Source organism: Muntiacus reevesi, chromosome 22 (assembly GCF_963930625.1).
Source record: "Muntiacus reevesi chromosome 22, mMunRee1.1, whole genome shotgun sequence".
Classification (NCBI taxonomy): domain Eukaryota; kingdom Metazoa; phylum Chordata; class Mammalia; order Artiodactyla; family Cervidae; genus Muntiacus; species Muntiacus reevesi.
In genome coordinates, this window is record NC_089270.1 from 1,136,869 (window position 1) to 1,421,871 (window position 285,003).

At 52.4% G+C, this 285,003-nt stretch overlaps 4 protein-coding genes, 2 long non-coding RNA genes and 1 other non-coding gene across 10 annotated transcripts in view; 2 read left to right on the forward strand and 5 right to left on the reverse strand.

The window, feature by feature from the left end:
- Positions 1-46,438: 46,438 nt before the first annotated feature.
- LOC136153076 (uncharacterized) lies at positions 46,439-48,543 on the reverse strand. Its single transcript, XR_010660327.1, has 3 exons — positions 48,484-48,543; positions 47,498-47,572; positions 46,439-46,549 (listed from the first exon to the last, which is right to left on the reverse strand). It is a non-coding gene; the product is annotated as an uncharacterized lncRNA (long non-coding RNA).
- Positions 48,544-53,656: 5,113 nt separating this feature from the next.
- Positions 53,657-60,115, forward strand: LOC136153075 (uncharacterized). Of its 2 annotated transcripts, none has more exons than XR_010660325.1 (4): positions 53,657-53,797; positions 55,562-55,922; positions 58,373-58,549; positions 59,164-60,115. It is a non-coding gene; the product is annotated as an uncharacterized lncRNA (long non-coding RNA). The 2 variants fall into 2 exon arrangements; XR_010660326.1 differs by having other exon boundaries at positions 53,663-53,797; positions 55,740-55,922.
- HAUS3 (HAUS augmin like complex subunit 3) lies at positions 56,902-141,946 on the reverse strand. 3 transcript variants are annotated; one of them, XM_065914726.1, is made up of 16 exons: positions 141,833-141,946; positions 140,646-140,703; positions 118,389-118,533; positions 102,984-103,063; positions 101,041-101,544; positions 91,107-91,297; positions 87,123-87,235; positions 79,294-79,451; positions 76,863-76,925; positions 75,931-75,991; positions 75,199-75,263; positions 67,929-68,012; positions 67,525-67,620; positions 58,926-58,982; positions 58,097-58,150; positions 56,902-57,455 (listed from the first exon to the last, which is right to left on the reverse strand). In XM_065914726.1, the coding sequence occupies exons 3-16, from the start codon at positions 118,525-118,527 to the stop codon at positions 57,381-57,383; spliced, it is 1,740 nt and encodes a 579-aa protein (XP_065770798.1). In that variant the 5' UTR covers positions 118,528-118,533; positions 140,646-140,703; positions 141,833-141,946; the 3' UTR covers positions 56,902-57,380. The 3 variants fall into 3 exon arrangements, with proteins under 3 accessions (XP_065770798.1, XP_065770799.1, XP_065770797.1); XM_065914727.1 differs by lacking the exons at positions 56,902-57,455; positions 58,097-58,150; positions 58,926-58,982 and adding an exon at positions 64,549-66,666; XM_065914725.1 differs by lacking the exons at positions 56,902-57,455; positions 58,097-58,150; positions 58,926-58,982; ... (9 more) ...; positions 102,984-103,063; positions 118,389-118,533 and adding exons at positions 128,436-128,922; positions 135,727-135,955; positions 137,687-138,126; positions 139,205-140,252 and having other exon boundaries at positions 141,833-141,928.
- LOC136153108 (U6 spliceosomal RNA) lies at positions 105,783-105,886 on the reverse strand. The gene has a single exon (XR_010660348.1). It is a non-coding gene; the product is annotated as a U6 spliceosomal RNA (small nuclear RNA).
- A 4,303-nt stretch (positions 141,947-146,249) lies between the features above and the next one.
- Positions 146,250-160,003, reverse strand: MXD4 (MAX dimerization protein 4). Its single transcript, XM_065914053.1, has 6 exons — positions 159,799-160,003; positions 159,608-159,707; positions 156,315-156,344; positions 150,767-150,881; positions 149,684-149,846; positions 146,250-149,510 (listed from the first exon to the last, which is right to left on the reverse strand). Exons 1-6 carry the CDS (start codon positions 159,860-159,862, stop codon positions 149,353-149,355), a joined length of 630 nt encoding a protein of 209 aa, XP_065770125.1. The 5' UTR covers positions 159,863-160,003; the 3' UTR covers positions 146,250-149,352.
- Positions 160,004-167,133: 7,130 nt separating this feature from the next.
- Positions 167,134-260,335, reverse strand: ZFYVE28 (zinc finger FYVE-type containing 28). The gene is made up of 13 exons (XM_065914054.1): positions 260,223-260,335; positions 215,370-215,510; positions 207,125-207,262; positions 205,627-205,829; positions 204,445-204,534; positions 203,255-203,344; positions 200,265-200,366; positions 191,692-192,855; positions 173,081-173,214; positions 171,548-171,664; positions 170,499-170,603; positions 169,138-169,241; positions 167,134-168,305 (listed from the first exon to the last, which is right to left on the reverse strand). Exons 1-13 carry the CDS (start codon positions 260,259-260,261, stop codon positions 168,174-168,176), a joined length of 2,559 nt encoding a protein of 852 aa, XP_065770126.1. The 5' UTR covers positions 260,262-260,335; the 3' UTR covers positions 167,134-168,173.
- Positions 260,336-260,911: 576 nt separating this feature from the next.
- Positions 260,912-285,003, forward strand: part of CFAP99 (cilia and flagella associated protein 99) — a 35,549-nt gene continuing 11,457 nt past the window's right edge. The window contains exons 1-11 of the mRNA XM_065914471.1: positions 260,912-261,038; positions 266,145-266,271; positions 274,592-274,736; positions 275,829-275,923; positions 277,981-278,093; positions 279,090-279,267; positions 280,428-280,508; positions 280,630-280,704; positions 282,024-282,095; positions 282,289-282,380; positions 282,971-283,175. Coding sequence (XP_065770543.1) covers positions 266,161-266,271; positions 274,592-274,736; positions 275,829-275,923; positions 277,981-278,093; positions 279,090-279,267; positions 280,428-280,508; positions 280,630-280,704; positions 282,024-282,095; positions 282,289-282,380; positions 282,971-283,175 — 1,167 coding nt within the window. The 5' untranslated portion in view covers positions 260,912-261,038; positions 266,145-266,160. The remainder of the gene's footprint in view (positions 261,039-266,144; positions 266,272-274,591; positions 274,737-275,828; positions 275,924-277,980; positions 278,094-279,089; positions 279,268-280,427; positions 280,509-280,629; positions 280,705-282,023; positions 282,096-282,288; positions 282,381-282,970; positions 283,176-285,003) is intronic.

Sequence of the window (285,003 nt, forward strand, 5' to 3'; positions counted from 1 at the left end):
ACGTCCTCGGGGGTCCGACTGCACGGCCTCCCCCCACCCGAAGGACCTTCCCAGGGGAGACGGTCAGTGTCTGCAGCATCTGTGTCAGCCGGGGTCTCCCAACAGGTGCAAGCCAGCCAGGTTCTGGGGCGCCCACACCCCAAACCAGACAGCGGTTCCAGCACCCGAGAGCCAGCCCGCCAGGAGAGAGGCCTGGGCCGGGCCCTGCTGCTGGAGGCGGCGAAGGGGCGGCGTCTGCACTCTGCATGGGACTGGACAGGCTGCCGGCACCCTGCCCCCAGAGGGAGGGGCGGGGGCACGAGCGGTCCTGAGCGCCCAGATAGCAGAAGCAGCCCCACGTCTGACAGCGCGTGCCCATGCGATCTCCTAAGGGTAAAGCTGAGCCTGGGAAGCACAGGGGCAGGCGGGCACCCGGCCTGCCAGACCTTCCCCTTGCCAGGCCCTCCTGGCCCAGCTGCGCATGCACCCCGTGTCTCCCTGACAGAGTGAGCCCATCAGGTGGGCAGAGACAGAGAGACAGGAAGGAGGAAGGGAGAGCAGCCGCACAGAGGAGCCTGTCCTGCCTGCAGGGGCCTCCTGCAGAGCCCGCCTTCTTTGCTCAGAGTCTGCTCAGGGCTCCGGCGGGGGCGGGGGTGGGGGTGGGGGGCTGCCCCGGCCAGCACGTGGCTCCCAGCTGTCCTCGCAGGCTGAGGCTCTGAACGTCCTATTTCCTGAAGACCCTGGCCCCCAGTTTCTCCTCCCACCTCTGAGCTGCGGGCTCTGTTGTTGCCCTCCCCCGGCCCCCGCTGCTGCTGATCTCTGATGTTCCCCAGCAAGGCCGCCCTTTTCTGCCTGGAGAGGGTTCTGAGCTGGGGAATCAACGCCGTGCCAGCGCTTTGGGCTGACCCGGACGGGGACAGACAGACACGGCTCTGTAGGCCGTCTGCGCGCGCTCTCTGGGGCCAGGAACGGGCCCGCCCCGGGCGGGCGGGGCTGCCACGCCGCAGGTGTGCGGTGGGCAGCGAGAAGACCACACAGCGCTCCTGACTGTGTCAGTCCTTTTTCCGTGACTCAGCACCGGCGTGACTGCTGCCAACAGCCGACGGTGTCTCAGCATTCTCACAAAGCCAAGTCTGACAGTGCCGGCTTGCGTTTGTTTGGGATGTTTCTGTTGGCAGGTGGGCCCTCGGAGCTGCCTGCCTCTCCATTTTCAGCGCTGTCCTAGAGTTTGTCTGTTTCACCACCTGACTTCCAAGTTCTGACGCATTTTCCTTTCCCTTCTGTGTGAAGCAGTCTTGCCCACTTTTTAAAACCCTGCCCTTGACCTTGGTATTGTCAGCAGCTGTCTTTAGATGAGGGGCATACGACCAAAATGCACCCAAGCTCAGAGCATATGCGTGCCCGCCCCTATGCCCAGCCACCCTTGGTCCTCACCCACCTCCCTTTATTTTGGAAACCCACAGGCGCGCCAAACCCAATCAGGAAGGGCCCTGCTGAAAACCTTACCTAACCCGCTTCCCCGTTAGCTGCCCAGGGACCAGGCCCAATAAACCGGTCTGGGTACCCTGTAGAGAGAGGCCAAGGGAGGCGTTTTGGAGAAGGCATCCCCCAATGAAACCACACTGGTGACCCCCCTCAGTTCTATCCAGAGCTGGGAAGCTGTCTGAGGAAGGAGCATTAAACTCTCCCGGGACTTGCTTCTTCTGAGTCAAGGTGTGACAGAATCCAGACACACAATTAACAGAAGTGGTGGATGTGTAGCGAGCCTCACTTTCTGATAACAGGACACACTTTCTTCTGCAGCGCGCATGGCATACACACAAGAACCTATCAAGCGCCAGGGCACAAAAAAACCTCAAACAGCCGCACACAGTAGGAATATTAAAATAACACCCGTATCACAGTGCAAGACAACTAGAATTGAAAACAAAAACAAAATCCCCAAAGCCTGTTTTACGTAAAAAAATAAAACAAAAAACACTCTTATCAGCAACTTTCAGTTGAAGAGAAATATAAACAGAAATCAAATAGTTTCCAATGAAGATAGCATATGTCAGAACCAATGAATTACACTAAAAGTGAGGAAATTTCACAACCTTAAATTCCTATATAAATACAAATGAAAGAATAAAAACATACGAATTAAATAAACGCAAGAAAAGACAGACAAATCGAAAGAATACACAGGAATGAAATAATAAAGTTCGACTGAAGATGGGAGCAGAAATAAAGCAGAGAACAGCAAGACGATTCATTAGTCAATAAAAACCCTGGTTCTTATACAAAACAAACCACCAGCTAGTTTCATCAAACGGGCAAACACAGATACACAAAATGAGAAGCAACCCAGGAAAGTAGCAGAGGACATGCAGGAAGTTAAAAACAACCTAGAAATTATTTTGCACAATGTTATGCAATTGTCAAACCCAGGTGACATGGATAATTTCTTAAGAAAACACAGTCATAAAAACTGACTCTTGTAGAAAGAAAGTTAAATAGGCCAATGTCTGTAGAAGAAGTAGAGAAAATTATTAAGGAACTATCCCACCTAGCACCAGGCTTAGGTGGTTCTGAAGGGGAATTCTACAAATCTTCAGACTAGAGTCCTCATACTGTACACACCATTTCAGAGAAATTGAACAAAAATGTCCAAGTAAAGTTCAGTAAGAAAGTCTGACCGTTATACCAAAACATGATAAAGAGGGCATAAAAAATTATAGACTAATATTGCCTATGAATATTGATTGACGTGACAATCTTAAATAGAATATTTGCAATCAGAGTCCAATACTACATTGAGAAAATAGCATCTCTAGGCCAAGCAGAGTTTATGCCAGGAAAGCAAGGTCGGTTCAGTGTTAGGAGGTCTATTAACACAATTCACTGCATGAACAGGACTAAGGAGAAAATTACATGATCATCCGTACAGCTGTTGAAAACAACCCCTGTGACAAAATCCAACTCCAGTCCAGTCTGATCCTACTCTGAATAAAAACTCTTGAGAAAACAGGAGTAGCTGCATATTTCCTTAAACTCAAAAAGCAAGACTCTTAAAGCCAGCTTCTTATTAAGGGAACCCCAGGCAAGGTGTCCACCGCCTGCCCACTGAACATTGTGCTGGAAGTATAGCTGAGCCCCGAAGACCCAGGTTAGGACATCGTGGGTCCACATATACATGTATATTTTTTCCAATAGATAGATTGCAAATTTTTTTTGAGGTTTAATACAATTTGAAAAAACTTGGAGATGAACTTTATAGTCTGAATACTGAAAAAATTAAGAAAAGACTCGGTGTATCATGAACACATAAAATATAAGGTGCTAATTTATTTTGTCATTTACTACCATAAACTGTACCCAGATCTGCAATAAAATGTTAAAATTTACCACAACTGAAGCACACACGCAGAACACGCATGGAGTCATTGGCAGTGGGGAGGAATGCAGACAGACGTGACCGCGCGGTGTGGAACCGCCCCCGCAGGAATGAGCCGCGGTGCCCGCTGAGTTGCCGTGACGACTGCGCCGTCTCCTCCTATCGATGCCACGCTGAGCTCAGGCGCCCTGGGACGCCTGTCATTTCCGAGTGAGCAGGGTGTCTCTCCCGTAAACTGATCCTCGCAGTTAAGAGGTGACCTCCCGTGTCTCATGCGCTTTAGAGCAACACCGTGAACCTTCAGTAACACCACGCGAAGTGCCACCAGTGACGCTGGAAGCGCTCCCCAAAGAAGAGAAAAATGAATGACGTCCCGAGAAAAGTTGAATTCTGTGATACGTACAGTAGATTAAGCTCTGCGGCTGTGGTTGCTGCTGTTTCAAGGTAAACGAAGCCAGCATAAGGATCATTGTAAAAAAAGGAAAGGAAATCTATGAAGCTGTTGCTGCGGGCTATACAGGGAAGCCTGGCGTGCTGCAGTCCATGGGGTCACAAAGAGTCGGACAAGACAGACTGAACTGAACTGAACTGAACTGAACTGATGCCTGCAGGCACAAAAACCTTGGATCCTTTGCAAAATAACCTCTTTATCTTGTACTGAAAATGCCGCTATGGGACCTCCCTGGTGGTCCAGCGGTGAGACTCCTCCTGCCAATGCAGAAGACAGGGGTTTGATCTCTGGTCAGGGGAGATTCCACATGCCTCGGGGCAACTAAGCCCGCCTGCCACAACTACTGAGCCCAAGCTCTGAAACAAGAGAAGCCACGGCAAGCAGAGAAAGCCCACGTGCAACAACCAAGACCCAGTGCAGCCAAAAATAAATAAATAAGAAGAAAACGCAGCTTTTATGTGGGTACAGGATAGATATAGACTCGGATATGATTTGAGAAAAAGCAAAGTCATCACATGACAACTTAAAGCAAAAAGAAGGTGAAGAATCTAAACTGGGAGAATTTAATGCCAGAAAAGGATGGTTTGATAATTTTAGTGAAAGGACTGGCTTTACAAATGTAAAGATAGGAGAAGCAGCTTCTGCTGATCACAGGGCAGCAGACGAGGGCCAGAAGCTGTTAAGAAAATCACAGGAGCATCTTTTCATGTGTTTGTTAGCCATCTGTATGTCTTCTTTGGAAAAATGTCTGTTTAGTTCTTTGGCCCATTTTTGGATTGGGTCATTTATTTTTCTGGAATTGAGCTTCAGGAGTTGCTTGTATATTTTTGAGATTAATCCTTTGTCTGTTTCCTCATTTGCTATTATTTTCTCCCAATCTGAGGGCTGTCTTTTCACCTTACTTATAGTTTCCTTTGTTGTGCAAAAGCTTTTAATTTTCATTAGGTCCCATTTGTTTATTTTTGCTTTTATTTCCAATATTCTGGGAGGTGGGTCATAGAAGATCTTGCTGTGATTTATGTCGGAGAGTGTTTTGCCTATGTTCTCCTCTAGGAGTTTTATAGTTTCTGGTCTTACATTTAGATCTTTAATCCATTTTGAGTTTATTTTTGTGTATGGTGTTAGAAAGTGTTCTAGTTTCATTCTTTTACAAGTGGTTGACCAGTTTTCCCAGCACCACTTGTTAAAGAGATTGTTTTTTTTCCATTGTATATCCTTGCCTCCTTTGTCAAAGATAAGGTGTCCACAGGTTCGTGGATTTATCTCTGGGCTTTCTATTCTGTTCCATTGATCTATATTTCTGTCTTTGTGCCAGTTCCATACTGTCTTGATGACTGTGGCTTTGTAGTAGAGTCTGAAGTCTAACAAGCTAACAAACAGATGGCTAACAAACACATGAAAAGATGCTCCACATCACTCATTATCAGAGAAATGCAAATCAAAACCACAATGAGGTACCATTACACGCCAGTCAGGATGGCTGCTATCCAAAAGTCTACAAGCAATAAATGCTGGAGAGGGTGTGGAGAAAAGGGAACCCTCTTACACTGTTGGCGGGAATGCAAACTAATACAGCCACTATGGAAAACAGTGTGGAGATTTCTTAAAAAACTGGAAACAGAACTGCCATATGACCCAGCAATCCCACTCCTGGGCATACACACTGAGGAATCCAGATCTGAAAGAGACACGTGCACCCCAATGTTCATCGCAGCACTGTTTATAATAGCCAGGACATGGAAGCAGCCTAGATGCCCATCAGCAGATGAATGGATAAGGAAGCTGTGGTACATATACACCATGGACTATTACTCAGCCGTTAAAAAGAATTCATTTGAATCAGCTCTAATGAGATGGATGAAACTGGAGCCCATTATACAGAGTGAGGTGAGCCAGAAAGATAAAGACCATTACAGTATACTAACACATATATATGGAATTTAGAAAGATGGTAACGATGGCCCTATATGCAGGGCAGAAGAAGAGACGTAGAAGTACAGAACAGACTTTTGAACTCTGTGGGAGAAGGTGAGGGTGGGATGTTTAGAAAGAACAGCATGTATATTATCTATAGTGAAACAGATCACCAGCCCAGGTGGGAGGCATGAGACAAGTGCTCGGGCCTGTTGGGCTGGGAGGACACAGAAGAGTCGGGTGGAGAGGGAGGTGGAATGGGGGACCAGGATGGGGAATACGTGTAACTCTATGGCTGATTCATATCAATGTATGACAAAACCCACTGAAAAATAAAAAAAAAAAAAAGAAAAAAGAAAATCACAGGGAAGGAAGAATATCTGCCTGAACAGGTTTTTAATGCAGATGAAAGTGTCCTATTCTGGGAGAAAAAATGCCACAAAAGGCTTTTACCAGAAAGGAAGAGAACCGAGAGCAGGACTGAAGGCAGGAAGGGAGGGGTGACCCTCATTCTGCGTGAAATCTGTCGGGTTTATGGTCAGAACTGCACCCATCTATCAAGCTGCTGAACCCCAGACTTGAAGGGAGAAGATGGGTACAGCTACTGGGCTTTCGTTGGACTACAAGACGGCTCGCCAACCAGACCGCTTCTCCTGCACCGGTTCCATCAATGCTTTGCTCCTGAGGTCAGGAGACATCTTTCCAGTACGGGGCTGCCCTGTAAAGTTCTTTTGATAGTGGGCAATGCCCCTGGCCACCCAGAACTCATGGGTTCAGCTCCGCCGGGTGTCAGAGTGGTCTACTTGCCCCCAGATACGACGTCTCTATTTGGCCTCTCCAGGGGGGCCAGAAGGACCTTTAAGACTCATCAAACTCGGCGCTGTCAAAAAGGACTGTCAATACCGCGAGAGGGACTGAACATCACGGCAGCCTGGAAGGATCACACCATTGAAGGCGCCACCATTGTTACAGACAGATCATGAAAGCCATCAGGCCCCAAACAATCAATTGCTGCTGGCAAAAACTGTGACCAGACGTGTATGACTCCATAGGATTTACGATGGAGCCAACCAAGGAAATCATGAAAGAAACTATGGGCTGGGAAAAATAGATCAGGGGTGAAGGGTTTCAAGACGTGGATCTTGGAGAACTTCAAGAGTTAACAGACCACCACACCAGAGAAATTCACAGAAGATCTGATGGAAATGAGAACTTCCCGACCAGTGCCAGACAAACAGGAAGATGTAGAGGAAGCCACGCCAGGACCAAACCTGGTAGAAGGGCTCCGATATTCAAGACTGGCTTTGACTTCTTTTAAGACATGGATCCCCCTATGATGAGACGCTGGAGCCAAAGCAAAAGTTGGAAGAAGGATCGGTGCCTTAAGAGAAATGAAGAAGCAAAGAAGTCAAGTGGGGCAGAAATTTCGATGTATTTCTCAAACATCGCACTGGGTGTGCCTGTCTCTCCTGCCTCCCCCGCCCATCTCTGCTCCCAAGACAGCAGGACCAACCCTCCTGCTGTTCCGCTCACCCAGCCTGAGGATGGCGAGGGGGAAGGCCCTTGGAGATCCGCCTCCGCGCTCTGAACAGTGAGTCACCATGATTCAAACAGTTAATCCACTCATCTGTTGTGTGTGTGTGTCTTCCTGCTCATCACATCCCCCCTTACGCTTTTAATACCTGTAGAGATTATGCTAATAACGCACCTTTTGTTCCTGGAGGCACCCCTTGTCTTACGGGATCTTAGTTCCCTCACCAGGGATGAGACCTGCGGCCCCCGCAGTGGAAGCATGGCCCACCAGGGGAGTTCTCTGATGTGCCCTTACGTAACTCCTGATACTTGTAATTTGTGAATTCCCTCTTTTTTTTCTCTTGATCAGTCTAAGAATTTCAATTTTATTCATCTTTTCAAATATCCTTTCAGCTTCCCTGATTCTCTCTACTGTTTTTCTGTTTCCATTACATTGGTTTCTGCTCCTTCTATCTTCCTTCTACTTACTGAGGATTTAAGTCACTCTTATTTTTATGGCATCCTAACGTGGAAGCTTGGAAGCTTTGAGTTTATTTTAGACTTTTCTTATTTTCTATTTTTAGGCATTTAATGTCATAAATTTCTAAGTGCTTCCAGAACTGCCTCCCAAATTTCTGACGTTTTCATTTTCATTTAGCACAAAATATTTTCTAATTTCCCTTCTGACTCTTTTCTTTGACCTATGAGGAAATCAACCCTGAATATGCTGAAGCTGAAGCTCCAATACTTTGGCCACCTAGTGCGAAGAACTGACTCACTGGAAAAGACCCTGATGCTGGGAAAGACTGAGGGCAAGAGGAGAAAGGGGTGACAGAGGATGAGATGGTTGGATGGCATCACTGACTCAGTGGACATGAGTTTGAGCAAACTCAAGGAGATAGCGTAGGACAGGGAGGCCTGGCGCGCTGCAGCCCGTGGGGTCGCAAAGGGTCAGACAGGACTGAGCCCTGAACAACAACAAATGAGTTATTTAGAAATATCATCTTTATTTTCAGATATGTGGGGATTTTCTATACATATTTTTGTTCTTCACTTCAAATTTAACTTCACTGGATTAGAGAATACAGTCTCTATGATTTCAGTTGTTTTAAATTTATTAAGACATGTACTGTGGCCAAATATATGGTCCATCTTGATGAATGATGTATTGTGCACATAAAATGCAGCATATTCTGCAGTTGTCAATCACATAATTCAGGTCTTCCATATACTTTCTGACTTTCCTTGTACTTGTTATTAATTATTGAGAAAGTATTGCTGAAATCTCCAGCTGTTCTTGTGGATCTGTGGATTTTTCATTTCATTTCTATGAAGTATGCTTCATGTATTCCGAACCTCTCTGATTCGATGCACCCTACAGAGAATGGTTACGTTTTCCTGATGAATTGGCCCTTTTATTTACTGTCCCTCGTAATAGTCCTTGTCCTGACATCTAACTGCCGGGACTAACACAGCCGTTCAAACAAGTGTCTGGTGAGCCTCGAGCTCCTGGTCTGTAGTCTATGTTCTGTCTCCGTCACCAGTGCCCGGGTTTGGGGAGAGTCTGGGGCCTTCTGAACGGCACGCTTCTCCGGCTCCATAGCTTGTGCCTGGACATAACAGCAGAGAATGAGGCTGCCTGTACTCTTTGGGACTGCATTCCAGGAAAAAGTACACATTTCTCACTAACTGCATTTTCCTGTTGCAGTGACCACTACTACAGTTAGAGCAGACATCCTATAGACTAGCACACCTGGAGCCTGAAGGAAACCTGGAGAGCGCTGGCATATGTATTAGCTTCCTGTGGCTACTGCAACAAACTGCCGCAAGTATGTGACTTAGAAGTGATATTTATTCCGTCCCAGTCCTAGGGTCAGAAGTCTGAGGTCAGTACCACTGGGCAAAATCAAGGAGCCAGCAGGGCCCACTCCTGCCGGTGCTCTGGGGAGGGCCTGCCCCTGTGTCTTCTAGCCTGCGGTCACATCGCTGCAGCCTCCGTCCCGTGGTCACAGGGCCTCCTCCCCTCGGTCTGTGTCCAGTCTCCCTCATCTCACTCTCACAAGGGCCCTGTGACGGCCCTGCCTTCATCAGAGGGCAGACAGAATGAAAACCAGAGTCACAGACTACTAACCAAACTGATCGCATGGACCACAGCCTCGTCTAACGCAATGAAACTATGAGCCATGCCGTGTAGGGCCACCAAAGGTGGACGGGTCGTGGTGGACAGTTCTGACAAAATGTGGTCCACTGGGAAAGGAATGGCAAACCACTTCAGTACTGTTGCCTTGAGAACCCCATGAACAGTATGAAAAGGCAAAAATGATATGACACTGAAAGATGAACTCCCCAGATTGATAGGTGCCCAATATGCTACTGGAGAAGACTAGAGAAATAACTCCAGAGAATGAAGAGACAGACGGAGCCACAGTGAAACCAGTGGCTAGTTGCGCATGTGACTGGTGATGAAAGCAAGGTCCGATGCTGTAAAGAACCATATCGCACTGGAACCTGGAATGTTAGGTCCATGAATCAGGGTAAATTGGAAGTGGTCAAGCAGGAGATGGCGAGTGTGAACATCAACATTCTAGGAATCAGGAACTAAAATGGACTGGAATGGGTGGATTTAATTGAGATGACCATTGTATCTAGTACTGGGGGCAGGAATCCCTTAGAAGAAATGGAGCAGCCCTCGTAGTCAACAAGAGAGTCTGAGATGCAGCACTTGGACGCGATCTCAAAGACGACAGAGTGGGCTCTGTTGGCTTCCAAGGCAGACCATTCAATATCACAGCAATCCAAGTCTACGCCCCGACCTCTAACGCAGAAGAAGCTGAGGCTGAACGGTTCTGTGAGGACCTACAAGACCGTCTAGAACTAGCACCAAAAACAGGTGTCCTTGTCATCTCAGGGTCCTGGAATGCAGAAGTAGGAAGTCACGAGACACCTGAGTAACAGGCACGTCTGGCCTTGGAGTGCAGAGTGAAGCAGGGCAAAGGCTAACAGAGCTTTGCCAAGAGAACGCACCGGTCATAGCAAACACTCTCTTCCAACAACACAAGAGACAACTCTACACATGGACATCACCAGATGGTCAATACCAAAATCAGATTGATTATATTCTTTGCAGCTGAAGATGAAGAAGCTCTACACAGTCAGCAAAAACAAGACCAGGAGCCGATTGTCGCTCAGACCATGAGCTCCTTATTGCCAAATTCAGACTTAAATTGAAGAAAGTTGGGAAAACCTCTAAACCATTCAAAGTGAAAGTGAAAGTCGCTCAGTCATGTCCAACTCTTTGTGACCCCAAGGACTATACAGTCCATGGAATTCTCCAGGCCAGAATACTGGAGTGGATAGCCGTTCCCTTCTCCAGGGGATCTTTCCAACCCAGAGATCGAACCCAGGTCTCCCGCATTGCAGGCAGATTCTTTACCAGCTGAGCCACAAGGGAAGCCCAAGTATACTGGAGAGGGTGGCCTATCCCTTCTCCAGCAGATCTTCCTGACCCAGGAATTGAACTGGGGTCTCCTGCATTGCAGGTGGATTCTTTACCAACTGAGGTATGAGGGAAGCCCCTAGACACTATATAATCACAAGGGATCAAATCCCTTGTGATTATACAGTGGAAGTGACAAATAGATTCAAGGGATTAGATCTGATAGAGTGCCTGAAGAACTATGGACGGAGGTACGTGACATCGTACAGGAGGCAGTGATCAAGACCATCCCCAAGAAAAAGAAAAGTAAAAGGGCAAAATGGCTGTCTGAGGAGGCCTTACAAATAGCTGAGAAAAGAAGAGAAGTGAAAGGCAAAGGAGAAAAGGAAAGATATACCCATCTGAATGCAGAGTTCCAAAGAATAGCAAGGAGAGATAAGAAAGCCTTCCTCAGTGATCAAAGCAAAGAAATAGAGGAAAACAATAGAAGGGAAAGAAAGACTAGAGATCTCTTAAAGAAAATTAGAGATACCAAGGGAACATTTCATGCAAAAGTGAAAGTGAAAGTCACTCAGTCATGTCCAACTCTGCGACCGCATGGACTGTACAGTCCACGGAATTCTCCAGGCCAGAGTAATGGAGTGGGTAGCACTTCCCTTCTCTAGGGGATCTTCCCAATCCAGGGATCAAATCCAGGTCTCCCTCAATGCAGGTGGATTCTTTACCAGCTGAGCCACCAGGGACGCCCAAGAATACTGGAGTGGGTTGCCTATCTCTTCTCCAGTGGGTCTTCCTGACCCAGGAATCAAACTGGGGTATCCTGCATTGCAGGCAGATTCTTTATCAACTGAGCTATCAGGGAAGCAGATAGGCAAAATAAAGGACAGAAACAGTATGGACCTAACAGAAGCAGAAGATATTAAGAAGAGGTGGCAAGAATACACAGAAGAATGGTACAAAAAAGATCTTAATGACCCAGATAACCATGATGGTGTGATCACTCACCTCGAGCCAGACATCCTGGAATGCAAAGTCAAGTGGGTCTTAGGAAACGTCACTACGAACAAAGCTAGTGGAAGTGGTAGAATTCCAGCTGAGCTATTTCAAATCCTAAAGGATGATGCTGTGAAAGTGCTGCACTCAATAAGCCAGCAAATTTGGAACACTCAGCAGCGGCTACAGAACTGGAAAAGGTCAGTTTTCATTCCAATCCCAAACAAAGGTAATGCCAAGGAATGTCCAAACTACCGCACACTGCACTCATCTCACACACTAGCAAAGTAATGCTCAAAATTCTCCAAGCCAGGCTTCAACAGTATGTGAACTAAGAACTTCCAGATGTTCAAGCTGGATTTAGAAAAGCCAGAGGAACCAGAGGTCAAATTGTCAACATCCATTGCATCATAGAAAAAGCAAGAGAGTTCCAGAAAAACATTTAATTCTGCTTTATTGGCTATGCCAAAGCCTTTGGATCACAACAAACTGTGGAAAATTCTTCAAGAGATGGGAATACCAGACCACGTTACCTGCCTCCTGAGAAATCTGTATGCAGGTCAAGAAGCAACAGTTAGAAATGGACATGGAACAACAGACTGGTTCCAAATTGGGAAAGGAGTACGTCAAGGCTGTATATTGTCTTCCTGCTTATTTAACTTATATGTAGAGTACATCATGTGAAATGCTGGGCTGGATGAAGCACAAGCTGGAATCAAGATGGCTGGGAGAAACATCAATAACCTCAGATATGCAGATGACACCACCCTTATGGCCAAAAGTGAAGAGGAACTAAAGAGCCTCTTGAAAGTCAAAGAGGAGAGTGAAAAAGCTGGCTTAAAACTCAACATTCAAAACACGAAGATCAAGGCCTCTGGTCCCATCACTTCATGGCAAATATATGGGGAAACAATGAAAACAGTGACAGACTCTATTTTCTTGGGCATCAAAATCACTGCAGATGGTGACTGCAGCCATGAAATTAAAAGACGCTTGCTCCTTGGAAGAAAAGCTATGACCAACCTATATAGCATATTAAAAAGCGGAGATGTTACTTTGCTGACAAAGGTCTGTCCAGTCAAAAAGCTATGGTTTTTCCAGTACTCATGTATAGATGTGAGAGTTGGATCATGAAGAAAGCTGAGTGCCGAAAAATTGATGCTTTTGAAATGTGGTGTTGGAGAAAACTCTTGAGAGTCCCTTGGACTGTAAGGAGATCCAACCAGTCCTTCCTAAAGGAAATCAGTCCTGAATATTCATTGGAGGGACTGATGCTGAAGCTGAAACTCCAATACTTTGGCCACCTGGTGGGAAGAAGTGACTCACTGGAAAAGACCCTGATGCTGGCAAAGATTGAAGGCAGGAGGGAAGGAGATGACAGAGGATGAGATGGTTGATGGCATCACTGACTCGATGCCCATAAGTTTGAGTAAACTGTGGGAGTTGGTGATGGACAGGGAAGCCTGGCGTGCTGTAGTCCATGGGGTCACAAAGAGTCAGACATGACTGAGTGACTGAACTGAACTATGACGGCAGGCAGAGCCTACAATAATCCAGGATAATCTCGAGATGGTTGACGTAATCCTGTAGCAGAGATCTTTTTTGCATAAGGAACCTGCACTGGTCCCAGGCTTTAGGATGTGGATCTCTTTTGGGGGCCACTGTTCAGCACAGCACGTGAAGAACAAAACCCTCAAAACGTTTATACAACTAGACCAAGATTTTGAAAACAAAACCAAAGGAGTGGGCATCAAGAGCACAGAAGTGTGTGTATGAGAGACGGAGACTGAGACAGAGAGAAAGGACGGATAGGAAGGGAAATCTGGCAGGAAGACAAGGGCTTGGATGTGGGGTGAGGAGCAAAGTGCCCCCGTATGTGGCCTTGGCAAAGGAGAAAACGGACGCAGACCCAGTGGTGGTCCAGAAGCCAGGGGTACAAGAGATCAGAGGCTCCCCAGTTCAGTGAAGTCAGATGTGTGTTCCCGCCCCATGGGTGAGAAATAGAAAGATGAAATGAGATCTGTACAAAAATCACGCCAGTACAATTCTATCTAAATCCTTTGTCAGACCCAAGCTTGACTATGCCAGCCATGCCAGAGGCTGTCCCTGGGCAGCCGAGAAGCAGGGAAGAGACTGTGGTCAGGCCTGCAAGTGCCTGGCAGAGACAGGGTGGACAGGGCACCCGAGAGCACCGGAGGCTCACGAGGGGCCGCTTCGGGGCGAGGGCAGAAAAGTCAGACCCCACAGGGAAAAGGAGGCCAAAGAGCCTCCCTGCCTCCAGCAGGGCTGCCGGGACCGGCCTCCAGTCTGGACCCCATGGTACGGCCAGCAGAAGTGGTCGGCAGCCTAGGGGCAGAGGGACAGCAGACCCTGGAAGGAATGGGCTCCCCGGTTCCCTTCTAAGAGCCCACTGACTGTGCCTCTTGGGAGCTGTGGCCCAGAGCTCTGTGCCTGGGACAGCGACAGGTGGTCCCCCCACCTACAGCAAGAGTCAGACCGTTTCAGCACCACTGCAGGGCGTCCACACTCTCCCAGGTGCCTTACCCGCTGGCGGCCCAGGCCTGCTGAGCCAGGAGGCTCAGCACACTCACGGCCCCCTCCAGCCAGAGCCCACAGACATGGGATGGCCCAGGAACACGGACTCCTTGCTGCGTCTCGTTTCCTCGCTGGAAGGGGATTGCCCCCAAACTGGAAAGGGCCAGCAAACGCTATCCAGAGAAGAGGTGTGGCTTCCTGAGGGGAGCCAGCCTTGTGAATTCCACCCAGGGCTGAGAGCAGCACCCAGGTCCAGTGCCGACTGGAGGGAGCAGGAAGGACAGGAAATGTGGGCGAGCTGGTTCCCAGAGTCACAGCTGTGAACGGCAGACAGAAAGGAGCGGGGAGCCAACGCTGCGGGCCTGCCTTTGGCCCAGCCAACCCACTTTCCTAGAGGATGCCCCTGCCCTCCTGAAACAGCCCGCCCGTCCAGCCACAGGCTGAAGTGAGCCTGTCCATGTTCCCAGCAATGGGGACCGGCTGAAACCACAGGCGCCCTCCTCCATCCTTTGGAGGTTTGAAAGCACTTGTCGGCCGGGATGCCTATTTTTTTTCTTTTTGGAATTTGTGGAAGTGCAGTTCTTCTTTCTTTTTCTGTTTCCTCTGAAAAGGGTATTGGTCTTTGAGGCTCTCTGCCTTTTCTTGGATCCTTGTAAGTAATTTACATTTTCCATTCATATCATTAACACTTACATGTTAGGTAGCAGAGAGCTGTACATAATAACTTCTTTTTGTAAGAGATAGTCCTTGGGAAAGGTCTATAAAGAAGAAAAACTTCTGGTAGATGAAGAAAAATACCCACAAGATATTATAAGGAAACACTGCCTTCAGAAACTGGGAGGAAGTGACTTCCTTGGTGGTCCAGTGATTAAAACACAGAACTTCCAACACAGAGGGCCTGGGTTCCAGTTCCGGTCAGAGAACCAGATCCCACATGTGGCAGCTAAGACTTCTCATGTTGCAACTAAAGCTCCCCCTGCTGCAATGAAGACCTCCCGTGTGGCAGCTAAGACCTGGCACAGCCAGAAGAAGGAAAAAAGAAAGAAACTGGAAGGAAAACCATCTCCAACATAGACTTCTATCCCCAGCCAAATTATCAACCAAATGTGAGACATTTTCACACAGGTAAGATCTCTAAAAATTAACCTTCCATGTACCATTTCTGAGGGAGCCAGAAATGTTGTCTTGGTGTTCCATTTGGTGTTCCACCAAGACAGGGGAATAATCCAAGAAAGGGAGGCAGGAAGTGGGAATCTGGGAGAGGAGAGGGGCAAAAGAGTCCCCAAAGGATGGCGAGGAGAAGCACAGGCTGACAGATGTGCACCAGGCCGAGAAAGAGGGCATCAGGAGAGGCTGGGACAGGTGGGGCTCCAGAAAGGACTTCAGGAGACGGAGCTGATAAACACCAATGGGTGGGAGAGTCCGCCATACAAAGCCAGTCAGAGGAAACTCCAGAAGGAGGATTCCATAATAAAAGAAACAACGTCAGGAGTTGCTATAAGAGACTGGGGGATACAACATCTTGGCAAATTTATCGTTGGCTTTTCTCTTCTCGAAAAAGTTTAGGTCAAATGACAGAGAGAAATCTGTAAGTGCACACGGAAACTCTCAACAACGTCAGCACAGAGCGGAGCAGAAAGGGGGCAAGAAGACACGCTAAAGGCATGTACTGTATTAGAAGGAAGATGCAAATATCGACCATTTTAAGTAATCAAAAGATGAACAAAAGAACGTGAGTGCTTACCCTAGCACCTAACACAGTGACTGGAACATAGAACATAGTCAATAAGTACTTAGTGAGTGAATGTGTAAAGAAATGAATAGGTATGCTTCTTAGGGGCAAAAAGCATAATAATTTATGCTTTAAATGTATAACTTTTAAACAACCTGGACAGTTGTCTGCTTTTGGAAGTGATGGACCAGCATGCTGTAAATCAGTTTCCATGTAGGACAATTATAAATGCTGGAGAAAATGTTAAAAAACATCTGTTTGAAGGCACGAGAGAACAGTAAGAAAAACCCTGAGGCAGTAAGAACTTGGGCGGCTATGGCTTCAGGAAGGGGACATGTAGAAATAAATGCAAGCTTGGTGTTTGGGGCCAGACTCGCCCTGGAGGATTTGCTGGTGATATTTTTCAAGTGATAGTTGAAAGGCTGATATCAGCTTCCTGAAGTCTATGGGACTGGAGAAAAACTTGAGGTTTAGGGCTTATCAAGTAAGAGGATCCTTGGTACTCCAGGGGAAAATGAGACTTTGAAATTCACTAGCTTTCACAAAGACTGAGGCCTGCCTTCCCAAAGGATCCATCTTGGGGTGGACTAAGGCCATCTAGCCCCAGTCTAACTGCCAGAAGCAGAACAAAGTCATCTTTTGAGGAAAATAACTATTCATAGCTGCAACGTCTCATTTTTTCATAGCTGTAAGCTCTCATTTTTGTTCATACTATTTGATCAAAAATCACCTGGCATCCCATGGAATGAGATCAAATGACTAAAAACCAAAAGAGAAACAATAGAAACAGGTCTATGGGAGACACAGATACTGCAGTTATCAGTTGACTGTGATTAATGTTTAAGAGAAATGACAAGCTAAGCAATTGAGCAAAGGATGGAAAACTATAAAAATTAATTAAATGGCAGGTTGAACAACTGAAAAGTACAGTAAATAAAAATAAGAACTCAAAAGTATAGTTAAATAGGGTTTAACTTTAACAGCCTATTGGTTATGCCTATAGAGAAGACTATGGATGGAACATAGGGAAAATAATTGAAGTTTACATAAAACGTCCAGCCTGAGACATGTAGGGAAAAAAGATGGAAACTACAGAAAAGAGCATTGAAAGAAACATGGAATATGGTAAAAAGTTCTAATATAGGTGTAACCACAGTTCCTACAAGAGAGGAGACAGAAGGGAGAGACGCAATGTTTAAAGAGATAATGACAGAGAAATTTCCAAAGATGATGAAAGACATATAAATGTAGATAAAGGGAACCACAGGCAAGACAGATGCAAAGAAAAGCACACACAAGAATAACGTAAAGCTGCTGAAACAAAGACAGAAAGAAGCTCTTAGAAACACCTAGAATGAATGCCTGATGGTCTCCAAAGAAGCAACAATGCAAATAACAGTGACTTCTTAACAAAATTAATGGAATGAAATCATAGAGATGCTAAAAAAAAAAAACAAAAAACCAAACCTTACAACTTGTGAAACTGGAATTCTACCTCCAGCACAAATATTCCTCAAAAATAAAGGTATGAAGGACTTCCCTGGTGGCCCAGTGCTTAAGAATTTGCCTTCCAGTGCAGGGGACACGGCTTGACCCCTGGCCCAGGAAGATCCCACATGCCGAGGGGCAACTAAGCCCACGAGCTGCAAATACTGAAGCCTGAGCTCAAGAGCCCATGCTCGGCAACAAGAGAAGCCACTGCGAATCAGAAGCCCACAAACCTCCACGGAGAGCAGCCTCTGCTTGTGAAGCTGGAGAAAGCCTCAGTGCAGAAACCACGACCCAGCACAGCTGAGAGCAAACAAACACAGGAGAAAAACGCATTTCAGACAGACAGAAACCGACCTGATCTGTCACCTGGATACTTGCTCTAAAGAAATGCTGAAACAGAAGAAAAACAGCTCCATGTGGAAGCACCGAGATGTGGAAAGAAATAAAGATCAGTGGATGGGATGTATAAGCAAGTTTAAAAGAGCTGACTCATTGGAAAAGACCCTGATGCTGGGAAAGCGTGAAGGCGGGAGGCAAAGGGGATGGCAGGATGAGATGGTTGGATGGCATCACCGACTCGATGGACATGAGTTTGAGTAAGCTCTGAGAGTTAGTAATGGACAGGGAGGCCTGGTGTGCTGAAGTCCATGGGGTTGCAAAGAGTCAGAAATGACTAAGCGACTGAACTGAAAATGAATATTGACTATACAAACCATATTGTAATATTTTGTGTGGTTCATAATATATGTAGAATTAAAATATATGGGAGATAAACCGAGTTAAAGTGCTATATAGTCTGAGAAGTGGTAAAAGTACAACTTTATATCACATTTTTTATAAGTGAAGGATGCTTATCGTAATCTCTAGAATAGTTTCTAAAAGAGTAGTGAAAGAATACATAACTAACAAGGTAATAGAGCAGGAAATGAAATACCAAAAAACACTCAAGTCCAAAAAAGGTCAAACGAGAGAGAAAAAGAAGTATAGAAAAAGTAGGACAAATAGAAAACAATACTAAAAGGAGAGACTGATACCTATGTGCATCAGCAACTATATGTAAATGAGAAAGATACTCCAATCTAGAGACAAAAATTGTCAGAATGTATTATACTTAAAAAACACTGCGTAGAGAAATTCCCTGGGCGTCCAGAGGTTAAGAATCCGCCTGCCACTGCAGGGGACACTGGTTAGACCCCTGGTCCAGGAAGATCCCACATGCCGTGGGGCAACCAAGCCCGTGCGCCGTGACTACTGAACCCGCGCCCTAGCGCCCTCGAGCTGCAGCCGCTGAGCCCACAGGCCGTGATTACTGAAGCCCGTGTGCCCTCGAGCCCATGGTCTGCAACAAGAGAAGCCCCTGCAAAGGCCCGCACATGGCAACTGAGAGTAGCCCCCACTTACCGTGCCTAGAGAAAAGCCCTTGAAGCAACGAAGACCCAGCCGGCACAGCCAGAAATACATAAACACTAAAATTTTAAAAATGTGGCCTATGAAAGATACACTATAAATATAAAAACACAGGAGGGTGGATGGTAAAAAGATAAGCAAAGATATATCATGAAGACACTGACCAAAGAAAGCCTTTGTAGAAAATATCAAAGACTTTAAGATAAGACACATACCAGAGCTGGGGAACATTTTATGATAATAGATTACCGACTGTATTATCATCTTATGGGATTTAATTATATGTAGAAGTAAAGTGTATGATTAGGAACAACACAAAAGGTAGGAAGGGGTGAAGAGAGTCGAAGGGTCCTGAGGTCACAGCACTGTCTGGGAAGTGGGAAAAGTACCAACATATGACGGTCGGTAGTGTCAATGATTCGTGCTGTCCTTAACCATTGTGAGAATATTAAGACTGCAAAATCAAAAGCTAGTGGTTGCCAGTGGGGAGAGGGAATGGAGGAGGGGAAACATAGAGGTGGGAGATTAAGAAACACACACTATCATGTCTAAAACAAGCTACAAGGGTATACTGCACAGTACAGGGAACAGAGCCAATATTCCATAATGACTATAAATGGAGTATAACCTTTCACGCTCGTGAATCACTATACTGTACACCTATAACATATAATATTGTACAGCAAATATGTTGTTAAAATAAATTAATAAACTATGTCTTTAGTGGGGATTCCCTGGTGGCTCAGTGGTAAAGAAACTGCCTCCAATGCAGGAGACACAATTCAATCCCCGGGAGAAGGAAATGGCAACTGATCCAGTATTCTTGCTGGGAAATCCCACAGCGGAGCCTGGCGGGCCACAGTCCACAGGGTCGCAAAGAGTCACACACGACTTAGTGACTAAAACAAGAGCAGCGTCTTCTGTAGTTGTATATAGGATTTAGTATTATATGGGTAGTATATATAGGATTATAGTATTAGTATTATATAGGTAGTATGTAGGATTTCACTGGTGGCTCAGAGGGTAAAGAATACACCTGCGATGCAGGAGACTTGGGTCGGGAAGACCCCTTGGAGAAGGGAATAGGTTACACGCTCAGAATTCTCGTCCGGAGAATTCCGAGGACAGAGGCACCCAGTGGTCTACAGCCTGTGGGGTCGCAGAGTTGGACACGACCGACTGACTAACGCTGTCACTTTCACAAGCAGTATATAGTTGGGCTTAAGGTCTTAGTTCAGTGTGACTTTTATATTCTTCTAATTAGAAATTTCAGTCTTTTAAATTTAATATAATCACTTATTTTTGGATGTGTTATTCTACAGTTTTTATTTATCCTGTTTTATCTTCTCTTTTCTTTCTTACCTTCCTTTGGATTAATGCTTTTTTCCCTCTATTAGCTTTTGTTTCAAAGACAAGCAATAAAAGGACTAACAGATTTTTTTTATGGTATAAAATTTAAAATGTTTGAACATAAAGAATAATTAACATAATCAAATACCAACAAAAAAAAAAACAGGGAGAGATACTTGTTTCGTAATTGCCAAAGGGCTAATACGTTTATTATAAAGAGAGTTCCTGAAAAGTAATAAGGAAAAAAATACCCTACGGGACTTCCCTGGAGGCCAGTAACTAGGACTCTGAGCACCCCATGAAGGGGCCAGGGTTCTGCCTCTGGTCAGCAAACTAGATCCCACACGCAGTGTGCAGTGTGGGATCCCGCAGTCAGAGATCCTGAGTATTGCAACTAAGACCCAGAGAGGCCAAATAAATAAAAATTTAAAAATATTCTGATATAAATGGGCAAATGATATGAACAGGTAATTCACAAAGAAAAAGAAATGTTCAATGAGTAAATAAAAGTTCAGCTTCCATTCATAATTAGGCAAATACAATCAAGTGAATCAATGAGAGACTTAACTGATCAAGTTAGCAAACATTAAACAAAACTGAAACACTTGCTGTTAGCACAGGTGCAGGGGAAGGGCATTCTGTTACACACCTGATGGGAGAACAAACTATGACGTTCTTTTGGAAGGCATTTAGGGCGTATACAGCAAATCCTTAAAATGTGCATATTCTTAAAATGTGCGTATTCTCTCTGACCCCCAAAATCCTCTTCTAGGAATTTGTCCTAGGAAATAGATTTAGTTTGAAGATATTTATTAAAAAGGCATTTGGGGAATTGTTTTAATTAGCATATGTCTACACACACACACGGAAGAGGTGAAGTTAAAGGGACAAGGAGCCAAGTGACAGAGCTCCCACTGAGCAAAACCGGAATAATCTGAATAACAAAATGCTGTCATATTGGAGTCTAACCCAGAGACTAGAATAAATGCATGTGCATTCATATTGATATAAGTAAGAGATCGAGGAACTAACTAACTGCGGGGGGCAGACCGCCCATGCAGAAGAATCCCACATGACCCATGTAGACACTATGTCAGCAAGAGGACAGCCTGACTCCCACAAGGATGCGCTGTGGTTAGTGACTGACTTTCAAATGGGGACGAAGGAGGAGCTTTAGAGAAACGTGGCCGACACCCCCTCGGCTGGTGATCAAGGTCAACACCAGCAGCAGTGGGCCCTGTTGATGGAATGAAGCTTGGCCGGGATCAGTGAGGAAGCACGTCACCTCCGTGGTCACCCTTCCCAGGACCTGCATCCCCAGTGTAACCCCGAGAGAAACATCACACAGACCCCACTGAGGCATATTCCAGCACCCACCTGACCAGCTCTCCGGAAGACTGTCACAGCCACTGAGAACAGGAAAGTCTGAGGACCTGTCACAGTCCCGAGGAGCCCAAGGGGACGTGACGACTAAATGCAGGGTGGGTCCTGGAGCAGAAGGGGGACAGGAGGGAAGTATGGAGGGAGCAGGAATAGTGCATGGCCTTTAGCTGATAATAATGTATCTGCAGCGGGTTCGTTAACTGTGGCCAAGGTTCCGTGCTAAAGTAAGATGAAAATAACAGGGGGCGCTGGGTGTGGGATATATGGAAACCTTTGTACTGTCTTTACCATCTTTACGTACACCTAAAACCGCTCTAAAACAAAAAGCTTATTTAAAAAATAGACAAAATTATGCCAGATTACAAAATAACATATATAATATGATTGGGTTCTGAATCAAAATTGTAGATAAGTATGTGGGGGAAAAACAAGAGGAACTCTAGTGGGCTTATGGCTATTTGGTTCTTATTATTTTTAACATCTGGCCGTTAAACTTTTTTTTAACCAATAAAAATTCTACAGAAAATTTAGGCCATAAAAAAAAATTCTCACCATAAATACAAACAAATCAGCAACTTTCCTACCAGTACTGAGATAGAAAATATAATGAAAGGACTGCACTCACAGGACACATGGAAGATAAGCCACACTCAGGAAGAAGAGACTGAGACGCCGAAAAGATGCCAACTCTGCGCAGTGAGTTTCGTCATCAAGACATCAGTGGGACTGTAAAGTGAAAACTCGACAGAGTGATTTGAAAGCCCATTTGAAAAACTACCCAAAGGAGAACAGTCCTGACGATGTTAAGAAGGGCAGGTGAATGGGAACAGCGGTTGTGTACAACACTGACAGAAGGCAGACAGGTCAGTCGGAGAAAGCAGAAAGCCTCGAGCAGGCCAGAGGGTGCACAATGGTGGAGTCTGTGATTTGGCAAATTTGGCATTTCAAATCTCTGTTGGGTTGGAGTTAATTAACTTTGAAAAATCATAAAATTAAGTGCTTACTTCATATCATACACAAAAGTAAGTTAGGGACAAACTGATGTGTCGTGAAAGGGGGAGGATAAAGCATGGGTACAGAGCGGTGTGGCCAGTGTAGAGGCCTGTGGTCGTGGGCCCCGGGCCGGACAGCGGCTGGGCTGTGGGCACAACAGACGTGCCCACACGTGCGGACCTGGGGTGACTGGCTCACCCTGTTGGGAAAAATCAAGTTAGCTCCAATGCACCACAAATAAAACAATCTGAGACCAGATGGATTAAAAACCTACACGTGAAAAAAAGAACAAGTTTTAAATCAAGTTAAAGAAACCAAAGGAGAATATAAGTTCTCCAAATAGAAGAATTATTGATGAAAAGACAAAACAGTATAAACTGTAATAAGAAATCATGAGGTACTCTACATCATAATTTGAAAATCCTGTATGATAGAAAGGATGATAAGAGACAAAAAAGTATATGCTTAAAAAATCAAGAGACAATTAAGAATTATACAAATAAAGATTATAACATTCAGAATGTATAAAGAACCTCTACCAGTCATTAGGAAAAAGAATCTAATAGAAAACTGGGCAGATGATACAAACAGAAAACGTCTAAGGTGGAAATGGGAAGGGCTAATTAAGAGAACCATATAGTCCTGTAAAGTTCTAGTAAAGATCACAAGACGGCATTTCTCACGGAGCAGCTGGGTAAACGCCAAGCCTGCGCACGCTCAGGAGTAACTGAGCCCAGGGTGGGTTGGGGGCAGTGCAGACCCGAACCCACCGCCCGGCTCGTGGCGGCGGGGAGACGCTGGCCAGAGGGGACTTCCCGGGACCTGCCGCTGGCCTGAGGGTGCGTGCAGCCCCTGGACAGCCTCTGGGGCTGCGCTCTCCAGAGGCCAGGCCCCCACCTGCGCCCCCGCAAGCAGAGAACTAGTGTGACAGCAGAGCGGTGACCGCCAGGGGCGGGCGGCCAGGCCGGACCTGCCCCCCGCAGGCCTCACTCCAGCCGGACTTAGAGACGTTGGAAAGAGCCCCTGCATTTCCTGTGTCCGCCTGCCAGGGGCGGACATGGGGTCTCATCTACACTGGCTTGTTCCCTCTGAATCGTTTTGCTTTGTAAAATGTACGTAACTCACAACTGATCATTTCAACCACGTTAAGTGCACCCTTCACTGGTGTTGAGTACATTCACAATGTTATGAATCACTACTTTTAGTTCTACAACTTTTTCATCACCTCAAACCAAACCTCTGTACCCATATTTCCATTCATGTTTCACTATAATTGAAAATATTGTTATGGGGAGGAACTGATCACTCACCTTGTTTTACTGCTGAGATATAGTTCACATACTATAAAACTCATCCTTTAATGATGCACAATTCAGGGGTTTTTCGTGTGTTCACATATGCTCTGTCAGTCATCAGAGCTGTCTTATTCCAGGATATTTTCTTTACTCCAAAAAACCAAACCTAATACCAATCATCAGTCTTCCTTCACTGCCCTCACCCCAGCCGCCGGTCAGGGGCGCTCTGCTTTCTGTCTATAGGCTTGCCTTTTCCCGACGTCTCTGGTAGAGGGTCCCACACCACATGCCCCTTGCTGGCCGGCCTCTGTCACGCTGTGTGTGTCTGGGTTCATCTCCGCTCCCTCCTGTGGCCGAGTCACAGCCCCCGCTGTGCACCGACCCCACTGTGGTTTCCATCCAGCTGTCGGTGGACACGGGCCGTTTCCAGCCTTCGCCCGCTGCGAACAGTGCTGTCTGAACACTCCTCTACAAGTTTCCGGGTGCACGTGTTTCATTTCTCCTGGACACAGGACTGGGAGGGAATTGCTGGGTCATGTGGGAACGTTCTGTTTACTTTTCTGAGGAAGTGTCAGGCTGTTTTCCCCAGCGGCGGCAGCATTGTGTCCGCCCGCTGTGTCTGAGAACTGATGACTTTTGTCCCTGGGGAAGCAGAAGTCAGGCTCAGTCCTTGAGCTCTTCCCTCAGGTTTACACAGAGAACACTCCTGAGCTGTGATGAGCAGGGCAGGCTCCCTGCAGGGAGAGCTGACTGACCAGCTGAGGCCCTGCTCCCCGGCCAGCAGACCACAGAGCCACGGCAGTTGCCTCTGCGGCCTGGGGAGGAAGCCAGCCCTGATGGCAGATTACGGCCTCGGTCACGGGTCAGGGCCGGCCCGGCTCAGCTCCCAGCTGTCCCGAGCCCTGGCCGGAGGCGAGTCGTGCAGCCACCCCGACTTCCCCCAAAGCCAGCGCCCCTCTGCCCGGTCACCCCCGCCCCCCACGCCCCCTCCATCCCCGCCCTGGGGTGAGGCAGGCGCTGTGCCGGGGCTGCCAGGGCAACCCTGACTCAGACCGGCTCCCCAGACATGTGCACAAGCGGGTCCACAGTGATCCTGGGCTTAGCGTGCACCAAGCCCCAGGCCTCCCGGGCTGCCTCCTGTAGCCTCCCGCCTGGCATCTCCACGCGGCTGCTGCAGACACCAGGCGACACCTTCAAGATGGACTGACTTCCACCAGCTTCCCGCCTGCTCTTCACCCACCAAGCTGCTCGCCCTCCACTCCCTCCCCCAGCCCCGCCTCGGGCGAGTCAGTCCTACACCCGCGGGCTCTGCCACCTTCACCAACTTCTCCCTGACACGAGCCCAGAAGATGACACCGCCCCTCTGCCTTTCTTACCCCACGGGAGCCACAGTGAAGTGTAAATGCTTCTTTGCTGAAAACCATCGGTAGGGCCCCAGTTAAACCAAAATTGAAAAAGATGCATGTACCCCAGTGCTCACTGCAGCACTATTTACAATAATAGCTAGGACATGGAAGCAACCTAGGTGTCCATCGGCAGATGAATGGACAAGGACGCTGTGGTCCAGACATTCAATGGAATGGGAAAGAAGGTGAAAGTGCTAGTCGCTCGGTCGTGTCCGACTCTTTGCATCCCTTTGGACTGTAGCCCGCCAGGCCACTCACGGGATTTCCCAGGCAAGAACCCTGGAGTGTGCTGCCATTGCCTCCTCCAGGCCATCTTCCAGACCCAGGGATTGGATCCAGGTCTGCGGCGTTGCAGGCAGATTCCTTCCTCGGAGCCACCAGGGAAGCCCAACCGCGTTGCCTCAGGGCCCACTGGGACGCGAACCCAGGATCTCCTGTTTACTAGACAGGCGCTGTCACCACATAAGCCCCGGAGCCAGGTCGCAAAAAGCCGGACAGGACTGAGCGACTGAACAACAGCCGGACCTAGACGGACAGACTGACGATGGCACATGCAGGTCAGCAGGGGAGACAAGAGACAAAGAGAACAGACTTTCGGACACAGGGAGACGGCGAGGGGGGATGATTTGAGAGAAAAGCGTTGAAATACATACATATATATATAGCACCACATGTAAAACAGATATCCAGTGGGAGCTTGATGTCTGACGCAGGGAACCCAAGGCCGGAGCTCTGTGAGGGCCTGGAGGGCTGGGGTGGGGAGGAGGGGGGTGGGAGGGGAGTCCAGGAGGGGAGTACGGCAGAGGCCATCACAAAATTGGGATCATCCTCTAATTCATCTAAATAAATAAAATTTAAAACGATGGCATGCTACTGAGACCCGGCTACCTGCTCCCTCCCGAGAGCCGCCTAAAACAGAGCCAAGGAGCGAGAGTGCATAAATCCACAGAAGGAAGAGGCTGCCAGCAGCGCGGAGACTTCACGCACGTGTGACGGGGGGCGAGGCCAGCGCAGGGGCACCAGGGTGACAGCCAGGGTCGCCTCTGCGACTGGAGGACGGGTCCAGCCCTGGGTGGGAGGGAGAAGCGGGGCTGCACTTGGGGGCGGTGGGGGCGGACATCAGCGTGTGGACAGGAGGGAGAGCGCCCGTCCCTGCCTCACCGCCCATCACCCCACCCCACGGTGACCGAGTCCAGCCGGGCAGCTGCTCTCCCGGGGAGGGTCCCCTGCGGAAACTGAAGGCCCCGGGAAAGCGACGTCCGTATCTGGGCGCTTGGGGTCCTGAGTGCGCTGTGCCAAGGGCCTGGGCATTCCAAAGTGGAGGCCGCTGGCCAGCACTCAGGGTGGAACTGAGAGCCCTGAGCAGCCCTTCACCGCCTCGCCCTGAACTCTGAACAGAGGAGTGCCGTCGCTGGTCTGCCCGCCACGCCGCTGCAGCGCCCCCGCACCGTACCACGACCTCCGTGTGGCCGAGCCTGGCGGCCTCTCAGTCTGGGTGCACGTGGACGCCCTTGAAGGAGACACTGAAGGGCGTAAACCCCGCTCCTCTGCATTCCAGCTCGCCAAGGTCATCCCTACGGGTCTGCTTTTTCCTCCTAATGCTAACTAAAGAAATTCCAGAGTCTGGCTTTAAAAATGCAAGTCTCTCAAAAAAGAACACATCGAAGAGAGATGTCCCCTCTGCCCTACAGCTGTGGGGGAAGAGACAGCACCCCTAGATCCGACCTGAAAAGACGTGAAGCAGGGAATTTCCCACACATGTCCTTCCTGGCTTCCTGAGAAATAGGAGAGCTGGCAGGAACCCCGAGACTCCCTCTCATCGTGGACTTTCCCTCGGAAGTCTCGAATGGCCCCCACTGTACAACCCGCTGCCGCGTCCTGTGACAATCATCTCAAAAGGCCCCGGTGTTTTGATAGGTTGTTGCTGGCTCATTGCCCTGGGAATAATGCTAAAATTGGCATGTCTGTGTTCTTAATTCGTATACTTATAAAACTTGGCGTTAAATAAGAAAAGTGTTCCTGCCAGTCTCTGCTAATACACACGGCATAGGTCAAGTAGAAACCCACGGCTCCCAGAGGACTATTTAATAAATCATTTGAGATCCTGCTTTTCACTGTAATATCTGCTTTACCAAGTGTTAATCTATTTATCCATCTGTGGGCCTATTTTTGAACTTTGTTTTATAAATCAATCCATCCTATTTTGCATCATATAACAATGTTTTAGTAATCGTGGCTTTATAATAAATATTAATATCTGGTAGGACTTGGTCTTCCTTATCGTTCTTAATTTTTTTCATGATTATTATGGATTTTTTTGCATCATAAACTACAGATTGGTTTGTCTGGCTACTAAAAAATCCTATTGGTATTTTTGGCATATTTATTTGGGCAGTTTTATATCTATACATTAAATTGAGATTTCCTATCTTCTTTTGTGTTTCTCTATTTTTAACTTTTTCCATCTAGATTTTGCACATCTCTAATTAAGTTTATTATAGGTAGTGTGTCTTTCTCATTGTGTCCTTCCTACATCACGTTTCTAAGTGGCTGATGTTTGTATTCGGGAAGGAATGTCTGTGGTCCGTTGGTACCTGGCCTTCTGGACCCCAGGGTCAAGGCTTCCTTCCAGCTGACTCTCTGGTTTCCAGGCAGGCCAGCACCATCGTTATCCAGGGGCCCTCCTGCTCTTCCTTCCCGGCTGTCACGCTTCTCCTCTCTCACCGACCAGGGCGGCGGTGACAGCGGCTCCTCCCGTCCTGGGCCGCACAGGGCTGCTCGGGGCTCCTGCCTGGCTGGCTGTGCTTTGCTGGCTTGCGGTGGGTGAGTATCACTGTGGGAGATGAGGGGCTGGGGAGTCCTGTGACCTGACTGCATCTCGGAGGGATGAGGCGAGGCCGTGGGAGACAGACGCAGAGCGGCTGGTCAGGAGGTGGTGAGCGGCAGGGGAGGGGTACCGAAGCGGGAGCTGGGGTCGCAGCCGCAGCCGGAAGCGCCTGGTGAGAAGGCCCACAGGCCTGGCTGGAGCAGCGGTTTGCAGGGAGGGGAGAGGCCAGACGGCCCTGCAGGGAGGGGCCTGGCGCTGAGCTCTCTCCAGACCCGTCTGAAGTCTCTTGGGACAGCCGGGGCAACCGCCGCCCAGACTCCGGGTGGCTGGCCTGGAGCTCAGCACAGAGGCGCTGCAAGGACGTGCCGTCCCTTTCGAGGTCTCCATGCAGCCCCCTTCTTCCCTCCTGCCTCCTCAGTCCTGGGGGTTCAGGGCAACCTCCACTCTTCCAGGAAGGCTTCCTGAAGGCGTGGTGCCCTGGGCTTTTCCTGTGTGACCTTCAGAAGCTTGCAGCGAAATATCTGGTTGCGTTGTGCAATGTCCACCGCGGGCTCTGTGGGCAGGGCCAGCCGTCTTGCCCAGCTGTCCATCAACACGAGATTGCTGCTCAGTTATCCGAGGAGCGGGTGGTTGGATGATCGTCCCGGGGCCGAGGCGTCCTGGTTCCCACTTGGATGAAGAGATCTGAGCTGACATGAGCAGCCGAGGCTCAGCTGGAACCAGGGAGGGGAGTGGGTACTGGGAGCTGGAGGACAAGGGAGGGGCCTTGAGCAGAGCCGCGGGGACCCCGCAGGGGGTGCAAGGGGCCGCCCGGACCCTCTGTCTCATCCCCGCAGGGTGGGAGGGCAGCCTGGCTGACTCGCATGTTGGGGAGGGGAGAGGAGGCCTGAGCCTGCTCTGCACCAGCCTGGACGCGTTCCGGTCTGCCCTCCCGTGGGTGACCCCCCACCCTGGCAAGACAACCTCTGCAGCGTGGGCTCGGGTCCGTTTAGGGCTGGGTGGGGCAGCCGTCTGACCGCAGGACAAGCTGGCTCCCAGTCGGCTCCATCAGGACGGAGGTGGCGGGGCTGAATGCTTCTCAGTGGGTTTCTCCCTGAACCCCCATGCCACCCCGTGTCCTGAGGGACTGGACTCCATGGGCGGCTCTGGTTCTTCCGATGACCCCGGTTAGGCCACAGGGCAGCGGCAGAGAGGATGGCCAGGAGGGTGCTCCCTCCCTGCCCTTCACCAGGGCGCTGCTGCCCACCACCACCTGTGACCCCCGTGTGACCCCATGCCCCTCCCCGCACTCAGCCGGCTCCAGGGCCGCCTTCCTCCAGGCATGCCCAGCGGCCTGCAAACGGCTTCCTCTTCACTACAAAGTTACAGGCATCAAGACAGTATGTACTGGCACAGAAAGAGAACTATGAACCAACAGAACAAGACAGAAAGCCCAGAGACAAATCCACCCACCCGCGGGCACCTGATCTTTGACAAAAAAGGGAAAAATATACAATGGAGAAAAGACAGTTTCTTCAATAAGTGGAGCTGGGAAAACTGGTCAGCTACGTGTAAAAGGATGAAATTAGAACATTCCCTAACACAACGAACTCAAAATGGATTAAAGACCTAAACATAAGACCAGAAACTGTAAAACTCTTAGAGGAAAACACAGGGAGAATGCCCTCTGACATAAATCACAATGAGATCCTCTGTGACCCACCTCCTACAGTAATGGAGATGAAAACAAAAATGACAAATGGGATCAAATTAAACGGAAAAGCCTTTGCATAATGAGGAAAACTATAACCAAGGTGAAAAGACAACCCTCTCAATGAGAGAAAACAATAGCAAATGAAACAACTGACAAAAGATTAATCTCCAAAGTATACAAGCAGCTCATGCAGCTCAACACCAGAAAAACTAACGACCCAATCAAAAAGTGGGCATAAGACCTAAACAGACATTTCTCCAAAAAAGACATACAGATGGCTAATAAACAAACACGTGAAAAGATGCTCAATATCGCTCATTATTAGAGAAATGCAAATCAAAACCACAATGAAGTATCATCTCACATGGGTCAGAATGGCCATAATCAAAAAGTCCACAAACAATAAATGCTGGAGTGGATGTGGAGAAAAGGGAACCCTCTTGCACTGCTGGTGGGAATGGAAATTGATAGAGCCGCTGTGGAGAACCGTATGGAGATTATTAAAAACTAGGACTAACCCTACCATACAGCTCAGCAATCCAACTACTGGCACACACACCAAGGAAACCACAACTGGAAAAGACACATGTGCTCTAAGGTCCCCTGGAGAGGGGAGCGGCTACCTGCTCCAGGATTCTGGCCGGGAGAATCCCACGGACAGAGGAGCCTGGCAGGCTACAGTCCACGGGGTCGCAGAGTCGGACACGACTGAGCGGCTTCCACTTCACTCTACCGTTCTCTGCAGCACTATTTACAATAGCCAGGACATGGGAGCAACCTGGGTGTCCACCCACAGACGGATGGACAAGCAAGCTGTGGTACATGCGCACAGTGGAATAGTACGCAGCTATAAAAAGGAATGCATTCGAGTCAGTCCAAATGAGGTGGATGAGCTTAGAGCCTGTTATACAGAGTGAAGTAAGCCAGAAAGAGACAGGCAAATGACGTATGTTAACACATATATATGGAATCTAGAAAGATAGTACTGATGGTCCTACATGCAGGGCAGCAAAGGAGACACAGGCGTAAAGAACAGACTTTTTGGACACAGTGGGGGAAGGAGAGGGTGGGATGACTTGAGAAAAGAGCATTGAAACATGTACATCACCAACTGTCAAACAGCCAGTGGAAATTTGCTGTGTGATGCAGGGAACCCAAAGTCAGCGCTCTGGGACAACTTAGAGTGGTGGGCTGGGGGGGAGGTGGGAGGCACTTTAAGAGGGATACAGGGGCTATCCCAGGGGTACAAGGATTCTGCAACATGTGCAAATGAATCAGTGTGATACGCCATATTCACAAACTCAAAGATAAAAGCTATATGATCATCTTGATAGATGCAGGGAAAGCCTTTGACAAAATTCAACACCAATTTATGGTAAAAACTCTCCAGAAGTGAGGCACAGACGGAACGTAACATAATAAAGGCCATATACAACACCCCACAGCAACATTGTCCTCAGTGGTGTAAGGCTGAAAGCATCTCGTCCAAGACGAGGAACAGACAAGGCTGCCCCTCTCACCACTGTCCATCAGTGGCCCCCTCTTCACAGTGAGATCTGGGCGGAGGCTCTGACTCAGAGTTCCAGAAGCAAGAGGCTGAGAACGAGGTGTGGGGCACGGACTCCCTGAAACTCTGGGGGTGAAGCCTCCGCCCCAGATGCCCTCCGCTGATGTGTGTGGATCACGGGCTGAGGCGGCGGCCACGTGACCCAGGCAAGTTTAGCACTCTCGGTGTCTCCAGAACACGGGGGAATAAGAGTCACAGGATTTAATGAGATGTGCCTGAAACAACGCAAGGCATGTGATGGGACTAAGGAAGGATTCGCTATCTCCACCATCAAAGGGATAGAAAGTGGGAGCGAAACCTCCTGGCCACAGGTGGTCAGAACTAAAGTGAAGATTCTGCTGGCTTGTCTTCTAAATCTCCATGACAGCTACAAAGTGAAGTCCTCATGGCACGCGTGGACCGAAGTACTTTACAATTAAGAAAGGTCCAGGTGTTCTGTCACCACTGAGAGGGATGCAGGGAGACTGTGTCGCCCCGAGGCTGTGACTCGGCTGCGTTGATGGGAGCTGCCTTGGGGAGGATGTGGGGGGTGTGCTGGGCAAAGGCCTGGGGAGCCCCCCCGAGCGCTGCGGCTCTGGGCACCTCGGTGGGGAGCAGGCACACAGCCAAGGTCGCCGGGCAGGCCAGGACTCTCTTCTTTGATGAGAGCAGCAGTAACCCCCTCCGGCTGGAGGTGGTGGTTCTCCACGGGCGCTGGAGACCTTGCTTTGTCTGCTAACCTGTGAAAGTCGCTGCTGTGCTGTTTGGGAGAACGTGTGACCTTAGGAAGCTCTGAGCTGATAGAACACTTGCTGCTCAGTCGCTAAGTCGTATCCGACTCTTTTTGCGACCCCGTGGACTGCAGCCCGAGAGGCTCCTCTGTCCATGGGATGTCCCAGGCAAGAATAATGGAGTGGGTTGCCATTTCCTTCTCCGGGGGGATCTTCTTGATCCAGGGATTGAACCCGTGTCTCCCGCATTGCAGGAGGATTCTTAACCACTGAGTCAGCAGGGAAGCCCCTAACATGAAATTGTTTTAAAATTGCCAATGCTGGTAGGAATATTGGAGGGAGTTCGATGTGCCAAAGATCTGATCAACTGTTTAGTAGAAGACTTTGAAAGATTAAGCAATACCATTTAGGAAAAAGTGACTGGATAAGGGAAAACAAAACAACAACAAGCCCTCTGAAGCAGAACTAATCATGAGGGGAGTCCTTCGCTGTAATTAATCATCCTGTCTGAACTTTCTTATGGAAGCACTATAGGGGATCTAGGGGAAAAAAATAATGATACATGGTAATCAAATGTTTAACACTGCATGTATCTTGAAATCAGTGCATAAACTGTATCCTAGAAGAGCAATAATCCAAATGATACAATGTGACATCCTAACTATGTATTTATTAAACTTCCATTTAAAAATAAATTTCCCCTGTGGGAAATGCAAGAAGATTTTTTCTGTGAATGAATGAAATGCTAATTCTATTTCTCGCTTTTATTCTGTCAATTTTTGCTTCAAGTATTTTTGCTGGGTCTCTGCTGCCGCACGGGCTTTCCTCCAGGTGCAGTGAGTGAGGGCGACGCCCCAGTTGTGGCGCTCGGGCTCCTCGTTAAGCTGGCTCCTCTGGTTGCGGACCACGAGGTCTAGAGCGTGGACTCAGTGGTTGTGGAGCTTGGGCTTGCTTGCTCCGTGGCAGGTGGGATCCTCCCGGATCAGATTTCAAACCCGTGTCCCCTGCTCTGGCAGGGAGACTCTTTACCACTGAGCCAGCAGGGAAGCCCATGCTTCAGGTGTTTTAAAGCTCTCTTATTAGGTACATTCAACTTTAGGACTGTTGTGTCCTCTTGCCGAATCAGTCTTTTATCATTATGAAATTTTCTCTTTACTTCTGGTGACACTCTATGCTTTTGCAGTGTCAGCTTCCCATCTTGGTATTTGGTTTTCATTTACACTATTTGCATTTTGTTCTGTCTCTCTTTCCTTGAATTCCTTTGGGTGAATCACAGATTTTTTTTTTTTAATATCCAATTTCATTGCCTCCATTGATTTTTTTGTTTTACTTTGTATTGGTGTATAACCGATGAACTATGTTGTGATCGTTTGAGGTGAACAGCAAAGGGACTCAGCCACACATCTACATGTATCCACTCTCCCCCAAACTCCCCTCCCAGCCAGGCTGCCACATAGCATTGAGCAGAGTTCCCTGTGCTATTCAGGAGGTCCTTGTTGGTTATCCATTTTAAATGCAGCAGAGTGTGCATGTCCATCCCAGACTCCGTAATTATCCCTACCCCTCAGCAACCGTAAATTCACTCTCTAAGTCTGTGTGTCTCTTTCTGTTTTGTAAGTTCATTTGTGTCATTCCTTTTTAGATTCCACATATAATGGAATGTCATACAATATTTCTCCTTCTGGATCTGACTTACTTCACTCAGGATGACACTCTCTAGGTCTGTCCATGTTGTTGCAAATGGCATGATTTCATTCTTTTTAAAGGCTGAGTAATACTCCATTGTACATATGTGCCATCTTTTTATCCATTCCTCTGTTGATGGACACTTAGGTAGCTTCCATGTCTCGGCTACTGTAAATAGCACTGCTATGAACATTGGGTGCTTGTATCTTTTCCATTATAGTTTCCCCCGGATATATGCCCAGGACTGTGGGATTGCTAGATCATATAGTAGTCCTGTTTTTAGTTTTCTAAGGAACCTCCATACTGTTATCCATAGTGGTTTCACCAATTTACATCCCACCAACAGTGTAGGAAGGCTTCCTTCTCTCTACACCCTCTCCAACATTTAGTGTTTGTAGATTTTTTGATGATTACCATTCTAGCTGGTGTGGGGTGATACCTCACTGCAGTTTGATTTGTATTTCTCTAATAATTATCAATCTTGAAAGTCTTTTCATGTGTCTTTTGGCCATCTTTGGTATGTCCTCTTTGGAGAAATGTTTATTTAGGTCTTCTGCCCATTTGTTGATTAGGCTGTCGGTTTTGATGAGCTGTTTGTAAATTCTGGAGACTAGTACCTTGTCATCAAATGATGTCACCTTTACATCATTTGCAAATATTTTCCTCCCAATCTATGAGCTGTCTTTTTGTTTTGTTTATTGTTTCCTTTGCTGTGTAAAAGCTTTGAGTTTAAGTAGTTTCCATGTATTTACTTTTGTTTTTATTTCCATTCCGGGAGACAGACTGCAAAAAAATATTGCTTCGGTTTATGTCAGAGAGTATCCTGTCTGCTTTCCTCTAGGAGTTTTATAGTTTCTGGTCTCACACTTCAGTCTTTAATCCATTTTGAGCTTATTTTTGTGTTTGGTGTTAAAGAATGACCTAATTTCATTTTTTTACATGTAGCTGTCCATTTCTCACAGAACTAGAACAAAAAATCCATTGTTTTTAAAGCTATACTTCTTCTGGTATTGCTTTAGAGGCTGTCCTAGAAATTACAGTGTACAGTATATATCTTTAAGTTCATAGTATACCTTTAAATAGTATTTCACAACAGGGTAAGAACCTGAAAAGAGCGCAGTTTCATATACTCCCCTTCCCACCCTTTGTACTTTCAAGTGCCTTCCATTTTACTTCTATGCCATAAACTTAAAAAAGACACCTTAGTCTTCTCAAGAATTCAAAACTATATGTAGGGACTTTGCCGGCAGGAATCTGCCTGCCAATGCAGGAGACACGGGTTTGATCCTTGGTCTGGGAAGATCCCACAGGCCACGGAACACCTAAGCCCACGCACCACCACGACTAAGCCTGTGCTCTGGGGCCTGCGAGCCGCGACTGCTGAAGCCTGAGCACTGACGGCCCCTCCTGCGCTCTGCAACAAGAGGAGCCTCCACAACCAGAAGCCTGTGGTCACCAGGAAGACCAGCCGCTGCTCTCCACGGCTAGAGAAAGCCCGAGTGCATCAAGGAAGATCCAGCACAGCCAGAGATAAACAAGCAAACAAACAATTTAAAACCACATGTAAACTATATATTATTGTTTAGTCACTTATTCATGTCTGACTTTTTGCAACCTCATGGACTGTAGCCTGCCAGGTTCCTCTGTCCATGGGATTTCCCAAGCAAGAATATCAGAGTGGGTATCCATTACCTTCTCCAGGGAATCTTCCTGACACACGGATCAAACTCACATCTCTTGCATTACAGGCCAATTCTTTACCACTGGGCCATCAGGGAAGTCACACACACACACACACACACACACACACACACACACACACACACATAATAAACTATGTAAAATAAAGATTAAAATGATTTTTTATATTTATCTTGATAGTCACCCATTCTGGTGCCCTTTATTCCATTCTGAAGATTCAGAGTTTCATGAGGTATCATTCTTCTTGATCCCAAAGATCTTCTTACAGTATTTCTCATAGAGCAGGTCTATGACACATATTTTCCAGATTTTGTAAATCTGAAATTGTCTCTATTTTGCCTTAACATTTGAAAGACACTTTTCTGGATCTAGACCTTTATTTTATTATTATTATTTTTTAAATATTTATTTCTTTATTTGGCTGCACTGGGTCTTAGTTGTGGCTCGAGCTTAGCTGCAGCACCTGAGCTCTTAATCGGCAGCATGCAGTTAGTTGCGGCATGTGGGATCTAGTTCCCTGATCAGGGATGGAACCCATGCCCCCTGCATGGGGAGCGTGGAGTCTCAACAACTGGACCAGCAGGGAAGCCCTGGATCTAGACCCTTAGACTGACTTTCTTTCGGCATGGCAAGGATGTGTGCTCCATTGTCTTCTGGTCTCTGCTCTTTCTATAAAAAGTCAGCTGAGATTCATCTTCCCTCGGGTGGTTTTCAAGGTTCTTTTCATCTTTGGTTCCCGTGAACTGGAGGTTAACGCACCTCGTGTGCACCTTTCTCTGTTGTTGACGTGCTGAGCGTTTGCTGAGCTCCGGGCGTGGAGACGGGCGTCTTTGATCGGTTTTGGAACTTTTTCGGCCGCTGTATCTTCAAAAGCTTCTTGAACCTCCTTCTCTCTGTCCTCCCTGTGAGATGCGAAGTTGATACAGGTGAGAACACTTGATATGGACCCACAGACCTTGGTCAGTGGGTTAGATGTGATACTGAATTTCATCTTTAAGGAAGAAATACCCAAGTGTTGACAACACAAATGGATGCACCTTTGCTATACAGTAAGGACCCGCTAGGCTCTATGCTCAGAGGCTTACACACACAAGAGCTTGCTTCTTGCTCATGCAACATGTCCATCTTGGGTCAGATAAAGCTATTCAGGAGCAGAGTCCAGCCTACATCTGGAACACTGACAGCTGTCGTGGCAGAGGAAGAAGAAAATATGGATAACCATGGTTCGCTCTTTTACCCATCAGCGAAAAATATCATTTCTATTCACATAGCGTTGGTAGCAAGTCATGTGGCCGAACCTGAATCAATGGGCAAGGAAGTACACTCTTCCTCTAAGGAGAGATAAAAATATGCTTCAATAATAACCTTGTACCACAGTCCACCCTTCTGACCACACACATTTGCTTTCCTTCCCCTTGACAAGAGTGACAATCCAAAGTCCCAGGTGGTAGGGCATCAGGATTGTATGTTTCTATCAGGTCTTAATCTGGAGGCCAAAGAACTAAGAAGTTGAGTCTACCTTTCACGCCACACGTGTGGTAGGCAGTGGTGGGAGGGGCAGGGCTGAGAGCACCTCATGAGTGCTCCTGCGTGGGGAGCAGGAGAGTGGGGGTCACCTGGTGTCACTGGTCCACGGCAGCTCTGACCTTCACTGGGCAGGGGCTGGGAGACCTTCTGGAAAAGGACCTTGCCCAGTCACCTGTTCGCTGTGGCCATTCTCTCCACTCCTGGGACCTCCCTTTTCCACTCTCTTTCTTGGCTACGTGTAAGAGGCACTGGAGGATTTCTTTTCCTTGGAGAAATGAGCATGTCTCCTGGGCTGTTTCTTGGTTATCAAAGGCACCGGGGCCCAAGGTTTGCGGTCAGTCTCTTCCAGCAGAGCTGGAGGCACAGGGCTCAGAAACGCAACCAGCTCTATTGCCTTCAGTCAGCTCCATGCGCCCACAGACACACCCACAATCCACCCGGAGAGAGACGCACCCTCTCCCTGGACTTCAACGCAGGCGCCTGAAGCTTATCAGGAACTGGGAGAAAGCTACCATTCGTCTCTGCAAGGACTTGTGGGTGTCACCTGAAGTCTTTCAGAGATGTTAACAGTAGGCGTCTGAGCCACACAGCTGATTTGTGGAAGGCAGTGCTTTGACTGGCTTTTGTCATTCAGAGCCCTTTTCAGATCCACCTTTCACTGGTTGGAGGTGAGAATCATTTCTATACTCAGATGTGTAAAATTTCTGTTTTTTGGAATCTCCTTATTTCTTTTCATTCCTACTTGTACACGGGATAGTTCTTCTCCGAGTGTTTCTTACAGTACCTTGTCCCACGCAGACAGCAGCCAGCAAAGCATACTCTAGCATTCTGCTAGCCCAAACCTCAGCTCATTAGTGTATGATCTTGGTGCTTGTGTCCAGCTCTTCAGACCCCTGGGCTGTAGCCTGCCAGGCTCCTCTGTCCATGGGATTTCCCAGGCGAGCATGCTGGAGTGGGTTGCCATTGCCTTCTCCAGGGCATGTTCCCAACCCAGGAATCAAACCTCCATCTACTCCACAAGTTATCACAGGAGACAGTTTTACCAAGTATCATACATACCATGTACCATGGGCTTCCCTAGTGATTTGGCTGGTAAGGAATCCGCCTGCAGTGTGGGAGACCTGGGTTCGATCCCTGGGTTGGGAAGATCCCCTGGAGAAGGGAAAGGCTACCCAATCCAGTATTCTGGCCTAGAGAATTCCATGGACTATATAGTCCATGGGGTCACAAAGAATAGGACATGACTGAGCGACTTTCACTTATACCAGGTACCAAATGCCACCGTCCAGCCTCCAACAGACGTCCCCTCACTGCGGTCCACCAGGCCCTGGAGCCAGTGCCGCGGTTTGAGGACCCCACGCAGCAGCGTCTCGCTCCTGGCACCCAGTCCTGTAGACTCTGTGACAGGCCGAGTTACCTCACCGCAGAAGTCCCTCTGAAACCGCCCCCCAGCACGGGGGCACGTCCCCTTCACCTCCTTCCCATCGCAGGGCTGGTCCACCATTTATAACGCAGGAGGATGGAGCAGCCTCTGTCAGTTTTGCCAAAATAGAGAGAAAAGAGATGGAGGAAACACGCAGTCGCTTAAAGCCTCAGTGTAGGCGTGACCTGTGTCCCTTTCACTTACTGTCATTAGCCAGAGCAAATCACGCACCCAAGTCTGACATCTACCGGACAGGGAAGCATCATCGTTCCCCAGAGAAGGGGAGCAACCCACGATGCCATCCTCCACACTTGCCTATGAGACAATAGCTCAGAGAAGCACCCAAGAAGAAGAAAAACTAATATATTCTGCAGTGAAAATTATTTTTTAAGCTTCAAGTTTGAAAATGTTGAGGTGAACATATGACTGAAATGGTTTCTATCTGCATTTTGTAAAACTTTTATGAAAGCATCTAATTGGGTACATACACAGTGATTACTGGGAAGGACACCTCCGTGCAGAAGGTTGTCTTCCGAGCACGGGTGACGACGCTGCGGCTGGAGGAGGCGGCTCTGAGACCTGGCCCGGCTCAGACGTGGGCCCAGGGGCAGCCCGGCTCTCTGGGAATCAAGGCTTTCGTCAGGCACATCGTGGCTGCACGATGATCTCCAAGGCTTCTCCCAAGTCTCCATTTTTATTATAATCTACATATTTTCAAAGGTTTTTCAAGAAAATTGTTATTCTTTGAAAATGTTATTACATATTTCAGAATACAACACTAAATTGCCTTTTCACTTTTTTGTGTTTCAAACAATAAGCCATTTACATGAAACAAACATTTTTAAGAGCGTGTTTGATCCTGCGACTGTTTCACCATGTGCTATTCTAGTCCTCTGTTTGGAACACAAAAATCATTTCCAAAGCAACTAATTATAGTATAAGTCACAAGTGTTGGATTACTGCTGCTGGTAGGAAATTAGAAGCAACCATCATGCAAATATTAAAAGCTTCTTATTTTTGAAGCTCTCCCCAAAACTAGTACAAGATAAAAAAAAATGCAGGAAAGACATATACAACATCCAATATAGAAATGAACTTCTCAAGTTGGCTTTGTGAGTGATCAGCTTAGCATGAATCGGAAGAGAATTATTTTCTGTCTGGGACTTTATACTTTCCCTGAAATCGGTGGAGCCTGTTTGTGTGGATCTATTTCTGGTTCTCTTTTCTGTTCTGTTCGTCTATGTATCTGTTCCTCTGCCAATACCACACTCTCTTGATTACTGTGTATTAAGTCTTAATATTAGGCAGTGATTCCTCCCACTTTCTTCTTTGTCAACATTGTTTTCGGTATTCTAGGGCCATGCCTCTTCATCCAAATTTTAGAGTCAGCTTGTTCATGTCTACAAAACTTGCTTAGGTTTTAATAGGGATTGAATTAAGCCTATGGATCACTTTAGGGAGAACTGACATATTTACTGTGCTGTGTTCTACAAACACAGGGTGTCATTCCACTTATCACATCTTTGATTTCCTTCATCAGCGTTTTATAGTTTTAGACATACAGATCCTATACATATTTTGTTAATTATACACATGCATTCGTACATGCTAAGTTGCTTCAGTCATGTCTGACTCTTTGTGACACTATGGACTATAGCCCAACAGGCTCCGCTGTCCATGGACTTTTCCAGGCAAGAATATTGGAGTGGGTTGCCACTTCCTATTCCAGGGAATCTTCCTGACCCAGGGACTGAACCCATATCTCTTTTTTTATTTTATTTTATTTTATTTTATTTTTATTTTTCAGTGGGTTTTGTCATACATTGATATGAATCAGCCATAGAGTTACACGTATTCCCCATCCTGATCCCCCCTCCCACCTCCCTCTCCACCCGATTCCTCTGGGTCCTCCCAGCCCACCAGGCCCGAGCACTTGACTCATGCATCCTACCTGGGCTGGTGATCTGTTTCACCATAGATAATATACATGCTGTTCTTTCAAAACATCCCCTCACCTTCTCCCTCAGAGTTCAAAAGTCTGTTCTGTACTTCTGTGTCTCTTTTTCTGTTTTGCATATAGGGTTATCGTTACCATCTTTCTAAATTCCATAAATATGTGTTAGTATGCTGTACTGTTCTTTATCTTTCTGGCTTACTTCACTCTGTATAATGGGCTCCAGTTTCATCCATCTCATTAGAACTGATTCAAATGAATTCTTTTTAACAGCTGAGTAATATTCCATGGTGTACATGTACCACAGCTTCCTTATCCATTCGTCTGCTGATGGGCATCTAGGTTGCTTCCATGTCCTGGCTATTATAAACAGTGCTGTGATGAACATTGGGGTGCACGTGTCTCTTTCAGATCTGGTTTCCTCAGTGTGTATGCCCAGAAGTGGTATTGCTGGGTCGTATGGCAGTTCTATTTCCAGTTTTTTTAAGAAATCTCCACACCGTTCTCCACAGTGGCTGTACTAGTTTGCATTCCCACCAACAGTGTAAGAGGGTTCCCTTTTCTCCACACCCTCTCCAGCATTTATTGCTTGTAGACTTTTGGATAGCAGCCATCCTGACTGGCGTGTAATGGTACCTCACTGTGGTTTTGATTTGCATTTCTCTGATAATGAGTGATGTTGAGCATCTTTTCATGTGTTTGTTAGCCATCTGTATGTCTTCTTTGGAGAAATGTCTGTTTAGTTCTTTGGCCCATTTTTTGATTGGGTCATTTATTTTTCTGGAATTGAGCTTCAGGAGTTGCTTGTATATTTTTGAGATTAATCCTTTATCTGTTTCCTCATTTGCCATTATTTTCTCCCAATCTGAGGACTGTCTTTTCATCTTACTTATAGTTTCCTTTGTTGTGCAAAAGCTTTTAATTTTCATTAGGTCCCATTTGTTTTTTTTTGCTTTTATTTCCAATATTCTGGGAGGTGGGTCATAGAAGATCTTGCTGTGATTCATGTCGGAGAGTGTTTTGCCTATGTTCTCCTCTAGGAGTTTTATAGTTTCTGGTCCTACATTTAGATCTTTAATCCATTTTGAGTTTATTTTTGTGTATGGTGTTAGAAAGTGTTCTAGTTTCATTCTTTTACAAGTGGTTGACCAGTTTTCCCAGCACCACTTGTTAAAGAGGTTCTCTTTTTTCCATTGTATATCCTTGCCTCCTTTGTCAAAGATAAGGTGTCCATAGGTTCGTGGATTTATCTCTGGGCTTTCTATTCTGTTCCATTGATCTATATTTCTGTCTTTGTGCCAGTACCATACTGTCTTGATGACTGTGGCTTTGTAGTAGAGTCTGAAGTCAGGCAGGTTGATTCCTCCAGTTCCATTCTTCTTTCTCAAGATTACTTTGGCTATTCGAGGTTTTTTGTATTTCCATACAAATTGTGAAATTATTTGTTCTAGTTCTGTGAAAAATACCATTGGTAGCTTGATAGGGATTGCATTGAATTTATAGATTGCTTTGGGTAGAATAGTCATTTTGACAATATTGATTCTTCCAATCCATGAACACGGTATGTTTCTCCATCTGTTTGTGTCCTCTTTGATTTCTTTCATCAGTGTTTTATAGTTTTCTATGTACAGGTCTTTTGTTTCTTTAGGTAGATATACTCCTAAGTATTTTATTCTTTTTGTTGCAATGGTGAATGGTATTGTTTCCTTAATTTCTCTTTCTGTTTTTTCATTGACAACCCAAAACCTATGGGACACTGTAAACGCAGTGCTAAGGGGAAGGTTCATAGTATTACAGGCTTACATCAAGAAACAAGAAAAAAGCCAAATAAATAACCTAACTCTACACCTAAAGCAATTAGAGGAGGAAGAAATGAAGAACCCCAGGGTTAGCAGAAGGAAAGAAATCTTAAAAATTAGGGCAGAAATAAATGCAAAAGAAACTAAAGAGACCATAGCAAAAATCAACAAAGCTAAAAGCTGGTTTTTTGAAAAAATAAACAAAATTGACAAACCATTAGCAAGACTCATTAAGAAACAAAGAGAGAAGAACCAAATTAACAAAATTAGAAATGAAAATGGAGAGATCACAACAGACAACACTGAAATACAAAGGATCATAAGAGACTACTACCAGCAGCTCTATGCCAATAAAATGCACAACTTGGATGAAATGGACAAATTCTTAGAAAAGTATAACTTTCCAAAACTGAACCAGAAAGAAATAGAAGATCTTAACAGAACCATCACAAGCAAGGAAATCGAAACGGTAATCAGAAATCTTCCAGCAAACAAAAGCCCAGGACCAGATGGCTTCACAGCTGAATTCTACCAAAAATTTAGAGATGAACCCATATCTCTTAACATCTCCTGTATTGGCAGGCGGGTTCTTTACCACTAACTAGCATCACCTGGGAAGGCTAACTGAAGTAAGTATTTCATTATCTTTGGAGTGAATGTAAATGGTATTACATTTTTAATTTCAATTTCTTCATGGTTTGTTGTCAGTTTATAGAAATGCAATTGACTTCTGTATATTGGTACTGTGTCTTGCAGACTTGCTAAACTCACTTACTAGTTCTAGAAGTTGAAAAATACTGTTTTCTTATACATACTCTAAGACTTCCTATATGGACAATCATACCACCTACAAACACAGCTTTATATCTTCCTTTCCAATCTGTATACCATTTATTTCTTTTCCTTGACTCATTTAGTGGCCAGAACTTCCACATTCAGTACTAATAAGTTGTTACTGATCTTTTTTAAAAATTTATTTATTTCACTTGGAGGCTAATTACTTTACAACATTGTGGTGGTTTTGCCATACATTCCCATGAGTCAGCCATGAGTGCACATGTGTTTCCGCATCCTGAACCCCCCTCCCACCTCCCTCCCCATCCCACCCCTCAGGGTCATCCCAGTGCACCAGCCCCGAGCACCCTGTCTCATGCATCGAACCTGGACTGGAAAGCATTCAGCCTTTTACCGTTTAACATACTGTTGGCTGTAGTTTTTTTTTTTCTTCTTCTAACAGATGTTCTTTATCAAGTTGGGGTTGCTCCTTTTTATTTCTAAATTTCTAAGAATTTTTATCATGAATGGGTGTTGGATTTTGTCAGATGCTTTGTCTGGGTCAATGGATATCATCATATTATTTTTATTCTTTAGCTTGATCATATGTTGGACCACACTGATTGATTTTCTAATATTAAACCAGCCTTGCCCATCTGGAATAAATCCCACTTGGACATAGTGTATAGTTTTTATGTTGTTGGATTTGGTTTGCCAATATTTTGCTGAGGATTTTTTACATCTAAATTCAGGAGTGATATTGGTCTGTGTGGGGTTTTGTTTTGTTTTTATTCTTTGTCTGGTTTTGGTATCAGGACAATACAAGCTTTGCAAGTATGATTGGGAAGTGTTCCTCTTCTACTTTCTGAAAGGGGTCGTATACAACTGGTGTTAATTCTTTCAACATTTGGTAAAATATTCCATGGACGACATCTGGTCCTGCAGATTTCCTTATCAGGAGATTTTAAATTAAAATTTCAAGGACTATTCATGTTATCTATTTCATCACAGTTGGGTTTTGATAGTTTGTGGTTTTCAAGAAATCCATCCATTTCTTCCAAATTTTTGAGCATAAAGTTGTTCAGAGCGTTTCCTTACTGTCTTTTTGATGTCTGCTGAATCTGTACTAATACCCTCTGTTCCATCCTGATTTTGATGATTTGTGTCTTCTGTATTTTTATTTTTGTCAGTCTTGCTAGAGTTTGTTAATTTTATTTTTTTTGCAGAATCAATCTTTTTCCATTGATTTTGCTGTTGTTTTCTATGTTTCAGTTTCGTAGGTTTCTGCCCTTTACGATTTCTTTCCTTCTGACTCACCTTTTTCAGGTTTCTTGAGACGGAAGCTTAGACTGTTTATCTGAGGCCTCTCCTCATTTCTGATCAGTGTTCAGTGCCGCACACTTTCCCCTTGGGACCGCTTTAGCGGCATCCTTCGCCTGACACTTTGAAAAGAATGCTTCTCTGTAACACTTGGTCAGCAGCAGCCAGAGTTGCTCTTGGCCCACTGAACAAAAACACCCTGGGTGACCTATGCACAAGCACTCACCTAGAATCACAGACAGCTTCTCTCACACACTGTAAGGAGAGCTCCAGGGCACCGTTACACCGACACACTCAGATGGCAGCGAAGCTCAAACGTGAGCTGAACAAGCAAAGCGCTCTTCCTGCCTCGGTAGAAACGCTCTTCTCAGACTTTGCACACCTCTGGAGAGAGGGCAGGGGTACTACTAAATCTATTCCATGCCTGGAAAATTCTATGCTGTCTTATATCCTTACTGGAGAGATACTGAAACGGAAGAAAGTGCGTCTTCTGGGAAGAAGCACAGAGAAAGCTGGGGTGAACAAAACACGCAGGTGCATTTGTGTAAAGGTGCAGGGGAGGGAAAGAGACAGCGATTCTCTAAGAAAAGATGCTCAACGTCAGCAGTCATCAAGGACGTGCAAACCAAACCGCAAAGATACCACTTCATGCCCACGGGGGTGGTTAGAATAAAAAAGAGACAGACAGTACTGGCAAGAAGGTGATAAACTGGAGACCTCTGCACTGTGTGTGGGGTATAAAATGCTGCAGCTCTCTTGGAAACTAGTTCAATAATTCCTCAAAAAATTAAATATAGTTGCTACTGCTGTGATATGAATTTCACATTTAAAAATGGTTGAGGTGATAAATTTTGTTATTTTACCACAATTTTAAAAAGTTAAACATAGAATTACCATATGACTCAAAAGTTCTACTCCTAGGTATCTATCCAAGAGAAATGAAAACATATTTCCATATAAAGTTTTGTGCATGAATGTTCACAGCAGTATTATTCATAATAGTCAAAAGATGGAAATAACCCAAATATACATCAACTGATAAAGAGGTAAATAAATGGAATATGGAATATTATTTGCTTGTTTATACTAATATATATATATATATATATATATAGAGAGAGAGAGAATACATTATTCCATAGAAAGGAATATTATTCAGCCACAAAAAAGAATGCAGTATTGATACATGCTTCACCAAGGATGAACCTTGAAAACATTATGTTCAGTGAAAGAAGATAGTTACAAAAGGCCACACTCTGTATGATTCCGTTAATGTGAAATGTCCAGAACAGGCGAATGTGTGGAGACACAAAGAAGATGAATGCTTTCTGTGGGGCAGGAAGGGTGAGGACTGACTGCCCCTGGGGGGGGTTTCTCTTTAAGGAGTGGAGATGCTCTGGAATTAGACAGTGGTGATGGTTGCCAAACCTTGTGAATGTACTAAAACCCGCTCAATTGCATACTTTAAACGGGTGAGTTTTATGTGAATAAAATCACAATTTTTAAAAGAGTACACAGGACGCACTAAGGAGAAGGGCCTTTCCTGGGAGCCCGGGAGGGGAGCCAGCTCCGGGACTCGGCAGCGCCGGGTCGACCCGGCCTCTCAGAGCAGCTGAGCTGGGGGTGGGCAAGGAGGGGCAGGCAGGATCTGAGCCTGCTCTTGCTGACTTTGGACCTCAGGACAACTGCATCCTCAAGAAATGTGATCATCGCCTTAGATGGGAGGAGTTCTAGGCTTCAGACTGAAAGAAGAAAAGCCTAAGAAGGCAAAATGAAAAAGCAAGAAGGAGCCGGCAGTGAGAAGGAACAGGGGTTAAGTGCAGGCTTGTGTGGCCCCCAGACAGCAGCTGAGGGTGAGGGAGGCTGACGCCAGGGTCTCCACCAGGCTGCCTGCAGGCAGTGGGTTCCGTCTTCCCCGACTGACATTCATCTGGAGGGCATATGTGACTTTCACTTCTGATTTTTCGATATTTCTGGTACATTTTTCAGTAATTGACGTCCCTTTTGGAGCTGAAGAACAACCACCTCTTTCATACTTAGGAGACGCTTGGCATCCTAGCTATCTACTCTGTTCAAAAAGATTAACTACTAGAGAAAAACATAATTTCTTATTGAAAATAGGTTTGGACCAACTTCAGGTTTTTAAAATCATGCCTGCATTCCTGTGGATCTGATACTGTTATGAGCGTGTATATCTTACCACTGTGAAGTCAGGGTGGAAAATACATCATCTCTCTCAGATTCCTGGAATAACTTCAGAAGTTCTGGGTCCCCAGATAAGTGTGCAAGAATGCGCAATTCGATCTGCGAGAAGTCTGTCAGATAGAGCTCTGCGTTAATTCAGAACCTATCCACAACACACCTCACTGTTGCCGCCCACCCCAGGCGACCTCAATCTCCCCTCCCCACGGGGAATCAAGGTCGGCACGCCCACCTCCCACCTGCCAGGCCCCTGGGCGCCCGGGCTCTTGGCCATCCCTGGGGCTAAGAGTCCCTGTGACCTCGTCCATCAGGCTGGCAAGGCCTCCAGGGGGCCGCACTCATTGATCGATTCATCAGAACATCAGAGGTTCAGAAAGGGCTCTCTGTGCCAGGCTGTGTGCCTGGGGTGCGCTAGTGAACAAGACAGATGACGGCCCCTTCCTGTGCAGAGCTGCTACTCGAGGAGAGGGAGACGGTTTGGGGGAATGATGCGGTGTGTGAGACGGTGAGCAAAGAGACGGGAGAGACAGATCGAGGGAAGGAGGTTCCGGAGTGGGTGTGGGCAGGGAGGCTGTCATCGAGAAAGGGCCGAGGCAGCAGGGCCAAGGATGTTCCGGAGTGGGTGTGGGCAGGGAGGCTGTCATCGAGAAAGGGCCGAGGCAGCAGGGCCAAGGAGGTGGAGGAGGGAGCAGGACCACGCTGGGCAGAAGGCTCCACGAGGGGCCGGAGGTGGGGCTGCGGGCAGAGGGACCAGCACGGCTGCAGCGAGCGGGAAGGGGCGCCAGGGTGACGGGACAGAAGCGGGGCGGGGGTGGACTCGGGGGCGCCTCGCAGGGAATCTGGGCTCTAGATGCGGTCACGTGAAGAAGCCCAGGAGGCAAAGCTGTTCTCGGCTACTGTGCCTAAGGAACCTCTGCTTCATATAAATATCTGCCTCGGGATTTACCTTAAAGAATGAGTTCTGTAAGTGCCTTTGGATTATTCAATTTCTAAATATTTGAACATGTGAATCACAACGTGGGCTCCAGGGACATGGCGTGCCTACCGTGGCCTGTGCCTACCTGCTGCCAGGAAGGTGTGGCCTTCGGATGAAACAAACGCCGTCCTTGGGGAGATGGTGAGTTCGTCCTCTTCACCTGAATCATTATGAGTTCAAGAGCACTTGGTGAACTGTTCGTGAGCTGATTCATAGCTATTCCGCACACAAAGTTATTTTAACATCACTCGGAAGTCACAAGAGTATTTTTCTAATTTTTCTTAATGCAATTTTAAAACATCCTAAGACTGCTGAAAGGAAACTAGACTTTCTGCTGTTAAAATTTCCTATTCTGTGCAGAATTCTTAGTGAAGAAAAGGTCAAACACTGCCCCTCTGCGCCCTCTGCGCCTCGCCAATAGGAGGCCTCCTTTGGGGAAGGTCTACCCATGGAACGTACGGTGAAGGGCTGGCGGAGGCCAAGCTGCCGCCCACCTCCAGGAGTTCTGTTCGCGTACAACGATGTGCCCGTTAGAAGGACTGCTCATGGCGCTTCACTGTTTGGCTTCGACCTTCTAGAAGCAGCAGTTCCCGAAGCCAAGGGGGCAGGAGTTTACTGGGAATGGGCCACAGAACCCGACTTTGCTCAGGCTTGACCTTTTCTTTTTTAGAAATGTCATCACCCGCGTGGCAGTGGGGTGGGTTGAGAGAAAGAAGAGTGTTGCTACGCTTTTACAAACATTTCCAGTAATTTTCAGACCTTAATAAAAGCCGGCTCCATCGTCTGTTTCTTCTCTGTTGGGAAGCTGGCAGGGGAGAGGTGGTGGGAGGGGAGCCGCTTCCCTGTTGTAATTATCATCTATTTTCACTTATAAACTGCTAGAGGGGAGGGGCCGTGCCACTTTAGCTGAGTTTTATTTTTCAACGTATATTTAAATCCTGGTCATGCAAATACAGAGGAGAACTTCAGGAAAGAAAAGCAGTTACTTAAACAGAAAAACAATTACAAACATTTCTAGGCTTCAAAAAAAATGTTACTCAAGATTTTTGTGAAGTAAAAAAAATGTGTTACCTTTAAAACTTTGAGGTTTAGTTATCTGAATTGGGTGCTTGGAGATACCTTGGATGTTCTGCGAATAATAAAGGGGAAACTGCTTTAGTTGAAATATCTTCTCTTAATCTGAACCATTTAATGGCATTTAAAATGTGTTACAGTTTAAAATATATATATATATCTTTTTATTGGAGAAGGAAATGGCAACCCACTCCAGTATTCTTGCCTGGAAAAGTCCATGGACAGAGGAGCGCAGTGGGCTGCAGTCCATGGGGTTACAGACTGAACACACACACACATGCGGAGAGTGGAGGGAGATGGGTTGGTGGCAATAAACTGGAAGAACTGAGAATATATGTATGTATTTGGCTGCCCCGGGTCTTAGTTGCAGCATTTGAAGTCTCAGGGACGGCATCTGGGATCTAGTTCCCTGATCAGGGATCAAACCTGGGCTCCCTGAATTGGGAGCTCAGAGTCTTTGTCATTGGACCACCAGGGAAGCCCCTAAAATGTGTCACATTTTATTAAACACTAACAAAATAAGTAAAGCCATGTATTATGCATATGTGTATCAATACTTAATACAACTAATACTGAAACATAATTTTGGTGGGTAGACCAATGTATCAATGTAAAGTCAATATACAAAAATCAATTCTATGTTTACACAGTGCCAATGAATAACTGGACACTGAAATGAAATAAACAATGCCATTTATATTTATAACAGCATTCCCAAAACATTTAGGAATAAACTTGTATGTTGAAAACTACAGAACCCTGATGAAAGAAAATTAATAGCCCAAATAAATGGAAAGATATACCATGTTCATGGATTAGAACATTCAACATTAATATGCCAATGACTCCCAAATTGATCTGTAAATTCAATACAATTCTAATTAAAATATTAGCAGTGTTTTTCTTAGCTATCAACAAGCTGATTCTATAAATTATGGATCATAAATATAAATGTAAAATGCAAAACTCTAACACTTTTAGAAGAAAATTTAAGAGAAAATCTTTATAATCTTGCATTAGACAAAGAATTTTTAGATATACCCCTTCACCATGGTCCATAAAACAAAACAATGAAAAACTGGACTCCAAAACTTACTTTTGTTTTTTGCAAATTACGTTGGATTCAAAACATATAAAGAACTCTCAGACTTCCCTGGTAATTCAGTGGCTAAGACTCTGCCCTCCCATGCAGGGGTCGTAGGTTCAATCCCTGTTCAGGGAACTAGATTCCACATGCCCCACAGTACGGCCAAAAAAAAGGAACTCTCAAAAAAAGTCAGCAATGAAAAGTACTTCCAGAATGGTAGAGTGAGGAGCTTGCCAACTCATCTATGAAGTGCCATCTTGATGCAAAGACCAGATACCAAATACAACATCCTCCATAAACAGGCACAAGGATCCTCAATCAACATTAGCACACAACAAAAAGGGGTTTTGTACACAGCCAACCGGGATTTATCTCAGAAGTGCAAGCTTGGGTTCAAATCCTCCCCAAAATTAATATAATGCACCAGATTAGTAGAATAAAGGACAAAACACATCATCAGCACAACAGAACATAAGCATTCAACAAAAATCCAACACTCTTTCATATTAAAATATTTCCATTTCTAGGAACTTTTCTCAAGTTAATAGAAGAACACCTACAAAATTAACTCACTCTGAGTAATGTCAGGCTCTACAGTTGTATAAAACAGGATATGTTCTCTAACTAATAGCTCGCCAAACTAGGATCAGACCTGACTGTAGCTAACGTGCTCGGCTAAAAGCTCTTGGTGATCACAGCCTGGTGTCAGCTCACCTGGCCAGCAAGCACTCGGCTCCTAAAATCATCTCCCTTCCACAGCCCACAGAACATCAGCTTAATGCAAGTTGCTTTACCAATGGAAAGAGGGATGAAGAGAAAGCAGAAATGTGATTACCTTTCGATAAAGGAAACTTTTTTATAATTAAACGCTACTTTTTATGTTTTACAATATAACAAATAGTCAAGTAACAGTGAGTGCTCACATTTGTGTCCCCACTCTTTGTGACTCCATGGACTGCAGCACGCGAGGTTCCGCTGTCCATAGAATTTTCCAGGCAAGCATACTGGAGCGGGTTGCCGTTTCCGACTCCAGGGGATCTTCCCGACCCAGGGACTGAATCTGGGTCTCTTTCATCTCCTGCACTGGTAGGCGGATGCTTTAGCACTGCACCACTTTGGAAGCCCCATAAAAACACCAGAAACCTCACTAAATGTCTAATCTGTGTAGCACACTTTACACACTGCAGCACACTACATAACGCTCTATAGTTTGCGCATTTTAAGGAGAGTTAAAATGTATATTTTGTCCTTTGATCACATGACAGAATGCATGGTAAGAAGGGGCTTGAAGGGTATAGCTTTTTTTTTCCCCACCACGGCTGACAGACATGAGCTCAATTCCCAGGCACCCTCATCTCAAACCTCTCTTCTTTTCTGTTATTACACGGAAGCCACTCTGCCCACGGTGAGCAGAAGGAAGGCTCTGGCATCTGACTGTGGCAGAGAACCTCAACCTTGAACACCATCTTTCACTGTCAAGTTGCAGGGAAACAAGAGTTTAAGGCTGAGTTCCCTTAAGTTAATCTTAAAACAAGCCAGATAAAAAGGTTGCTCATGCTGACTGGAGACTAGAGGAATGTACAATCACCAAATAAGAAAAAATAAGTTACTTTCAATCAGAATTGCTTTTATGAAGTGTCCCAAATATGTCTAGAGGTAAGTTATTAAAATTAAATCAGTTGTTAAAGATAGAACCACAATATTTTGATGGAAAACACAAAAAAAATCTATAAAATCTTCTATCATGGTAAATTTTTTTTTTTTAAATAAAAGTAACCATTTTATTTTAGAACAATCTTACAGAAAAGTTCAGTTCAGTTGCTCAGTCGCGTCCAACACTTTGTGACCCCATGGACTGCAGCACACCAGGCCTCCCTGTACATCACCAACTCCTGGAGTTTACCCAAACTCATGTCCATTGAGTCGGTGATTGTCATCCAACCATCTCATCCTCTGTCGTCCCCTTCTCCTCCTGCCTTCAATCTTTCCCAGCATCAGGGTCTTTTCAAATGAGTCAGCTCTTCGCATCAGGTGGCCAAAGTATTGGAGTTTCAGCTTCAGCATCAGTCCTTTCAATGAATATCAAGGGCTGATTTCCTTTAGGATTAACTGGTTGGATCTCCTTGCAGTCCAAAGAAACTCTGAACAGTCTTCTCCAGCACCACAGTTCAAAAGCACCAATTCTTTGGCACTCAGCCTTCTTTAATGGTCCAACTGTCACATCCGTACATGACCACTGGAAAAACCATAACTTTGACTAGATGGATCTTTGTCAGCAAATTAATGTCTCTGCTTTTTTAATATGCTGTCTAGGTTTGTCATAGCTTTTCTTCCAAAGAGCAAGCATCTTTTAATTTCATGGATGCAGTCACTGTCCACAGTGATTCTGGAGCCCAAGAAAATAAAGTCTGTCACTGTTTCCACTGTTTCCCCATCTATTGGCCATGAAATTATGGGACTGGATGCTATAATCTTAGTTTTTTGAATGTTGAGTTTTAAGCCAGCTTTTTCACTTTCATCAAGAGGCTCTTTAGTTCCTCTTCACTTTTTGTCATTAGGGTGGTATCATCTGCATATCTGTGGTTATTGATATTTCTCCCCACAATCTTGATTCCAGCTTGTGCTTCATTCAGCCTGGCATTTCACATGATGTACTCTCCAGAGATTTAAATAAGCAGCAGTGACAGTATACAGCCTTGAAGCACTCCTTTCCCAATTTTGAAACAGTCCGCTGTTCCATGTCTGGTTCTAACTGTTGCTTCTTGAGCTGCATATAGGTTTCACAGGAGACAGGTAAGGTGGTCTGATATTCCCATCTCTTGAAGAATTTTCCAGTATGTTTTGGTCCACACAGTCAAAGGCTTTAGTGTAGTCAATGAAGCAGAAGCAGATGTTTTTCTGGAACTCCCTTGCTTTTTCTATGATCCAACAGGTGTGAGATCTGGGTGCTGGGTGTGCTCTCTGCCAGAGGTGTCACTGCTTCTAGGCCCTCTAGGCTGACAAAGAAGGAGATAGGTGTGTGTTTAAACAGGTCTATGTGTGACCATCTGTGTCTGTATGGAGTTAAACTGGAGTCCACCCTGCGGTCTTCAACTCTGTCCACCACCACGTGGATCACTCCAGCCTCCTCCCTAGTCTAACACGAGAAACCTGGCTTCCGCCATCGGTGAGATGTCCGTCTCCCGGGTGCACCGGCCGTGGGCAGGACCAGGTCCACGAGCCTCGGGGACACCCTAGAGTGGCTGCAGCGTGGGCACACAGACGCGACCGTACGTCAGGAGGACTGTGTGGAAAGGCACCCAGACTATGGAAACTGAAAGCAAGTGGGACTTTATTCTCCTGTAGGGCATAAAATTTTCTGCTGATAATGTGGACATCGAAATGAATGAAAACCACCTCCGAGTCCTTTGTGTGGAAACCCTGCCAGAGTCTCCAGGTCCCCGAGAAGCCCTGCGGGAAGTGCCGGGGCTCCGCAGCGAGTCCCTTCCTCAGCCTCCGCCCGCTGCTCTGGATGGGTGACGGCTGGGCACTCGGGGCGCATTTGTCTTCATGGTGGACTCTGGCACGTGTAAGAAAAATAAGAGAACTGATCTGGAAAAACTCAATGCTAACAACCCTCAGTCCACATTCAGCGACAGGCGAGGTGCAGAGGTGTCATCTGAAGTCTCTCCTTTGGCGTCTGTCGGAATGTCAGCAGTTGTTTTAGCAAAAACAGGGAACGATTTGACCTATGCAGGAGGCAGCCGCGCCCGCGGGCCTCTCCCGCAGCCTCGCTGCTCAGGCGCGCAGGTTCCACGCTCCAGGCAGCCGCGGAGGCGATGGGAGCCCAGGCGCGGGGACCGCGGCGCCCTCGGATAACCCCGGGCGGGCCGCGGCTTCCTCTGCCCTGCTCTCCAGTGGAGCGGCTCCCCGTCTTCTGAGCGCTGTGTGGGACGCCCGCCGGGGGCTGTTGGGGTAAATGAAGAGCAGCGCTCCCCAGGACGCACCCCCGAGGGCGGGCCTCCTTCGGCCGTCGCCTCCCCCATCAGCCCGCTCGACTCCTCTCCGGAACGCGGCCTTTCCCCGCCCTTCCGGCCCTCCCCTCCCCGGCTCTGCGTTTTCCAGTGTTCATCACCGCCCACACCACGGCCAGCTGAGCGTGTTTGCTGTCGATCTCGGGCCCTCCACCCCCACGCTCCCTCCACGAGGGCAGAGGTTTTGGTGCCCAGCGCTTCTGGGGAATGAGTGAGTGAGGAGAGGCAGGAAGGGAGGCGGGCGGAGGAGCGGGGCCCAGCAGCCTGAGAGCCTTGGCCGCAGGTGGGCCTGAAGAGCACCGGGCCGACACCTGAGCGGCTTCCTGGCTGCGGCCCAGGAGGCTGGTGGATGGAGGAGGGTGAGAAGGCGGGGAGAGGAGAGACCAGGAGGCAGGCCCCACAGGAGCTGGTCCTGCCTGAGGCACCAGGGGGCTGAGACAGGACTGTGACTCCGTGGGTTTTTTTGAGAAATCTGAGGGAGAGCTAAGTAAAGAGAGATGTGAGTGGGCAGCTGCTGGTGGGGAAGGGGCGTGTGCAGGGGGCCCAGAGGAGGGAGGGGCCTGGGGCTGGCGAGAGCGCAAGGAGGGGGCTGGGGAAGGAACTAGCCACCCCCTGCACTCCCCACCCCACCTGCCACCCCGCCCCCAGGGGAACAGGAGAGGGACCCTCCTGGGGAGGAAGGCGGAACCCGCCCACCAGCAGGGGGACAGTGCGGGCAGCCTGGAGCGGAGCCAAGCGCTCGGCCACCAGGGAGAGTCTGAGCCTCTGCCAAGCAGAGGAGGAGGGAGGCTGGGCCCCGTGGGGCCACAGGGCGTCGGGCAGCGTGACTCCAAGAACTGGCTCCTCTCCGGGCGGCTCTTTGACTCTGAAGGTCTGTTCAGCTGCAGGTCACAACCAGTGCTTTGAAAGATGAGCTTGGATAGAACAAAAAACAGCAGTGTGCACGGCTAGGTGGGACCTGCCCCTAATCACCTCCACCCGCCAGGGTTCCGTGAAGGCGGGTGCGTGGAAGGGGCTGTGACTCCTCCAAGGACCATGAGGCGACGGACCATGTTATTCCAAATGAGAGTAGGAAAGTAATAAGTCACCAAAATAACAAAATACAGAAGTTTAAAAATCTCACTTGGGTTCAAATAATGGTGCCGTTTTAGCCATAACTATCTAATTTATGAAAATCTTGCTAATAAATATTTTGATAGATATTTAAATGTTATCAGGGCTTCCCTGATAGCTCAGTTTGCTGAAGAATCTGCCTGCAGTGCAGGAGACCCCTGTTTGATTCCTGGGTCAGGACGATCTGCTGGAGAAGGGATAGGCTACCCACTCCAGTATTCTTGGGCTTCCCTGGTGGCTCAGCTGGTAAAGAATCTGCCTGCAATGTGTGAGACCTGGGTTCAACCCCAGGGTTGGGAAGATCCCCTAGAGAAGGAAAAGGCCACCCATTCCAGTATTCTGGCCTGGAGAATTCCAGGGACTGTATAATAGTACATGGGGTCACAAAAAGTCAGACACGACTGAGGAACTTTCACTTAAATGATATCACGTGGGAGGGATATTAATAAGGAAAGCTGAAAAATTCACACACGAACAATGGGAAGAGCAAGACTAGATTATTCCAAACGAGCCACCGTAACATCTGGTAGTACAGATGAGCACTGGGCTCAAACACGGAACAGGGAGAGCAGGACTCTTTGTTTGGGGCACAGTCTGAGCCTGAAGGCAGGTTTCTGAGACTCCTCACCAAATGACAACGTAAGAACAACTGGCCCACTGGAAGGCAGACTAGAACATCTGCTACTAGGAGCAAAAAGATAAGGAATAAGTACCCCTTTTAGTGCATTCAAAGAGACATTGGTTAAATTACACTTATGTAGTAGGTTTAAAATTTGTGACCCTTATTTCTGCTAAGAAAGTGAAAAACACCACGATCTTGCCACTTGCTTTGGGCCTTGCAGCTCTTTTTCCTTTTCCTTAGAAAACGGCACTCCAATTTTCACGAGGGTCCCCCTCCCCACTTTCCATCAGCCAGCAGAGCCTGTCCTCTGGCCACGGTGACTAATTCAAGGACAACCAGTGGCTGTTCCAGACAGAGATGCAAAGACATGCTTGCTGAGAGTGTCTGCTAAAGGTGTTTCCTCCTCCTTTCATGGAAGGGGCATGTAGAGACACTGCTCGTTTCCACTGGAGAGAAACAAGCTGGTATCCCCAAGACCTGCTTGGATGCTGAGAAAGCGAAGCTGGGAGATGGGGGACAGAAGCTGGACCTGCCCCTATGACTTTGGCTGCTAGATCAAACCTGGCCTGAAGCCGGCCCTTCCTTGACCTTCTTAAGTCAGGTATGCTGAGATTGTTGAGGTCAAGTTAGTCTGATTTGCTGCCACTTGCAGCTGAAGGAATTTGAATGAATATGTGGACTAGCGGTGTTTTCATCACCAGTTTAGACGTGGGGAGAAGCACCCACTCAGCAAAGGATGAACGGGCCCCCAAGCCCAGCCTTTCTCCCTGACTCCTCAGGCATGCCCCTCCCACTCCGGGTGGCATCCGTGGGGAGGGGCCTACAAACCCACGGTATCAGGAAGGGGTGGACCTACGTCAGTAGCCTGGGGCCGCCTGCCCTCACTGCTTTGGCTGATGAAGCCAGTTATTACACCACAGCCAACATCTAATGGCCCCTCCTCTGCCGACCTGGTTCCGGCCTTGGCTCTGCCAGATACTGCTGATCTGCTGAAACTCAGGCCCTGGACTTGGGCTTGGACTGTCCACGGCCCCCGCCGTGACCTGTTCAGACCAGACAAATATGGTAGCCCTGCATCTCCACACTGGGGGACCCGGGACCCAGGGGCTTCCCAGCCCTCACTCAGCCCCTGCGGAGTCTTGGTAGGAGAGCCACTTCGGGTTCTTGCCCAAGGCTCATGCCCCATCTTGGCCTGGAGCTCCTGGAAACACTTCCTTCTCCCAGGCTTCTGGGCTAGAAGCAAGCCTCAGCCCCGTGGCTTGCAGCTTATGTCAGCCTACCCCACTCTGGGTTTCTCCCCCAGAGGGCCTGGCCAGGCCCTTTCAGAGGCATTCACGGGTGCTTGCCTCCCTCTCAGCACTTCCTCCAAGACCAGGAGGAGTTTCCATGCCTCCCTGTGAAATGGACCTGCCCATATAGCATGCTTGCATACCTTACATTATAAACTCTGAAAGATAGTCTTGATATTTAAAGGGGAGCTTCTGAAAGGGAAAAAAAACAACCCACTTTCTGACAGTCTTCCTGACACTTTGTTTCCGCTGAGCACTTTCACAAGTTCCATGTTGAAAGCCAGAGCCAAACACAGACTTCTTTATTCTCAGCTGTATCCTCCTCTCCCTCTGAAGAAACAGAGGCCTCGGCCCCAAGAGGTGCTGGGAATGAAATCCACAGAAGACAGTGTTTTGAAAGCTTCCTTGTGTAAGCAAGGCTTTTGTTCCATTAAAGCTGCCAATTAGGAGACTACACTTCCGGGAAGGTGTGCGGGCGCTCTCCCACCCCCACACCGGTACACTGGGAGCCCGGATGAACCAAGGCGGGCGAGCAGGTGGACAGAATGAGGCAGACTGGCTTGGGACCACAGAGGCAAGGGTTACAAGTCCGATCCCCCACCGAGTCCCCCCAAACTGAGCACGTGCTAAATAAGAGACAGCTGGGTTAACACACAGAAAACCCCACGGTCTACAGGGATGAGGTCTCCTTTCAGAAACAAAAAGTGCACAGGCAGCCACGCATCCAGGCGAAACTTCACCCTCACACAGAGACGGGCGCTTCACCAGCGCTAACTCACGGGGTGCTTCGCTGACAGCCTTCCGCTCACGGTGCCCGTCTGGTTCCACGTGGAGGATACGGAGCCCTTGATCAGTTGGAAAGAATCAGTTTAGGCTCTGATGATGCCGTGCGGAGGCACCCACATGCTGGCCCCCCAGTCTCTGCTACAGCACACAGCTCGCAGAGCGCTGCCCGGGAGAGACGGGGCCACCGGTCCTGAACTCCCAACCCGAGTGTTCTCGGGGTTACAGGACTCCCACACATGGTCAGGGTGACCGAGGTTCTCCCCAACTGGTGCAGAGGCTGCAAGAGGCTGCATGTGGGCTGACATGCCGTGGCAGGGCTCAGCGTGGACCCGAAGAGGGGCTGACTCCCCTGACAGGCGGGGGCTGTCCCTTGCCGTGTGGCCTCGTGCAAGCCACAGCACTCTGGCCACAGACTTCTCGTGCATGAACTGAAACAACATCCCCCTCCAGGGACTGTGGAAAGGACATGCGGTAACAGGTGCAAACGCATGTGCTCGGCAGCAGGGCTTCCACATAAATACGAGATTTTAAGGTGAAATGTCAGCTTACACTGTAGACTGAAATGATAACAAAACTGTGGCTCATAGTTTCAAGAATATTAGCCTATTTAAAGAAATTCTACTTGTATCTGAACTCATGTCTAAGTAACTCATATTCCCAATCACAATATATATATATATATTTTTTAAGCTTTAGTTACCTTTTTCATGCAAGCTAGTAATCCATCTACAAAGGTTGACTTGATCTTGTGAACCTAGATTGTGAAACAAAAATAGTCACTTTCTCTGTTTAAGTGTTTAAATGAGGAACAAGCGTCAAAACCTGTGTTTCTCAGCGTGCTGGGTGGGGGTCATTGCCTGTCCCCTCAGGTGACCCCAGGAGGCCCTGAAATGGCCTTGTGTGGTGCCCAGGATTAAACAACAACGGCCAACAGAGAAAGATGTCACCCTACTCCTTCTAATGATGCTTTTCACAGGAAAGCTGCAAAGAGAACGGAAGAGTGACCAAGGACCGTCACCCAGGGTCGCCGTGGTGCCTCTTTTAGTTCAGGGGCGACCGTCACCCACCCCTCCAGCTGCCCGGCCCTCACAAGGACAGCAGCGAAGAGCCACGCTATGAGTGACAGCAACCGTCATGCGTGTGCAGACGCCCGGTGTGTGACGGAGAAATCAGGAGGGGCTGGGAGGGTGGCGAGAAACGGGGGCATGCTCAGCAGCCAGCGAGCGTGGCTGGGAGATGACAGAACACAGCGAGCCCGGGGAGAGGGGCGGCTCCCGTGGGAGGCCTCTAACTCACACGGCGCCACGCCGGGGGGATGCGCCCACACCTGGGGCTCCCCAGCTCCACGCAGGGCGTGTGCGGACGTGAGCAACGTCACCTCTGCGCAGAGGAAGCTGGGCTCACAGGAGGTCAGCTTGAACAAACTGTCCCTTCAGGGTGCGGTCAGGGCTACCTCAGGGATGATTTTGGGTGTCACGTGGGCCCCCATCGTTACTAACATAGTTACAGGAAAAAAAAATCTAACTTACCTGCCTGTATTCCAAAATTATTTTGGGTAATGGATGAAGGTCTTGCAGAGCGTTTAACTAAAAAGTAAGATTAAATATCACCAACAGAATTCCTTCACTTAATTTTAACAGTGTAAACACTCATTTTCAGACGGAGAAAGTCCTGATAATACATGGTCTTATCTCGAGCACCCTTTCCAAAATGAAGACTTGTAATAAACCCAGCTGATCAAGTGTCATACTCTTAATCCCTTGTCAGAGTCATTACACATGGGAGTGAAAGAGAGAAGCTTGGAGAGAAGATGCCTCGAGATCTGAATCCCTGAAATCTAAACCCAGGGCACGTAAATCATGCAGAGGAGTAAATGAGGAAAATGCCTACAGTTGTGTGACTCCATAGTTTCGGAACATCCAACACCCGAGTCACAGCTACCTGGGCACCAAGCTGGGGAGGCAACACTGGGATGTGACTGTGCGTTTTCAGTTTAACTTTAAAAAGTCGAAGTACAACATCCACAAAGGAAAGTACAAGATCCCATGAACAAGGTTTGTCGAATTATCACAAAGTGAACATACCCGGGTACTACCAGAGGGAACATTCCGGGTTCCCACACAGGTCTTTGTCCCTCCCCCAGAGGCGACCACCACCCCGGCCTCCTCCAGCAAGACCGCTGTGTCCCACGTACTGAACTTCGTATCAATGGAACAGGATACGTGTTCTTTGTACGTGGCTCCTTTTGTTCAATATTCCGGTGTTAAGGTTGGTCCTTGTACGAGGGGCTTCCCTGGTGGCTCAGTGGTAAAGAATCTGCCCGCAATGCAGGAGACCTGGGTTCAATCCCTGGGTCAGGAAGATCCCCTGGAGGAGGGCGTGGCAACCCACTCCCGCATTCTGGCCTGGAGAACCCCGTGGACGGAGGGTCAGACACGACTGAAGGGAGTGAGCAGCAGCAGCAGCAGCTGTTGAATGAAGCGCTGTTTCGTTTACTCCCATAGCAGAGTGGGGTTAGCTGAATGCAGGGCAATTATTTATCCATCCCACCCCTGATGGGTACAGGGCTTGTGTCCACTTCAGGGCTATGACGAGGAGCGCTGCTGTCAACCTTCTGGTACACAGATTTGCGTTCACACACGTCCACAGTTCTGTTGGACATGTGTGCAGGGCGGGGTGAGCCTGCCGGTCACACGCAGCAGGGATGACGCCAGCCGCCCCCCAGGGTCACACGCAGCAGAGACGACGCCAGCTGCCCCCAAGGTGAGCGCACGGCGTGTCCCCATCCGCAGCACATAACAGTCCTCATTCTCTACGTTTCTGCCAACACACGTTCTCCTAGGTCTTAATCTTAACCCTTCTGGTAAATGTGATGTTTCACTGTAGTTTTAGTGTGTATTTCCCTGGCTAATAAAGTCATTCTTCAAATATTTATTGACTGTATATCTCCTTTCATTAAACTCTGTACATGGTTTTTTTTTTTTTTTTTTTTTTTGGTCATTTAAATCCGTGACTTGTATGTCTTTTTCTTCTTGATTTGCAGGAATTTATTTTTCTGGACAGGGTTTCCTTTAGCTGGCTATATTTAGTGGAAATATTGATATCTTCTACAGCTCTGTGACTTGCTCTTTTACTTGCTTAATAGTGTCTTTTCATAAAGGCTTTTCACAAGGGCTTCCCTTCTGGCTCAGCTGGTAAAGAATCTGCCTGCAATGCGGGAGACCTGGGTTCAGTCCCTGGGTTGGGAAGATCCCCTGGAGAGGGGAAAGGCTACCCACTCCAGTATTCTGACCTGGAGAATTCCATGGACTCTAGTCTATGGGGCTGCAAAGAGTTGGACACAGCTGAGCCACTTTCACTTTCCAATCGCTTTATGATTAATCTTGATAGCCAACAGATTGTCCTTCAGCAGTGCTTTTAAGATTATCTTGGCTCTTCTAGCTTTTGGCATCTCCATATAAATTTGGCTTTTGGTTCCCAGTTTGTAACAAAAAGTCCTGCTAGGGAATCAGGATCATTTTGAATCTGCAAGTCCCTTTGGGGGAGAACTGACCACACAACTGTGATGCACTGGTGTGAGCCCCAGGACCGTATCACTGTCTGTTTGAAGGTGACTGAGCACAGAGTCTGCGCCGGCCACAGGGACGTAACAGGAGGGCCGGCACTGGAGGCCTCTGAGCAGGCTCTGCCCGGGGAGGAGTCCCGCCTGCCTGTAACCCAGCACTGCGGCTTCTCAGAGAAGCTGTCCCTCGGGGGATCAAAGCGCATGAAAACACTCAGCCACGAAAACTGCTTAAGATCAGCTCACTCTCTTTATCCTGATACTTCCCTCACAAAAGAACTCTAACCGCAGGCTCCCTGCATATCTCGGATGGAGCTGTCTGAGCACACTTGAGAAGAATGGCGAGTCTGATCTCTGGATACAGCCCTGCCGCGCCGGGTGCCAGCCTCGGTCAGTGCGAGCGCTTTATCACACGCTCCCTGTTGGCTCCGGGCACCGCGCTCTTCTCCGTCTCTGGCTGCTCCGCAGCCTCCGCTCGGCGCCTCTTCTCTCTGACCCCTACGTGGCGGTTTCTCAGGTTCAGTTCTGTGGTTGTCAGAGCGGGCTGCTTATGGACTCAGTGGAGGAGCTTCAGAAACACGTCGGGCCTGGGCTGCGCATCCCCAGCCTCTGACTCTCCGGCCCGGTCGCGGGTCTGGGCATGAGGGATTCTCAAAAGCTCCTGCCGGGGTGGAGGGCTGACCCCCAGGGTGCCGACGTCCCAGTGAGCACCTCCAGCACGAGCCGTCTCCGCACAGACCCAGCTGCACTGTGTCACACGCCTGTCTTCCCGAGTCCAAGACTGAGCGCTTGACACCCCCTGCCCCTGCCCAGCAAACCGCTTCTCTCGTGGTTCTCCCTGGGTAGTGGCCATCTCTGCCTGCTCAGGTGCACAACTAAGAAAACCAGGAATTGCTCCACATCCACACTCACGTGAGCTCACACTTACAGACGCTCCCTTCAGTTCTCAAAATGCTCTGGGCACCTGTCTGCCTGGCTCCAACCTCACCGCCGGCACCTGGACACTGAGCCAGCAGTGCCCACACCACGGCCAAGGCCTATTAATGGGCTTCTTCCATTCCCCAACCAGTTAGAACAGTACTCTTTTTACTTTTAATTTGTACTTGTTTACTGGTGGGGCACACGGCTTGTGAGACCTTAGTTTCCTAACCAGGGATTGAACCTGCACCCTCTGAAGTGGAAGTGTAGCGTCTTAACCACTGGATAGCCACGGAAGTCCCAAGGGTGGTCTTTTTAAAACATTGCTGTCAGGATGTTCAAAATCCAGGACACAGACACCACCATGTGCTGGTGAGGATGTGGAGCAGCAGGAACTCATCACCGCTGGTGGGAATGCAAATGGTGCAGCCACGCTGGAACACAATTCGGTGGTTTCTCATAAAACCATCTAGAAACCACGCTGTTTATTTACTCACAGGAGACGGAAACTTAGGTCCACAGGAAAACCTGCACATGAATGTTAAAGCAACTTCATTCATCGTTGCCAAAACTTGGAAGCAACTAAGACATCCCTCAGTAGGTGAATAGATGGAATAGGATTCTGTGTTTAAAAGAAATGAGCTATGAAAAGACATGGAAGAACCTTAAGCGCATTTCGCTAGCTGAAAGAATCAAATCTGAAAAGGCCACATAATAAATAATTCCTACATGATACTCTGGAAAAGACAAAACTATGGAAACAGTGGTTGCCAGGAGTCAAGGGGAGGATGAACAGGGAAAACAGGATGTTTCAGGCGGTGAACCACGCTGCGCGATGCTGCAACAGTGGACACCTGTCCTTGTGCGTCTGTCTGAGACCACGTGACACCGAGTGACGCTACTGCAGGCTACACTTTGGGGACGATGATGCGTCACTGTGGGTTCATCCGCTGTAACAATGCACCCCGCTGGGGCACGCTGAGGGTGGGGGCTGTGTGTGTCACGCAGGGGCAGGGGGTGTGTGAGACTTCTCGGCACCTTCTGCTCAACTCTGCCGTGAACCTGAAACTAAAAGCAAGGTCTAAGAAAACCACACCTGAGCTCACAGTTGCACCCTTACCCGAGCTGATTTAGGCTGGCCGTCTCACCACTGCTCTACATCCCTTCGAGAAGCAGCAGTCAATTTTCAACAGTGAACCACGTGTGTGTGTTACCTACTGAAGGTTCATCTTAACTGTACAAAATAGGGTGACTTGCCCAGTTAAGTAAGTTGTGCAGTTGTTGCTTCCCTCATAGCTCAGTTGGTAAAGAATCCGCCTGCAACGCAGGAGACCCCGGTTTGATTCCTGGGTTGGGAAGATCCCCTGGAGAAGGGCGAGGCTACCCACTCCAGTGTTGGTGGGCTTCCCTTGTGGCTCAGCTGGTAAAGAAGCTGCCTGCAATGCAGGAGACCTGGGTTCAATCCCTGAGTTGGGAAGATCCTCTGGAGAAGGGAACGGCTACCCACTCCAGGATTCTGGCCTGGAGAATCCTAGAGCTGTATAGTCCACCGGGCACCAAAGAGCTGGACACGACCCCATGACCTGCAGCATGCCGGCTGCCCTTCCTTCACTATCTCCCAAAGTTTGCTCAAAGCCACTTCCATCGAGTCGGTGACGCCATCCAACCATCTCATCCTCTGTCATCCCCTTCTCCTCTTGCCCTCAATCTTGCCCAGCACCAGGGTCTTTTCCACTGACTTGGCTCTTCACATCAGACAGCAAAATATTGGAGTTTCAGCTTCAGTCCTTCCAATGAATATTCAGGATTGATTTCCTTTAGGATTGACTGTTTGATCTGCTTGCAGTCCAAGGGACTCTCAAGAGTCTTCTCCAGCATCCCAGTTCAAAAGTATCAATTCTTTGGTGCTCAGCATTCTTTATGGTCCAACTCTCAAAACTGTACATGACTACTGGAAAAACCATAGCTTTGACTAGATGGACCTTTGTTGGCAAAGTGATGTCTCTGCTTTTTAATATGTTACCTAGATTGGTCATAGCTTTTCTTCCAAGGAGCAAGCATCTTTTAATTTCTTGGCTGCAGTCACCGTTCACAATGAATTTGGAGCCCAAGAAAGTGAAATTTGCCACTGTCTCCACTTTTCTCCCATCTACTTCCCAGCAAGGCTAATGGAATACGGTTCACGTTGACTCTGTCTTTGTGAAGAAGACTACAGGGCAGTGTCTTAACCCCCTCCGCAGGAAAGCAGCTCCACACAGGGGAGAATCGCATTCCCGCCTCCTTTGCTGGTTGTCAGGAAGAGCTGAGAAGCAGCACAGAAGAGGGCAACACGCCAGCTGGCGCCTGGACACAGAATAAATCAGGCCAAGACCCCCAGCTCGGGGGCAGCCCGAGGGGACGACTCCGGCCCTCTCGGGTCCCGCCACTGCTGGAACTCGAGGGCCCCTGGAGCCATGCAGCAGAGAAACCCACCCGGACACTCCAGGATGGGGGTCCCTGCGCTGGCCAGGCTCTGTGAACACACAGCCCCAACAAGGGCTAGTTCTAGGCCATCTGGCTCTGGGGACAGAGCGAACAAGGCAGGTGAAGTCTCTGATCTGTGCAACCTACATCCTACTGAAATAGCAAACAAGTAACTACATAAGTTTATTTTTAAAAATTTTATTGGCATATGGTTGACTTACAGTGTTGCATTAGATTCACGTGTACAGCAAAGTAATTTGGTTATTCACACACATATATTTCTTCTTTTTTAGAGTCTTTTCTCATATAGGTTACCCCAGGATACAGTATCCCCTGTACACTGTGCTGTATACAGTAGTTCCTAGATGGGTATCTATGTTATATATGTGTCCAGTCGGTTGGGTCCAATTCTCTGCGACCCCATGGGCTGCAGCCCACCAGACTTCTCTGTCCATGGAATTCTCCAGGCAATACTGGAGTCGGTTGTCATTTCCTTCTCCAGTGTTATATACCAGTTCAGTCACTCAGTTGTGTTTGACTCTTTGCGACCCCATGGACCACAGCACGCCAGACCTCCCTGTCCATCACCAACTCCTGGAGTTTACTCAAATTCATGTCCATTGCATCGGTAATGCCATCCAACCATCTCACCTCTGTCTTCCCCTTCTCCTCCCTCCTTCAATCTTTCCCAGAATCAGGGTCTTTTCCAATGAGTCGGTTCTTCACATCAGGTGGCCAAAGTACTGGAGTTTCAGCTTCAGCATCAGTCCCTCCAATGAACACCCAGGACTGATTTCCTTTAGGATGGACTGGTTGGATCTCCTTGCAGTCCAAGGGACTCTCAAGAGTCTTCTCCAACACCACAGTTCAAAAGCATCAATTCTTTGGCGCTCAGCTTTCTTTATGGTCCAACTCTCACATCCATACATGACTATTGGAAAAACCATAGCTTTGACTTGACGAACCTGTGTCAGCAAAGTAATGTCTCTGCTTTTTAATATGCTGTCTAGGTTGGTCATAGCTTTTCTTCCAAGGAGCAAGCATGTTTTAATTTCAAGGTTGCAGTCACCATCTGCAGTGATTTTGCAGTCCCCCAAAATAAAGTCTCTCACTGTTTCCATTGTTTCCCCATCTATTTGCCATGAAGTGATGGGACCGGATGCCATGTTATGATTAGTAGAACGTATATATTCAACCCAAGTCCTGGTTTATTCCTCACTTGTGACCCTTTCCCCTTTGGTAACCATAAATGTGTTTTCAATATCTGTAAGTCTGTTTCTGTTTTGTAAATAAGTTCATTTGTATCATTTAAAAAAAACTAGGTTCCACATATGAGTGACATGACATTTGTCTTTTTCTGACTGTCATCAACTAGTATGAAAATCTCTAGGTCCATCTATGTTGCTCCAAATGGTATTATTTCATTCATTCTTTTCTAAAAAAATTCTTTTAATGACTTCTGCATATTTTTATTTTTTTATTTTTTGGCTGCTCCACACGGCATGTGGGACCTTAGCACCCCAACCAGGGATCAAACCCACGCCCCCTGCAGTGGAAGCCAGGAGTCTTAACCACAAGGGCTAGCAGGGAGGCCCCCATTTGCTCTTTTTTATGGTTGAGTAACATCCCACTGTGTATATGGACCACATCATCTTTTCCCATTCCTCTGTGGATGGACATTTAGGGTATCTCTCTCCATGTGTTGGCTACTGTGAATGGTGTTACAGTGAATACCACAGTGCATGCCTCTTTTCCCATTACGCTTTGCTCCAGGCATATGCCCAGGAGTGGGATTGCTGCGTCATATGGTAGTTCTATTTTTAGGTTTTTAAGGAACCTTCATACAGTTTTCCATTGTGGCTGCATGTGTTTACATTCCCACCAGCAGTATAGGAGGGTTCTCCTCTCTCCACAGCTTCTCCAGCATTTTAGCAAGTTATAAGCAGAAAACAAATCAAGGTGAAGGAAGAGGTTGCAACCGGGGGCCTCAGAGTCATCTGTGACAAGGAGGTCTTTCTGGAAGCAGTGCTTAAGCTGACAGTCAGAAGCCAGCTGAGCCAAACCCACATTTGGAGGCCGGGAGCCCCCCGCCTGAGGTGGGGACTTGCGGGAAGTGTGTTGGGTGGTGCTGGGAGTGTGGCGTCGGGGGAGAAGGAAGGACTGGGCCCCGACCCCAGGGCGTGGGTGGTGGACACACTTGAGAGCCGGGGTCTTTTCTGAGCGCCGTGGAGAGCTGAAGGCAGAGCAGCTCCGTGACCTCTCTGGCTTTAGAAGGCCCTTCTCCCCGGACGTGGTGCGTCAGCAGCGAGGGAGAGTCACTGCCGGCTCTGAGGGCACAGGAGGAGCCGCTCACCAGGGTGGGGACGGCTCGGGCAGAGGGCAGTCAAGTCCCGCCAGGGAGCGGTCCTTCCGGCAGGGACGGGAGGAGGGGTCCCTTGGTAACTGCTGTCCGCCGCTGAGGGCCGGGTCGGGGAACAGTCGGCAAGCACAAAGCTCTGCTGGGGCTGAGAGGAACAGGAAGTGGGGGCTGGCGGGGCAGCGTGCACGGGCGGTCTGGAAGGAAACCTTCCGCTGTTGCAGAGCCCGAGAGGGACAAGACACAGAGAGACCGGGCCCTGCACAGCGGCGCCCGCAGGAGCAAGGCGGGTCATCTCGCTGAGCTGCCAACCTCCCCTCCAGGCTTCCGCGGGCACCACGTACTGGGTTCTGAGCATCTACTCATTCTCCGCCACTCATTAGACACACCTCTTCCCTACTCTCTGTCTTTTTAAAAATGCACTCCTCCCAAGAGAAGGGCAGCTAAATTTTCTAAAATAAACTTGGGGAAAGAAGACAACTGATGACTTTCCCCCACTTCCAGTCTCTTATGAGGGTGTGAAACTAGATGGTCAAGAATTTGATTTTCAGGACAAAATTCCATCAAACTGTCTTTGCAGGAAATCGACCTAATTTACTGCCTCTGGAAAACTGTACCATAAAAGCCTGTGTCCCTCGTTCATATGTGAAGGGCAGCTTTGGGGCAGGGCCCCCTCTCCTGCTGCAAAAGGAAAAGACTGAACGGAATTGCTCCATGGAGGTTGCGGCAGGCTCATCCACCACAAGGAGCCCGGGGGCCGGAGAGGGACTTGCATGCCGTGTGGACGTGCTGCTCTTTCCGAGAGCAAGGGGACACTCTCGAACCTTACCACGGCTTCCGACGTGGACGGTAGTCTCCGCAGCCCTGTCATGGGGAACGCGTCCTGTGGGCGCAGCAGGTGCAGCTGCAGCTTCCCAAACAGGATCTGCAACACAGGCACCGTCACGTGGGGAGCGGTCCCAGCTCTCAGAGGACCTGAACATCACCCTCACGGGGGTCAGCAGCTGGCCAGAGAGGACATCCTGATCAGGCCCTACCAAGTGCATAGGCCCCGAGTCGGTACTGTTCTTGGATTTAGAGGCTTTGAGCAATGAATCTCAGCTAAGAGAACATGAGCCACTTACATGCTTTTCAGACAGTCACATAAAATAGCATTCATAAATTCAGAATAAATCTCCCTTTAACTCCTGAATAGGAATCATATTCTATCAAAGAACTGAAATTCAGCTTTACCTCTCGAAGCTGATGATTACTTGTGATAAGAAACCATTCTCCTGCAACAAAATGGGCTTCTTTCTCCAGTTCCTTGAGACGAGACTATGAAAGCAACAAACACGATCTTACTAACAGTGTTCACAATTTAAGATGATTTTTTTTTTTTTACAGAGATGCAGTTTTATTTGAGTTAGGTTTACCATGAAAATGCCAGCCCCCTCATTTCCACTGGAAAGGGGCTTAAGATGATTTCATTTGCACACCAAATAATTCTCAAAAAAAAGATCTTGTAAGAACAAAAAAATAATTTATAATTTACTGAAATGAGAGATTACAAAATACAAATGTTGACTCATGATGAAACACTCAGCTCACAGAATCAGTCTCCTAAGTGAGGTGGGTCCAAGGAGACAAACAGAAAGAAGTGAAAATAGTAAATGCTTCACCAAAGAGGAGAGGGAAAGAAGGACTTCTCCAGCACCGTGATGGCCACAGCGGGACCCAGCGTCACCCATAAGCTCGAGACCCCCCAGGGGTCCCGAGGCAGAAGACTCGGGTCCACACTGCACGGTGACCACCGCGACCGCCATGCAGGGCCCTCTCTCCCAACAGAGCGGCCGCTCTAGACAAGCACACAGACTAGCACAGCCCAGGCAAGGGGGCATGGAAGGCCCAGGTGGGTAAAGACAAAGGTACCGTATAAAGAGCTGATAAATACTCTGCTGAGCCTAACAGTAGGACGTGCTGAATTTAGGAGTCCCTCACCTCCTCTCTTTATGGTCAGAAGAAAAGTAGAAAGACAGAGAGATTGGCAGAATGAATAAAAATGCATGGTCCAACTATATGCTGTCTGCAAGAGACTCCTTTTAAAGATATAAACAGGTTGAAATTGAAAGGACAGAAAAAGATATTCCATTCAAATACTAATGAAAACAGAGCAAGGGTGGCTATATTAATATCAGACAAAATAGAACTTAAATAAAAACTGGTTATAAGAGACAAAGGGTGATATTATATTCTTGATACAGCAAGAAGACATAACAATATAAGCATTTACATTAAAATATATGTAGACCATTAAAATATATGAAGAAAAACTAACAGAACTGAAGGGAGAAATGGATATTCTACAGTCATAGTTGGAGATTTGAATATCCCACTCACAGTAATGGTTACAACAACCAAAACACAAGCCCATGGCCTTCAACTCCACGGGATTCTCCAGGCGAGAACGCTGGAGTGTTTGCCATTCCCTTCTCCAGGGGATCTTCCTGACCCAGGGAGTGAACGCAGGTCTCCTGCACTGCAGGCAGACTCTAGCACTGAGCCACCTGGGAAGCCCATAAGTAAGGAAACAGAGAACTTAAACGACAATGAAACACCTGGGTCTAACAGACAGCGCATAACACTCTACCAACAGTAACCTGCACGTGGGGTGCTCTTCTCACGTGAGTATCGGATAGTTTCCAAGACAGACTATATTTTAAGCCACTGAGTTTTAAGAGATTTTTTTTTTTTAATTTTTTTTAAATTTTTTATTTTTCAGTGGGTTTTGTCATACATTGATATGAATCAGTCATAGAGTTACACGTATTCCCCATCCCGGTCCCCCATCCCACCTCCCTCTCCACCCGATGACCACAGGAAGTTGACGTTAGAAATCAGTAACAAAAGGAAAAATAAAAATTCACAAAATCGTATAAATTAAACAACCCATTTTTAAATAAGCAAAAGATCAAAGAGGAAATAAAAAACGAATTTAGAAATTACTTAGAGATGAATGAAAACAAAGCCATAACATACCTGCCTATGGGATGCAGTGAAAGCAGTGCTAAAGAGGAAATTTATAGCTATAAATGCTTATATTAAAAAACAAGAAAGATCTGGACTCAATAACCTCACTTCACAAATGAAGGAACTAGAAAAAGGAGCAGACCAAACCCAAAGACAGCAGAGGAAGGATACAATAAATATGAAGCAGAGTTAAATGAAATATAGAATATAAAAACAATAAGGAAAAACAGTGAAACCAAGATTTGGTTCTTTAAAAAGATCAACAAAACTGACAAACCTTCAGATAGCTAGACTGAGAAAACAGAGAAGGCTCAAATTACAAAAACCAGAAATTTAGGTGAAAAAAATACCGTGATTTTATAGAAATAAAAAGGGTTATCAGAGAGCACCATGAAACAACAGCAGGCGGGATAACCTAGATGAAACAAATTCGTAGAAACACAGAACCTGCCAAGACTAAATCATGGAGACATAGAAAAACAGAATAGACCTATAACTAGTAAGGAGCGGAAATCAAATCTAAAATCTTCCAACAAACAAAGCCCTGGATGCAATGGCTTCAATGGTAAATTGCACCAAACATTTATAGAAGACCTAATCCAATCTTTTTCAAATTTTCCCCCCAAAATTGAAGAGAAGGCAACATTTCCTAACTCACTTTGAGGCCAGCAATTATCCTGATACCAAAGCCAGACAAACACTACAAGAAGACTGCAGATCAACATCCTATATAAACACTGATGCAAAATTCCTCAACAAATTGCTAGCAAGCAGAATTCAGCAGTATATTGGAAGGATTATATACCATGACCAAGTGGAATTTATTCCTAGAATGTAAGGATGGTTCAACATACAAAAATTAATCAATGTAATATGCCACATCAACAGAATGAAAGGAGGGGTTAGATGATCATTTAAAATGATGCAAAAAAAACCATTTGACAATATGATAAAAACTTTTTTGATAAAAACCTTTTTATGATAAAAAACATTCAGAAAACTAGGAATGGAACAAGACTGTCTCAATATAATAAGTCAAATATTAAAAACTCAAAGCAAGCATCATATTCAGTAGTGAAAGACTGAAAGAGTCCCTAAGATCAGGAAAAAGGCAAGGATGCTTGCTGTTACCACTTCTATTCAACATGGTGTAGAAACTCTAGCCAGGGTAATTAGGCAAGAAAAAGAAATAAAAGGCATCTAAATTGGAAAGGAAGAAGTAAAATTATCCTTACTTGCAGATGACATGGTTTTATATGTAGAAAAATAAAGAGTCTACAAAAGAAAGATTCTAAATCTAAAGATTCTACAAAAGAAATGGTTGGAACTTTCTGAACGCAGCAAAATGGCAGGATATAACATCAACACACAAAAATCAGTTTCATTTCTACACACAATATGAAATGGACATTACAAAAACAATTCCATTCATGACAGTGTCCAAAAGAGTGAAATACTTAGGAATTAACTTAAGCAAGAAGGTGAGAAACTTACACAACAGAAGCTACAACAGGTCGTTGCTGCTGTTTAGTTGCTAAGTCGTGTCTGACCCTTTGCGACCCCCTGGGCTGCAGCCCCACCAGGCTCCTCTGTCCATGGGATTTCCCAGGCAAGAGTACTGTAGCAGGTTGCCATTTCCTTCTCCAGGGAATATTCCCAACCCAGGGATTAAACCCATGTCTCCTGCACGGGCAGGCAGATTCTTTACCACTGAGCCACCAAGGAAGCCCACAAAACACTGCTGAAAGAAATTCAAAATGACATAAATAAATGGAAACACATCTCATGCTCTTGGATTGGAAGGCAATATATTAAGATGTCAATACTAGTCAAAGTGATCTACAGATTCAGTGCAACCCTTACCAAAATTCTAAAGACAATTTTTTCAGAAATAGAAAAATCCACCCTAAAATTCAAATGGAACCTTAAGGAATAGCAAGTAGTCAAAATAATCTTGACAAACAAGGACAAAACTGCATGACCCACACTTCCTGCTTGCAAAACTTACTACAAGGTTACAGCAATGAGATTGTGTGGTGCTGGCATAAATGTAGAGGCTCAGTGGGAAAGAATCGGCGTGCAATGTAGAGGATGCAGGAAACGCAGATCTGATCCTTGGGTCAAGAAGATCCCCTGGACAAGGAAATGGCAACCCACTCCAGTATTCTTGCCAGGAAAAACTCCATGGACAGAGGAGCCTGGCAGGCTACAGTCTGTGGGGCTGCAGAGTCAGACACAATTGAGTATGCTTTCCATTTTCAACTGGCATAAAGGCAGACGTACAAACCAAACATACTCATAAAACAGTTAGCCCAGAAATAAACCCTTGCATATACGGTCAAATGATTTTGATAAGGTGCTAAGACCATTCAATGGAGAAAGGACAGTCTTTTCAATAGATGGTGCTGGGAAAACTGGGTATCCACATGAAGAAAAATGAAACTGGATTCTTACTTAACACCATATACAAAAATTAACTCAAAATTGATCAAGGACCTAAACATAAGACCTAAAATAATAAAACTCTAAGAAGAAAGCAGGACAAAAGTCTAACAGCGTTGGATTTGCCAAGGATCTCTTAGATATGACACCAAAGGGAGAGGTAACAAAAGAAAGACATTTTAAACTAGACTTTATGAAAGCTAAAAATTTTGTTCATCAAAAGACAGTACTGCGGTGGGAGGTGGGAAGGAGGTTCACGAGGGAGGGGATGTATGAATACCCCTGGCTGATTCACGGTGATGTATGGCAGAAACCAACACAACACTGTAAACAATGATCCTCCAATAAAAAATAAATAAATTAAAAAATAATTATTAGGTAGCAGTGTATAACTTTTTAAAAAAAAAGTTAGTATCAACAGAGTAAAAAGGCAATCCACAGAATGGGAGAAAGACATATGAAAGGCATATTGATAAGGGATTAATATCCAAAACGTACACAGAACTCCCAACACTAAACAATAAGAAAAAAATCTAACCCAAAAATGGGCAAAGGCCTTGAATAGACATTATTTTTCAAAGAAGATGTACAAATGGCCAAAAAGCACATTAGAAGATTTGAAGCATCACTAATCATTGGTGAAATGCAAACCGAAACTACAATGAGATATCACCTCACACCCATTAGGATGGCTACTGTCAAAAAAAACAGAAAACAACAACTTTTGCGAGGATGCAGAAAAACTGGAACCCTTATGCACTGTTTGTGGGAATGTAAATGGTACAGGGGCTTTGGAAAAAACATGGTGGTGCCTCAAAAAATTAAAAACAGAATTACCGTAAGATTTAACAATTCACTTCTGGGCATATATTCAAAAGAACTCAAAGCAGGATCTTAAAGAGGTATTTGTATACCCATTTTCATAGCCCATATTTACAATAGCTAATAGTAGCTAGGTTGCTTCCATTTTCCACTGGCATAAAGACAGACATACATAAAATATGGAAGCCACCCAGGTTGCATTCAACAAATGAATAGATAATCAAAATATGGCATGTACACACAATGGAGTACTATTCAGCCTCAAAAAGGAAGGAAATTCTGCAATACGCTACAGCATGGATGAACCCTGAGGACATTGCATGAAGTGAAATGAGCCGGTCACTAAAAGACAAGCAGTGTCCGATTCCACTTACGTGAAGCACTTAGAGTCCTCCAAATCACAGAGAAACAAAGAGGAGTGACGGGTGTCAGAAGCTGGGGGGAGGGGAGAATGGCAAGTAATTGTTTACTAGTTATAGGTTTTAGGTTTTAGTTTTACAAGACGAAAACAGTTATGGAGATGGAAGCTGGTGACGGGTGCAGAACAAGATGAATACTTACTACCATTGTACTCTGTAGTTACAGGGCTTCCCTGGTGGCTCAGATGGTAAAGAATCTGCCTGCAATGCAGGAGATCCGAGTTCAGTTCCTGGGTTGGGAAGATCCCCTGAAGAAGGGAATGGCTACTCACTCTAATACTCCTGCATGGAGAATTCCATGGACAGAGGAGCCTGGTGGGCTACAGTCGAGGGGGTTGTGAAGAGTCGGACACAACCAAGTGACTTCTGCAGTTACAGTTTTGACGGTAAGTTTTACGTTAAGTGTATTTTATCACAATAAATTTTAAAAGATGTGCGTTATTCATTGTATGCTATTTCCTTCTCAATTAAAAAAGTACATAAAGAGAAAAAAATCAGTTCCAGGTTTATAAACCTAAATGCAAAGGGTAATGAAAATAACTCCAAACATAATGGAAGAGAGACTTCATGAACTCGACAAAAGGAAAGGTTCCTTAAACAGGATGCAAAAAGCACTAACCATAAAGAAAAAGATTGATAAAATTAAAAATTAAGGACATCTATTGATCAAAAGGCATTAAGAGAGTAAAACATTAAGACATAGAGGACAAAGGTATACGTAACAGGCTTGTAACCAGAATATATCGAGATGTTCTATAAATCAGAAAGTGGAAGACAGAACCCTCAATATAAAAACGGGTAAAAATGTTAAGCAGATCTCTTACCAAGGAGAAACTCCAAACAGTCAACAATGTAATAAAAGCTATTCAACCTCCTCAGTAATCAGGACACCAGGAACCAACATCATAACGAGACACCACTGTGTCCTCACCAGAAGGGCTCTGCTCAGGGTACGGGGGACCTGTGCCGGGGAGGATGTGCAGGACAGGACCTTGTGCACATTTCACGCAGCTGCAGCTTTGGAAAGCAGGTCAGTGTTGTCTGACGAAGCTGCGCCAGCAGCTCACCACGCCTTGGACCCGGGGAGCATGTGCCCGCGGGCCCAGGAGACAGGCTCAGGGACACAGCATGGCCTGTGATGCCAGGCACAACCCTGCTGCCATCGGCACTGGGGTGGAGCATGCAGCGGAGCACTGAGCCCCAAGAGCCATGGGCTCGAAGCTGAGATACGGGTGAGAGCGGTCAGACACGGCGGCGGACCAACAGCGCCTTCTGAAGGAAAGCGACCTACCATCAGGCTTCTACACGGAAAGCTAAAGGAAATCGACAGTGGGAGGACCGCCACGTCAGGAAGGGGGCTCTGACGGGGAAGGGCCAGCAGGGCTTCTGGACGCTCTCAGCTTTGACCTGGGCGATGGTCATCCTGGAGTTTCCTTTAAAATATTAACTTTAAAATAACTTAAGTGGAACCATTAATGCATCTTTTTCAGGCATCTTTATGCATCCCTCTGTATTTTTTACAGTTAGAAAACTTTGATTTTGCTTTTTCAAAGTATCCAAGAAACCCACGACCTGCCCACTCAAGGGGCGATGCCCTCTTAACCACCACACGTCCACATGGGGCGGGCACCAGCTGTGGTCTTGCTTCAACTCTTGCAAGCATGGGATCCCCTGCAGGAGTCAGACATGGGGCGACAGTGCCCCAGGTGGGGCCGAGTGAGGAAGAAAAGGCCAGCCACGCAGGGCCCGCCTGGAGCCGCCCACCGCAGGGGAGGGCCAGCACACGCAGGCAGCCTGACGGACGCGCTCACCTCGAGAAGCGCTGACGTCCGCTCCATCTCCTCCTTGTTCACCCGAATGCGGTGGGTTTCCATCACTGTGATTTTAACACCAAAGCAGATACCATTAGCACCGCATCAGCGAGTCATTTCTGAGAAAGACTGCAGGGCCAGGAGCGAGCCTCCCTCCCCGACGCGGGCCAGGAGGACAGCGCAGGCTCAGCGGCGTCCCCCAGGGTCGGCCCTGGGGCCCAGCGGTGGTGGTGGTGGGTGTGGGAACCCGGTGGGTGGGGAGGCGCCCCGGCCGTGTGCGAGGCTCTGCTCTCCCAGGGGCCATCGGGTCGGGGGCCAAGAGCAAGGACAGCAGGGAGCCCGAAACAGCCCTTCCAGGGGCTTCTCGCGAAGTGTGAAGGTCTGGCGCCCCAGGAGCAGGACAGCTGCGGACACGGGAAACCTCCAGAGAGGCCCCCCCCCCACACCGTCCTCGGGGTGGGAGTCAGGAGGGCGCTCGCCCCTCGGCCGGGGCACCAGCAGAAGAGGCAGCTCAGAAGGGTCCCGCGGGACCCCGACATCAGAGTCCTTCTAGACCAGGAGGTGACACGCTCCATGTCCTCTCGTCACAGGAAGGGGAAGCTAAGGGCTTGCTGCCTCTTTGGTGCCCATATGACGCACCGCCCACCCCAAACTAAGGCACGAGAAAATAGGCGCCCCAGACAGAACTGGGAACGCTGGAAAGAGGACTGCATCACCTTCACGGTAGCTTACCTGCCAAAATCGGTATCAGAGGAAGCTCCAAAGTCCAGAAGAGCTGCCATAAACCACAAGCCTGTTTCAGGGGAAGAAATGACATCATGTTACTTTGAAACTATTACTTCTGCCTGTGTTTGCTGCACAGCCGGCTTAATCCTGCTGAGCAGCTCCTATGGGTGACGTGGTTAAAACTCCTATTTCCGTCAAGTATCCTGTCTCACGATTAATATTCATACCAAGCCCAAACGGAAGTATTCAGAAATATCTGGTAGGACAGGTTCCACTCCCACTTCTCCTCCATCTTTCTCATTTTTAAGTGTGATTTAGGTGTTTGTGGCTTAAGTCTCCCACTTCAATTTCAGAACAGGAGGAAGCGCGGAAGTCCTCCAGGCCACATCAGCTGGTTCCTTCTCTGCTCTGAAGCTGGCTTTGCCCAGTGGGGGCAGGAGGAGAGGGCAGTGGCGTCCCCGTCCTCGGCCTGTGGCCCCGGCAGGGCACTGCCTTCCCAGGGGCCCGGTAAGAGCCCGCCCTTCGATGCCGGGGGGAGAAGCTCCGAGCCAGCGCCTGTCCCCGCAGGCCTCTCCGTCCCTGCTGGCCCCGACTCCTGCCCTTGCTGTGGTACCTGGTCCCTTCACTCAACCCTTTTTGATTAGTCCTTCAAATGACCTCAGGTTCCCAATGAGACTCTGAGTGGAGCTGAAATGAACGCTTAGCTTTTACATTAATTGCAGCATTGGAAACGTTCCAACTCAATCAGAGTCTTTTTTAAAAAACTGTTACAATTGTTGTCGACCTACAGAGGACGTTTAAAAAGTCAGGTCTCATCATCTGGACGGTCCTCCAGTGAGTGACGCCCAGCGTCCCGTCTCCTGCCCTCAGGGACAGGCCTCCTGTGGTCTAGACGAAGGCCAGCCCCTGGGCAGTGAAGCTACCGCGAAGCGCCTTGCCTTTAGCTGGGAGCAGAGGTGCATCATCAGCCTGTGGAGTACCCTCAGGTTCGCACGGACAGCCTGATTATTCAAAAGAGCAAAAGAATGAACAGTTAGGAACATTTGGGAGCAATGCTTGTCATACTTTAGGAAGCCACAACTTTTCCACAGAGACCGCACCCTGGTGCTGAGACCCATCACCCCAAGAAGAGCAGCCCCACACCACGGAATATTCTTCTTGGGCAAGTTCAAGATCCCTGCTGCTTTCTTACTTTCTCTCCACCCCACTGCCCTCATTTTACAGGAAATGAGCCACAGAGAAGCTAAGCGGCCCAGGGGCAAAGATCACGCAGCGGGAGGGACAACAGGACGTGGACTTGGTCTCCTGGTCTCGGCCTCCGCACTCGCCACCCACGCTTGCCCCAGACACGCACAGAGACGCTGGGAGGTGGACCAACCAGAGTCGGCAACGAGGGTGGGGGGAGCCTCAGCCCCGGCACGCAGTCTAACAGCCGTGCCCTCCCAGAGGCCTGGCATCCCCACGGCACCCCTTACTCCACCACACGGCCTGAGGACTCCAGGTGCCTAGACGCAGCGTCAGAGGCCCCGCCCCACGACGCACCCTGCAGTGGCCGTGTAGCCCCGGGTCCAGCTCTCCCAGAACCACAGGCATGTGCGTGTTCGTGTCTGGGCTGTGCCCGGCACGTGGCCGGCCTGCTGCCTGAACATGCTGCCCGCTGCAGAGCGCTGACCTGCGAGGCCTCCCCAGGACCAGCGCAGGCCCCGCGGCGGTGTTTAGGCCCCCCAGCTCAGCCCGGCTGCACCTCCTCTCCCCCAGCGGCCATCATCTTTCTCTCGCTGCTGCCCCCTCGGGGACCCACACTCTGAGTCCTCCGTGTCCGCGCTCTCCTGCTCCTGTGTCTCACGCCGCGTCCCCAGACCCTGCAGAGCAGAGGGCCCCTCCCCGCCCCGCGCTCACCACGTGTTCCCCTGGTGGACATGTCGCTGGACAAGCATGAGTCCCTCCCAGGCTGCCTCCTTTCTGCCGAGTGCGGACGAGGCCTTGGGCAGAGCCTCCTGGGGGAGCCGTAAGGCGGGGCACTCAGGGTGCCTGAGCCCCGCGGCCTGGCCTCCCTGACTTCTGTCAGGGAGGAAGCACCTCCTCTGAGTGTTTTGTTCCTGAAGCCTCTCCCACCTCTAACTTGTACATGTGTGTACCAGGAAAAACGCCCCTCTAGAGTCAGAAATGCAGACTGATCTACGGCCTCGACTTGACCTTGGGCGAAGTGCAGACGTGAGCCCTGTGCGTGGGAGTCCTCTGTGAACCAGGGCTGACCACACACGGGGGACCACTCCTTCCTCCAGCTACAGTACCCCAGCCTCCGTCTGGGGAAGTGCCGCCCAGCAGCATGGACCTAGGAGGACTGCTCATCCCCACGCCCTGCTGCCCTGCCAAGGGGCAAACATGTGACACAGCGGTGGAGAGGAGACTGAGTGCTAAAGCTGTGAATCTTGGAGAAAAGTGACGCACGGAGGGCAAGGTCATGGTTCACTGCTGGCCCCAGGTCCCTGGGCTCCTGCCGCCTGGGTCCTCGAGCCGCCTGGCTGCTGTCTTCCCAGAGCTTGCCCTGCCTTTCCTCTGAGTCTCAGCTGCCCCACGTTCCTCTGACAAATTCCTTTTAGACTAAGCGAGAGTGAGGTTCTCTGTTTCCAACCCCAAGCCTCTATCTGACACAGATCCCCGACTCCACCCCACCGAGTGGGCCTGTAGGATCAAATGCCCCAAACGACAGTCCTGAGCTCAGCCCGGCGTGCAGGGCAGGCTTGCACGGCCTCCTGCTTGGCCTTCCAGTCGTGCTTTGAACTGTGCTTGTTAACCGACAGCCGGGGAGCCTGGAGAGAGTGGCTGAGAGTGCGGGCGCGGCTCCGGCTTGGCTGCCCCCCTGGCCCTGCAGTGCAGCGCATCAGGTCTCCCTTGACCCGGGCTCCAGGCAGGGCTCCAGGGCTGCACACACCCTTGCTTCTGCAGACAGTGGTTCCCAACGAGAGAGGGGGCCTGGAGAGACAGACTCAGGCAGCCTCCATGACTCTCCCCATGGTAACTGAGGAGCGGCCGCCTCCGGCTTCCGCCACGGGTGCCAAGTCTCCAGAACAGAGGATTTATCAACAAGCAGCTGTCCGCTCACAGAGCAGGTGACCCTCTGACACCAAGGACCCATTTAAGAGAATCAGGCCGTGAAAGGCATCTCCCAGGGACAGCTTCACAAAGGGACAGAAGTCATGCTTCCTTATTCAGTATCCTCTACCAGAATACATTTCTGCCAAACAAGCAAAAGTGGATGTCGGCAATGTTCTTTTCACTACTGGGCTGTCCATAAAGTAGAAAAAGTTCTTAGAGGAAAATTGGGGTTGTATTAAGGTCCATAAACCTTATCTTAAAACAACTCACCACAGTCTTTCTTGAGGAATTTCCATCCACGCTGTTGACTGTAAGTGTGGTGGGGTTTCCTAGGTACTTTGCCACTAAATCTTCAAAAGAGGGTGCAGCATCACTAGGATCTATAAGCCACGCAGCAATTCTGGGATCTAGCCCTACAAAGTCAGCAACTGCAGAGAGAAAGGTCAGTTAGTCATTCTATGAAAAACAAGTACTTTCCCCTGCCATGGAACAATGGACTGGCTCGAAATTGGGAAATATGACAAGGCTGCATACTGTCAGCCTGCTTATTTAACTTCTATACAGACTGCATGCAAGCTGAAGCTCAAAGTGGAATCAAGATTTCTGGAAGAAATATCAATAACCTCAGATATGCAGATGACACCACCCTTATGGCAGACAGTGAAGAGGAACTAAAGAGCCTCTTGATGAAAGTGAAAGAAGAGAATGCAAAAGCTGGCTTAAAACTCAATGTTCAAAAAATGAAGATTGTGGCCTCCAGTCCCATCACTTTATGGGAAACAATGGAAACAGAGATTTTATTTTCTTGGGCTCCAAAATCACTGCAGATGGTGACTGCAGCCATGAAATTAAAAAAAAAGATGCTTGCTCCTTGGAAGAAAAGCTATGACCAACCTAGACAGTGCATTAAAAAGCAGAGACATAACTTTGCCAACAAAGGTCCGCATAGTCAAAGCTATAGTTTTTCCGGTAGTCATGTATGGATGTGAAAGTTGGACCTTAAAGAAGGCCGAGCACTGAAGAGTTGATGTTTTTGAACTGTGGTGTTGGAGAAGACTCTTTAGAAACCCTTGGACAGCAAGAAGATCAAACCAGTCCATCCTAAAGGAAATCAGTCCTGAATATTCATTGGAAGGACTGATGTTGAAGCTGAAACTCCACCTGATGCAAAAGAGTCGACTCGCTGGAAAAGACTCTGATGCTGAGAAGATTGAAAGCAGGAGGGGAAGGGGATAACAGAGGATGAGATGGTTGGACAGCATCACTGACTCGATGGACATGAGTTTGAACAAGCTCCAGGAGAAGGTGAAGAGCAGAGAAGCCTGGCTTCCTGTGTGCAGTCCATGGGCCTGCAAAGAGTCAGACACAACTGAGCGACTGAACTACAATCACAAGGTTCGCATTAACTATTACAGTCCTGCCATCCCCCCATCACAGAGCCAAACAACAGGGATGCTGAAGAATGCTGAGCCCTTGGTAAGAGTGGTCTCCACCAACCAGGTCCCACACAGCCAGTCTCCATGGGGAATCCGTCCCAAACTAACTCTCAAGGCTGAAAGAGATGGATGTCGGAAGCCTCAGCCCCACCCTTGCCGTCTCGCCCCACTTTTCTCCCTGCTCTGGAGCCTCTTTTTGCCCCATGCACCTCTCTTTTCAACCATGCATCTCCCCACTTCCACTCTTCCCGGCTTCCCTCCTCCACCCACCTGTGGGGCAGCCTCCCCGACCCGGCACTGGGGTGTCAGTCTCGAGAGACAAAGAGGCGGGATGGGGTGATCTGTGCAGCGCCCTGCCAGGAGGGACCCTAAAAACAGCTACTGTGCTGCATGTGGTGTGTGCAAAAAAACTCGGTGCAAGGCCACCCTTGACCCCTGGAGGACATATCCCCCCTCGCCTGGTAGTCTTCTCGTCTGAAAACTGGGAGAAAAGATCACTGCAAGTAGCCATAGGACACATATGAAAGCACTTTTAAAATTTTTATTTTGTTTTTTTTGGCTGCACCATGCCGCATGTGGGACCTTACTTCCCTGACCATGGATCAAGCCCACGCCCCTGCAGCGGAAGCTTGGAGTCTTAACCAGTAGACCACCAGGAAAGTCCTAACGGTATTTATTAAAAAAAAAAAAAAAGTGATATTTGCCTAATATATTTTAGTACCAGAGTATTTTAGACCTGGAGCAGGAGTAATAAAAGGATGGGGTGACTGATAAATTAAGAGACAAGTCTGGGAATCCTGAGTGATTGCTCTCTGAAGTTGCTATAACATTTTGAAGTGTGCTTCACAAAGACAAAGAGTCAGTCTTTAAATAAAACTGTAGTCTTAGATCCCATCACACTAAGTATTATATTTTCTGGCATATTTAAATCACAGTAGGCTAAGAGATTTATATTTACCCAAGCAGCCAGTATCGTCGCTATTTTTTTGAGAGCGGGGAAGTCACCTGTGTTGACAGATTTGGGACTCTGGGGGAGAGGAAGCACAGAGTCAGCCAGCACTCTGACTGCTTGCCGCCCATCAGCTGTCAGGACTTTACATAACCGTGTCTGCCAACACTGACCCAGCCACACGATTTCGTTGTTTGCTTTTCAAAGCTCTAGTATTCCAAAATTAAGGGTTCTTATCAGCAAATGTTTTTGAAAAACCTTGGGAAAGGTCTGACAGCCCTGGAATGGTCTAGGGACTGCTCCCTACAAACTCTTGAAACTAATAAACTGAAGCTATCAGGACAAGCCCCACACTGGGGAGAACGTCAGGTATTGAAAAAGAAGTGCCAACAAAACTTCTTCACAAAAAAAACTTCTTCACAAATTGTGAAGAGCTAAGATTGTGAATGAGCTAACAAAAATTAAGAAAATGACAGAAGGTATGGTGGTAAAGAACCCGCCTGCTAGTGCAGGAGACATAGGAGACACAGGTTTGATCCCTGGATTGAGAAGATCCCCTGGAGCTGGGCATGGCATTCCACTTCAGTATTCTTGCCTGGAGAACCCTATGGACAGAGGAGCCTGGAGGGCTACAGTCCAAAGAGTCAGACACAACTGAAGTGACTTAGCATGAAAATGAAGAACTCAGTTAGAAACACTTAGAGATTAGGTGACTTAGAAAAACTTGATGAATAGATGAAAGAATTCAGGAAAGCAAAGTAAAACCAAAAAACCACTTCTGAAATAAAACCTAAACTGGCAATCAGTTCAGTTCAGTCCCTCAGTCGTGTCTGACTCTTTGTGACCCCATGCACTGCAGCACGCCAGGCCTCCCTGCCCATCACCAACTCCCAGAGCTTACTCAAACTCATGTCCATCGAGTTGGTGATGCCATCTTGACATCTCATCCTCTGTCGTTTCCTTCTCCTCCCACCTTCAATCTTTCTGATCATCAGGGTCTTTTCCAAGGAGTCCATTCTTCACATTAGGTGGCCAAAGTATTCGAGCTTCAGCTTCAGCATTAGTCCTTTCAATGAATATTCAGGACTGATTTCCTTCTGGATCGACTGGTTTGATTTTACTGTCTAAGAGACTCTCAAGAGTCTTCTCCAACACCACAGTTCAAAAGCATCAATTCTTCAGTGCTTAGCTTTCTTTATGGTCCAACTCTCACATCCATACATGACTACTGGAAAAACCATAGCTTTGACTAGATGGACTTTTGTCAGAAAAGTAATGTATGTCTCTGCTTTTTAATATGCTGTCTAGGTTGGTCATAGCTTTTCTTCAAGGAGCAAGCGTCTTTTAATTTCATGGCTGCAGTTACCATCTGCAGTGATTTTGGAGTCCCCCAAAATAAATTCTCTCACTGTTTTCATTGTTTCCCCATCTATTTCCCACGAAATGATGGGACCAGATGCCATGATTTTCGTTTTTTGAATGTTGAGTTTTAAGCCAGCATTTTCACTCTCCTCTTTCAACTTCATTAAGAGGCTCTTTAGTTCCTCTTTGCTTTCTGCCATAAGGGTTCATGTCATCTGCATATCTGAGGTTATTGATATTTCTTCCAGAAATCTTGATTCCAGCTTGTGCTTCATTCAGACTGGCATTTCTCATGATGTCCTCTGCATATAAGTTAAATAAGCAGGGTGACAATACACAGCCTTGACGTACCCCTTTCCCAATCTGGAACCAGTCTGTTGTTCCACGTCCAGTTCTAACTGTTGCTTCTTGACCTGCACACAGGTTTCTCAGGAGGCAGGTAAGGTGGTGTGGTAGTCCCATGTCTTTTAGAATTTTCCACAGTTCATTGTGATCCACACAGTCATGACTAGGCTTTGGCATAATCAATAAAGCAGAAGTAGATGTTTTTCTGGAACTCTCTTGCTTTTTTGATGATCCAACAGATGTTGACAATTTGATCTCTGGTTCCTCTGCCTTTTCTAAACCCAGTTTGAACATCTGGAAGTTCTGGGTTCATGCACTGTTGAAACCTTGCTTGGAGAATTTTGAGCATTACTTTGCTAGTGTGTGAGATTAATGCAATTGTGCAGTAATCTGAACATTCTTTGGCATTGCCTTTCTTTGGCATTGAAATGAAAACTGACCTTTTTCAGTCTTGTGGCCACTGCTGAATTTTCAAGATTTGCTGGCATATTGAATGCAGCACTTTCACAGAATCATCTTTTAGGATTTGCAATAGCTCAACTGAAATTCCATCACTTCCACTAGACTTGTTCATAGTGATGCTTCCTAAGGCCCACTTGACTTCACATTCCAGGATGTTTGGTTCTAGGTGAGCGATCACACCAGTGTGGTTATCTGGGTCGTGAAGATCTTTTTTGAATAGTTCTATGTTTGCCACCTCTTCTTAATATCTTCTGCTTCTGTTAGGTCCATACTGTTTCTGTCCTTTAATGTGCCCATCTTTGCATGAAATGTTCCCTTGGTATCTCTAATCTTCTTGAAGAGATCTCTAGTCTTTCCCTTCTATTGTTTTCCTCTATTTCTTTGCATTGATTGCTAAGGAAGGCTTTCTTATCTCTCCTTGCTGTTCTTTGGAACTCTGCATTCAGATGGATATATCTTTCCTTTTCTCCTTTGCCTTTCACTTCTTTTCTCAGCTCTTTGTAAGGCCTCTTCAGACAACCATTTTGCCTTGTTGCATTTCTTTTTCTTGGGGTTGGTTTTGTTCATTGCCTCCTGTATACAATGTTATGAACTTCCATCCATGGTTCTTCAGGCACTCTATCAGATCTAATCCCTTGAATCTCTTTGTCACTTCCACTGTATAATTATAAGGGATTTGATTTAGGTCATACCTGAGTGGTCTAGGGGTATTCCCTACTTTCTTCAATATAAGCCTGAATTTGGCAGTAAGGAGTTCATGATCTGAGCCATAGTCAGCTCCCAGTCTTGTTTTTGCTGACTGTATAGAGCTTCTCCATCTTCAGCTGCAAAGAATATAATCAATCTGATCTCAGTGTTGACCATCTGGTGATGTCCATGTGTAGAGTTGTCTCTTGTGTTGTTGGAAGAGGGTGTTTGCTATGACCAGTGTGTTCTCTTGGCAAAACTGTTAGTCCTGCTTCATTTTGTACTCCAAGGCCAAACTTGCCTGTTACTCCAAGTATCTCTTGACTTCCTACTTTTGCATTCCAGTTCCCTATGATGAAAAGGATATCTTTTTTGGGTGTTAGTTCTAGAAGGTCTTGTAGGTCATCATAGACCTGTTCAACTTCAGCATCTTTGGCATTAGCGGTTGGGACACAGACTTGGATTACTGTGATATTAAATGGTTTGCCTTGGAAACAAACCGAGATCATTCTGTCATTTTTTGAGGATTGTACCCAGGTACTGTATTTCGGACTCTTTTGTTGACTATGAGGGCTAATCCTCATATTCAACAAGAAACTGGCAATATACAAAAGTAAATAAGTGCAATAGATAATGCCTTGTGTTTAAAAATATGATGAAAAATAGGAAATTCTTTTAAGTTAAAAAATGAAGAGATTGAAAATGGATTCTAACATGACAAATATGAAAGATAGAGAAGATTCAGCCTATGAAATCACAAAAACAATTCAAATACCACAAAAAAGGTAAACAACCAAGCATTACAACCAGGTCTCATGTATTTCCTGACAGAAGGACACAGCATTGCTCAGATCCAGGATCAAGACCATGAAGCAGTCATGCACTCCCAAACTCTAGCCTGAATCTGATCAAGCCCCTGGATCTCATTACAGGAGAAACAGAAGAGAGAGAACATATTAGAAGACAAGAAAGAGAAATCCTATAGGATGAAACCCTGGTCTGTCAACAATGACAAAATAATGGCAAGAAAATACTTAGAGGGAGAGAAGACACAAAGACAACTCCAGAGACGCATCACACCCAACCCGAGTACAGGGTCACCCTGACCCTTGTTTGGATCCCAATTCAATCAAACTGCAAGAAACAAAAACAAGCAAAGCTATTTAAAGACAACCAGGCAAGTACAAACCCTGACCGGATAGCTAATAATAGGAAAAGATTATGGCTGTTTTGGGGGAGATGGTGAGCGTGTCCTCTGAAAAATGAAATCCTCATACTTTATCCATCTGATTGACATATTTACAGATGAGGAATATGTTGCTTGGGATGTGCTACAAAATCACCCAGGGGAGACATGGAACTACTGGGGAAAGAGACTGGACAGAGCTGGTAACTGCCGAAACCGGGTGACGTGTTGTCTGTGTGTCCCCCCACACGCCTGCCGTTCTCTGCGGATGCAGCCGCGTGTCCACGAGCTCCCAGCAGTGCGTGCAGAGCCTGCCAGTCAGAGCTCAGCCCACGGGTGGCCCCAATTCCGGCCCCAGCCCCCAGCCCCGGGCCTCCTGCACCTCCGCCACACAGCTGCAAGCCAGGGGAGGCTCCCCCGCGCCCTCCTCAGGGCCCACCCTTTGCTGTGAGCACCCTGTTTACTCACACCTGTTCATTATGAAGCCCACACCCCAGGAGCAGCCCGGCGGGAGGCACGGCAGGCGGGCGCAGAACCTCCACAGCCATCCGCGCCACCCTCCTAGCGCCGGGCTGCTCACCTGGGGACCCCACCGTGACGGTTAGGGTTAGGGTTAGGGTTAGGGTTAGCGTCTTATGGAGGCTTCACTACCTCAGCATGGCTGACCAAGTCATGGTCGCCAGCCCCTCTCCCCTTCCTGGAGGTCACGGGTGGGGCTGAAAGCGCCGGTCCTCAGTAGCCTCCTCTTTCTGCTGGCCACTCCCACCTTGAAGCCGGGCTGCCTCCAGACCACGTGCTCATTAGCACACGGAAGACACTCAACACTCTGGAGATGGCTTGGGTTTTGGGAGCTGAGAGCCAGGAACCAGGGACAAAGACCAAATATATCTTACTGTATCACAGGTACTTTATATTGTGTTGGGAATTTTGTACAATAAAAAAGTTTTTTTCCAATGCCTTGCATGCATGCTAACTTACTTCCAACTCTTTGTAGCCTGCCAGGCTCCTCTCTCTGTCCATGGGATTTCCCAGGCAAGAATACTAGAGTGGGTTGCCATTCCCTTCTCCAGGGGATCTTCCCAATCCAGGGATCAAACCTGCATTTCTTACGTCTCCAGCATTGGAAGATGGGTTCTTTACCACTAGTGCCATCTTATTATGAATATTTTCAAACATTCAGACAGTTTGAAAAGAACTGTACAGTGAATACTCATGTATCCCCTACCCAGACTCTACAATGAACATTCTTTCTATATTTGTTTTATTACATATCTGTCCATCTAGTAAAAAAAAAGTTTTAAAATTCTTATTTATAATGTTAAATAAAAGATAAAAGTGTGCTTTATACTGTTTTGATGTTGATCACTCTGACTTTAGTTTAATTTTTAGAAATTTTACACGTCAGCTGTTTCTAGTGACAATAAATCCATCTACCAAGCTGCATGTTACTTCCTCCCTATTTTAAACACAAAAGTAATATATACTTGAAAAAATTCTAATGATGTAAAACACAGATGGAAAGTGCCTCTTCACGCTCAGGGTACAGGTGGTGCCTAGCAGCTGTGGGACTCCCCCCAGCCTCTGACCTGTGCAACACGGCAGCCCCCCCAACTCCAGGAGGGATCGCTGTGGGACAGTCACATCTGTGGGAGATTATAAATCTGAAACGTACCACACTTCCAACTGCCATCGTCACCAAAAAACTGCAGCACTGTTCTCACAAAATCCTTTGCGTTAAAACAAGTAACGGGGCGTTTACGTTCCAGGACTTCACGCAGCACGTTCCTAGAAGATGAAAAGACGTTCACTGATGGACACAGTGAGCTGAAACTTCCCGCCTTTTTTGGAAAAACACCACAGATGCTCCGCTAACAGCTGTCACTTGTCAAGCATTATGGGTAGACATTCTTCTCCAAGCTTTCCACAGATTAACTCAAATCCTACGAGGTGTGCAAGGAAAATCGAAATGGGTTGGTCCTGCTCAGTCCCCAGAATGGAACCAGGAGGCCCCAGAGGAAGTGGGACTCAGGGGCGAACCCAGCCTGGATGGAATCTGAACTTTCGACCTGGTGACAACATCCAGAATGTCTGCCAGAACCCGAGAACCCCTATCTATCTTTTGGACATCTACTCTGAACCAGTTCGTGATTCCTTAAGGACAAACATTTTCTGAGTTGTATCAGAGGCCATCACAGTTCTTGCCAGGCAAATTTTTAAAAAATTTTTATCTTATTTATTTTCGGCTGCGCTGGGTCTTCGCTGTGATGCACCGGCTTCTCACTGCGGTGGCTTCTCTTGTTGCAGAGCCCAGACTGGGCGCGTGGGCCTCAGTAGCTGCGGTGCGTGGGCTCTAGAGCTCGGGTTCAGTAGTTGGGGCCCACGGGCTTAGCTGCTCCGAGGCATGTGGGGTCTTCCCGGACCATGGATCAAACCAGTGTCCCTGCACAGGCAGGCAGACTCCTAACCACTGGGCTACCAGGAAAGTCCTCGCCAGGCAACTTTTAACAGCATTACGGCTTTTTGTTTTTATAAACCCCTGACTCTCTTCCCAGAACACTCTTTTGGGGATACCTGAATCTTTGTCTCTTGAATTGCAATTCTTAAGACCCCAAATAAACTTATTTGCAGCCTCTTGTGTTAGTTTTTGGTTGACAGAGGTAGGTGTTACTTATTATCTGTATTTTATGGATGATGAAGCCGAGAAAAAAGAGGTTATTCATAATGTCAAGTTCACACAGCTCTTTAGAGCCAGTTCCTGGATGCGGCACAGCCACCTGCAGACAAAGCCCCCGAACCCTGAGCAGAGCTGACGCACCCTGGACTCCTCCCGCCAGTCCCAGCCTGTGCTTCCAGCACACACCCCGCACCAGCCTGCCCTCTGCCCACACTGGAATCTCCTTCCTCCATCACCAGATTGTGCTGCATCCTCTCACACTCCGGGTCCCCTGTTCCTTCAGCACTCCTGGCCACACACCTGCCACAGCCAGGAGCACGGTCGTGACACCATTAAATCATGAGCTCCTTGATTATGGGATTCATGATAGCTGACACTTATCAAGGACCTACCAGGTGTGAATACCACACTAAACACTCACAGTGATTGTTGCATTGAAACCTCATCATAATCCCATTAGGCAGGCACTAGATCCATTTTGGTGTAGGAATGACTATCTACTCTGGTATTCTTGCCTGGAAAATTCCATGAATGGAGAAGCAGGGAGGGCTACAGCCCACGGCGCTGCAAAGTCGGAGACGACTGAGAATGACGGAGCATAGACCCATTTTACAGATAAGGAAACTGAGGCTTGGAAGGGTGAGACAATTTCCCAGCTTTCCACAACCAAGAAGCGGCAAAGCTGAGGTCTGAGACCCGATCTTGTTGCTGCCAGGGCCCAAGGTATTAATCTCCCTTTGTGGTAACTGTTAATACGTCAGCGAGGGTCTTTGGACGAGGCTGAGGAAGAAAGAGAGCTGGAGTCCAGTTAGCCCTGCTTACTCTGCAAGCAGGCATTTCTAGGCTTTCGGCACTTTCTCATGTGCTTTCCCTTAGGTGTCCCTTGAAGGGGGCCACGGCCGACAGCAGAGCATCGGGCCTCGGCTCTGTGGGACCTGGAGCGGGTATGAGGGAGAAGGAGCTGGGGCTCCTGGAGTTGCCTCCCACTTCGGTGCTCTTGTAGCTGGAAACTCGGAAGTTCTCAGTGAGGCCACCTCACAACTATCATCTCTCCTGCTAAGAGACACAGCCTAGCTGTGATTTCTAGCTTAAAACAGGACACACAACAAAAAGAGAGTATCTTATGAGACAAGGTGGCTAAAACACAGTGTGTTTTCTAAGTCAGTTTTGCCACATCTGCAAAACAAAAAGGAGACGGAGGATCGCAGGATCGGAGCTTAAGTGACCATCCGATGTTCAAGTGGAGAATGTGGAACGGGATATAAAATCCAGAATTCAGAAAAGGAAGTCCAAACTTTAGGGCCCTGCTCTCACAGAGGTCTTCCATAGAAACAGCCTGCCCGATTGTTCTTTCAAAAGAAAAGTTATGTAAAAAGAAGGTTATGGGTTCTTGGGAGCAGAGTGCTGTTGTCAAATGTCTGATTCTCCCTGTGGTGTACGTGCCTAACATTAAGCTTTTACTGCCAAGGCGTCCATTTCAAAAGACGTGCATCCTGAGTAGACATGTTGCCCACTGTGCCACTCAGCTGCGGGCAAACAACCAGAGAAGGAGCCAGGCGAAGCTCCCACTTCCAGTGAGTGAGTGAGCGTCAGTCACTCAGCCGTGTCCGGCTCTCTGCGACCCCATGGACTGCAGCCCGCCGGGCTCCTCTGTCCATGAGAGTCTCCAGGCCAGAATACTGGAATGGGTCACCATTCCCTTCTCTAGGGGATCTTCCCGATCCAGGGACTGAACCCAGGTCTCCTGCATTGCAGGCAGATTCTTTACCAGCTGGGCCACCAGGTCTTTCCAGAAAGCCCTGGGTAAGCCAGATTACTGACTTCGTGAGTGACACGGCTTCTCAACCTTCCTGGGTCCTAATTCCTGCTCTGATGCTTTAAATTAGCCAATAGAGTGAATCCTCGAAACCCTGGACATCCCATCTTCAAACTCTAAAGAGCAGAGCCCCAGGTCTATGCATGCCCTTCTCTTTCTTTACCTAGAACCCCTCTGTGTGGCCCTGGGCATGCCGTGTACCCTCCAGGACTTGTGAGTGATGAGTCCTGGTCCTCAGATTCCCAGCAGTTTTTGCTGACGTGTGCCCTGTGCATCACTGGCCCCTGCGGAGGAAAGGTCTGTGGGGGCTCGGTGCGCGGAACACAGGCTGGACCAGCACCTCAGGCGCCCTCCAGGCCCAGAGCATCACCATCGGCAGGTGGAGCCCACACAACAACTACCTAAAACTCACCCAGAGCCCAGGGAGACTGACTCGGGCAGGAACGGCCAGGACCAGGCCTCCACCTTCTCACCCGGCGCCTCCTGAGTGCCTTGAGGGCAGTGGCTTCAAGGAGCTCCCTCTGGGCACCTAGCTGAATCGGACTCAGAGAGCTAGGTGCACAGGCAGTGGATGCCCCCACCGAAACCAGAAGTGAGTCAGGCTGACAATACGAGCAAAGGAACGGGGATGAGGGACACAGACTCCAGCCCACAAGGAGACTTTTCTGGGCTGAGAAGGGCAGCAGAGCATCCCTGCCGACTCTGAGATTCTAAGACTCCAAGAAGGCAGATACAAGTGAGACGTGTCTTTTCTATCTTCACAAAGTGAAGCTTTGAAATTAGTAATAGGTTGGTAGCACTGAGCACTGTCTACTGCATGAAGGCAGAGATCACTTTCCAGGGCCGTGAGTGAGTGAGTGAGCGAGCATGTTGAGAAGGTCAGCCAGGGTTTTTGCTCCTTAACATGATGCTCTCCTTGCCGACTTCTCATTGCAACGTTGACTCAAATCCTGGAGCAGGTCCTGTGGATGGTCCCTCCATTTCAGAGCTCTTTGTGGGAGAGAGGGCCAGTGTTTGTAGAGGTTTCTCTCATTTAGATCCATTTCACTTTCACGTGCTCTACAAAAATTCTGAAACTTTAAATACCTGAAATTGGAGCTTGGGAAACTCTAAATTAGGATAAAGCAGGTGAATCAGATTTAAGGTAATTAGTGAAGATTTCTTACTTGGCAAATTGTTGATGTGCCTCTTGCTCTTGGCCCCAGAGAGAGGAGTGCTCAGTTTTTATATAGATACACTGATCACTGGGCATGTCCTCCGGAAAACTGTCAGAGGCTGGGGCAGCCAGAGGACCGCTGTCTTCCTCTGGATAGCTACTCAGTAACATCACAATGCCTTTAACAGAGGAAACCAGAGCCTGTGAATACACAATAAAATAAAGTTACAAGATCAAGCGTCAATGATACATTTATTCAAGAAAGATAGGTCCTGTTTTATAATTAAGCAGAAAGAAAAGGCCTAAAATTAAAATTAGTAAATGAACACCTCCTTGAATGACAATTAAGGCCAAAACTCAAAGCATCTCACTCTCCAAATCTGGTCTCCTTCCTATTCAACATCATAATGGAAGTCTTAGCTAATGCAATATAGCAGGAAAAAGAAATAAAAGACATATAAATTAGAAAAGAAAAATTGTACCATCCCTATTTACAGATAGCATAAGTATTTGTGTAGAAAACCCAAAGGAATCTACAAAATAAAACACCTCCTGGAAGGAATATGTGAGCTAAGCAAAGTCGCAGGATACAAGATCATAACACAAAAATCAGTTATATTTCCATACACTAACAATGAAAATGTAAAAGTAAATATTTTAAAAAAGAAATTACCATCTATAATAACTATTCCCCCAAATTAAATACTTAGAAATCAATATAATGTGTATAGGATCTGTGTACTAAAAACTATAAAATACTGATGAAAGAAATCAGAGAAGACCTACATAAAAGAGACACATACCATGCTTAACGACAATAAAACTCAATGTCAATTCTCTCAAGCTAACTTGTAGACTCAAAAAGATCAATAAACCCCAAGTACAAGAAAACTACAGCAAGTCATACCATAATCAAGTTGTTTAAAATCAGTGATATAGAGAAAACCTTAAAAGAAGCTAGGGAGAGGGGTGGGACATATTGCCTTGACAGAAACAAAGGTAAGGGTGACAGCAGATTTCTTATGAGAAACAAAGCAAGCTAGAAGACAGTGGCATAACATTTTTAAACTATTGAAAGAAAAAAAAATCTATCAACTTATAATTCTTTATCCCATAAAAATGTCTTTCAAAAATGACAAGTAAATCAAGATCTATATTCTACACTGAAAATTACAAAACAGTGCTAAAAGAAATTGAACTTTTAAAGAAATGAAAAGACACCCCCTGTTCATGAATGAGAAAACTCACTGCTGCTTTCGAGATGGCAACACTGAGCTAGGCTGGGACTTGGGCGCCTCTGCCAGCGCACCTGCACCCGGAGAGATGCCTCCTTAAGCAACAGGAAACAAAACCATAAGTCAGGGGCCCCGTGCCGCACGCTAGCACCAGTCCACGGCCTGTTAGGAACGGGGCCGCACGGCAGGAGGTGAGCAGCGGGCGAGTGAGCGAAGCTTCTTATGTGTTTACAGCTGCTCCCCTCTGCTCACATCGCCTGAGCTCCACCTCCTGTCAGATCAGCGGTGGCATCAGATTCTCACAGGAGCATGAAGCCTACTGTGGACAGTGTGCGGGGGATCCAGGCTGTGTGCTCTGAAGAAAATGTAAGGTCTGATGATCTCATTCTGCATTACGCTCAGTTGTATAACTATTTCATTATGTATCACAATGTAATAATAACAGAAATAAAAGCACATAATAAATGTAATGCACTTGAATCATCCTGAAACTGCAACCCTGTCCCAGTCCATGGAAAAATTGTCTTCTGTGAAACTGGTCCCTGGTGCCAAAAAGGTTGGGACTGTGGCTAAAATAACTGTGTGCATGGGCAAGTGGGGATAATTATAAGCAATCGGATACAAATATGCCACAAAAAACTGCCATTTCTGATGTTCTGGGAACAAAACCAGGGTCCTGCACACGATTCCTGTACTCAGCACCACCAAGGGGGTGGACAGACCCCGAAGCTATGCCTCCTGCCCAACCCACAAACCCGCCTCCCACTTTGCTCCATGTAAGGACCCAAGAAGGTCCTCTTAGGGAGCAGGCAAGGAAACCTCTTTCTTGCTCTTGCTCTCTTGTACTGCAGCATAAGCCGCAGCAAAGCCTTGCCTGAAATTCCCATCTGGCCTCTTATCATTTCTATTGGTTAAACAGTCCCAAAGCCCGGGTTGGGAACATGATTTTGGCGACTCTGCTGGGACCCATGGTCTTCTTTCTGTCCCTGCCGCTCTGAGAGAGGATCTCGGTCCATCTGGCAGAGCTGGAGGCAGCTTCCTCGCAGCTGAGAAGCAGCCACCTGAATCTCTGCTTCAGCGCCACAGTGCTTGGCAGGTCTGCCTTCGTTGCCCCAGGGGTCTCACTGTGCTCACTCACGCGCTTTCCCCCTCCCTGTTCCCTCCTCTGGTATCTGTCCCTCTCTACTTCCTTCTCTGTCCTCTCCTACGCTCTGTCACATCCTTCTGAGAAGACGAACACCGGCAACTACAGCCTAGCTCCTCTCAGCCAATGAGACCATGCTCCCTCAGGCTGGCCCTGGTTTGCCCTGACAGGTGACAAGAGGTGGGAGTCGCTGGCCTCCTACCAGGAAGATCTTGGTCCGGTGGGGTTTCCGTGAGAGATTTCTGAGCGTGATAGAGGTTCAATCCTCATAGCATGTATGGCTGGAAGCACAGTCATCACAAACTCCTCAGCTTCTTTATCCTGGGTTAGAGTCCCAGCTGCGGGTTCGAGACCCACTGGCATGGTCACCCTGGTGGGTGGTGGACAGAGTGCCTGCCTCCACTGGCCCTTGGGGAAGAGCAGAGCCGACGGGAACTGCCTGAACAGACGCCCACAGAGGGGCGGGCTGAAACAGCAGGCTCGCTCGCTCTCCTATTTCGTTTTCCTTACTTCATTCATCCATACTCTGTCCCCAAGGCATCGGTTGGGGTGAACTTTACACAACCTCTCTATATTTCTCTGTTCTGTGTTTCCAACTGTGGAGAAGACAGTTCTGAGATCTCCTCTGTCATCTCACATTTGGTTTTGTTATGCCAGGTCTCGAGGACTTCATCCAGCCTCAGCATCTCTAGGCATTAACCACCAGATTTATATGTGAACATGGGAAATGCCCCCCAAAGATCCTTCTCTGGGTTACTTTCTTAAAGATTGGGGACAGTTTAAATTAGATGGTTTAAAAACCATCTTCTTTTGTAACATAGCTGGCTGCAATATGCCTTGGCTGATCAGAAGAAGAAGCCACAGAGTGGACCCCTTAACTTTAACACCATTTTACAATTGGACGAAAATACTGTAAGGAGTGCCCAAAAAGGGGAGCGGTCCCTTACATGCAGGGCTTTGTGAAACTGTATCCAGATCATGGTTGGAGGGATCCCTGCCGTGTGCTCAGCCTCTATTTCTGTTTTGCCCCCAAAAGACTGAGAGATAGACTTTCTCACAGATCCCCTCTTCCAACTGCCAACTCGTCACTGGCACAAGGGTCCTTTCTCATGTCCCCACTTCTTCCCCTTCAAGACCACCTTCAGCCCCTGGCCTCTACCTTACCCCTTTGATCCAGGGACCCTGAAACCAGAGCCCAGTACTGTCCCCAGTGGGGCTCTGATCAGATTCAAAGTTGCCCCCATGTTCACATCATAAGGCTTCTTACCTCCTCCAGGAAGTAGCTGACGGAAGGGACAATTACTAGAGTGCGTGTCTCCTACTGATGGGAGACGTAGGAATCTGTAAGGAGAGGTTTGGCAGGTTCTCAGAGAACCCTGACGAGTTTAGGGATGAATTTGCCATGTTGGGGTTAACATTCTCCACGACCTGGCAGAAATCATAGCTATTCCGGCCCACTGTTGCACCCCAGACGAGGACTGCATGCTGAGCAAGGCCAGGGAGCACGCCAACAGCCTCGTGGCCACCAGTGCCGCAGCCCCAGAGCAGGACTCCCGCTGAGACTGTGAGGATCATGCAGGCCAGGTCAGGGTAAGACACTACACTACTTGTTCATTAGAAGGAATGAAAAGGTGTATGGTGAAGCCTGCAAATTACGATAAGGTCCGAGAGGCTGCACAGGAAGAAGATAAAAACCCAGCAGTCTTCCTGAGTCAGGTGACAGAGGCATTTAGGAAGTATACTAATTCAGACCCCGAGTCTGCAGAAGGGAGGTCACTATTGGCCATCACTCAGTGTGCTCCCGATGTCAGGAGGAAGTTACAAAAGCTTGAGGCCGGGCCCCAAACCCCATCGTCAACCTTGGCAGAGGAGGCCTTCAAGGTCTATAACAACTGGGACATGGCAGAAGAGGCCAACAAAGATAGGAGATTAAAGAGATAACACAGCACTTAGCTGCTTCGATCCACCCACCATCTTCAGAGGATGCTAGAGAGCCGTGAAGCGCAGACCAGCAGCCCAGGAATCACCTGGGCAGGAATCACTGTACACCCCTCCCCGGCCCCGGAATGGGGCAAAGGAGAAGGGAATGTTCTGGACGCCCTCCTGGGAAAGCTGGGAGGACAACCCCTGCTGGCCCCAGTGCCTGCTGAATCGGGGTCTCCTGGATGAGAGATTCACACACACCTACTGGTAGGGGCCGCGTGCCAGCCTGTCTCGGGATCCTGTTCGATCCATCCTCATTCCTCCAGTGGGGCCTCAGGTCATCTGGGATGTGGCACGTAGGAGAACTAAATGTCTGGCAGGCACGGGAGCTGGTTGCTCTGCTCTGACGTGGCCAGCTGGCTGAGCTCCAGCTGTGACTGAACTGTGACGGGAGCTGACGGATGGCCGAAGATGAGGTGGCTTAGGTCTCCCCTTGCCCTGGAGTCAGAGTCAGGTCTATTACTACTCACTCCTTTTTGTATAGGCAGGAAAGTCCTTTCCCCCACCTTGGAAGAGAGTCACTAAATAAACTAGGAACTAGCATATTCTTAGGACAAAGTGAAGTCCAAGAAGATAGAGAATTCAAACAGAATACATCTCTTGGTAGCCCCAGATGACCTGCCTGCTGGTCATCAAAATATTCCCCAGGAAATTAAGGAACAGGAGAACTCTGTGGTATGGGATACTTCAGTGCCAGGAAGGGTAAACCCTGATAGAAATAAAATTAAAGCCTGGGGAGAGATACCAGGAAGAGACAATATCCTTTAAAGCCTAAGCCCCTGAGGGTGATAAAACAGCTGCTCACCAAATTCCTAACACACAGACTCATTAGGCCCTGCCAGTCTCCTTGCGATGCCCTGACACTCACCGTGCAGAGGCAACACGGACTCATTGGGCCCTGCCAGTCTCCTTGCGATGCCCTGATCCTCACCGTTCAGAGGCAACACGAACTCGTTGGGCCCTGCCAGTCTCCTTGCAATGCCCTGACACTCACCGTTCAGAGGCAATACGGGCTCGTTGGGCCCTGCCAGTCTCCTTGCGATGCCCTGATCCTCACCATGCAGAGGCAACACGAACTCGTTGGGCCCTGCCAGTCTCCTTGCGATGCCCTGACACTCACCGTTCAGAGGCAATACGGACTCATTGGGCCCTGCCAGTCTCCTTGCGATGCCCTGATCCTCACCGTTCAGAGGCAACACGAACTCGTTGGGCCCTGCCAGTCTCCTTGCAATGCCCTGACACTCACCGTTCAGAGGCAATACGGGCTCGTTGGGCCCTGCCAGTCTCCTTGCGATGCCCTGATCCTCACCATGCAGAGGCAACACGAACTCGTTGGGCCCTGCCAGTCTCCTTGCGATGCCCTGACACTCACCGTTCAGAGGCAATACGGACTCATTGGGCCCTGCCAGTCTCCTTGCGATGCCCTGACACTCACCGTGCAGAGGCAACACGGACTCGTTGGGCCCTGCCAGTCTCCTTGCGATGCCCTGACACTCACCGTTCAGAGGCAACACGGACTCATTGGGCCCTGCCAGTCTCCTTGCGATGCCCTGATCCTCACCATTCAGAGGCAACACGAACTCGTTGGGCCCTGCCAGTCTCCTTGCGATGCCCTGACACTCACCGTTCAGAGGCAATACGGGCTCGTTGGGCCCTGCCAGTCTCCTTGCGATGCCCTGACACTCACCGTTCAGAGGCAACACGAACTCGTTGGGCCCTGCCAGTCTCCTTGCGATGCCCTGACACTCACCGTTCAGAGGCAACACGGACTCGTTGGGCCCTGCCAGTCTCCTTGCGATGCCCTGACACTCACCGTGCAGAGGCCTAGCAGGGAGCCCTGCTTTGTGAGAGCCTTGTCAGCAGCGGACAAGACAGCGGTCCCTATTTACCCCGCGGCACCACACCCACACACCCTCCTCACCCAAGTGCCAGGGGCTGCTCAGGATTTCTCTGTTCCGGACTCCAAAGACCGTTCTTCTGTATCTGCTACATCCAGGCTCTCAATACCCTTTTGCTTTAGACAGAGGGGCCTGACCCCCTGGAGGCTACTCAATATACCCACAGGGTTTTCAGAATGGCCTCCATTTTTTTAAGAAATGAGTTAGCAAAAGAACTGAGGGAACTGAGTCTGAAAAATGGAACTCCATCACAATATGAAGATAAATATGTAAGCAGTGAGATAAAGCAAGATTCAGATCAGAATACTGGTAAAGTCCTAATCGTCTGGCAGAAAGGGGAGACAGTTTCCCCAGTGAAGGCTCAGATTTCACAGCGATGGGTTCAGCAGGAACGCGAGCCCGGGGTGTGGACTGAAAGACAGCAGTTGGTGCATTGCCGTCTCCAGCCACGAAGAGGCGACTCCAAGGCTTTCTCAGGATGGCTGGGTTCTGCTGCATCTGGACTCCAAATTATGACCTTGTAGCAACCCCCTATATGAAGCTCTGAAGGGGGAACCCTGGACCAGTTTGCTTCCTACTACACTCCTCAGGGTCCACGTAGCCCCCAGGAGTAATCTGAGACCTATCCCATGTGAAATGACCCAGGGAAGGCCTTTTCTTACTACTGACATTCTACCAGATAAGAAAGAGAGCCAGACTGTGATACGTTTTCAGTCTAGGCCAAGCTCAGAAGGCACTCCAGGACTATGCCAACAAGATACTGAAAGCTCCCACTGAAAACACAGCAGAAGGGGCGGCCCCTCTACAAATTACCCTTGGTGACCAAGGCTCTGCGCTCGCAGTGCAGGGGGCCCGGGTTCAATCCCTGGTCAGGGAACTGGATCCGACATGCTGCAGCTACGAGCCTTCACACACCGCAACACACATCAAAGATCCTGTGGGCCGCAACTAAGACTCGGCACAGCCAATAAATAACTTTTTAATAAATATTTTTTTAAAAGATACTGACCAAAAAAAAAAATACCCCAACCTCTAAGGAGGCACCCCCCAGAACTAGCCCTTGCTGCAGGGACGGGCCCCAGCAGAGTAACCCTAGCCCCACTGCTGTCAAACTGCAAAGGGCATCGCATCTAGTCGCGCACATGTGTCCAGACCGAAGCTCTCACCTCCCCAAACCCCGCAGGTCGTAAGGGAGGAACCGTACACCTGTAAGCAGCAGAGGACCTCAGACACTTTCTCAAAGACAAGTACCAGCAACAGTTTGTGTCTTCCAGGCTCTTACATCTTCAGGCAAGGCTCCTGATGGCTCAAGGACTTCAATCCATTCCCAAGGAGGGTGACCCCGGTCCCTACTGGCCCTTGGAGTACTCAGCGAGAGACTTCCACACCTCTCGAGAGGGGCAGGGTCTGCGGCCCCCGTTCAGCAGGAAGCACCTCCAGAAGAAGAGGCCTTTGGCCCTGTAAGGCTTAAGAAGAAGGGGTGCAGAGTCCCGCAGAGGGGAAAGAGAGCTGTCCCTGGACAAAGTCTCCTCGAGCAACAGGACATGAAGAAACTATAAGCGACTAAAAACACCTGCACACGTGGTCAAGTTGGGACGATTATGAGCGGTCGGACGCAACCGGGCCAGAAACAAACTGCCATTTCTGAGGTGCTGGGAGCAAAAGCAGGATGCTGCGTGTCCCTGCACATGGCCCCAGCAAGGGGGTGGGCAGACCCCCTAAGCAACACCTCCTGCCCAACCCATAGGATCTGCCCCACTGCTGCCCCATTTAGGGAGCCAGGCAGCTTCCCTCGGAGGGCGAGTGAGGGGACCTGCTGCTTCTTGCTCCCGTGTGCTGCAGCACAAGCCCCAGCACAGCCTTCCCGAAATTCTTGTCTGACCTCATCAACATCTTTTGATGAAGAATCCAGGGGCCTGGGTTGGCAGCAAAACTGTCAGAATTAATCTATAGATTCAAAACAATGTATATCACAATCCCAGCTGGATGTTTGAATAAATTAACAAGTTGACCCTAAAACTTATATGGAAATGCAAAGGACCCAGAATACTCTGAACAATCTTTAAAGAGATAAAGTAGGAAGACACACTTCCTAATTTCAAAACTTACTATAAATCTAAAATTATGAAGACAGTGTTAGACTGGCATACAAATAGACATATAGATCAACTTTTAAAGAACTGAATGTCCAAAAATAAACCTTAACATTTACAATCTATTGAGTTTCTATTAAAGTGCCCCAGAAATTCAGTGGGAAAACAAGTCTTTTCAGCAAATAGTGCTGGGAAAACTAGGCATCAACATGCAAGAGGGTGGATTTATGCCCTTATCTCACAGTACACACAAAAATTAACTCAACCTGGATCACAGGTTTAAATACAAGAGCTCAAATTAAATTCTCAGAAGAAAATAGGGCAAAGCATTCATGACCTGGGATAGGCAAAGCATTCTTAAATATACCAACAAAAGCACAAGCAATATAAGAAGTATTTGATAAACTGGAATCCATCAAATTAAAAAACCTTTTGTGTTTTAAAAACACCATCAAGGGACCTCCCTGGGGGCCCAGTGGTTAAGAATCTGCTGGCCAATGCAGGGGACACGGGTTTGATCCCTGGTCTAGGAAGATGCCACATTCCGAGGAGCAATTAAGTCCGTGAGGCACAGCTACCGAAGCCGTGAGTCTAGAGCCTGCGCTCCGCAACAAGAGGAGCCACCGCAACGAGAAGCCCTCACACCTCAAAGGAGAGGAGCCCCTGATCACCGCAGCGAAGGAAAGTCTAGTGCGGCAATGAAGAGCCAACACAGCCAAAAATAATAAATAAAGTTTAAAAAAAAACCCACAAAAAATGTCATCAAGAAATTGATAAAAACAAGCCACAGATTTGGAGAATTACAAACCATATATCTGACAAGAGACTTGTATCAGTATATATAAAGACATCTTACAGATCCAAAATAAAACACAAATAACCCAATTTAAAAAATGAGCAAAAGACTTGAAGTGACATTTCACCAAAGAAGATATGCAAATGAACGATCAGCATATGAGAAGATGCTTAATGTCACCAGTTATCAGGGAAATGCAATTTAAAACCACAGTGAGGAACTTCCCTGGGGGGCCAGTGGTTAAGAATCTGTCTTGCAATGCAGGAGACTTGGGTTCAGTCCTTGCTCCCGGAACTAAGATCCCACACGCCACAGAGCAACTAAGCCTGCACTCCACAACTCCCGAGCCCACACGCCCCAACTCGAGAGCCCACGCACTGCAACAAAAGACCCCGAACGATGCGACACAGAAAGATTCCACAGACCACAACTAGGACTCGGTGCAGCTGAATAAATAAATAAGTAAATGAATATTTTAAACACACAGTGAAACACCGCTTCACACACAGAAAAATGGCTAAAACAAGAAAAGACAGACAAGTACTGACAAGGTGGTGGAGAATCTGGAACGCTCACACACTGCTGGCGGGATGAGAATGGTGTAAGAAGTCTGGAACACTGGGCAGTCTCTTAAAAACCCAGGGAGCGCTATGCATTGTCACTCACCACTGCGGGAGGGGGAAGGTTTAAAATCTTATTCCTAGCTCTCCCATCAAAATCAGACACTAAGAAAATAGGCTTCTTCTATGGTGCCTACAGCACAGAAACAAACATGAACCAACACCGTTTACTAACCTGGTCAGCTCTCAGCTGGGTGGAGCCATCCTTATACATCAGAGTTACCACCACGGTGGCTGCCTGTTTCAGCATTTCAATCAGCTGGCTTTTCTCCAAAGCATCCAAATGTCTAATGTCACAAAAATCAGTTTTCAATGCCTGTGAGTTCCTGGAATTGAGGTAGGTTTCAACCTCACCAGCATCTTCTTCCAATATCACCAGTTTACTTGCTTTCGCAGATGAATGATTACATGAGATGTATTTTCCTGTAAGATTCATGCTTTCTCTGTTGTTTTCATTAGTGATGTGTTCCTTTGGTAGGTGTTTTCTTTTACGTTCCATTTGCTGCAGAACTGAAGCCTGTTGGTCACACTGTGGAACTGAACACCTTGAAGGAGCCGATGAGCTGATACCCTTCTGGTTTTGCTCAGCAGACAGTTGATCTGTGACTCTGATACTAGAGGACTGAGGACAGAACTTGATGGAAACTCCTGACGGCTGGCTCGTAAGAAAATTAAGATTCTACAGAAAAATGGAAAATATTTCATAGACTATGGATTCGTAAAGACAGGTCTATAAACCAAAGTAAAACCTGATAAAACCCATCTAAGGTAAAGCAGAGACATGGCTTCCCATCAACTGTGATCCAACTTCCTAATGAACTGTGGAGAGTCTTCCTGAGCAGTGGTTTATCTCAACCCAGGCAGGAGTGCCTGGCTGCACCCTGGGCTGGAAAAGACAGGAGCTAGTTGAGAAAGCCTCCCAACTCAACCCTCCGCTGGGGCCACGTGTAACAGGAGAGGCTGTGGAGGGGGGTGTGCTGCACATGTGTACAAGACTGAGGATGAACCACTGACAGTTTCCAAGCAAAGGCCATTTATAGAGAAAATGAGATCACCACAGCTCTACCTACTCAACTTTTTAAAAAAATACAGCTCAGCAGCACTCTTCTTCCTGTTTCAATCTAGTGATACGGAACACTCATTCGTCGATTCACAGACTCAATGGACATGAATGTGAGCAAAGTCCAGGAGACAGTGAGGGGCAGGGAAGTCTGGCTCGCAGCAGTCCATGGGATGGCAAAGAGCTGAACTCAACTTAGGGACCGAACAATAACAACCACTACAGTCTTAACTGTTATGCCACCTCCTCCACTGATTCACAGTTAAGGTCTTTGGTAACATGACCTCTTCTCATATCTCCTCCAAGTTCAACCACATACCTCACCCACTGTAAATTTTCGTTGTTGTTCACTCGCTAAGTCGTGTCCAACTCTTTGTGACTCCATGGACTGTAGCCCGCCAGGCTCCCCAGTCTGTGGGGTTTCCCAGGCAAGAATATCGGAGTGGGTTGCCATTTCTTCCTCCAGGGGATCTTGCCAACACAAGGATCAAACCTGTGTTTCCTGCTTGGCAGGTGGATTCTTTACCACTGAGCCACCTGAGAAGCCCCACTGTAAATTTTATACCCTTCTTTTCTGAACTTCTCTTTATTTTTACTACCCCAAAGTTCCACCTCTTCTTCCCTTAACCTAAAAATTTTTCCCAGAGTCCTTCTCTACTCTCTAAAGGTGAGGATATTGAGACAGACCATTTCCTAGACCTCAACTTAAGAGTATTCACACTTCAGAAAGGTGTCCCAGATTCCTCTCCCACCACCAGAGAAAAGCAGGATGAGCCAGTACAAAAACTGGGTTAGCCATCTCCGCTATGGATCCCAGAGCACTCAGCACTGACTCCTATTGTGACCCTAATTCACCGAGTCATAGAGAAATACTATGCTTCTCTATCTTCCTCGTTCCCTCATACAAATAAACTATAAGCTCCTGGAGAAGAACTTCTTTTGTTTTTTAACCGCTGTATCCACAGTGCCCAGCATGTGGTTGACACTTGATAGGTATTTGTTGAAAAAGTGAAAGCTCTCTGTTTTAATCTAAACAGATTGTATTTGCAAAGATTCACCTTTTTTTCCAGTGATTGATTCTTTCCATCTTCAAGTAGTACTGAATATTTAACACTGGATTTGTCTACCACATCTGCAGCTTTAAAAGACACAGAAAGGAAACACGGAATAAGGAAACGTTAAAATCTAAGTCATATAATTAACTAAACATTGAAAATAGCCTCTGTAATCATTTACTCATTTAGTTAATTAAAACAACATAATAAAATTTGCAACCAAAATGCATACTACCATTGTAATAAACATTTATGCAAAATATCTTCAAGTTAACTCCAGACAGATCTATGTAATCATGAAATGTTTACTAAAAAGTATTACTTGGTATTAGCATTTGAATACTTGATTTTGAAACTCCAAGTTAAGTATTTTACAGAAAGTTTGCAAGTATTCAAAGTTTGAAGAAATTCTTAGATGGAATAATTTTGTAATGGAACATTAGAAATTCAGTAAAACATATAAACTTCTCATTTAGATTTTAATTTTAACAAGCTTGGGCCGGACAGGAAGTGATGGAACTGGGTTCCATCCCAAACAACATAACTCAAGTATCTATAACAATGATAATAACCAAGAAATGCAAATGGGGGAAATCTTTCATTTACAATAGAGAAAAGTTATACTTAGGATTAATTTAATAAGAAAGGCGCAAGGCAGTCAATGATGAAAACTTAATATCTTATAAAATGGCATAAAGCCTGCTCCATACAAATGGAAAAACACAGCATTGAGACAGGGACAAAATATTTAATTCACCCAAATATAAATTTAACGCAATTCCCACCAGAGGCACTACAGGGCTCTTTTAATTGAAAAAAAAACTTCAAAGTACGTAGGATACATAAGTGCCTGAAAATAGAGAAGAAAGGTAAGTTGCTTTTCTTGTTTGTTTCTGAGGAGGGGTTGGCCATGCCGTGCAGCATATGAGATCTTACTTCTCTGACCAGGGATTGAACCCATGCCCCCGGCACTGGAAGGCAGACACTTAATCACTGGACCATCAGGGAAGTCCCAGAAGTTCAGCTGAGTCGCTCAGTCATGTCTGACTCTTTGCAACCCCCATGGACTGCACCACGTCAGGCTTCCTGGTCCCTCACCAACTCCCGGAGCTTGCTCAAACTTATGTCCATCAAGTCAGTGATGCCATCCAACCATCTCATCCTCTGTCATCCCCTTCTCCTCCTGCCTTCAATCTTTCCCAGCATCAGGGTCTTTTCTAAGGAGTCAGTTCTTCCTATCAGGTGGCCAAAGTATTGGAGCTTCAGCATCAGTCCTTCCAATGAATATTCAGGACTGATTTCTTTTAGGATTGACAGGTTGGATCTCCTTGCAGTGCAAGGGACTCTCAAGAGTGTTCTCCAACACCAGAGTTCAAAATAAGCTCTCTTGCTTTTTCAATGATCCAACAAATGTTGGCAATTTGATCTCTGGTTCCTCTGCCTTTTCTACATCCAGTTTGAACATCTGGAAATTCTCGGTTCATGTACTGGTGAAGCCTTGCTTGGAGAATTTTGAGCATCATTTTGCTAGAGTGTGAAATGAGTGCAATTGTGCATTAGTTTGAGCCTTTCTTTGGGATTGAATGAAAACTGACCTTTCCCAGTCCTGTGGCCGCTGCTGAGGTTTCTAATTTGGTGGCACATTGAGTGTAGCTCTCTAACAGCGTCATCTTTCAGGATTTAAAATAGCTCAACTGGAATTCCATCACCTCCACTAGCTTTGCTCATAGTGATGCTTCTGAAGGACCACTTGACTTCTCACTCCAGGATGTCTGGCTCTAGGTGACTGATCACACCATTGTGATGATCTGAGTTGTGAAGATTTTTTGTATAATACTTCTGTGTATTGTTGTCACCTGTTCTTAATATTTTCTGCTTCTGTTAGATCTACACCATTTCTGTCCTTAATTGTGCCCATCTTTGCATGAAATATTCCCTTGGCATCTCTAATGTTCTTGAAGAGATCTCTAGTCTTTCCCATTCTATTGTTTTCCTCTATTTCTTTGCATTGATCACAGAGGAAGACTTTCTTATATCTCCTTGCTATTCTTTGGAACTCCATATTCACATGGGTATATCTTTTGTTTTCTCTTATGCCTTTAGTTTCTCTTTTTTTTCTCAGCTATTTGTAAGGCCTCCTCAGACAACCATTTTGCCTTTTTGCATTTCTTTTTCTTGGAGGTGGTCTTGATCACTGCCTCCTGTACAATATCATGAACCTCCGTCCATAGTTCTTCAGGCACTCTGTCTATCAGATCTAATCCCTTGAATCTATTTGTCACTTCCACTGTATAATCGTAAGGAATTTGAGTTAGGTTATACCTGAACAGTCTAGTGGTTTTCCCTACTTTCTTCAATTTAAGTCTGAATTTGGCAATAAGGAGTTCATGATCTTGAACTCCAGGAACAGTCAACTTCCGGTCTTGTTTTTGCTGACTGTATAGAGCTTCTCCAACTCTCACTGCAGAGAATATAATCAATCTGATTTCGGTGTTGACCATCTGGGGATGTCCATGTGTAGAGTTGTCTCTTATGTTGTTGGAAGAGGGTATTTGCTATGACCAGTGTGTTCTCTTGGCAAAACTCTGTTAGCCTTTGCCCTGTTTCATTTCTTTTTTTTTTTCAACAAACAACAAATATTTATTGAGCACCTATTATGTGCCAGGCACTGTTATAGAATCCCCCCCAAAAAAGAAAAAACAAGATAGAGGCAGAAAATGCAAATTCTGAGGGAGAGGAAAGGGGTCGTTGAGGAAGAAGGCTGAGGGGATTGAGAAGCCTAAGGTGACAGGGACTTGGCCTAAAAATATGGAACGCTTCAGAAATTTGCGTGTCATCCTTGCACAGGGGCCATGCTAATCTCTGTATCGTTCCAATTTTAGTATATGTGCTGCCAAAGTGAGCACTGCCCTGTTTCATTCTGTACTCCAAGGCCAAACTTGCCTGTTACTCCAGGTATCTCTTGACTTCCTATTTCTGCATTCCAGTCCCCTATGATGAAAAGGACATCTTTTTTGGGTGTCAGTTCTAAAAGGTTTTGTAGGTCTTCATAGAACCGTTCAACTTCAACTTCTTCGGCATTAGTGGTTGGAGCACAGACGTGGATTACCGTGATATTGAATGGTTTGCCTTGGAAACGAACAGAGCCCACTCTGTCGTTTTTGAGATTGCGTCCAAGTGCTGCATTTCAGACTCTTTTGTTGACTATGATGGCTACTCCATTTCTTCTAAGGGATTCTTGCCCACAGTAGTAGATACAATGGCTGAGTTAAATTTGCCCACTCCAGTCCATTTTAGTTCACTGATCCCTAAAATGGCGATGTTCACTCTCGCCATCTCCTGTTTGACCACCTCCAGTTTACCTTGATTCAGGGACCTAACTTTCCAGGTTCCTATGAAATACTGTTCCTTACAGCATCGGACTTTACTTCCGTCACCAGTCACATCCACAACCAGCCACTGTTTTCACTTTGGCTCCGTCTCCTCACTCTTTGTGGAGTTGTATCTCCACTGATCTCCAGTAGCACATTGGGCACCTACCAACCTGGGGAGTTCATCTTTCAGTGTCCTATCTTTTCGCTTTTTCATACCGTTTATTGGGTTCTCAAGGCAAGTGTACTGAACTGGTTTGCCATTCCCTTCTCCAGTGGACCACATTTTGTCAGAACTCTCCACCATGACTCGCCTGTTTTGTGTGACCCTACACGGCATGGCTCATACTTTTATTGAGTTAGACAAGGCTATGGTCCGTGTGATCAGTTTGATTAGGTAAGTTAAAAAAAAAATTAAAGAAGACTTGCTTTGCCAGATTATCAGAACATACTATAAAGCCACCATGATCAAATATACAAGGCATTTCAATAGGGGCAGACAAAAAGCTCTCTAGAACAAAGCAGAAGATCCAGAAGCTAACCCCAAGACTTATGAGAATTTAATATACAGTGAAAAAATGGTATTTCAGTTCAGTAGAGAAGGATAAATTAATAAATAGGGAAAGGACAATTAGCACCACTTCTGAAAGAAAATAATACATTGGAAAAAGTAATGGGACAAAAAAGACAAAGAGCTAATATTTATATTATACAACAAATTACACTGATCAAAAATGAAAGCTTCAGTGGAAAATGAGCAAAAGATACGGAGAGGCAACACACAAAATAGCAAATCCAAAAAGCAAGCAAATATGATATAACACTTAAACTCAGTAGTAGTCAGGGAAATGCAAACCAAATATAATTGGAGATGGAGAAGAGGTAGTCTCACTCATTGCTGGTAAAAATGCAAATAGTTAGGATCTGTGCGTGTGTGTGTGTGTCATAAAATAGCTCATTACTGGAATGAACTGCCACTGATTTCTATGATGGGTGGGAGGCTGGAAGCAATGACCAAAGGGTCTTTCAAGTCTAAGAGCTGATAAAACTTTCTTCCACGGTCACAGTTCTTCCTGTGGTACAAGAAATACTGTTTCTTCACGTAGAACAAAAGCAGCCTGAGACATCTGTTTTTAAATTCCATTTCTCTCTTTTATATTTATCTATCTCTTCCATAAGGTTTGGCACAATTTTTTGGCAGAGATCCTCCAGTAAAGTCACATTATCTTCATGTTATTTTAGCTTATATTCCAGGAAACGTCTAGAGGTCATCTGGACTTCTGGAATCGGCTCCCTCAGAAGGAAGATCATGCTCTTTAGGTTCTCTGAGCTGATACCTTCTGACAGTTCGTAGAGCAGGTTTCTGGTTTTAGGACCTAATGAAGCTCAGGTTCTCGATGTCTCATCACAAAGAATTCAGTGAGGGACAAAGTGATAGGTAAGAAGTGGATTTATTCAGACTCCAACAGAAGCACACTCCACAGAGTGTGGGCCATTGCAGAGGGCAAGTGCGACCTAGGATCTTTTTGGAAAGCAAAGTGTCAACACATAAAAAACACACACGTAAGTCTCAGGAGTCGGAAAAAAAAGGACAAACCCAAAGGGACCAAAGATGGGCCTGGGGGATGCCAGCAATGTTCTGTTTCCCGACCTGGGTGGAGGTTATAGGGGTGTTCAGTTTGTGAAATTCCGAGCTATAATCTTACTGCGTGTGCGTTGTAACCTCAATAAAAACAAAGAGGTATCAAATAAATAAATCATTTAATGAAACCACATTAAATGTGGTTTACAGCTATTTCATAGAAATAGATGCAACAGTAAATAGGTTTAAGCCAAAACATTTATGACAGTACTGCGTTATAGCAAAGGACTGAAAACAAAGCAAATACCAATTAAGAGGGCCGTGGAGTGGTAAATTGTGCAGCATCCACACCATGAAGCACAGAGCCAGCAGAAATAACAAGCTGTGTCAGTCGACCTGAAGATGCAGAGATCTGTGAAAGTGTGATCTCATTTTCTAAAAATGACTTTTATGTATGTGAATACCCATACACTGGCAGAGGTCTGGTCCCTGGGAGGCTGACCTTGAGATGAAGGCTTACATTCAGAAAGGTGACTGGGGGGCACTCTCACTGTAGGGGAGTAAAGGACTGATGCAATTGCTATGAATGCCTGCTCTGGACCTGGCATGGTCCTACAGAATTGTCCCCTGTGGGGTCAACCTCCGCACCCACCAGTCACTACCCGGTTGCTCCTGGGAAAGGGGTGTGCCCGGGAAAAGAAGCTCTTTGCAGCTGAGGCAACCATCAGGAGGGCTGTGCTGCCAGTCGCAGCTGGGGTGACAAGTGGGGGGCTCTGGGTGCCCCTGTTCGCTACAGTCCTCACTACGGTCACCACACATGCAGATCAGACGTGTTTGGGAGCAGCTCCTTCGGGACTCCGCTGGGCCTCCTCCTGGGGGAACTTCAGGGCAAGGTTAGCCTGTCCTTGTCCTGAAGCTGGTTTCAAGGCTGCAGAAGATCTTCACTCCCCTCTACCACCTATCCTGAGGGCCCCTCACCCTGGCTGAGCACCTCTGCTGGTTTTGGTAGCTTGTCCGATCATGACCCAAACCCTCATCCCTGAGAGTTGAAGTCCCTGGTCGTAATGCCCTTCTCAGGCTTGACCACTGCATTTACCATCAAATGTGGACAGTGGACTGAGGGGTGTCCAATCACGTCACCTGGGTGTCAAGCAGATGCTTTCCTGCCCCCATTACATGACAGCAGCCCTGACTTCTGGTAACAGGAAGTCACCCCTAGTACGATGGAAAGTATGTCTTTGGCCTGCCAGTCCCTTGGTATAAGAAACTCGAAACGACTGGGCAGCAACTATAGCTTGAAGAAAGGGATTCTTCCTGTGCCCCTGACCGATTTCCTGGGGAGTCAAGACTAAACCTGCAGAACCCAGACACATAGGGAGAGAAACACACATTTATTGAGGGGGTTCTGGGAGCGATGGTGGGCAGGCTTGCTCCCACTGCCACCTTTTGGTTCCCAGTGTCCCTAACTACCTCCAATGGGGACGCTGCACCCTGCAATGGTCACTGATGTCCAGGGAATACTGCGGCTTGGAGGGCACCGGAGCTGACCTGCTGCCCACCACTCCAGCACTGCCGTGCAGCGGTGACAGAGCCCGTGGGCCCCAGGGTCACACACCAGCTGCAGCTCCCGCGCTGTAGAGTGGGTCCTTATGTCCAGGGCAGTGCAATGCAGGACTGTGGGTCAGCGGATCACATGCTCTGTGAGCCCTGGAGAACGGCGCTCATGGAGGCGCTGCGTGCGGGAAAGGCAAACCCGTGCCTGGAGCATGTGTGGATTCCAGTCAAAATAAAGCTCAGCACCTCCGGGGGCACAAGGGGATCAGTGTTGCCAGCCAGCCCCCAAGTGAGTGTTCTCAAAGCCTGGTGCTACTGGGGACCCACTCTTCCGGCTGAGATTGGAAAGCTCAACAGAGGCACCAGCAAGGTTGGCCCTGGTGCGTGTGAGTGCTCCGCCCCAGCCCCATGGTCACTCCATTAGAAGTCCAGGTGGCCTGCTCCGGGACAGCAGAGGGCCCGATGGTGGACATCACCCGGCAAGTCACTCCAGGCATGTTCCTTCCTCCGCCACTCTCTCGGGTGGCTGCTCCCCAGCCTGCGTCACTGTAACCTTCAGAGGTCTTCGCTTCTCGGGAGCTCACCCCGTTACGAGTCCGCGATGCTTTACACTTTCCCTGCTCCACTGGTCACATGGCTTCTGCCCCCTGGCCAGCCCAAGTCTCGTCCACTCCCTTGACAGGCCCTGGTACCTCTTCGGCCAGGTTATGTCATGACTCGATGGCCAAACAGGAGGTGGCAGTTGCTGAGGGGGAATGTGTTACTTCCCAAAGCAGAACCCTCTTGCAACTTCCTGTGGGGGTACAGAGGCGGGGCTGGCCTTTGACAGAGGAGCAGCTTCTTCAGCAGGTCCCGGAGGCACCTGGGACTCACGATTTGAATCCAGACGTCCCCACCGTGCCCCTAGGGTCAGGGCCCTCTTCCTGATCACGGCCCTGACCTTGAGGCAGAACGCCTGCCTGGGCTGAGAGCCCAGCCGGCTCTGGAGCTCTCCCTGCATGACTGGGCACGGGCCTGGGACCGCAGGGGGCCTCTTCACAGGCTGGCAGGTGAGCCTCTGTCCCGTTTCACCTTTGGTTGCTGAGGCATCACCCTAGCCTCTGTCTGTTCCCAAGGCACACAGTCACGGCCACTAGGCCATTCTCTTCCCCTGCCCTATACTTCTCAGACACACAGGCTGCCCAGCAGCCTGGACAGCTGCTTCCACTGATATACCCAACCAGGCGCCCGAGGAAAAGCGTCACTGCACCGCTGCCAGCCCTGTTTCAGCTACAGCTTCTTGTGTGTGTGCAGTGGGTCCCTTATTTTGCTGCGTCGGGCCTTAGCTGCAGCACTCAGGGTCTCTGATCTTCACTGCAGCCTGCGGAATCTTTAGCTGTAGCAAGTGAACTCATGGTTGTGGCATGTGAGATACACTTCTCTGACCAAGGCTCAAAGCCAGGCCCCTGCATTGCGAGTTCAGAGTCATAGAAACGGATGAACAAAAACATAAAAGGCATAAGCTAAGTTATTAACATGGGGTAGTGATAAGGGGAGATTGGTTTATCAAACAAAGAAAAAGCCTGAATTAAGAAAACAATGTACCTATAAACCCTTTCACTATGAATGTGTATAAATATGTAAAAGAAATTTTTTTTAATGTGGGATTATGGGCTTTGTTTTCGGTTTTTCTGTTAAAAAAAAACAACTTTTTCTAAACTATTACAAACAACAAAAAAGACCCCCCAAAACACTGAGGAAAATACAACGTAAATACAAAAATAGTTAAGTCTTTCATACATGTATTATGTTTTTTGAAAGCTCTTATAAATCAGTAAGAGTTGAATTTACAGATCAGACCACCTGTCATAGCCTCAAAGATGAGACTACATTTGCCTGCCTCCAAAGAGCGCAATTTTCCAGTAGTCATGTATGGATGTGAGAGCTGGACTATAAAGAAAACTGAGTGCTAAAGAATTGATGCTTTTGAAATGTGGTGTTGGAGAAGACTCTTGAGAGTCCCTTGGACTACAAGGAGCTCCAACCAGTCCATCCTAAAGGAGATCAGTCCTGAATATTCATTGGAAGGACTAATGTTGAAGCTGAAACTCCAATACTTTGGCCACCTGATGCGAAGAGCTGACTCATTTGAAAAGACCCTGATGCTGGGAGGAATTGAGGGCAGGAGGAGAAGGGGACGACAGAGGATGAGATGGTTGGATGGCATCACCGACTCAATGGACATGGGTTTGGGTCAACTCCAGGAGTTGGTGATGGACAGGGAGGCCTGACTCACTGTGGTTCATGGGGTCGCAAAGAGTTGGACACGACTGAGTGACTGAATTGACCTGAAAGAGCACAAAATATATCAAAAGTTAAAAGCATTATGCAAATAACCAAAAACTACAGCACAGAAAATTCTCTGAGTTGCAGATGAATCAATGCAGTTTACTTCCAATAAGGCATTCTGGTAACGAAGTGTCATTTGAGCACAACCTTGTAAAATGCAATCATCACACTACTCAAGAGATGTATATGAAGAAGTGAAAGAAACAGTTAAGTAGCGGATAAAGCCAGGAAACACTGGTTTTGGAAACTGGAGTTAAATCTGAGTGCAGACTAATCCCTTGTCAGTCGCGTCACTTGCGAAATATTTTCCCCCATTTTGTGGGATTTTGTGTGTTTTGTCTTTTGGCCATGCCTTACAACTTGTGGACTCTTAGTTCTCCAACCCAACCAGGGATTGAAACTGCACCCCTGTATTGGCGGTGCAGTGTCTTAACCACTGGACCAACAGGGAAGTCCCAGCTGTCTTTGTTTATGGTTCCTTTGCTGTGCAAAAGCTTTTGCATTTAACTAGGTCCCATTTGTTTATTTTGGTTTTTACTTCCATGACTTTAGCAGATGGATTCATAAAGATATTGCTGCAATTTATGTCAGTGTCCTGCCTTTTTTCCTCTAAGTTTTATAGGATCCAGGCTTACATTTAGGTCTTTACTTCCATTTGAGTTTATTTCTGTGTATGGTATTAAAAAATGTTCTAGTTTCTTTAACTTATAGTTGTCCAGTTTTCCCATTTATTGAAGACACTGTCCTTCCTCTATTGCATAGCATTGTCTCCTTTATCACAGATTAACAGACCACAGGTGCATGGGTTTATTTCTTGGCTAGTTTCTATCATGTTCCTTTGATCAGTATTTCTGTTCTTGAGCCAGTACCATCCTGTTTTGATTACTGTGGCTTTATAGTATAGTCTGAAGTCAGGGAGCCTGATTCCTCCAGTTATTTTTCTTTCTCAAGACTGCTTTGGCTATTCAGGGTCTTTTGTGTCTCCATATAAACTTTTAAGATTTTTTTCATCTAGTTCTGTGAAAAATGGTAATTGATAGGGATTGTATTGAGTCTGTAGACTGCCCTGGGTACAGGGGTGGCGGAAAGGTGGCGGAGTGGAGGGATAGACTGGGAGTTTGGGAATGACATGTACATACTGCTATACTTAAAACAGATAATCAACAAGAACCTACTATAAAATAAATTAATTAAAAAATCTGAATGGGGCATAAAGAGAGGGAAAGTGATGAGACTTAAGACTTAAAGGGCTGACAATGGCCAGGCTGTCCTGCAGGGGTATGTTTCTACAGACAAACTCTGCAAAGAACAAGGACAAGATCTGAGATAATCCCAGCAACAGCACAAAGGCAAGTCAACAGTGGCAATAAACTGACAGCTAACATCAATTAGGGAAGTACCGCAAATTTTCAAGCAAGAAGGAGTGAAGGCTTGAATTAGGGCAGTGGGAACTGGAACCCAATACCTAGCAGGTATACTAAGTGACTGGACATAAGGATTTTATATTTATTTAATAGAAATAAAAATAATGTTTATCCATATTCTTGACCAGAATGAAATAATAATAAAAATATCTATTTTGTCATTTAGCTTTATGTTATCTGTCCTTGAAACTGCAAAGATTTCCACTAGTTGGTGGAAATAAAGACACACTTCACATTAATGAATTGGATTTTGACAAATATTTGGGTTGCGGAGTCTTAAACTTGTATTAATTTGTTCAGCTGAGTTCAGTCGCTCAGTCATGTCTGACTCTTTGCGACCCCATGGACTGTAGCACGCCAAGCCTCCCTGTCCATCACCAATTCCCAGAGCTTGCTCAAACTCATGTCCATTGAGTCAGTGATGTCATCCAGCCATCTCATCCTGTCATCCCCTTCTCCTCCTGCCTTCAATCTTTCCCACCATCAGGGTCTTTCCAATGAGTCAATTCTTTGCATCAGGTGGCCAAAGTACTGGAGCTTCAGCATCAGGAACAGTCCTTCCAATGAATATTCAGGACTGATCTCCTTTAGGATTGACTGGCTCGATCTCCTTGTAGTCCAAGGGACTCTCAAGAGTCTTCTCCAACATCACAGTTCAAAAGCATCAATTCTTCGGCACTCAGCTTTCTTTATAGGCCAACTCTCACATCCATATATAACTATTGGAAAAACCATAGCTTTGACTAGACGGACCTTTGTTGGCAAAGTAATGTCTCTGCTGTTTAATATGCTGTCTAGGTTGGTCATAGCTTTTCTTCCAAGGAGCATGTGTCTTTTAATTTCATGGCCACAGTCACCATCTGCAGTGATTTTGGAGCCCAAGAAAATAAAGTCAGCCACTGTTTCCACTGTTTCCCCATCTATTTGCCATGAAGTGATGGGAGTGGATGCAATGACCTTAGTTTTTTTTGGTTTGGTTTTTTTTTGTTTTTTTTTCTTAGTTTTTTGAATGTTGAGTTTTAAGCCAACTTTTTCACTCTCCTCTTTCACTTTCATCAAGAGGCTCTTTAGCTCCTCTTCGCTTTCTGCCATAAGGGTGGTATCATCTGCATATCTGAGGTTATTGATATTTCTCCCACAATCTTGATTCCAGCTTGTGCTTCATCCAGACTGGCATTTTGCATGATGTACTCTGCATATAAGTTAAAAAGCAGGGTGACAATATACAGCCTTGACGTACTCCTTTCCCAATCTGGAACCAGTCTGTTGTTCCATGTCCAGTTCTAACTGTTGCTTCTTGACCTGCATAAATTTAAGTAAATTTAAGTCTTGCTCAGTCGTGTCTGATTCTTTGTGATCTGTTTCCCACCAGGCTGTCCATAGAACTCTCTAGACAAGGATACTGGAAAGGATTGCTATTTCCTTCCCCAGGGGATTTTCCCAACCCAGGGACTGAACCGAGGACTCCCTCATTGCAGGCAGGTTCTTTACTGTCCAAGTCACCAGGGAAGCCAAATTTAAGTCAGGTGAACTCAGTTTTGCATCTAGTTTAAAGGTATGAGTTGCAGTAAGAAGCTCAGCCACAGTCACAGAAGACCCACCAATACAATGGCCTAACAACAAGTATATTTTTCTCTCCTGTTCTGAGGTCAGTGGTCTCAGTTGGTGGAGCAGTTGTCTCATGAAGACACTCTGGACTTGGGGTCCCTCCCGCATGCTGGTCCATAGTCCTCTAGGACGCTTGTCACTTGCAGGATGGAATGGAGTCGTTTCAGGTTCCAACTGGAGGAAAGGAAAGAGGCCAGCTGGGAAGCAAGTCAGATGTCTTCAGGCCTACCCTGGCAACGGCGCCCCCTACAGACAGGAAGCTGCTACTTGGCCACACCTGACTGCAAGGATACCGAGCCACGTCATCTGATGGCATGCTTCTGAAAAGAAGGACAGACTCTGGTGTGGTGGATGAGTAATGGTTACCATGAGAATGGTTACCTTTGAGCAGGAAGAGAATTTTAATTCAGAAGGAAATTTTGAGATGTTGGCAAAGTAAGTAGTAGTTATATGATGTTCTCTTTATATTAATTCATTAAGCTGTATTTTAAGTTTTTGCATCTTTTGTTTTCTCACCACAAAGGGTTTTAAAGAAAGACTAACTTTGTTGCAAGAGGATATACACAGTCCAATCTTTACTGGACGTGTATACCTTAGTTGGTCTAGCAGATGAGAAAATTAGACCCCAAAGTGACATATAACACTGTTTGGTTTTACTTAACATAATTTTGTAAAAGCAAATGTTAATAGTTTATCTCCATTGATTTCTGAGTTCAATTGTGATATTTATTTGGTATGAGATGGGCATTCAGAAATGAAATGCTGATTTACAGTATTTTACTTATAAAGGAGAAAGATTTGACATAACAGCTCAGCATGTGGCAAGAGTCCAGGAATCAACTGAGGTTCAGCATCAATCATCAATAACCCATTAGCAATCCAACTTTCAGATTTACATCAAATAAGAATAAAACTGGTGGGACTCGGGCAGACAGACTCTAAGGTGGTCCCGTGACTCCTGTCGTCCAGTATTCACGCCCTTGTGTAACCCCTTGAGTGTGGGTGGACCTACTTCTAACCAAAAGAATACAGCAACAGTGACAGAATGTTTGTGATTACCTTACCTAAGACTGTAATGTCACTCTCTTGCAGCCTTTGAAATAGTAAGCTGCCATAATGTAAAGCTGCCTGAGGAGAGAACCATGTGGAAATGAACCGAGGGTGGCTTCTAGCCAATAGTCACCAAGAAACTGAGACAGACCCTCAGTCCAAGAGCCTACAACTGTGTGAACTTACAAGCAAATACCTGCCCATTTCAAGCCTCAGACGAGCCTCCAGCCCTGACTGACACCTGCATAGGAGCCCCGCAGAGGACCCAGCTAAGCTGCGCTCAGGCTCCCGACCCACAGGACCTATGAGATAACAAGTGCGTGCTAAGTCGCTGAGTTCACAGGAAGTGTCACACAGCAACAGATACAGAGTTTCTGTAAAAATTCAACTCTTTTTCCAAATCCAAGAACACCTGACAGAAAAGTAATACCTTATCGTCTCAGTAAATTTATGAAAACTTGGATTTAGCAAGGTATTTTAAGAGCATGACAAGACAGTTCATGAGATGGGCTGACTGTGATAAATTTTTCTCAACAGAGACTCACATTATAGCTTCCAGAGGCATTTTATTATTCTTACCAGTCTTTGAAGGAAGGTGTATTTCAAGTTCTGTCAGGCGCACACTACTTTTTCATTTTGGAAAGCACGTATACAGAGTAAAGGAGAAAGCTGTCTCTCTGATGTTTGATGTTAGCTTTCGTTATTTCCCGAGCACCAACAGTCCCCCTAAAACACTATCAGTTGCCAGGAACGTAGTCCACACCCCCAAATCCTTACCAGTTCACTAGTGACTTCTGTAAGACGGGCAACAGACGCATGGCTATCCACAGGTGGAGATGTTAAGCGTTACCACATCTTAATCAACAAACTACACTTATAACAGCTTTTGCACTGTTTGTCAATATATCTCAATTATTTCATCTCCATGAAATTAATTATATCTCACTCACTTATTACCTACTCCGTAGAAGGAAAAAACAAATTATTGGCCCATACTTACGACTTTAAATAAAAACTGCTTTGTTATTAAAAACGAAACCAAAACCCCTGGTATTCCAACCACTTCAGTCACACTTGTGAGGACACGCCACTGCTTTCCCTTTGTATCACATCATAAACACATACACACAGATCCACTGATCTTTGCCGACTTAGGAGTGTATATGCATCTATCAGTTCAGTTCAGTCGCTCAGTCGTGTCCAACTCTTTGCAACCCCATAAACCGCAGCATGCCAGGCCTACCTGTCCATCACCAACTCCCGGAGTTCACCCAAAACCCATGTCCATCGAGTCAGTGATACCACCCAACCATCTCATCCTCTGTTGTCCCCTTCTCCTCTCACCCTCAATCTTTCCCAGCATCAGGGTCTTTTCAAATGAGTCAGCTCTTCGCATCAGGTGGCCAAAGTACTGGAGTTTCAGCTTCAGCATCAGTCCTTCCAGTGAACACCCAGTCCTATCTATTCAGGGGTATAATATACATACTGTCAAGAACACTTCTCTTCTCTACCACGAACTACAAGCAAATACAGGTTCAATGACCCAAGAGCTAAGGGCAAAGCAACACTTAGACGGGCACTATGAAAGAGCCCCTCTCTTTCGAGCTGACTTGAACATCTGGTCCAGATTTTAAGGGAATGTCTGGCAGAAATGCCTGAAACAAGGGAGAGTGTGTTACATTTTCAAAGCAGTAAGGGCTAAGAAAATGTAGAATTCAGGGAGCAGAAGCTCAGTCATCACGGAATGAGCGTAAAGCAAGGTGGAGCCAGGCTCCCTTCGTTTGTAGCAGAAACTTCCTTACACAACACGAAGATCTACACAACACTCTGCTACATTTCATTTTCTGAAAATTAATAAGGAGGAACTAAAATGGGGGCTCCCCTCATAGCTGAGCTGGTAAAGAATCTGCCTGCAGTGCGGGAGGCCTGGGTTCAACCCCTGGGTTGGGAGGATCCCCTGGAGAAGGGGAGGGCCACCCACTCCAGGATTCTGGCCTGAGAATCCCATGGGCTGTGTAGTCCATGGGGTTGCAAAGAGTCAGACACAACTGAGCGACTTTCACTTTCGCTAAAATGGAGTCAGGAGGCCAGAAGGGGGAGCTCTCGCGCAGTACCACTAAAAATCAGTCGCAGGAAGAATCGATCACAGGTCCCCACAGGAAAACGTGTGCCTGGCATCTGCTACAAGGAATCCACACCCCAGGAACTCAGACAGACACCATTCCCACTCTGAACTCTCCCTTTGCTCCAGTGGACTTTGGTTCAGGACAACCCCTCCCAACACCCACTTTTCTCTCCATAAAATAAGGTGCCTCTCCTCTGTTAGACCTGCCTTTGGCCCTTGTATAGCATATTTGTCCAAAACTGCTATTCCCGAACAAACTCATTTTTGCTAGTAGAGTTTTATTTTTAAGGTCAATGATTTTCAAAACTTAGTCTTAAGAATAATTCAAGGTAACAAAAAACATGAAAGTTCATAAAAATTACTCACTCTTTTCACTCTCTCTCCAATTCTCAGATTCCACTAAATCACCTGAATGCATAGCAGACATAATCTTCTGTGCAACACTGGAGAGTGGTATCTTACAGAGGTCAAAGCCTACAAATGCCTCATAATTTTCCATTTTCATAAAATCCTAAGCATAAGATAAACATAATACCCATATATTAATTTTGAGACTTCAAAATAAGTCATGTAAAAATTTTTATGTAGAGACATTCATAAAAATTACTATATTCACCACTATAACAAATAGGTATCAATCGTCCTCATAATACAGATAGGATAGTTAAGAAGAAATCAAAACATTCAGAGGCTCTATTGGGTATTATGCTAATACCATATGGTAGGAATGTATCGGTATTTCCTAGTTAACCAAATTTGAAGCAAGCAACCTATTCAAATATTTCCTACTTCCTGAGGTTTGAAACAAACCGCTGTTACAGTCTTCAAACATACAAATCTAGCAACATAAAAATTGCTTTTAACTGACTTGAGTTATTAAGACAGACACATAACCAGACATCCTTTCACTGCTCAACTACACTGGCCCTCTGGGCTCAGTGGGTGAAGCTCTAGAAGGGGCAGTCCACGTCACCAAGTGGCTGGTCATACATCTAATGTATCTGGCACTAATCTAAACAGACTTTGCTGTTCCATGAATTGGAAAAGCAGGTGACACTTTTCTGCATTACTGAAGAGAAGAAAAATTTCAAGTAAATTCTTGATTCCAAGGTAGGGCAGAGGGGAAAAAAAGGAACCAAAAAAGGTCACTTGTGAGGAGTGAATAGCAAAGTCTTACAGGAAATTTATTGCTACAGATTTTTCAAGCATATTAAGATATACTTAATACAAAATGTTAAATGACATACAAATATAGTAACAGGCAAAACATACTTTTTCGACGAATTAACTGTCAAGGCCTATCTGTCACCTAAACATACCCATTTTCTGACAGTTATACCTAAAAAAAAACCTCTATAGGACCACTTAAAATGTATAGTTGTTAGATAGGCATTCCACAATAACAAGCAGGTAACACATTCTTGGAGCAGTAATATTTCTTGAAAGTAGCGTCTCAATCTTCTCTTGCCTCCATAAAGCTTACTTAGTATGTAACACAGGCCACATATAAAGCAGGCCATCAAGAAGCGTTTGATGTAATAACTGATAAATAGGTTACTTCAAATTATTTTACCTCAACTCCTAAAATAACTTCTATTTGTCCAAATACCACACTTATATCCCAACCAATACAATCCAACTAAGTATTTACATGCCTAAGAAATTAAAAGTGTTATACATCATCTGAGCAATCATTTTCACAGAATTTTGAAATTTCATTTGAAAGTCAGTCATGATATATTTAGTCACACTGACGTCAAAGCACTGCTGAGATTTGTCCTGCAGAAACGTTGAATCCCTCAGTTCAGTTCAGTCGCTCAGTCATGTCCAACTCCTTGCATTCCCATGGACTGCAGCACACCAGGCTTTACTGTCCATCACCAACTCCCAGAGCTTGATCAAACTCATATCCATTGAGTCGCTGATGCGATCCACCCATCTCATCTTCTGTCATCCCCTTCTCCTACTGCCTTCAATCTTCCCCACCATCAGGGTCTTTTCTAAGGAGTCAGTTCTTTCCATCAAGTGGCCAAAGTATTGGAGCTTCAGCATCAGTCCTCCCAATGAATATTCAGGACTGATTTCCTTTAGGATGGACTGCTTGGATCTCCAAGGGACTCTCAAGAGTCTTCTCCAACACCACAGTTCAAAGGCATCAATTCTTCGGTGCTCAGCTTTCTTTACAGTCCTACTCTCACATCCATACATGATTACTGGAAAAACCATAGCTTTGACTAGATGGACCTTTGTTGGCAAAGTAATGTCTGTGCTTTTTAATATGCTGTCTAAGTTGATCATAGCTTTTCTTCCAAGGAGCAATCATCTTTTAGACTTCAGATGGCTGAAGTCATCATCAGCAGTGACTTTGGAGCCCAAGAAAATTAAGTCACTCTTTCCATTGTTTCCCCATCTATTTGCCATGAAGTGATGGAACCAGATGCCATGATCTTAAGTTTTCTGAACGTTGAGCTTTAAGCTAACTTTTTCACTCTCCTCTTTCACCCTCATTAAGTGGCCCTTTAGTTCTTTACTTTCTGCCATAAGGGTGGTATCATCTGCATATCTGAGGTTATTGATATTTCTCCCGGCAATCTTGATTCCGGCTTGTGCTTCATCCAATCCGGCATTTTGCATAATGTATTCTGCATATAAGTTAAGCAGGGTGACAATATATACAGCCTTGATGTACTCCTTTCCCAATTTGGAACCAGTCTGTTGTTCCATATCCAGTTCTAACTGTTGCTTCTTGACCTGCATACAGATTTCTCAGGAGGCAGGTAAGATGGTCTGGTATTCCCATCTCTTAAAAGAATTTTTCACAGTTTATTGTGATCTACACAGTCAAAGGCTTTGACATAAACAATAAAGCAGATGTTTTTCTGGAATTCTGTTTCTTTTTCAATGATCCAGCAGATGTTGGCAATTTGATCTCTGGTTCCTCTACCTTTACCCTAGGTAAGGGAGCCCTCTAAGTGCCTGAACAGGCGGAGCTATGGAGAAGGACTACCCAAAGAGGACTTCTGATTGCCAGCTACCAGAGGATTGAAAAAGACTCTGATGTGGCCATAACTGCTGTGGCTGAGGCAGTCCGTGTCCCTGCACACTTGGGGCTGCCAGGGTCCCCTGCACCACCTTCACAATCAACCCTCACTGGGGCAGAGCTGCCAAAGGCAAAAAAAGGTCTTGCGTCTATGCATGTGGGATCACTTGTTGTATCCAACTCTTTTTGTTATCCTGTGGACTGTGGCCTACCAAGCCTGTCAGGGGAGTTCTCCAGGCAAGAATACTGGAGTGTATCGGCCAATACTGGCTGCCATACCCTCCTAGAGCACCGTATTTCCTGTTGCCCTAGCTGCCAACTCCCGGGTACCTGGTGCTGCTAGAACCCCTGCAACCCAAGCAGCCGCACCACCTCCACACTTGGCCCTTGCTGGGGCAGACCCAAGTCCTCCAGGGCAGCCTCAGGAGCAAACCCCAGTGGATGACCCACCTGCAGAGGTGGAAATAAAATCACAATTGAAATCCAGGGGCAGTGTAGCTAAGGAAGAAGAACCAAAACCTTCCCACCAGCTATTTCAAGTTGCAGATTAAATCCACACGATCCACTAGGCAGACTGTCTATGGAATATACAAAAGAGCACTAAGAGCTCCCACAAAAGAAAACACGCTGGTTATGAGAGCTGTGGACACAGAGGCAAGCACACACAGAAGCAGGACCAGACTGGAATCTGAGCTGCTCCCTCAGCAGGTCGAGAGACGAGCAGTGCTGGAGGGCACCCTAGTGAGGGGAGGTGGGCTGTGACTCCCAGCGAGGGGAAGGACCCTGACAGCCGTGACTTGAGAAAAACAGTTTTTATGATGTTTTCACTTGTTCTGCAGTTTCGATTTTTTTTCCTTCTCCCCTCGCCCCGCCCCCAATGTAGTTGTTATTGGCACTGTGAAGTCTAATAAGCTCTTTAGTTTTTTTTTTAATCAACTTTTTATTGTTGCTATAAACCTCTGCCTCTACATTGGGCTTTTGCAGTTCTGTAGTTTTTTCTTTTTTTTCAATTTTTTAAAACCTATTACTTTTTCTACATTTATTCCTTTGTTAGCTCTTCCTACTGTTCTTTCCCCCTTGCAGTTAATCATTAATGTATATAAATCTTATCTACCTCTATTTAACTTTGCATATCTTTTTTTCTTTCCTTTCCTCTCAACATATTTGTGAGTTTTGTTTTCATTGCTTTATTCCCTACTTGGCACCTTGCTTTAGTTTTGTTTTCCAGTTTGTGTTTTAGTTAGTTTTGTTCTTAACTAGTAGATTAACTTTAGGTTTCCTTTGTTCGCCAGGTCAATCTATTGTACTTTATCTTTGTTGGACTGTTTTGATTTTGCTTATAAGTGTGTATGTGTGTATTTCATTATTTTATATTATTATTGGCCTGATTTTGTAACTGCCGTCTTTGTCTGGGGTTCATCTTTGGTTTCTGGTTTTTGGGTACTTGTTTTAATCTCACCTCATACCATAACAAACCACTTGTGGAATCTTCATTCCTGACCAGAGATCAAGCCCTGAGCCTTTGGAGTGGAAGTACTGACTCCAAGACTGTAGACTACCAGAGAACTAACCCTAGGGAATATCAAATAGTGAAAACTCCCACAGAGGAAACCACTTGAATACAAGACCCAACATTACCCAACCACCAGTAGCACCCTGAAGGATGCCTCATCCAAACAACAAAGAAAACAAAAATACAAACCTAATCACCAGCAGACAGGATTACCACCTCACTCGACCTTGGCCATCACAGGAAAAATTAAAAAATCTCAGCACAAATCTCACCCTGTCTGGAGCTTACACAAACCACTGCACCAACCTTGGCAGGGCAGAAACCAAAAGGAACAAAGAATTCAACCTTGAAGCCTGGGAAAAGGAGACCTCATACACAGTAAGTTTAAAAAAAAAAATAATGAAAAGGCAGAGAAACACTGCACAAATGAAGGAACAAGCTAGAAACACCTAAGTCCAAATAAATGAAGAGGAAATCGGCAGACTACCTGAAAAAGAATTCAGAATGATAGTAAAGATGATCAAAAACCTTGAAAACAGAATGGAGAAAATGCAAGAATCAATTAACAAAGACTTAGAAGAATTAAAGAATAAACATACAAACAAGACAATTACTGAAATAAAAAATACTCTGGAAGGAATCAATAGCAGAATCCATGAAGCAGAAGAACGGATCAGGGAGCTGGAATACAAAATGGTGGAAATAACTTCTGAAGAGCAGAATAAAGTAAAAAGAATGAAAAGAACTGAGGACAGTCTCAGAGACCTCTGGGACAATATCAAATGCACCAACATTCAAATTATAGGGATCCCAGAAGAAAAGAAAAAGAAATGGTATGAGAAAATTTTTGAAGGGATTATAGTTGAAAATTTCCCCAACTGGAAAAGGAAATAGTCAATCAAGTCCAAGAGGCACAAAGAGTCCCATACAGGCTAAACCCAAGGAGAAACATGCCAAGACACATACTAATCAAACTAAGATTAAACACACAAAGAAACAATATTAAAAGCAGCAAGGAAAAAGCAACAAGCAACATACAATGGAAACCCCATAGGATTAACAGCTGATCTTTCAGCAGAAACTCTGCAGGCCAGAAGGGAATGGCAGGATATATTTAAAGTACTGAAAGGGAAAAATCTACAACCAAGATTGCTGTACCCGGCAAGGATCTCATTCAAAATTGATGGAGAAATCAAAAGCTTTTCAGACAAGCAAAAGTTAAGAGAATTCAGTACTACCAAACCAGCTTTACAACAAATGTTAATGGGACTTATAGAGTCAAGAAATATAAGAAACTATAAGAAAAAGATCTACAAAATCAAACCCCAAACAATTAAGAAAATGGCAATAGGAACATGTAAATCAATAACTACTTTAAATGTAAACAGATTAAATGCTCCAACCAAAAGACACAGACTGGCAGAATGCATACAAAAATATATATGCTATCTACAAGACACCCACTTCAGACCTAGACATATACAGACTCAAAGTGAGAGGAGGGAAAAACACATTCCATGCAAATGCAAAGCAAAAGAAAGCTGAAGAAGCAATCCTCATATCAGACAAAACAGACCTTAAAATAAAAAATATTACAAGAGATAAGGAAGGATACTACATAATGATCAAGGGATCAATCCAAGAGGAAGACATAACAATTGTAACCATGCACCCAACATAGGAGCACCTCAATACATAAGACAAACACTAACAGACATAAAGGGAGAAACTGACAGGAACCCAGTAATGGTAGGAGACTTTAACACCCCACTCACACCAATGCACAGATCATCAAAACAGAAAATTAATAAGGAAACACAAATCCTAAATGATATATCAGATGAGACGGATCTCACTGAAATCTTCAGGACATTCCATCCAAATGCAGGAGAATACACCTTCTTCTTAAGTGCACATGGAACATTCTCCAGGATAGACCACATCTTGGGTCACAAATCAAACCTCAGTAAATTTAAGAAAACTGAAATTGTATCAAGCATCTTTTCCGGCCACAACGCCATGAGACTAGGTATCAATTACAAGAAAAAAACTGTAAAAAACACAAACACATGCAGATGAAACAGTATATTTATAAATAACCAACAGGTTACTGAAGCAATCAAAAGGGAAATCAAAAAATTTCTAGAAAAAAATGACAATGAAAACATGACAAATCAAAACCTTTGGGATGCAGCAAAAGCAGTTCTAAGAAGGAAGTTTATAGCAATACAATCCTCCCTCAAGAAACAAGAAAAATCTTGAATAGACAACCTAAATTAACACCTAAAACAATTGGAAAAAGAACAAAAAAACCCCCCAAGTTAGCAGAAAGAAAGAAATCATGAAGATCAGAGCAGAAATAAATGAAAAAGAAATGAAAGAAACAGCATTAAATATTAATAAAACTAAAAGCTGGTTCTTTGAGAAGATAAACAAAACTGACAAACCTTTAGCCAGACTCGTCGAGGAAAAAAGAGAAGAATCAAGTCAACAAAATTAGAAATGAAAAAGGAGAGGCTACGATAGACAATGGAAAAATACAAAGGATTATAAGAGACTATTATGAACAACTATATGGCAATAAAATGGACAAAATGGACAGATTCTTAGAAAAGTTCAATCTTCCAAGACTGAACCAAGAAGAAATAGAAATTATGAACCACCCAATGACAAGCACTGAAGTTGAAGCTGTGATCAAAAATCTCCCCCAAAACCAAAAGCCCAGGAGCAGATGGCTTCACAGGAGAATTCTATCAACATGTAGAGAATAGCTAAAGCCTATCCTTCTAAAACTCTTCCAAAAAATTGCAGTGGAAGGAATACTTCCAAACTCATTCTACAAGACCACCATCACCCTGATACCAAAATCAGACAAAGAAAAAAAAGAAAACTACAGGCCAATTACACTGATGAACATACATGCAAAATCCTCAACAAAATTTTAGCAATTCAAAAGCTCATACACCATATTCAAGTTGGGTTTATTCCAGGGATGCAAGGATTCTTCAATATGTGCAAATCAATCAATGTGATATACCATATTAACACACTGAAAGATAAAAACCATATGATAATCTCAATAGATGCACAAAAAGCGTTTAACAAAATTCAGCACCCATTTATGATTAAAACTCTTCAAAAAATGGGCACAGAAGGAACCTACCTCAACATAGTAAAGGCCATATATCATAAGCCTACAACAAACAATATTCTCAATGGCGAAAAACTGAAAGCATTCCCCCTAAGATCAGGAGGAAGACTAGGGTATCCAATTTTCACCACTATTATTCAACATAGTTCTGGAAGTCCTAGCTACAGCAGAGAAGAAAAAGAAATAAAAGGAATCCAGATCAGAAAAGAAGTAAAGCTGTTTGCAGATGACATGATACTGTACATAGAAAACCCTAAAGACACTATCAGAAATGTCCTAGAGCTAATCAGTGAATTTAGCAAAGTCACAGGATACAAAATCAATACACAGGTATCATTCACATTTCTATATATTGACAATGAAAAATCAGAAAAAGAAATTAAGGAATCAATCCCATTCACCATTACAACAGAAAGAATAAAACATCTAGGAATAAACTTACCTAAGAAGACAAAAGTGGAGAAGGAAATGGCAACCCACTCCAGTATTCTTGCCTAGAGAATCCTGTGGACAGAGGAGCCTGGTGGGCTGCTGTCCATAGCGTCGCATAGAGTCAAGACATGACTGAAGCAACCTAGCATGCATGCATGCGTCGGAGAAGGAGATGGCAACCCACTCCAGTGTTCTTGCCTGGAGAATCCCAGGGATGGAGGGGCCTGTTGGGCTGCCGTCTGTGGGGTCGCACAGAGTCGGATGAGTGAGGCGACAGCTGTGGCAGCAGCAGCGCCACAAAGTGAAAACAGAGGTCACTAACTACCAACCCCCAAAGGGCTCCACTTCCACTTCCACCAAGCTCAGGCACGTTATGTCTGAGCTTTTTTTATTTTTGTCTTCATTCATATCTTGGTAGTTTTCCCTGCTTTCCAATACAGTTCTTCTATGAGGGCTTAAAAAAAAAAAGACAAAAGAACTGTACACAGAAAATTATAAGACACTGATGAAAGAAATGAAAGACGACATAAACAGAGGGAGAGACATTCCATGTTCCTGGGTAGAAAGAATCAATATTGTGAAAATGACTATACTACTAAACACAATCTACAGAGTCAATGTGATCCCTATCAAATTACCAATGGCATTTTTCACAGACCTAGAACAAAACACTTCACAATTCACATGGAAACACAAAAGACCTCGAACAGCCAAAGCAGTCTTGAGAAAGAAGACTGGGGCTGGAGGAAGCAACCTTCCTGACCTTCAGGTTATCCTACAAAGTTGCAGGCATCACGATAGTGTGGTACTGGGACAAAAACAGAAATATAGACCAATGGAACAAGACAGAAAGCCCAGAAATAAACCCACACACCTACGGGTACCTTATTTTTGACAAAGGAGGCAAGAATATACAATGGGGCAAAGACAGCCTCTTCAAAAAATGGTGCTGGGAAAACTGGACAGCGACATGTGAAAGAATGAAATTAGAACACTTCCTAACACCATACACAAAGATCAACTCAAAATGGATTAACGATCTAAATATAAGAACTATAAAACTCTTAGAGGAAAATACATGCAGAACACTCAATGACATAAATCAAAGCAAGATCCTCTATGACCCACCTCCTAGAGTAATGGAAATAAAAACTATAGCAAACAAGTGGGACCTGATTAAACTAAAAAGTTTTTGCACAGCAAAAGAAACTATAAGCAAGGTGAAAGAAAAGACAACCCTCAGAATGGGAGAAAATAGCAAATGAAACAACTGACAAAGGATTAATTTCCAAAATATACAAGAGGCTCATACAACTCAATACCAGAAAAACAAACAACCCAATCAAAAAAATAGGAAAAGACCTAAAAACACATTTCTGCAAAGAAGACATACAGATGGCTAACAAACACATGAAAAGAGCTCAACATCACTCATTATTAAAGCAATGCAAATCAAAACCACAATGAGATATCCCCTCACACCAGTCAGAATGGCCATCATCAAAAAGTCTACAAACAATATATGCTGGAGAGGGTGCAGAGAAAAGGAACACTCTTGTGTTGCTGGTGGGAATGGAAACTGATACAGCCACTATGGAAGATGATATGGAGATTCCTTAAAAAACTAGAAATAAAACCACCATATGCCCCAGCAATCCCACTCCTAGGCATATACCCTAGTAAAGCAAAATTGAAAGAGACACATGTATCCCAGTGTTCACTGCAGCTCCATATACAGTAACTAGAACATGTTAGCAACCTGGATGTCCACTGACAGATGAATGGATAAAGCAGCAGTAGTAGATACACCCAACGCAACAGTACTCAGCCATAAAAAGGAACACATCTGAGTCAGTTCTAATGAGGTGGATGAACCTAGAGCCTATTATACAGAGTGAAGTAAGTCAGAAAGAGAAAGATAAATATCATATACTAATGCATATATACAGAATCTAGAAAAATGGTACTGAAGAATTTATTTGCAGGGCAGCAATGGAGAAACAGACATAGAGAACAGACTCATGGACGTGGGGGGAGGGGAGGAGAGGGTGAGACGTATGGCGAGAGTAACACGGAAACTCACACTACCGTGTGTAACACAGACGGCCAACGGGAATTTGCTGCATGTCTCAGGAAACTCAAACAGGGGCTCGGTATCAACCAAGAGGGGTGGGATGGGGAGGGAGATGGGAGGGAGGTTCAAAACAGAGGGGATATCTGTAAACCTATAACTGATTCATGTTGAGGTTTGACAGAAAACAAAATTCTGTAAAGCAATTATTAGAATATAAATGAATTTTTTTTAAAAAAAGGTTACCAGGAATAAGTGCCACAAAGCAAATTCTCAAGTTATAAAAAGCACTGGTACTCTGAACAAACACATAAGAAATAAACCAAATTGATATAATACTCAAAATTCATTAAATGAAATGGTTCATTGACCTAGAACTTAACATTTTCATGGTGTTTATTATCTGTATTCTCCTAATATGCAAAGCACATGCAGTGAAGATTTCATTTTTGGCAATTTTCAGTCTTCAAGACCAGTGGTCTTAATCTTTGATTGGTTTTCTAAATTCTCCACAATATTTTTCAGATAATCTTCATCTTTTAAAAAATATACATATAATTCTCTTTCCACTTGATGCAGCTTATTAGATGCCAAAAGTTTTCTTTTTGTCTTCACATCAGCAAAAATATCAGTAAGATGATGATTTAGTTTATTTAGCTGAGATTCAACTTGATGAAACTGCTCCGTTAGCTCCTAAAAGGAAAATAATAATGCTTTTTAATTCAAAATCTATATTCATAACATCAATCATAAATCTTAAATGTAATTTACATAGGAAGAACCTAAATGATATAATGATTATTCCCACAACCTCAACAATAAATGAACCTCAATTAAAAATCCATAGCAGGATTAATAAAAAGTCTATGTAAGATCCATTGAAACAACTTCTGTAGGCAAGTTTAAGTTATTCAAAGCAAATTCATACTCCCTAAGGGTATTTGATATGTAAACTTGTGCATATTTATACATTCAACAACTATTCTGAATGCCTACCTATACCATGCACTGTTTTAGAGTCTACAGCTATAAAAATGAACACCAAAAAAAAAAAAAAAGAACACCATTTCCTCCTTTGAACTTATCATTCTGCCAAAGTAATCAAACCTTGTTTTAGCCTAACCTGTTTACTCCAGACATCAGAGGTACTGAGAAAACCTTGAAATGAAGCAATTACCAATAAAAATAATTGTCTTAATCTGGATTTTTCTTTTTTCACACTGTTATAGAAGATGGAATTACACGTAACATTTAACAATCCTGATTTACCATGTAATTCCTCTCAAAAACCTAGACATTCTGGACCCCTCACATTTAATAATTGAAATTCCTCACTTCTTAACATTAAAAGCAGCTTAGGTTTTCTAACCATGCTTTCTACTCCTAAAATTTCTCAGCCAGTATTATCAAAGAGGTTCTCAGACAATCTGTAGCTATAACTACCCCTCAACCTTCGACCACTTCTCAGAATGATCCGCAGTATGGTAATCACCTGGTGCTTGCTATGAATAGCTACCTCACTCCACACTAAATCACTCTGCAACAAAGTTCAGAAGCCACATTTCAACAGGCTCCCTGGTGATTCTAATGCACAAGTTCAAGAGTACTAGCTTTACACATGTCATAAATGCCAGCTCCAAAGAGCAGTACTTTTTAAACTACATTAAGAAAAAAAAATCAAGTAGTAGCTACAGTAAGTGGCCTCTGAGGAAAAACCCTGTAAACTGGAAAACAATGAGAAACATCTCACCCTTAATTTCAATACTAAAGATCTTAATAGTTACTAAAATACTACTACAAATACGGAAAAATATTCAACTTCATTAACAAAAATCCAAGTTAAAATTCATATGGATGACATTTTCTATCTCACTGGGCTAGGAAAAAACGTAAAATAATGATACCCAATGACATTACAGTAAAATCACCATATTTTAGGGATTCTAGAATGGATTCTTTCACACTTCAATATAACGGAAATCAGTATGCACTGTATAATTAAGAGCACCAGGTAACTGTTATTGACCAGACATCCGTAAGAAGCACTTTATCACATATATAATACCCCACACTGCAAAACTTGCAGGGTCTTAGTTCCCTAACCAGGGATCAGAGCCATGCCCCTGCACTGGAAGCACGGAGTCCTAACCACTGAACACCAGGGGATTCCAGCACCAGTTTTTGTTTTCAATCCTTATTGTGGTTAAGAACACAGGAGATCTCCCCTCTCAACAAGTTCACGGGCGCAACACTGTATTGTTACCTATTAGCACAATGCTGTGTGGCAGGTTGCCGTAAGTGAACCTGATACCTACTGATTAACAACTCTCCATCACTGGCAACCACCAATGTGCTCTGTGCTTCTAATGAGTCAATTTTAGATAGCCCACAGTAAGTGGAATCAGGCACTGTTTCTTGGGACTAGCCTATTTTCACTCAGCATAATCTCCCCAAGGTTCATTCATGTTGTGGTATTTTGCAGTTGCTTTTTAAGGCTGAATAATATTTCACTGTATGTATAAACTACTATATTTTCTTTTTTTATTCTGCCACAGATGGACTTTTGTTTTTTTCTACAGCTTAGCTATTACAAGTAGGGCTGCAATGAACATGTGAGCAGAGATCTCTCTTTAGTATCCTATTTTTATCTCCTCTGGATGCACACCCAGGAGGAGGCTTACAGGATCATGCAGTAGTTCCATTTTTAAATTCTTCAAGGAAATTCCATACTGTTTCCACAGTAGCTTCACCATTTTGCATTCCCACCAAAATGTACCAGGGCTCCACTGTCCCCACATCCTCACCAACACGGCTCTTTTGGTTTTTTGATAATAGTCATAACAGGTGTAAGGCGATATCTCAACTGTGGCTTTGCTTTGCATTTCTCTGATAATTAGTGATGTCGAGCAACTACTCATAAACCTGTTGGCCATTTGTATATCTTCTTTAGAGAAAAGTCTATTCAAGTCCTTAGCCCATTTTAAAATTAGGTCATTTAGTTGCCTTTTCATACTGTTCATGGGGCAAGAATACTAGAGTGGTTTGTCATTCCCATTTCCAATGGACCATATTTTGGCACTCAAAGAGAAACCAAAGAGCCTCTTGATAAGGGTTAAAGAGGACAGTGAAAAAGCTGGCTTAAAACTCAATATTCAAAAAACTAAGATAAGGGCATCAGCCCCCATCACTTCATGGCAAATAGAAGAGGAAAAAATGGAAATTGACAGATTTTATTTTCTTGGGTTCCAAAAACACTGCAGATGGTGAACGCAGCCAAGAAATGGAAAGACTCTTGCTCCTTGGAAGGAAAGCTATGACAAACCTAGAGAGCATATTAAAAAGCAGAGACATCATGTGGCCAATCGAAGTCCACATAGTCAAAGCTATGGTTTTTCCAGTAGTCATGTACAGATGTGAGAGTTGGACCATAAAGAATGCTGAGTGTCGAAGAATTGATGCTTTCAAATTGAGGTGCTGGAGAAGACTCTTGAGAGTCCTTGGACAGCAAGGAGATTGAACCAGTCAATCCTAAAGGAAATCAACTGTGAATATTCATTGGAAGGATTGATGCTCAAACTATAGCTCCTATACTCTGGCCACCTGATGTGAAGAGCCGACTCACTGGAAAAGACCCTGATGCTGGAAAGGTTGAGGGCAGGAGAAGTGGGAGACAGAGAATGAGATGGTTGGATAGCATCACTGACTCAGTGGACATGAATTTAAGCAAATTCCAGGAGACAGCTAAGAGCCAGAGGAGCCTGGTGTGCTGTAGTCCACGGCGTTGCAGAGTCAGAAACGACTTACCAACTGAACAGTAAGTTTTTTGCTATCACCAACACTGTTTATGTACAGTGTGGAAAAACATAAAAAATACTTTGAGTCAAAAAATAACATAGAAAGGGACACTGAATGTGGAGTTTCAGGAATACGTCAATCATTTTAACTGGCTTTTTTCCTTTTAATGTATATTCCTAAGGGATATGATAAAAACCTATGTCTACCATACCTAAAAGATACCTAATAGGTATGAAATAAAAATTCTAAATAAGAAAGTACTGTGTCAGTATAAATGAAAAAGCTTTTTCTTTCTTAGAAACTCCTGAAACTATGGTATATTGTATGATAAATGGTGTCTAGTAGATATTCAAATAGCTGGTGACATTTGAAGTAGGTAAACTCCTTTGAAAAGCAATATAGCAGTATCAAAAGCTAAAAAATAATGTGTATAACCCAAGAAACCTCGTAATTCTATAATACCTCTAAGAGTTCATCCAAATGGTGGACTAGTTACAGAAATTATGACACAGTAATTAAATCAATAGAGTATTATAAACATTAAAAATTAAAATTATTGTAGCATGGAAATGTTCTATTTCATAATGCTAAATAAAAGGACAATATAAAAGATACAGTAGTAAAGAAAAAAAGCATCTACTTTGCAAATACTAACCAAAAGAAAAATAGCATAGGAATATTAATATCGGACAAAAGAAAATTAAGACAAAAAGCACAATACAGGGTCATTAGATAATGGCTCAACAGTTAAATCACTGCAATTTAAATCTATCAGAATAATAATTCACTGCAATTTTAAACTTGGATGTAACTTATAAAATAGACTCAAATATAAATAAAACACTGACAGAACTACAATGAGAAATTTTCAAATCCACCATCATAGGATTTTTACATAATTATTTAAAAGATCAAGAAGACAGAATCAGTAATAGACTTTAAAAAACTAACCACAAATATCACTTCATATCCATGAGGATGACTACTACATACTTTTTTAAAAGAGAAAATAACAAGTATAGGTGAGGACACGTAGAAACTAGAACCCTGGTACAGTTGCTGGGTAACGTCAGATTCTCCAAAAGTTAAACACAGGCTTACCGTGATTCAGCATTCACTCGTAGGCATATACCCAAAAGAAATGAAAACAGGGACTCAAATACTTGTACACCACCATTCATAGCAGCATTATATACAACAGATAAAAGGTGTAAACAACTCAAGTGTCTATGAACAGATGAACAGATAAACAGATAAAATGCGATGATAAAATACAGATGAACAGATAAAATGTGGTATATACACACAATAGAATATTCAGCACCAAAAAGGAATAAAATTTTCACACCTGATGCAATATGGATGATACTTAAGGATATTATGCTGAGATAAACCAAGACAAAAGGACAAATATTATTATATGATTCTACTTTTATAAGATACCTATAGTAGGCAAATTTATAGAGACAGAAAATGGAATAGAGATTACCAGGGGTGGGGAAAAGAAGGAATGGAGAATTAATATTAACAGGCACAGAGTTTAGCCCATGTGGGATGAGAAAAAAGTTCTGGAAGTAAATCGTGACATGGCTGCATGACACTGCAAATGTTCTTAACGTCATCATAAGTGCACACATTAAAATGGTTAAAATTGTAAATTTTACATTTTGAATATTTTATAATAAAAAAATTATTTAAAAAACTAATCATAAGCTGTCTTATTTCAAGAAAAGATAAGCTAATTATTCAGATAAATTCTCCCATAGGAAAAAGTGTAAAAAGTGAAATGAAGTATTTTAAAGAGTCAAACAAAACAAAATCTTCCTAGGACTTTGCTGGTGGTCCAGTGATTAAAAAACCTGCCTTACAATGCAGGGGACGCAGATTCTGTGTTGCCTGGTCAGGGAACTAAGATCCCACACGCCATGGGGCAACTAGAAAGTCCATGCCACAACTAAAGAGCCTCTGCTCACTGCAACTAGGGAAAGCCCACGCACCACAGGAGACCCAGCCAACCACAACAACAAACAAACCCCAAGGCTTCCTAAAAGCAACAAAGAGATAATAAGACTTCAAAAGACTACAAATCCATAAAACAATGCAGACTGGTAAGAGCGCCCAGAAGCTGCTTTACTCAATCGCTAATCTTGAAAAAACAGAATCCATGATTCCTGAGACTGACAAGATGAGTGGTAAAGTGCAAGGTCCATAGAAGAAAGGAAGTCAAACAGCAGACTGTCTTTGTAATAAACTAAGGACACCAAAAATCATAAGATCAGGATGGCCAGAGCAGGAAGGGCCCTTGGTTAGAATCATAGTCCAGACAGGAATCATCTGTTATTGTTCACTCAGTCATGTCAAATTCCTTGCAACCCAAATGACTGAAGCATGCCAGGCTTCCCTGTCCTTCACCAAATTAGAATTCTACTTCTCATGTCATAAACTCCTGGTGGATTAAAGAACTGAGCTAGAACATCATAAACGTTTCAGATAAAGTAAAAGGGACTGTCATTACTATGTTAAGGGCAAAAAACGGCAAACCATAAGAGTGATAAATTACATCAAAATTGAAATCTTAAAAAAAAAAAAACCCAAAACCAAACTAACAGGTAACAATAAAAAAGAAAAAAACAAGACACACATAGGGAGCAAACATATGCAACACACACCACTGACAAATGACTGGCATTGGAAATATGTAAAAGAGCTCCTACCCAAAAGGGACTCAACCTCCATGATCATCAGAGAAATGCAAATTATAACCTCAACAGGATGCTATTTTATATCTATGCAGAGTGAGAAAAAAATTATAAATGCAAATAGCACTCTGTGATGAAAAAAATATGGTAAAAGAGCATCTCTTAAAACACTGCTGGTACAATATGGTACAACCAGTTCTAAAATCAGTTTGCTGTATAATGTAAAACAGAACCTGTTATTCAGCAATTCCACTCCTATGTGAGGTGACAGAGAGAGAGAGAGACATGCATCTATAAGACATGCAACAGGCTGTATGATCTACGACAGCAAAAACTGGAAATAATCTAAATGTCTGTCAACAGTACAGGTAATTCAATTGTGGAATTTCACATAAGGGAATACCAACTATACAAAAGAGAAAACTATAAATGAACTACTATAAATAAGCTAAGTTTTATAAATATCCACATGGATGAAACCCAAAATCATATTAAGCAGCAAGCAAGTTACTGAAAAATATACATAATAAAATCTATATAAAGTTCAGAAACATACAAAACTAAATAACACACAGTCTGTATTACAAATATAAGAAAGCAAATGACAAAACTTAGCATAGTAGTTCCTCCCTAAAAAACGAGAGGGAAATGCTATTAGAAGGATCATGATATTACTAAGGGTACATACACAGAATTTTACAGATATAAGAGCAATCCTCTGTGTGTTAAAATAGGTGAAAAAAACTACAGGCATGGTTTTTTTTTTCTTCATTCTTACCATAAACATTACTTTCCTTTCATATCTGAAATATTTAATAAATTTTAAAAACTCTGACCAAACTATTTGAAAAATATATTTATATGTGAATAAATATGAGATATAAAAATGCTACTAATCAGAGAAACGGGGAGATATTTTCTTCATGTTAACATTTTCTTTAGTATCTTTTACAATGAACATTATTTTTTTTAAGCATTTTAAATTACCATCGTAAGCACCTACCTGATCACTAAGCAAAAGCTGATTTCCTCCTTGATACAAAGCTTCACAAAGCATATTCACATCATTGTTTAGTTTGGACAGAAAGGAAGAATGTTCTTGAGCAGATACTGCCAACTGCTCTTGTACCAAAGAAACATCCTGTTTTAACTTCTCAGCTACTTCTTCCAGGTTTCCATGGGTTATAAACAATTCTTTTTTCTTATTCTCTCCTTCTAAAAGTTGATAAAGCCTCAAATGTGGAAATAAAAATTAGAAAAAATTCTTAAGTCAGTATAGTTTTCAAAATTATAACGCACTATATTGGGACATCTTTGGGGAAAGCTAACAATTTGTAAATATTAATCAAACAATTAAAAACTTTCCAACTACAATACTATCTCATTACAGAAATACATATTCTAATTATTGTATCTGAATCCCCAGTTTTCCTCTCTTCCAAGTTTTAGACATAAAATTCTTTTTGACTTTAACTGCCATTAACCTACTTCAATTAAAGTAACATTTCAGAGAGACTGCCCTAGAAAACACTTCTTTCACAGAACACAACTATGATGTAGCAGAAATCGCAAAGAACTTGAAACAGAAGACTTAGGTCTGAGTTCTGGCTGTCATGTAAGACCTAAGTCAAATCAATCTTTGAGATTTAATTTTCACATCTTAATATCTACCTAATTTTAAAGGACTATGGTAGATTTAAAAGAGAAAAATTGAAAATACAAGCTACATAAATATTAATAGTAAACTTGCTACTCCAGTCATGTCCACATTTGCTTGACAAATTAAATTCCTAATGAGGCTATTTTAATACTTCAAACATTAATGGCAGAAAAATCCTACAGTACAAAAGGAAAATGTGAGGCAGCACCTTTTACACATATATGACAAAAAGTATCTGTTCTTTTTCTTAAGTCTTCCTAAAACTGGTTCAAAGTAAAAAGTAGTTAAAGTGTTAAGTCGCTCAGTTGTGTCCAACTCTTCGTGATTCCATGCACTGTAGCCTGCCAAGTTCCTCTGTTCATGGAATTCACCAGGCAAGAATATGGGAGTGGGAAGCTATTCCCATCTCCAAGGGATTTTCTAGACCCAGGGATCGAACCCGGGTCTCCTGAACTGCAGGCAGATTCTTTACCATCTCAGTCCCAAGGAAGCCCCAAACCAATTCAAGTCCAAGGCTAATTCTGTTCTTGTGGAATGTGACTACACAATTCCAGGGGGGACCATTCACACAGAATCATGATATCAATGCCACCTTCTAAAACTGTGAAATGACATAGCTCTATCCATGCCCTTCATTTCATTAATAAGAATGAAAAGCATCTGATGATTTTCTTCTAGTCTAGAGAAAAAGCAGCAGTAGAATCCAGATTTTTGAGTCCTTTTACTACTTTAGCCGCTCAATTTCAGTATCTCCATACCATTAATTGCTCAGACATCCAGGAGAGACCAGAAGCTAGCAGTCATTCTTACTGATTCACCAGACTAGATGCAAAAATGAAGTCTTCTCTCCTCTCTACCGCTGCCTTCTCCAAATGTAATCAATTCTCTGCTCAGCAATACTTGCTATACACCAAACTGTATTCAAATTTCCTGCTGGAGTTAGCCTCCTGCCCCAAATCTAAAAGCATCTAAATGATAGCATCCAAACTTGAATAAAGGTCTTGTATATTTTCAATTCTCCAAACCATCCACCTCACCTCTAAACCAGCTACTTCTAGATCTAACATAAATGGAAAAGGTTAGCCCTCAATTTTAAAAAATTTTAAAAAAATAAAATTAACTGAGGAATTGGAAAAAAAACTAAAAGAAACATAGACCCATGTAACAGAAAGGTGGAAGAATCCAAAAGCCAAAAATGAAGTGCAAAGAACTTTTAAACTTTCACAAACTTTAGTTCAAATTCTAGTACTTTACAAAAACAAATAGAAAAATAATTACTCACTAAAGAAACAAAGAAACCTACCTATGAGTAGAAGAATCCTTGGTATCAATGGTATTCCTTGGATTTATCTGCTGAGATACTGATGGGTCTGTTAGCATTTTTAATCGTTGGTGGAACATCAAATTACTTTGATTAAGTAGGTGAACCAAGTTTTCCAGCTGACGATATATGTCCCAATGCTTTCTCAATTCAATTTCATATGATAAATGAAGAAGATCAAATGATGCCTTTTGCTTTATCAACTGATTTAAAACAAACTCTTGTCTTGCTGTGTAATAGTCTTGTTTAGCAATCTGTCGATCAAAATCTCCCTTTACAACTGGCATATTCAATAATTGGGCATTCTCTTTTACCACGGCAGGCAAAATTTTGTCTTTTATATGAGTGATTTGTTCTTCAAGTTTCAGAATTTCACTGTTCAAGTTAGAAATTTTAGCATCCAAATTATCTTTGCCAAGAGCCTACACAAACAAAACAATTACATTTCAAACTGTAAATACAAAGTAGGAATAGTTTTAAAATTATTTTCACTTTCCATCTTAGTTTATGAGATAACACACTAATAGAAACTCGTTTCGAATTAACAAAAGCCAAAATCACAGTGGAGATGAAACCAAGGGTAAAGCCATTATGAATTGCTAAATTTTAATGCTATTACTACTATGTAAAATACTACACACATAAATGGCTACTAAAACAGAGATCTTGTCAGATTTGTCTTAAAAAAAAAATCACCCATTATGACACTGCTTACCAAATGCTAATATATGCTATTTATGCTTTTCTTAAAATAATCTCAGTAGCTCTTCTCCCACCTTCCTTCTTGACTTTAGAACCTCTACAGAATGACAGGACTTCATACAACATTCTGAAGTTTGTGACAATTATAGATATTTAGCTTCAGAAAAACTGTTCTTTTTACTCAACTATCTACTGGTTACATGACCAGGAAAGCAAGCTACCCAAGAGTGCAGGTAGATATCTTTAATACATCTGTACATTCTTAAAAAATAATCAAGAGTTTCAATCCACTGAACTGGATTTCTAATTTCGTTAGCACCATCCTCTGGTCAGAGCAAATAAGGCATAACAGCAATAAGACTCTTTACTCATTCATCATAAAAAAGGCAATGTCAGCCTTATCTGTGTATGAACCAACAAAGAATGCAAAAGTACTTTTGAAAGTGAGCTAGATAAGGTGGTTGGGTTATAACTACTATTTCTGCCCTCCACTAAGATCTATTTGTGTGAAACAATAACACATACCATAACTAAACACTGAACAGAAAGTAAGAAAAAGAAAATGTAATTACTTATTACATCCCTCTTTCTAAAATACTTTACTATCAGCGTGTGTTAGTCGCTCAGTCCTGTCCGACTCTTTGCAACCCCATAAGCTATAGCCCACCAGTTCCTCCTGTGGAATTCTCCAGGCAAGAATACTGGAGTAGGTTGCCATTCCCTTCTCCAGAGGATCTCCCAATATTATTTCATAATTAACAACTTAAATATGAATCCAGTCTCATTTCTCATACTTACCTTGCTCGTGAGGCTATGAAGATTCTCCTCTGCCCACTTTATACTTGACTTCAGGCTCAAATTATTTGCTTTCAAGTGAATTAACTGATGTTGAGCACAAATGTATGCCAGCTGCAGCCTAGCCATTTCTAGCCGGCTCTCCTCAAGAACTTCTTGATTATCACAAACAGACGGTGCCTGCATATCTAAAAGTTGAAAATTTTCTTCATTTGAACTTTCGACTACTTCATGTATACCCTGAAAGAACTGTTTTTTGGTATATAAGGTTAATGCTGCCGTACTTTGCTCTTCTTGGCTTAGATAGTTTTGCAATGAAAACTGAGATAAAAACACCAGTGGATTTGTTCCTTGACCCAAATTTGATCGTCTGAAAAACGTCATTAACTTGGCAACTCCATCAGTAAGAGTGTGAAGTTCATTACTGATCTTAGTATTTGTAGCATTTAGAATTCCTTGACTCTGTTTCAGCTTTTTATTGGTTTCTTCTTGTTTAGCCTTTAACCTCAGAGATTTGTGACTAGTTACTGAAGCCATCAATTGGCATTTATTACGTCGCTGAATTTTTAGGTTCTTTAATTTCTGCAGAGTTTGAACCTCATCCTCTAATTTCTCTAGCTCTTTGTCATTCAAGGTGGGTGTCTTCAAATCAGAAGCTTTACAAGTTTTAAGAACTTCATCCAATGCTGCTCCTTCTAGGATGGGCTTGCCTGATTTTTGAAGAATGCTAAAAGCTTCCAATTCCTCTTCAGACAATACGTTCTGTTCATTCACATTCTCACAAAACCACTTCAAAAATGGTTCATTTTCAACAAACAACCAGTCAAAATCTTCCCCATTAAGACTATCAGCTTTGGGATAACCAATTTTTTTTAATGTTTCCACAAAATCTTTTCCACAGCTCATGGTTTAACTACCCGATATTTTGTAACTGATAAGGCTTTAATGGTGTTGATATTTAAAAAATAAGTCCAACTACATACAAAACTAATTTTATGTTAAATCCATAGAGAAGGGGGAAAAATGTTTTTAGAATCTATAATAATTTATCCTAGAGGGGAAAAAAAAACCAAGTATTAGACCACAAATAAGGCGATTCTATCTTTTAAAGTATTATACAGATAAATGTCACAAGATATTTGGGAACTATCTAATCCAGAGATAGTTGTAGCTGAAAAGTCTGACAAAGAGAAATAATTAGAGTATTACCCAGAACACTGAAACTGTAATGAAAGGCTAATCAACAAGAAAATCTTATTTTTTCCAAAGGTAACATGGTTTAATATACATTTTATACATCAGCAATTCAGTTTTTAATTCAAAATAGATGGATCTAAACATATCCACGCCATCACGTGACTAAGCAATCTCTTTTCCCTGTCCTTTCCGAGAAGACAGAAATAAATATGGTCAGAGTTTGAGGAAGAGTCAACTGAATATTTACCTGAATGACTCAGTCAGCAGCCGCATTCACGCAGGAAGCAAAGTCAGACACGACCAACCTAGTACAGAGAAAACCAGGTTTAAAAACCACCCCCGACCTGAAAAGAACCAAAGGACTGAGCAGTCCTTAAATAAAGGTATGTCAGGCGTTAGTTATTTTCAGCAAAGGAACCACTGAAAAATCCACGCTACGAACTCCAGTGAAGGGAACAAGAGGTTCAGAGGAGGGAACCAGTAATCGGCGGCACTCTGTGATTCTGTGTCATTCAGCGGTGAACGATCGGTGCGCGTCAATAAAATATTCGTCCACAGAGGCGGCCCAGTCGGCGCGACGACAAACTGCACAAACCTTAAGCGGGTCAATTCCTAAAGGAAATCAGTGCTGAATAGTCACTGGGAGGACTGATGTTGAAGCTGAAACTCCAATACTTTGGCCACCTGGTGCCAAGAGCTGACTCATTAGAAAAGACTCTGATGCTGGGAGGGATTGGGGGCAGGAGAAGGGGAGACAGAGAATGAGATGGTTGGATGGCATCACCAACTCGATGGACACGAGTCTGAGTAAACTCCGGGAGTTGGTTGAAGGACAGGGAATACTGGCGTGCTGCAGTCCATGGGGTCGCAAAGAGTCGGACACGACTGAGCGACTAAACTGAACTGACTAAGTGGGTGCCGGCCGGCCGGCGGGGCTGGAATGCGCCCCCCGCGTCCCAGCAGAGCCTCCAGGGCCCAGCGGCCTGGGGCCCCGGGAGCTGCGCCCCCCGCCACAGCCCACCCTCACTGGAGACCCCGTTTCCGGCCGTGCCCCTCGCCTCGACGACCCCACTAGAGCCCGGCCCCCCGCCGGCACTGGAGTCCCCAGTCTTCGGCGGCGCCCCCTCGCCTCTCCCGGCACCGAGCCCCCGGCCCCTGCCGCCGCCCCCCTCGCCCGCATGGGAGCCCTCAGTCTCCCGCCGCTGCGCCCCTCGTCCCTCCGGCCGGCCCCCGACCGCACTGGCGTCCCCAGACTCGCCGGTCACTCCCCCCGTCCCCTCCCCCTGACGACCGCGACTGCGCTGCGCGGGAAACTACTCGCGCGCCCGAAAGACGTCCCCAGGGGCACCCGGAAAGAAGACGCAGCCGCTAACCCGCGCCGCTCCCACCGTCCCACCGCCCGCCTGAGAGACCTGCGAGTCCAGCGCCGCTCACCTCAGGAAGCTCGGCTCGCGCCCCTCAGAAGCCCGCCGCCGCCGCCCAGCCTTGCAAGGCCTCACGGGAGGGCCGCTCCCGCGCGTGCGCGCAAAAGACAAGACCCGGCCGCTGGCGATTGCCTGCGCAGGCGCAATACCAGAAGAGGCGGGGCCCCGGGCCTGACGTCTACCAGCAGGGAGAGAGCTGATTGGCTCCCTGCCTCAAGCAGTCTCCCCTCGGAACGCCGCCGTGAACCAGTGCGTGCAGAGCTCCGTCCGCCTCCTCTGAGGAGCCGGTGTTCCGTCGCAGCCTCGTCAGGTCGGGAGCGCGCAGTAGAGCCAGCTCCGCCCTGTCGCTCGCCCGCCTGGTGGCCCGGGCGTCCGGCCCTCCGCGGGCCCCGGGGCCGCGCTGCGGTCCGCTGCCGCAGGAGTGAGCGTGAACGAAGTCGCCGAGCAGACTTCTCGCCTCTCAGTCTCTTGTGACGAACGCTGGTTTCCAGGAGCACTTCGTTCCCAAGCCTTCTCTTCACCGGACAACCCCATCTTCAACATAGGATTATTTAAAAACTCGAAACTGCTTGACTCGTGGAGTGGATGTGTGTCAAGATGGAGCCCGGGTTTTAAAGCAGGATGCCAGAAACGGAGGGTGTGTGGTCGGCGAGAGGAGCAGGGCTCAAATGAGACCTCCACGTTGGAGGAAATCTGGTGGACACCGCACAGTCCACTGAAGCAAAACTTTGAGGTTACCACTTGTATCGGACAGAATGTGTTTGCATCTCTACCAGACACAAATAATTTTGTTTTACTTACCAATCTTCTGCAAATTAACATATCAATGAGCAAGGCTGGGGCCCTGGTCTTTACTACGCCATCAGTACTCCGCAACCCCCAGCATCAAATGGCCCTAAGGTGGCTTATTCGATAACATCCTAGTCTAATGTGACATCATCTCTTCAGATAACTTTTTTAAAATATTGTTTAAGAAGAGAAGGAACAATGTTCCAGGGCAGATACCATGAATTTTAATCTGGACTTGAACCTACTTATTAATTCTTCGTTTGTTCTACTTTTTGATCCTCCTCTTCTAAAAAGACAATAGAGCCCAAAATGGTTGGCAAAACCATTACAGGAGAAAAAAAACTCGCAGAGCGGTGCCTGGCCTGAACGCAGGGGCCTGAACCCAGCAAGAGACGGTCCGGTTGACAAACTGGGAGGCGGGGTTAGACACACACCCCCCACCGGCGGGGGGAGACCGGGAAGACCCCACCCAGCCGTGGGGATGGGGCGGGGAGAGGCGTTGGGCTGCCTTACCCGGAGGAAGTGGAGGCTTTGGAGGCAGTGCCTTCAAGAAATTCTGCTGAAGAGGCAGAGATTGAGGGAGAGCAAGAGAAAGCAGCAGGAGAGGAGGGGGTGGGGATGCAACGCTGGGGGAGGGTTTGGGTTTTAAGATGGGAGGAACTTGGGGATATTTATAGACTGGGAGGAGGAACTCAAGAGGAGACCGAAGCAAAGACGCAGAAAGAAAAGGACTGCTCTGTAGAAAGATCCCTGAAAAACTGGAGGGTGAGACCCCAGCACGCTGATCTGAACTAGAACCTTGCTTTTCTGAGTGACTTCTGAGTCGTTCGTTCCCTGAGCCCACAAATCCCCCACATGACTTGGAACTGCCGACCTTAGTCATTTGCTTGAAAGATGTTCCTGGTGCCAAAAAACATTAAAATATAAAGTAAAAATCACAATGGTATTAGCCCACGGAGTACAAATGAAAATACTATAGGTTTAACTATTCAGACTCAAGAGTTTTCCTTGGAAACTTGACTTATTAGGGCATTTCTGTACTTGAGGTTGCATTTGGAATTTACGAAAGCAAGTGTGTTACACTTACTTCCAGGACAAGCTTTCTTTCCTCCAATCAAAACATTTGGGGTTTTAAGGGGGACTTAGGGAGTCAAAGTGGAGAAGGAAATGGCAACCCACTCCAGTGTTCTTGCCTGGAGAATCCCAGGGACGGGGGAGCCTGGTGGGCTGACATCTGTGGGGTCACACGGAGTCGGACATGACTGAGGTGACTTAGCAGCAGCAGGGAGTCAAAGAGGAGGGCATGGCAACCCACTCCAGTATTCTTGCCTGGAGAATCGCCGTGGACAGCAGAGCCTGGTGGGCTACATACAGTTCGTGGGGTGGCAGAGAGTCAGACACGACTGAGTGACTTAAGCACACAGCACAGGGGGTCAGAAGGTGAAGGGAACCGGGAATGACTCTTCCCTGAGAAAGTCTGAGACCGGGCTGGACTAAACAGACCAAAACACAGCTGTGTTTGTTGTTTCCTTCCTTCTGATGAAAACTTTTTTTTCTCCTGTTGATATTAAAATGTGTTTTAGGTTTTGGACAACTTCTCAGAGGCGTCAGACTGCAGTCTGATGTTGAAGGTCATTTCTTCTCAGATGTAGTTTTCGGTGATGGTGGCGGGACTCCACCCTCCGAGTGGGAAGTGACACAGTGTGAGAAGCTCTGTCCTGCAGTCACAAAAGTGACACAGGTGGCAAGAGACAGAGGCAGGGGATGTCCCATGCGGAGAGAGAGCCTGGCAGCCAGAGCGCGGGTCTGGATGAGTGACCGCATCCAGCTGCTCTGTCCCGGCCAGAACACCATCCACGTGCCCTACACTGTGGGGCTGGGGCGGGTGGGAGAACCAGCTTGTCCTCCACCACTCTGACAATCATGTGACAAAGGGGAAACTCAAACTCCCCAGTGGGTGGGGTGAGGCGCTGACCAAGCAGGAGCTGGTGGAGGTGGGGGTAGGGCGCCAGGGGCCTGGGGCGGGGGTTGGGGTCCAGTAAAGGGCATCAGGACAGGCTGAGGAGGCAGGTGGCAATGAGGAAGGAGCGGGTGAGAGCCCCTGCGGAGTAACATGGGCGAGAGGCATAACCCCACTGACGTTCTGCAGAGATCCCTCCAGGGCTGGTGTGGCCCGCAGGCCTGGCCTGGCGAGGAGCTGGGAAAGGGGAGAAGTGACCAGCCTGAGTAACCAGGTTAGACAAGCACCAATCTGGGCGGCCAAATCGCAGCCATAAAAACGTAACAGGAAGACCGACTTTCCAGAGGAGTCACGACCAAGCTGTGAACAGGGGAGCGTGGAGGGATGGAGCGGGGCCGGGGTGGGCTCGGGTTGAGCCGAAGGCACAGGAGTGGATGGGGAGAGGGCAAGCAGCTGGGTTTAATCCTGGAGGTGATGGGGGCAGCAAGACCACCTGAGGCTGTTCTGGCCGCCGAGGAAGAGCACGGGCAGGTGGCCCGCCTGGGTGGGGGGTGTGGGGGGCTGGCTGTAAACCGGGCCTGGCGTGGGCTCAAGGCATGCGGTGGTGGAGGCTTCCCAGAGGGCTAGGGTCGGGTCACAGGGCAGCACCTTCCAACAGGTGACCTGAGGAAGGCAGGCGCCCTCCTGAGACCCGGCTTCCTGTCTGTGAGACAGGCCGGGGGAGGCGCGTTCATGCCCTCAGTAAAAGGTGGAAGGCCTTCCCGGTGGTCCTGGGGTTAGGACCACACTTCCGACACCGGGGGTGCAGGTTCAGTCTCTAGTCCGGGAACTAAGATGCCACATGCTGTGTGGCTCAGCCAAAAAAATTAAGAGTTAAAAAAAAAGTGGTGGTGATTTAAACTCATCGTAATATTTGGAGTTCAGATACCCGCATTTACATTCAAGCCCGAGTGCTGGTGGCTCAAGGCCCCAGCTGTGTTCCCGGCAGGTTCTCTTCTCACATAGAGGTGCCCCCAGGGACTCACCCAGTTCAAGAGGCTGGAGTACTGCTTTCTGCCGGGGGGAGGAGGGAGTGGGGGGAACGGAGGGGGAACTCAAGAGTCCCCAGGGGTCCCTCCAGATCCTCTCCCGCAGGCGCCCCCCACCTGCCCACAGACCTCAGGGAGCCGCCTCGCCTCGCTGGCCTCACACCCCCACCTGCACAGCAGGGCGTTCCAGGGACACCGAGGCCGGGCTCCAGGGCTTCTCCCAGGGCCACCCAGAGAGCCAGTGGCCGCCGTGCACGAGGGGCACTTGACACGGAGGCGGCTGAGGCTCCGGCAAAGCTCAGCGGGCTGGCCTGGGACACCCTGAGGGCCCTGCCGTCCTCGGGGTAGTGACCCAGCCCCAGGGCCCAAGTCAGGCTGGCAGCAAGACCTCCCGCCTGGCAAAGAGACCCAGGATGGCAGGGGAATGGCTTCCACCTCGACCCCACCTTCATCTCCAGGGGATGTCCAGACAGGCAGCTCTGATACTGGGGTGCTGGCAGCCGGCTCCTAGGAAGGGGAGGCCCATGGTCTGCAGGGTCTCCCAGAAAGTCAAGGCTCCCAATACAGTGGTGAGGACCACCGAGGCCGCCCAGTGGGCTGAGGGGAGGGAAGCCCAACACAGGGATGGAAAGAACGGGAAGACAGAGAGGTGAGGTATAAAAATCTGTATTTATATTACAAAGACAGAACGGTACAGCACAGTCCCTCCCGTGAACAGGCTGGGGGGGGGCGGCCCTCTCTTTCCAGCGAGGATCTTGTTACATGCCCACCCGGCCAGCACCAGGCCCCCTGGGCGGCACCCCCCGACCCCCGACTCTGGTGCGGAACCTGCCCTGTGTCCAAGACATGGCTGGAGAGGTGTGGGGTCAGAGTCCTGCGTGCATGCAGTGGGGATGGCCTGGGTGAGCTGGCCCTGCGAGAGACAGGGGTGGGAGAGTGGGGGAAACCTGCCTCACCCAGCACATGGGGTCACCCAGAGCCCCACAGGAGGTGGGGGCCTTCAGGACCGTGGCCGGGCACACGGCCCCATCACCAGGAAAGCGAGCTCGGGTGCCGTGCTTCAGAGGCCCGCCCTGCGTGGGGAGGGCCAGGGCCGCACGGAGCGGGGTGCCTTCCTCTGGCCTCCCCAGCCAGCGGGGCCTGTGCTGAGGCCTGGGGGCTGCCTCACACCGTGAGGGTGTGGACCCAAACCCAAGCTCAGGCTTCCAGGATCTCGGCCACCAAGAGCCACATGGGCGTGAGGGCACATGAGGGAAGGTGCAGCCCAACCCCCCCCCCACCCCGGGGCCCTGTTCTGGTCCTGGTTGCTTTCTACAGACCCCATGACACTCAGGTTTGCTCTTAACGACCCTCTGGTCCCCCTGGCCACCAGTGCAGGTGGCTGGGGGAGAGGGTGGGCACGTGAGCAGCTCCAGCACAGACCTCACTGCTGGTGATGAGGAGAGAAATTTGGGGCCCCAGCATCCCTGGGTGGCTAGTGAGAACAACCTGCCCGCCCCCCCAGTCCACAGGGGAACCATGGCCTGCAAAGTCACAGGCTGAGCATCTCCCAGCCAGGAAGGTCAGCTGGGGAGAACTCTGCAGGCCAGAGGAGAACCTCTCCTGGGGGTTGGGGGTGAGGATGGGGGTGGCTGGAGAATTGATGCTCTAGAATTCAGAACACAGAGCTCCCCAGGGGCCTGCAGTTTCATGTCCTAAGGAAGGCTCTTAACTGTGGGTGATCCTGCCCTGCTCCAAGGCTGTGGGGTCCTTGCAAGGAACGCGCAGTGAACGAGCTCAGGCAGACGGGAGAAGCCCCTCTGGCCACGCTGGGCCCCAGAGGAGCTGGAAGGAGGTACCAACAGCGCAGCTTGCCTTGCAGCCGCCACAACATGCAGCAGTCTCCCCAGCTGCCTGCACCGTCCCTGCCTCAAGCCTGCTCCCCACCGCCCTCCCAGGCCCCTGGAGGGCAGGTTCTGCGCCAGAGTCGTCTCCTGGGACCCCTTTGTGCCTCAGCAAGCCACCCTCCTGGGGTGTCCATTGGCGCGACCGAAGGTAGACGCAAGTTCCCCACCCCTTCCCCGTCGCAATCTGGAAATTGGCTACAACGCATCAGACAGAGGGGCAGACGCTACTCTGAGTCGGCCCACAGCCCCCCCACCAAAATATTGCTGTGTGGTCCCCGGGTACGATGCCTTGGGGACAAAAGGCCAGGAGAAGGCTCCTAATGCCCAGGCCTGTCCACCCAGGGTGAACGTTTGTCTTCAGAAGCTGCCAGTGTCTGACATCCGGAGTCCTTGCTCAGGGCGGGGAGAAGGGAGGCTTCAAGCTGAGTGCAGGAAGGAACCTACTTTTCGGGTTAGCACCCCCCCCACCCTAGGGGGTCAGACTGTGCAGCAGGGGGGGGGTCAGGAGGACCACAGGTCACGGCCCTTCCCACAGGGGGACAGAGCAGAACCCTGCCGCCGCACAGCCCCCCCAGGCCGACGTGGCCTGGCCGACTCGCTCCCAGGGGGCTTGGCTGTGGGGAGAGGGCCAGGAGGGCACCTGGGGGCGTCCCGTGAGCCACGCGGGAGATGCTGGTGGTGGCGGTCGGGGTGGGGCCAGACACGGGACACAAGGCACACGCGGACGACGCTGACAGACGAGTGACAGACGAGTCCCTGAGACGCTGGGTCGCTCCCACCCCTCAGCAAACAAGGACGCGAAAACGGCTAGGAAAATAGAGTAGAAAAAATCTCGTACAGGAAATAGGCGGCACACAGCGACAGCGGCAGAGTCCGAGTCGGCAGAGCGCTTTCTCCTTAAAAATGTTTCTCCTGTGTCTTGGGGGGACAGCTGCTCTCCCGGGAGCCCTGTTCTGGACTGCTGGGATGCGCAGCAACTTTTTGCTTGGTGTTGTTTTACAGGGAAGTGAGAGAGCCTCTGAGGACCCGTGGTTTCAACCCCCAGCCCCCGCTGGGAGGGGTGCCTGCCCTGTGCAGTCTGGGCAGGTGGGCTGGGGGTGGGAGGGGGGACCAGGCACAGGCCGGGGCCCGGCATGTGCCCAGCTGACCCCTGAAGGCCCCGGGACGTGTGCCCTCTGGGTCCAGCGACCACCTGTCTGCATGTGTGCGTGAGCAGGCGTGTGTGCCTAGGTGCGTGCGTGTGCACATCTGAGGGACCTAAGGACAGAGCAGAAGCCGCCCAAGTCAGGGTGGGGTAGCCTGGCAGCCCCCCGGAAGCCCAGCCCTGGCTCCTGACGCCTGCAGGTGCAAAGGCTGCCGTCCACCCACCGGTCCCAGGGTGCTCACCCGAGTCCCGCCCTTCACGGATCCCTCCGTCCACGCCTCAGGAGCCTACGTGGACCAACAGATGGACGGATGGACGGAGAGCCACGCCTTCCTTCCTCGGTCCACTCCTTTCTGCTGGGATCCGGGGTTAGGGTCTGAGCTCCCCGTGGTGGTCATTAAGCCCCTCACACGGCGCCCGCCGAGGTTTGCAGCAATGACATTTAATACTTCTGGAATGATTGGGTATCTGAGAACACGCGGTGCGCGGCTATGCTGGGCTCCCGGATGTGGGAGCTGGGCCCCGCCTCCCGAAGGGGTCCCTGCCCGGGTGGGAGGAGCGGGCGGCGCGGTGGGCCCTGACCGGCAGGCGGGCAGCCCGGGCGGCGGCGGAGCTTCCAGAATGGCACAGCAGTGGGCCCGTGGAGAGGCTTCAAGGACCGGAGGGTCGACGCGCTCGGCCGGGCAGGCGGGCGGGCGGGCCGAGGAGCGGAGAGGGCAGCGCCTACGAGAGGCCGGGGCGGCCAGGCCGCCGGCACGGGGGCCCGAAGCTGCCGTGGCTGCAGCCGCTGCCCCGCAGGCTGTAGTGGTCCTCCACGTCACTGCTGCTGCCCACACTGTCCAGCTCGCCGGGGCCAAACTCCATGCCCTCGACGTCCACTTCTGCGGAGAACGGATGGGGCGGGTCAGCGCCGGCCCCCGAAGGGCCCCCCACTGCCCCTGGCCCTCGGGGCACCCGGCCTGGCTTCCTCATCCCGTCCCTGGGGCCACACCTCGAGCAAGCGCTGCCCCACCCCGCGGCTGCCAGCAGGCCAGCCCCCCACCCCGAGGCCCACCTTGCTCCGAGTCATCGGTGGAGACTGCGGAGCCCGTGCTGTCGGTGCGCACGCGCTCCAGGCTCTGCGCCGACAGCTGCTCCAGGCGCCGCTTCAGGAAGCGGTGCTCCCGCTGCAGCTGCTCCTTGATGCTCAGCGCCCGCCGGTCCTGCTCCTCCAGTTTCTGGGGGTGGGGGGGCGGGGGGGGCGGAGCTGTGAGCCGGGGTGGGGTGGGGTGGGGCGGGGCGGGGCGGGGCGGGGAGGGGGGGTGCCCACCCGCGCCCCCCAGCGCTGTGCTCTGCCTCTGCTGACCGCCTCCAGTTTCTGGGGGGTGGGGTGGGGGGCGCTTTATGAGCCCAGGGGGGTGTGCCCCCCACACACACCAGGACCCCAGGGCCCCCAGACTGGGCGGGACCCAAAGGCCTGACACACCCCTCCTCTCCGCTCTCCCCCTGCCCTGTGCTCTGCATCTGCTGACCGCCCCCAGAAGGCCCACAGCCACCAGCCAGCTGGACCCAACCAAGTCACGAGTGGTCCTGGAGCCCGTGACAGCGCCACCCAGCCCCGGCCTGGCACTCCAACTCAGACAACACTCTGCCTGCACAATCCGGCGGCCGCCTCCCTGCCCGCCCTCTGCACGCCTCCCAGGGCACGGAGCCGCAGCCTCTCCATGAGGGCCCCAGGGCACCAGCTGAGTCCCATCAAGACCCTGCCCGGGGGAGCCCGCACCCACACCATCGGGGGGCCCTGCGGGAGGACTGAACCCACCCTGGTGGATCCCCAAACCCACCCCTCAGTCCTAAGGCCTCAAGAGCCAGCCCCTGGCAACATCTCACTCAGCCCACACCCCACTGCTAGCTCCTGGAGACCAACCCCTATGCCCGTCCAGAGCCTCCCCCAACACCAGGGCCTTGAGGGGCGATCTACAGCCCACCCCCCCTCCCGACAGCCCAGAGAATCCAACCTGCCCCCGCTGCGGCCGAGCCCCTCACCCACTAGCGACCACGGGACCCCGCGGAGCCCCTGCTGGGCAGCCGCAGCCCGTCCTCAGGCCCCGGGGTCCCTCCCCAGGGTGGTGCGGCCGCAACGGGGCACCCTGCTCACCTTGATGTGCATCTTGGCACGCTTCAGGAGGCTCAGTGTGGTGTGGCGGGTGCTGTCCGGGCCCAGGGGCACTAGCTGCTTGAGCTGCTCCAGGTAGAGCCGGAGTTTGGCTCGTCTGAAAGAGCCAAAGACACGACGATCAGGCCAAGGCGGCTCGGCCCCTGGGGCAGGTCAGCGGAACAGACTGAAGGCTCGGGGGGCGTGGGGGTGTGGGGCCAGCAGACTCCCGCACGGACCTGCCTGCCCAGGGCCCCTCCCAGGCGCCCCTCCCAGCCCGACTGGCAGCGCCCCCAGCCCCCCACAGCCCGCCAGAAGCCCTAGGAGAGGAACAGGCCCTGAGGCTAGGCCTGTGTGGCCAGCACAGCTTCTGGGGCTCCGAGTGCTGCCGCCAGGCTCCGAGAGCCCTGGCTCCCCCGCTGTCCCCTCCCTCCACAATGGGGTCCAGAAGCCTTGGGGGGACAACTTGGAGGAGGAGAAGCAAGGCCGCCGGTCAGGCCTCCCGGGGCGCAGAGGTCCAAGACACCCCCAACGAGCTTTCCACCCCCCGCCTCGCCAAGCGCAGGGTGCTCTCTGGGCACTCTCGTCACCATGGCAACGTGAGTCCATCCGAGTCAGGGAAGGCCGCAGACAAGCCCCCCACCCGCGCCTGGGACCCCTTCAGAAACTGCCTCGTTCTAGATCCTGTCCCCGTGTCCACGCAGGTGAACGCAGTCTCCCCACGAAACCCTAAGACCCAACAGCATCTGCTCAGGTCGGGGCCTCGGGCGAGGAGCTGTGACCTGGAAGCGCCCTTCTTCCCCAGCTTCGCTCATCGGGGATGGGCAGCCAGGCTCACCCTCAAAGCACGCTGATGGCCAGGGGCCTCTGCTACGTCCACATGCCCACCAGAGCCCATGCAGGCCGCCCAAGTGGTTTCTAAACCAAGCTGTCTGCTCAGCTGACACTCTCAGGAGAGGGGCGAGGGCAGGCACCCCCACCCCCGGCCAGGCTCTGCCACCCCGCTGCCCCGCCATCAGCAGAGCCGGCGCGCACACCCCCCACCTCAGGCGCCAACCCTGGCAGCTCCACCTTTCATCCCCCTCGTTCCAAAGCCAGCCTCCCTCAGTGTCTGGAAGGAAAGCGGGCCGCGATGGCCACGTCCCTTGGACAGAGGGGGCTCCCAAAGTGCAGAGACGGAGGGCGCAGGAGCCACCCCCCCTGCTGTGATAACAGCCCCATCCGATGGGGGGCAGGGCTGACCCAGCTGCCAGGGCCAGCCACCCACGTCCACGCCGCACCGTCCTGCAGACCGGCCCCTTGCCAGCTGGCACCCCAGCCCCGGGCAGCGGGGCCCAGAGTTCTACAAGTGAACTTGAGCTTGACCTTAGAACGTCCAGAACACGAGACTGAGGCTGCACTCAGACCCCAGGCCGCCCGGAGCAGGGCCATGGGCACCAGGACCGTGAGAGGGGCCCGCAGTGGGCTCACAGCCCAACAGCCTCAGTGCCCCACTGAACAGTGAACAGTGAGGGCTCACAGTCAGAGACCCCTGGGGCCCCCCGACCTGCCACCTGCAGCCAGCTCACGAGTGGGGCTCCCCATCCACTCAGGCTAATGGCAATGCTCACAATCCACCATCTGGGTACACACGCAGTATGTGATCTTTTGTGGAAAACCAGAAGATGCAAATCAAAAGGAAAACAAATGAGTTAAAAGGAGCCCCCATGTTCCACCACCTCGTCATCTCAGAGTACTCCACATTTCCACACCATGACCAGAGTGGACGTGTCAGCAGACAGAGCAGTGACAAGTGACCCAAGGAACAGTCAAAAAATAAAGCAGTGAACACACACGAGACTCCACAGGACGCAATGAAGAGCAGGAAGCAGGCGTCTCCACGTGATGTGGTTGGCAACATTTATTGCTTTGGCTTTGTGCATTCTTTTCTATTTTCCAGGTTCTCTATGCTAAAAACCCACATATTACTTTTACAATCAGGAAAAGACACATTTGTACAAGGAAGAATAAACACAGGTAAAAGACAAACAACAGCGGGAAAATATCTGCAATACACATAAAAGACAAACGGTGAGTATCTGTGACATTTTCAGCTCGCACACATCGAAGATAAAAAAAAGGAGTACCTTCATGGGAAAACAGGCAAAGGACACAAACAGGCAAGTTGCAGAACATGAACGGCTAACCTAACACAAAACCGACACCATCTCACCGCGACCTAGGAAAGGAGAACTCGCCCAGGAGATGCTGATTTGGGCTGAAACAGAAAAGGTGTGACCCGCTGTTGGGCTGCCCAGAGGGCACTCACACCCTCCTTGGTGGGATGGCAGTTCTGAAGGGCCACCAAGGCAGCTCAACCCTCAACTGGCATTTTAAGTCTAGCATCTCGGCCCCATGAATCCATCTCCACCTCCAGACCCACAAGACCCGACCCGACCCTACGACAGTACCATCTGCGCTTCCCGGAGAGGCGTCACTAAGAACCCTGTGGGCACCCGGCCGAGACACCGCGCAGACTCAGGCGGACAGCGCGTGTGGGCGCTGGGGGAAAAGTCAAGTTAGGAGATAGCGGGTGGCCAGGTTCTGCTCCCATCCCTGAGGACCACGCGGAAGAGGACGGCAGGCTCTGCGCCCAGCTGCCCAGGACGCTGCCCCTGGGGTGGGGCGTGGGGGCTGGGGGGTTCATGCTTGCCCACGACGTCCGTGAACAGCGTTCTTGAGAAGTCAGACAGCAGCAGCAAGGAGAAGCTGCTGGCTACAGCCATGCCATGCTCAGCTCAGGATGAGCTGTCCAGCCAGCCCCCAGGTGGGGAGGTCCGGCTGAGCCACAGGGCCGGCGGTGGGGAGCAGGCCTCCCCTGACCTCTCAGAGCCAGAGGGGTGTGCCAAGGAGTTGGGTGGCAATGGGCTCTGCCCGGCCCTCCTCCGGAGCTGCTAGAGCACCAAGCCCTCCGCCAGCGCCCCGCGGCTACGCCCGGCATCCCTGGGAGCTCTGAACACCTGCCACTTCCTGCAGGAGCCCCGTGTGGACCGGAGGGCAGACCCGCACGACTGCTAATGGCAGCTCCTGCCCAGGCGACTAGCTACAGCCCGGCCCCCAATGCGGGCCCTCCTTGTCTCCGGAAGCCCCGCTCCTCGGCGATGAGCTGCCGTGCAGGCGCCCCAGGCCCAAAGGGCAGGGCGGCCGCGCACTGAGGAGCCCCAGACCTGGCTCCAGGGAAGGGGTGACGCCGACAGTGACCCACAGACCCCTGGCGACTGAGACGGGGGGCGAGGCAGCCCGCTTCCACCCCGCCCCCTGTACTGACTGCTGTGAGGGGGCCTGGCGGGGCTGCACCAGGCGGACGGGGCAGCTGCCCTGCACACCTCCCATGCAAGGACCCACACGTAGGAGCTGAATAACCACGTCCATGCTGGGGAGACAGAGGTGGGCAGGGCTCCACCGAGGGCCCCGGGCTGGCCTTTGTGGTGGGGACTGCCCCACCATGGGGTGCCAAGGACAGCCTCTCCCCTACAAAAGCGAAAGCCTGGAGCTGAGCCACAGGTGCCAGGGAACACGGCCGCCGCGGCCCACCATCACCGGGGTCAGGAGCTGAGCACCGGCCCAGGAGGACTAGCTGGAGCAGCCGTCTCTGCGGGGAGGACGGAGGAGGAGCAGGGCAGGCTGGGTGGGCTGGGGGGCCGCCCACTCAGAGGCATGGGAAGGGGAAGCCCAGCAGCCCAAGGTGGCACACCTCCAGGGAAGCCAGCGTCCAGGGAAGGTGACCCCCAGATGCTTCCTGCCTTCCCCGGGACAGCAGGCGGCCCTTCCTGTGGCCAGCAGCCAGGCTCATCCGGCACCAGCCCCAGGCAGCCACGGGCCGAGCCACGGCTGAGGTCCCCGACAGGGTCCCCAGCTCCAGGACCCTGGGCTCCTCAGAGCTGACTACGCCTGCCTCCGGGCCAGCCAGGAACAGAGGCCCCTGCACTGGGCTGGGCTGGGGGGTGGGTACATGGAGACCCCAGGCCACCCACCGCCCCCACCCCTGTCTCAAAAGGGCCCCCCCAAGGCCCAGCCTCAGGACTGGCTCTGGGAGGAGGAGGCTGAGCCCAAGGCCAGGGTCAAGGGGCGGCTGCAAGGGTCAAAGGCCAGCCCTCATCCCCCCGCCCCCCCCCCAGCTGTAGTATCCTTGACACTTGCCCTCCGGCATCATCACTCCCCCCCCCCCCCCCCCGTCTGCGCTGGGGGCCGTTCCCCAGGTACCACCCCGGGGAGCCTTCCCCAGGGTACCCCCACCTGCCGGCCCAGGCTCCGGGGCCCCGATTGAGCCTGGCCGACTCCCCTGGCCAGGGAGCAACCCAGGGCCAGGATGGCTTTCTCAGGAACCCCCCAAACGCACAGGAGCGGTCCAGGAAGCGCGGCTCCTCCAGAGAACACGGCGTCCTGTCCCCGCTCAGCACCCGCCCAGCAGAGGCCCCGATCCCAGGGGGCGGAAGCTGGCGCTGCCGTGGGTGTAGGCGTGGGGGTGGGGACACACAGAGCCGGCCAAGCTCCGGGGTAAGCTGCAACCGTCCATCTCGCGTGCAGACCCCCGGTCCCCACCCCACTCCAGGCCGAGAGAGCAGGGAAGAACCGGCCCATCCGAAGACGGGAGCCAAGGTCAGGAGAAAACTACCACTCACATCCCCGGGGAGTCACCCCTGGTCCCGGCCTTGGGGTTCCTGGATGCACCCACAGCTCCCCGTCAGTACTGCTGGGGTCGGTCACAAGGACACCTGTCCCAGAGGCCGAGCCTGGCCAGGCCTGCTCCCCCTGCAGAGGGCGGCCTGCAGGCTGGGGCCAGCCAGGGGACGGAGGGCCAGCGGAGGGCACAGGGCCCTGGGGTGCATCGGGGCTGGGGGGAGCAGCCCCTCCGGGCCACCGTGCTATCCTTCTCACCACAGGCCCGACGCTCCTCAGAGGAGAACCACAGAGGGCCCGGTTCGGTGGTCAGCAGGTGGGCATGAAGCAGGCCTCCACCGGATCCTGCCCGAAGCAGAGCGTCCCACCAGGCCCAGGTGGCCAAGCCCTGGCTGCCCACCCCACCGCCTGTGGACAAGACCACTCGGAACTCCTTGGAAGTCAGGGCCCCAGGGCTGGGGCCCCCAGACCGAGAGGGCTGAACCTTCCCGGTAGGAGGCCAGCATCCTAAAGGCTAAAGGAGCTGCTCCCAGAAGGGTTGTTACCCCGAAACAGATGGGCTCCTCCTCCAGGGAGCCGGCCCTGACTGACACATGGGGCCCCGTCCAAAGTCCCTGACCCTCCACACAGACCCCCTGCTTCTGCACCCCGAGGCAGAGCTCCCAAGGGCAGGGAGGGCCTGGAGCTCCAGCCCCGCTGTCTGGCTTAGCAGAACCGGGGAGCCCAGCCGCCTGCACTCCCTGGACAAGGGCCCGCCCGGCAGTGTGCTGAGCCAGGCCGGGAGGCAAAGGCAGGGAGAGGGGGTGAGGGCTGGCTGCAACACTCCTGGGCAGAAGGGCAGGTGTGACGAGCCAGGAGGCTCACACGGGGGGTGAGGGGGAAGACCACTTACCTGTGCTTTTCTAGTTCATTGTGTGAGGACCTGTGTGGAGAAACAAAGACAGAGCTCACTTGGCCGCCCACCGCCAGGGCACGGGGGCGCGGGCCGCCCAGAGGTCCGGAGACCTTGCAGACGGCATGGGTGGTGAGCAACAGCTGACCGCAAGCTGGGGCACCTCGCCCCCGGTGACCAAGAGACAGAGGGGTGCCACCATGTCCAGGGTGCCCAGCCAGCAGGAGGGCCTGGGCCCCTTCCAGAGCGGTGGGCCAGGCCCGCGGAGCAGCAGGAGCCGGCCCTGGGACTGACCACCCTCCGCTCCCAAGGCGGCTGGGCACCGAGCCATCTGCATCTTCAGCTGCTCACTCCCTGAGGTCAGCGGGGCATCGGGAGCACAGAGGCCAAGCCTGGGGACCTGAGCAGCCCCAGCCCAGTGTCACCAGCCAGGGCACCGCCCGACCCCATCCGGCTCACACAGCCGCAGGCCTGCAGCTCGCCATTCCCACGGGGACGCCCGGCGAGCAGAGTGGTCCCGGGCCAGGGGGCATCAGCCCAGAAGGCAGCCTCTGAGACACTGGTGATTCTGGGCCAGCCCTCTGCTTCACTGCTTTCCTGCGGGGCTGAGGCCTGGGAGGACCGGCCTCTCTGGGGCCAGCAGCCCCCACTGCTGCCCAAACCCTGCCACCTTTGGATGGAAGCAGAGTCCGAGCACCAGAGAGGGCAGGGCTGTGGCAGAGGACCCAGGCCACCTCGGAACGCACCCAGACGGGCCCCAGGCCCGCGCCCCACTCCCTCCTGGAGCCCTGCCGCCTCCGCCCGCCCACCCTCGCCCTCCTGCTCCGGGATCCCGGGGTCAGGTGTCTCCCATCCCGACCCCATGGGCTCGCCCGTCCAGCCTGCCTCTGCCATCTGCCATGGCTCGGGGTTCCAGCACAGCGCCACGGGCCCAAGGCCTCCTCTCCTCCCACCCGGGCAGCTGGCTCCCGGGCGGCCCTGTGGAGCCTCAGAACCTCCACGTTCCAGGGCCTCGAGGGCTTCGCTGGTCACATGGGCTGGGCAGGGCGCCTCCGAAACTCTGCCAGGGCTGGCGGGGCGGGGGCACAGCCGTCAGGCTCCTTGCTGGCCTGGACGGCAGCCCGGCGCCGTGAATCTGTGGGTCTGCTCGCTCATAAGGGGCGAGAGGGCCGGCCAGTGTCCTTCGGCGAGGGGCCTGGCGGCCTGGCCCTCGCGGATGGAGGCAGCACTGCTCGGGCAGCCTGGGGACACAGAGGGGCCAGAGCCCTCCTGAAGCTCCCCCCTCGTCCCCAACACTTGTGGAGCCCTGTGGGGAGACTGTCACTTGGGTCCCAGGATCACAGCGGCCCGGGGAAGGCAGAGACTGCCTGTCTAGGGCCCTGCTAGGTGGGTCCCTGATGTCACCACTGGCTCCCCGCCTCGAAGGAGGCACTCTTGTGCCCACTTCCCTGTAGGACCTGATCCCTGACCAGGGGCCAGCTCCAGTCCGCTCCTGAACCAATGCCCCTTCCTGTAGCCCCGGCAGTGGTGGGGGTCACCGTCTCCCCCAGCACGTACTGCCCTTCTGCCCCACCTCCCAGGCCTCGTCCTGGTCCCCGCTGTGCCCACCCCCTCCCCCACCTAAGGGGACACAGACCTTGCAGGTATGCAGCTGCCTCACCAAGTCAGGCCTTTACATCCTGTGCCCTGAACCCTGGCCCCTGGTCTGGGCCGCCCGATGCCCGGCTGGGCCAGGACAGCCACGTGGGGTGCCCTGGGAGCCCTGGGGTGACTAAAGCACTGGGCTCCCCCCAGAGGAGCAGCAGGGAGGTGCACCCTGGCTCGGAAGACCCTCTGGGTCCCTCCTGAGTGCCCTCGAGGTCTCCACCCCAGCAAAGCGCTGGGGGCAGAGGGCCCACTACGGAACAGGAGCCCTGGAGACAGGAGGGCGGCCCTAGCAAATGGTTCAATCTCCTGTGCCTCCCTTTCCTCAGCTCAGAGATAAAAATAACATCTCCTTCATGTGGCTGGGTAGCCATTAACTAGCACGTGCGAGAGAACCCTAGCCGTGTTCTTGGTGACCAGCTTTGGGTACCCGAGCCATAGGACTGAAAAGTCACCGTCCAAAGTTTTCCATGGGTGGCAGGGCGCTTGGGACAGTGGGAACCAACAGCAGGGGCCTAGCTGGCTCACCAAGGAGGCCTGAGGCCCTGCTGTCCCCCCCACCAGCACACCCCCTGCCCCAAACGGTCTCCAGCAGGGGACCCAGGGCTGGGACTCAGAGGCATGTCCAGCCAGAGCAGATGGAGACTCCACCGCTTTCTTGCCAGGCCCAGGGCGCCAAGACGTCACAGGAGATGGGTCCCTGTGCCAGCCTTTCTATTTCCCAAGAACGAGCAGGCCACAGGAATGAGCCGCACCCTCTGCCAAGAGGCCCCCAAGCCCCCTGGAAGTGCAGCTCCCAGCCTGGCAACATGGGCCAGAACCAACATGGGTCGCTGGGCACCACCAGGTGTGCTGTGGTCCCCAGGGCAGCCAGATTGGAATCCCCGCGGGGGCCCTAGCTGAGGGTTCCCTCTCCCACCCAGACACGTGCACCCGGGCTTTCGGGCTTCCTCAGCCCGGGTCCCAGGCCAGCCTGCAGCACACCAGCCTGCAGCCCCTCCTGGCCCCTTAGGAAAAGGGCCTCTGACCCAAAAGACAGGGACCCCGGCAGTGATTGCTGGAGTTTCACTTGGGTCAGGAAGCTGGGTGGGAGCGGCGGGCACCGTGTGAGGGCCCGGGGACCCGGGGCAGGGCCTCCAGCCTGCAGATCCCGGGGGCCTGGGGGCACTCGGCCCAGCAGCAGGGCTCGGCTCTTAGCGGAGATGCAACCCACCGGCCCGCCGCGGGCAGAGGTCAGGGCCAGCGGGCCCACGCTGCTTCCGCGCCGAACCTCAGTTTCCCCAGACCCAGGGGGCACCGGCCAGCGCCCCTGACAACTTTCTTCCCGCGCGGAAAAGTCCAGAACAAGCCTGGGGCGGAGAGCCGCCCCGGGAAGAGACCCCGGGCGACGGGCGCTGTACGCGTGGCACTGTTTACGCGAGAGGCCGAGGAGGCGCGGCCCGCGGGGAAGATGGCGACGGGGCGGGCGCGGCCGGCCGGGCGGGGCTGCGGCGGCCCGGGCGCCTCCTCCTCCAGGCGGGCCGCCGGGCCGCGCGGGCCAGGGTCGGGCCCACGGTGGGGAGCGCGCTCCGGGGTGGGCGGGGGGCGTAAAGCCCCGCGGCCCGGGCCGGGGCGGGGGACGCCGCGCGCGCGCGCGCGGGGGGCGGTACCTGTTGTTCGGGGCCTTGCGCACCAGGCCGGCCGCCTTTGTTTTCTTCCTGGCGAAGTCGCCGTCGAAGGGCAGCACCGACGCGTAGCCGTGCTCGGCCTCTGCGGACAGACGGCGCGGTCAGCGGGCCCCCGGCCCCGGCCCCGCCCGCCCGCCCGCGGTCCGGCCGCACAAAGGGGCGCGGGGCTCTACCTCGGTCCCTGCGCTCCAGGTACTCGGCCGCCTCCAGCAGGATCAGCAGGGAGTTCAGCTCCATCCTCCCGCCTGCCCGCCCCCCGCGTGCGCGCTCCGGGACGGCGGCGGCCGCTGCCCGGCCGGCTCCGCTCGCCGCCCGCCCCGCGCGCCCGGCGGCCCCACTTCCCCAGACGCCCGCGGACTCCCCGAGCGCTCGGCCGCCACCCCTCCGCCTCGAGGCCCTCAAATTGACACATAAGGGCGAGCGGCGGCCGGCGCAGCAAATGAGAGCCGGCGCTCGTGCGGCGGGGGCGGGCCCTGGGCCCTGCTGGGGCCAATGGGAGCCGGCCGCACGCCTCGGGCGGGGCCGAGAATGTTGACAGCTGCGAGCCTCGGCTCCGATAGGCCCGCCGCGGTAGTAACAATTTAGAAGCCCAAGCTTAGCAACAGCACGTGGGGGCCCGGCCCCCACGCCCGCTGATTGGCGGCCGGCGTGCATGTTAAGTAGGCGCCTCGCGCCTATTGGCCCAGAGCGGGCCATGTAAAGTAGGGCCGGCGGAGCCAATGGTTGGCCGCGGGGCGCGCGGCCAATGAGGGCGCCGCGGCCGGACGCGTTGCCGAGAGGAAGCCGAGCGCGGCGGGGCCATCCTCCGCCCGGCCCCGCGCGAGGGCCCGCTGGGGCTCGGGGAGCGATTCGGGCACCCCGCCGGCCCGCCGGTCCGCCGGTCCGCCGGTCCGCGTTCTCTGCGCAGGAACCTGTCGCCCCGAGCCTGCTGCAGCACTGGCGTCGCGGAAGTTCGGGTCCTCGCGGTTTCCTCGGGGGTCTCTCTTGAGGCTGCAAAAAACGGCAACCCTCCCCGCCGGACACAGCGAGACCCCGGGAAAGGCTCGGGCTTGGAGGAGGGGCGTAGACGGTCTGAGCCTAACGGTCAGGGCTTCCTGAGGATCTCAGTAGGGAAACTGAGGCCCACAGCTGGAGGGGTCCCTCAGAGCCGCCCAGTGGACCCTAGGGCGGAAGGAAGAATCTGAGAAAAGAAGGGGGGCAACGCTCTGCCGCCACAGTCTAGACTGGCTCCCATGAGTAGAGGACTGCGTGATCACGTCTGGCCCAAAGGGTGGGGACATTCCAAGAGGCTAGCACTTGTCCCCTCTGGCCACGGAAGCGCTTTCTAGGGAAGAAAACTGCTTTGCCAGGGAGGGGAGCTCTCTTGAGCTCCCAGCTGGCTGGCGGGTGGCCCTAGTGACCCCTGACCCTAAGCTGGCCCACAGAAGAAGGACAGGCTGCCTGGGGGTGGGGGGCAGCCCCAGATGGGCCTCAGTCCCACTTGATTTTTCCCTCTCAGAGGTTATTGAGATTGTGGGGTATAAATGACTGGACTCCCCAGTGCTGCTGCCAACAAAACAGAACAAACACTAAAAATCGAGCACGTGCAGTCTCAGGACTTCTTGACTGTATATATGCATTTTCTTGGGTTTCCACATCCTCGATTTACAGGCAAAAAGACTGGGAATCCTGAGGTTTAGGGACTTGCCAGGGTCTCCCAGCATTCCCAGCAGAATGGAGATTAGCACTGCCAGACATGTGACCCAGGGCTGGTGACGCAGGAGCATGGAGACCAAACCACCTTCAGGCCCAGCACAGCTTGATCTGAGAAAGGGGGTTAGGAATGTGTGCCCACTGCCCCCCCCCCCAAGGGTGGCAGAACCCAGTGAGAGACTTGGAAACTGGCATTACACACAGCCCTCTGTGGACATTAAAACAACACTTCCAGGGAATTCCCTGGCATTCCAGAGGTTAGGACTCCTGGCTTTCATTGCCTAGGGCCTGGGTGCAGTCCCTGAGCTGAGAAAGGAGATCCTCCAAGCTGCAGGCAATGCGAAAACAAAAACACAGAACACTACCTGGATGTTAACTCGGGCCCTTTCTGCCCCTGCTCTACCATCACCCCAGGGTCAGGGCAGATCCCTAGCAAGCGCTGAGTGCTGAGCCCTCCGCGTAGTTTGGGGAGCAGCCAGGGCTGCGCAGGGTAAAGGAGGGCCAGGCTGCATCGTGGGCTCTGGGTGTCAGAGGCAGGACCCCTGGCTTACCACTAGGTCTTTGCAAGGTCAGGCCACCCCTGGTGATGTGAGGGATGCGCTGCTGACTGCGGTCGTAAAGTTGCACCTGTGCCGCTGTGAGGGCGCCTGCTGGACACCCCCTCTCCGTCCTGCTGAGGGGCACGGGTGCGGAGACGTGACTGCAGGAGTGGGGCTGGTCCCCACCTTGCGCCACTGACTACGTCTAGGCCTTTGGGGGACCCCCTGCCCCAGCCACACCCAAGACGGCCCACTTCGCCGTGCCCGCAGGGTCCACACTGCCCGCGGGGTCCACACTGCCTGGGTGCCCCCGCGCAGTGAGGGGCGGGTGGGGACATGGGCCGGGCCAGTGTGGGCAGAGGCGTTGGGGTCCCTTTCGTGGGGGGGGTGGGGGGCAGCCTTGCGGTGCCATGTGGGCCCAGCGGTGGATGGGGGGATGGAGAGAGCCAGCGGGGGTGGTGGTCCCGCCCGGCCCAACGTGCAGCCATGAGCAAGTCCAAAACTCCCCGGGGAGAGTCCGAGGCCACCAACTGAGGGTGCTGGGGCGATGGAGAGGATGGATGGGGTGGCCTTGCCCGGGACCTGTCAGGTGTCTACACACAGAGCCTCAATGCGCCCCTCCCACCCCCCCGTGGATGGGGCAGTGTAGGCACTGGGAGCCACCCTGGGTCGGTGCTGGCTGGTCCAGGTCCAAGGATGGCAGGGTGCCCCCCTGGGACTGTTCCCTAGAGCAGGTCTCCGGCAGGGCCCAGTCACCTCCTCCAGGCAGCCTTTTCTGAGCCCAGGCTGGGCCAGCAGCCTCCTGGCCTACCCAGGGCAGGCAGTCTCCCACACCTGCCCAGCTCTCCCTGCCCCTTCTGTGCAGAGACCTGTCCTGTTGGAGTGCGAACCCACCCAGGCCATGCTGGAAGGCAGGAGGCGGGCTTCAGAGGCTCCTCCCTCTGGGAGTCCAGGCTCCCACCCCTTTCCTTCACTTGGTGTCCCAAGACAGGCCCTGAACCATTCCCACCCACCTGACTCCCCTCCCCTCTCCCAGGCCCCCAGTGGGCCCCCCAGCCCACATTCCCCTCTCTGCCTCTTCCTCCGAACTCTTTGCCCCGCTGCTCTTAGGAGAAGCCCAGTTCACCCCAGGGCTCCCAGCCCAGGGGACTCGGGGAGAAGTCACGAGGCCTGAAACCAGGAGCCCTTAGGGGTCTGGTGGGTTTCGTCCGCCACCCCACCCCAGCCTCAACTTCCCTGGCTCTTAAATGAGAACTGCACACCGGAAGACCGTAGGAGGAGTCCTGGGGGGAAGTTTGTGAAAGGCTGGCGAACTCGCCACCCCCAGGATCCTGCAAGGGAAGGACCCCTCGGGAAGACCGTTTACTAACCTCTCCCATGCTGACCGGCCTGGGCTCCCTTGCCCTGGACCCAGTACCTAAGGGCGCATCTCACCCGGCCCTCAGCCAGCACACACACTGGGGACACGCCTGTGGCTCTCAGAAGAGCGTCAGGAAGCGCCCCACCCCAGGGGGAGACGGTGTGTGCGGCCCTTCCCCCTCCAGAACCCCCTCTCACCCCGCCAGGGTGACCAGGCCCTGTCCTGCCTCCCCTCTTGCCCCCTCGGCCACAGGGTTGGAGTCCTGCTGCTACCAGTGTCCCCAGGCCCAGAGCTCTGGGGAGGAGGCTGGGAGTGAGCAGTCAGGGCTGGAGCCCTCCCCCAGCCCAGTGCAGACCCCGGACGGTGGCAAGTTCCGATAGGGACCGAGGCGCGGGGACAGAGATGAGCTCTGGGGTCATCTATCAGGGGCTGGAGGGCCATGCCCAGCCCAGCACGGCGGTCAGCCTGCAAGCCGCCCGCTGCATGCCAGGACCAGGGGCGAGCCCCAGGGGCTTCTGTCACCGGCCCCTCCCCCAAAGCCACCCCAGATTCTTGTCTGACCACAAGACCTTGGCCAAGTCCCCAAATGCCTCTGAGCCTCGGTCTCCCCAGCGATAAACCAGAGTTGGCGGTAGCGGCCTCAGGGTGTTGTGGGGTGCCATGAAGGCTGCATGGGAAGCCCTGGAGGGCCGTAGGCCAGGCGCGGGGCAGGGGCAGGAATGGCAGAGACACTAACATCAGACCCAAAACAATAGGCTTTTCTTTCTCTAAAAATCTCTGTGTTTCTCTCTGGCTGTGCTCGGTCCTCGCTGCTGCACGGGCTTTCCTCCAGTTGTGGCGAGTGGGGGCCGCTCTCCAGGGGCCGTGGGCGGGCTGCTCGTGGTGGTGGTCTCGCTTGTCGTGGAGCACAGGCTCAGCAGTTGCGGCGCACGGCCTTAGCTGCTCTCTGGCACGTAGGATCTTCCTGGGCCAGGGATCGAACCCGTGTCTCCCGCACTGGCGGGCGATTCTTTACCACTGAGCCACCATGGAAGCCCACAAGTGCCTCTCAGTTGTGCCCTCTGCGTAGGGAGATGGGGCAGGGCCTGGGCAGTCACAGTCAGCATCAGAGTTCTGTCAAAGGACGCACGAGCCGCCCGGAAGGCCTTCGAAAGAGTTTAACACTCGGGAAAGCGTTGTCCCCAGAATGCCAGAAGACAGCAAAATCAAGATGCGTGAGGATGTAACAAATGTCTGCCTAGCCAAGATAATGTCCATGTCATCTTTAAATGTAAAATAAAAGAAAAGTTCATTATACCTGTGAACAATGTGTGGGGCATATTTTTTTCTCTCTTTACAGGGTTTTCCAACTATACTCAATAACCCCTGGACAATGTATAGACCATTGTCTTAAGTAGCCAAAAATGTCCAAAAGCAAAACAATAAGATTTTCTTTTAAACTTCTTCTCAGGGGGAAAAACCTATGAAGGGGAGAGGTGGTGCAGACTGAGGTGCCCGCTGCGGGGTCGGGTGTGGCCTCGGGCGCCTCGGGGCCACCAGCCTGCTCCTCTCCCAGGGCCTGGGCCCAGGCTGGGGGGCAGGACCAGGGCCCAGTTCAGCGCTGCCACCCCTCGGCCCCTACCAGCTGTCTCCAAGGCCCTCTCTTCCCAGAGCCCTGAGGAGCATGAGCCTGGGGCAGATGGCAAGTCTCCTCCCTCAGACAGTGGGGCCTTCAGGGCTCACCCCAGCATCCCTCTCCCAGTCTTACTGTCTGCGTTCTCTGGCCTACACCTTCCTGGCCTGTGTCCCCGCCTCTTCCAAGAAGCCTTCTGGGCTTTCCAGGACATGCCCAGGTGGCCTTCACTTGGCCCTGGCTGCTACACACCATCATAAGGCCTTGCAGTCTCCAACGGGAAGCCCCGAGGGCCCGAGCCCTTATCCCAGGCCCCCAGGCATCCAGTGGCTTCTAGATCCAGAGGCAGCAGGGCAGGCTCGGGCAAGCGTGCCCTGAGCCGCCTCGAGCAGAGGGTGCTCAGCTCACAGCCCGTAGGGCTCGAGGCGGTCCTGAGTGACGCGGTGGGGAGACAGCCAGGTCAGAGCAGCGACCGCGGCTACGCTGCGTTACTGCCTGTGATGGAGCAGTGGGGGCCCTGGGGTCTGACCCCCCCAACTCATCCTCCCCCCGAGGTGTCCAGATCACAGATCGGACTGTGTCCTCCCCTGCTCGAAGCCCAGTGTTTGGTGCCTGGGGTGACCCCCCCGTTCGCCATCTGTACTCCACCCTCACCAGGACCCTCGCCACTTGGAACTGGGCTGTTCTGTGTCTCTGTAGCTCTGGCATCCCACTCTCCAGTAGCATCCTGCCCAGCCCGCAAGGCCCAGGCAGCACAGCCAGCTTGCTCGGCCCCCAGACCTGCAGACCTCCCAGGGCAGGCCAGGTCTGGAATGTGGGGGTGCTCATCTTTGCCCAGTTCAGGTGCAGGACCCAGCGCCTGACCTGTCCTGAACTCCTGGAAACGAACACATCAGCGGAACCCAGGCCACATGTTTTTAAGCCTTTGGGCTGAGGTTTGAGCTTGTGCCAGCCTGGAATCCGCCCCTCCCCAGTCTCACAGGCAGGAGAGGTTCCGAGAGGTTCGCTGACTCCTGCAACAAGTCCGAGACTCTGCTCTGAAAACGTGTGTGAGGATGGGGGCCGAGGAGGGTGGGAGGGTGCCCTGCCTGGGAAGGCTGCCTGGAGGAGGTGGCTCTGGGTGGACATAAGAATAGACAAGAGCCTCCAGGACTCTGGGCTATGGAGGTGGCTTAGGGCGGAACTTTGGGTCCTGCTCAATGACACCCCCTGGAAGGAATGATGCTGAAGCTGAAGCTCCACTGCTTCGGCCACCTGATGTGAAGAGCTGACTCATTGGAAAAGACCCTGATGCCTGGAAAGACTGAAGGCGGGAGGAGAAGGGGACGACAGAGGATGAGATGGTTAGATGGCATCACTGACTGGATGGACATGAGTTTGAGCAAGCTCCGGGAGTTGGTGATGGACAGGGAGGCCTGGCGTGCTGCAGTCCATGGACTCACAAAGAGTTGGACACGACTGAGCGACTGAACTACACCTCCGCCCAACTTCTTCTACCGAGTCCAGAGGACAGGAAGAGCTGGGAATGACCAGGAAGTTTTCCCTCCATGGTGCCAGCCCCCACCCCCAGCCGTGGTGGTCTGAAGTGCCCAGCTTGACCAGGAGCCCTCTTGCCCACTCCGAGCTGCCCTTAGGGGTGTGGCCCGCCCTGCCTGTGATCCTTTCAGGACCCTCTCTGGCTTCTCCACCCACCTGCAGGACCTGGAGGACGAGTGCCTGGCCGCTGGGTGCCTGTGTGCTTGGGGCCCTGTTCTGACCTGGAGTGCCCACCACAGTGGGACAGCCCTTGTAGGCAGAGCTCTAAGCCCCTATGCCCAGGCCCCGGTGGGAGAGGAGGCAATGGGCAGGGTGCCCCCTGGTGGCCGCTAGAGGCTGCAGCAGGGGCCTTGGAAGGAGCCCAGACCCGTGGGGGAAGGGGGGTGTCCCCCAGCCCTGCCCCTCCCAGACACCGCTGGTGATCCTGCCGCCACCGCCAGCCTCCAGGAAACCAATGGTCTTTCTCCTCTCCGGTGTCCCTGCCCCATGTGGGTGTCCACCTGTCTGCTGGCCTGCCTGGGGTGCTGGGCAGGGTGGGTGCCCAGCGAGGAGGCTGGAACCCATTGCAGGGAGTGGGATGGGGTGGGGGAATAGGTGGTCACCCTTCTCCTGAGGGCTGGTGGGAAGCCACGTCCTGCCTTCCCACTGTCCCAGGAGTCTAGAAGCCCTCCCCGTTTCTTGGAGGAGAGTGCACTTGAGCAAGAACCCCATCACGTCCCAGACAGAGAAAAAGGAGTCCATCCGTGCTCACACGAGAAATAAGAGTGTCTGCAATCCTTAAATAGATTTATGGAAATGGTTTTGAATTACAGCATTTAGAAAATAAAAATAATCTCAATACATAATATACCCTCCATTATATACTTTTCTTCTCCCACACAAGCTGTTTTTTTTGTGCGTGTATATTCCACTGTCAAACAGTAATTGGATTTTATGCTATAAAAGAAGCAGTAGGTGTGTCATCTCTCTAAAAATAAAACTGCAATCATCATTGCAATGTGAAGCCTGAGATTTAAGCCTGAGGAGGTGTCCGTGCTGGGGCCTGGGGCCGCTCTGGGGCCAGGGTCCCAGGGGGTCAGAGGGATGGGAGTAATGGCAGCCAAGAGGTCATCACCGGGTCCTCAGCCCCTGGAGCGCCCTGGCCTCTGAAGCTGGGATACCTCCGCCTGCTGCTTGGCCGCCCTCAGCCCCCATCAGCTGGAGGACCAGGGTGGGCAGACCACAGCAGGGGCCGGCCCGCTTGCTCAGAGGACAACAGGGTCTGCTCTGCACGTCCCCTCTCCAGCAAGAAATGAGACATGTGGTTTAGACAAGGTCCTGAGGGGAGCAGGGGGACGGGGGCTGTGGGCGCAGGGCCCTGGAGAGAGAAAGGCCAGCCTGGTCTTTCCTTGTTCGGCCAGCTCATGGGGGAAGCCCTGAGGCTGCTCTGAGGCCCCCTTCCCCGGTAGGTAAGCATCACCCGCCCAGGAAAAGCAGACCTTCCGCTATAGCTGAACCTCATACGGCATCTCAGCAGGGCAGGGGGACCCACCCCGGTCCAGGCCTGGCACCCCAGGTCCCCGCGCTGGCTGCAGCTGACCTCTGTGGGCCCCTGCACCGAGCCCGAGGGCCCTGCGGGCGGGTGGCGGAGGCACTGGAGTTCTGGAATCCGGGCGCCCGCAGCCCCCGCAGCGGCGGGGCCAGCGGGTGGATGAGATGCGGCGAAGCCCCTCCGGCCAGCAGACGGCCCGCCCGGGTGGCGGAGGCGGGGCGTGGCCGTCGGAGCCCCCTCCCCAGAGTCCCGCGGGGCCCGCGGGCTCGCGCGCCGTGTCAGATGCCAGCCTTGTCGCTGTAGAAGGGCGTGACGTGGAACATGTAGCAGTGCGTGCACACGCGGACCGGCTTCACCTGCCCGTAGCGCGGCAGCGGCGCGGAGTGCGAGGAGCAGCGCGAGCAGAAGATCTGGAAGGCAGGAGCGCGCGGCCGAGTGAGCGGGCCCGGGGCCCTCCGCAGCCCTGCGCCTCCCCTCTCCCCTACCGTGGCTTCGGAGGGACGGCCAGCAGGGGCGGGAGCAGAGCCCTGAGCGCCCCTGGCCGGCCGAGCTGCACGTCCCTCCCACCAGGGCCAGGCGGGCAGTCGCCGCCGGGGCTCTCCCCTCCCCAACGCGGGGCTAGACCTTCAGGAAAACCTGGGGCAGGCCTTGACCAAGAGGCCATGCTGAGGGAGGGGGCCAGCCTCACACCCAGGCTGCGGCGGGCTCCACCTGATTCGGACCCTCCACCCCACCCCACCCCCACCAGGTCCCCAGGTCTGAAGGGGCCAGGACTGGGCACTGCTCCATTGACTTAGCGGCTGCGTGCCCGAGGCCACGTTCGTGCGTGCTTAGTCGCTCAGTCGTGTCCGACTCTTTGCTGACGCCATGGACTGTAGCCCGCTAGGCTCCTCTGTCCATGGGATTCTCCAGGCAAGAATACTGGAGTGGGTTGCCATGCCCTCCTCCAGGGGATCTTCCCGACCCAGGGATCAAACCCAGGTCTCCATGTCTCCTGCACTGGGAGGCGGGTTCTTTACCTCCAGCGCCACCTAGGAAACCCGAGGCCACACCCCGTGCCAGGTCAGAGCAGGGCCCAGGGCTCACGGGCGTCTGTCTGCACAGGGCTCCTAAGTCCTCGCCAGCCCCGGAGCATTGGTCCTGACCCCTGGACCTGGGCGCGGGGTCTGCAGACGGCCCCTGGGATGTCTGAGGCGGCAGCCCCGGGGGCTGCGGGACGGCCCCGGCCGCCCACCCACCTACCTTCCCGCAGCTGCGGCAGTGGTGCTTCCTGCGGATGACTGTGAAAGGCGCTTTGCAGGCGGTGCAGAAGCCGCAGGCCTCGTCCGGGACCCACTCGGGCGGGTCTGTGGCAAAGAGTGGGGACAGGTCAGCCCGCGGCAGCGGTGCGGGGGGCGGCAGTGAGGGCCGATGGGCTGGGGCGGGGGTCGGAGGCTGGTGGTGTGCAGGAGCCTCCGGTCCTCGCGAGGCTCCTTGCTGGCTAGGTTTCAGGACTTGTGGCCAGGCGCGTGGATCGGATCCCAGCGGCAGCAGCCTGCACGTCGCCCCGAGACTCAGGGCGAGGTGCACCCAGGCCACCCTCTCCCAAGCCTCTCCCGGCCGGCATCCAGTCTGGCAGGGTTCTTGGGCAAACACGGGGGCTGACAGATGAAAGAAATCAACCCCCTTTGTCAACCTCTCAAACAGGGCTCTGCTGGAGCCTCAGGCGCCCCCGCAGCCCCGCCCAACCCGGCTCCAGGGCAGGTCAAGGGGGGTGGGGAGAGGATGCGCGGGAGAGCGTCTCCCGGAGAAGTGGCTGGCTCCGCCCTGAGGACGGCCCCGCCCCGGGGATGGCCACGCCCCGAGCATGGCCACGCCCCGAGAATCCCCCCGCCCCGAAACTGGCCCCGCCCCGAAGCTGGCTCCGCCCCGGGAATGGCCCCGCCCCCACATGTGCAGCGCCGGCCCCCACGACTGGTCTCACCCCCTTTCCCTTCTCTAGGCGCGCACTGGAGGGAGCCCCTGGGGATCTGCTCTGGAATTCGGGGGGCGGGGGCTGAAGGCGCTGGGAGAAGCCACCTTGTCCAGGGAGACACCCCAGACATGAGGTGCCCACCCTGCACCAGCCGAGCGCGGCCCCGGCGAGGCCACTCACCCTGGTCTGCGGACCCCTCTCCGGCCCCGCCTCCCCAAGCTGCGCCCGAGGACATGCGCCCCCCCCCCGCCTGCTGCCTGCAGACCCCCCGCCCCTCCCACCCTGCCCTCCAGGCTCACCCCCCACCCCACCGCAGTGAGACCTCCTCTCACGCTCTCCACCCTCTCCGTGGAAAAACCCTGACTGTCCCAGTGATGCCTGGACATCACCAGTCAGCTCCTGGGGTCATTCCAGGGTGTCCACGAGGCCAGCTCCAACAGACAAATCCAGACTCCCACCCGAGGAGGACAGTGAGGGTCCTGGGAACTCCCAGGCCCTGCCCTGAGAGCCCCATGTCCGGAAGGCCTTGGTGAGGGGCCCCCACTGGAGGAGGGCTGCCGCCCGCAGCCTGCAGGCCAGGACAGAGGAGAAACGTCCAGACAGGGTCCCCGCTCTCTGCTCAGCGCACTGGCCCCGGCCCCTCACGCACCTTCCAAGTCTCCGTCTCGGGTCTTGGCAGCCAGCTCGGAGGACGACAGGGTCTCCTGGCACAGGGCGCAGTCCTCCAGGGCCGCGCTCCGCAGGGTCTGGGTGACTGGAAGAAAGTGTGGCCACTGGGCTCAACGGGCCACCACCCGTGCCCAGGAGGTATGCCTGGGTGCAACCAGTAGAGGGCAGCCCCCAAACTGTCCAAGGTCCCGCCCGCGGAGGGCGTCCCCGGGGCCCTCACCCACTGCCCATAGGCAGGATGCTGACCCGACCCTGGGAGTCTGTCCATCTGAGTGCCCCCATGTGAGCAGCTGGCCCTGCCTGCGGCCCCCAGCCCCGGACCCGTCCACTGGTCCCCCTGGACCGTGGCCCCGAGGCGGGCAGGGGACCAGGCCTGGCCCCGGCCCTGGGGCCCACACTCCTTGCTTGCAGAGGCTGCCCACGCCACCGCCCTTCCTGAGCAGCGGTGGTTCAGAGGCAGCCCCACCCGGAATCCCGGGGCACACGGGGGCAGCGCGGCCCAGTGGAATGGACCTCGGAAGGCAGAACTGGGTTGCCACACGGGACAGACTTCTTCCCGGGGCCTGGGCCAGGTGCCCGGTGACTCTTGAGCAGAAGCCCCTGGGGTAAGGGGGTGTGAGGCAGGTCACAGAGGGCCACTTCCTCCTGGAGCAGCGGGACCAGTGTCCCCTCCCAGACTCTGGGCTGACCTCTGGCTGCTCTGACAGAGAGAATTCTGCAGAAGCGACCGGGGACCACTGGGTCCCGTCTGTGCGAGGACAGGCACCGCGCCTCCTGGTCCGTCCTCGTGGTCGGAAGACAGGTGGCCTGGCTGGGGTGCTCCATGAGTGGTGCCGCTGCTCCTGGCAGTGACCTCGGGGTGCCCGGGGTCTGCAAGGTGTGCCCTCAGCCCCCCAGCGGACAGCCTGGCTCGGCTGGGGGCTTCCACCACGGATGACATGGTCATGTAAAAAGCTGGGTGGCCCGGGAGAGCAGGTTTCCCCGGGCAGGGGTGGCGCGCCTCCGAGCCTGTCCCGGGCCGCCACTCACCCTTCTTTAGCTTTTCTTTGTCGTCCGTCTCTGGCTTGGTGGCCATGACCTGGAAGAGGGTCTTGAGAATGCTCCTCAGATCGCTGGCATAGTTGGTCTGCAGCTGGTCGGCCACGCCTGCGGGGGACGCCGGGGGGAGGGTGAGGGGAGGCGCTGCTGGCTGGTGAGCCCACTGCAGCTCAGGGTCAGAGACCAGCGGGTCCTTGGATGAGCAGGGGCAGGAAGCGGCCACCCAGCCCCCCTGCCCCGAGGGTCCCTCTGGCAGAAGCAAAGTTCAGGACGCAAGGGAAGGAGGGGGACGGGCCCGCGACCCAGCAGCGCCTCCCACCCCCAGGCGGCAGTTATCCGCGGAGTCTCAGCCACAGCCATCAAAGGGCCCTGGCTCCTCACTAAGGGACGACCCCGAGCCCCCAGGTGTGCCCACCCCCGTGGCAGCTCCTTCCCCATCACAGCCACCTCCACTGCGGGGCCGCCCTTCTGGGGACCTGCCCAGACGAGGGGGCCCTTGGGGCTCCCCCCATCCTCACTGGCCGAGGTTTCCTCATTCCTCAGTCGGGTGGGCTCAGCCCTTGTCAGTGAGAAGCTCTTCAAGGGCGGGTGGGGCTGCGTTCAAGGCAAGGCCAGGGGGTGACTGCACCTGCCCCCTGCCCCCCGCCCCCCCCCCCCCCCCGTTCCCCAGCGCCCTGGGGCCCGTCACCGCGCCGGCACCATGGCCAGCAGTTCCCGAGGGTTCCTGGTGTGTCAGCAGCCCTGCCGGGCACCCGCTGCGCCTGCTGTTCCCCAGACCGCCAGCAGACCCGTGCGTTTGCGGTGGGTTCTGCCAGATGTTTGACCGGAAGCTCGGAGTCACCCCCGAGCCTGGCCTGGGTGGCGGCTCTGCCCGTGGGACTCTGGGCAGCGCAGAGTGACACCCCGAGACCACGACCCTGAGTCCGCAGGCTGCGCCCCCCACGGCTCCACCCCACGGCCTGGGGTCAGAGGACGGGCCGGGGGGCGGGGGACAAGGCTGCAGGACAGGCACTGCCTGAACTTCGCCCGGAGGTGGGGGTGGACGGCAGGCAGGAGGCGGGGAGGGGGACCCCACCACACAGTCACGCTTCTAAACCACGGGCCTGCACCAGCTACTCCAAACACACAAAACTAAGGGAGAAGGTGAAAAAGCCGCCGCGCTCACGCCCCTTTCTGAATCCAGGAGGCGAAGCAGTCATCGTCCCCCTCACCCAGGGGACAGAAGGAAACAGGATCAGTCAGGACATCAGATTGAACAGGACCTCGCGGGCGGGTGGTGAGGACCCTGGGGCCCAGCCTGGGCTCCCCTCCGAGGAGGGCCTGCGGACGCACGACACCCACCTCTCGGCTGGGCTCGTTTCGGGGCTTGGGGCGAGGAAGTGACGTGGTGGGGGAGCCCCTGGGCAGGGCCCGCACCCCAACCTTCCTGGGGAGACTCCTGCAGCATGCCAGCCGCTGCCCTGAAGCCTGCCCACCCCGCCGTGTGTCCCCGAGCCCGTGCCCCACCCGGGGCCGACGGGGCACCTGAGATGCAGACAAACAGGCGGTGGATCAGGTCGTGGCTGCCATGGAACCGGGAGCGCATCTTCTCTCTGACGGCCACGGGCGCCGACTCAGAGCCGCTCGTGTCTGGGGAGCAGGGACCAGTCGTGGAGCCGCTGCATGGAGGAGAAAACACAGGGGTTGGCTGTGGGCATCGAGGGGGGACGAGACCTCTGCCCAGAGGGCCCCCCGCTCCGCGCGGGTGCACCCCGGGCCCAACACCGGGCCCGTGGAAGCACCCTCGCCCCACTCACACCCTCTGCAGGGGCTGGCGGGCCCCAAATGATGTGTCCACGCCCGAACCTGGAACCCGGCAGGACCTTAGTTGGAAAAAGGTATTTGCAATCGAGGTAAGGATTTTTATTTATTTATTTATTTTGGCTGTGCTGGACCTTGGGTGCGGGACAGGCTTTTCTCTAGCTGTGCTGAGGGGCTACACTCTCTCTAGTCGCCGTGTGCGGGCGTCCTTTGTGAATCGTGAGCTCTGGGACCTCGGGCTTCAGCAGTCGTGGCTCCTGGGCTCCGGAGCACAGACTCAGGAGTTGGGGGTCATGGGCTCACTTGGTCCTCAGCATGAGGGGGCCTTCCCGCATCAGGGGTCCAATCAGTGTCCCTTGTACTGCCAGGCGGATTCTTAACCACTGGCCCACGAGGGAAGCCCCAAGCTAAGGACCTGGAGAGGAGACGTCCCGGCTTATCTGGTGGCCCTAACCCAAGGTCAGGAGTCTTAGTAGGAGGGGAGGGGGGAAGACCAGTGACCACGACACAGAGATCGCGGTAACGAGGTCACAAGCCAGGGGGCTCCCAGAGTCAGCAGGAGCTGGAAGACGCAGGAAGGACCCCTGCCCAGAGCCTCCGGAGGGAGCATGGCCCCGCCAGGGTTCAGATTTCGGGTCTCCAACCTGTGAGAGGAGAGATTTCTGTCGCTTCCAGCCGCTGGTCACGGTGCTCTCTACTGAGACAAGCCCTCCGGCCCCCCCACACACCCCTGACCCCGGCCCAGGGCCCTGCCGCAGGCGCTGTTATTCTGCTGTCCAGGGCTCACCCCGAGCCCCCAAGTAGCGGCTGCAGCTGAGGCTGGACTCTCCGGGTGTCCACTCGCCCAGCTTCAGGGGGTACGTGCGCTGGCCTTTCAGTCCTTAAAATATTGTCTCTCTCATCTTATCCTCTGTCAGTTTTTCTTACTTTCTGGGAAATTTCCTCCTCCACCCCCCGCCCCCAATCCTAGTTTTCCCCTTGACATTTTTGCTATTAAGTTTTTATTGGGTTGGCCAAAAAGTTTGATCGGGTACGCACGCTGCTACAGAGTTCATTTCCTGACCTCTGTTTCACGGATGCGAAATCTTTCATCTATCTAGAAATATTCACGATAACTTTTTAAAAGTTGCCTTCGGGGGCCTGCACTATCTGCTTTCGCTTTTCTGTAAGGAAGTTGGGGTTTCTCAGGCTGGAGGCCGGCCTCAAATGCCCGGGATCCCGGTGTCAGAGAGAGGCCCTGGCGGGTGAGACAGGGGGCCCCCGCGCGGCTGCTGGGAGTGAACCGGCCAGTGACCGTGGGGAGAGTGGCCCCGGCCCCTCGTGGACGTGGGCGCCCCGCCCAACGGCAGAGATGGGTGCACAGTCACACGCTGTCTTACCAAGGGGCACCTCCCTTGGCATCCAACCACCAGGAAGCTCGGAGACGGGATGCGCCTGGGAGTTCAGTGCAGGGGGCCGGGGGGAAGGGGCCCAGACTGGCTCCTCGGGGTCCCCGCCCCAGTCAAGTGGGGGTGCGTTTGACTGGCACACTCGGGCAACGGGAACATCTGTCTCTGAGTGTGTGATGCTTCCCCAGAGCATGGAGGAGTGATGGGAGGTGCCGGAGAGGCTGGCGCCCTGCTCCGCTGAGACCCTCGTGATGACCGAGAGCCCGCCCTGCCCAGACTGCCTGCCGCATCCCCGAGACGAGGCCACTGGCTTTCCGCTTGGGCGTGTGAGCCTGTCTGTGCCCTCCCTGGGAGCTGAGTAAGGAAACGGGGTGAGCGTCACTGTCCAGGGTCCATGTCCATCAACACTCCCGGGCTCAGCTCACAGCCTCACCCAGAAGATCTGAAATAGGAACCCAAACAAATGCTTACACACGAACGTTCACAGCAGCATGACTCACAGGAGCCGAAAGGTGTAACAACCCGAGCGCCTGTCAACAGATGATGGGTAAACACAGAATGTGGTCCATCCACTCAGGGAAATACTATTCAGCTTTCAAAAGCAATAAAATTCTGACACCAGCTACGATATGGATGAACCTTTAGGACATGACGCTACGTGAAATAAGCCGGTCTCAAAAGGACAAGCACTGTATGATGCCACTTACGTGAGGTTCCTAGAGGAGTCAAATTCACAGAGACGGAAGGGCGGGTGCCAGGGGTCGGGGAAGGGGGGGTTTACTGGGGACAGAGCTTCAGTTTGGGCTGATGAAACAGTGCTGGAAAAAGTGGTGATAGTCATACAATACTGGGAATGTGCATAATGTCACTGAATTGTACACTTTATACTGTTAAAATGGTAAATTTTGTGTTATATGTTATTTTGCCAAAATTAGAAAGTAGAGGATAAAAGACTTAGGACGGGGAAAGTGAAGGAAAAGGAACTGAAAAGTCTAAATGGCAAAGAGCGCGGATGGGTTTGGCATCAATGCAACAGGTTAAGAATTACATTGGATTGTACACTTTTAGAGTGTGTTTTTAATAATTAAAAAATGAAGCATAGTTGATTTACAATGTTGTGTTAGTTTCAGATGTACAGCAAAAGTTATGAACTCATTTCATATGCTAGCAAGGTAATGCTCAAAATCCTTCAAGCTAGGCTTCAGCAATACATGAACTGAGAACTTCAAGATGTTCAAACTGGATTTAGAAAAGGCAGAGGAACCAGAGATCAAATTGCCAACATCTGTTGGATCATAGAAAAGGCAAGAGAATGCCAGAAAAACATCTACTTCTGCTTCATTGACTATGCTAAAGCCTTTGACTGTGTGGATCAAAACTGTGGAAAATTCTTCAAGAGATGGGAACAGAGACCACCTTACCTGTCTGCTGTGAAACCTGTATGCAGCTCAAGAAGCAACAGTTAGAACCGGACACGGAACAACAGACTGGTTCCAAATTGGGAAAGGAGTACGTCAAGGCTATATCACCCTGCTTATTTAACTTATTTGCAAAATACATCATGTGAAACACTGGGCTGGATGAAGCACAAGGTGGAATCCAGGTTGCTGGGAGAAATGTCAATAACCTCAGATATGCAGATGACACCACCCTTATGGAAGAAAGCGAAGAACTAAAGAGCCTCTCAATGAAAGTGAAAGAGGGGAGTGAAAAAGCTGGCTTAAAACTCAACATTCAAAACACAAAGATCATGGCATCCGGTCCCATCACTTCATGGCAAACAGATGGAGAAACAATGGGAACAGTGAAAGACTTTACTTTCTTGGGTTCCAGAATCACTGCAGATGGTGACTGCTGCCATGAAATTAAAAGACACTTGTTTCTTGAAAGAAAAGCTGTGACCAACCTAGAAAGCATATTAAAAAGCAGAGACATTACTTTACTGACAAAGGTCCGTCTAATCAAAGCTGTGGTTTTTCCAGTGGTCATGTATGGATATGAGAGTTGGACTATAAAGAAAGCTGAGTGCTGAAGAATTGATACTTTTGAACTGTGGTGTTGGAGAAGACTTGAGAGTCCCTTGGACTGCAAGGAAATCCAACCAGTCAATCCTGAAGGAAATCAGTCCTGAATATTCACTGAAAGGACTGATGCTGAAGCTGAAACTCCAAGACTTTGGCCACTTGATGGGAAGAACTGACTCCTTAGAGAAGACCCTGATGGTGGGAAAGATTGAAGGCAGTAGGAGAAGGGGACGACAGAGGATGAGATGGTTGGATGGCATCGAAGACTCGACGGATGTGAGTTTGAGCAAGCTCCAGGAGTTGGTGATGGACAGGGAAGCCTGGAGTGCTGCAGTCCATGGGGTCACAAAGAGTCGGACACGACTGAGCGACTGAGTGACATGGACACACACACTGTATGTATCACGTATCAACACCACTCAGTTCACCCTTTGCTGTTCAGTCACTAAATTGTGTCTGACTTTTTGTGACCCCATGGATGGCAGCATGCCTGTCTTCCCTGACCTTCACTGTCTTCCAGAGTTTCCTCAGACTCATGTCCATCGAGTCGGTGATGCCATCCAAACATCTCATCCTCTGTCGTCCGCTTCTCCTCCCGCCTTCAATCTTTCCCAGCATCAGGGTCTTTTCCAATAGTTGTCCCTTCACATCAGGTGGCCAAAGTATTAGAGCTTCAGTATCAGTCCTTCCAATGAATATTCAGGACTGATTTCCTTTAGGATGGACTGGTTTGATCTCCTTGCAGTCCAAGGGACTCTCAAGAGTCTCCTCCAACACCACAGTTCAAAAGAATAAATTCTGTGGTGCCCAGCTTTCTTTATAGTCCAACTCTCACATCCATACATGACTACTAGAAAAACCATAGCTTCAACTATATGGATATTTGTTGCAAAGTGATTCCTCTGCTTTTTAATATGCTATCTAGGTGTGTCATAGCTTTTCTTTCAAGAAACAAGCATCTTTTAATTTCATGGCTGCAGTCACCATCTGCAGTGATTTTGGAGCCCAAGAAAATAAAGTCTGACACTGTTTCCATTGTTTCTCCATCTATTTGCCATGAAGTGATGCGACCGGATGCCATGATGTTCTTTTTTTGAATATTGAGTTTTAAGCCAGCTTTTTCACTTTCCTCTTTCATCTTCATCAAGGGGCTCTTCAGTTCCTCTTCGCTTTCTGATGCAAGGGTGGTGTCACCTGCACATCTGAGGTTATTGATGCATTTTTCCATGACAGTTATGGAAAACTATAAAACATCATTGAAATAAATTAGACCTAAATAAATGGAAAGACAGTGTATGTTCATGGTTGAGGACTTAATATCATTAAAATGGCAATGCTCCCAATACTGGTCTATAGGTTCAATGGAATCCATATCAAAATATTAAAAAATTTCATTTTCCATGCAGAAGTTGACAAGCTGATCCTAAAATTCATACAGAAATGCAATGACTCAGGAGAGCTGAAACAGTCTTGAAAAAGAGAAAAAGCAAAGTGGGAGGACTCACACGACGTAGAATTTAACAACATGAACAAGACCAGCACTGGCGTGGGAGCCATGAGGAGGCAATGAAACTGCAAGTCCAGAAATGAACCCAGGAGCTTGTGGTCGACTGATCTTCCTAAAGGGTGTCAACGTCACCCAATAAGGAAAGAATGGTCTTTTCAAAAGATGGTTCTGAGATGGAGAAAAGACTGTCTCTATAATCAGTGGTGCTGGGAAAACTGGAAGTTACATATAAAGAAGTGAAATAATTAATAGAACTTTTTTTTCACACTACACATAAAAATAAACTCAAAATCAATTAAAGACCTAAATGTAAGACTGGAAACTAAAAAACTTCTAGAAGAAAACATTGGCAGAACACTTTTTGACATAAGCTGCAGCGACACTTTTTGGATCTGTTGATGGTTAGATAGCATCACTAACTCAATGGACGTGAACTTGAGCGAACGCCAGGAGCTGGTGGAAGTTAGAGGATCCTGGTATGCCACAGTCCCGGGGGTTGCAAAGAGTCAGACACGGCTGAGCGACTGAATGACCACCAAAAACCCAAGGCAAGGAAGACAAAAGCAAAAATAAACAAACAGGACCAAATTAACCTAAGAGCTTTTGCACAGCAAATGAAACCACTGACAAAATGGAAAGATAACCTACTGAATGGGTGAACATATTTGCAAATGATACAACTGATAAGGGGTTAATATCCAAAACATATAAACAGCTCATACAATGCAATGTAAAAAAATAAACAACTGGATTAGAAAATGGATTAGAAATTGCTGCTGTTTAGTTGTTAAATTGTGTCTGACTATTTTGCAACCCCACGGACTGTAGCCTGCCAGGCTCCTTTGTCCGTGGGATCTCCAGGCAAGAATACTGGAGTGAGTTGCCATTTCCTTCTCCAGGGGACCTTTCGGACCCAGGGATCAGACCCATGTCTCCTGCACTGGCAAGTGGATTCTTTAGCACTGAGCCAACAAGAAAACCCTGGGGAATGGACTGAAGATTTTAACAGATGTTTTTCCGAAGACATACAAATGAAAAGCACAGGAAAAGATGCTCAATATTGCTAATCATCAGAGAAATGTAAATCAAAGCCACAAGATTTCACCTCCCACCCGGCAGAATGGCCATCACGAGAAAGACCAAGAATAACCAGTGTTGCCAAGGATGTGAAGAAAAGCGAAGCCTCCTAAACTGTTGGTGGGAATGTAACTTGGTACACCACTGTGGAAAACAGTGTGGAGTTTCCTCACAAAACTAAAACTAGAACAACCATGTGACCCACCAATCTACTCCTGGGGATATACCTAAAGAAAACGAAAACACTTATCAGAAAAGATACATGCAATCCAGTGTTCATAGCAGCATTATTTACCACAGCCAAGATATGGAAGCAAGATTAAGTGCCCATCAACAGATGAATGGATAAAAAAGATGTGAAATAGATATAAAATGAAATATTACTCAGTCACAAAAAAGAATGAAAATTTGTCAATTCCAACAGCATGGATGACATGGCAGGTATTATGCTAAGTGAATGAGTGAATATGCAGAATCCAAAGAATTCAACAGACGTATGAATATAAGAAAACAGAAACAGATTCATGGATACAGAGAGCAAACTAGTGGTCACTAGTGGAGAGAGGGACATGGGAAGGGGTGAGACAGGGGGAGGGGATTAGGAAGTACAAACTACTAAATGCAAAATAAATGAGCCACAAGGATATACTGCATAGCACAGGGAACACGGCCAGTATCTTATAATAAGTTTAAGTGGAGTATAATCTATACAGATATTGAAATGCTATGTTATACACCTGAAACCAACATAATATTGTAAATCAACTGTACTTCAATAAAAAAATTTAATGGTGCTGGGAAAACTGCATTTCCACATGCAAAATAATGAAGTTTTATGTTACACCACATACAAAAATTGGCTCAAACAGATCAAAGACTATACGTAAGAGCTAAAACTTTTACAACAAAACACGAATCTTTGTGGTCTTGGATTAGGCAATCATGTCTTAGGTGTGACATGAAAAACATAGCAACCAAAGACAAATATCAACAGTTCCTCATGCGGTATGACCCAGCAATTCCCCTCTGAGCATCAACCTGAGAGAACCGAAACACAGATTCACCCAAAAATTAAAACTAAAAGTTTTTGTGCTTCAAAAGATAGCATCGAGATAGTGGAAAATGCTGCAGAATGCAAGAACATTTTTTCAAAGCATGTGTCTGTCAAGGGTGTATAGTTCCTGGAATATAGAAATGACTCTTACAATTCAACAGGAAGAAAATAAATCATTCAACTAAAGAATGGGCTATGGATCTGAAAAGACATTTTCCCAAAGAAACTATATAAACGGCCAGCAAACACGTGAAAAGATGCTCAACGTCATTAGTCATTTGGGAAATGCAAATTAAAACAATACTGTGCCATTTTATACCCATCATGATGACTATAATGATTTTAAAAGAAAACAGGAAAAACCAAGTGTGGGTGAAGATCTGGAGAAATTGGAAACCTCATGCATTCCTGGCGACAACCTAAAATGCTGTGGGCACTCTGGAAAACAGGCCAGCAGTTCCCCTGCCACATGACCCGGCAATTTCACTTCAAGGTGGCTACCCAGGAGAAATGAAACATAGATTCACACAAGCATTTGTGTGAATGGATGTTCACACATACTGCTGCTGCTACTGAGTTGCTTCAGTCGTGTCCGACTCTGTGTGACCCCATAGACGGCAGCCCACCAGGCTCCCCCATCCCTGGGATTCTCCAGGCAAGAACACTGAAGTGGGTTGCTATCTCCTTCTCCAATGCATGAAAGTGAAAAGTGAAAGTGAAGTCGCTCAGTCGTGTCCGACTCTTAGCGACCCCATGGACTGCAGCCTACCAGGCTCCTCCGTCCATGGGATTTTCCAGGCAAGAGTACTGGAGTGGGGTGCCATTGCCTTCTCCTCACACATACTCAGTTCAGTTCAGTCACTCAGTCATGTCCGACTCTGCAACCCCATGAATTGCAGCACGCCAGGCCTCCCTGTCCATTACCAACTCCCGGAGTTTACTCAAACTCATGTCCATCAAGTCAGTCATGCCATTCAATCATCTCATCCTCTGTCGTCCCCTTCTCCTCCTGCCCCCAATCCCTCCCAGCATCAGGGTCTTTTCCAACGAGTCAACTCTTCACATGAGGTGGCCAAAGTATTGTAGTTTCAGCTTCAGCATCAGTCCTTCCAATGAACACCCAGGACTGATCTCCTTCAGGATGGACTGGTTGCATCTCCTTGCAGTCCAAGGGACTCTCAAGAGTCTTCTCCAACACCACAGTTCAAAAGCATCAATTTTTCAGCGCTCAGCTTTCTTCACAGTCCAACTCTCACATCCATACATGACCATTGGAAAAACCGTAGCCTTGACCAGATGGACCTTTGTTGGCAAAGTAATGTCTCTGCTTTTTAATATGCTGTCTAGGTTGGTCATAGCTTTCCTTCCAAGGAGTAAGCGTCTTTTAATTTCATGGCTGCAATCACCATGTGCAGTGATTTTGGAGCTCCCCAAAATAAAGTCTGACACTGTTTCCACTGTCTCCCCATCTCTTTCCCATGAGGTGATGGGACCAGATGCCATGCTAGCCTAACTCAAATGTCGGTCAGCTGATAAACAGATCAACAAAATGTAGTCTAGCCGTGCAACGGAACTAATCTCTGGCCAAGAAAGGAATGAAATACTGTTAGGTGCCACAACGTAGATGAGCCTTGAGAACATTAGGCTCTGACAGAAGCGGGTTACAAAGATCACTTGTTGTAGGATTTCCATTTTTTTTGAAAAGTCTAGAAAAATCTAGGCAAATCCATGGAGACAGAAAGTAGATTAATGGTTGCCAGTGACTGAAGAGGTTTTACTGGGGAAATATTTGGGGCTTCTTTATGGGGTGATGAAAACGTTCTGAGATTGGACAGTGGTGGCATTTGCACAACTCTGTGAATGAGCTAAAAGCCACTGAACTGTGCACTTTAAAAAGAATAAAAGGATGTTTTTCTTGTAATCATTTTAGCAGAGGCATATTCAAGAAATAGCTCAAGCTCAATGCCCATCAACAGTGGGTTGATTCAGTAAATTAGGTCATAGGTTTCCAGGAAGGATGATGCTGGAAATGCTAAAATATTAAATAAAAAGGTAGCATTTTAAAAATTAGAGCTATCATACGTGCATAAATGAGGTATTGTGAAATATAGTCAACGCAGAGCATTAACGTTACATTTATCTGAATAGTACGACTATGAACAAGTTGTTATTTTTCCAAAGTGTCTTCTAAGGTCAAGTGCCACTTCTGGGACCAGAAGAATAGCCTAGGCTGAGAAGAGGAAGCGGCTGCAGCAGGTGCCACTGCAGCCCTCCTGAGGCACAGAGTCTGTTTCTTAGTGGAGACAAAGCCCTGGAGGCGGAGAAGCCTTTCCAAACCAGATGCCGTGGCAGCACAGAGCTCACCTGCAGGAAACCCGGGGGGGCGCTGGCTGTGGGCAGAGCTCTGAGAGCCGCGAAGCCCGGGGCTCATGTTGTGTCTAGAAGGAGCAATGAACTCTGGGACTCCCCCGGTGGGGCACGGCTAAGACTCCATGCTCCCAAGGTGGAGGGCCCCAGTTCGATCCCTGGCCAGGGAACTAGAGCCCACACTCTGCACGTAAGACCCCACGCAGACCCCAAACAAACAGCACAGAGAGACCAGTGAACTCTCCCCGAAGACGGCCACCACGGGTGGCCCACGGGTGTGGCTGGGGCAGACGGCAACTGCAGCCTCCGACCCATGCCCACTTCAGCTGCTCTGCAGGGTGGGGCGTGTGTGTGTGTGAGTGACTGTGCGTGTGGATGGAAAGAGAGCCAAAGGCTCCATAAAAAGACTGGTCCGAGGCAGAAAAATCAATAAAGTGCTGCCCACGGGGAGCCCAGTGAGGCTTGCAGGGGCCACGGAGAGCAAACGAACAGAACACTGGAGGCTGGGCCCGGGACCGCACCTGGGGGCTGAGCTTGGGGCCTGGCTGGGTCAGCCTGCTCCCCAGGGGCCAGTGGATGGGCGTTATTTGAGCACGAGGAGCACCAGGAACATGGCCCAGGGTGGTCACTCTCTTGGAAGGGCACGGATCCTCCATGGACAGCTGCTGGACAGACAGGCTGGGGACACGGAAGTGGGCCCCAGAGAAGAATCAGAACCTGTGTGTGGGCCCCAAGAGCCCAATCTAGAGTCAAACACATTAAAGACGGGGCCGAGAGGCCGCCTGGTGCCCAGCAGTTCACACCTGCCGTGGGGGCGGGAAGGGTGTGGGTGGGACGCGGCCGGAGCCCCAGAGGCAGAGGGATGGGAACTGGGAGCAGCGAGGGTGAAGGCGCAGGGGCGCCAGCCCGCCGGCCCACCAAGGGCTCCCCGCGCCCCCCGGGGAGGCTGCACTCTCATCACAGTGTCTACCCAGTCACTCAGCGTCAGATCCTCCCAGTCACCAGGATGTAGGAAAACCCGGCCCCCTGTGTACTGCTGGCCAGCTGGGTTCTGTCTGTTTCCTCCCACTGCCTTTTACAGAAGGCAGCACAAATCCCTGTCACAACTCCCCTGAGGTCTGAATTACTAGAAAGTGTCGTTTTTCTGGTAGCAAAATACCGTGCAATTCTAGGCAGTCACATCAACCCCGAACGTCTCGTCCAGCCTGTGTCTCTGCCCGCGGTCAAAGGCATTGCGGCAAACCTCCCAAAGTGCGCGCTGGACAGGGACACAGGCAAGCGTCCGATTCCACTGGCAGAGGAGGAAAAAGAAAAAAGAGCCTTCTGACAGAAAAAGGACGTCGTCCTCCTGACGTCCAAGGGGTCTACGGAATAAGAGAAAACACAACCTGGAAAAACTAATAGCATCGCAAGCTGTTCCAGCCATGATGTCACACGGATGAAGCTGCGAGCCTCTGGACGCGTCCAAAGAAGCGAGCAGGCCAGACACACGGCTCAGAGACGGGGCGCCTGCGGGGGTCTCCCTCCCACAGCCTGGATCCTGGTCCTCCCGTGGTGACGGAGGAGCTCCCCAGCCTGGGGGCCCCGATCCGGGAGGGGGCGGGGGCCACTCAGAACTGCAGTGACGACTCCCCAGGAGAGCACAGGGAGACCAAGCGTGTTCCCCCGATTCTGAGCACAGGCCGCTGGGCACAGGAGGATGACTCGGGGACTCACCGTCCAGAACGGCGACCTCGTGCATTTTCCGCCCAAACAATCCCCAGCTTTCACCCCCTCTGAGGACCAGCCGCGACCCCAGTGACACGTCCCAGCCCCGACGGCACCCAGACCTGGTTCCGCGTAGCGTCTCAAACCCATTTCTAGGACGTTGTGCTAGAGCTCAGCTTCTCGGAAGCTTTCACTTATTTGTGCGTTCTCTGTGCATTCCTTTGAAAATAAATCCTGTCATCTTTCACTTTTATTCTTTTCATCTTTCAGTTTTCAACGAAAAGCTTTAAAAGTGAAATCCCAGGTGCATCACACATTAAGGAGAGGCCGTTGTTGTAGGAACGCACTGGAACTCGTCCGGCTGGACTGTCCACTGACCGAGCAGAGCCGTCATCCCGTTCCTGCGGCCAGCAGGGACCCCTGGGCACCTGTCTGTCTGTCCAGGGGCGGGGGGGGACTCGGGGGCCTGCACCACTGGAGCCCCTTTTGGAGAACAGCTGCCTCCCAGTCTTCAGTTGGTTTCCGCATCACAGCAAACGGACTCAGTCACGTGTCCACACATGCCCCGGGCTTCCTGCCCCTTCAGAAGGGTCACCAGGTACGTGAGCTGGAGCCCACCGTCTGCACGTTAGCTATCACCAGTTCCCCACTGCATCCACAGCGTCGGGTGTATGCACGTGAGCCCCGATCTCCCAGCTCCCCCCGTCTCCCCTCCTCGGGGTCCCTACATTTGTGAACAGTTGATTTGATCACCGTCATGTGGCCTAATCTGGTTTTCAAGAGGCTAATTAATTCCAGGTTCTCCTCTATTTTTAAACGGCTCAATCGTTCTTGCTTCTGTTCCAGAGGCAGGACGTGGGTGGGAGACTCCGGGGCTCCGTGTGGCGGCGCAGACACTTGCCAGGGGTTCAAGGCCCACCACCCAGCCCCAGAGCGGCTCTGTGACCCGGGCGGCAGCGATGTGCAGGCCGGGAGGGAGGGAACCGGGTAGTGGGGAGGGGGGCCTGCAGTCACACAGCCTCCAGGTCCGGCTGGAGTTAGACCCGGCCCGCCCTGTCACCACACCCTAGAGGTGGTCCCCTCGGGGCCCCCAGCACCCCCAGCAAAGGGGTGGGCAGAGCCAGGCCGCGGCCCCCGAGCCCCGGCTCACGGAGCAGTCCTGTGCCCACCGTGCCGAGCCTGGGCTCACCGCCCCACACCCTGGGTGCAGGACGCGCCCCACAGCCCCAACGGCCAGCACCGGAAGCTGGAGAAGGAAGCGCATCCTTCCAGGCCGCGGGGGCCAGGGGACAGTGGTGGCCCTGACGTGAGGCTATGACTCCATCTGCCGGAGGCAAAGGGGCTTCAGCGATGCGTGGACCCAGCAGGTCAGAAGAAAGGCAGCCCTGGGCCTCGGGGAGGGCTCCCTGGGACAGTCACACAGCACTCCCCCGGGGGGACCGCCGGCAGCCCCCTCTGCGTGGGGAAGCGGCCAGTGGCTCTGGGGGACAGAGCGTGTGGCTTCCTCTCTGCAGTCAGCGCTGCTCAGGGTTGCGCCCAGGGCACCCCCAGGCCCCTGGGGTCCCCACCTGGACCCAGGGCCGCAGGAAAGAGGAAGACGGGGCGCCCGCTGGGGGAGGTGCTGAGCTGTCCACACGGGAGAAACGCTGGGCGACGTGCCGGTCATTCTGTCCCGCTGTCACCGCGCCCGGGGGGGGCAAGAGGAAGTGGAGGCGAGGCCAGGGAGCGGTGAGGCCGGGGGGCGGGCAGGAAGGGCAGTCAGGACGGCTGGCAGCCAGGGACCGAGCCCGCGGAGCCCAGGGGGGAGGATGCAGGACAGCGGAGAGCGACGCAGACACGCAACCAGGCCGCCGAGACGGGGAGAGACGGGGAGGGGTGGGTCACTTCTGGAACCTCCTCATGGTGCCGCGCACTGGGGACCGTTGTGGGCCCAGTTTGCAGATGACAAAACTGAGGCTCAGGGAGACGGGTGACCAGCGGCCCACAGGCGCCTCCCTCGCTGGACCACCATCTGCAGGGGCGGGAACATACCCTCCGAGAGGAGCGGACCCTTCCCAAACAGGCAGGGAAGCAGTGAGTGCCGACAGGCCCCCGGGGGAGACGACCCCAGTGTCTAGTCTCGGCCGCCACCACGCACAGCGAGGAGGGAGCACGGGGTCAGATCTGAGACTGTGCCTGCCGGAGTTCTGTCCTTCCACCCCGAAGGGCCGCCGGGGAGGCCCCCACGCCGGGAGGCAGGGACACCGCCAGCCACGGACCTCAGCGCTGCACAGCAGACCCGGCCTTCCGGGGGCGCCAAGGCCCTCGGCCCGCGCCCAGGGCCGGCCTTTCTCTCGCCTGCATGATGGCGGCGGCCCCGACCGCCTCACCCTCTCCGGGAGGTGGAGACAGCCTCAGAAGACACACCAGCCTGGGCCTCTCAGTCATCCCCGGAACACCAGGAGGCGTGAGGGGACTGACCCCCAGCCTTGGCGTGGAGAGGAAAGAGAGGCGGGGAACATGAGGCTCTAGAATGCTCATAAATTTAATTCCACAAAATAAAACTAAAGGATGTGTAAATCAGAAGACATCAACAGGGCTTCCCCGGCAGCTCAGGAATAAAGAAGCAGCTTGCCAATGCAGGAGACTCAGGTTTGATCACTGATCCGGGAAGATCCCCGTGCCACAGAGCCAGTGAGCCACAGATATCGAGCCTGAGCTCTGGAGCCTGGGAGCCACAGCTACTAAAGCCCGTGAGACCTAGAGCCCGTGGTCCGCAACAAGAGAAGCGACTGCCATGAGAAGCTCTCACACCGCAGCTGGAGAGCAGCCCCTCCTCGCCGCAACTAGAGAAAAGCCCACACAGCTACAAACACCCAGCACAGCCAAAATAAATGACAGATAAATTAAATTAAATTGTTTTAACGACATCAACAAATAAGGCCAAAGGGCAAGTAACAAACTGGGAAAAGCTACTGCAGCAAAGACACCAGCCAGAAGGAAACCCAACTGCAAAACGGGTAAAAGGCAGGAAGTCACTCTGCGGAAGAGACAGGAGGAAGTGCCCAGGGGCACGATCACCAGAGAGAAGGACACCAGAGTGTCCGCCTCCCAAGCGAGTCAGGCAGCCTGGGGGTCCCGGCTGCGCTGGGGGTGCGGTCACTGCCGAGGGGGGCGGTGTGACTGCAGTCCTGACTTCGCTGGGGTGACTCTACTCCTAAGGGCCGGTTCCAAGAGGCAGAGGCAGGATCTTAGGGAGAGGGACCACAGGCTGACGGCACACGGATAAAACACGGAAACAATTAGCATAAGTCCTTACGACAAGAGTACGATTCTATGAATATTGTGTATTAATGAATTTTTCAGATAAATGATCACAAGATAACATTCAGTGAACAAAGTAAAACTGTTCACCATCAGATTTGCAATGTTTTTTATTTCCTTCTTTTACTCTTTCTTCTGTTTTCATAAGCTTCTATGATGAACCACAATGGGCCGCAATTATAATCAGAAATAAGAGAGTCAGTGTCATTTTTTCAAGAAGGCGTGTGTGTTCAGTTGCTTCAGCCCTGTCTGACTCTTTGCCACCCCATGGACTGCAGCCCACCAGGTTCTTCTGTCCATGAGATTCTCCAGGCAAGAACACTGGAGTGGGTCGCCACGCCCTCCTCCAGGGCGTCTTGCCCTCGCAGGGATCCAGTCGGGGTCTCCTGTGCCTCCTGCATTGCAGGCAGATTCTTGGCCCCCTTAGCCACTTGGGAAGCCCCTTCAAGGAGGCGGAAGGCTGTAAGCTCACTTCAGTAAAGTATCCACAGAAAAGAGAGCAGACCTGAGCCAGGGTGAGTTTCCGTCTTCTAGACAATAAGCTCTCCCGCTGGCTTGAGGATGTGGAAGGTTCCGGATGAGGAGGTGAATCTAGATGGACAACAGCAAGCTTTTAAACGTGCTAACTTTTAAGGTTAATCTTCGAGCACCAAAAGCGTAAGAAAAAGGCGTAGGAAAGAAAAGCTGAAGGACACTCGGCGCTGGAACACTCTGCCCAGGACTGTGCCGGGGGCAGCAGGGGAACTGGCCTGTGTGCGGGCTGGGGGACGTGCGAGGGGTCCTCCCAGCCTGGGCCTTGCTCCAGGACCCACCTGCGGGCCTGTGTCTGCCCCCCGGCAGCCCTGCCCTTCCACCCAGAGGCCGGGGGCTGCTCGAGAGGCAGACGACGCTGCGGGTGGCCCCTGGGCGCGTGGCCCTGAAAGCAGAGTGGTGGCCGTGGCCCAGCGCACCCTGCTTGAAGGCAGCACAGCGGCCTGAGGCTGCAGCCGTCTCCTTGCACACGGGGCCGCACCCGTGGTCACTCCTGCCGCTCATGGCAGGGCCACAGGGGCACCCGGTGGACCGGCCGGCCTCACAGTCAACCTGAGACGGCGGCTCGTCCCGGCCGAGGGACGACCAGGGAGGAGGATGCCACTGGCCGACGGGCTCTCGCTCAGGTGGGTTGAGGGGGACCCCGGCGGGCACCCTGGGGCCAAGCGGGGTGCCAGCCTCCTCTCCCTCTGCCGGGGGAGGGGGTCACCCGCGGCAGACGCAAGCCCATCCACAAGGAGCTGCACGCAGACCGCGCTGACACCACCTCCGTGTCTGAGGTCTAGCGATCCTGCTGAGGGGGTGATCGCCCGTGTCTGTCTGTCTGTCTGTCCCAGCCACGCTGCTCTGTCCCATCCACTCAAATCAGATCATGCTCCGCGAGGTCGGACCACCTCTCCCGCACCTAGCTCAGTCATCCAGCCGCACGCCTGCGACGTGAATGAATGATGCGCCCGAGATCAGCGCTGCCCGCGGCGGGGACGGGCGCCACCTGCTGACCCGGTTCCCGGTGCAGCGCAGGGCCCCGGGTGCCGCTGTCCACGGTCCTGCCCACCGGCCCTGATCTCCGCGGCCCGCAGGCTCCTGCATCTGGAGGAAACGCTTCCCTGGAAGACGGCAGTGCCTCTTGAGGGCTCCCTGGAGGCACTTCCTCTTCTCAGCTCGGCGGAATTCCGCGTTTGCACCAAGCCAGGGGAGGTGTGAACGAGCAGTGTCGGGGATGGGACACGTCAGGAAAACAGGAGGGGATTCCAGACCTGGACACAGAGCAAGCAAAGTGGTCAGAAACCGAAAGGTGCATGTGTCTTCTCAAAGAGTCTGCGATGGGCTCACATCACCCTTGCAAAAAACGATTCACTCACCAGTCAGCTCTGCGCCACTGAGTCGGAGGCCCCAAGGGAGGACACTGTCCCAGGGTCATGGACAGTAATTTGTCCCACTGGACGCGATGGGCCGGGCTTGGCCCTAAACAAGGGCCTCATCAGAAACAGCTGTTCATTGCAACGCCGTCTGCAGAAGCGACACTAGAAATGGCAGGGCCCGACTACACGGTGATCCAGCCACACGGTGGGGTTCCACGTGGACAAAAGTGACCACGGGGCCGTCTCTAGAAACTGCCACGGATAGGCCTGCAGGCTAGAGGGTTAGGAAAGCACAGCGGGAAGGGTGAGGTCCTCTGCCGAAGAACGGGCGGGGAAAACACTGTGTATGTGTGTGTGTGTCTGTCTGTGTCTCTGCATGTGTGTTCGTGTATCTGTGTCTCTCTGTGTGTGTATCTGTGTCTCTGTGTGTGTACATCCTTGCTTCTGTTTTTTATAAGCTGTAAAAAATTTGAAAACCATTAACTTTAGAGCAGGGGGAGAATAAGGAGGAACAGATTTCTCTGGGTATAACGTATTTTATAGATTTGTCTGGGAACCATGCAAATATTTCACATAATTATAAAGTTAAATGCAAGTGGGAATATCTCTACATATGCCAAATGGAACAAATTAAGCTATTGTGGATAAGATTTGGGGCATGACTTTACAGAGAGAATGATTTCAAGTGACTTGAAAGTGGTCACTCGGCTATATCTTCTAGAGGGATGTGCCCGAAGGTCAAAAGAACTGATAAAAAACATCTTAGACGACAAGTGTCGGTGAGGGTGTGGAGAAAACAGAAGCCTCGCACATGCCCAGGCGATGAAAGATGCCGGGGACAGCACCCGGAGCGCAGAGGGTCCGTGTAAGGCACCAAGTCTACTCCTGGAGGACACCCAGAGGACGGACTCGCACGACCGCACACAAGCCTGGTCAGAGCGGCAGCACGCACGACACCCGGACAGAGACCACAGCACACGCCCCGGACAGACGCGGCCACGGGAAGGAAGTGCTGACACGGGGACAGCCCTTCGCAAGGGTGGACCTCGACGGCAGGATGCTGAGCAAAGGAAGCCGGGCGCAAAAGGTCACACGAGTGACTGATCCTGTGGAGCGTCCAGAACAGGCGAATTCATGGGAGCCGGAGAGTAGATTCCTGGTTGCCAGGGCCTGGGGGTGATGCCCACACAGGAAAGGCTGGTACGGAGCAGCAGAGTTCCGCACGGGAGGAGAGGAGAGCGGGCCTGACCCCCAGGGGTCCCGCCAGACCCCTGCCCGCTGCCGAGAGGACCTGCGGCTCTAGGGAGGGGCGCCTACCGGGCGTCTGCCTCTGCGCCGGGAGACCCCTCCCCTGGTGACCAGCCTCCTTCCCTGCACAGCTCCCATGGCCGCGGGTGGGGGCCTCGCCACTCCCCAACTCCCAGCTGACACAGAGCAGCCAGGATGGGGGCCTTGGGCTGGATCAGAGCACAGAGCGACAGCCACGTGTGGACCCCAGGCTGGGCCCCCGGCACCTCCTTCCATGAGGCCCCGGATGGGGGCGGGCGAATGGATCTAGTCCCCTCAGTCAAAGCCCAGGCTGCGGCGCAGGGACGGAAGGCGTGTGGGTGCCAGGGTCCCTCCCGCCCGGCCAGCCCGCCTCGCCTGCTCGGGAGCCGCTGGGGGAGACACGGGGACCCCGGGAACCCTGCGGAGGATCTGCCCGGGGGGCGGGGATGTCTCGGGATCCCACCGCCGCACGCCCAGGCTGCGAACTTGTGCGGCTAACCGTGGCCAGGGGAGCAGCCGCGCCAGTCGGGGGGTGCCAGGCCCCCGGCAGTGTGCCCACAGCACCGCGGTGCGGAGGGGCTGACTGGGGCCCGGCGCCGCGCCCGCTCGCCAGGGGCACCCGTGAGGCCAGAAACAGGCGGTCAGGGCCCTGCGGACACTTCTAGGCGGGACTCGGTGCGCACGTGCGCGCAGCAGGGCCCAAGGCCGCCGAACGGAGCGCAGTCCGGCGGCCTGAGCGGCGCTTACCTGGAGCCCGCCGGGGGCGGGGGCTGCTCCTCCGGGGCCTCCGCCTGCTCACGGGAGCCGTCGACCCCTCCGCACAGCCTGTCCGCCGCGTCCCCCGGGGGTCCCGAGCTGTGTGCCAGGCACTTGTCGGAAGCAGGGGCTTCGGGCTCCGGCCTGCCCGGGGCGTCTTCGGAGGGCGCGGGGTCCGGGGCGCCCGCGGGCAGGGCTTCCAGCGGCCCCGCGGCGGGGCCCTTGGCACCCACCTTGGCGGAGCGGATGACGCCGCCCGAGCCGCACTTGCCCCGCAGACTCTGGGCCGCCGCGTCTTCCCCGGCGCCCGCGCAGCCCGCGCAGCAGACGCAGGAGTTGAGGAGGCAGTTGGTGGCCGTGGCGCCGAGTCTGTGCGGGCCGCCGGCCGTCCCCTCGGCCGCCGCGGGGACGCCGCTTCCCGGGACTCCCGGGTGGGCGAGGGCGGAGTCCAGGGAGGCGGGCGACTTGGGGTTGAAGATGACGGTGGCCGACAGCCTCACGCCCCCGGTCCGGTGCGCGATCCGCTCGGCCGTCTCGGCGTGCTCCGCGCCCGCCTCCCAGCCGTCCAGGCGCGGCCGCGCGTCCAGGCAGCCGCAGGAGGTGGGGGCCGCCGCCCGCAGCGCGGCGCCCTCGACGCTGCTGTTGTTGCTCGAGTCCTCCCGCTTGGCCGAAGCCGGCGAGCCGACCCCCGCCTCCCGGCGCTCCCCCGCCTCCTGGGGGTCGACGCCGCCGCCGGGGCTGCCGGACCGGCCGCCCGGGGCCTCGGGCGCCCCGTCCACGTCCTCCATGAAGAACACGCTGCCCTCCTCCTCGTCGCCGGCGGGGGCCAGCTGCGCGCGGCCCGGGGACGCCCGCCCGCGGGGGCTGGCCGCGGCGCCCGGCCTGTGGGCGGGGGAAGGGCCGGCGCTGGGCGGGGACAGCAGGGAGGCCATGGCGTCCCCCGCGCTGTGCACCAGGCGGCTGAGCTGCTCCAGCTCCTGGTCGTCGTTCTGCACCGAGCAGGCCAGCTCCGCGTCCGCGCGCCTGGGCTCGGCCGGGGCCAGCGCCGGGGGCGCCGGGACGTCCGCCCGGACGGGCAGCTCCACGTCCTGCGAAATGCAGAGGTTCCGCTCCAGCGTGTGCAGCTCCTCCTCCGTCAGCGTCTGCAGCAAGTCCCTACAAGGGCCAGGGCAGAAAGGAAGAGTAAGGGCCCCTGAGCCGACCACCCCGCCAGCCCCCAGGCCAAAGGGCCTGGGCACCGCTGGTGCCTGCAGTGATCCCCGCGAGGTGTCGATGCCCCGAGGGTCCCCGGAGCCTCGGGTCGGGACAACAGTCCTTTGGGGTGGCTGGCTGATTCTAGAACGCACTCTTCCTTAAAAATGAGATTCTGAAGCTTCTTGCTGAAAAACAAGAAAGCCCTGATCCTCAGTGATAACTGCATTACTAAAACCTTCTGTGAGTGAAAAGATACACGTTGGTTTAACACATAGGTTTTCATCCTTTGGTTCAACAAATACACCTGAGCACTCCGTGCCAGGCCCAAGGAAGACTGGCATGGTCCCTGCCCGTGTGGGTTCTGCAAGAAAGAGGCAGATAACAAATGCTTATGAGCGGAAATGGACATGCAACCATGGCGGCGGCAGCAGAGAAACGTGTCCGCCAGAAGGAGGCACCGGACGCCCTGGAGACTCCCTGGAGGAAGCGGCACTGAACTCGAGGTGAAGTGGATTTAATGACGACGACTGGGATGAGCCCAGCGTGGGTCCTACAGGTCCCATGTCTCAGAACCGCTCAGCTGCGGCTTTTCATAAGCTGAACACACTCTGCAAGCAGCACTCAGATCAAGAAATACAGCGCTCACGGTGCTCCCAGGAGCACCGACACACCCCACCCCCGCCGTCACTCCCTGCCATGACCACCCCACATTCCCTGCAGTGATCACGCCTGTTCTTCTCCAGGTAGATGGACTCCGTGGCCCGCCCTGCTCCCCAGCCCGTCAGCTCTACATTCTGGACGGCTCCCCGGCCTGCACTGCTCCTGGGCAGGTGGTCAGCCCGTGCTGGATGTGTGAGGAGGCGCCAGAAGAGACACTGGACACCCAGTTAAATTGGAACTTCAGGTAAACAACAAATACTTTTTCTTTAAAAGAAGGAGTGACTTAAAAAAAATTATTTGTATTTATTTGGCTATGCTGGGTCTTAGTTGAGGCTAACTTTGATCTTCGGTGCAGCATGTGGGATGTTTAGTTGAGACCTGTGGGATCTAGTTCCCTGGCCAGGGACCAAACCCAGGCCCCCTGCATTGGAAGCCAGGAGTCTTAGCCCCTGGACCGCCAGGGAAGTCCCAACAAACACCTAAAAAGTGTATGAATGTTTTTTAGAGTAAGTATGTCCCAAATGGCCCCCACTGGGGACATATTTACTCTAACAAAGTATTACCGTGTATCCGAAATTCAAATTTAATCTGACTTTCTGCTATTTCGCAGTTCCAGCCCTGGCAACCCCCTCTGGTGAGATGTGCGGTTGTAAATCCTTTCGTCTCTCCCGGTGGAAACGCCCCGCAGGTCACCTCTGAAGCTGTTCTACACCCCAGGGGCCCTGGCTGCCAGAGCCACGTCTCTGAGCCCCTGTCCTCGGGAGCGCGGGGGTGAGTTTCTGCAAGTGAGGGCGCTGAGCTGGTGAGGAGCAGGTCCCCGCCCAGAGTCCAAGGGCACTCGGCCTTCCCCGTTTCCTCCTCTCTGGTGAGTGTGCAGTGGTTCCTCACTGAGGTTTTAAACTGTCTAGCCTGCTCACTCAGGAGGCTGTGCACCCGTTCACATGCCAGCCGACACCTAGAGATCCTCTCTGAAATGCCTGTTCAGGACTTTTGCCCATTTTTGTTGGGTCAACTCTTCTTACAGATTGCCAAGAGTTCTTCACTGAGTGTCGTTTCCAGCTCACAGCCTTCTCACTCTTAATGGTGTCTTTGAACAAACTCAAGTTTCTAATTTCAGTCAAGTTGAATATGTCATGCTTCTCTCTGTGGTTGATGTTTCTGTGCCCTGTTGAAGGTATCTCTGCCTACTCGAAAAGCACAAAGATGTACTCAATTTTTTCCTCTGAAAGCGCTGTTTTACTTTTCACCTTTGTACTTGAAGTCAACCTAGAATTGACATGTTCCTGAGTGTAGTAACTTCCCTGATGGCGCAAGTGGTAAAGAATCCGCCTGCCAATTCAGGAAATGCAAGAGATGCGGTTCAATCCCTGGGTCGGTAAGATCCCCTGGAGAAGGAAATGGCAATTCACTCCAGTATTCTTGCCTGGGAAATCCCATAGACAGAGGAGCCTGACGGGCTACAGTTCATGGGGTCACAAAGAGTGGGACGCAAGTGAGCACGTTTGAGTGTATTAAGGATCTTTTTCCTCGTGTAGATGTTTACTGGTTCAGCTGTTCATGGATAAAGCCAGCCATCCTCCACTGTTCTGCCGTCACCCTTGTCGTGAATCACGTGTTGGTCGCTCTGGACCCTCTGTTCTGTTGAAAGCCCTGTGCACTACACCTCTGCCAGCGTGACTACGATTTATGACGGAAGTGTCTCCAACTCTGCCCGTTTTTTCTGAAGCACACTCGGCAGAAATGCACACGTATGTTCACAAACTTGGTCACACCAGCACCGTCTGTGGAAACTACCCAAAGGCAATTCAGAGCAGAACAGAGAAATGATATTCTTCTTTGCCCTTTTCCTCCAGCAATAGTTTTTTTCTTTTTTTGGCTATTCCAGGCCCTGTGCCTTTCTATGCGAATTTTAGAATTAGTTTGTCGATTTCCACAAAATAAAAAGCCTCTTGGGATTTTGTTTGAGGTTGCATTGAACTCAGAGATTAATTTGAGAATCACTGATATCCTGTTAGTATTGAGTTTCCCACTCCCTGAATATGGAACAGCTATTTACTTAGGTCTTAAAATTTTGCGTCAAAAACATTTTGTAACTTTCAGTAGGGGTCTCAGACATCTTCAGATTTATGCTTAAGTAATTAATATTTATTGACACTATTATAAATAATACTTAATTTTTTTATTGCGATAAAATACAAGTAACATAAAACTTCCCACCTTAACCATTTTAAGTGACAGTTCAGTGGTATTCACCAGGGCTTCCCTGGTGGCTCAGCTGGTAAAGAATCTGCCTGCAGTGTGGGAGACCTGGGTTGGGAAGATCCCCTGGAGAAGGGAAAGGCTACTCACTCCAGTATTCTGGCCTGAGAATTCCCTGGCCTGCATAGTCCACGGGGTCTCAGAGTTGGACAGGACTGAGCGACTTTGATTTTCTTCAGTATTAAACATATTCATATTGCTGTGCATCCACCCCTAGCGCTTCATCTTATAAAACTAAAACTCAGCCCCCACGAAACGTCATCCACGCCCTCCAGCCCCTGACAACCACCATTTATGCTTTCTATCATTTAGATGATTCTAGGAACTTCTGTCATTGGAATCACACACTCTCTGTGATTGGCTGACTTCACTGAGCATGACCACACAGTTCATCCATGTTGTCGCGTGTGTGGTGGGGCTGTTGTTGCGGCATGCTTTTAAGGCCAGATAATATCCTAGTGTGAGGCTGGACCGCATTGTACTTACCCGTTCATCTGTCAACAGCTGCCTCCACGTCTTAGCGGCTGTGAATGATGCTGCAGTGAACACAAGTGTGCAAATCTCTCTTCAAGACGCTACTTTCAGTTCTCTTGGGGGAAAAGCCAGAAGAGGAGTTGCCAGAAATCACGGTGGTTCTCTTTTAACATTTTGAGGAGCCTCCAGAGCAGCTGCACCGTTTGCCATCCCCACCAGTGGTTCACAAGCGGTCCAGCTTCTCCACACCCTCGCCAGCGCTGCTGCCTTCTAGTTTCTGCTGTGTTGTTTGACAGCGGCCGTCCCCGTGGGTGTGAGGCTTGGATGCGCGTCTCCCTAACGATCGTCAGGTTGCTTCATGTGCTTACTGGTCATCTTCTCTGGAGAAATGTCTATCACATCCGTTGCCCATTTTTAATTGGGTTGTTTATTTGTTGTTGTTCTTGGTTAGGAGTTTTCCACATTTTTAGGTATTAATCCCGTATCAGATACATGATGTGCAAATATTTTCTCCCATTCCGTGGGTTGCCTTTTTACGCTACTGTAGTGTCTGTTGAGGCACAAAATTTTGAAATTTTCACACAGTCCAGTGTGTCTGATTTTTCTTGCTACCTGTGGCCCTGGCGTCACATCCGGGAAACCACTGCCAGGTGTAACGTCATGAACTTATGTCCTATGTTTTCTCACAGTAATTTTGTAGTTCTAACTCTTACATTTAGATCTTTGATCCACTTTGAGTTGATTTTTATGTAAGGTGTTAGGTAAGCGTCCAGTTTCATAAGTGTGTGCCTATGTGTGTATATCTTTTATTAGATTAAGGAAATTCCTCTCTTTTCCTAATTTGCTAAGAGATGTTTTGATCATAGGTGTCATTTTTTTTTTCAAATTCTTTTTCTGTAACTTTCAAAATGATTTGGTTTTTCTTCCTTTTTAAAAATTAATACAGAAAAACGTTGACTTTATTTTCAAATGTTAAACTACGCTATGCATAAGCTAAACTTCCTGAGACATTACAATCATTGTTTTGTACAGCCCTGATTCATTTATACTAATTCACATCAGGGTCTTAAGTCTCTCCTGTGCTCCCACATTTCCATCTGGGATTTTTTCCTTTGTCGAAAGAACTGCAATTAAGCTTTTTTTTATGCACAGTCTGGTGATAACATTTCTTTAGTTTTGTATTTCTGAATAGCCCAGTATTTCATCTTAATTTTTGTAGAATATTTTTCTTGGTTATAAAATTCTGATTGGCAGCTTTTTCCTTTCAGCACTTTAAATATACGCCATTTCATTGCCTGCTTCCATTGTTTTTAAGGAGACAGCTGTCAATTTATATTCGTTTCAAAGTAATATGCCCTTTTCCTCTGGCTGTGTTTAAGGGCTTTCTCCGTTTCAGCCATCTTCCTGTGACACACCCAGGTGTATTTTATGTTCATCTTGCGTGTAGTTTTCCTGAGTCTCCTGAATCTGTGGGCAGAGATTTCTCTTCAGTTTTGAAAACTTCTTGGCCATTCTTTCTCTGAATACAGCTTCAGCAAACTGCCCGTTTTCTCTATTCCTTCCTTCTGATCCTAATTATGCATGTTAGACTCCCGAGCGTGTCGCCCATCTCCGAGGCTCTGGACTCTGCCCCTCCAGGGTCCCCAGCACCTGGCCCCTCCCCAACCCCACGCGCCCCACCTCTCCCACGGCCACTGCCCACCCAGGGCCGGCTCTTCCCTTCCCGGCCTAGGATCGTCCACCCTCTTCCCTTGCTCCTTGTCTCCTCTCCCAGCTGAGCGCCCAGAGAGGGCAAGGGGCTCAGCCTCTGGATCCAGCATCACGTCCTGCTCAGGACGCCCACTGACCCTCCTGAGGCTTCCCAGGTCACTCCTCCCTGTCGGGATTCAGAGCGCGCTTGGCTCCTGACGGGGCAAAGGGCAAGAAGACCAGCGGAGGAGAGCTGCCCTGGGCCAGGAAGTCCTGCCAGGCTCAGGGAGAGCATGGCAGGGGGCGCCGGGGTCCTGGACCAACAACTAGGGATGGGGGGCTTCTCGGGGACCAGGGATGGCGGGAGGAAAGACCTCAGGGTCCGCCGAGATGGGGCCAGAAGGCACCCAGGGGACACAGCCTCGGAGGACAGCCCCCACTGACCCATCCTGACAGGAGCCTCTGCTGGGCTGTGTCGCTCACAGAGGCCACCGCTGCGAGGGTGGGGGGCGGCGAGAGGGGGCAGCATGAGCCTCGGGGCAGGGGAGGCACTGTTCCCTGAGAGCTGAGCGCTTGACCCCTAAACTCGTCAACACCCTGAACCAGTCAGTATCCCGAAACTAGTCAACACCCTAAACCAGTCAGTATCCCTAAACTAGTCTACACCCCTAAACTAGTCAGTATCCCTAAACTAGTCTACACCCCTAAACTAGTCCACACCCTAGTCAACCCCCCCTAAACTAGTCTACACCCTAGTCAACACCCCCTAAACTAGTCAGTATCCCTAAACTCGTCAACACCCTAAACCAGTCAGTATCCCGAAGCTAGTCTACACCCTAAACCAGTCAGTATCCCTAAACTAGTCAGTATCCTGAAACTAATCAATACCCTAAACCAGTCAGTATCCCGAAACTAGTCTACACCCTAAACCAGTCAGTATCCCTAAACTAGTAAGTATCCTGAAACTAGTCAACACCCTAAACCAGTCAGTATCCCGAAACTAGTCTACACCCCTAAACTAGTCCACACCCTAGTCAACACCCCTAGTCTACACCCTAGTCAACACCCTCTAAACTAGTCAGTATCCCTAAACTAATCAACACCCTAAACCAGTCAGTATCCCGAAGCTAGTCAACACCCTAAACCAGTCAGTATCCTGAAACTAGTCAACACCCCTAAACTAGTCAATACCCTAAACTAGTCAGTATCCCTAAACTAGTCTACACCCCATAAACTAGTCAACACCCCCTAAACTAGTCAGTATCCTGAAACTAGTCAACACCCTAAACCATTCAGTATCCCTAAACTAGTCAACACCCTGAAACTAGTCAACACCCCTAAACTAGTCCACACCCTAGTCAACACCCCTAAACTAGTCAACACCCCTAAACTAGTCAAAACCTCATAAACCAATCAACACCCCTAAACTAGTCAGCACTCCTAAACTAGTCAATATCCCTAAACTAGTCAATACTCCTTAAACTAGTCAATATCCCTAAACTGGTCAATACTCCTAAACTAGTCAACACCCCTTAGTTAATACTACTAAACCACTCAACACCCCTAAATCAGTCAACACCCCTAGTCAACACCTCCTAAACTAGTCAACACCCTAAACTAGTCGGTACCCCTAAACTAGTCAACACCCTAAACTAGTCAGTACCCCTAAACTAGTCAACACCCTAAACTAGTCAGCACTCCTAAACTAGTCAATATCCCTAAACTAGTCAACACCCCTGCACCAGTCAAAGAACTAGTAGAAGGCCGTGCCTGGGCCCCAGTCCAGCGCATGTGGGGGGCCTGGCCCAGGGGGACGCCGTGTGTGGCCCTGTCCGCCCCGCACCACCCGGTTTCACAGTCTCCGTCACAGAGATGTTTCCGTGAGAAACCAGAAGGGGGCCTGGCGTCCACGCCGTCAGCCGGGGCGGCTGGAGTCTTGGGGCAGGACGCTTGTGGGTGGTTAAGGCCAAGAACGAGAACCTGTTCTGTGGGGGAGAAAGGGGTGGGGGTGAGAGGGAGCTCCGAACAGCAGAGCCAACGGTGAAGACGCCAGCACCCCCGACGTGAACGGAGGTCAACGCCGGGGCTTTCGGTGAACAGAAGGCAAAGAATCAGCTTCATAGAGACGTGCAAAGGCAACCACGCTCCGAAGCTGTGCCCCGAGCAAACACATACCCTGCAGCTATCGGAGGGCAAAGCAAGACCACACTCGTCCAGAGAGGTCACTGCCAGCCCTGGACCCGTCGCAGCCCCGAGGGGCTCAGGGGCACACACCGCCCTCCCCTCACCTGATTTTCCGCAGCAGCGTGTGGAAGGGCCGGAACAGCTCGGACATGTCCTCCACCTTGCGGTCCAGGTTCAGGGGTCCGTCCGCGTAGACCACGAGGCCGCTGCATTCAAGACAAAAGGCCAGCCCGGCCTCAGCCCTGCGGCCGCGGGGCCAGCCCAGACCACTCCTGCACACGCTCCCCCCTGCGCTCGAGTCGTAAGTAAGTTAGGAGAAAGCATGAAGGTTACCCAGATTTCATCCCTTCTCAAAACTGGTCAGCCTGTGTTCCTTTGAGGGATCATAAAATAATCATAAAACATGTTTGCACACTTCTCTGCTGCCATCAGATAAATCAGCATCGAGATTTGTTGCTAAATCTACCTCCTTGAAAGTGGAAACACTGGCGTGCTAAGTCAGTTCAGTCACGTTCAGACTCCTTGAGACCCTAAAGACCGCAGCCCACCGGGTTCCTCTGTCCGTGGGATTCTCCAGGCAGGAATACTTGGAGTGGGTTGCCACGCCCTCCTCCAGGGGATCTTCCTGACCCAGGGATCGAACCCGAGTCTCCTGCCTTGCAGGCAAATTCTTTACCACTGAGCCACCAGGGAAGCCCAGAAACACCAGATTTGTGTTTAAATATAACACAGACACAGGGTTTGTGAGAACTGGCTCTGAAAACACCTACTGCAAAGAGAAACAGGAGTTGGGACTGAGGCCCAGCCGGCCCTCCCACCAGCCCTGACCCCAGGGCTGGCCCCTCGGCGGTGGGGAGGGGTCCTTCGGGGGCACTGCATAGATGGGGCGAGACTTTCCAGATGGTGATGGGTCAATTAATGGTGTTTGGGGAACAATTTCCCAAGACAGAACCTTGACTTCGCGCGTAAATGTGCTGGCCACAGCACAAAGGCAGAATGAAAACAGGCAGAAAAAAAAGGCGGGTTTGGGGAATCCAGGGTTAGTTGCTCTGTGGCAGGTGGGGTCTTAATTCCCCTGCATTGAAAGGGGGATTCTTAACCTCCAGACCACCAGGGAAGTCCCAGGAGTATCATTTTTAACCAATCCTTCAATTCTGGATGGGGCTTCCCTGGCGGCGTAGTTGGTAAAGAATCCACCTGCAATGCACGAGACCCAGGTTTGACCCCTGGGGTTGAGAAGATCCCCTGGAAAGCAACGACAACTCACTCCAGTACTCTTGCCTCGAGAATCCCACGGACAGAGGAGCCTGGCGGGCTACGATCCACGGGATCGCAGAGTCGGACACGACTGATTTAACACTTCCACACTTTAATTCTGGATACGTACCTCCCTACCAAATTTTTATGATTAAAAATAAAATTTCAGTGAAAAAGCTTCATAAATACGTGTTTTGTGTCCTGCTAGGTCAACACAACGAAATTCTGCAGGAATTCGCTGTGCTACCTCCGGCCAGGCACCAAGGACACTGGGCGACTGGGGGGCGGACCGTGCTCCGCGACACAGGCCGGTGGTGGGACACAAAGGTGAGCCAGACCCTCTGACACGGAGCCTCCCGAATCGGAACACCTACGGAGGGGTGCGAGGACAGGGGTGGGGGTGGCGCCGAGGGGTCGGTGATCTCTTCTCAGAGACAACGGCCACTGAAATCGGTGGTGACGGGTGTACGACCCAGAAGCACGCGCTTCTGTCCCACACCCTCGCTTTCTTCTTAGGCAGGCAGGCTACCTAAGGGCCTCCTTCGCGGTTTAGAGCAGGTTCCCTCTAAGACGGCGGAAGCTGATGAGAGTTTCCCGAGAGGATCTGGGTTCTCCCAAGACCACCGTCGCAAGACCTTCCCTCGCAGAGGGAAGGCAGCTCAGGGGCCCAGTGAGGCCAGAGAAAGCGAGGTGCGGGCCACACCCCGAGCCCAAGGGAAGCCGCAGGTGTGGCGGGGCGGACGCCACGCGTCCCAAGGTGGCTGCTCAGGCTTCCCTGAAGCACTGGGCCCCCCTGTCTGCCCCCCCGCCCATCTTCTCGGGTCTTCATCGCCTAGGTCCTCCTTGCACTCCAGGGCACGTGGGACTCTCTGCTCCAGAGTCCCGGGCAGTGGCATCTGCCCAGCTTGCTCCCCACTGGTCCTGCACGTGGCACACGACCCATCTAGGCCCCTGTGGTCCAAGCTACGGACACCCCTGTGTCCCAGAGGCCGGGCCACGGGAACTGCTCACCCCCCCCGAGGGTTCTCCCCGTGGCCTTTGCGTGGACGGGTCCTGGCCCACGTGTCCACCCCGCGCACTCCGGGCTAGTCCACTGATGGCCACACCTACCAGCGGCCTCCGCTCCCGGCACCCCAGGTGCCCCATCCCTCACCTGGCGGGACGGCAGGCGGTCGCCATCTGGGAGTCCAGGTGCAGGTAAGCAGCCGTGGACCAAGCCCAGAACACCCGGGCTTTGACCTTGGCTCCGAGAGTCTCCGAGATGCCCAGCATGTGACTGAGCGCTTCCCACCTCCAACTTCTTAGGCCTGAGTCCATGTGATGCCTGCCATCTCTGAGGCCACGAGCCCGCAGGCCTGACCTAGAGCTCCCCAGCCCTCACCGCTGTGCCCCCAGCCCCATCGCCAGGCCCCCTGCTCTTCAGCCCATGGGCCCCGCCTCCCAGTCAGCCCGCGAATCGTCCAGACAAGCTCGTCACATCCTTCCCAGGAACCAGGCGCGCCTTGCCTCTCGTCCCTGCAAAGCAGGCTCCCACAGCCCCTGCTGGTCCCCTGTGCCTGAGCGCGGGGTCCCCCCCCCGCGCTGGGTGTGCCCATGGCTGTCATGCTCACCTGTCCCCCCATCGAGGCTGGAGGGTCCCTCCCGCACCAGGGTGGGGGGCACCTGGAATGCCTGGCTCCTTGTCTGCTGGGACAAGGGCAGGCCCGCCTGGGGACTGCTCCGTGGCAGGGGGACGGCCACCTTCAGGGTACGAGCACCGCTTACCACCACCCAGAGGGGCCTGGCACCCCTGGGTTTCTGCAAAACGACCATCCGGGGCACCGTGAGGGACACTCACCACACGATGGCCAGCCGGGGGATGGTGAACATGAGGGCCGGCTCGTAGTCGTCAATCATGTCCTGGGTCAGGTACCCGAAGTCCAGGGCCCTGGCGGGGAGGAGACAGGGGGCAGGTGTGACCACGGCCAGACAGGAGCCGGGAGGGCGGCCGTGCAGGCCTCACGCGCGGACACGCGGAGGACGGCGGCTGGACAAGCCCGCTCCAAGAGGCCCGGCACGGGCAGCTCCCCCTCGGCCTCCCCCACCTTCCCACCTCCCGACCCACCGCTGGACGGAAGTGGGGAGCAGGAGAGAGGTGCCCGCCGAGGGGGGCTGGTGGGCACAGCTTGCCGTCCAACACCCGAGAGTAAACGTGCTGCAGGAACGCCGCCCTGAGCCGCCAACAGCCCGAGAGGCCGGCAGCCGCTCTCCTGCGTTCACCCACTTCCAGGGAGATGGCGTCCCTGATGCGTGGGCAGGTGCGCCCCGGCGTGTTCAAAACCAAAGGTTTCCTGCCGTCTGACTGTTTGCTGATTTGAAATATCTATCAACGCCTAAGAGTGAACGATCGGTCTCAAAAAATTAACAAACTTACGACGTGACACTGTTGTTGTTTAGTCGCTCAGTCGTGTCCGACTCTTTGGTACCCCGTGGACCGTAGCCCACCAGGCTCCTCTGTCCATGGGATTCTCCAGGCAAGAGTACTGGAGTGGGTTGCCATTTCCTTCTCCAAAGATGTGATATTAGGCAAGTTCAAAACTCACCTGCCACCGAATCACTTGCCAAATACAAGGACTATTCAGGTTCAATCTTAGTTTAGTCATAAAATCTGACTTCAGATCTGACCCCCTCCCTGAACAAGGTATGCTCAGATTACCGATGAACCACCCCTGAAACCCAGCCCATGAGGGCTCCATCCTGGCCCGGCGGGGAGAGGAGTGGAGGCCAGGAAGTGAGGGGCGGGAGGAGGAGAGGGAGGAGAGAGGTGAGGAGCCTGGCTCCCGGGGCTGAGTCTGGAGCCCCCCTGGACCCAGCGAGCTTCACCTGCAGGACCCACCCTCCGGGACCAGAGAAACGGGACTGTGGGGCTGAAGCGGGGCGCAGCCAGGGCTGGTGGACGCGGCGCACGGGCACGGCGCCCTTCCCGGGTGCAGCCCTCCCCCAGGCCGGGGTGGCAGGGGGAGCGGCCCCCGGGTCCCAGGGCCTCACCTCTCCACCGTCTCGCAGAACAACACGATGACCTCCTGCTGCACGTAGTACTCCCGGGGGGACTTCACGGGCACCATGGCCGACACGTAGCTGCAGGCAGAGGGGTGGGGGTGAGGGCCACACCCGGGGCGCCCGGCCGTGTCCCCGAGCCCAGAACGTCTTAACGGACGACCAACTGGGGTCCCTCTGACTGCAGCCCCCTGGCGCCTCTCAGGGGCTCACAAGCTCGCAGCCCCAGCATCACCGCCCCTATTTTGAGCCGAAGCTCCTACCTCCTCAGGCCCACAGCCCGGCCAGGAGCCACCACTGCTCATTCTGAGAGGCCCCCGCCTCGCGGGAAGGAGGGGGTGACCACGCGCATCCAGGGCGGGCGAGGGGTCCTGGCCCCTGTGGAGCAGGACTCACCCCTTCCCCAGGTGAGGACGTTTTTCCTTCCTCCTAAGTGACTAACCAGCCTCTCTTGTAATAAAAGCTCACTTGGGGAAATCTGGAGCAGACAAGCAGGTAGAAAGGTAGAAAGCTCATGTGTGGGCCCCGCTCCCTAGAGAACCATCTGGAACCTTGTGACTTCCTCCTCCGCCCACGCGTCACAAGTCGGGCAGTTTCCGCTAACCCGCGCCGCGTGGACGCCTGGGCCTCCTGCGTCTCCTGCACCCCAAGCGTGTCCGCGTCTGCGGGCATCTTGCAGCCCAGTCCCCCCAGTCCCGGGCCCTCCGAGCCCGTGGGGGCTGGCGGGGTGGGGAAGGGGGCCCTGCCCCGTCGTCTGCCGCTGGTGGAAGCGGAGGGCAGGCCCGCTGAGCTGCAGGGGCCCCCACACGCTGCGGAGCTGGGGCCCAGCTCGTCCCGGCTCAGGCGGGGTCCCGGGTGGGAGCCCAGAGACGTGGGCTGGGGGGGGCGGTGGATGACCTGCACCCACAGGGCCGCCGGGGGTGCTGCACCGCTGGGGGGGCGCCGGGGCAGAGGTGGGGGCGGGGGCTGGGTCCCCTCGTCCCTGGCCCTTCCGCCTGCCCGGGCCCCTCCCCCGCAGTGCCCGCCCCCACCCACCCCAGGGGTCCGCTCCTCCCGGACGCCCGGAACCAGCTGGGGAGGGGCCTCCCTTCGCGGAGGCTTCAGCCGCAGACGGTTAGGGTTAGGGTTAGGGTTAGCCGAGCCCCCCACCAGCAGGCCGCGGCCTCCGGTCACCTCAGCTCGAACTCCGCGAACAGCACGTCGAAGTGCCGGAGCGCCTCCCGCATCTTCTCCGTGTAGGTGTTGAGGTCCCGCAGCGCCTGGTCGCGCAGGGCCCCGCGCACGTCCTCCAAGCTGCGCGTCAGTTCCTTGGCCAGCGGCCGCATGGCCATGCTCTCCAGCTCGCGGTTCATGATGATGGAGCCGGCGGCCAGGCACTGCGGGCGGCGGAGGGGTCAGCGCGGCCACTCGTGGGCCGGGGCCGGGGTGGGCGGCGTGGCCTCCCCAGGCCCTCCCCGCCTCCCATCCCCGAGACCCCGCCCCGCCTGTCATCCCCGAGACCCCTCCCCGCCTCCCATCCCCGAGACCCCTCCCCGCCTCCCATCCCCGAGACCCCTCCCCGCCTTTCATCCCCGAGACCCCTCCCCGCCTCCCATCCCCGAGACCCCTCCCCGCCTTTCATCCCCGAGACCCCTCCCCGCCTCTCATCCCTGAGACCCCTCCCCGCTACTCTCGCCATCGGCCCCTCCTCTCCGGGCACCTGCTCCCTACTGGTTTCTCTTAGATGCACAGCAATCGCCGCCGTGATAACAGATGCCCTTGGGTTTAGGGCTCCACGAGGTGCCCTCCTGGGCCTGTGACCCCTGTCTCCTACCCCTGGCCCCCACAGAAACCCCGCAGACACCCCACATATACCACCTTCCGGCTCTCGCCCCGGCCCACAGCCCACAGCTGCCCCGGGCTTTCCGAGACCCCCGACCTTTCTAGGATGCAGACACCTCCTGGCCACAAAGCCTCCCTGCCTCGCCTCACGGCCCCTACAGCTGCCCCTGCCCTTGGGACCCACACTGCAGAGGTGAAACCTGAGGCTGGGGGAAGAGACAGCCTGCCTGGGGCCACCCCCACCGTCCGGAGCCGTCCCCAGCGGGGACACCCGAGCCATGTGGCTCGGAGGAGCGGGGTGCGACAGACAGAGATTGGGGAGCAGGCGGGCCCAGGGCCAGCAGCGTGCAGAGAGGCGGGGGCAGGCCAGGAGTCCTGGAGAGCTGGTGTGTAGGGGGGGAACCGCATGTGCTAGCGTCCTGAGAGGGGGCCAGGGAGAGGGCTCCCCATGGACACCGCTGCCCAGAGTGAGGCTGGTCCTGCCTGGGAGGGTCACCTCCCTCCAGAGCCTCAGGCGCCTCCTTGGGAGCTGAAGACCACGATCTGAGGGGCCGTGTGAGTGGTGGTGGGAGTGCGGGCTGGGGTGCAGCTCCCCCGGCCCTGGCAGGAGTGAACAGCCCCGTGGGGGGTCAGTGCCGTCTGAGTATCGGCGTTACTGCAGCAGAGAACCATGTTCACATGTCTGGGGGCTTAAGAACCTCATAGAAATCACATGTGAAACCTCGTGTCTGCATTTGCTTGTGTAGTTTCAGGGGAGCAGGCTCAGCACCGTCTGCCACCCGGGGGAGAGGAGACGCCCTGCATCTGCAGGCGCCCACGGGGGACAGTCACGGAGGACCAGCTGGGCTACCTCGGCGCCGAACCACAGCTGGCCGGCCAGGTTGTCGTGGCGGATCTCCTCGGGGAACTTGACACAGAAGTCCCGCGGGGCTCGGTCCTGGGGGATGCACGCGTCCATGATCTGGTTAATGATGTTCAGCACGTTGTCCTGAAACAGAAGCGGGGACGGCACTAGGACGCAGCTCCAGCGGGCAGCTTGGCAGGACCGCTGGGCAAATCCGAGAAGCAAGCCCTGGTGTTCGGGGAGGTGTCGCAGCCACGCGGCAGCGCCCGGGGGCCTGCGTGGCTCACGCTGCGAGGAGCCCGACCCTCCCAGAAGCACCCAGGGAGGAACACCCGCCTGCCTCCCCTTCCCCACGGCCAGGTGTCTAGGGCGCCCGCCATGAGCACTGGGGCACTTCTCGCATCAGTCCCCACAGGCACAGTGCGGCGCCCTCTGCGACGGCCGAACCTCCCCCTGCAGACCCACCCTCGGCTCCCTGCAGGCTCGGCCACGGGGACCGCCCCAAACATCTCTCTGAACGCCTGTGCACACATTTCTGAGGACAGAGCTAGAGAAACGGAATTCCTGGGTGGACAGATGGTGGGTAGGTGCCCAATATGCTCATGGAGAAGAGTGGAGAAATAACTCCAGAAAGAATGAAGGGATGGAGCCAAAGAGAAAACAACGCCCAGTTGGGGGTGTGACTGGTGATGGAAGTAAAGTCCGATGCTGTAAAGAGCAATATGGCATAGGAACCTGAAATGTGAGGTCCATGAATCAAGGCAAATTAGAAGTAATCAAGCAGGAGATAGAGTGAACATAGACATTTTAGACATCAGTGAACTAAAATGGACTGGAGTGGGTGAGTTTAACTCAGATGACCATTATATCTACTACTGTAGGCAGGAATCCCTTAGAAGAAATGGAGTAGTCCTCACAGTCAACAAAAGAGTCCAAAATACATTACTTGGATGCAACCTCAAAAACAAAAGAGTGATTTCTGTTCGTTTCCAAGGCAAACCATTCAATATCACAGTAATCCATGTCTGTGGCCCAACCACTACTGCCAAAGAAGCTGAAGTTGAACATGTCTATGAGGACCTACAAGATCTTCTAGAACTAACACCAAAAAAAGGTGTCCTTATCATCACAGGGGATTGGAATGCAAAAGTAGGAAGTCAAGAGATACCTGGAGTAACAGGCAAGTTTGGCCTTGGAGTACAGAATGAAGCAGGGCAAAGGCTAACAGAGTTTTGTCAAGAAAATGCACTGGTCATAGCAAACACCCTCTTCCAACAACACAAGAGACAACTCTACACATGGACATCACCAGATGGTCAATACCAAAATTGACTATATTGATTGATTGATTGACAAATTGATTATATTCTTTGCAGGGGAAGATGGAGAAGCTCTATACAGTCAGCAAAAACAAGACCAGGAGCTGACGGTGGCTCAGATCATGAAGTCCTTATTGCCAAATTCAGACTTAAATTGAAGAAAGTTGGGAAAACCACTAGACTGTTCAGGTATGACCTAAATAAAATCCCTTACAATTATGCACTGGAAGTGACAAATAGATTCAAGGGATTAGATCTGATAAAGTGCCTGAAGAACTACGGACGGAGATTTGTGACATAGTATAGGAGGCAGTGATCAAAACCTTCCCCAAGAAAAAGAAATGCAAAAATACAAAATGGCTGTCTGAGGAGACCTTACAAATAGCTGTGAAAAGAAGAGAAGCGAAAGGCAAAGGAGAAAAAGGAAGATATACCCATCTGAATGCAGAGTTTCAAAGAATAGCAAGGAGAGATGACAAAGCCTTCCTCAGTGATCAATGCAAAGAAATAGAGGGAAACACCAGAATGGGGAAGACTAGAGACGAGAAGGACTTGGATTTTCTCTTCAAGAAAACTAGAGATACCAAGGGAACATTTCATGCAAAAGTGAAAGTGAAAGTCACTCAGTTGTGTCTGACTCTTTGTGACCGCATGGACTGTACAGTCCACAGGATCCTCCAGGCCAGAATCCTGGAGTGGGTCGCCTTTTCCTTCTCCAGGGGATCTTCCCAACCCAGGGATCGAACCCACGTCTCCCTCACTGCAGGCGTATTCTTTACCAGCTGAGCCACAGGGGAAGCCCAAGAATACTGGAGCGGGTAGCCTATCTCTTCTCCAGTGGATCTTCCTGACCCAGGAATCAAACCGGGGTCTCCTGCATTTCAGGCAAGTTCTTTACCAACTGAGGTATCAGGGAAGCATATGGGCACAATAAAGGACAGAAATGGTATAGACCTAACAGAAGCAACAAATGTTAAGAAGAGGTGGCAAGAATACACAGAAATACTATACAGAAAAGATCTTAATGACCCAGGTAACCACGATGGTGTGATCACTCACCTCGAGTCAAACATCCTGGAATGCGGAGCCAAGTGAGCCTTAGGAAGCATCACTATGAACAAAGCTAGTGGAGGTGATGGAATCCCAGCTCAGCTATTTCAAGTCCTAAAAGATGACGCTGTGAAAGTGCTGCACTCAATATGCCAGCAAATTTGGAAAACTCAGCTGCAGCCACAGGACTGGAAAATCTCAGTTTTCATTCCAATCCCAAAGAAAGGCAATACCAAAGAATGTTCAAACTACCGCACAATTGCACTCATCTGCTCAAAATTCTCCAAGCAAGGTTTCAACAGTACATGAACCATGAACTTTCGGATGTTCAAGCTGGATTTAGAAACGGCAGAGGAACCAGAGATCACATTGCCAACATTCATTTGATTATAGAAAAAGCAAGAAAATTCCAGAAAAACATCTACTTCTGCTTCATTGATTACGCCAAAGCCTTTGACTGTGTAGATCACAACAAACTGTGGAAAATTCTTAAAAGAGATGGGAATACCAGACCACCTGACCTGCCTCCTGAGAAGAATCTGTATGCAAGTCAAGAAGCAAGAGTTAGAACCGGACATGGAACAACAGACTGGTTCAAAATTGGGAAAGGAGTATGTCAAGGCTGTGTATTGTCACCCTGCTTATTTAACTTAAATGCAGAGTACATCATGACAAACGCTGGGCTGGATGAAGCACAAGCTGGAATCAAGACTGCCGGGAGAAATATCAATAACCTCAGATACACAGATGATACCACCCTTATGGCAGAAAGTGAAGAAGAACTAAAAAGCCTCTTGATTAAAGTGAAAGAGGAGAGTGAAAAAGTTGACTTAAAGCTCAACATTCAAAAAACTAAGATCATGGCATCTGGTCCCATCACCTCATGGCAAACAATGGAGAAACAACGGAAACACTGACAGACTTCATTTTCTTGGGCTCCAAAATCACTGCAGATGGTGACTGCTGCCATGGAATTAAATGAAACTTGCTCCTTGGAAGGAAAGTTATGACCAACCTAGGTAACATATTAAAAAGCAGAGACATTACTTTGCCAACAAAGGCCCATCTAGTCCAAGCTATGGTTTTTCCAGTAGTCATGTATGGATGTGAGAGTTGGACTATAAAGAAAGCTGAACACCAAAGAATTGATGCTTTTGAACTGTGGTGTTGGAGAAGACTCTTGAGAATTCCTCAGACTGCAAGGAGATCCAACCAGTCCATCCTAAAGGAGATCAGTCCTGAATGTTCATTGGAAGGACTGATGCTGAAGCTGATACTCCAATACTTTGGCCACCTGATTCGAAGAACGGACTCCTTGGAAAAGACCATAATGCTGGGTAAGATTGAAGGTGGGAGGAGAAGGGGATGACAGAGGGTGAGATGGTTAGATGGCATCACTGACTCGATGGACATGAGTTTGAACAAGCTCTGGAAGTTGGTGATGGACAGGGAGGCCTGGCGTGCTGCAGTCCATGGGGTTGCAAAGAGTCAGACACAATTGAGCAACTGAACTGAACTGGGTGGACAGACGCTCTAGAAGCCGATCTTCAACACCCACTCTCTGTGCCGCTTTGACTGACATTCTCAGCCTGTGTCATCCTGGGCTCGATGGCAACACGGTCAGGCAAGACCTGCTGTCGGACGGACGTCACTAAGGGCTGACCTGTAAGCCCGGCCTCCTCAAAGCTGCTTCACTGAACCTTAGATGCCACCCCACTCTTTTCTCAAAATGTCCTGTTCTGGAAACATGTACCATTCATTCAGTAGAATTACAAGAATGTTGAAAATTTCGTTTCTTTGTGGTTTGTTAAGGCTGAGATGAATGCACATCCATCCCAGGAACTGGGAACTAGGAATGCGGAGGGGCGGGGAGGGGCGGGGAGTGTCCTTGGAACAGAGGCTGCCGGTGGCACGGCCTCTCCCTGCTCTTGTCCCCACGGGCTTCCTTCCGTCAGCTGGGCCCGCCCGCGTACGTCACTCTGCACGCTGCTGCTGTTGCTTACTGTTGGGACACACTACTGTGACTTCCCAGAAGTCCAGCTTGTGACGGGGAGCCACGTAAGATCTCAGCGCACGCACCATCCTTTCAACTCCCTGTTTCCGCCTCTGCTGGACGCTTACGACACTTCTAATTTTCCACGAATAATGCAGTCACCATGCGGTGCCTGATGCTGAACTTCGGGCTGGCCCCTCAGAAGCCATATGCCTAGAGGCAGCGTGACAAAGCCAAGCGTGAACTGCAGTTAAAGGCTCTGATCCCATTCTGCCAAATTGCTTTCCAGAGAGACCGCACTCGTTGACACTCTCACCCTGGGCAATTTTGTCTCAACGGCCCTCCCTTCCTCTGAGGCTTGAGCTTCGTTTTTCTCAGGCAGTAGATGTGAGCAGGAAGCGCGACTTTCTAATGCACACAGGTGATGCCCTAAACTCTGAAGGAAATTCTGCACCATAAGAAGAACTGCACAAAACATGAAAATAAAATCCAACCATCACTGAGCAGTCTTACTGTCAGTTCTTTTTAAAAGATTTTCTGGGTGGGCAGGTCCCTTTCTCACAATTCAACAAACTAACAAAAAACTAATGTCAAAACCACCAGCAAGTGCCCAGGAAACAGTGGAGGCTACTGAGGGCCAGGGAGCCAAGCCTTGCCCAACGTCGTGTGGCCTTTTGGTGGTGATGCTCCCCACCGCCCAGCCCAGGACCGGAGCTGCCTGAGGATGCCCCAGTAAATATCTGCCGAGGGACCCAGGGACACCGACCGGTCCCCAGAGCTGGAGCCGTGCTGAACACACAGTGTCCCTCGTGGGATCTTTACTGGGACGTCCGATTCCAGCCAAGATGGAGTGACAGGAATGAAAACTACCTCCTCAAATGATAAATATGGAAACAAGACAAGGATTCTCCAGACACTGGACCTCAGGCAATGCATGACCCCAGCGAGAAGAAAAACAGATGAGGCGGGAGCTGTGACCGCCCAGCTCACTGCCTGGAGGGAATTCTCGGGTCCCGGCACAGACAGAGGGGACCATGCGGGACCCAGCAAATGCCCTGGCTGAAGAGACAGAACCGAGAGTCTGGGGAGGCCAAGGCCACCAGAATCCAGAGGATAGAGTAGTGGAGATGAGCGGGCTGCCCGGGGAGACAGCGCGGGGAGGCCCCTGAGTGCCCAGCTGGGCACAGGGCCCACGGTGTAGAAATGCTCACAGACCACAGGGCACTGAGTCCACAGCCAGGGTACTCAGCAGCAACGCTTCTTAGCCCCAGAGCTCTGATCCTGCGTGACATCTTAAAAAAAAAAGGATCCAACCATTTACAAGTAACCAAACTGTATTACAAAATAACAATAGCTTAACAGGAAAACAAAAATATTCGGCTACCAGCAAGGTAGAAGTCCCAATGCCAGGCAGCCAATAAAAAAATGACCAGACTTGTAAAGAATTAGGAAAATGTGACCCTCAGGCCCCCCCCGGGAAGCAGAACCAGGCTGGGCTGGTGCTGTCCTGCGGGCTCCGCACAGATGCCCCCGCTGAGTGGAGGGCACCTGGTGTGATGGCACCTGGGAAGCCTGTGGTGCCCCAGGCAAGGGGCCAAGCCCCTACCCACCGCTGAGAAAGTCGTGACCTCTGGGCACTTGGTGGGGGGCGTCCACATGCTCTGGGAACTGACGCACAGATGCTGGGAACATCAGGGGCGGGGAAGAAGCCAGCGGGGAAGAGCAAGTGCGTGCCTGCTCAGTCGTGTCCGACTCTGCGGCCTGCTGAACTGCAGCCCGCCAAGCTCCACTGTCCGCGGGATTCTCCAGGCACTAAGACTGCAGTGGGTTGCCATTCCCTCCTGCAGGGGACCTTCCCGACCCAGGGATCGAACCCATGTCCCCTGCATTGGCATACGGATTCCTCACCACTGAGCCCCCTGGACTGGAGACCAGCTAAATCCGGGTGACCCCCCAGGGTGACAGGGCTGTAAAATCAAGGCCACCCAGGGGCCCAGCAGGGCGTGCTGCAGCCAGCCCCTCCGCCAGACCAGCACATTTTATCTCCTGTGTGTCGTGGTCACTCACGGCACCCCCCGGCGCACGGCCTCTGTCCAAACCCCTCCCTGACTGCAGCGGCCTGCGAGACGCCCGCCCCGTCCCCCCAAGCCTGCCTGCCCCCCGTGGCATCATCCGCCTTCTGCAGAGGGGCACCTCTGCGGGTAAGCGCCGCGGAACGAAGGAGGGAATGACCCAGCGGCACTGTGAGAAACAGAACGTGAGACCTCGATGAAAACTAGAAAGGACAAAACGCCTGTTTCGGGAGAGACTTTAGAGATGAGAATCACTTCCCACTGTGACCAGCTGAGCTTCACAGGAATTCACCGCCGCAGGAGCCCCTGACAGCCGCAGGCGCCCCAGTAACAGGCCAGTTACATGTGACCCCACCAAGCATCTCTGAAGGTACGGCTGGCACAGGGAGGCCCACTTCAGCAGCTCTTCCAAGTCCTTTACCTGAGTGGGCACCTGAGTATGGAGCCAGGACCCGGGGGGCCTCAGCCACACTTGGGGCCATGCAGTTGTGCAGAGAGCGGTCCTCCCGGCAGGTCTGACTGCCGTCCTCCGAGAGGCCCACGTGCGGGGCTGGCCCTGGGTTGGCGTCCAGGAGGTGGGGTGTCGGCAGGGCCCCCAGCACCCCCACCGATGGGGGCTCTCTGTGCCTCCCTGCTGTGTCTGCGCTCACACCCTTCTCCCTGGGGCTGGATTGAGTGTCTGCCCAGCAGAGGGGCCCCCGGGCCCGGCCCCCAGTAAGAACCCCGGCTCTGAGTCTGTGACGGGCTTCCCTGGGGACATGTGTCTCTGTGGGTCCGTGTGTGTCCTCGGGACAGGATTCTGGAAGCTGGCGCCCGACTCCCCTGGACCCCAGCCCCGCCCCCACTGGACCTTCTCCCATTGCTGGTTCTGCTTTGCAGCTTCTCTCTGTGATGGATCAGAGCCGAGAGAATAAATGTGCCGAGTCCTACGCGTTCTCCTGCTGGAACCTGGGGTGGCCTTGGGGACCCCGACACAGAGGTTCTCAGGGAGCATGAGACGTGAAAGGTTCTGGTTTTGCCGTGTGAGTGTAAGGTACTTTAACTGATTTTTATGACTTTTGTCCACCTTTTTAAAGTTGCTTCGCCTGCATCCAGTCACAGGGCAGATCTCCCTCTCTGCTTTTCTGCCGAGGCTCTGCAAGGCGCCAGATAAGTTTCAGCCACTCGATCTCTCTGTGTATCATGCAGTGAGCAGGTCCAGGAGGGCTTGGGATCAAAGAGTCCCAGGGAGCAAGTCCCCCCGGCCAGGAGAGCAGGGCCAGGTGGGGAGGAGCAGAGAGCGGCCTCCTCGCCGGCAGGGCTCAGTGAGCTGCAGGGACCAGACAGGTAGGAGACCCTCGTGGCCCCCTGGGCCCTGGCCCCTCCTGAGAGATGACAGAAGAGGATGCACTCCTCCCGTCAGAACCCTGGTGCTTGAAACCCTTGGCAGGATCCTACCCGCCCTGTGATCTCAGACACACACCCAAGCAAGCCCCCACCTCCCTGAGCGGACAGGCGCAGGCTGGTGGGCTGAGAAGGCTCGGGGACTCGGCGAATGACCCACCCCGCTGTCGCTCAGCAGAAGTTGTCCGGCTGGTGAAGCCGTGATTTCTGGGCCGCAGGAATTCCCAGCAGGGCGGTCTGGACCGTGCAGCGGGGAGGTCGCCACCCGCCAGCTTTAGGTCAGCCACCCGCAGGCCCACCCCCTTCTCCGCTGGCCCTCCATCCCCGCCCCCCCCAATACCCCTGGAGGGGGCCCGTGAGCCCGCCCCTTCTCACCAGCTCTGCCCCCCGCCAGCTGGGCTCCCCGCCTCCCTCCGCCCCGCCCCACCCCTCACCTGGCAGGAGCGGAACTGGCTGACCAGCAGCGTGCAGCGCTGGGGGTCTTTCCGCCCGTCCAGGCTGTCCAGCTCGGCGGCCACCTGGCTCAGCTCCTCGTCTGCATGGTAGAACTGCGCCAGCAGCTGTGGGTCCGACCGCTGTGGGGAGAGCGGAGTGAGCGGGCACCTGGGTGTGGCCCCCTCACCCTGATGGGCCCCCGCGTCCCTGCGTGCGTGGGGGGCGGGTGAGCACAGACAGGGGCTGGGGCGTGCTGGCGGCCGAGGACAGTGGACTCACTCTTAGGAAGGAGCTTTACTCCGGAGACTGAGCCGAGGCCATAAAGGCAGTGGCTGAAGGGAGGGCCGGCTCTGCTGCCCAGGCCCCCCAGCCCGCAGCCCAGCTTCCATGATGCCAGGAGGAGTGGGGCTTTGGGGAGGCACACCCTCCTCTCAGAGGCTCAGCTCCCACGGAACCCCCAGGGGGCCCTTCCGACCCGGGGTCTCGATGCGCCTCCGTCCGGCCTGCAGGTCCCCTGCCCGCCCCCAGCTCTAGCCCAGTGGTCACACCGCGTGTCCTGTCCACACACTTCCGGCCACCGCAGACCTCCACGTGGTCTCCCTCCGGCCCTGGGGCCAAGGCCGTGTCCCCTCGATCTGAGTGCAGGGTGAGGACACGTCCACGGGAGGGGGGAACGGCACCCTCGAGCGTGTCTTTACACGAGGGCCCTCCGTGTTCGCAGAGAGACGGGCGCGAAGGTGATAGCAGGTCAGCCCCTGCTCCCTCCTCCTCCCGCCTGGGAGGCAGCCCACCCGTGACTACGCCCTGCAGTCTGCCGAACACAAGGTAACTTATTTTTGTGATTTCTCAGCTCACAGCTCAGCTCATGGAGCCTGAATTTCGCCCCTCCCCCAGGGTCACCCGTTCCCGGATGGATCGTCCTCCGAGCAGGGGTCTTGGATCGTGGGGAGGACCCCCAGGGGACTTTTCACAGGAGATCGGAGATTCACCCCCCGCCCCAATCCCTACCCAGCAAAGGCACCTGAGCACCCACTGCTGAGAATGCAGAACCAGGGCAGGCAGACCCCACCCTGCGGGCCCCCGGCGTCCATGACTCCCGGGTCCCCTCCATGGGCTCCGCTGACTCCCCCAGGATGCCCACAGTGACCCCTCTGTGACGAGAGGGGAACCAGGGTGGGGTCAGCGGCTGGCAGTACATTCTGCCCCCTTCCTTGTGCTGACCGGAAGGAGAGGGGCTGGAAGGCGGCCAGCCGCCTGGACGGTGCCCTCACCACCCTGGCCTCAAGGCCCCCGGGGCCCATCCCTCCATTACGGCCCGTCTGGACCCACTTCCTACCCCGGGGCCTCCTCCTGGTTTCAGAAGCTGGGGGTAGGGAGAGACACCCTTGTCCTCTGACCCCCAGCCAGGGTTTAACCTGGCACCTCCAGGGCGTGGCTGACACCCACATGAGGGAGAAGGCAGAAGGGAGCTGAAGAGGGCCGCCCGCCCAGGGAAAGGCAGGGAAGAAAACGATAGCACAGTATCGGGGGACTCCAACCAGCACCCCCAGACTGGGTGGGCCACACACCTCCGTGACCATGAGCAACAAACATCCTCCAAACTGGCCTCCCCCTCCCTGGGGACACGACCCCGGGCGGAGCGGAACCTGTCGCCTGGGAGTGGAAGGACCAAGATGGACCTTTTGGGCTCATGGCGCTTTGCTTCCAGTACAGCCAAGAGCTTAAGACCAGAGCTACGAGTGTGTTGACCGTCACCAAAAATAGAGAGATGTGTACAACACACACAGGCGCACACGTGCACGCATTGAAGAAATTAGAGAATTCAGAAAAAAATTTTTAAAGCTGGCAACTATCTTTATTTTGTTGAAATACAGAAGGCCTGTGTGATTTTAAAATTTTAGCTATATTCCGAGATAGCTTTCCAGCCCCCTCGGAAGGAATGATTTCCAACAAAGAATCAAAATTCTCCTCTGTGGACTTCCCTGGCGGCCCAGTGGTTAGGCCTCCACGCTTCCAGCAAAGGGGCACGGGTTCGATCCCTGGTCAGGGAACTGAGATCCCACAGGCCGTGACACACAGCCAGAGCTGAAAAGATGGAAAGAGTTCCCGGGGGGCTCAGGGTGCCAAGGTGCAGCTGGAGAATCTTGCCGATGGTGTCAGATCCCCACCAGGAGACCCAGACGCTGTGAAGACGAAACTTCCAGGCAAGGGTCCAGGAAATGAATGAACACAACTTCAGCAATTCAATTTGTGCTGATCAACAGGATCCAAAAGAACATTTTGGTGCCACGTTTCCATTTCTAAGTATGCAGAGGACAAAGCGAACACAGCAATCTCTAGCCTGGCTCATCACTCAGACCTAAATCGGTCCAGCAGGGCAGGGTCACCCTCAGGCCAGCTTGGAGGCGGGACCGCGGACTGCAGGGAGACAGAGAGGAGAGGACAGACGCGCTGCTCTCTGCGACTTGGATCAGCCGGCCTCATTCAACAACGTTTAACATTAAATTTTAAATGAGACTTTCAAATGTCCCTGAGTAAAATGTCCACGGCAAAGAGAATCAATTGATACGGTCAGGAAGAAGTACTCACCCTACCTTGAAATAAAAACCATGAGAGAATAAAATAGAGCCCAGTAAGGATGTCTTTCTGGCACACGATGTCAATATTTTCTCAAAATAAATCCATAGCAGTGACAGTTTTCACTGTTACAGGACAAAAATAAAACTCACGAAGATAGCACTTGGGCGGTTAGATGAGTAGTGAACAAGCAGCCTCCAAGAAGGCAAGAGAAAACACACAAAAACACAGCAGGGACTGAGAAAGTCCGAAGCGCCGAAGCTGGCAATTCAGAACCGGTTCTGTGAAGCTGATGGAATTATCCATCATGCAAACACCTGCTCTGTGATGCGGGCCGGGGGTGTGGGATGCGGACGTGGATGCCCGGGTGTGTGTGAGCTGAGGCCCTGCCCTCAAGTGCCCGTCTGAGCCAGGCGTGTGACGATGCTGGAGGGACCCACGCTTCACGAGGCTGGCCAGCTGGGCTGGGGCAGAACGTGGCGGGAACCATGAGTGCCCCCAGCCCCGGCCAGGGTACCAGGTTTGTCTCAGTAGGTATCACCAGGCCCTTCGGTGAGGTGGCCCGATACCGGCCCAGATGAAGAAAACTCACAGCCAAGCTCACATCAGTGGGCACAGCAGAGCCGGCGGTCAGCCCAGGTCTCACTCTAAGGACCCTCGGGGGTCCGCCTGGGAAAGAGGAGGAGGTTAAGCGTAACCAGGACAGGATCCGTGACTCTTGCTCCCCAAGTAGGAAGCAAACGCGGCAGCAGGAAAACCTTAGGAGGATGCCTGGTCACCGCAGCCAAGCTCCAGGAAGGGGAGGAGGGGAGGAGGCAGATGGCAGGACAGGTGGGCAGGACAGATGGCAGGACAGGCAGCGTGGCCAGGACGGAAAGGACCAGCCCCCTCGTGCCCCCAGTGCAAGCCCGGCGATGGAGAGCAGCCAGCCCCCGCCCCCTGCCTGTCCCCCAGCTGCCCCAGGACAGGAGCTGGGCTCCGAACCCTCGTTCCCAAGATCACACCCCATGGGACCCCCACCACCCTCCCACTGGGCAGAGGAGAGCCTTCCAGATCTCGGTGGCTCCCCAGGTGGTGGACAGGCAGCAGGCAGCTCAGGGGTGAAGGCTGGTGGGGCCAGCCCAGGCCTGGGCCTCTCCTGGACAAGCCCCCCGGCAAAGCCTCAGACCCCGCTCTGCCAAGCCTGAACACAGCGTAGCCAAGAAACCAGAGAAGACCCCGGATCGTGCACAGAGTCTGGTTGCTCCCCGAGCGGGGCCTCCCGGCAGCCTGCTGGCCCTCGGGGTCTAGACTCAGGGAAGCTGCCCAGGCCACACGAGACTGTCAGGGAAACCCACTGACCACGGGCCACCAGGACCGGAAACCCTTCACCGCCTCCAAACAAACACCGAGCCAGGCCCTCCTACGGGTCTCCACCACATCCTTCCGTCCCTGGGGCCTGGGTGTGCTGGGCAGCCGTGACCCTGGTCCTCAAGGCTGGCCTGGTCCACACCAGCACATCAGGGCCTTAGCGCTGACCTGGCTGCATCACCCGTCACCCGTCAGCGGATCGGAGCCCCAGACGGGCACACACTGCTGTCATTCCAAGGTGGCAGCCTTGCCTTTGCTGGATACCCTGCACCCACCTGCACCCAGCTGCCTGTCTTCCCATCCAGGCTCCTCCACCAGGGCCTTGAGGCTGCCCCTCCGGCCACTGCTCACTCTTGGAACCCAGGGACCTGGGGTAAGGTCACCACCAGTACAGCCTGGCCTGCTGCAGTCCCCGGGGTCACAGAGGCGGACACGGCCGAGCGACTGAACAGCAAGAGAACCTTCCTAGGCAGAGCTGACCGCCGACCGCCCTGCGGCAAGCCCAGGCCTGTGCGGCCTCCTAGGTGGTCTGCTGAATGCGTGCCCTGGAAGCTTTCAATTCCGGGACCAGTTTAGACACCCAGCGAGCCGCTTCCCTGCCCCTGCTGGCTCTCCAGGCTGTGGTCCCCCCACCGAGCTGGTCTCAGCTGCCATGAAAGCCACAGCCAGTTCGGAGGGGCAGCGGCCCCGCTGTGGGTCACTCCGGAGGGCAGCCCGCCTCAGGAGAACCCCCGCGGAGGGTCCCTGCCCATGCGGCACAACGAAGGCCCCTGGATAACGCCGACCCCCACCACAGGAGGACCCGCTCCAGAGAAGCAGGCCCCTGCCCTGGAGAAGGCTGGTCTGGTCCCGCGAGGGTGAGGTGGCCCCGTCGGGCTGGACACCCTCCTTCCAGGGTATAACGCTGGGCGTGGGGCCGTGCAACACCCCAGGTGACCACACGGGCCTTGGCTGCGGCACGTGCAGACACGATGCCTGGAGATAGCTGAGCATCTCGAGAAGGGTTTTCAGGAGAATGCATTCTCAGATAAAACTCTCAATCGAGTGTTGTATATATATACAGATGACACGCGGGGAACACTGGTTGCAGGAAATGTAACCGCAGCAGCTGCAGCGGGTCATAAAGCAGCTCTTCCGTAACCGCGGAGGAGAGGAGCCCAGGGTGGCAGCGCCCTGGGGGGCGGAGGGGGGGTCACCGCGGCACCGATCGGAACAAACGGTGACTGACAGCTGGGCTTTCAAACTGCAGGAGAGCTCGTCTTTGAATTTCAATAGGTTTCAGGTTCTTTAAAAAGCATTTTATTTTTAAGACTTATTACCTAGTGAACTTGTTAGCATGCCAATCAATTCTGTTCCCGCTCTGCTAACAGCCGCGGGACACTGTCCCAGAAGTCTCGGGCCTGCGGGGTGACACGGGGCCACGCCCTGCTGCCGGGAAAAGTCCTGCCTGGTTGCTAGCAACCCGGGAAACAGCCGTGGAGAGGCTGCAGTCTTCTCAGCTTCTAGCACGGACGGAAATCCGCTCATGGGAAATGGGAATTTAAACTGCTTATTATGAATTATTTCTCTCCTTCAAAAATGACTTGAGATGAGTTAATTATAACGCACGTGAATTGAACCTATTTGTTTAATCAGAGGAGCAATCAGAGGTCTGGAGCAGGGATCCCGGGTGCTGGGTCACATGGATTACTGCAGGTGCTCACCCAGATCTCGGCCTTGCTGGCCCAGGCCGGAGCCCTCCCCGGGCACAGCCTACTGTCCTGAGCACGTCCCCTGACCCCGGGCTGGGCTGAAGTGGACTGGGAGAGGCCCTTCCCGCCTGGATCCCAGGAACACGCTGGTTGGGGAGGAATCCCCGGGGAGGTCCCCATGGGAGCACCTAAGCGACAGGATGTCAGCAGGAGCCAGCACTGAGGGGGCCCCTGGTGAACCAGAAGGGGGAGCACACCGCTCCAGACCACCCCCTGAAGGACTCAAGGACTTGGGAACCCAGGGTGGCTGCGGTGTCCCAGCACAGACCCTCTGACCCTGGCCTCACCCGGGGCCGCTCGGAAGAGCCCTGCCACCCCTTCTCCAGAGAGCATGAACTTGGCTTCTAGAAACAGTTTTACTGAGACATGACTCACCTCCCATAACATCCACCTGATTAAAGTATGCAATGCCGGGGTTTAGTGTATTCACAGAGCATCCACCATCACCAGGAACCAAAGTTAGAATCTTTTCATTGCCCCCAAAGAAGCCTCACCCCCATTCCTAGCGGTCCCTCTTAATCCACCATGTGTATGGATGCGCCTGTTCTGGGCATTTAACTAAAGGCAATCATATAAGCTGTGGTCTTTCACATCTGGCTTCTTTTCACTTAGCGTGTGTGTAAGGTTACTCTATGTAGTAGCACGTGTCAGCACTTCATTTCTTTTTGTGGCTGAACTGGAAAAGGTCAGTTTTCATTCCAATCCCTAAGAAAGGCAACGCCAAAGAGTACTCAAACTGCTGCACAATTGCACTCATCTCACACGCTAGTAAAGTAATGCTCAAAATTCTCCAAGCCAGGCTTCAATAATACGTGAACCGTCAACTTCCAGATGTTCAAGCTGGTTTTAGAAAAGGCAGAGGAACCAGAGATCAAATTGCCAACATCCACTGGATCATCGAAAAAGCAAGAGAGTTCGAGAAAAACATCTATTTCTGCTTTTTTAACTATGCCAAAGCCTTTGACTGTGTGGATCACAGTAAACTGTGGAAAATTCTGAAAGATGGGAATACCAGACCACCTTATCTGCCTCTTGAGAAACCTGTATGCAGATCAGGAAGCAACAGTTAGAACTGGACATGGAACAACAGACTGGTTCCAAATAGGAAAAGGAGTACGTCAAGGCTGTATATTGTCACCCTGCTTATTTAATGTATATGCAGAGTACATCATGAGAAATGCCAGACTGGATGAAGCACAAGCTGGAATCAAGATTGCCGGGAGAAATATCAATAACCTCAGATATGCAGATGACACCACCCTTGTGGCAGAAAGTGAAGAGGAACTAAAGAGCCTCTTAATGAAAGTGAAAGAGGAGAGTGAAAAAGTTGGCTTAAAGCTCAACATTCAGAAAACTAAGATCATGGCATCTGGTCCCATCACTTCATGGCAAATAGATGGGGAAACAGTGGAAACAGTGGCTGACTTTATTTTGGGGGATCCAAAATCACTGCAGATGGTGACTGCAGGCATGAAATTAAAAGACGCTTACTCCTTGGAAGGAAAGTTATGACCAACCTAGACAGCATATTAAAAAGCACAGACATTACTTTGCCAACAAAGGTCCATCTACTCAAGGCTATGGTTTTTCCAGTGGTCATGTATGGATGCAAGAGTTGGACTATAAAGCAAGCTGAGCACGGAAGAATTGATGCTTTTGAACTGTGGTGTTGGAGAAGATTCTTGAGAGTCCCTTGGACTGCAAGGAGCTCCAACCAGTCCATTCTGAAGGAGATCAGCCCTGGGTGTTCATAGAAGGAGTGATGTTGAAGCTGAAACTCTAATACTTTGGCCATCTGATGCAAAGAGCTTACTCACTGGAAAAGACCCTGATGCTGGGAAAAACTGAAGGAGGGAGGGGAAGGGGATGACAGAGGATGAGATGACTGGATGGCATCACTGACTCAATGGACTTGAGTCTGAGTAAACTCTGGGAGTTTGTGATGGACAGGGAGGCCTGGTGTGCTGCAGTCCATGGGGTCTCAAAGAATTGGACACAACTGAGCGACTGAACTGAGCGACTGAATATTCCACCATGTGGATGGACCACATTTTGTTAATCCATTCATCAGTTGATGGACATCTGAGTTGTTTCTACCTTGGCCATTATGAATAATGCTGCTACAAACAGGTTTTTATGTGGATATGTTTTCAGCTCTTTTCAGAATAAACCAAAGTGGAATTCCATACAGTGCCAGTCATACAGTGACTATGTTAAATTTTTTGAAAATCTGATTATCTTCCAGACTGGTTGCACCATTTAACAAGATGTAAGAGCAAAGTTGCCATATAAAGTTAACATACAGAAGCCTATTGTGTTGCTATACACTAACAAGGAACTACCAGAAAGAAACTAAGAAAACAATCCCATTTACAATCGCATCAAAAGGAATACAGAGAAGGCAATGGCAACCCGCTCCGGTAATCTTGCCTGGGAAATCCCATGAATGGTAGGCTACAGTCCATGGGGTCGTGAAGAGTCAGACACGACTGAGCGACTTCACTTTCACTTCTCACTTTCATACACTGGAGAAGGAAATGGCAACCCACTCCAGTATTCTAGCCTGGAGAACCCCAGGGACGGGAGCCTGGTGGGCTGCCATCTATGGGGTCACACAGAGTCGGACATGACTGACGCGACTTAGCAGCAGCAGCAGCAAAAAGAATAAAATACCTAGGCATAAATTTAACTAAGGAGGTAAAAGACCTGTACTCAGAAATCTATCAGACACTAATGAAAGAAACTGAAGGTAACACAAACAGATGGAAATCCATGTTCATAGATTGAAAGAATTAATACTGTAAAAATGACCATACTACCCAAGGCAATCTACAGATTCAATACAATCCCTATCAAAGTATCAACAGCATTTTTCACAGAACTACAACAAATGATTCTAAAATTTGTATAGAAACACAAAGACCCTGAATAGCAAAACCATCTTGAGAAAGAAGAAAAAAAATTAGGTCTCATGCATCCTAATTTCAAACTATACTGCAAAGTTATACTAATCAAAATAGCATTGTCCTGGCACAAAACCAGGCACACAGATCAATGGAACATACTAGAGAACCCAGAAATGAACCCATACTTATATGGGGAATTGATCTATGATAAGGGAGGCAAGTCAGCCTCTTCAGTAAATGGTGTTGGGAGAACTTGATAGCTGCATGCAAAAGAACTGCACTATGCTCTCATACCATCTACAGAAATAATTCAAAATGTACTAAAGACTTAAATGTAAGACCTGAACCCATGAAACTTCTAAAAGAAAACATTGGCAGGATGCTCTTTGACACTGGTCTTAGGGATATATATATATTTTTTTATTTGTCTCCTCGAGCAAGGGAAAGAAAAGTAAATATAAACAGATGAGACAGCATCAAACTAAAGTGCATCTATACAATGAAGAAACTTATCGATAAAATGAAAAGGCCACTTACAGAATGAGAGAAGACATTTGCAAGTGATAATCTGATAAGGGGAGAGTATCCAAAATATACCAAGGACTCATACAACTCAACATAAAAAAACAACTGAAAAATGGACAGAGGATCTGAACAGACATTTTTCCAAAAAGGAAATGCAGGCGGCCAATAGGCACATGAAAAGATGCTCAACATCCGGAACTATGAAGGAAATGCGAGTCACAACATCAGTGAGATACCACCTCACACCTGTCAGAATGGTCTTCATCAAAAAGAGTACACAAAGGACTTCCCTGACGGTCCAGTGACTAAGGCTCCGCACTCCCAATGCTGGGGGCCCGGGTTTGATCTCTGGTCAGGGAACTAGAACCCACATGCTGCAACTAAGATATGGCACAGCCAAATAAATAAATATTAAAAAAAAAAAAAAAAAAAAGAATACACATAACAAATGTTAGCAAGAGTGTGGAGAAAAGGGAACCCTCGTGTGTTTTCATGGAAATGTAAATCGGTGCAGACACGATAGAGAACAGTATGAAGGTTCCTCAAAAAGCTAAGAATGAAACTGCCACCTGATGCAGTTATCCCACCTCTGGGAGTCTGTCTGAAGAACGTGGAAACACTAATCGAAAGGGATATCTGCACCTCCACGTTCATCACAGCACTGTTTACAACAGCCAAGATACAGCGCCAACCTAAGTGCCGATGCACAGATGAGTGATGAAGATGTTGCAGGCATGCGCAACAACATGCACTCGGCCATCAGAAGGACGGCATCTTGCCATCTGTGACGATATGGATGGGCCTAGAGGGTATTATGCTTCGTGAGGTTAAGTCAGACGGAGAAGAGACAAATACTGCATGATTTCATTTCAACGTGGAATCTAAAAAACATAACAAGTGAACGAACGTAACAAAACAGAAACAGAGATATAGATTACAGAAAACAGATGGTTTCCAAAGGGAAGAGGGGTGAGGAGAGGAGAGAAAAAGCAGGGGCAACGCAGAGGGACAAGTTTCAGCAGAAGATTAACCAGCCGCGGGTATGAAATGCACAGCGTGGGGAACAGTAACTGTGTCGTATCTTTATACGGGGATACACCCACCCACGTCTACCCACCTCACCCCACCTCACCCCTCCCCACGCAACTAGACTCATCCTGGTGATCCTTCTGAATTGTCAAATCACCATGTTGTGTAACAGGAACTGAAATAGTGTTGTAGACCAATTGTACTTCAGAAACAAACAGACGGAGGGGGACTTCCCTAGTGATCCGGGGGCTGGAACTCTGTGCTGCCAAAGCAGGGGGCTCAGGTTTGATCCCCAGTCAGGGAACTAGAACTCACCTGCTACTACAAAGAGTTCACAGACCACCACCTAAGACCCAGCACAGCCAAATAAATGTATTTTTAAAAAAAGGCTTCCAGTGTATATGCTTTAAAACAAACACACTCACAGAAAAAGAGATAAGACTTGTGTTAGCAGAGATAGGGATGGCAGAGGGGGAACTGGATGAAGGTGGTCACAAGATACAAACTTCTCACTGTAAGAAAAAGAAGCACTAGCGATATGATGTACAACATGATAAATAAACACTTTTTAAGTCGCTCACTCGTGTCCGACTCTTTGCAACCCCACAGACTGCAGCACGCCAGGCCTCCCTGTCCATCACCATCTCCCGGAATTTGCTCAAACTCATGTCCATTGAGTCAATGATGCCATCCAACCATCTCATCCTCTGTTGGCCCCTTCTCTTCTTGTCCTCAATCTTTCCCAGAAACGGGCTTTTCCAGTGAGTTGACTCTTTGCATCAGGTGACCAAAGTTTTGGAGCTTCAGCTTCAGCATCAGTCCTTCCAATGAATATTCAGGGTTCATTTCCTTTAGGATGGACTGGATTGATTTCCTTGCAGTCCAAGGGACTCTCAGAAGTCTTCTCCAACACCACAGTTGGAAAGCATCAATTCTTCAATGCTCAGCCTTCTTTATTGTTGAACTCTCCGTACATGACTACTGGAAAAACCACAGCTTAGGGACCTTTGTCATCAAAGTGATGTCTCTGCTGTTTAATATGCTGTCTAGGTTGGTCATAGCTTTTCTTCCAAGGAGCAAGCGTCTTTTAATTTTGTGGCTGCAGTCACCATCTGCAGTGATCCTGGAGCACAAGAAAATAAAGTCTGTCACTGTTTCCACTTTTCCCCATCTATTTGCCATGAAGTGATGAGACCGGATGCCATGATCTTAGATTTTGGCCAGCTTTTTCACTCTCCTCTTTCACTTTCATCAAGAGACTCTTTAGTTCCTGAGAGCTAAATGGATGTTCAGTGAGCTGACTGTGATAACCATTTCGTGACGTATGGGAGTCACATCCTCGTGCTGTACCCCTAAAGCTGACACATGTCAATCACACCTCGTGATACAGAGCTGCATGTCCATCACGTCAATAAAACTGCTCACGGAGCAGCAGCGCTGGAGGTCCGATTTCTCCACGTCCTCCCCACCCCATGCTGCCATCTGGCTTCCTGACTCTAGCTGTCCCGGGGGGTGTGAAGTGATGTCTCGTGTGGCCTTGCGTCTCCCTGGTGACCGACGCCGTGGCGCGCCCTCCGTCCGCTCCTGTCTGTCTGTGAGTCTTGTTTGCTCCCGTCATCTGTCTGCACGTGAGTGGAGGTGCTGAGGGCTCTCGAGACTGACCACACCTGCTCACTCACAGTCACATAGGCAAACGCACAGTCTACACGGAGCCTTCCGCGGGGGGAACACGGGTCCGCTCTGCGGCGGCCACGTGACCCCACCAAAGCTGCGGGCAGGTGAGGATGGGCAGCCTGGCAGTTCCATCAGGATCAGGATCCAACTTGCTGTACTGAGGGGCTTCCTGGTGGCTCAGATGGTAACGAATCTGCCTGCAGTGCAGGAGACATGGGTTCGATCCCTGGGTTGGGAAGACCCCTGGAGAAGGAAGTGGCTACCCACTCCAGTATTCTGGCCTGGAGAATCCCATGGACAGAGGAGCCAGGGGCGGGGCGTGGCTACAGTTCATGGGGTCACAAAGAGTCAACACAACTGAGTAGACTAACAATAAAGGATCTGCCTGCAATGCAGGAGACCCGAGGTTGATCCCTGGGTCGGGAAGATGTCCCGGAGAAGGGAATAAGGGAGTGGCTGCCCACTCCAGTATTCTTGCCTGGAGAATTCCATGGACGGAGGAGCCTGTCGGGCTACAGTCCGTGGGGTCGCAAAGAGACAGACACACTGGGTGACCGACACTTTGAGGAAAGGGGCCTTAGCAGATGGAAGGTAGGGCAGGGCCTTGGAATGGGGCCATCCAGGATGACCGAACGGCCCTGCCTGCAATGACAAGTGTTCTGACAAGGGGAGGGGACTCACACACAGAGGAGAGGCCACGGGGGAGAGAGGCGGAGACGGCAGTGAAGCGTCTGCAGGCCCTGGGGCACCTGGAGCCCCCAGAACCAGGGGAGACAAGGACCAGACTCCCTCTCACAGCCTGCAGGAGGGACCAGCCCTCCTGACAGTTCACATCCCGGCTGGGGGCGCCCTGAACCACGAAAGGCTACCTTCCTGCTAATCCCAGCCACCTACTTTGTGGGCACGGCAGCCATGGGACGGGAAAGAAGCGTCCCCACGCCCACCCTGACCACCCAGACGCACCTCGGCACAGGTAGGGAGAAGGGGGTCCCCATGAGCCCCGCTTCTCTCCACAGACTCAGTCCACGCAGAACTCCCCAAGCGCTGCTCGCCCAGGCCCTGCTGGACACACCGAGGCCTCCTGGGTCCCGCAGAGCCGGCCGGGCTGCAGACGGGGTGTCCAGGGTCACGTGCCCCGGGTCACGCGTGGGGGCGGTGCGTTTTCCCACGTGCCCCTCACCCCGGTGCCTCGGAGAACAGACATCGCCCCGGGTCCTGGACCCTTCCCGCAAGCCTTCCGTCTCTGCGGGGGACGCACCCGCAGGATGGAGGCGCCCGGGCCCAGAGATGCAGCTGAGCCAGAGGGAGGCGGGGGGCCCTGCTGAGCGCTCGCCCGAGATCCCGCCGTCTGCTCAGGGCGGCGAGGCTGTCCCTGCTCCCTCCCGGCTTGCGGCTCTGAGGGCCTCCCTCTGACGGCCTGTGGCCCTGCAGGACCGGAGTCTGTCCCTCTGACCTCTCTGGGTGGCACAGAGAGCTCCGGGTGCTTCCTCAGGAGGATGCGGGGCCCGCTCTCCACCGAAGCAGCCACAGGGGTCTTCTGCGGACACGGGGGAAGGCGTTCACAACCCAGATTCTGAGTCTGGCTCTTCTTGGTCAGACCTCTGAGGTTTTGGATCCCACTTCTTATGGGGAAGCAGCGTAGGGGGGCGACTTGGAGCTGGAGCGGGGGAGGTTTGATCTAGGGTGCTGGGGGGGACGGGCAGAGGGAGGCCGGCTCGGGCCTCCGGGCCACTCGAGGACTCCCGGCGCCCACACCCGGCTCCCCGGGCAGTCTCCTTCTGTAATGTGCTTGCGGCTCGGTTTAGCAAATAATGCAAATAAAACTTAGAGGCACTTGACTCACAGGCTGCTCGTCACTAGAGGCACGGATCACAGACAACAAGCTCTCCCCATCTTTAAAAATAGCCATCCTGACAGAACACCTGTTCTCACCAACACGCTGTTTCACCAGAAGGTAAAAATTATCTGCAGAGGAGTCCAGCAAGGGCCTCTGTTTGGCTTTTATGCATTTTTACAGGATGTTCTGACATATGGCAGAAGAGAAGCAACTGGGAGTCTGCTAAAAAAAACCCCAAAAAACAAGGATGGGGTCGGTGGGGAAACAGTTCAGATGCAGATTCTCAGGTCAGGGTAAAACTACACACACACATCCACAAACACACACTGCACCCCCCCACACACACATACACAGACACACAAACGTGCGCACACACACACACTAGAAAGACTCCCTTCAGCAACAGTGGACAGATAATTAAAGCTTTTCACATGGACCCCCAACAGTGGCAAAAGCTGAGCAGCCCTGAGCTCCTGCTCTGGGCCCTCCCGTGTGCCCACCCCACCTCCCCCGAGGGGACCAGACCCGCCCAGCCCTGGCGGGGCGGATCCTAAGTGCGAGGCCATCTGAAAGGCAGGCGGGGCAGAGCCTCTGGAACAAGACATCAGCCCACGTCCACCTGAGCGCTCAGGTGGGAAGGCGGCAAAGTCCGGAGGGGGGGAACGGGGCTGTCCAGAGCAGGACAGGGAGGAGTCCCTTCGTCCTTGGATGCCTGGAGCGCGCCCCCCAGGACAGACTCAGTGTCACAAGGCGGCCTCCCTTCCCCGACCTGCTTACACTCTCCCTGTAAATGCTGCACCTGGAGATTCTGTGTTCAGCACCCAGTCAGGGCCCGCCCACGCGGGTGTGTCGGTGAGGGAGGGATGGTGTCAGTGAGGGAGGGATGGTCTGGGCTGTTACAGTGCCTGGGGATGCCCCAGAACGGCGAGTCCAGAAATACAGACCCACACAGACATGGCCGAAGATCAGCAAAAAATCGCGGTGGAGGAAGAAGCGTCTTGTCCGCAGGCAGAGCTGGAACAACTGGACAGCTGCGCGCAGAGCAACGGTCCGCAGACCTTACTCATCACACGCAGAACCATCGGCCCCAAACAGGAAATCCGTGACCGTGGGCTTAGCAACGCTTTCTTAAGTAGTTCACGGAGACCGTGAACTATAAAACAGACAAACAAACAAATACCCTGGGTTTCACCAACATTCTAAAGTTTATTCTTCAAAAGATCCTGTTAAGAAAATGAAAAGTCTAGCCACGGACTTGGAGACAATATTTGTCAAACACATATATTTCGGAGGAAACATAGAACTCTCACATTTCAGTCTGAAGACAACTGGATTTTAAAATGAGCAAAAGAGTTGGACACTGAACTAAAGAAGACCTACCCGAAAAGACACTCAACACGTGGTCACTGGGAAAGAACAAATTCAGGCCGCAGTGACCCACCACCTCACGCCTGCCGGGATGGCTGAAGTTCAGAAACTCACCATCCAAGTGCCGGCGGTGGTGCAGAGCAACTAGAACCTCACGCGGCTGGAGGGGGTGCAAAGTGGTCCAACCTTCGGAAGACAGTTTGGCAGGTTCTCAAAGAGTTAAACATTCGCTGACCAGAGGAACCAGCCATTCTGTGCCCAGCAGTCCCAGGAGACGCGAAAGCCCCCGCCCACACACAGACTTGTGCACACGCGTTCAGGACGGCTTCCTCTGTCACGGCCAGAGGTGAAAGCAACCCACACGTCCACCGCGTGAGACAAACGAGCGGCCCGTCCACACGGCGAACACGCCTGTGAGCGACTGACAGTCTCCACCGCAGGGGTGAGCCTTACAGTATCGAGGCTGACTTGAAGCCAGCCGCAAATAGACTGAAGTACACACAATCCCATTTAAACGCGATTCTGGAAAATACAAGCCTGGGAAGCTGCAGTCCACGGATTCGCGAAGAGCCAGACGCACCTGAGCAACTGAACAACACACCTAATGACAGAATCAGATCAGTGGGTGCCTGGGGCAGAGGGAAGAGTGCACCATCTCAGCAGGGGGCCGGGGGCCCAGCCTGGGGTCAGCGAGAATGCCCCAGGCAGAGTGGCGAGAACCTGAGAAGCTCGGGGCGGGACGGACAGTGCAGTTAAAGGCCACGCCACTCATCACGCCTCTGCTCTCGCCACCCTTTGAAGGTCCTCAAAAACCTAAAAGTAGAACCAGCATAGGGTCCAGCAATTCCCCTCCTGGGTAAACATCCGAAGACATGAAAACACGAATCAGAAAAAATACACGTAAGTGTTCACTGCGGCAGCATTTACAACAGCCAGGATGGCAGCAACTTAAGTGTCCATCGACAGATGAACGGATAAAGTCTGGATATACGATGGACTGTTACTCAGCCACAGGAAAGAATGAAATCTTGCCATTTGCAACAACACGGATAGACCTGGAGGGTATTGTGCTAAGTGGACTAAGTCAGACAAAGACAATGTACTTATCACTTACACGTGCAACACCACGTATAGTAAATACCACTTACATATGGAGCCTAGAAAAATAAAAACAAAGCAGGTAATCCAACAAAAAAAGAAGTGGGCTCGCAGACACAGAGGACAGTCTAGCGGTTACCAGCGGGGAGGGTGGAGGGGGACGGGGAGTCCGCGGGTTGGGGGTTGAGGTGCAAACGATCACGCATGACACAGGCTACGAGGTCGCACCGCTCAGTACAGAGAACACAGCTGATGCTCCGCAGTGACTGTAAGCGGAGCATGACCTTTAAAGCGCGCGGATCCCCGCGCTGAGCACCTGCAACTTATGTAACACCAGGCATCACCCAGACTTCAGTTAAAGAGAGGAAGCGCAGACAGAGGGAGGCCCAGGCCCGGGGGCCGCCGCTCCCACCCCGCGGCCGCCGCGGCCCCAGCCAGCCCGAGGGGCTGTGTCTTCAGCGTGCTGCCCCCGAGCGCCCCGTACACCGCCCTCAGCCGCCCTCCTGCCATCACTCAGCCGACACCACGGCCCCCACCCCCACGTGCAGCCCCTGCCCGCTCCCCTCACCAGACTGTCCCGCACACGCCGCCTTGCACACGCTACCTAGCGCACGCCGCCTAGCCCACCCCGCCTTGCACACGCCGCTTACCACATGCCGCCTAGCACACCCCGCCTTGCACACCCTGCCTTGCACATGCCACTTAGCACACCCCGCCTTGCACACACTGCCCAGCACACCCCCGCTGTGCACACGTTGTCTTGCACACCCTGTCTTGCACACGCCACCTTGCACGCCCTGCAAGGCCAAGCCTCCAGGCTTCTGCCCTCATGACCCAGACCCCAGGGCTGTGCCCAAAGGTCACCGGCTCCAGGCCTCCCTGGGTCCCTGCAGGCAGGACGTGTGAAGGGGGAGTGGACGGGTGCCCCGGGAGGCAGGCGTGGGCAGTCACTGTCCGGTGACTGAGTCTGAGAAGTGGATCTCAGGAAGGCCGGCGTGGCCTCTGGCTGGCGTTGCACGCCGCCCACCCCCGCACAAAGGAAGAAGCAGACGCTCGGGGCTGCACTGGCTCTGGTGACTGCGGGAGGGGTGCGCGCTGGGCAGCGGAGCCCATGTCCGTCTGAGTCAAGGAGGTTGCACACCCCGAAACCCACCCTCCTGGAGCTTCCTCCCCGAGGTTGGCCAGCCTGGCCGCCCGGGCCCAGCACCTACCCAAGGGCCCCAGGCTTCTCAGAGTGCCCCTGGCAGCCCGGGCCCCTGCAGCAGAGCAGCGGCAGAGCCACACCAGGGCAACGGAAGACCCTCACTCAGGGCCAACCCTCGGGGCTCCGCCGATCAATGCCTCCCCCAGACAAGCCCCCCAACAGAGGCTGGAGGCCCTGGATGGGTGGCTGATGGGCGGCCAATTACCAAAAGGTGAACTAGAAAATTCCAGCAACTCAGGCTCCAGCCTCCTAAGGGATGACACGCCTTGGCAGAGTGTGCATGCGAGCTCAGTCACTTCAGTCACGTCTGACTCTGTGACCCCACGGACTGCAGCCCACCAGGCTCCTCCGCCCACGGGGCTGATTCTCTAGGCAAGAATGCTGGAGTGGGTTGCCATTTCCTTCTCCAGGGGATCTTCCTGACCCAGGAATCGAACTAGGGTCTCCTCCACTGCAGGCAGATTCTTTACCCCTGAGCCACCAGGGAAGCCCTTTACAGAATGTATTAAACACAAAAGAATTTTAAATATTATTTTTGATTGTAAAAAGTACAGAGGTTCTGAAAAATATAAAGAAGAAAACAAATATCTTCCAGACTGAACATAATCCTTAATCACCCCAGACCCCAAGCAGAAGTTCTCAAAACCACAGAGTGGAAATGCAAAATACATATATTAATAGCTTGGCAGAAATTCACGTTCCTCAGAGAACCCCTCAAAAACAGTGATGTATTCGATTCATCCTAAAAAATGGGGTGACTCTAACAAGGCCGTGACAGGCCACCCTGCCCACAGGTCATCCAGAGCACCTTTGGTTGTGGCTCAGTCGCTCAGTCGTGTCCAACTCTGTGTGACCCCATGGACTGCAGCACGCCAGGCCTCCCTGTCCATCACCAACTCCTGGAGCCTGCTCAAATGCACGTCCATTGAGTCGGTGATGCCATCCAACCATCTCATCCTCTGCTGCCCCCTTCTCCTCCCGCCTTCAATCTTTCCCAGCATCAGGGTCTTTTCCAGTGAGTCAGTGCTTCGTGTCAGGTGGCCAAACTATTGGGGTTTCAGCTTCAGCATCAGCCCTTCCAGCGGACACTCAGGACTGATTCCTTCAGGACTGAGCACCTTACGTACAATCACGATACGCGCAGTCACACGGGTCTGTCATGTTCACAGTTCAGCCCCTTCAACCTGGAAAAAGCCACACGGATGCCCCGAGTGCAGCTATACAGAAGGAGCCAGACCTGCTGCAAAGATCACGGGGCGCGCCTGGCATGGGGATGTTGGGATTGCGGTGTCTGAACGCGAAAAGCAGCAAGGACTGGTTCCATAGCCTGCGTGTTGAATATACGCTGAAAGCATATTTTAAATCTATTTCATTAAATATAGCATATTATTAAAGCTCATCCCATCTGTTTCTTTTTTATTATTTTTTTAATGTGGCTACTAGAAGTTTTACAATGACATATGTGCTTGCACCCAGGGCCTACACTGTATTTCTAGGGCTTTCTCCTCAGTTTAGACACACGGGATACGTGCACACACACACTCGTTCTCAATCAACACCTGATGACACTTGGCCAGTTTCCGTCCTTGTGGCTGCTTTCCCTCTGGTTCCCTCTGAGCTGTCTTCTCTTCTCGCTGACACGTATCTGACGACGATAAGTCTAGTGGGGGGCGGGCCACAGAAGGTGAAACCCACCCTGCGCAGGAGCTCGTCGGCGTGAAAGCCGGGCTGCGGCCCCCGTCTCCGCGCCGAGGCACTCCCCCCGCCGTCCTGACTCGTGGGGTCCCTGGGGGGTCTGCCCAGCCTCCCTGCCTCTGCAGGTAAGTCGCGCTGTCGCTCAGTCGTGTCTGACCCTTTGCGACCCCACGAGCTGTAGCCCGCCAGGCTCCTCTGTCCATGGGCTTCTCCAGGCAAGAACACTGGAGTGGGTCGCCATGCCCTCCTCCTGGGGGTCGTCCCGACCCAGGGATGGAACCCGGGTCTCCTGCGCTGCGGGCAGACACTTCACCACCTGAGCCGCCAGGGAAGCCCCTGGAGTAGGCAGTCCCCTCGTAACTCCGAGGGTCTCCCCCCCACCTCTGCCCCGCCCTTTCCCACACGTCTCCGCGGCGTCTGGTTGGCTTATCCCACCCGGAACTCACAGTCTAGGACCGAGGTCTGAGCGCAGTGGTCTGGCTTCCGTCCTGGGAAACCCTCAGCGACGACTTCTTCATGCTGTGCTTCCTCCTCCCCTCACCTCCCCCGACTCCTCTGAGACACCCCTGGAGCCCCTCTGTTCAGCTGAGCCTCCATTTCTCCACGTCCACCCCGGGAGGGCCCACCCCCAGGCCTTTGCACGTCCTCAGGAGCCCCACCGCATTCCTCTGCGCTTCCCCAGGACTGACTCCAACACGTGAACATGTCCACATCTGTGCAGTGAGCGAGCGGCTGTGCAAGGTCGGGGAGGAGGCACCTTCAGGGAGAGGGAGGACCCTCGAAAGTCAAAGAACAGCCACAAGGGACCCCAGTTTCCTTACTACCGAAACAAGACCATCTCAGAGCCCCAGGCTCTGCCAGACCAGGGGAGAGCCGGGGCACGTGCCCCCACCCCAGGGACTCAAAGCTCGGAGATCTCGCCTCTTGAGAGAATCAGGAAAAACTGAGTCTACGGCTACAGTCCGAAGCTACGGTTTGTGAGAGGACAGGGTGCGGCGGCTGGCAGCGTAGTTGTCAACATTTAGCGACAAAATGAGCCTCCACGCAGCCCCTGACCCCACTGCTCCGGTCAGAAGGTGGCAGGCCGCTGCACAGGACACAGTTCGGCTGCCTCTGAAGCTCACGTCTCCACACCCACCCCCGCCTCGTGCGATGCGTCCTGTGGGGACATTCTGTGCTTCACAGTCTTTCATTGATCGCCCGTCAACACGTTCATATTTGATGTCCGTTGTTGGACATGAATTGGATTGAAAACTTCTTACAGCAGGTCCTGTGACTGCAGGGTGCTGAATGTTAAAAGCTCCTTCCAGGTTAAATCACTGCTGTCCTAAATATCAGCACACAGGTGAGCAGACAAACGTGGGACAGAGCTTTGTGCCCAAGCGTTTCACAGTAAAGTTCTATGAGAAACACACTTCTTTTTTTTATTTTTAATTGGAGGATAATTGCTTTACAAATCTGTGTTAGAAGGACTGATGCTGAAGCTGAAGCTCCAACACTTTGGCCACCTGATGTGAAAAGCCGACTCACTGGAAAAGACCCTGATGCTGGGAAAGATTGGAGGCAGGAGGAGAAGGGGACGACAGAGGATGAGATGGTTGGATGGCATCACCAACTCGATGGACATGAGCTTGCGCAAACTCCGGGAGATGGTGAAGGACAGGGAAGCTTGGGGTGCCACACTCCATGGAATCACAGGGAGTCGGTCACGACCTCAAGACTGAACAACAGTCTGCCACACGTCAGCATGAATCGGCCACAGGTACACGTGTCCCCTCCCTCCCGAACCCCCCACCCCCAACCCATTCCGTGGACTGTATAGTCCACGGGGTCGCAAAGAATCAGACACGACTGAGCATCTTTAGTTTTGCTGAAGCCAAAGACCTGGAGCCAAGCTGGTTTGAAGGACACGGTGCCCATGGTAGGAATGGCCCGAACTCTGGCTGCCAGGGAAGCAGAACCCGAGGTCCCCGGAGGACACGGTCCTGGTCACCCTCCCCTGGAGGTAGGTGTGCATCCTGACACTCAGGAAGGGCCGGGACCTGCCAGTGACAAGTCACCTTCACACGCACACGCCTTTGACCACACAGAGTCCAGGGGGAGGATCTTGCCCAGCTCCGGGCCTCTGGCCCTCGAACATTCCATCTCTGAGGGACACGGACAGGCCGGGGCTCCTCTGTCACGTGGAGCACACACAGGCATCGTCACGCTGTGGCCACGTGCATCGTGGCCGCTCGGCCTGTGCAGCACCGCCCCCCAGAAACCAGCACCTCCCCCACACAGGTGACAGGTCGCCCCCCACTGACCCTCTCGACATCTGAGTCCAGAACCTCGTGCCAGAGACCAGCTGGGTCTGCCCCTCACTGTGCCGGAGGAGGAACCCCGGGCTGCTCAGGCAGGGTGGCTCCTTGATGGGCCTGTCCGCAGGTCCTCAGAGAGACCCTGAGGGGCCCAGGCTGCCCTGCTAGTGGAGGGAACTTTGTGGAAGGAAACCCTTTAATCAGGAAACAGGAAGCAGGCTTTGTAGAAAAGCACATGTATGAGCTTCTGGACCATATAGATGGAGTGTGATCCAGAAAGTGCCCCAGCAAGAGCGTGGACAGACGCTGGGCGGCACTCAGGCTGACCACAGGTGGGGCCCGGGGTCACCATGACCTTGGCCAATACAGCGTGAGGTCAGGAGTGAGTTCACGCAGGGAGCAGGGTTGGGGCGGCTCCAGATGGGGGCAGGATGAACGGGGCTGGAGGCCCGGAGCTCACCTCTCGAGGTCAGCAGGGCGGTGGGTACGCGAGGAAAGAGCCCGAGCCAGGAAGGCCACAGAGGGTGGGTGGAGAGACCAGTGCAGGATGTGTGAATAAACAGATGAGTGAATCAGCTCCAGAAGAACAGTTTCAATTCAACAGGGGCAGAGGAGACAGACACTGCCTCCCCGCTCACCTGGAGACCCCTGCCCGTCTCCACCCAGTGCGTGCCAAGGGCCAGCAGCACGGGGAGCAAGCCTGCCTTCCTCTCTCCTCCTCCCTTTGGGCTGGAACGCAGATGTGATGGCTGGCTCTCAGCAGTCATTATGGTTAAATACACACAACAAAATTTACCATCTTAACCATTTTAAGTGGACAGTTTCTCATAAAATGGAAGTTCAGTTCAACTCAGTCGCTCAGTCGTGTCCAATTCTTTGCGACCCCTTGGACGGCAGCACGCTGGGCTTCCCTGTACATCACCAACTCCCAGAGCTTGCTCAAACTCATGTCCATCGAGTCAGTGATGCCATCCAACCATCTCATCCTCTGTCATCCCCTTCTCCTCCTGCCTTCAAACTTTGCCAGCATCAGGGTCTTTTCCAATGAGTTGGTTTTTCGCATCAGGTGGCCAAAGTACTGGAGTTTCAGCTTCAGCATCAGTCCTTCCAGTGAACACCCAGGACTGATCTCCTTTAGGATGGACTGGTTGGATCTTGCTGTCCAAGGGACTCTCAAGAGTCTTCTCCAGCACCACAGTTCAAAAGCATCAATTCTTCGGTGCTCAGCCTTCTTTATGGTCCAACTTTCACATCCACACATGACCACTGGAAAAGCCATAGCTTTGACTAGATGGACCTTTAAACTCTATATCTATTAAGCAGTAACTCCCCACTACCCCTCCTTCTCAGGCCCTGCAACCACCATTTGACTTCCCGTCTATGAATTTAAGTGGAATTCTGCAGTATTTGCCTTTTTGTGACTGGCTTGTTTCACTCCGCCTAACACCTTCACGGTTCATCCCCACTGTAGCAGGTGTCAGAGCTTCCTTCCTTTTTAAGGCTGAACAATGTTCCGTCGTGTGGGAGGGTCACATTTGGCTTATTCTTTCACCCACCAACAGACACTTACGTGGGTTGTTTCCACATCTCAGCTGTTGTGAACAATGCTGCTATCAGCATGGATCTACAAATATTTAAGGCCTTGCTTTCTGTAAAACAGACGTCAGAACTCACATTGCTGGATCACACAGTAGCTCTAGCGTTAGTTTTTTAAGGAACCTCCACCCTATTTCCACAGCGGCTTCACCTTCTTACACTCCCGCCCTCAGGGCGCAGGTCCCTACTTCGCTGCGTCGTCGCCAACGCTTGCTGTTCCCTGGTTTGGGGTGGCTGCCGTTCCCACGGGTGGGAGCTTTTGTTCGTCACTAAAGCCAGCGATTTGCTGCTCCATCATTACCGACACGTGCTCTTTGCCACCCGTCCTTTCATCCACATCCTTTCATCCAGCCTTCTCCACAGGAAACGCTGTTTAACTCTTGTGGTGCTGAATCTCACTTCTGCAGCCTCCCTGCCTCCTGCCTGTCACCCCACACCTCACTCCAGGACAGAGACACATCTGTCTACACCCCTGCGTCTTTATGGTTTCTTTTCATAAGGCTTCCCTTGAAGCTCAGTTGGTAATGAATCTGCCTACAGTGCAGGGGACCCAGGTTTGACTCCCAGGTCAGGAAGATGCCCTGGAGAAGGAAATGGCAACCCACTCCAGCACTGTTGCCTGTAGAGTCCCATGGACGGAGGAGCCTGGCGGGCTACAGTCCACGGGGTCGCAAGAGTCAGACACGACTTGGCGACTAAACCACCACCACCACACTCCTGCACCTTGATGGTTTCCTTTCATAAATTCTTAACCTCCTTTAAGGAGCTGGCAGGGACCCCTCCCACCTTCCCCAGCATCCCCGGAGACCAGGCTCGTCTGAACAGAATCTGTGGGGACCAGGGGCCGGAGGGGGCCTCAGGGTCCCCAACCAGACACGGCGGAGCTGTGGCCACCAGGGCCCCCTGAGACCTGAGACCCAGAGCCGGGGCGCTGGACAGGTACCGGCACCCAGGCAGAGGAAGGACCTAGCCGGAGGAAGACGCAGCGCCTTCCTCGCTGCAGGGGGGGTGGGGGGCCGAGGGAAGGGCCTCACCTCCCTGAACCCGCCCCACAGCCCTGCGCCCCACTTCGGGGTGCTCTCCGCCCCCCCACCCCCAGGGCGGCCCCTGGTTCCTCCCTGAGGGTCTTCCTGGGCTCGCCTCCTCCCCCATCTGCCCCTCACCCCCCTCCCGCCCCCTCCTGCCCCCTGTGGCCCCTCCCCCTTCTCCCCCTGAGTCCTTCCCCCTCCCTCTCCTCCTCTGGGTCCACCCTCCTGGGATGAGCCCTGCCCTGGGCCCCCCTGCCTGCCTCCCGACTCCTTCCCGGGGTCCCTGGGGAGGGGTCTGCTGGGATCCTGGGAGCATCCATCCGGGCCTGGGTCAGGGTAGGCGGGCCATCCTCGGAGAACCCCTCACATCAAAGCACCGGGGCCAGGACCCCTCTCTTGTCTGTGGGGGGAGGGGGAACCCCCCTTGTGTGTGGGGGAGGGGGGACCCTCTCCTGTGTGGAGGGAGGAGGACCCTCTTGTGTGTGGAGGGAGGGGGACCCTCTCCTGTGTGTGGGGAGGGGGACCTTCTTGTGTGGGGGGGAGGGGGAACCCCCTCTTGTGTGTGGGGGCAGGGGGATCCCCTCTTGTGTGGGGGGACCCTCTCTCGTGTGTGGGGGGAGGGGGACCCTCTTGTGTGGGGGGGAGGGGGGACCCTCTCCTGTGTGTGTGGGGGGACTCCCTCTTGTGTGTGGGGGGAGGGGGGACCCTCTCCTGTGTGTGGTGAGGGGGACCCTCTCTTGTGTGTGGGGGGGAGGGGGGACCCTCTCCTGTGTCGGGGGAGGGGGACCCTCTCCTGTGTGGGGGGAGGGGACCCCCCTTGTGTGGGGGGCACGGGCGTCCCCAGGCCCCAGCTGACAGCTCTCACACCTGCTGTAATGACGGCTCGGTGAGAGTCCAGCATGAGCCGTCACGTCAGGGTCACTGGCTCCCCACTCACTGTGGCCTCCCCTGCCCAGGAACGGGATTGGGGTGTTGGCATCAGCAGAAGTCCTCAGGAGCGAGGCCCCCTCCGCCTGGACACAGCTCCCCGACATCTGTGAGCACAGCCAGGATGGGACCCGACAAAGCCGTGGTGCCCGCCCGCTCCGCCGGGCCCTGCTGACCCACCCGGGGCCTGCGCTGGCCTCCTGATTTATCTGACAGCGCCACTCCCGGGAACTCTCTCCAAAGCCTGAGCATAAATTTAAGACATTCACTCACATAAAAACTGGCAATTACGACCACACTAAACGCGGATCCTATCAGAAAAGACAAATTAAAAGGTTTCAAAATGTTCATTTCCCAATTAGCTTCTCAAGGTCAACTCCCAATAACCAATGACCTCAAGCACAGTCGCCCCATGGAATTCAATCCTAGAGGCAAAGAAAGAGCCCAGGACGGCCAACCAGCGGAGCAGCTCCGCATGTGCCTGGAACCTCCTTCCCAAACCCCATGACAGCCCAGAGCCTCCTGGTCAGGGGTCTCCCCAGGGCGGAGCCTCTGCACCCTGGCAGACGGGAGTTTACTGAAAGTGAAAGTCGCTCAGTCGTGTCGGACTCTTTACGACCCAGTGGACCGGACTCTACTTTCCATGGAATTCTCCAGGCCAGAGTACTGGAGTGGGTAGCCAGATCTTCCCAACCCAGGGATGGAACCCAGGTCTCCTGCATTGCAGGCGGATTCTTTACCCTCTGAGCCACCAGGGAAGCCCAAGAATACTGGAGTGGGTGTCCCATCCCTCCTCCAGGGGATCTTCCTGACCCAGGAATCGAACCCGGTTCTCCTGCATTGCAGGCGGATTCTTCACCAACTGAGCTATCAGGGAACAATGACTGAGAGGTATAAAACAGGCAGAACTCTCAAAAAAGTACGTTAGTTTTACATTTTTCTTTCTGATCAGGTGGACCACGTGTGTGATTTGGGAGAGAGGCTGTTCAAGGCCAGGGTTTAAGACAATCCTTCACAGAGAAGGAAAGTAACGGGGCTGCCAGGAAGACCACCGAGCAGCCCAAGGACCCTCGTCTTACAAAGTCACCCAAAGGCAACCGCATTTCACTGCACACAGGGCAGCCTTTCCTCCCGCCTCTGTCCCTGAAGGGACTCAAAGCGAACACTCAAAGGGGCCCTGCCTCCTCACTGCTCCGCCAACTTCACACCCTGTCCCCCGACCCAGCGCCCAGCCGCCAGCGGAGACGTCTTTGGCCTGAGTGTACAGAGAAACGCCTGGCGGACGTCTCAGCAGGAGGGATTTCCAGAAATGCAGCGAACCATCACTCCCAAGTCCCCAGGAAAGAAAAGGCTTTATCCCTTTGCAAATCCAGGCAAAACAGACAGGGCTCTTCTCCCGTCTCCCTCTAAAAAAACCACAGTCCACGTCCTCTCGCCACCAAAGGCGTCCTCCCGACCCCGGGAGTCGACGGGTTCTCGCGGCAGAGCCCCAGAGGCTGAGGGCAGGCGCCCGATCTCCCCTCCGCTGTGGAAACGGGCCTCCGGCATCTCCTGGCCAGAACACGCCCCACAGACCGCCGGCCCAACCCTGCAGTACACGGCTGGGTGCAGTTCTCCAGGAGCGGGCCACGGGCCACATGGGGCCCGGAAACGGGCTCCTTCTCCACTCTGCACCGAAGGTAGGTGACGCAGCAGCCAGCGTGAGCCGTGCGGGGGGCACCCGACAGGCAGGGAGCGCCCCGCCGGGTCCACGGCCGCGCAGAGCCGCCTGCACCCCAGGCGCCGGCTCACACGGCCCCTCAACACAGCCCGTCGTTGCCGCATGCCGTCCTGAAATGTATTTTTGGCCGTTCCTAACTCTATAAAAAGGACGTCACGCGTCTGCGGTATTTTGGGACTGGCTGTTGATTTGTCACATACTGCGTGTTCTGCCCTTCGTGGACGATTCCACCGCGGCCCCAGGAGGCAGAGGTCAGCGCCCTGCGGCTGCCCTGACCAGTGACAAACTCAGCGACGACAACGGCAAGCATCTTGTCTTCCAGGGAACTCCGGAGGGCGCCATCCCGGCTGGGGGCTCAGTGGGCTGAGACCAAGGGGCCCGGAGGGCTGCTCCCTCTGGAGGGTCTCGGAGAGTCTCCTTGCCTTTTCCGGTTTCTGGACACCCCGCTCTCTCTGCCCCGAGGCCAGTTCCTCCATCTGAGGCCGGTGGCGTGTGTCTCGGACGAGACTTCCATGGTCACGGCTCCTGCGGCCCTTGGCCCACTTCCACTAGGAGGGCACTGCGGTCACCCTGGGCCCACGGGTGCCGCAGGGGCTCCTCACCACTTAAAGGCTGACCAATCCCAGCTCGGCTCCACCTGCAGCCTTCCCTCCACCTGGGCACGTGACCTGAGATACAGGCTCGGAGCCCAGGATGTGGACGCCCGCGGGGACCACGACTCTGCCGGCCGCGGGCAGCGTTTCTGGGTCGCCCCCATTCACGCCCTGCAGCCGGGCCGCAGATCCGGGGACCACCGTGCCCAGCCCCTCCACGGAGGATGCCTTCGTGGCAGCCGGATGGGAGGAGGCAGCTCTCACTACGGACAGGCCTTCTGGCCCCAGGACCCTTGGGTGCTGAGCACGTCCTCAGCAGGTGGTGGGGCTGCATCGAGGTCAGCCCTGCACGCAGGTCACGGGGGCCCCAGCTCGTGCCCCCAAGGGGCGAGTGTGTCCAGCTCACAGTCCCCACGCAGAGGGGCCCGGGGTCTGGACGCTGGCACACGGTGTCTGCAGTCCTGGGGACAGTCACGGGCCGGGTGTACACACTTTGATTACAGGGTCCTGGTCAGAGGTGTCGGGCTCTGATGTCAGCATGGTTTCAGTGGAAGAGCCGGAGATCTCTCCAAGGCCAAGGTCAAGGCCAGCCTCCTGACCTCTCTGACCTTCTCATTCAAAACCCAACCTCATCCAACGAAGGGCCTCTCTTCTCTCCTAGAAGTGGAGCAAAACCATGGGGGTACAGCAGAGACCCCTGGCATGAAGCCCCTTTTGTTCAAGGGCTGCAAAGACCCGTTTCCAAGGGAATCATCCATATTCTCTGATCAGCCTGGAACGTCCGAGTTCCCGCGTCCCCAAGCCCAGCAGTCCCACCAGCCTCCTGCCACGAGGACCAGTCACTGTTACTTTCACGTACGCCCCAGAAAAAGCCGCAGCTCCCGCTCGCAGCTTCCTCTGATCCAGATTTTAACAGTCTAATAAAGGAGGAGTCCAGACAGTGTACCTAACATTTCATGAGTACTGCTTAATTATATGGCTTATTTTCCAAGAACAGGTGACAAGGCAAAAACCCAAAAGGAAGCCTTTTTTAACAGCTTGATCGTGGCGCTCGGGCTGAGCGGCGGGACTGGCCGGGGGGCATCCACGCCGAGGCCCAGGGCTCAGCCTTTGTGGCCCCTCACACTGGGCTGGACGCGTCGTCGTGGACTTGGGGGTGGGAAGCAAGGCCTTCCTGCGGGTCACCCCCACCCGAGCTGTTCTGAAGCCAAGGTCATCGGGAGCGGCAGGTCAGACCTGGTGAAGGTGCTGCCCCAGGAAGGAGCACACCCATCGCATCGCGCCAGGGAACCAGGAGGGTAGGGGCCCTAGAGGGGAGCCGGGGTCGCTGTGAGCAGGGGGGGGCATGCTCTGCACGGCTCCATGCTGGGCCGCGCCCCCATCTGCCGCCCACTGGAGGCCAGCAGGACACTCCCCCTCCACATTGTAGCCACAAGAACACATCTCCAGACGCCGCCAAACGTCCCCTAAGGGTCGAGATCACCCTGCTGAGAGCCACGGATCAGAGAGAAAATAGGGCCTCCCGGGAGGTGGAATTGGAAGGCGGAATCGAGGAGGGAGGAGCTGTCCTGGCAGAGGGGACCCTGAGGTGGAGAAGTGCCTGAGCCCAGAGGGGCTTCGGGGGGGGGGGGGGGCCGTGGGGCCGGAGGTCCCAGGGGCACCTGACTCCCACCCCCCGGGAATGCAGGCTTTACAAAGAGATGGGTGGCAGGGGCTCTGGGCAGAGCGACATCAGAACTGTGTGTTTAAAATATGATCCCGGGGCTTCCCTGATGGTCCAGTGGTTAAGGACCTGCCTTGCAACACAAGGGACACGGGTTTGATCCCTGGTCCGGGAAGATCACACATGTCACGGGGCAGCTGAGCCCTGAGTGACAGCCCCTGAAGCCCTGGGACCTGGATCCCACATGTCACAACGCGAGTTCTCATGTCACAACTAAGACCTGGTGGAGCCAAACAAATAAAATAAAATAAAAAAATGATTCGGCTGCTGTGTTAAGACCAGCTTGGGGTGGGTGGGGGCCAGGGGCAGGAGGAGGCTGCAGCCCATTAGGGGCTCCTGTGAGGAACAGCGGAGGTGTCAGAAGCGGTCGTCCCCCAGAAACACTTTTATTACTTATGAATTTAATCGCAGCGACACACACACAAGATCTACATCTAACCATTTCTGAGTGCACACGCCAGGGCCATGGAGTGCGTTCACATTTCTGTGCAGCCGTCACCACCGTCCCTTCCAGGCTGTTCCTCCTGTGAAACTGGAACTCCGTCCCCATCACACAGTGGCCCCTATTCCCCGCCGTCCCCGCCCCGGCATCCACCCTTCTCCTCCGCCAAAAGGAGCCTGGCCGCTCTAACCGCCGCTTGTGAGAGGAATCACACAGGATGTGGCTGTGTGTCAGGCGCGTTTCACTCGGTAACACAGACGTTCACCCGCGTTGTGGCAGGCGCTGGAATTCGCTTCCTGGTTACGGCTGAGTCATATGTGTACCTACCACACCTGCCGTCCATCCGTCCATCGATGCGCTTGGAATAGCGCTGCTGTGAAAGGCCGCAGGGCACGCCCGCCATCTCCTGGACGCTCACTGTCTGCCCTCGCCAGAACAGACACTGCCGTCTGTCACCTCTGATGATGACCGAGAAGACAAACCTGGACAAAGGGGGTGACGATCCAGTCCAAAGGGTGGGGTGGGATCCAGGATACAAGGGGGATGGGATCCAGTGTGTAAGGGGGTGAGAGCCAGTGTGTAACAGGGGGTTGGATCCAGGGTAAAAGCTGGGGCGGTCAGATCCAGTGTGTAAGGAGGGTGGGAGCCAGTATATAATGGGGGGTTGGATCCAGTGTAGAAGGGGGGTTGGATCCAGGGTATAAGGAGGTGGGATCCAGTGTGTAAGGGGGTGAGATCCAGTGTATAACGGGGCTGGATCCAGGGTATAAGCTGGGGCGGTCAGATCCAGTGTGTGAGGAGGGTGGGACCCAGGCGGTAGGGGAGGCGGGCTGCCTACGATGCTCCAGGCCCCCACCTCCCTGTGGCCAGGCCCCTCCTTCCATCTGAAGGTGGACTCTCTCCCTCCTTGGACCCGGGTTGGCCCCTGACCCGCTGGGGCCGAGGGAACACAGCCAGCACCCCCGCTTGAGTGCCCAGCGCCCTCCTGCACTGGGTCCTCTCTTGGACCCCTGGCCCCATGCAGGGGCTGAGCGTGGAGAACCAAGGAGACAGAGGCTGTCCCAGCACAGGGCCGAGGAGTGTGTTCCAGACGAGCCTGCCTCCCTTCTGGGGGTGGGCGGAGTGGGGTGAGATCACTCAGTCACTGTACCATCAGCTCCCCGCAGCCACAAGAGAAGACCACAGAGCCGGCAGTTTGAGTGCAGACGTTTATTTCCCACCGTCTGGAAGCCAGGTGTCCGGGGTTGAGGCACCAGCAGGGCCAGTTCCTGCAGCCTGGCTCTCGCTGTGTGCCCCTGCGGGGACAGCTCTCTGCAGGCAGGCTGGACGGCACCCCCCTCAGACGGCATCTGTCCTTAACGGCCTCCAAGAGGCCCACCTCCAAACACGGCCACGCTGGGGCCAGGGCTGCTCGAGAGCCTGGGGGACACTCCTCAGCCCACAGCACCCCGACCACCGTCCTGTCACAGAAAAGATTTTCTAGAAGCTCCGTCTGATCCTATTTGCAAGACCGCACACGCCCCGCGGCAGGCTCCAGGGCCCTCGAAGTTGTGCTGAGATAAACGGCCCTTCTTTTTTATAGAAAGTTTGAACTGCCCTATAATGACAGCAAGCAGACCAGCGTTAGTCTGGAGGGGGTGGAGGGGGGTGGGACCGAGTGGAGGGTGCAGGGCGGCAGGTGGACCCCTGGGGGGACAGTCACACTGTCTTCACCGTGGTGAGGCTCTCACAGGTGTCAGACGCCCACTTGAAACATGTGCGTTCAGTGTCCACCAATCACACCTCCGAGAAGTTGCTTGCAAGCCGCTATTTCTATTTGCAGTTTCGGTCTCAGGAACTTACAGACTCACATCCACAGAGGGTCGGATGCACCTTCGCCCGCTCGGCCCCTGGCAGGGACCCCGGCTGAACCGCAGAGCCCAGGGTAACCGGGATGTTGACAGAGACCGGCTGCCCGTCTCAGCGGCCCTCCCGTCCGCCCGCGCACTGCAACTGTGACGAGGGCCGTGCACACCCATCCCGCGTGCGGGTCCCCGGGTCCACCCCACAGCCGAGACACACAACCACTCCATCGTCCTGCCAGTGTTTCAAGAAATACGAGCCACTGCAAAATGCACATAAGAAAACATTTACCATCCTAACCCTTTATAGGAGTACAGCTTATTGGCATGAAGTACATTGCGTGTGCCAAGTTGCTTCGGTCATGTCCAACTCTTTGAGACCCCATGGACCGTAGCCTGCCAGGCTCCTGTGTCCACGGATTCCCAGGCAAGAATACTGGAGTGGGCTGCCATGCCCTCCTCCAGGGGATCTTCCCGACCCAGGGATCGAACCCATGTCTCCTGTGACTCCTGCGTTGCAGGCAGATTCCTTACTGCTGAGCCACCGGGGAAGCCTGCCTCAATAAAGCCTCTTAAAAGTTTTTTGTTTTTTTTTAAAGTTTTCAAAAGCCTGGACTTAGGGAGCAGGCGCTGGCTCTCCTCCTCGCAGGGTCCTGAGTCACAGCCCCTTTCCAGCCCCATGGGACGGAGGGGACCCCTGCTGGCTCACATCTGTCTCCAGTCCTCAGTGCCCCCTTTGCTGAGGTCACCCCCAAGACCCCCCGCTGGTCAGCATGAGGTCCAGAGGCAACCTCGCAAGATCAGAGTGTCTGGAAGGAAGACCCCAGGACGTCACACCTGCAGTTCACACATGCGGGGTCACACCTGCGGGGTCACGTGCAGAGACCCGCAGAGCCCCACACGCTGACCCACTGCTCCACGAAGGCCCTCAGCCTCTGGCCTCTGCAGGGCGGCTTCAGGAAGCCCACCGCCCGGGCTGCACGGCCTTGTCCCGCATGTCCTGCGGGCCAGGGAGCCAGAGGACAGACTTCGGGGAGCCTCCTGGCGGTTTCCGACCTCCTGGGAGATGACGCCGTCAGGCGGGCAAGCCAGGATCCCGCAGGGTCACAGGGAGGGGCCCCTGCAGCTTTCAGCTGGCTCAACTCTCCCACGGCCTGACCCAGACAAAAACCCCTGACCCTTCCCTCCCGGCAGCCGGCTTTATCCCTGGTGAGAACACACCACATGAGGGGCCTCTGTGGCCTTCGCCACCACCAAAGTCCCAGACCAAGGCCAGGACCAGTACAGACCCAAGGGATGTTTGTTGAATGAACCAACGATCATCTCAACTGCTGTTCTGAGACAGTTCAGAGGGGATCCCTGCTCCCGGTCTCCCTCCCTCATGTCCAAGCGTTCTCGGGGGAGGGCAGAAGGAAGCGGGCCAGGCCAGTGCCTGCAGACATGGCACCGTACATCCTCCCCAGAACAGAGCCCAGGGAGGTGCTCCCGGGCAGCGGCGGGCAGGCCCTGCAGTGCCTGGGGCTCCGCCTCATCACTTAGCATCTGCTTGCGCAGGACCCTCCCCCGTGGAGAGGGCTGGATTCTTCGGGGTCCTGGGCACTCCACAGGAGCTTGCTGGCTTCTCCAGGGGGCACACAGCCCTGAACCACCCCCCGCCATGGTTCCAGAGCTTCTGCGACCTCAAGAGCCTTCAAAGTCCTCAGAGAACCACCGGCAGGATGACCTGATGGCAAGTCCTTCATCCATGTGAAGGGCCCTGGGGTTAATTCACTCATCCACGTGAAGGGCCTCGGGATTAAGTGTTTTTAGATGTTGTTGGTCCATCGCAGAACGTTTAGAAGCATCGAAGGACACACCACGATCTCCATTAAGCAGGTGATAAAATACACACACGACACTCATCTCTTCGCACTTATTCAAACACGGGGGTTTGAGCAGCTGTGACCCCACGGCAACGGGTGTCCCAGACCGCCCTGGAGGAGGGTCCCGGAGGTCACCAGCCACCCCGGGCTTGGCTGGAGGGAGCAAGTCCAGGGCAGCCCGTCAGAGCTGTTCATTCGGATGGACCGATGCCCGGCTTTGCCCACGAAGAGCCTGGGGGGCTGCTGTGACATGCCAGAGCAGAGACGGGGTGGAACGGTCACCTCGGGGAGGCAGCCCAGGTACAGCCAGGGGCGCCCCACCCACACGACCCCCCACAGTGAATCCTGAGCTCTGAACTAAGAGGGACTTTTCACGTGGGGCTTGGGGGGAACCTCTAGGGGGCAGACGACAGGAGGTGAAGGCGTTAGCTGCCGCCCCCAGCACCCCCCACCCCCACCCCGGGGAGCCACCGCCGTGGGCCAGGCTGCAGGGACCACGGACGTGCTGGTCAATGCGGCTGGGTGGGCGACCCCTGGCAGAGCCAAGGGTTCCGCTGATGCCCAGCAGATGGTCCCTGAAGACGCCGATTCAGTCCCAAACCACCGGCCCTCAGATTCTGCCTAGGTGCTCCTGGTTATGGAGGGCGGGGGGACAAGACTGGTCCCCAGGCTGGAGGCTACGGGGATGCCTGGGACCAAAGAGGACCCGAACCCAGAGGCCTGGGGAAAGCTAGCACGAGCGGGAATTCCCGACGCACGGCCGGCTGTACCAGCCCAGAGCTCGGCCACCTCTCTGGGCCGGTTCCGCGTAATCTCGCCGTCGGGGTCCCACAAGCCGGTCGTGCCACCAAACCCAGGCGCGCAGATGGAGGTGGGTGCTCTCAGCGCCCAGGTTCTGAGGAGACTCTTCCCGCTCTCCCCCCAGTCTGGGGCAATCCCAGTGATCTCGGGCCTGTAGAAGCATCACCCCCTCCCTGCCTCCGTCTTCACATGCCTCCCCTCCCCGTGCACCCAAACGTCCCCTTCTCACAGGGACTTCCAGTCCAGTTGATGCAGGGCCCACCCTGAGGACAACATCTTAACAGGATTGTCTACAAAGACCCTGCTTCTAAATAAGATCCCGGTCATGGGCGCAGGGGTCAGGGCCTGAACAGTCTTGAGGGGGACACAGTCTGACCTACAGGGGCTGGCCATGCAGACCCCACAATGCCCAGGGGTGCCCGCACCCCTCAGACGCAGAGGATTTTAAGCCTGCTGTTAGGACCCAGGCAGGTCTGGGTCTTAGGCCTCCAGCCGCAGCCCCCGCTCCTGCCCAGGCATCCTCTCTGGCCTTCAGGAGCCCCTGCCTGCCCTGCCCACACCGTGCTGCCCCACCCGGCATGCCCACAGCCCAGTCCCATCCCTCTGAGGACAGGGAACCACGTCTGGCTCCTCACCGCGCCCTACACGCCCGCTCTGTGTGGGCACGTGAACTGGTGCAGCGCTCTCTTCTGGGGGTGCTGAGTGCCTGCCCCCACTCCCCCGGCGCCCCCCACTGCCCCCGATCCCCAGCACCCACTGCCATCCGCCCCACCGGGCGCCCGCAGCAAGGGCCCAGCTTCTCCTGAGAGGGAGCCCGCTCTGGCCAGACCCAGACGTGGAGCGAGGACTCCGCCCCTCCAGTTCAGGTCAGTTCAGTTCAGTTCAGTCGCTCAGTCGTGTCCGACTCTGTGACCCCATGAACCGCAGCACGCCAGGCCTCCCAGTCCATCACCAGCTCCTGGAGTCCACCCAAACCCACGTCCATCGAGTCTGTGATGCCATCCAGCCATCTCCTGTCGTCCCCTTCTCCTCCTGCCCTCAATCTTTCCCAGCATCAGGGTCTTTTCCAATGAGTCACATCAGGTGGTCAAAGTATCAGAGTTTCAGCTTCAGCATCAGCCCTTCCAATGAACACCCAGGGCTGATCTCCTTTAGGGTGGACTGGTTGGAGCTCCTTGCAGTCTCCGCCCCTCACCAGGGCCCAAACTATCCCGTGTCCCAGAACCAGCAGAGGCAACAACGGCTCAGAGGCAGCCCCACTCTTAGCTCAGCTGCAACCAGCTCCCGGGAACCCCACCAAGCACATGGCCGCCCCACCCAGGGGACCCCGCCTGACTGTGCCCAGTGTGGGGTGTGCAGGCGGCATGTGAGGAAGGCGCGGGCATGCCGAGGAGCGTTGGCACGTGCTCTGCATGTCCCGGGAGGATTCCCGCCACGTGGGCACGGCTCCCGGCGGGCCTCGGGACATGGTGGGGGACAGGCCACAGCCCCTTGGAGGACCGCCAGGCCCAGGATCTCAAGGAGTCTGCCCCGGGTGACGGCACAGGGAAGTGGGGGATGCCACGGGGACGTCCCCGCTCTCCAGGCCTGGCACGCTCCATCCCCAGACTGGATGCCTTGGGGCTCACCCAGGCCCTGACCCCCCACCCTCCGGTGGTCAAGACCCTCACGGGGAACAGAGCGCAGGAGCCCCTCACACAGTCAGACTCAGACGCGCTGCCCAACCGGCGACGCCGATCCTGGTCCCTGCCCAGGAGGGCGAAAACACACGTCCACATGGAAACACGCCGGCGGAGGTTCGCGGCAGCCTCACAAGGGCCAAGCGGCGGAGACGGCCTGGAGTCCACGGAGGGATGGATGGACCGACAGCGGCGGGCCAGCCGCATGACGGAGCGTGACCTGTCCTCCCAAAGGGAATTCTCACGAGGGTTACAGCATGGATGAAACGCACGTGAAGCAAGTCAGAGACGAAAGGCCCCAGGCTGTGGGTCTCCTCTTAGACAATCGTCCGGAGCAGGCAAATCCACGGGGCAGCGGGCAGCCTGGGGGTTACCAGGGCTGGGCCGGGGGAGTGACTACGTCAGGGATTCGGGGGAACATTCTGGAGACCAGGGGAGCCGGGGACCGCACTGAACTGGACACTGTGTCATATGAAGGTCACCGCACTGTTTTAGAAAAACAAGACATGTCACAAAAAACAAAAAACACCAACAGGCTCCATCAACAAGCCAGATTTAAGCGCATCGCCGGGAAAGCCGAGGGGAGCCCGCGCGCCCTCCAGCTCTGGGTCGGGGTCTCTGGGGCCGGAGCCACGTGTCCCGGCCCCTCCCAGGCTGTCCTGCACGGGGAAGACGGGGGACGTGTCTCGCTCGACGTTGCCACTTGCCCTCCTTTCTTGGGGTTGTCCTCAGGGGGAGGCAGGGGTGCCCCCAACAGTCCTGGACTCTAGAATGATCTGGAGCACTCTGGTGCGGACCGACCAGACCCCTCCAGCGCCCCTTAGAGAGGCCGTACCCCAACCACGGCCAGCAGCCCACGGCGGGGCGTGGGGGCAGAGGGGGCGGGTGGGCCAGGCCCCGCGCCTGGTTTGGGCAGCGGGCAGCGAGTGGGCAGGAGGGTCCTCGTCCCGCGCCCAGACGCACCTCCAGGAACGAGGGGCCCACCCTCAGCGCCCAGGGTGGCTTCCACTGAGGAGGCCACCTGTCCAGGGCAGTGGACCAGCCGCCCGGAAGGGCCAGCCCGCCGAGGCCCAGCGTCCTCTGTGCCCAGCCCTGCCCCACCTCATCCCTTCCCTAAGGCCTCCCAACACCCCGCCTGCAGGCAAACCCCCCGGAGCTGAGCCGACTTCCCAGGCCCACCTTCCCCACCTCTGTGCGGGCCACTTAGCCCTGGGCCTGCTCTCAGCCGGGGTAGAAGCCCCCCACCCACAACCCTCCTTCAGGCCGCCCTGAGGCACCTGCTCCGTACGCAGAGCTCAGAACTCCGAGGAATTTGCCGCGATTTCTGCAGCTTCGTGGCTTGCTTTTCATTTCCCTTCTCCCTCCCTCTCCTGCTGCGGCTGGATGGGCTCCACCGTCTGTGCTCTTTCTTCCCTCTCCGGGTCTGGAGCTCCCCCGTCCGTGACTAAGGTGGGCTCATCCGAGCTCGCTCACACACTCAGCTCACGGCCCGGAGGCGGCCAGCACGGCGGCCTCGTCCCGTCCGGCCGGCCAGCGGGCATCAGTCCCGGTCGCCCGTCCCTGCAGTTCTCAGGACCGCGCCCCGGAGCCGGGTTCCCCACCTGCCCCCACGCTGGCGCATCTGACTGCTTCTCGCCTCCCACTCCCTCCTGCTGACTCTGATTTTGCTTTTGGAGAACATGTCTCTCCAGCAAGGATGGGGGGCGGACACCTTTTTGTCTTCGGGTAAAAAAACTGCGTTCCTTCGACTCTCCTCTGTGGATGGCAGCCTCTGGGACAGCACCCAGGTGGTCCTGCGCCAATGCCCTTAGCGTCTGACCCAGCCCTGGCCCCACAGGCTCCCTGCCCCTCCCCGCCGACCCCCGGTCCACTCACCCCTCCTCGGAGAACGCCCCCCAGAGCGCATGGCCGCCACCCCCACACCACCAGAGTGGAGAGCTGGACGGGTGCTGGCCCGTGGGGACCCGGAAGCTGCTGGGCCCCAGGACACCAAGCCCCCCGAGAAACGTGGGCCCGAGCATCTTTCTGTTCAGCTGCAAAACACCTTTTTCCTTGATTATCTCAATACAATTCATTAAAAAAAAACTCTCCAAACCTTTTTTTCAGTTGAAGTGAAATTCATACAACTACAAGGAATCATTTCAAACCGTGCAATCCAGGGGCATTTAGTGCATCCACGCTCCAGTTTTAAAGCTGTCCCACCGTCTCCCAAAGAAACCCCGTACCTTCAGGCTATCATTTCTCATCCCACCCCCACCCCAGTGGCCACCGATCCACCTCCTGTCTCAGTGGACTTGCCTTCCCTGGACATTTCACATAAACGGAATCACTCACTATTTGTCCTCTTGGGTCCGGCTTCTTTACACCCAGCATCCGGGTTTCAAGGCTCACCCATGTTGCACTAGGTACTTCATTCCTTTTCGTGGCTGCATAGTATTCCATTGTGGGCATAAACCCCAGTTTATTTACTGGTTCACTGTTGGTGGACATTTGAGCTGTTTCCACCTTCTGGCTGTTCATATTACTGTGAACGCGGGTGCACAATTCTTAAATGTATCGACATCTAGGAGTTGATTCTGCTTTTAGGCTTTTTTTTACTAACTGTAATATCCCTAAAAGCTGTTGAAAACATACTCAAAAATTGAAAATGCAAGGAAAAAAAAAAACTGTTCTGCAGACATCATCCCCACAGTGGGCATGCTAACAGGAACCCAGCCAGTGTACCCCCATAGTTGGGGGGCGGTTTGTCAAAGGGAAAGAGTTGGCTGGAACAAATACCACCTCAGCAGAGACTTACAGAGCCCCCAAGCAGAGCTGAATCAAACCAGTCAGTCCCACAGGAAATCAACCCTGAATGCTCACTGGAAGGACTGATGCTGAAGCTCTAGTACTTCGGTCACCTGATTCGAAGCGCTAACTCACTGGAAAAGACTCTGATGCTGGGAAAGACTGAAGGCAGGAGGAGAGGGGATCTACAGAGGATGAGACGGTTGGATGGAATCACCGACTCAATGGACATGAGTTTGAGCAAGCTCCGGGAGACGATGAAGGTCAGGGAAGCCCGGCGTGCTGCAGTCCATGGCGTTGCAAAGAGTTGGACATGACATGACTTGGTGATTGAACAAGAACAACAGGCAGAGCTCAAAACACCCCCTCAGCCGTGAAGAGAGCCCCCTGTGAAGTGTCTACAACAACCCCCTGTCCCCACCCAGCACCAGACAATGAGAAATGGAAGAGCTTCAAAATCCTTACTGTAAGAAGGAAAAAAACACTCCATTCATCTTAACCGACTACTCTACATAAATTACCATAACATGAAAGCCCTATTCTACTTTTGCTTAATCTATTCAGATCAGTGAAAAAATCCATTCATTTTTGTTTTCCTCCTTCAAACACTTCAATTGCCCATCAATATCCAAGTTTCTTTGCAATCCAACTGCAAAAAGTACAGAAGTAATTGTTTCACCAAGTGGGACCCATGCAAAAACTGATGACAGTCACAGCTCACTCCTGCAGGAAAGGCACAGCTCAGGATGGGGTGCATATGGGCTCCAAGCCTGGGGTCAGACAGACCGAGGTTCAATCCTAGCCCCTGTGATGACTCCAGTGAGTTAATCTCGCGTGTGAGAAAGGCTGCCTTAGGATAATCAAACTGTTAACCAGTACCCCCAAATCCTCGGTGCCTTAAGCCTCAGAGGCCTACCCCAAGCCGTCATTCACGCCCAACCCTGGTGCCCGACTCCGTCCCTTTCCCACGGCTCTGGGATCCTCTACTGGGTCCTAAACCTCCAGCCAAGGAAACAGGGACTCAGGCCACATCCATGGGATGACAGCTCAAGAGGTCTGGGGTCGGGCCTGATGCCGTGGACCCCACGGAGGCCCACACTGGCTGAAATTACGCCCCCGGACTCCCACCTGGGAGGAGTACTCAAATGGCAGGCAGCGTCTCTGCCACCAGGGAGGCTGAAGGTAACCAGAGCCCAGGACGCCGGAGAGCAAGTCAGGGCCTCCTCCCCGCAGCCGAGCACCCGAAGGAAGGCGGGCACCTGGTGAATGGCCCGGCAGCAGTAACCGGCAGCCACGCGGGGCTCCGGGACCCTGTAAAGTCCTCCACGCACAGCTCCGTCTCAACCCTGTACCTCCGACCCCGCCTGCGACCTCCACCAACGATGACAGAGGTCGCCTCTTGAGCCATCACCGTGAACCTCAGGCAGAGACGGCCCCCTCAAACACCACCTATCCGGTCTCATCACCCCCGCCGCAGGCAGGGCTGGGGGGGTGGGCGGGTGGTGAGGCGCCTGCCACCCCATCTGTGGCTTCAACACCGTGGAGACGCAAGAGCCAAGGCAGGCAGCAAAGGGGCGGTAAACACGGGAGAGATCCCGACACCCACAACGCTGCAGACGTTCGCTCATCTTTGCACTGGCATCAGCTCACCTGTGCCCACCTCTGGCCACGCGGCGCACCCCGCAGGGCCGGGGCTGCTCGAGGTTATCGGCCCCGACAAGACTCTGCCTTCGAAACCGGCAGATGACCGCCCAGTCACGCACGGGCACCTCCACGCCACCTCCATGCGCGGAGGACCAGCCTGCCTTTGCTCTGGGGATTCCGGGCAGCCTGAGCGAGAGGCCCTGCTGACGTCACCCGCCTTCCAGCAGAAGGGCGAACGGAATCACCCAACACACTTCCCATTCACGGGGCCCAGGCCCCTCCCCCAACCCCCGCCCACACCCCACCACGCCCGCTGGACGCAGGGCCAGACAGCAATTAGCCGAAGCTTCAGGCTCCCTGCCTGTGACTCGCCCATTTAACAGAAACCGTTATCACATGCTTCCCGTAAACAGGCCGCTGCATTGATGATAAAGCACAGAGCCCTGAGCGATGACCTCAGAGCTGGCACAGAGTGGGCACAGACATTGACGCTCAGTGCCCCTCTGCGGCTCAGCCTCTCCCCTCCCCGCTGGGTGTGTGCGACCCCCACGTGCCCCCGCCCGCCCCAGCCAGGGATGAACGGCAGGGGAGCCTGGGGAGTGAGATGAGAGCTGCCTGCTGGGTCCCCCACCAGACCCGACGTGGGTGCTACAAGCCTCCTTGGCAGGCGGACTCCCAGGCCCTCCTGTGTGCCTGGGCTGGCCTGCATCAGAAGGATGGTTCTGTGGGGGCGGCCGGGGGCGGGGGCGGGCCCGGTGCCTTCTGAACTCAGGGACATGAGACAGGTGCGCCCGGCCAGCGCTCTGACTCAGCACCGCTCAGCATCCTTCCGGGACTTGGGAGCCCTGTTCCCGGCCCGGGCCCCGCTGGCCGGGGCAGACCGCCTGGCTTTCCAGCGGCTCCCCCCGCCCCCACCTCCCAGGAGACAGACCTGCTGCTCCAAGGATGGCCGCGGCCGCAGCTGGATGCTCAGAATTTATCGGCTGGAAAAGAACCAGTTAGCAGCCCTGCTAGAAGTCAGCACTGACATCCCAGGCCCTGGAGCCGTGTCTGTGCCCGTCCGTGTCCTCACTGCGCTCGGAGCGGGGCACGCGGCGGTGCTGCTGGGGCGTCCGGCCGCGGTCACGGTCACGGTCACGCTCCCGTGCAGAGCCCGGGGCAGCAGGACTCACCTCACTCGCCTCCACTGTGACCCCTCCCGCCATGCTTCTGAACCTGATTGCTGCCAGTGGGGGTCCCCTCACCCTCGGCCACCATGGAGGAAGCCCCCCAAGGACAAGTGGCTGCTCGTGTCCGTGGACAATGGGGGCCATGCAGACGCAAGCCCAGGCCTGTCCTAGCCACTGAGACCGGGCTGGGTCAATAGCCATGGTGGGAAGCTTTGCACACAACCCCCCCACCCCCAGCCCCGCAGCGGGCAGAGTGCAACTCTGCAAAGGGCCTCTTTCACAAAGCGCACACACCCAGCAGGTTTCTCAGCTTCTCTTGGAAAAGGCCAGTTCATCCCTGAACCGAACCCAGAATATTGACAGGAAGTTTCTAGATAAACTCACTCGGGAAAGCTCCGTATTTACAAGGACTGCCTCCCCACAAAGAAGGGTGGGACAAGGAAAGTTAATGATCCCTAGATGTGGTTTGGGGGTGCAGACAAGAGAGTTCTTCGTGGGGTGCACGGCCAAGCGTGGGGATCCCGTCCATCTGGCAACACCACCCACCCACCAACCCATTCTTCCCCAGGATGGAAAACACAGTGCGTCCAAGGAGACCGGGAGGGGCCTGGTCAGGGCCCCGCACCCCGCGCCTGGACCTCTCCCCTTAGCCCAGTCACCGGGGATCAGGAAGAACGTTCTAACCCAGCATGAAACACAAGTACTGAGACTTCTGATGAAAATGAAGACCATTATTCCAAGATATTTCACATTCTTAGAGTTAACTCTTTCTTGGAAGGTTTTTCCCTAAGGAAAAGCAAAGACACTTAGAAATCCTAAACACCTTCCATGGCGCAAAACCACAATTGTGCTTAAAAGACCGCCTGAAAGAAAATAAAAGGAAGTATGAGAATCTGCAAATAACTATTATATACATCGGGTTGGTCTGGTTTGTCATTCAATTTAGGTAGCTATTCATGATTCAGACATCAAAAATTGTAAGCGTCATATAAGAATATTTTAAAGCATTTCCAAATGCTTTTCAGAACTACAAGAACAACGAGTATTTTTAGTTTCAGAATGTTTTCCGTTGCATTGTGATGAACAAGAAGCTCAGTGTTCAGTTTTAAACCAAAGCAGGGATTAAATCAAGAATTCAGTTTGAATTGCATATCTATCCAAATACAACGGTGGAAAAAAACCCTCAGGACAGGCAGCAACCTCTCTCAGACACACCTCCCCACACCTAGCATTTAACACTTCAGCTCTTCCAGGCCCAGAAACCTCCCAGAACTGACTCTTGCTCACTTGTGCCAAAGGGAGGGAAAGCATGGTCAGTTTCACAATCTAAGGCCAAAATAGGAGCTTTGGTTTGAAAAATGAAAAGCTACTGGGGTGACCTAACCTCCTTCAACCCTTCAAATAATCAAGATATTTAACCCCAAATACACAACTCCAACAAAGGACTGCCACGCTCAGGCTGACCGGCCTCGGGGCAAACACAAAGATCTCAGATAGAGATATGTCTTGAGTCCAAGGGTCAGACAACAGACCGAGAGACCACATTAAGGGAAGGAGTGGGAACAGAAGAAACACATCCCGCCTCTTCTCCTTGGTGACAGACTGACTCACCGGCTCTCCACCTGGCCCTGCCCAGCCCCGGGGCTGGCTTTGGAAGGGCAGAGCTGCCTGCAGAGAGGGAAAACTAGGGACTCAACTCTCAATTCTGGGCCACAATCTCAAGGGCAGAGTCATTTCCCACTTCTAGACTTTTCCCTAAACAACTGCAGAGTGTCCACATTGCTTTTCCGTCCCTTCCAACAATGTGTTAGTCAGGCAATCCTGGAAAGTCTGGGAGATGGTGAAGGACAGGGAAACCTGGCGTGCTGCAGTCCGTGGGGTGGAACAACAACAACCCTGGAAACAAGGCCTCTTCCCCAGCCCAGCCTGGAAAAAGGATCCTTGACAAAGTGTTTGCAGAGATAGTAGAATGCTACTATGATCTGTTGTCTCTTTTCACTCCTGCCCACTGAAAAACAGTTCTGCTGTCCACCCCCAGAGTAACCTTCTGAAAGTCTATTTGGTTTTTCCTTAACTGGGGACAGAAGTGACACAAACAAAAAGCCACTCCTTGTACAGACATCGTGTTCAGAGGCGGCTCCCCTCTCCCGGCCACCTACACAGCACCAACCAGGAGGATCAGAGCAGCTGCTGGGAGTGGGGGTGGGGGGACTGCAGAAGGAAGAGGGCTGGGCGGGAGGCGGCCAAGGGCAGGGAGGCCCCAAACCACGGGCAGCGCTGGGAGGCACCAGGGTCCCCCCAGCACGCGGCCAACACAGCTGCGACCTGACGGGGAGGTGGGAAGATGAGTGGGAGCAGGGCTGCAGCCGCCTGGGCAGGAGAGAACCTGAGCCTCCCCCGGGCGAGGCCAAGGCCGAGCAAGGGGCGGGCCAGGGCACCCTCAGCCCTCAACCCATCGCTGGAGAACTCTGAGACCCCGCGGGCGATGACGCACGAGCCCCTGTGGTCTCTGAACTCGCGGCCGGACCTCGGGTGCCCATCCTCCAACAGACGGCGGCTGACCCCAAACGGGCGCCAGAAGACCACAGATTTCAGGACCGCCCCCCGCCCCCTGAGGGACCACCCCCGGCGGGGGAGGGGGGCAGAAAACCCAGATCCAGAGAAGTGGTCAGCCTTGGGGTGAGGGTGACCCTGGGGTCGCTCAGCCCCACTGTGGATGTCCGAGGCGCCTAGATGTCCACCCCGACCAAGAACCCCCAACCCCCAGCCGAGACCCCAGCACCCCGGCCCTACCGCGGCGCCGGTCCCCCAGCGTTAGGCCCCCGGAAGTCTAGGGTGCGCCCAGGACCCCGCACCCGGCTCGGGCGCACCGCCGAACCGCGATGAGCTCCGGCCGCAGCGGACCCGAGCCCGGAGCGAGCGGTGAGGGACGCAGCGCCCGCAGTGCGACTGGCGCAGCCGCCGAGGGCGGCGCGGGGCACGCTGCCCAGACCCCGACCCGCGACCAGGGAGGGGCGCCGCGCCGGGAAGAGCTCGCCGCCGGCCCCTGAGCCTGCGGCCCCGGGCGCGCTCACCCTCCGCCGGCGGGCAGGAGCATCCCCTGGGCTCAGCGCACGCGGGTGGGCACGGGACAAGGATACGCACGCCAAGTGGGCCAGCCGCGGATCGGTCCTGGTTCAGGAAGTGGGATGGGGACCCGCTCCGGACACAGGCAAGGAGGGTCCTTCCGGGACCCGGAAAAGAGACAGATATGGGGGCCGCTCTAGAGCCTGGGGGAAACGCAGAGAGGGTCCGTTTCGGATTGCAGGGCGGCGGGTGGGAGATACATTCGGGTCCAGGATAACGGGGAGGGGGCGAAGAGTAACGCAGCAGTCATCGCCGCTGTAGCGAGGGGGGCTGGAGAGGTCTTTCCGGAACCCAGGAGAATTAAGAGGGGGGCTCTGGTCGGGCTGCGGGACGGCCACCACGAGGTGTGAGCCGGGCACACGCAGGACCCGGCTGGGAAGCGCGAGGGGCCGGTTCTGGCAGCCGGCAGGCGCGGCAGCGAGTGCACCCGGGTGCGAGGGTAAGAGCGGGAGGGGTTTGCACCAGGGGGTCGGGGGGACCCGCGCAAGTCGGGGGGGAGGGCGACCGCGCTTGCAAGCCTCCGAGTAGCCGGAGGGGTGCCGGCGGCACCGCGGAGAGGCCGGCCCCGACCGGGAGGAGGGTCTGCCCGGCAGCGCTCACCTTGGGTTTGTACAGCCACTTTCGGAACCTGTTCATCATCGCCGCGCCGGCCCGGCCCGGCCCGGCCCCGGCGGCCCTCACCTCCGCAGCGCTGCGCCTGGCCCCGGCTGCGGCGCGGGGCGGACGCGGGGCCGGGCCGGGCCGGGGTCCCGCGCGGACCCGGGGGGCGCCGGGCGGGCGGGCGGCAGGTGCGCGGGGCAGGTGCGCGGCCAGAAGATGCTCGGAGAGCGGCGCGCGGCGCGGACCCGCGGACAGACGCGCGGACTGACCGGGCACTGGGGCGCCGGCGCCTCTCCGCTCACTGACACCCCGCGCCTCCACCGGCCACCGCCGCCCGCGCCACACATGCGCCGACGCGCTGCGAGCCCCCGGCCCCGCCGCGAGCCGCGGAGGCTGCCCAATCCTCGCGCCGCGCCGCGCCGCGCCCCGCCCGAGGCGCGCTCCCCCGCCGGACACCCGGCGCGCCCTGCGGCGCCGAGAACTACAAGTCCCGAAGGGCATTGCGGGAAGCGGGGGCGGGGCGTGTCCCTTGCTTGGGGCGACCTCTGCCCCGCCGCGGGCGCTTTGTATTCTGGGGGTTGTAGTCTTCCCGCCCACGGCCCCGGAGCGTGCAGCGGTTGCTAGGTGACGACGGTCCAACTGCATCCCAGCACCGCTCCTGCCCAAGGGGTTGCAGAGGTCCAGGCGGAGCAGAAGTGCAGAGAGTGGGACTCGCTGCTGTTCCCGAATCCCCTCGCGCCCGCCGACCCTGACAACTGCTGTGCGGCGGTCGGTGGCGAAAAAGGGAGGTTCCGGAGCACCGGCGCGGCCTAACAGGTACGCGGAGTAGGACAGCATGAAAGTGGGCAAGGCGCGTCGGCTCAGCGCCAGCACCTCCCACCTGCACTTCCCTAGACCTGCAGGCTCCTTATTTCTCGCTTCCCGTCTGGCTTTCGCTAACCTCCTCTTCTTCCCAACTTCTTGACTGAAGTTAACAGTGCTTTTTTTTTAATCATTTCAACAAGAGATATTTTCCAAGAAGATAGTCTTCCGTATTCACTACTTCCCCCAAACGTGCCCTAATTTGGATCCATAAAAACAATTTTAAAAAAACCTGAGAATCTGTTAAGTGCTAGTGCTGTGCTTAGTCGCTCAGTCATGTCTGACTCTTTGTGACCCCATGGACTGTAGCCCGCCAAGCTCCTCTGTCTTTGGGATTATCCAGGCAAGAATACTGGAGTGGGTTGTCATTTCCTCCTCCAGGTGATCTTCTCTGGGGATCGAACCCGAGTCTCCTGCATTGGCAGGTGGATTCTTTACCATGATCCCAATAGTTAGGATTAGGTTCAGCTTTATGCAAACCTGACTCAGACAAGGTTATTAATGTTTCAAAGAAATAGGCCCATGGGGAGGAAATTATGGGAGATATGACACCCTCAAAAATCATCAGGGAGATCTGGGTTCCTCTAACTTGCTCTTCCGCCATCTTTGCATGTTTCCTCATTGTCCAGAATTGCTTCCTAAGTTCCTGCCATCACCTCCTGAGTCCAGTCAGCAAGATGGAAAAGAGAGGAAGTGTATGCCCATCTCTTACAAGGAGACTTTCTGGAAGTCTCCAAGATGCTTCCACTTCTTGCCATACCCAGATGCCAGGAAGGCTAAGAAATGTCCTCTTTCAGTTAGGCAACAATGGGCCCAACTAAAAATCAGGGTTTTGTACTCAGGGAAGAAGGAAGAGAGGAGATTGAAAAGCAACCAACAAAACCTGCCGCATGGGTCTGTACTTTAAACAGTCATCTGAGTGTGACTGAGCAGAAACCCTTAGGAGACTGGCTTTAATCAGAAGTTAAAGGCAGGAAAAGAATATATTTCAATCAGCACACATTTGGGATCTGTGTAAATTAAACCTCTCTAGTGACTGAGAGTATTGAACTAGTGTGTGTCTGATGGAATTATGGAATTTAAATCTTCTCGTGTAATCTCATTTCTGTCTGTAAAGGATTTGATAAGAAAAGACTTGGTCCAGCCCACCTTTAAAGTTTCCTTAAATATGAGACAGTCACAGCCTGATTACTGGAGTTAAAATCAATACTAAAAAAAAAACAATAAGTTTGGGAATTAAATCTCACTTACCCACATGTATGGTTTTACACCATTAAAATAAAGCTTAGGTGCTAAAAGCACACATCGGAATTGGATGAACTTCACTACCTATTTTCTACCCAAAGTTGTGACTATTTTGACTAAGATTCTAGGCTAATTTCAGTTGGAATGCAGAATTCAAGTGCCTCTTCCAATGTCCACCTTTACAGGCAGCCCTCTGTGGCAGGTGTGGGGTGCCCCTTCCCCACCCCAGAAGCCCACGGGCCTGACAATGAGCCAAAACTGAAGGGGGGGCCTCCTCTTTGTATCCTCCACCCTGCCCCTCCTTTCACTGCTTCCAGTCCCTTCCATCCAGGTTTTTCTGAACAGAGAGGCCTTGGATGGCTCTCTTGCTCCTCGACTTGCCTCATCACCAAACGGCCCCTCAGGTCGTCCTATTTTCAGAATGTTCCAGCTCCAGGACAGTAGGGGAGGGGTGGGGAGGAAAGCCCCCCTGCCTAGGTGCCGATACACACAGACACACACAGACACATATACATATACATACGGATACACACATACACACACACACGTGCTCTCTCAGTGCCCACATCAGGCGTAGCAGGGATCTCTTTACCCAGTCCCTCCAGGCTGAGCATGCCCCAGGGCAGCACCCCCACGTGACCGCAGTGCGGGGGAAGGAGAAAAACTGATACTTGACATTGCTTTCATAAAAATAGACTTTTTGCCTAGGTTTAGGACTTCCTTGTGAGCCCTGGAGTCGACTGTTATTTCCCTTATCGTGTTGACAGGGTGCCTCTTCCATGCAGTTCCAGGATCTGGTGGAGGGAGTGGTGGAGGACTTTAAACCCCAGCCTAGGCCTTGGCGGGCCCCACAGGCAGGAAACCCTCCTTGGGGATGAAGAGGCCGGCCCCCCTCCCCAACCCCAGGTGGCTCTCTTCCGCGGTAACCTGCCTCATGATTGCCACTGAACCATCTATTACTGTCCAACCAAACGAGACAGTAGAGCTGCGCTCTGTTGAATTATAGAACCTGTGGAAGCCAAGGCTTAAAAAGCATCATGGTCTTTGGGTAGGTCTCTCTCTGGATCATAACTCTTGGTGTGATTGAAACAGCAGATTGAAGCACAAGAACCATTTAGCGTGGTCGATCCTGGCGGACACGTTTCCAGTTCCTCATTCATTCCACAGACAATTCTGTGGCTGGTGCTGAGGGCCGGCTCCGGGGGAAGGGCATCGGACGCAGAGGTGGCCAGGCAGACCCTGCTGCAGGGGCTCACGGGAGCTTAAGGGAAGTTGGGACGACTTTGGAGGAGGCCCAGAGAAGGGGAGAGCGGAGGGAGGGGGAGGAAAGGCTTCACAGGTGGTGATATTTGAGTGGGGTGCTGTGGGGTGCCTAGGAGCTCACCAGAGAGAGAAAGCTCGAGTTTCTGGAGTGACATGTGATGGGGCCTCTGAGCCAGTGAGAAGCCCAAGTGGGCAGGGCCGGGGCGAAGACGGAAAAGAGTCCGGGGGCTGTGACCCCAGCCTAAGGAGGGGGGCACGCTGAGGAGGCTCTGCAGGGTCCCGCAGCAGCTGAGAACTTGGGGGTGCTAGTGATGGCTGGAGCGGAAGGAGAGTCCACGGACCCGAGGCCGCCCCCCCCAGACCTCCCGCCCCGAGGTGGTGATGGATGGATCGTGGTGGTGCCGGCAGCTCGGGAGCACTTGGCTACAAGGAGCGGTGTGGAGACAGGAGCTCCTGGGCACCCCCGTGCCTTCGTGGGTCATGGCCTTTGCTCATGCAGCTGGCCCTGGGTGGGGTAGACCTGTCCCCGGATCCACTGACCCTCCTGAGACGTGGTCTCCAGGATGGGCGGGCCCTCCCCTGGACCCAGGGCTGCAGGCCAGTTCCAGCACGTTTCTGAGGCCCGCGAGGCCTTTCCTCCAGCCCCATTCGGGAGGAGCCCTGCCAGCTTCTGTGTCCACGTGGGGCGGGAGCCAGGCCCCAAAGCGGGCCCCAGGAGCCGAAGGGCCCAGTCAGGCCTCCTTGTGGGGTGGCACCGCCCAGGTGTATGGACCCCCGCAGCTCAGCGCTGCCCTCCCTCTCCCGGTGAGGGTAGGCGGCAAAGCGTCTGAAAACTGCTCAGGGAGGGGCCCCCAGCCTGCCAGCTGCTGTCACCTTCCTGGAAAAACCTCCGGCTTTCCAGTCCCACGCCTGCCCCTCTCGGGGCGCACTGTCCGGGCTGGGGTCTGGGCCTCCCTGTCCATCACCCACGGGTACCGGGGAGTCAGCTGCCGGCACCACCAGGACCCATCACTGCCTCCAGAGCCATCATCCTTCCGGGCTGGAGAGGGGTTCCCTGGGGCCTGGCGCCCAGAGTCACTGTCGGGGGGCTTGGGGCTGCCCACACCCGACCCTGTCCCTCCCTCACCACCTGCCTCCGGGGCCCCCATCCGTCACTGCCGGGACATCCTCTTGTATCACGTCTCTCCTGTCCTTCGGAAACCCCTGTCAGTTGGAATGCACAGTGGGTCTCTCGGACGGGTCTTGATTTCTTGGTGCTCTTTTCCCCACTTTCGACGTCGTCCTGTTTTTCTGCTCTCTCTCCTCCCCTCTGCCTTGGCCTCTCCTATTTAAGGCTCCCGCTCTGCTATCACACTTAACTTCCAAGAACTCTCTTCTCCCTCAGATGCTTCGTGAATGCCGTCCCTCTCCCTCTCTCCGAGCTGGCGTAGTTGCTTGTTTCTGGGTTGTTCCCCAGTTCTCGAACGTCCTTTTCGGCTGGTTTCTGTCTCCGTGGTTGGTGTCAGAGGCTCTCTGCGGCGTCTGGTGGCACTGGGCCTTCGCTCTCTTTACGGTGATGGTGGGGGGTCTCGCCTCGTGGACCGTGACTGGCTGGGGCTGGCCTCTCGCTGGTGACCCCAGTGTTTCTCCACTCGGTCTCCAGCCTGCAGGACCTAGGGCTGCGGCTGCTCTCGGGAGCCGGTCCAGCTTAGCGGAGGGAGGAGCCGGCCTTGCTGATAGCTGGTGCCTGGGAAACCAGCTGCGTGGTGACCCAGAAGCTGCTTAGTCAGCCTGGAACCAAGGCGGGGTGAGATGGGAGCTCCTGGGGCTTGGCCACCCTGCTCTGAGGACAATGTGGGGGTCACCTATTAGAACCGGTTCCTGGGGGCCCATCCCACCCCAAGCAGCTTCTCCAGGGTCTGCCAGAGAAGGGCTCTGAGCGAGCCAGTCTGCTGGAGCTGCTGCGTTTCTGGAATGTTCAGGCCTGGCGTCTTCCCCGGGTGCTGGTTGTCATTTTTCGGTAGCCCAGTCACGTCCGACTCTTTGCAACCCCGTGGACGGCAGCTCACCGGGCCTCCCTGTCCCCCACCGTCTCAGTACCAACCAGGGTGCTGGTTACCTCACCGTTAAAATGGGGGTACCGAACGTGGAGACCTGAGGACTCTTCTTGCCCCAGACTTCTGTGACGAGGTGCCCCCTCCTCCGAGCAGGACTGCTGAGTCACCTGTCACCACGCCCCAGCTGGGCTGAGGGACACTCGGGTTGACTCAGGGGCCTCCATGCTGGTCTGGCCTCCCTCGGGGGTCATCCCGGGACCCTCCCTCCATGGGCGAGAAGGCTGCGGGGGCTGTGGGCGAGCAGGAGCCGGGGGGAGGCTCCCCAAGGCCTGCAGGGATGCTGTCCAGGAGGTGGGCCTGGGCTAATGCCCACCGGGGCCCCCACTTTCCTCTGGCACTCCTCGCCACGTGAGGCTCCCCTGTGGACCCCCTGTGAGCTCAGTGAGGGTCCTTCACCACCTGCCGGGTCGGCGGCCCAGGGCGCACAGAAGGTGTGACCTGTCGGGTTTGCTCTTAGGGTCCCGCCCCGGAAGATGGCCTACTATGGGAAGTGCATTGAAACGGTGATGAAGCACCTGGACCGATTTCAGCCTAAGAAGGACAGTCCCGAGCAGTTCCTGGAGGCCGTGGCCGACTCCTTGCAGGTAGGGTCCACGAGGGGGCTCGAGGCTTGAGGGGGTTCCATGGCCATGACCCCCGCCAGGAGCTTTTCACTCTCATCCCATCATCTTTCGTGCGGAGAGGCCCGAGGCGAGATTCCCAGCTGGCCAAAGGCTGCTGCCGAGACCCAGGAATGTGGTCTGTAACCTGGAGGACTTACCCTGTGGTCTGCAGGGTCGGCCGTCCTCCTGCGCCAGCCTCGCAGGCGTCTCCCCAGCCCACCCCACCAGGGTCTTCCCGTCCGGGGCGGGGCTGTGTGCCGGGCAGCGGGGCCACACCAGAAAGAGCTCCTAGGCTCCCGTCCCCGAGCCCTGGAGGTCCCTGTCCCGCGGCCCCCCTTGACGCACGTACGGAGAGACCCTGGGTGGACCGAGGTCTGGTCCCTCTAGCACCGTGGGGGCCGCCCTGTGACCTGACCCCGCTTCCGTGGGTCTGTCCACCAAGGGCCAGTGCCCAGGAACCGGGCCAGGCGATGACGCAGGTGCCACCTTCAGGACATCGGGATGCGGGACGGGGCGTCAGAGGAGGCCACGTGCTCCCAAAGAAGGGCTTGGAGGGGACACTCGGCCTGCAGCCCCCCCCAACCCCCCCCCCCGCCCCGCCCTGCATCCCCGCCTGCTTTTAAGTGCCAGCAGCGGCCCTCCTGGGCTTAGCAGGGCTGTGAGCTGCTCCTCCCTCACACGCCGCCCCGGGGCTGCACACAGACCCACCCTCCCCTCTGCCTTCATCAGCCCCCTTGTGGCCCCACCGCTGGAAAACCTGGGGTGGGGAGGGCCCTGGCGGTGCCCACAGGGGCTCGAGGAGGCCTGGACACCGAAGCCTGTCTCACAAGGGAAACCTCGGGACCGCTGCCCCCCGGGGTGGTTCAGAAAAGGGTGTCTCTGCCCTCTGGAGCCCTGCCGGTCAGCAAGGACTGGGGCAGGGCTCCCCCTCCCCCGCACCTCTGCTCCCCTCCTCTCCCTCAAACTCTCCTCCCAAAGCGTTTGGAGGGAAGGATGAAAACAGCCAAGGTCAGGCCCGTACGCGGTCCCTCTCCTTGCTGGCCGAAGCTGGCCTGGAAGCCGCGTCCCTGGAGCCAGCTGCCCCCCTGGCTGCTCCCTCAGTCTGTCCCGCCTCCCTCCCCTCACCCATAGCTTCTGCCCCTTCCCTGGCCCGAAGACAAGAAAGGCCTCTTGGCTTCGATCCCAGCACCGCCCACATTTCTCATCGAGACCTCTGGGTGCCCTGTCCCACCAAAAGCCCTGCAGGACGTCCCTCACTGCTCAGCAGAAACGGCAAAGTTAATGCCTTTCTTTTTCCAGAATCATCTCAGAATCATTACTGAAAGTTGGGTTTGTTACAACAGATAACCTTGGGATAGGACTTCCCTGGCAGTCCAGTGGTTAGGACCCATGCTTCCACTGCAGCGGGCATGGGTTTGATCCCTGGGTCGGGAAGACCGCCTGGAGGAGGGCACGGCAACCCACTCCAGTACTCTTGCCTGGAGAGTCCCATGGATTGAGGAGCCTGGTGGGCAACAGTCCACGGGGTCGCAGAGGGTCAGACACAACCGAGTGACTAACATTTCTCAATGGCTTATTAATAGGAAATGAGCCTTGGTCGTCAGCTGGTGGGCTGTGGCGTGATGACAGTACATGAGGAAGCCCACCGCGGGGGAGGCACCACGCCCGCCCCACCGCGGCCCAAGTCTTCCCCGGGTGCAGGTGCTCACGCTGAACCGCGAGGCAGCTTCTCATCCAGGTCACTGGTCCTCTCACACCCTTCCAGAAAGCCATCCTGGGCCCCGTGCAGGGGGCACTGGGATCTGACCCAGTTTGGAGAGCAAGCCTTTATTTCCAGCTGGGTAAGGACACCGCTCTGGTTCGACCAGGGCTCAAGCCCGCCACCTGGCAGAGAGGGACGCAGCATAGAAAACTCACAGGCAGAGTCTGGGGAGGGCAGGGCTGTGGGTTCAGCTGAGTCCCCCCACAGGCGTGTTGACGTCCTGACTGCTGGGTCCCTGTGAAAAGTGAAAGTGAAGTCGCTCAGTCGTGTCCGACTCCTTGCTGGCCCCATGAACTGTAGCCCACCATGTCCTCCATCCATGGGATTCTCCAGGCAAGAATACTGGAGTGGGTTGCCATGTCCTCCTCCAGGGGATCTTCCCGACCCAGGAGTCGAACCCAGGTCTCCCACACTGCAGATGGATTCTTTACTGACTGAGCCTCCAGGGAGGCCCTATGAGTGTGACCTTATTTGGAGACCCCGTTCTTTGCAGATATTCATCATGTCAAGACAGGGAAAGGTCGTTAGTGGAGCTGGGCAGGGTGTGGGGACTCTCTCCGCAGACAGAAGTCTGGGGATCCTTCTCCTCACACACACACACACACACACACACACAGGGAGCAGCCCCCAGCCCCCAGTCCCGACGGCATTCCTGCACAGAGAACATATGTCAGTGGGAGAAGATTCGGTCTCACATCTGAAAGGGATCCATCTGCCATCGGGAGAAAGTTCTCCGGCAGCACCACCGGGCCCGAGGCAGGGCTGAGGCGTGGGGAGCAGCCTCTCCAGATGCCAGCCTACGCGGTAGGGGGAAGTGGCCCTGGGGACGCGGCTGGGGGCCCAGAGCACCCCGCGGAAGAAAGGACAGGGGGGCTGCACCAGCCACGAGGCAGGCAGGCCCGGTCCTCAGGGAGGAGCAGGAGTCCGGGGGTGCGTCCCACCGCCCCCTCGTGCCCCGGGCGCTTCCGGCCCGCACCAGCGGGTTAACCTCTCACTGGAGCAGGTAGCCTTTCATTAGGGCATCCTATGGGGGGGGCTGACGGGACAGTTTCCTGGAGCCCGGTGGGCATCAGTCCTCCGGGCCACGCAGCACCACAGCTCAGGTGCCAGGCTGGGCAGGCTGGGCCTAGGAACATCCAGAGACGGACGCGGGCCTGCAGGACAGAGGTGGGGTGCGGCAGAGAGCCCTGAGGCCTGAGTGGCCCCCAAAGGAGGGTCTAGCTTTGAGAAAGAATGCCCGGGGGTGGGCGGAAGGAGGAGGAGAAGAGAATTGTAGGCAGCGGTGGGAGAGCAAGGTGTTAGTCCAGGAGACCCCGCCGCTCAGCAAATGGTGGGCAGGAGGGCAGGCGAGTTCTGAGCAGGGGAATGAAAGGGCCGGCAGGAGAGGGGCCCAATCAATCAGCCTGGGGTGGGAAAGGCCAGTCCCCCAGCCACAGGGGAAGCGAGGGTGTGGGAAGGGGCTTGTGCAAGAGGTTGGGGGAAGGCAGGGGTGGGCGGAGCCTGGAAACACACAGCCCAGGTCCCGGTGGAGAGGCGTGGTGCGGTGGCCCGCCCCAGGGAGCCTCTTTTCACTTTCTGGTCCACAGTGTGACAGGAAACCTGGGCTCGGGACAGGGTTTTTGTTTTAATGGACATCTTAAAAAATACATGATGTACTTTGGATCAGAGATCCCAAACCCAACGGCTCAATACGGTATGCAGTGTGGGTATCCCCACCGGGAGACCAGTGAGCTCCATCCAGAGAGACAGTCCAGACCTGTCTCATGCAGGTAATATAATAGATTGGAAACATTTTTGTTCACACTATAAACTTTACATGTGAAAGCTGTAAATAAGTATATATAATTTTTAAAGTCTATTACAAGATGGTAGTACATTAAACACAGTCCTGCCCTTCTCTTTCCCCACGTAATGAGGGGTCACGGGGATCGCTCCCTCTTCTTGTCGTAAAGCCGTGAGCATCCTTGTCGCTGAGTGTGCCGGAACCACCATAACCATGCCCTGTGGATGGGGTCATCGTTGTTTCCAGTCTGTAACTCTTCCAAACCACCCTGTCCCTCTGCGCCTGGGCAGGCACACCCAGAGTCAAGTTCCAGAAAACACACGAGAGAGAAAGAGTACTGGCCTTCATAACTTCAAGAGATCTGGCCAGCTGATCTGACACAGAGGTCTCCTTATGGACACTGTCCCTGCTTATGTGATGTGCTCACAAACGTTTTTATCTTTGCCCATGAAATAGCTGGGCAAAGGCAGTTGGTGTGGTTACAATCAGCATTTCTCCTGTTATATTTTCATGAGTATTTCTTGTTCTGACCTTCCTGCTCAGACCCATGTCTATTAGGAAATGGTGTTTGGCCACAGCAACAGCAGGAAAGCGGTGACTTAAAGAAATCAGAGGTGTCTTTGCTCACGTAAGAAGCAGTCGGCAGAGAGGCCGCCCAGGGTGGGTGCCAGCAGCTCTGTGGCGTCGTTAGGAACTCGTTCTCCTTCCTTTCTACTTATCCGTCCTTAGAATGTACCGCTTGCCTTGTAGTCACAAAATGGCTGCCTTGCTCCAGCATTGCACCCAGGTCCCAGAGAGGAGAGGAGAAAGGCAAACAGTATAAGGCGGGCGCCAGCTGAATCTGCTTAACATTCAAGGAGGTTTCTTGGAGGCCACACCTAGCAATGTGCCGTCAGATCTCATCAATTGGAGCCACGAGCCACATCAGCAAGGGGCCGGGAGAAGTTGTAGCGGGCGCATTGCCTTCCCCAGCAAGACAGCTTTCTCCTGTCCGGCATGAAGGAGGAGAGAAGGGCTTGCGTGTGCATCTGGCAGCCTTGGTTTCCTTCGCCTCCTCTTCTAACCTACTTATGGCTCTGTGTCACCGATTAGTGGGAGCCCCTGGGTCTTGGTGACACAATCCCTGGGTTGTGGCAATCAGCGTCTGGGTCCCCTCCCAGCCCCGGAGCCTGCTGCAGCTCTGCGCCAGCCCTGGGACTCCGGCCAAGCGGGGCCCGTGAACCCAAGCACCTGCTGTCGCAGGCGCTGCCGGACGTGTTGAGCCAGCAGCAGGCTTTTGGGTCTCTGGTTCCCCTGCCCGCAGGGCCCCTGCCCTCCCGGGTCCCCAGATGCAGGAGCCCTGAACTTGCCCAAGGCCCTAAACTGTACCCGGAGCTCAGAGGCCCCTTGCGGGGTGGCGGGGGTCGCCCTCTGGCCCCAGTGACTGAGGCTGGCCCAGAATTAGGGGCGTCTGACTCTAGTGCTGAGGGCTCCTCAGGAGGGTCCGGACCTCAGCCTGCCTGCTCCGCTGGCCCGGCCAGGAGGACCAGTCTAGGGCTCAGCGTCCTTCATGTCACCTGTGTGGACCTCAGTCTCCTCTCCACCACCCCCGCCCCCCACCTCCCGCTCGACCTTCCCGGGGTGAGGGCCTGGCATGCAGGGCTCCTCGCCTGCCCAGCCCACGGCCCAGCGCAGCCCTGCCTCCTCCCGGGGCAGACGGCCTCCTCGGCCTGTAGCCGCAGGCTCCCGGCTCTGACGTATCATAACGCTCAAGGCCCCAAACCCGGGCGTGTGAGGGGATGCAGAGTGGAGTTCCGCGGTTTGAGCGGGGAGGCTCAGCGCGGGTAGCGCTGACTCAGGGCGTCCCTCGTCCCTCGTCCCTCGAGCGAGCTCTGCTGACTCACCGCTGCCGCTCCAGGCTTCCCCTGACAAAGGCGGGGAGTTGGAGGGGCGGCGGGCGGGGCTGGCGCCCAGCTGGGGCTCGCGGCGCGCCCTCGGTGTGGGCACAGCCAGGGGGTCAGGGGAGCCTGGGAGGGAAAAAGAGGCCGGTCCTGGCTCCTGAGACCCGAGTCGACCTGAGCGAGGCCGCCCCCCGGCTCCTGGGTGTGCTGCGAGGGGAGGAGCCCGCCCTGCGCCCACCCGCCCGCGGCCCCCACGGAGGCAGCGCGGCCCACCCCCTCCGTCGTGAGCAGCCGGGTGACCCTGGGGCCGCGGAGGGGCAGTAAGCACGGGTGCGCGATCCTGCGGGGTGAGGGGCCGCGGGTGACCCTGGGGGCTGGCGGGGTGCCTCCCGGGGTGAGGTGACATCTGAGCCAAGGCCTGATGGGCATGGGGGCAAGCGCGCAGGGCAGAGCCTGCAGGCGGAGCGCACAGCTGGCCTTGGCTGGGGGCGCGCCAGCGCCGCGGACTGCAGCCCGGTGGGCGGGGCCTCGTGGGGCGGGGCCTTGTGGGGGCGGGGCCTTGTGGGGCGGGGCCTCGTGGGCGGGGCCGCGTGGGGCGGGGCCTCGTGGGGCGGGGCCTCGTGGGGCGGGGCCTCGGAAGGACTCTTCCTAGAGCGGTCCGTCAAGCACAGGCGCCCTCAGACTTTCCTTTACAAGGACCTGCCGGGTGACCGCTGACGAGGGGCCGAAGGAGGTGCGGGGCAGTGGCTGGGACCCCGTGGATGGGACGCCGGGGAGAGGTCACGGGGAACAGGGCGTAGCGCTTACGGAGACGGGAGGGCGCTCCCACAGTCAGAATCTGCTTGCGTCGTCCTGACGGTGCGTGAGGTCTCCCGGAGGCGAGTGCAGAGAAGGGAGCCGAGAAGAGCCTGTGAGCGGAGGTCGGAGGTCAGAGGAGGGTGTTGCCGCATCAGCTGCGGTTCCCGCGGGAGCCCAGAAGCCGCTCCAGGCGCCGGAGGGGCGGCAGAGTCGGTGCCGAGCGCCCCTGCCAAGGCAGGAGGGGGACGACCGCCCCTGCCGCCCAGCACTCCTGCCCGTGTGCCGCACCAGCCGAACCTGACCCCACCCAGGACCCCCGGACCCCCAGGCGGCGAGGCTGGAGAGGGCGGCTCCCAGGACTCCAGGAGGGAGTAAGAACAGACACCCCACTCACATGCCTGGGGGCTTGGGCTCCCGGAAGTCCAAGTTCATCTCGGACCCCTCGGATGGCCTCATTACTCTGTTCTCTTAGCATAAAAACAAGGGAGGAAATCACAGAGGAAAAGGCAGATTAGACCTCAAAACAAAGCAAAGCTTACATAATCCATATGTCAAAAAAAAATTTTTTTTTTGCACAAAGTTAAAAGGCAAATTGCAAGCTTATAACAAATAGCTGTCACACTAATGTCCAGGTTGATTCCCTCACTCAATGAAGAGCTCCTATAAACGATTGGGAAAAATAATATCCCAATAGAAAAAGTTAGCCAAGAATATTAATTGATAGCTCACAGAAGAGAAATACAAGTAAATGTCCAGTAAACGATGTATGAAAATCTCATTGACAGTAAAGGTTCAGGACGTCCCTGGTGGCACAGTGAATAAGAATCCGGCATTAAGTTTTTTGCCATCTCACTGTAAGTCTTCCAGGAGCATCATGGAAATGACTGCATCCCACTCACCTGCAACACGGAGAGCTTGCTTCTCACTCCCTGCGTTGACACTCATGCTGTTAACATTTTCCCCACTGCACATGCCGTTGCCCTGAGCGTCTCCTTTGTGGATATTTTCTGCCTTTTGTCTGGTTTCCTTACAGTCCCAGAAGTGTGGTTACTGGGTTAAAGTGTGTGGGAAATACAAGACCCTTGAAACATATTTCCAAATTGCTCTCAGGAAAGACACTCCAGCCCCATCCCCAGGAGGCCTGCTCACTGTCACGTTGGCAACAATGAGTGCTAAGTCGCTCAGTCATGTCTGATTCTTTTGCGACCCCATGGGCTGCAGCCCGCCAGGCTCCTCTGTCATTGGGATTCTCCAGGCAAGAATACTGGAGCGGGTTGCCGTGTCCTCCTCCAGGGGATCTTCCCGACCCAGGAAACGAACATCGTCTCTTAGGTCTCCTGCATTTGCAGATATGTTCTTCACTACTCCACCTGGGAAGCGTTGCTGGCAACAGTAGATGTTCTTTTTTTCTTATTGTCGAAACTTAGTTTTTTGAATACTTAAGCCATGACACGCACAGGTTACAAAACCCAACATATTTCAGAGTAAATGGAGAAGAGTCTCCGCTGACACTAATTCCCTCTGCCAAAGATTTTCCTTGCTTGGTTATTGTTTGTTTGTTTGTTTTTGAGGGGAGGTAATTTTTAAAATCATTCATTTGAAAAATTTCATAGGAGCTTGCTCTTTTTTTTATTGTGGTGAAATACACGTGACATAGAATTTACCATCTTAGCTATTCTTAGGTATATGATGCAATACAATTCAGTGGGTTAAGTATGTTCACACGTGAATATCACCACCGTCTGTCTCCAGAACCTTCTCACCTTTGCAAATGGCAACTCTGCGTCAAATAACAGTTCCCACCCTCTCTCCATCCCCCCATCACACCCCACACACCTTTCTACTTCCCGTCCTGGGAATCTGACTCCTCACATGAGCAGAATCACACAGGGCTTTTCCTTTGGGGTTGTTTTCCGTGTTTATTTCCGTCTCTGCCCCCCTCACGGTCTCCGCCCAGGGACCAACTCCTGGGGGAGGACCTGTGGGGTCGGAGGGTTGGCCAGGGGCTCCTCACTGTAGGGCGCTGGGGCCCCCACGTCTGGAGGTGGCTGCCCCCTCCCTGGGCTGTTTCTCCTCCAGACACTGAGCCCCCAGAAGCAGGCATTCATCATGGAGATCCTGTCGGGGTGTCTGGAGTACCGCAAGCTGCTGACCATCGTGGTGGACGCCTTCTATGTGCGGGAAGGCCGGCTCTGCCCGCGGGCTGACTACAGCCTCTTTGAGGGTAGGTGCCTGTGGCCAGCCATGGTCGGGGGAGCCCATGGGTCCCTGCGGGCCAGATCCCCGGAGACCCTCAGTAGTGACCGAGCCCCTCCCCCAGCAGGCCTCCGAGGTCCTCAGCCTCCCTTCCCTCCCTGGACCCTCCCGGCTGCTGGAGCGTGGGCAGCCAGGGGGCTGTGTTTCCCCCCTCGCTGACGTGGAGACAGACTCCAGGCATGCTGACCCCCAGGCCCCAGGAGGCAGGCCTCCGCAGGCCTCAGAGGGAGGGCTAGGCTGGCTGGGAGAGGTGGCCCTGGAGGCCAGTCTGTGTGACAGGATGGGTCTTCATCATCAGCTGAGTTCCTGGCCCCACGGCCCTGAGGACCAACGCACGGAGCCGGCATTCTGGCTGTACTGTGGACGGTCCCAGAGGGGATTCAGTAGAAGGAGGCGTTTGGGGACTTCCCTGGCAGTCCGGTGGTTCAGACTCTGGACTGCCAATGAAGGGGCCGTGGGTTCGATCCCTGGTCAGGGAACTAAGATCCCACGTGCTGTGCCGTGCTGCCTTCATGGGGTGTGGTGGCAACGTGGGCAGAGTGGCCAGTGTCCGAGTGGGGGGAGGTGGTCCAGCCCTTGGGCCTCGATGGACCTGCCTGGGAGGGAGGGGTCGAGACTGCAGGGGGCTCAGAGACAGAGGTGGGGGGTGCCCGATGCCGGGGCCAGAGCCGGGCTGCTGGCCCCCCACCCCTAGTCCAGCGGCTTCCAGTCTCAGAATTCACAGACTGAGAAGCAAGATGGCTTTACTTTTACCCCAGAAGTTTTGGGATTTCTGGAGATGTATCCAATGAGCTACAATGCTCTGCAAGAGCTTGAAGCCCTGGAACCCCTCCCCCACTCCTCCCCCACTCCCGTTCCTTGTGCTGTTGCATCAGGCTGTCATTTTCACGTGGACCCGACGGGGCGGGCGCCTCTGGCCACACGGCCCCAGGGAGGCGGCGCCCTGGGCTCTGTTCGCTGCCCCTATCGGGCCCTTAGCCCCTGGTGCCTCTCCCAGGATCAAATGCCCCGGGCGGGGACCCCAGCGTCCTGCTCCCATGCCCACGCCCTCTTCCCCCAGTGATCTGCTACTTGGCCACGTTCCAGCTGGAGGAGCTCGGCTTTCAGCTCTTCTGTGACGTCGTGCGGTCCCAGCCGGTCCACAAGGTGTGCAAGGTGAGCCCCCCGACCCCCAGCCCCAAGTTCTGTTCTCAGACCCCGGCCCCTGCCCCGCCTTGCTGCAAATGTGCCCGTTTCAGGCCTGGGGAGTCTGGTTTCTGCTCCTCGCGGTCCGGCGGGTGGTCGCTGCTGGATGTGAGCTGTTAAGTCGAGACAAGGCGTCCTAGTCTGGGCCTCTGGAACCTTCCCAGCCCCAGGCAGCCTCTCCTCCCTGCAGGAGGGGCTGTGCGGCTTTGGGGGGTCGGGGAGGGCGCAGTCTGGAGCAGGTCCTGAGGGGTGGCAGCCTTTGAGAGGGCGCCTGCAGGAGCCCCCCCCTTCCCCCCCAGGCCATCTCTGTGGCCGCCTGTTCACTCGGGCAGAAAGCTCGGGATGCCCAGGGCCTCAGGCCCGCTGCCCTCCGCCGGCCACTCCCATGGAGCATTTGCTGTGGGCCCAGCTTCCTCTGCGAGCAGCTCTTGGTCCGCCCTCACAAGGACTGGGCGAGGTCACTCCTACAAGCACTCATCCCACAGTTGAGGAAACTGAGGCAGAGAGGTTCGGTAACTAACTCAACATCACACAGCAGCTGAGCGGCAGAGCCGGTTCTTGGGCCAGGCTTTCCACCGCTGGCTGGCTCCTCCCTACTTGGCTTGGCGGCAGGGCAGCCCCCAGACCAGGATAATGACTCCCCAGAGAAGAGAAGGACAGCTGAGGCCCCAGGAGCGCTTTGCGGCCCCTCTGGAGGGAAGCCGACGGCGCTGCAGGGGCAGCCCTGGAGCGGGAGGGGAGGTGCGGGGCGGGGGAAGGGAGATGGGAGCCGGGACACTCCCGGGACCACCGCCCCAGAGATCTGCACCCACCCCCCCCTCCCTCCCCGGCAGGTGAGCGAGGCAGCACGTTCAGTGACTGTGTTCCTGTCCACGTATAAACATGAGTAATTCACGGTGCGTGGATGTTTCCATAGTCACCGTAAGCAAGGGCTTCATTTCATGACAGCATTTTCTGAGTGATATTCAGAGACGCCCGGGGCCAGCTTCCCGGCTGGAGCGCCCGCACTTGGTTCACACTCTGCTGTCAGTCTTGAAATTCTTAAAATTGTTGAGCAAAAGGCCCACGTGTCAGCCTGCCCCAGGGGGTCCTGCAGCGGTGGCGCCAACCCTGCACCAGGCTTGGCCTCCCGGCGGTGCCTACAACCAGCACACCCCCTCTGGTGCGGCTTCCTTTTGGAGAGCCCCCCTCCACCGGGAGCGGTGTGTCCCCAGATGGAGGTGAGACGAGGAGGGGGCCCGGGGGTGGAGCGGTGGGTCCCAGGAGCAGTGGTCTGGGAGGAGAAATTATGGAGACCCCAGTGCCCCAACCATAGGGACTTGACTGCCTCCTGCCTCCTTCATCAGGAAGTGGGAACAGGAACTAGAAGATGGAGCTAACACCAGGAGGGGGTAGGCGAGGGGCTGAGACAGCCTCTGCAGGGCCCAGGGGGTAGGCAGAGGCCCCGGGGCTCGGGGCATGGGGGAGCAGGGGCCAGGCTGCTGCTGTGGAAGCTGTGGAAGGCTCTAGAAGGACCCCTGGCAGCTAGCTGCTCCCTGAGGAAGGGCATGGAGGCCTGAGCAGAAGAAGGAGGGGTGGACATGCCGGGGGGGGGGGGGCAGGCAGTGGGCCCCCTGCGGAGGCAGCAGCGGGCAACCAGAGGCCCTGGCCCTGCCCCCTGCCCACCACCACCCCCTCGGGCATCAGGGTCGAGGGCCTGCCCAGCCCCCACCCAACCAGAGCTGGTGGGGAGGGCGGGGTGGGGGCATTTGTACAGACCCACGGGGTGCAGGGGTTGAAGCCCAGGGCCCACAACCGACAGGGACCCCGCTGGTGAACACAGGGGCCCAGGCGAGCGACGGGCAGCTCCCCAGGCCCGCAGGAGGGGGCAGGCCAGTGGGGCTGGACCCCTGCCTGCGGCCGGCTGAGGTCTCCTGGGGGTGCGCCAGCCACAGCTGCCGCCCCAGCACTGACTCCCCGCTGGGGGGCTCCAGGGGGTTTCGCTCTCACTGAGTGGGTCTGGCCCCCACGGCTCCCTCTTCCCTCAGTTCCTCGGGTTCCTCTTCAACCCCTTGAACCTCGGCTCATGGATCAAGGACGAGTGGAGCCTCGTCTACGAGACGTCCCACGTGAAGGAGAACTGGATCGACCCCCTGATGAGGTGGGCAGTGCCGGGGTCTCACCCCGGGGCGGGGTGTCCACGCAGGCCACCAGCTCGTGGCCGGGGAGTAGGGGGCCTGCATCTCTTCCCCAGCTGCCCCCAGGGTGCCCCTCTTGGGCCCGTCACCCCAAAGCTGTCCCCACCACCTTCTACAACCTCCCCACCAGGCTCAGGCCAATGCTGGCCAGGCTGGCGCAGGCCAGGACCCGCGGGCGAAAGGACCTCCAGTGGGCCTGCCAGGGCCAGCGTGCAGCTGCCACCCCCAGCCGGCCCCCTCTGCCAGGGCCGGGGAGCCACCTTGTCTTCCTGGGGATGGGCTGACAGGTGGTTCTGGCAGCGGCAGACCCCTCGGGTGCCGGCCGGGTACAGGAGGCCCCGGCCCTGAGCACGGGGGGAAGGGCCTCGCTCCCGCCTGGCTGGACTTGCTGCCAGCGCCCAGTGTGGAGGGCTGCTCCCAGCTGCCTAGGCCTGCAGACCCTGCGGCACCGCCCACCACCCCATCTGCAGCCTTCCCGACCCGCCCTGTGAGCAGCTCCCTTCCCCAGCTGCTCCCCCTCCCCAGGACCCCACTCCTACTGGCCCTCAGACACATCCTTCCTCCTTCCGGTGACCTTGGACCTCAAGCTGGGGCAGGAAAGATTCAAACCAAGCGGTCTCCCTGGGAGGCATCACCCACTGGCTACGTAGGCGATGGCCAGCAGTGCCCACTGGTGTGAGGAGGCATGTGGGGGAAGCTCAAACCTCGGGGGGCAGCCCAGCAGGGCCCTTCCAGAACCCCTGGTCCAAGGCACCCCCACCTCGAGACTCCTCCCCTGCCTCAACCCCTCCTGCAGTCTCCTCTCTGCCTGTCACGGCGGTGTAGCTCCAGGGACCCTGATTTGGAATCGCCCGCTTGCTCCCCGCTCACGGCCTCCTCCCCCTGTGCCGAGGGGCCATCCCCTTACTGACCTGCACAGGCAGCCCCCCCAAGCCGCTGCTCCCACCTTTGCCTTTGAGGTGGCAGCCAGAAGTCCAGGAGCTGATCGACCAGCTGCAGGGGGAGCTGACCAGCCAGCCCTCTCCTCCCAAGAGCAAGGCCAAGGTCACAGAGCCCAAGGAGTTCAGCCTGACCACCCCCAGGCCCCGAGCCATCCCCGTGCCTGAGCTGGTCCCCAAGGTGGCCGAGACCAGACCGGTAAGTGGAGCCGGTCTCCGTGGGCCCGGCCCGTGAAGGCAGGGAGCATGGGCCGTGTGGGCCAGGGCAGAGCTGGGTTCTTCCAGGGCTGAGGGCGCATGGGCCAGATCAGGAGCATTCGATGCCCCCACCACTCTGTCTCACCCAGAGAGGGAAGCCCAGCTGACCCAGAGCCTGCCCAGGGGAGTGGGCGCCCAGGGAGTGAGTTCTGGTCAGTAGGCGTGGAGTGAAGCTGGTGGCCACAGGGCGCTTGGCACTTGGCACTCAGAGTCCTCTTTAACCCTGTTGCTATGCACCTCTCCCTCCCCATAGTGTACGCGCGCACGTGTGTGTGTGTGTGTGTGTGTGTGTGTGTGTGTGTGTGTGTGCAGGCTTTCCCCATCTCGGGGTCTCTGCCTGTCTATCCCATCTGCCTAGACCCTTTTTCACTGCCTCCCCCTGCCCTGCGTTGCTGACGTCTCTCAGTCAAGATGCTTCTTATTACAAGGAAAAAGAGCTCAGTCTGGCTTAGACAACAGAGAACTAGCTGACTCTCACGGCTGAAGTAGGATCGGCTTCAGGCATAGTTTGATCAGGGTGCTGGAGCTGCCTCTTTGTGACTCTCTTTCCCCTAGTCCCCTCTGAGGGTCGGCTTGATCTTTGGGCTGACTTCCCTCATGGTAGCCAAACATCCAGGCCTCATGCCCACAACTCACTGTCCGGGGCATGAGAGGACATCTAGGGCCAAGAATTCTGTGACAGTATGATTAGACCAACGGGGGTTGCATGTCTGCCCTTGACCTGATCACCATGACTGGGAGTGCAGTGTTCTGACAGGTCTTGGGCTCCACCCTGAGCGCCTGTGATGGACTTGGCTTCCCAGAACTAATCGCACCCCCAGCAGAACTAAGGAGTACATGAAGGCTGAAGGGATGGTGCTGGCAAGTCCCAGGGTCCCAGTCCACTCCCACCACCTGTCGGGTCTCGTTACGGCCCCTTCCCTGAGAGGTTTTCCATGGACCCCTCGCCTCTATCAGCCCTCTCAATTTCCTTTTCGTTGACCCAGATCCTTTTCTTCACATCAATTCGTTTTTATGGTTTTTATTAGTCTTATTAGTTTTCATGGTGCGGCTTGTCACCTCAGTCTCCCTTCCAATGCCCGCCCGCACCCCCCCACCCAGGTCCCCAGGAGCACCTACCAGCCGCCCAAGGAGCAGCGGCTGCTGGAGATGACCAAGAGATACAACCGCTGGAAAGCCGAGGTGGGCGGGCTGCACACGGAGACCCCCGTGGGGGTGCCGGGGAGGGAGGAGGGGAGGGGCGGCCAGCCGGCCTGTCCCCACGTGGCGGCCGGCGGGGCTGGAGCCATCTGTCCCTGCGCAGGAGCTGCTGCTGCAGGCTAACATCGAGGAGCTGCGGTGCGCGGTGCCCAGGAGCCGCGGGGAGCCCCAGCTGCAGGTGATGCCCGCCCCCGCGCCCTGGGCGGGGCTTCACAGACAGGCCCCTCCCTGTGCCACGGCGAGGCCCGCGGGAGGGCGGGGCCTCACAGACAGGCTCCTCCCTGTGCCGCGGCCAGGCCCGCGGGAGGGCGGGGCTTCACAGACAGGCCCCTCCCTGTGCCACGGCGAGGCCCACGGGAGGGCGGGGCTTCACAGACAGGCCCCTCCCTGTGCCACGGCGAGGCCCACGGGAGGGCGGGGCTTCACAGACAGGCCCCTCCCTGTGCCACGGCGAGGCCCACAGGAGGGCGGGGCCTCACAGACAGGCTCCTCCCTGTGCCACGGCGAGGCCCACGGGAGGGCGGGGCCTCACAGACAGGCTCCTCCCTGTGCCACGGCGAGGCCCACGGGAGGGCGGGGCCTCACAGACAGGCCCCTCCCTGTGCCACGGCGAGGCCCACAGGAGGGCGGGGCCTCACAGACAGGCTCCTCCCTGTGCCGCGGCCAGGCCCGCGGGAGGGCGGGGCTTCACAGACAGGCTCCTCCCTGTGCCGCGGCCAGGCCCGCGGGAGGGCGGGGCTTCACAGACAGGCCCCTCCCTGTGCCACGGCGAGGCCCACGGGAGGGCGGGGCCCCGAGACGCCAGCCGCGTGCGGTCCGAGGCAGGAGCAGCCTCGCTGTCTCCGGCTGCTTGCAGGTTTTCCCACACTGAGCATTTAACATTTCTGTAAGAAAAACCCAAGATGTGTTTGTCAATAAAGAAAGTCAGGGAGCTGGGCCGGGAGGCCCCAGGCTGGGTGGACTCTGAGCGGTGCTCCCTTGGGAGAGGTTGGCCTGTTCCCCCCGGTCCCCCACCACAGTGGACTCGCCCGGGTGGCCACGGATGGGCCAGAGTTGAGCCTCCCCCGGGCAGTGGGGGCAGGCCAGGGGACTGGGCACCCCGCCCGGGAGCAGCGTGCCCGGGTGTCACGGCCGGGTGCTTGTGTGGGGGCTGCCTCTCACCAGCTGCGGTGCTGTGGACTGCCGCACCCACCCTGAGGGGGTCAGCAGAGCAGAAGGCTGGGCAGGGAGCAGCTGGGCCGTCCTGGGGTGGCCCCGAGGCCGCGGGGAGAGGGCCCCTGAGCCCGCAGACTCCAGCCCCCTGTCTGGGAACCGCGGTCCCCTGCCACCACGCCGGCCCCAAACCCTCCCTACCCGCCCAGGCAGCTGGAGGGCCCTAGAGGGACCAGCCCAGGGGCCCCATGCGGGGCGAGCTGGGCAGAGGGGAGTGGGCCAGGCCTCCCCAGGGTGCATTTGGGGGCATCCGTGGGCACAGGTGCCAGGCCCTGACTCCCGCAGGACTCCAAGAAGAAGCCGCGGCTCCGGCTCCCGCCTCGTATCCTCAAGGCCCAGAAACTGACCTTCTACACGGTGAGCGGTGCTCCTGGGGCCTCTCCCCACGCGCCCGCCTCCAGGCCTGTCCCCCTGGGGACATCCCGGCCCTTCCGGCCGAGGGGAGCGCCGGGCAGGGGGAGGGTACGGAGGGCAGAGGGGCAGGGGAGCACTGGGCTGCTCCGAGGCCGCCCCCCACCCCTTCACAACCCGCTCCCACCCTCTCCCGCAGCCTAACGACAACGCCCCGGTCAAGCTCAACACGGCCGCCATCCTGCGCGAACGGGCCTTGTACCAGCGGCAGGTGGAGAAGGAGCTGCAGAGGTGGGGACTGGAGGGCCTCGGGCGCCCCTTGCGGGGTCCGGGGGTGGGGAGCGCGGCGTCCCACCCGAACAGCCCCAGGGGCTCGAGAAGGCCAGCGTCAGGATCCGGCCGCAGCCAAGGAAGCTCGGCTCCACTCGGCGAGGAGATGGACACACAGGAGGACGCGGCTCAGGGAAACCCGGCCACCCCACACCTCCCTGGGGGGCCACCTCCTCCCGGGAGCCCTCTCCCCTAGAGCGCCCCGGCTGTAGGCCCTGCTGTCACCCTGAGAGCTGGGCTGTGGGGGAGCTTGGGTGTCTGACCCGCTGGATGAGAAGATGGACAGAGGGACAGAGGGACAGAGGGGTGGCGGATGGACAGATGGGTGGGCAGGGGGTGGAGGACGGGCGGACACAGGTGAGCGGACAGACGAGCGGTTGAAGGGACGAGAGGGAGACGCGGCCAGAGGGTGGGTGCACACGCAGGACCAGGGCAGGCGGGCGGTGTGGGGCCAGGCGTCCGGAGCAGAGCGGCCCGCCCGTGAAGGCCACGCCCCCGGGGTCCCTGGGCTCCGGGCCGGCCGCACGGGACCCGCCGCCCCGTCTCCCCAGGGTGGACCGGCTCGTGGACGGGGCCGGGGACTTCTCCGAGTTCCTCGAGTGGCAGAGGCGGATGCAGGCGAAGGACCGGGAGGAGCAGCTGGCCGCGGGCGAGGTCCGCCGGCTGCGGGGGAAGCTGAGCCACGAGGAGGCGGCGCTGGCGCGGCAGCAGGTGGCGCAGGAGAAGAGGAGGACGGCAGAGCTGAAGAAGGAGGAGGTGACGGCGGTGGGGGGCGCGGGGCTGCCCGCGGTCGCCGACCCGGCCCGTTCCTCCTAAACCCACAGAACCGCGCTGGGTCCTGGGGCCTCACGTGGCCCCGGCCAGGCGGGGGCGGTGGGGGAGGGGCGTCTGGAGCCTGGGGTCAGCGGGCCTCAGTGGGCCGACTGGCCAGCTGCCCCCCGCCCCTACTAGCAGGGTCGGTTGGTCCCCGCACCTACACGTGGGGGGGAGACCGGAGATCTGAGGGAAACTTCCAGGAGGCAGGCGTGTTTGCATAAGACGTGAGAGGGTATGTGGGCCGCCCACGTTTCCAGTTAGGATGCTCTGGACATCAGGAGACATGGCCTGGCTGGGGGTCCCCTGCCTGTGTCCCGTCCAGGGGGCCTGGTGGGGGCCTGGACGAGGCAGCAACCTGCAGGGCCCAGGGACGGGACAGAAGCCCAGTCTCCTTAGATGTGCCGCTAAGGGCCTGAGTCAGCAGGTATGCCCCAGGTTCACACGTAGCACTTCTCCTGGAAGGCGCGTTTGTGTCTGTTCTTCACATTGCTGTTCAGTTGCACAGTCGTATCCAACTCTTTGGGACCCCATGGTCTGCAGCACGCCAGGCTTCCCTGTGCTCCACTGTCTCTCAGAATTTGCTCAAACTCCTGTCTATGGAGTCAGTGATGCCATCCAAGCATCTCATCTTCTGTCGTCCCCTTCTCCTGCCTTCAGTCTTTCCCAGCATCAGGGTCTTTTCAAGTCAGTCACTTCTTTGCATCAGGTGGCCAAAATATTGGAGCTTCAGTGTCAGCATCAGTCCTTCCAATGAGTATTTAGGACTGATTTCCTTTACGATGAACTGGTTGGATCTCCTTGCTGTCCAAGGGACTCTCAAGAGTCTTCTCCAACACTTCACAGTTCGACAGCATCAAATCTTCAACATTCAATTTTCTTTACGGTCCAACTCTCACTTCCATATCTGACTACTGGAAAAATCACACTTTTGACTAGATGGACCTTTGTTGGCAAAGTAATGTCTCTGCATTTTAATATGCTATCTAGGTTGATCATAGTTTTTCTTCCAAGGAGCAAGCATCTTTTAATTTCATGGCTGCAATCGCCATCTGCAGTGATTTTGGAGCCCAAGAAAATACAGTCTGTCACTGTTTCCATTGTTTCCCCATCTATTTGCCATGAAGTGATAGGACCAGATGCCGTGATCTTTGTTTTTTGAATGTTGAGTTTTAAGTCAACTTTTTTACTCTCCTCTTTAACTTTCATCAAGAGGCTCTTTACTTCCCCTTTGCTTTCTGCCTTAAGGGTGGTATCATCTACATAGCTAAGGTTATTGATATTTCTCCCAGCAGTCTCGATTCCAGCTTGTGCTTCATTCAACCCAGCATGCTGCATGATATACTCTGCATATAAGTTAAATAAGCAGGGTGACAATATACAGCCTTGACATACTCCTTTCCCAATTTTGAAATGTCTGTTATTCCACTTCTGGTTCTAACTGTTGCTTCTTGACCTGCGTACAGATTCCTCAGGAGGCAGGTAAGGTGGTCTGATATTCCCATCTCTTAAAGAATTTTCCACAGTTTGTTATGATCTACACAGTCAAAGGCTTTGGCATAATCAATGAAGCAGAAGTAGATGTTTTTCTGGAATTCTCTTGCTTTTTCTATGATCCAACGGATGTTGGCAATTTGATCTCTGGTTCCTCTGCCGTTTCTAAAGCCAGCTTGAACATCTGGAAGTTCTCAGTTCATGTACTGTTGAAGCCTATATTGGAGAATTTTGAGCATCACTTTTCTAGTGTGTAAAATAAGTGCAATTGTGCAGT

Excerpts from the sequence above, each read along its gene's own strand:
- HAUS3 (XM_065914725.1), bottom strand. The coding sequence starts at position 140,107 with ATGAGCTGTGGAAAAGATTTTGTGGAAACATTAAAAAAAATTGGTTAT. Across the intron at positions 138,127-139,204 it reads TTCATAGCCTCACGAGCAAG|GCTCTTGGCAAAGATAATTT; the intron begins GTAAGTATGAGA and ends TTGTTTGTGTAG. Across the intron at positions 135,956-137,686 it reads AAGGATTCTTCTACTCATAG|GCTTTATCAACTTTTAGAAG; the intron begins GTAGGTTTCTTT and ends TCCACATTTGAG.
- ZFYVE28 (XM_065914054.1), bottom strand. The coding sequence starts at position 260,261 with ATGATGAACAGGTTCCGAAAGTGGCTGTACAAACCCAAG. Across the intron at positions 200,367-203,254 it reads CCCCGGCTGGCCATCGTGTG|CGGCCTCGTGGTCTACGCGG; the intron begins GTGAGTGTCCCT and ends TCTTGAATGCAG. Across the intron at positions 168,306-169,137 it reads ACTGCCGCAGCTGCGGGAAG|ATCTTCTGCTCGCGCTGCTC; the intron begins GTAGGTGGGTGG and ends CCTGCCTTCCAG.
- MXD4 (XM_065914053.1), bottom strand. The coding sequence starts at position 159,862 with ATGGAGCTGAACTCCCTGCTGATCCTGCTGGAGGCGGCCGAGTACCTG. Across the intron at positions 150,882-156,314 it reads AATGAACTAGAAAAGCACAG|ACGAGCCAAACTCCGGCTCT; the intron begins GTAAGTGGTCTT and ends TGGCTCTTTCAG. Across the intron at positions 149,847-150,766 it reads GTGCCAAGATGCACATCAAG|AAACTGGAGGAGCAGGACCG; the intron begins GTGAGCAGGGTG and ends CCCCACCCCCAG.